Below are 288,358 nucleotides of genomic sequence, written 5' to 3' on the forward strand. Positions count from 1 at the left end.
AATAAAGAGGAGTCGGAAAGGAAGGAACCGGAAAACAACGAAAATGACGGCACCCTGCCACCCGTGCAGACGCAACAAGAGAAGAAACTTGAGCGACCACGTGACGGCTTGCCTCGGGAGCGACCTCTGAAGCTGCCGCCCATCATGCTTCCACCGGTGTACACGTTGGCGGCACGGCCGCTGATGGTGCGCGATTATTCTGGACCGCCTTACATCCCACCGCCCCCTGAAGAGGAGGACTGGGAGGATCTTCAGGACTGTCGCTACCTCCGCCCCGCCAAGAAACAGTTCAAGGCCACAAAGGGCAGCAAGAGTTTCCTGCTTCTCAACAGCAGCTAAGATTGAGGACTTCAAAGACCGGAGACATAAAAAACGTCGTCACTATTTTCATCATGTCGGTTGATGAATGATTGTTCAACCTGGAATATTTCACTAGTCTTCATTTACCATTGGACAAGGTGGCCATCTTGGAGATTAGGTCATTCTCATTTGGTTGGTTCGTCCATCTGATCACTTTCCAGGGATGGGGTTCAGCCGTCCATGTGAAGCTTCATGAATAGGCTTGTGGACTTAACTGAATATGGTAGAGCTTGTACATTTCGTATTTAATACGAATGATGCTTCCATGTTGTCTGGCCCGACAAGGCGTGTATGTGCGTGTATTTGTGGCATCATATTTTGTACATGTCCATAGGACTTTATTAATTGGTAGCAATGAAATGTGCAATTTAGTACACGTGTTAATGTTCTGTTTTGTAATTGGTATGTTAATGGTCGACATTCGTTTGGCGAAAACGTGTTTGATTTTGTGAGTGTGCTTTACCAATGGCACAACATCTTTCTAACATAAATGGCTATTAGTAATCCCTACTGGTATCCCGGAGATGTTGTGAACTTTATATGACAGGGTTTGAAATGAACTTTGAAATGGTTACGCTTGCCTTTTCTATTTTAGAGGAGGTGAATCAAATTCAAAGAATGATCGTGCCGAGATTATAAGACGTTTTAACAATTTGTGATAAAGATATTAAAAATTCAAATATCATAATATATGATCAAATGTCGGTGTGTGTGTGTGTTTTGTATGTATATTTGGAACGTTGTGACATTTATTCTATGAAAACCGTCCATTGTTTTTGTTTGACATTTATATCAATGTGTTATATAATAACTATGCAATATAAGCGAACGTTTGCGCTTGAAATACATTTTTAAAACCAACAACTTTGTTCTACTAGCGTCATCTCTAGCCATTCATGTATATATATATATATATATATATATATATATATATATATATATATATATATATATATATATATATATATCGAAAAGGGAAAAAAGAATTACATTCAATGCCATATTATTATATATAGAGATCGAGCAAACATATATGGTGTTTGGGAATGGACCTTAGCGACGGTCCGTTTTTATCAACATTAGACTCCCTAAACAAAAACGGTAGGAGTCTTTTGTTCATTGTCCTTTCTTTATTAAAAGAGCACAAAAAGGTTGCTGCAAAACAACATCACAGTACAGTTAAAAATATAAGCATTTATAAAAACAAACGTGGTTAAAAAGCGCAAAAACATGGCTGGTACACAAAAACATGGCTGGTACACAAAACATGGCTGGTACACAAAAACATGGCTGGTACACAAAACATGGCTGGTACACAAAACATGGCTGGTACACAAATCATGGCTGGTACACAAAACATGGCTGGTACACAAATCACGGCTGGTACACAAATCATGGCTGGTACACAAATCATGGCTGGTACACAAATCATGGCTGGTACACAAATCATGGCTGGTACACAAATCATGGCTGGTACACAAATCATGGCTGGTACACAAATCACGGCTGGTACACAAATCATGGCTGGTACACAAAACATGGCTGGTACACAAATCATGGCTGGTACACAAATCATGGCTGGTACACAAATCATGGCTGGTACACAAATCATGGCTGGTACACAAATCATGGCTGGTACACAAAACACGGCTGGTACACAAATCATGGCTGGTACACAAATCATGGCTGGTACACAAAACATGGCTGGTACACAAAACATGGCTGGTACACAAAACACGGCTGGTACACAAAACATGGCTGGTACACAAAACACGGCTGGTACACAAATCATGGCTGGTACACAAATCACGGCTGGTACACAACACATGACTGGTACACAAATCATGGCTGGTACACAAATCATGGCTGGTACACAAAACATGGCTGGTACACAAATCATGGCTGGTACACAAATCATGGCTGGTACACAAAACATGGCTGGTACACAAATCACGGCTGGTACACAAAACATGGCTGGTACACAAAACATGGCTGGTACACAAATCATGGCTGGTACACAAATCATGGCTGGTACACAAAACATGGCTGATACACAAAACATGGCTGGTACACAAATCACGGCTGGTACACAAAACATGGCTGGTACACAAAACATGGCTGGTACACAAAACATGGCTGGTACACAAAACACGGCTGGTACACAAAACACGGCTGGTACACAAATCATGGCTGGTACACAAAACACGGCTGGTACACAAAACATCCACGTTCTTGGTCTTAATCATTAGAGTCAAATGAGTTGAATACAATTTTGGTTTTTTAAAAATGCATCAATCTGTATCGTGTTTCTTTAAGCCGACTTGGATTTCCTTTAAAGGACACAGAATGGACGACAACAGCTAAAACTACTTTGTTGTTCTGGTTGTCTTGTAATTGTTGGCAACAATGACCTAACATCTTCTTTTCATAATAGACAATAGTTGATCTATGTTGAAAGGAAATAAGGAAACGCGTCGATAAGACTTAATCCAACCTTTGTATGACATACGGTTCGTTCATCTTAAACGGATGTCATAAATAGTTTGTAATAATAATAAATACAACATAAATGCCATTGAATGATTTGACGAACATAAAGCGGATAATAAAATAGATTATTTCTTAAAGTTAAAATATTTCATAATATACATCAAAGGTTAAGACGGATGATCCGTGGGTTATTAAATAAATATTCAAAATGACAGTACCCTCACTGTTATCCTTTATATAAATGTTTTATTCAAGAATGGAATTTCGCATAAACATTAACGCAAGTTTTCCTTATTATAGCGAATATGAGCGCACGCTGCTTTTGAAAATGAGTGTGCCTTGTTAATGTAAGTACGGTGATTTCAAATATCACAATGCTATTTATGAATATTATTTATGAGACCTTCGCGCCCGATCACATGAGTAGTGAATAAAAGCTTTATTAGTCAGTTTAGGCCAAGGGTATACGTATTTCCAAGTAAAACTTTCAATTGTTACACTCACTAAATAATAAACTAAAATTCTTGATCTTCACATCTTTTGTTGTAAACCAAACGAGTGGTTGTTCTGCTTTGGTCGAGATAAATCTAGTATCTATATATTAACATAATTATCTACGATATTGCGTCCCCCGATCGTTGGTAAGATGACCCTGTTAACTGCTTTACGTTCAAGTCAATGTGTGTGTATTCAACTTATACGAGAGCTAAAAACATCAAGTGATGCCATTAAATTAAAAACATGGACGAAACATAATATTGAAATAGGCAAAAACATGTTCATGTAAGGTTACACAATGAACACGTTTAATTTCCTTAAAGGAACTTGTTCGTGTTTTTCGACCAGTTTTTGTTCACGGTAATATATCTGAACGGACACTTATACTATATTCCATTTACTCGTTGATACCGAAATTGTAGAAAAAATACATTTAAAATATAAAACAAACCTGGTTTTAATGGAGAGCGAACCACGCCGGTACAATCTAGAAAAAAACTGACAACAAAACCGCCCATTCACAAGGAGCCCTACATACTCTGAGGGATAATTTAACCGTAAAGCCTTTTGTTGAAAAGCGTTTACCATCGCTATTCAATATCTTAGACTTCAAGGACGATATTTGAGCAAATAGTAACATTTGTTGTAGGGTTCCAGGCCGTCAACATCTAAGTTTTAACAAACAGCTTAATGATTAGCCACACTTTATTTCGTCATAAAAAGTGCGTTTTAAAAGCATGAGCGAGTCCCTTTAACATTGTATTAACACGATCAAGGAAAGTATTCTGATTTCACGCGTGTTCAATAGAACAAATTACCCGGCCACATCTAGGTATGTCGCAGAATGTGTAAACATAGCGTCAGTGTATTGGCAACCTAGGCATCCTGTCAGAAACTCGTTCATGAAACAGTCCACGGTATACAATTGGACAATGAATGTCATTATTACGGTGGCATAGGTACGGTGACATAGAGGTGACATACGTGTGTTTGGTATCTCGTTAAACGTTATGTATCTCAATTTTAACGACGTTAGAACGACTCACGTGTCTCGTTAAAACGACTTAGTAACTCGTTACAGCGCCCTATTGGCCAATCAGATATGATAATATCCCTCGAATTAACGACATTGTAAACATCACTAAGGCAATAGATGATCTTATTTCAAAATACTTGTAAGAGAGTCTGGCATATAATGATATTTTAACAGCTCTGACAACAAGACATAACATATGTTTAAGTAACTAAGTCATTTTATGAGATACTAAGTTGTTTTAGCGAAATACTAAGTCGTTTAATCAAGAAATGTAAGTCGTCTTACCAGTTAATACTAAGTCGTTTAATCAAGAAATGTAAGTCGTCTTACCAGTTAATACTAAGTCGTTTAATCAAGAAACGTAAGTCGTTTTACCAGTAAATACTAAGTCGTTTAATCAAGAAATGTAAGTCGTCTTACCAGTAAATACTAAGTCGTTTAATCAAGAAATGTAAGTCGTCTTACCAGTAAATACTAAGTTGTTTAATCAAGAAATGTAAGTCGTCTTACCAGTAAATACTAAGTCGTTTAATCAAGAAATGTAAGTCGTCTTACCAGTAAATACTAAGTCGTTTAGACGATATCAAAAATAGTATGTCACCTGTGTTTCACCGTACACCGTCCCAGGACGACCATTATTGTGTTTGTCAGGGAAATAATCGCAATTAACAATAATTACTCGAACGCAATTAGCAATCCTTTCATCGCGGGGAAATAAAATACAAGTGGCCTAGATTTTCCTTTCAAAGAATGCAACATTTTGTTTGTAAAGGCATGTGGGCCACAAGGGTATTCTTAAGGCATATACAAAGGGTTGAAAAAAATATGACGTAAAATGCAATATTTTCTATTATTTCTCTTGTATAATTTTAATGAACATTTCAAGATATGTGCAATATTATGACTGCACTGTTTGACTTTCACTGTTCGGAAGGCTGAATGCCTCTCTTTTATTTTATGACGCTATAAACAGTGTATGTAAAGTGGGGTAATTGAAATTCAGGAACAATAACTGACGCATAAGATGATTTATTTATTTATGACATTATACCCGGTATTCAAATCCGCAAATCAAACCAGATCAGGTGTAATTAAAACATATAGAAGTGATCTATCGGTGAAAACAAAATAGCATTTCCGTGTTAAATGCATTAATTTTGCCTATATAGTTTGATAATAAATGAAATGGTTTCTTTATGATAATAACTTATTGAGATATTTGTTTATTTCACTGATAAGGAATTATATTGCTTTTTTTGTCAAATTGAATGTAATTTATTGTCATTTTGAAGAGATTCGAAAGTGTACATTAAATATGCACCAAGCGTGCATGTAGTCAATTTTTATTGGCAGTACATTATACTAACCATGCTGATATTTGAACATGTAGTATTTGCAAAAACGATGTCCAAAAAGTAAAGAAAGCTGTTTTGTTTTCTAAACGTATTGCAAAGATCAAAGTTGAAATTGAAAAATACACAATTAGAGATGTTGGTCATATCATTATTCCCCTGACTAACGGCTGTGTGGGAAACATGTGCTAGTTTGATGCGTAGTATTTGAAGAACAAATGCATTTGCAAATTTTCAGACATCCGCTTATCATGACCTTGACCTTTTGACCCACTGACCTACCAAAATTAGGGGGTCATTTACGAACAAGGGCAACCTACCACTGAAGTCTCAAAATCATTTATCTAACGGTTTTCAAGTAACTATGCGTTCAAAGTTTTCTAAACAACACTAGCTGTGACTTTGATCTATTTACATGGCGGGTAATCGTTGGAGCCATAACATATTTTGTTATGTGTTGAAAATGCTCCAACGCGTCTTCCGTTATAGTGCCAATGAGTGGAATATGGATGTAAACAGTGAGTATGGTTTCTGAGTTTTCATTTTTAGAGGTTTATACGAGTAAATTTTAAAAATTGGAAAATGTAGTTCCACATAGGAATGGCCATGAGTTGTTCTAAATGTAAAAGATCTGAATAAAATATGATATCTGATCGTCAAGAACTTGCATAACTTGCTAGACGTTAGTGTTGAAAACGTAAAAATCTGAATTTTCGTAAGAACTGTTCTTGTACCTTAGGTTTAAGCATTTTCTTTACATGTGTGTGGCTTTTTTATTGACAAAAGGTTGCCGCGTTACAAATTTTAGAACTTTATTTGTTATACTTGCTGCACTACGCTCCAATTTCTGAACGTTGTGGTGCCAATGAATAGGTTGTGGTGCTCATGAATAGCAATTTAGTAGGAAAAGAATTGTGAAAAAACTGAGGCAATTTCATAACATGAAAATTAACATTTAACTGAATTAATATCATTTTCGATCTTTTTAAAGTATGACCTACTACCACACAGCTTCGCGGACTTTAAGGTTCATTTGGTGTCTAATAAATTAATCTTGATAGCAAATGGTCGTCGTAATTCTAATTCTGTATTTCCAGGTATTATAAGGCAAAAATCTAACGATTGTGTTTACATAATTTCAGATAGGTGTCTTTAAAGTCGAGAAAAAAATCACTCCGTAGCTCCAAATTTGCAAGAAAAAGTATTTTACAGGCATTCACCTAAATAAACAAGCACTCCCTTGCCATCTCAGAAAAAAAAGATTCCTCCCTTGCAGCATTGGAAAAAAAGTTACTAAACGAGCACGGTTTCTTTCGCCGATAATACATGCTGAATTATCTACCCACAAAAGAGAAATCATCCAATGCAAACGAAGGAATCTTTTTTCTAGAATGCTTAAACCTAAGGTACGAGAACAATATTCACGAAAATCCAGATTTTTACGTTGTCAACACTAACGTCTAGCAAGTAATGCAAGTTCTAGACGATCAGATATTATATTTTATTCAGAACTTTTACATTTAGAACAACTCATGGCCATTCCTATGTGGAACTACATTTTCCAATTTTTCAAATTTACTCGTATAAACATAAAAATGAAAAATAAGAAACCATACTCACTGTTGACATCCATATTCCACTCATTGGCACTATAACGGAAGACACGTTGGAGTTATTTTCAACACATAACAAATTGTTATGGCTCCAACGATTACCCGCCATGATTTACCACGGGAACAATTTAGGAGAAGGTAAAAGAGTGAACATTATACAACGCTAACCCGGATTTCCAGATTGCGCAAGATTCTTGGAACGAAATTTCGTGGCATTTTCTATAATCGTTATTCAATGGACATTGTCAACTAAAAAAGTTGGGGGGGGGGGGGGGGGTTGACGTAAGTGTAATAAAAGGCATTTTAGGGTATCTGCAACACTATGCCACTAAACAAAACAAATTTGAAACCAGGAAGTTTTTCATCAAGCATTTTCCTCTTGCCCGACTTTCACAGGTTCTATATAAGGTCCGGTTTCTGACACCAATCGATGTTCAAGAGGTATTGTGAATGAATGGTCTTATCTCTACCAACGACACAAGAAATAAATTGCCACGGTGAGACCGGTTAATTGTGCGAGGAATATTTCTCCCTAAACCTTCATTGACAATTTCCGGAAATTAATGTATATTACCGGAAGTAGCCATTAACCGATTTACTCTTCGCTCGTCAATTGGCTATATTGGGTCATAAACCTTGGAACGCTCGAATATTCTCCAGGATTGGCACAAAACCGTAACCTATTTTATCACGGTAATTAATCTTCTCTCGGGCAGTGTTAATGAAATCGAGTGTTTGTCACGCGGCAACAACTCGGCTTGCTTAACGACTATCGAGAGGTTTTCGAATATGATTCTACGATTTCTAAGGCCAAAAGCTTGGACTGCACATTGATGTCCCGGTTCCCGTGAGTGGCCATCGCATGTAATGCATCAGAGGAAAGCTTGGACTGCACATTGGTGTCCCGGTTCCCGTGAGTGGCCATCGCATGTAATGCATCAAAGGAAAGCTTGGACTGCACATTGGTGTCCCGGTTCCCGTGAGTGGCCATCGCATGTAATGCATCAGAGGAAAGCTTGGACTGCACATTGGTGTCCCGGTTCCCGTGAGTGGCCATCGCATGTAATGCATCAGAGGAAAGCTTGGACTGCACATTGGTGTCCCGGTTCCCGTGAGTGGCCATCGCATGTAATGCATCAGAGGAAAGCTTGGACTGCCCATTGGTGTCCCGGTTCCCGTGAGTGGCCATCGCATGTAATGCATCAGAGGAAAGCATGGACTGCACATTGGTGTCCCGGTTCCCGTGAGTGGCCATCTCATGTAATGCATCAGAGGAAAGCTTGGACTGCACATTGAGGTTCCGGTTCCCGTGAGTGGCCATGGCATGTAATGCATCAGAGGAAAGCTTGGACTGCACATTGGTGTCCCGGTTCCCGTGAGTGGCCATCGCATGTAATGCATCAGAGGAAAGCTTGGACTGCACATTGGTGTCCCGGTTCCCGTGAGTGGCCATCGCATGTAATGCATCAGAGGAAAGCTTGGACTGTACATTGGTGTCCCGGTTCCCGTGAGTGGCCATCGCATGTAATGCATCAGAGGAAAGCTTGGACTGCACATTGGTGTCCCGGTTCCCGTGAGTGGCCATCGCATGTAATGCATCAGAGGAAAGCTTGGACTGCACATTGGTGTCCCGGTTCCCGTGAGTGGCCATCGCATGTAATGCATCAGAGGAAAGCTTGGACTGCACATTGGTGTCCCGGTTCCCGTGAGTGGCCATCGCATGTAATGCATCAGAGGAAAGCTTGGATTGCCCATTGGTGTCCCCCGGTTCCCGTGAGTGGCCATCGCATGTAATGCATCAGAGGAAAGCTTGTACTGCACATTGGTGTTCCGGTTCCCGTGAGTGGCCATCGCATGTAATGCATCAGAGGAAAGCTTGGACTGCACATTGGTGTTCCGGTTCCCGTGAGTGGCCATCTCATGTAATGCATCAGAGGAAAGCTTGGACTGCACATTGAGGTTCCGGTTCCCGTGGATGGCCATCGCATGTAATGCATCAGAGGAAAGCTTGGACTGTACATTGATGTCCCGGTTCCCGTGGATGGCCATCGCATGTAATGCATCAGAGGAAAGCTTGGACTGCACATTGGTGTCCCGGTTCCCGTGAGTGGCCATCGCGTGTAATGCATCAGAGGAAGGCTTGGACTGCACATTGGTGTTTCGGTTCCCGTGAGTGGCCATCGCGTGTAATGCATCAGAGGAAAGCTTGGACTGCACATTGGTGTCCCGGTTCCCGTGAGTGGCCATGGCATGTAATGCATCAGAGGAAAGCTTGGATTGCCCATTGGTGTCCCGGTTCCCGTGGATGGCCATCGCATGTAATGCATCAGAGGAAAGCTTGGATTGCACATTGGTGTCCCGGTTCCCGTGAGTGGCCATCGCATGTAATGCATCAGAGGAAAGCTTGGACTGCACATTGGTGTCCCGGTTCCCGTGAGTGGCCATCGCATGTAATGCATCAGAGGAAAGCTTGGACTGCACATTGGTGTCCCGGTTCCCGTGAGTGGCCATCGCATGTTATGCATCAGAGGAAAGCTTGGACTGCACATTGGTGTTCCGGTTCCCGTGAGTGGCCATCGCATGTAATGCATCAGAGGAAAGCTTGGACTGCACATTGGTGTTTCGGTTCCCATGAGTGGCCATCGCATGTAATGCATCAGAGGAAAGCTTGGACTGCACATTGAGGTTCCGGTTCCCGTGAGTGGCCATCGCATGTAATGCATCAGAGGAAAGCTTGGACTGTACATTGATGTCCCGGTTCCCGTGGATGGCCATCGCATGTAATGCATCAGAGGAAAGCTTGGACTGCACATTGGTGTCCCGGTTCCCGTGAGTGGCCATCGCGTGTAATGCATCAGAGAAAAGCTTGGACTGCACATTGGTGTTTCGGTTCCCGTGAGTGGCCATCGCGTGTAATGCATCAGAGGAAAGCTTGGACTGCACATTGGTGTCCCGGTTCCCGTGAGTGGCCATCGCATGTAATGAATGCATCAGAGGAAAGCTTGGATTGCCCATTGGTGTCCCGGTTCCCGTGGATGGCCATCGCATGTAATGCATCAGAGGAAAGCTTGGATTGCACATTGGTGTCCCGGTTCCCGTGAGTGGCCATGGCATGTAATGCATCAGAGGAAAGCTTGGACTGCACATTGGTGTCCCGGTTCCCGTGAGTGGCCATCGCATGTAATGCATCAGAGGAAAGCTTGGACTGCACATTGGTGTCCCGGTTCCCGTGAGTGGCCATCGCATGTAATGCATCAAAGGAAAGCTTGGACTGCACATTGGTGTTCCGGTTCCCGTGAGTGGCCATCGCATGTAATGCATCAGAGGAAAGCTTGGACTGCACATTGGTGTCCCGGTTCCCGTGAGTGGCCATCGCATGTAATGCATCAGAGGAAAGCTTGGACTGCACATTGGTGTCCCGGTTCCCGTGAGTGGCCATCGCGTGTAATGCATCAGAGGAAAGCTTGGACTGCACATTGGTGTTTCGGTTCCCGTGAGTGGCCATCGCGTGTAATGCATCAGAGGAAAGCTTGGACTGCACATTGGTGTCCCGGTTCCCGTGAGTGGCCATCGCATGTAATGCATCAGAGGAAAGCTTGGATTGCCCATTGGTGTCCCGGTTCCCGTGGATGGCCATCGCATGTAATGCATCAGAGGAAAGCTTGGATTGCACATTGGTGTCCCGGTTCCCGTGAGTGGCCATGGCATGTAATGCATCAGAGGAAAGCTTGGACTGCACATTGGTGTCCCGGTTCCCGTGAGTGGCCATCGCATGTAATGCATCAGAGGAAAGCTTGGACTGCACATTGGTGTCCCGGTTCCCGTGAGTGGCCATCGCATGTAATGCATCAGAGGAAAGCTTGGACTGCACATTGGTGTCCCGGTTCCCGTGAGTGGCCATCGCATGTAATGCATCAGAGGAAAGCTTGGACTGCACATTGGTGTTTCGGTTCCCGTGAGTGGCCATCGTATGTAATGCATCAGAGGAAAGCTTGGACTGCACATTGGTGTCCCGGTTCCCGTGAGTGGCCATCGCATGTAATGCATCAGAGGAAAGCTTGAATAAGGTCCGAGATGCATCTTAATACTAGCCAGGACTTGTTTAGTGAACAAGATTAGAAATTATATAAATACATGTATGTTATGATATCAAACTCTGGAGTGAGTTAATGAACTTGAATATCCTTCCAAATTGTTACCGAATAGACTTAATGCACCAGTCAATTGTACCCCCCCCCCCTCCGGTCCGGGGAATAGCGGGGACATTGACTTTCGGTCCAGCCAAGCCCTCGCCAAATGCCCCCGTACCCCAGGGAGGGGCCCTAGGTAAGGCCCATTCCCCGCGATATTTGGCTTGAAGACAAAACCACCGCATTCGCCCGGCACTGCGGGGCCACCGGGAAGGAAAAAACACGGCCCATTTCCCCGGCTATCCCCGGTATACCCCGGACCTGGGGGGGGGGGGGGGGTACAATTGACTGATGCATAAGAAAGCGCCTTTATCTGATTTGATTTTACTTAACTTTGAAAATAGATTTTATAATTAACGATTTGGAGGCATTTTGACTAAACCATAATTTATATGAAATGTGATAAAGAGAATATGATTGGATTTTATTAAAACTATGTCGGCTTTGTTCAATAATTAACTGGATATGTTGTGTTGACAAATCAGGTTAAACACATAATGTCGACATCACGTCGACACAACTTTGACATCATGTCGTATTGTAAATGGTTAAGTCGACATACAGCATATCAGAAAGATTACATAATAACGATATACGCTTCCATAGTAAACAGTATCATTGTTACATTTAAAAGTTTCGATTAATTTTCAAACTATGTACTTTAATTATAATAGACGTTGTATCGCAGGAATATTCATTTTGAAACTAAAACACAATGCAGTGAAAACTGAGATTGGTTGGTGCGTCATCTGCGAGTTTCTGCTGAATACCCTTTCATGTCACAGCGATCGAAATGCTATTCTCTTTTTGAAACTTAAAAATTAGGCGAGACCTGCGACAGTAATCTTGTCACTTTGTCGATATTTTATCAATTAGAGCCTTTTGTCATTTTCTGGTATAGAATCAGTAATGAGTACATTCATTACAATACTGGCATTATCTATGGTTTCTATTTGTACAGCTATGTTAAACATTGGCTGACGTTTTTTTTATACTTCAGTAAGCAAAACTTTTTTCTTTGATTAAACAAAGCGCCGTATGAAGTGGGAGAGTAATAAAGAATCAAGAGTAATATCAACAAGAATAGGTCCAATTCAATTTAGAGTTCTTTATTTATAGGACAAACTGCACCTGAATTATGCAGGGGTTATTTGTTTGAATGGGTTTTGTCAAGTTGAGCATACCATTTTATTGACGAGAACTGGAGTACAGCTGTGAAAGGCTGAGCCTTTCATCCATTTCGCTGGTATTAAGTTCGCATTGTTCGAAGTGAAATAACACCCTCGCGTTTGTTTTAGTTACTTTTTCTGTTATACGAAAATCACCGTCAGATACAATTTTACTAGTAGGTTTTAAAGCTACACTTTTAGAGTTGGTCAGTATTTTTTTGTTAAATAAAAAAGAAAATCTGACAATATTTATCGTTTGAACGAGTTTTTCTACATTCTTCTATTTTCTTTTCGTTTTAGCCATCTGTCTGGTCGCTTAACGTGTCGCCAAAACAAGACTTTGAGTAAAAATGTATAGTCCGCATGTTCACCCTAACCTGTACAACATAAACATTTGAATGTATAGACGTATTTCGCTGCGATTTATACAATAAATATATAATCATGAAGTGTGTTCATAGTGTAACATAGAACAAAACAGAACAGAACAGTACAGTACAGAACATTTAATAACCAAAACGTCATAGACCTTGTACCTGATTATAGTGATACGTAGCATCTGTCACATATCCGTGCCATAGTACGTGCATGGACCAGCGGCCAAGACCTTTTATAGATGATACTTATAAGCTTTAAGCTTACGATCAAGTTCTGAAGAATTTATTTGTATTGAAGTATACGTTTCCATTTGAAACTGTTGATGAAGTGAAGTATGTACAACCAAAGATCTTTCACGACAATCAAGAGATGCCAGGATCGAATATTGCTGCCGATTAAAAACAAGAACAACAACAACAAAAACAAAAACATTTTTTTAACTTGCATGCTGACATACTCAAAGTGTATGGACCTTGTAAGTGCGTTTGATTAAAACCGTGTTATTTGGGACATTTCATTTTCTGTCTTATGTAAAGTATATAAATAATGGTTAATTCTGGATTTATAACACGAAATAGTTATGAAACACGAACTATTTACAGAGAAGTAATATATAGCCCCAAGTTGTGTATCTTCATATCGTAACTCACAGCCCAGTGTTGACATTTTGGCTTTAATCAATACATCACTTGGTAATTATTAAATTCTCAACATCTTTAAGTGTTTAACATGTTTTGATCACTTCCAAACACAGATAATACCGTCGGAGTAAAGAACTTTGATACGATGGTCTATTTCAAGCCTTAGATTGTCTCATAAGCTCCCACAAGCCTTATTGAAGGTATTTTCATAACATTCTTCGCCGTCATTGACTCAGTGGCACATCGTCAGGCGACGTTCAACTTACTGTACGAACATAATACAAACAATATGGATTCCATTGTATCTCAACAACAAAAAGCAGAAAAGAATGATCTCGAATTAAATTATTCGTTTTGATAAAGTACATCATAAGCGCAGGTCGCCGACATTTTCGCCGGAAGCCTGTTCAGTCGGGTAATCTCATTGACGGTAGCATGAGCGTTAACACCAATTCAAAAAAGAGTGTGGACAGTTTTAGAGACAGTGGCATTAACATAGAACAACGGCGAAGTCATTCAGTAAGTCAAGTAAGAATAACAGTTTAAGTGACCGTGACCTTGAGTTGGACCAACGAAGTCATTCAGTAAGTTAAGTAAGAATAACAGTTTAAGTGACCGTGACCTTGAGTTAGACCAACGAAGTCATTCAGTAAGTTAAGAAAGAATAACAGTTTAAGTGACCGTGACCTTGAGTTAGACCAACGAAGTCATTCAGTAAGTTAAGTAAGAATAACAGTTTAAGTGACCGTGACCTTGAGTTAGACCAACGAAGTCATTCAGTAAGTTAAGAAAGAATAACAGTTTAAGTGACAGTGACCTTGAGTTAGACCAACGAAGTCATTCAGTAAGTTAAGAAAGAATAACAGTTTAAGTGACCGTGACCTTGAGTTAGACCAACGAAGTCATTCAGTAAGTTAAGTAAGAATAACAGTTTAAGTGACCGTGACCTTGAGTTAGACCAACGAAGTCATTCAGTAAGTTAAGAAAGAATAACAGTTTAAGTGACAGTGACCTTGAGTTAGACCAACGAAGTCATTCAGTAAGTTAAGTAAGATAACAGTTTAAGTGACAGTGACCTTGAGTTAGACCAACGAAGTCATTCAGTAAGTTAAGTAAGATAACAGTTTAAGTGACAGTGACCTTAAGTTAGACCAACGGAGTCATTCAGTAAGTTAAGTAAGATAACAGTTTAAGTGACAGTGACCTTGAGTTAACAGTTTAAGTGACCGTGACCTTGAGTTAGACCAACGAAGTCATTCAGTAAGTTAAGAAAAAATAACAGTTTAAGTGACCGTGACCTTGAGGTAGACCAACGAAGTCATTCAGTAAGTTAAGGAAGAATAACAGTTTAAGTGACAGTGACCTTGAGTTAGATCAACGAAGTCATTCAGTAAGTTAAGAAAGAATAACAGTTTAAATGACCGTGACCTTGAGTTAGACCAACGAAGTCATTCAGTAAGTCAAGAAAGAATAACAGTTTAAGTAACAGTGACCTTGAGTTAGACCAACGAAGTCATTCAGTAAGTTAAGTAAGATTAACAATTTAAGTGACCGTGACCTTGACTTAGACTAACGAAGTCATTCAGTAAGTTAAGAAAGAATAACAGTTTAAATGACCGTGACCTTGAGTTAGACCAACGAAGTCATTCAGTAAGTCAAGAAAGAATAACAGTTTAAGTAACAGTGACATTGAGTTAGACCAACGAAGTCATTCAGTAAGTTAAGAAAGAATAACAATTTAAGTGACCGTGACCTTGACTTAGACCAACGAAGTCATTCAGTAAGTTAAGTAAGAATGGCAGTTTAAGTAACAGTGACTTTGAGCTAGACCAAAAGTCATTCAGTACGTTAAGTAAGAATGGCAGTTTAAGTAACAGTGACTTTGAGCTAGACCAAAAGTCATTCAGTACGTTAAGTAAGAATGACAGTTTAAGTAACAGTGACTTTGAGCTAGACCAAAAGTAATTCAGTACGTTAAGTAAGAATGGCAGTTTAAGTAGCAATAACCTTAACCTAGTTCTAAGTCACAAACCCGTCTCAAGTCCTACCACTGTCTTCAATATAGACCAGTACAATCTTGACTAAATTCAAAATGTGTACTTGATGCTATCTTCATTAAGGTCTTAATTTAATTGGGTAAGTAGACAAATTTCCATCGAGCACAAATGAAACTCCGGACAGTTTGGAACCGGATGCAATACGCAAGTCCTTAGCATTACTGAGCAATTTACTCATCACCAAAAACCCATGGCTTATTTATTCCGTTAAATAAGGGAATTTGTGTCACGGAATAAAAGGTCCGAAGGATAGGTAAAACTGTTGGAGTTTACGTTGCATAGGTGTCATATGACACGATAAACCATAAATAATTTTACTGAATGAACTTAGCACCGATTGGTTTCCTCTGGGGGATAACTAGTTTAAAAGTCGAGTGTGGCACCGAATTGGTTTACTTCCTGTTCGAAAGATCCTGTTCTCGGAACGAACGTTAAAGGTGTATTACCAATCGTGCAGTCTCATCAGTCATAAAGAGATATCAATTTTTGACCAAGACACCCATTATCGTTTGTTATTAATATTTGAAACGGGTTTTGTAAAATGAAAACCGAAAGTGCACAAAAAAGTGTAAGAGTCTAGTTTTGTTCCATATGTCCTGCCATTTCACAAACCTGTAAAATCTAGCTATACATTTCTTATTTGCAACCTTTCCGAATTATTTATTCATTTCATGTTTTTTTTAGAAAATATTTTAGTAGTTTTCCAACTCATACACTACTTTCAAATAATATCGAAAACTGGATGAACTTCGGATGAAATACCTACAGGACAGGCGTGATACCAAAACAAACACATCGCTGGTCGCTTCGATTATAAAATTGATACAAAAGTACATAGTTTATGGTACCTGGGATCAAATATCCCCACTGGTGGTGAGAAATAACTCGAGTTCAAACCACTTATGGCGCTTTCATCATTACATTGATTGTTTTATATACTTGAAGCATTGTTTGTACAATATATTACTTGTTAAACAAACAATAATGATACAGCGAATTAAAGGCATCATTTAGGATCATATTTTGAACCTGTTTGTGTATTTTGTACCGGTTTATATTGCCGTGCATACACACAAATGCCTTCACGTACACACGACAAGAACTTGGGAATATAAATTAATTGAGGCGGTTACCACAAAAAAAATGTTATCGCGTACTACCATTTAATAAAAACTTCCTTCTATGGAAGTAGATTTTATCCGTTGTGGTAAACCACCTTTTTCCCAAGGGGAATCTTTAACCAGATGGTTGTGATTATACTAATGGCATCTAACTTAAGATAAGAATGCAAAATAAATATACAATGATCATAATTGGTTCGATCTATGCAGATAATGTCAAAACAAAGGTCTCCGTAAAGCATTTTGATTTGACATAATTTTTGTGCACCTTAAAATTGTTTTCAATGTATTGTTTTGATCTAACCAACATTTTTACAAATATATCATGCAATTCAGAATGTTATTGTTTTTAAAGATGCACTTTTACTCCAAAATAAGATTTAACACATTTAATACAATTGTTTAATATACCAAAAAGGTTGATAAAATGTCGAAAACAATGGTTCTTATGAAGGATACCGAGTTCAATTTAAAAGAAATGTGCAGAAATCACGGTATTGCTACCTTTATGAGACCATAGTAAATCACAGTAAATCTTTTAGCATTCACCAATCATTTAATATTTTTGCGTTTTTAGCTATTAAATACAGTTATTATATTGTTAATGGTAATTAATATTTTCCATAAATGCATTATTTCGTAAGTAGTTGAGGGTGTATCGCTCAAATTCATGTTTGTTGTACATGTGTATGTACTGATTTTGAATAGGAGTGTCACTTTAAACTGTAAAACTTAACTGATTTGACCAAACGCACAGACTCGTTGGCTTATTCCACATTTGATGATAAACATTGTTTGCATGTACATTTTTATCAACAAAAGATTTTAGGGTTTATAGGCATTTGATCGCAATCATTTTAAGTATAACTAGAGTTCCGAGTTCTGTGCGCGACGTTTTATGAAAATTATTTCGAAATCCTACCATGACTGACTTAGTACTGGGCTGCATACGAACCACTTATATCAGTAAGGCTTATATAGCAAAACTGACAACGTTCCTAGGAGCGCAGTGAACTTGACCTGGAAGATATGAACCCGGGTCGTTCGCACATGTTGTTATCATACGGTGGTATTTTCTGTCAAATTATTTCAAAATGCAACCATGAATGACAAAGTTATAGAAGGGACATGAAAATGGGACGGAGGCCGCACAGGCGTGATGACGCGCCTGACTCCAAAATACTGTAAACTCCACTTTACATTGTGAAGTGAGAGTTTAAATATAATTAATTGTGAAGAATATATAGACTCTGTTTGCATTGGTTGAAAATGTACATGTAATGTGAGGTGGTTAGCCGTATTCTCGTCAAGTCACCTCATTACATCACGTAATGACTTCAGAAGTCGTGTCATTCAATGTTATGTCAATAGAATATGAAACCGTTTAAGATAGGGTTTGAAGACATAAATGTAAGATCTAAATTACACTGGTGTGTGCTTTGCTTTCTTAAATAAACATTAACATACAATGTATACAGGAGGGTTTTAAAAGAGGTTCATTCAACTCGTCCACATAACTATCTTCTAGATATTACTTGTCTCTGTTATTGTTTTGTTTAACATACCTGTTGATTTTATATCAAACATATACATGTATATGAAACCACTTTTAAAAGATTGTAATAGAGGATGATCATTAGAAATATTCTATACGCTGGTTTTCATTTTGTATCAGCAGTTAAGAAAATGAGTATAAAATAAATCGCCAACAAGGTAGTGGTCTGTTAGTGGGTTTATTCATAAAGTAAATGAAAATGATTTCAGTCATAAAGAGGTTCACAACCGTGTAAAATGCTTCAAATGCTTGATATGGATAGTTTGTGTTAAATATAATAATTTAGAATTTGAAACAAAAATCAATGAAGGTAGATTACTAACAAAACTGGAGAAAATGAACATACAATGTATCTGTACATAAATAATGATATTATTTACACAGAGATTCGTAAAAATGAATGATGAATCTTCAAATTGATATCATGCCATTAAAATGACATGGCATACAGAATGTAAAAATATTGTTTCTAGTGGCATGCATATAAAATACACAACTAAATAAATCACACTGTAATTAATAAAAAAAAAATCACAAAAATATAAATCTAACGCTTTAAATAGTTATATAACCCTTATAAAATCACTGTAAAGAAACTCTGTAATAAAACAAAGAAATCCTTTTCTACAACACAAATCTACCAAGACATGTAGCTTTCGGTAAATATATGTGATTTTTTTCTGGATGGCCAACCCAAGCCCGTCCTCACTAACATAAAAAACATTACGGTAGTAAATATTTAAACTGAAGCATGCCTACCTAACTTGGAATAGTAAAGAATGATCTGAAGCTTGACACTAAGTGTACATGTATCTATAACAAATTAGCAGTTTGTGAGAAAATACACAATAATACAGTTAAGTGTTCTTGTAAATACAAGTGTACCCACCATACAACAGCACAGGAAGCAAACCTGATGTGATTTACCCTATGCAAGTACACAAGTGTTTTGACAATTGACAATTGACATGGATCTGGCATGGATATGTAGTTTTTATATGAAGAGACCCATGTATGACACACATGTATGTAGATACATCCATGTACAAGCCATTGTAATTTTGAAAAAAGAAAACTTTTATTTCTGAATAAAGCTCAAACTATCCTGCACCAGCACTACAAGTCTACAAGCATGTTTGTCCTATGCATACATTTTCCTCAACATTTATAACAAAAAGTAATTCTTTACTTATAGTAAATAAATAACTGGCTACCAATTCAACTGGTTACAAGATATATCCATCTAGACAATATGTAGACTTTTACCAACAGTGTTGGCAAATTACCCATCAAGTACTCCCAGAATTGAATGAAGGATAATTGTCAATTTTGTGTCTCAAAATGATAAGCAGCATGACGTAATGCTGTCATGTTAAATTCGATGTTCATTGCACATGTTTTTAAGGTCAGATATTTATGCTGACATTTAAGGTGTTAATACATGATTACTATTTTTAGACAAGTAACAAACCCTTAGAAATTTGTTGTAGCAGTTAGTAGATATACAAAGGCTGTATTAATTAACAGGATGGACACGCACATCCTAAGCACTTAAACTATTCAAAAGTCAACCTTTTTTATAAAAAATACTAATCAGTAAACCAAAAATCAAGACTGCTAATGCTGTCCCACAAACAATTAACTGACTATGAATACATTTGTTTTTAGTTTTTGGTACACTTTTCTATCACTGCTTATCGTGTGTTAGAAAACAAATATTGCTAGAGTAACACCTTTCAAAGTCTCATTTCATCAGCCATTTTACACAGCAATCATGATCACTGAAAATCTTGATTCTAAAAACAAAGTCTAGATCAGCAAAAGCTGTCTTTATCGATCTCCTGGAAGTCTGAAAGAGCCTTGATTGGCTCAATCTTCTTCTTGCCTGCAGCCCGACTGATGCGCCCATATTCACGTCCCTCGTCCCGACGAACCAATGGCTTCTTCTCTGGAGGCTTCATCTTCCATGCAACGATTGTCTGCAGAAAATAATGATGTGATATGGTATAGACTGATAAAATGGATATAGTTTACATATGATATAAGTAGAACCTGTCATCTTCGTAATACTTAGTTCTATTATAAAATATTTTTATAGCAGAATTGTAACAGCTATAAGCCAATATAAATAACTGTTTTGATGATTTCCTTGGTACACACCAGAACCGGTGTCCGGAACACATACCATACTGTATGACCTCTTGTCCATGTTGTTGTACAGGAGTAGTTAGTTACTGAATGATTTTGACATACTATCATCTTTCATGACAACAACTGTCTAGTATTTATGATTGCCATGGTTGAATGTTAAAGAAAGGTATGTTGTTTGATAAAAACACAGCCTTAGTTGTTTTAAATGAGAAAGAGTTGTAAGTTTTTTTCCGCGGAGTATTCTACACAACTTTTAACTTACCATCTTTCCAGTGTTCTTGTACTGAAAAATAAGAGAAAACATTTATAACATATTCAACACATACATGTCATGAATTTTGTATCAAGCTTATTTAGAGATATATGTTTATAAAATACATAAAACTGTTCCCCTCTTCGTGCCATCCTGTCATTTGATTTAACCGGTCTCATATTCCTAATGTCCAAAGTAAATTGAACATAACAATTAAGGGTGCATATAAATTACTTTAATTTATCACATTTTATCATACTGTTTATATGAAAGAGTATTGTTCAAACTTAAAGAAATCAGTGCTGGTATTTATAAAACATCTTGAGCCATCATAATTAAAGTGCCTCACAAGGTTATATGATGTAATTGCTTTATAATGACCAAAACGTTTTTATAGACTTGAAGCAAATTTCACATGTATGTAGACGCATGTATCAATAACAATTATTAAATTAATACTGTTTACTAAAGCATGGTTGTCAATCAGTTCAACAAAGCACAATCGTAACCTAAGAGTTGCTCAACTTGCACCACTTTCATGGCAGCTTTCACCTGTCAGTTTCATCTCTTCAAAGAGTTCCATTGTTGCCAATGTAATTTAAAGCTACCAACTTCATTGGTCTGTTGATGTAAAATCAATACACAATGTACATGTATTGATAATTTGCAGGGTAAGCAGTTCTCCATGTTATGGAAAACAATGAACCAATCTCATAGACAGCGGTACATGTGTGTTTCTTTCATGTGTGTTTCTTTCAAGTTGATTGATAGGCCATTTTTGCACTTGATTTAAAATTCACTAGGTCGTTTTGGGAGGAGAAAAAGCCACATTCATTCAATGTTTCAAAACCTTGAATTGCAATTGCAAACAGCAGAAATATCTTTAAATTTGACCTTGAAATTATTTCGAAATTAAGACATTTTAGAAATACCAGCGAAATGCTAAACAAGAGCTGTCACAGAGACAGCCCACTCGACTATTCCGCCGCTTTTCGGTGTATGGATTAAAAAGTTTTGCCGAAACATGCATGGATTACTGTTAGATTAGATTTCAATGCAATACATGATGTGCTGAGATATTTACATAAATTGAATGGAAAATATTTGAGGTGGTACGCAAACTTTAACATAACTTTTAAGTTGAAAAATGGGCATATTTTTTTCAAAATGCTCGATAGAGTTACCTCCTCCTGTGTACAGGTTGGGGGCATGATGGTGAACAAGTTTGCAAAGTTTCAAAGCCAGATGTCAATGGACTTTGAAAATATTTGAGGTGGTACGCAAACTCTTACAAAAACTTTAATATAAGTGGTTACGCCGACGACGACGCTGGGGTGACTAGGATAGCTCTCCTTATTCTTAGATTGGTCGAGCTAAAAAGGCATGAAAGTGATGTTTCAAATACCTTGGTAGAAGCGACATAGCAAGCCTTCACTGTCAACACCACGGCATTCATCAGATTCTTGGCTGCCTGGATAAGGGATGTGGCACTGTCCAACTGAAATCAAGGAGTAAATGGCTTGATTAGGTTTGAGTTACTTCAGGCATTGTTCAATTACCTTCACATAAGGCCAAGCAGCAGTGCCTCTAGGATGTTGCTATTTAAACTTACCCGGGATACAATGATACAATGAGTATGTGTGATTGCATTTACTGGGTATCAATCTTAAACAGTGAAAAATAGTTCTATCTATAAACTTTTACAACAGCACAATTGACCGCCACCTTGACAGACTAGATAGCTCCAATACTCACCCTTAAAATGTTTGCTTGATTAAATATAACAGCAGTTTCACAATCTTAATGAATTTAACTTTAATCATCCAGACAAAGCTCTCCTCCAACACTTAACATCACTCTGTGCTCCAAAATAATGGAGGAGACTTTTATACACACATCAAATTACCATTAAAAACGTTTTAATTTTTCCATTAAAAGAAGTTTGGAAGAATATTACTCCCTAGAAATTGATTCCTTGGAAGTACAAAAACTTCCATAATTTTAAAGAAAAAGCTTGGAAGTTCAAAATATCAAAACTATAATGTGTGAACATTGATTTTATGGTCACAATTCTAATCAGTCTTTAAGTAAAATGAATTATTGTAATATAAGGCTTTAAATTTGGCAAGTTAGAGTTGAAAATTACTTGATTTTTAACATATTAGTTGAAAAATAGTTGAAAAAGACTGTATTTGGGACAATTAAACTTCCACATTTCAGTGAAAAAAACAAAACATTGTTGGACGGGAAGTTCACACTTCCAGTTTCATATTCTTAATGGAAGCCCTGGTTTAATTTTTCATCAAGTAATACTAGTATTGTGAATATTGCTAAACCAACTCACCCCAGAGACAATCAGCTCTCCTCCAACACTCTGTACATCGGCCTTCACTTTACTGGTAATGTTCAGCTGGTGGCAGTACAGGGCTATTCTCTGTAGATATGCCATCAAGTCCTTCTTGGAGGCAGAGTCTGGACACTGGAGTGGGAAGAAAAACATGGATTGTTTGTATAATTATAAACTATTCATTCTGGTTAATTCACAGCATAATATATTTTTAACCTAACATCATATGAATATGATTCCCTTAATTAAAAGTAGTCCTCTCTTCTCCAGTTTAATAATCCACATCAGCAACAATGACGTTAAACGTTTCATCAACAACACATACACTTTTACTGCATTAAACATCATATAAGTTGTTTTGCTTAATAAGAAGTTTTCCAAAGATTTTGCATTTATCTATATGTGTTCAGCTAAGGGCTATTCCAGTAAAACATATGTCCCACCCCAGGAAGGCACTTTCAAAATGGACCATCCCCCTTCAGAAGTTTATTTGATGAGAAAAGAACCCCCTTTAGAATATTTTCTGAGCAAATTCGGACCCCCTTGAGAAGTTTATTTTTTTATACGTCTATATGCAAAGATTATTTGCAATTACTCTTTTGTAACTCTTTGATCAGGTGAGCTATATAGGACCTTATAGCTCACCCTAGTTTCTAAGCCAATCATCACCCAGAGATTTTCAAATCTTTGCTCGAATAGGTTTCATATAAGATCACATCTGCACCCAATAAGTTAATTATTATAACTAGGTCAACAGACATGGCGCGCGCCAAATGAACTTCGAGCAGCCAATGGGCACGCTGTATACGGCCTTGTTCGATGATTGGCTTAGAAACTAGGGTGAACTATAAGTCGGTTACAGCTCATGTAATGGAAAATAACAAAACTTATTACTGGGCTTTGCTTGTAATAAATTTTGTTATTTTCCATTAATAAATTTGGTTATTTTCCATTATATGGACTATAACCTACACACCACGGTTTTCTTGTTTCTTCATATGTTGCTATAAGTGCATATTAAGCCACATGAGGCTGAAACTTTCACCCATGTAATTATATACAACCTAAAAATACCTTGTGGTCGAAATGTTAAGGGGACGAAACATTCGGATTTATAACATTTACGCAATACGTACAAATTATGATTTCTAATAAAATTCTAGACAACTGTTGTCAATTTACAGGGGTCGACACTAACCATTTTTCCAAGGGATCCAGAAGGGACACCAACATTTGAAATCAGGTGTCCCTTCCTGAAATTAGGAGTCCCTTCCACTTTTTACATTTTTTCATTGTTGAGCCTGTTTTAATATTAAATTCAACATCCTTTTACTTTTCAATTTGTAATGCAAGTATAAACCACCATAATTATTATACATGTTTTCAGCAGCATGTAATGACAGGTTAGTAGCACTGAATGGCAGTGAGGTATATTTTGGTCTCTAAGTTGGTAGATTGGGTTCAAAAGCGGGAGAATGTCTAAGTCCCTTTTGTTTTCAGTCAAAAACAGAGATGGATACAATGTAAACAAAAACTTGATGTTGTTACTATTTTTAGATTTTTGGAAAATACGCATAAAATACATCATGGTTCAGGGTCTTGTCAAATGTCGGTGCTTTTCATTAAGAAACTGTAGGAATATTACATCTGGCTTGTGAAAACTCCAATCAATATTTAGTAGAGCTGTTGATAAATCAATCAGACTGCCCAACAGTCGTAGTGCATACTGGAAGAGCAGATGACCAAAAATTGTATATACATATGTTAATTTTCGCGCCAAAAAGTCATAAAATTTTATAAATTTATTGAATTAATGAATAAAACCCTGCAAATTTTATTTCTATTATTTTTTATCAAGGCATAAAATATATGTCTTTAAAATTAACAAAGAATATTGATAAGTTGAATGCCAATTAACAAAGAATGCTGAATGTAGGATGCAGTTCTTTTGTGTCGTAAATGTTACTGTAAATACTCAAAGGTCGCATCATATTATATAAAAGGTATCATCAGAGTTGGCATCTTTTTGGGCGGTTCTGACACATAAGCAAAACAATTCCACATAAGTATTTTACCGATAATAAATCTCTGTCAGCTCTGACCTTGTTTAAAATGTAAACAACAAAACGGAAGCGTTAACCTGCATGCGCCTGTGAAATGACCTGTTTATTTATAGATTCATGACGTAACTATAGTCAAATAGTCAGCTATACTTTCGCTTTGATGAGTCCGATAATGATGATTAATAATATTGTTTTGACATGTGCTGTCAAGAAATTTAGGGAGCCCGAATTTAGGTAATAAATTAATTAAATGCTACTTATTTATTGATATTTAGCGTTTATCAGTCAGAAATTTAAGTGTCCCGACGGAATACCGGACTTCGAAGTTCAGGTGTCCCTCCTGAAAAACTGGTGTCCTCGGGATCCCAGGACCCCGTTAGTGTCGAACACTGCAATTTGGTATACTTACCACGAAACATATCCACACATGCGGCGCAACTATTGGTTTCTAGCCAATTTTGTAGGTTGGTCTTCGACCACGACTTTACAAATTCTGGCGCCTCTGCCATCTTGTTGTCAAGGGACGCAACTTCTTCTGATTTCCGGTACCGCGGAACCGACTCGTAATATCGCGAAAATTTGTATCCAAACCAATTCTGTACACGACGTTCGGTAAAATATGTTATATGGATAAAAAAAACCGGTATTTCACCATCGGGCAGTGAATATATATGAGCAGATAAGGTCAGAGGCAAAAAAGAAAATGACGCCCCCCTATAGAAGCGAAATTGGACTTATCACCACCCCCTACAGTAGCAAATTAAGAAAAAGACCTACCCCCTACAGAATTTCTTTATTTTGCCGTCCTGGGGTGGGACATATGTTTAACTGGAATAGCCCTAAGAAATTTTAATAGGAGTTTCAATATTATACCATAACAACTGAGCTGACATATGTACCTGTTCTGCAACTTTAACAGCAAGAGCATCCAGACTGGTTCCAGCCTCAGAAATCTTCTTGGCTGCATTGATCACATCCATGGTGCTCTTTAAGGGGCCTCGACCTCTGAATGAACATGGAAATGCTTAGTAAAACAACTCACTATTACAAAAATATCGTTATCAACTATGTGTTAACATATTTTCCTTTCTATTACATGCATAGCAAGAAATTAAACATGAAATTAAATGACTTATGTACAGCATGTTTCAGCAAAACTAATTTCTGGTCATATTTACTGACTACAGAAATGTTGATAAAGTGCTGTAAAGTGTAGGGGATGAGCTCAACCATGGTCATGTTTACCTGGTGAAGTCAGTCATCTCCATCATAATCATGCACATCTGCTTGGCGATGACGATGATGTCATTGCCCCTGTCGTCCCACTTGGCAACCTCCATGTCCAGCTTCTGCTTCTCCATACGGAACATTTCAAACTGAGCCTACAAAACACAATATACATGTATTAGTCATTGTCAGCCACATACTCTCTAAGCTTCTGCTGTACGTTTTATACCTGGGCAGGAATAAATCACTCCTCAGAGCAAAAAAAACAAGGGCCTCAATATGATGGCAACATCCTTAAGTTACCTTCTATAACATTGTAATAAATTAAATAAAACTTTCAACTGAAAAATAACACTTCATTATACAATGATATAATGAAAACTACAAGGACAAATCCAGTAGTCAAATAGTTAAGCAAATACAAAAATACATGCAAACACAGTTGTGGTTTACAGGACCCTTCAAGGCTTGTAAACCGCTTAAAACTTTTGCAACATGATAATACATGTACATGTATATAAGCCGGCACATACCTGAATCTGTTCCTTCTCCTCTTGTGGCAGGGCTCTCATCATGGCCCGGTCAGACTTCCCATGGATGTCATCCACGTCCGTCTGGTAACTCGCTGTACAATGTATACGATATAGTCATTGAAACGATAAGGTAATGCGTTGTAAGACAGAGGTTCAACAATGCATCATGACTCTATCCTAACACTTCAGACATTAAATTATATCATTCTATTATTCTATTTACTTTTCCTGTATTACCAAACACAAATAACATCAGTTTTTACTTATAAGAGAACATCGCCCAAATCCAAAGGATCCCATTCATGGATTGATATTTTATGCCCCGTAAATGATTAAAAGCTATGATTTTTTAATGATGTGAATAGTGTACTTACATCTAGATCGTGTGTCATAGTGATCAACCTCATCCTCCAGGTCTGTGTCTGTGTCCAGGTCCTCCGGCGCCTGGAATGTAACAACAACAACAACATTGTGGTGATCATCAACATAAGTCTTGTCAAGCAAAAATAATTCCATAAACATGAACTAAAGAGGTTGACCAGTCGCCACATCCATTCCTGCAACTTGTCCAGATCATTCGGCGAGGTTTTTCAGATCATCCATTGGATAATGCCACCATGTGCTTCAATAAAACATAATCCTGTTATTGGTCAATTGATTGTTTGATTGACATCTGGTGACTGGTCAATTGACCTTGATACATACATGCTTTTTGTGTTTTATATCAATAGATTAAATCTTGACAACCTCAATTAACAGGAGTTATAATACTTTTTAATACTAAATAATGATTTTATAATCTTAATTGAACATAAGGCTACAGGAAAGTACACATATACCCTACCCTGTTCATAAGCACTGCCTGTCTGATGTCTCGTACACCGTCATACACAAGTCTGCTGGCATCAATGAACTCATTGTCATCTATACGCTCAGGTGCATTCTGGGAAAGGGCATCTACAGCAATCTCAACCTTCTCAGCAAAGTTTGGCATCACTAAAAGAACAAAATAACATGTAGCAAAATGAAAGTCAGTGTTTTGCATACTTTTTGTCCTTTTAAATTTTCACTCAAAGAGAGTTCATCTGACAAATCTTACTAACAGGATACCTAAAGGAAGCTGAAGCAGATACCAACTAATGCGCATTTGTTTCAAATTTCATCAAAGGATTATAACAAAAAGTTAATAAGAGTGATGCTGTATAGTTGTACATGTCTGAAGCATACAGGCAACATTTACTGAGTTTTTCAAGTTTCATAATGAATATCAATCAAAGGTTTTCAGTCAGGTTAAACATTAAAGATACTTATGACACTTCTACAAAAAGGCTATAGCCACATCATTATACGGTATAGCCACATCATTATACGGTATAGCCACATCATTATACGGTATAGCCACATCATTATACGGTATAGCCACATCATTATACGGTTTAGCCACATCATTATACGGTATAGCCACATCATTATACGCTATAGCCACATCATTATACGGTATAGCCACATCATTATACGGTATAGCCACATCATTATACGCTATAGCCACATCATTATACGGTATAGCCACATCATTATACGGTTTCTGTTCAAGTCATCAAATGTCCTCTTACCTTGGTCCCGCAGCAGGATAACTGCCTCCATGACACGGTCGGTGTATGGCCCGGGCTCGTAGTTGTCCATCTCAGCAGACACGACATTACACACGCGGGCGGAGCGGCCCCGTATGGCTCCCGCAGTGCGGTCAAGTGTGTCAGCATCTGCTTCTTGCAGGGCAAACACACACCTGTTCACATCCTCCAGAATGTGGCTTTCTGGAATCGAATATATGATTTTATTAGTACAGTGTTTCTTTAAAATGTAGTTTTGTTTAATTCAAAGTATTACATTGATGAAGCCATACTGAATCGAAATGTTGACAGTACCTATATAAATTACAAGCGGAATGCTTCTGTAAAATACAAGAGTGCGGACACACCTGAGACAGCGAGGAAATCATCTATGGTGGTGATATCATCTACAGCGTCTGTGAGCAGCCTAACTTGGTTTTCCCAGGCATCTTTGAACACGTCCATGTTCTCAAGGGCAACCTTGGACCTCGGCCTCGCTGCCAGTACACGGGCTGCATTGATCACCTGGGTGAAGGGGGGTAACATATGTATTAATAGTTGGAAGCCTAAAATGTAGGTACACAGGATGAAAAATAAGTGTGTTAACAGCATGTTGAGTGTTTAGCACATATTAAAAAGTACTTAAGATTTTGTTGATAATACACGATAAAATACCTGTTATAAATGTATACAGACCTATTGAGGAACAAAACGCTTTGTGGAAATCCTACGTCCTAATTCAAAAGATTATATGAACACACAAAGTGGAAATCAAGTATCACCTGAGGGCACAGTTTTTCTATTTCAGCCGCTGCCAGTCGAACCATCTTCACTCCCTCCTCATTGCTGGACATGGAACATGCCAGGTTTGCCACCTGAAATCACACATATCATACGCTTTACTTCTATAAAGGAGGGTCTTTGCTACTTGGTACAGACAAAAAATGTGCTTCAATGTACATTGTTTATAAGGCACTTGGTCACACTGATAATAATTTAATGATGCCCATAATAAATCTTTTATCCACTTATCTTACCATTAAACAAGAATTTAAATTAATATTTGTTTTTTCTTCAAATTCAAATTTTATGCAAGAGCTAAATATAAAGTTGATTAACCAGGTTAATCTGAATCAACCCTTCCATTTACTGACCTCGACCAGTTTGTTAGCATGATCAGCAAACACAACGGCGTATTCCTCCACTCCCTTCTCATCCCCGGCCTTGGCAGCCTCAATCAGCACAAGCAACGGCACATTGGTCTCAAGGAAAGAGTCTGACACATGGTCGACAACTGCTTTACGTAGCTGTAATACAGTCACAAAGTAAAAGGTTAAAATTTCATTTTGTTTTAGAATAAACATAAGATGTGTTATGCACTTTTTCTAGACTTTTTTTTTTTAAATGATTTTTCAGACAAAGTTAATTGTCATACAAGTTATTTTCAAGTTTGAAAGAAATGCAAACTTTTATACTAATGCTATGACATGATTTTGTATTAATGGATGACCAAATGAAAATCAAAATAAATCTATCAATATTTTAGAAGGAAATCAACAAGAGCTGTCGAAAGACAGCGCGCGCTACTTCGCCTCGTTGTAATATTACCAAGTTTGGTCTGTTTATTTCAAACCTAACTAAAATTATTCAATACATAAGGTGACTTTGATGCTGCCCTCCCACCACCCGAAAAATGACGCAAGTCATTCAAATAACTTGATTTCCCATTATGAAAATGTGGTAAAGAATATACAAATATGCCTTTCAAAAGAAATTAAAATAAAATTAAAAAAAAAAAAATAATAATAAAAAAAGTTCAAGGGCCATATAGCATCGCCCTCCTTGTTTTCCCTTGGTAAAAAAATGGTTAAGATTCAATGTAAAAATGTGCCTGTCAAAAGAAATAAAAAAAATATTCAAGAGACATAATTTGTATTTAGGGTAAAAATGGAGTTATGTTTCTTGTTGTAAGATGGTTGTAAATAATTTTGAATTTTTAAGTGCATTGAATGAAAGGTATAGAAGTTTTTTTTATTAAAATCCCAACTTGCCCTTAACCTTTACCCTCCTAAAACTTTAACCTAAGTCAAACAGGGGCCACAACTTGTATTAAGGATATGGAGTTATGTAACCTCATTGGGTGATGGTCCTGAACAATTGTGTGAAGTATTAAGTCAATTGAATGAAGGGTATAGAAGTTATTAATAAATATCCCAACCTGCCCTAAAACTTTAACCTAAGTTCCATAGTCATTCAGGGGCCATAATTTGTATAAAAGATAATATGGAGTTATCTAACCTCATTATGTGATGGCTCTGAACAACTGTGTGAAGTATTAAGTCAATTGAATGAATGGTATTGGAGTTTTAAGTGAAAATCCCAACTTGCCCTAAAACTTTAACCTGCCCTTAAACTTTAACCTAAGTCAATCAGGGGCCATAACTTGTATTAAGGATAATATGGAGATATGTTGCCTCATTGTGTGATGGTCCTGAACAACTGTGTAAAGTATTAAGTCAATTGTACAAAGGGTATAGAAGTTATTTATAAATATCCCAACCTGCCCTAAAACTTTAACCTAAGTTCCATAGTCAATCAGGGGCCATATTCTGTGTAAAGAATAATATGGAGTTATCTAACCTCATCATATGATGGCCCTGAACAACTGTGTGAAGTATAAACTCAATTGAATGAAAGGTATTGGACTTATAAGTGAAAATCCCAACTTGCCCTAAAACTTTAACCGGACACCGACGCCGACGCTGGGGCGAGTAGTATAAAAACCAAAAAAATATCAATAGCAGAGTGAAGGCTAGTCTGTTGTTTTTCAGTCGAAAAGGGGCATAACTCAACAGTTATCAAATTCAGAGTTATGGGACTTGCTGTACATGTGCATATTGTATCTGCTAACATGTGTACCAAGTTTCATTAGAAGATAAAGTGGTGTAAGTGTTTGCACTACAAAGACGACAGCAATGACATCAAGGCTATGACAATACCTCGACTTTTGTTCTCCGAAAGAGATAAGCTAAGTAATATCTAGAGGCTACAATGCTCTAGCTAGCCCTTTGTTTCCCTCAATTACATTTTACCCTTGAACAATATTCCTACACACCTGTCTCCGTAGGTCCTTGGTCTTCTTCTGCATGTTGTCAATGGCCCTCTCCAAGGCTTCACTCGGCTCAGATCTACCAGCCTGGAACATACAAGGGTACATGGTTTAACTTGCTGGTAAATGATATAGTTCTGAGAGTAATAGACAATAGTTATAATGAATATTTGCTCACCAAGAAGAGCAAAAAAATATGGCTATTTCAGGCTTAAATTTTCACATAAATATAAGCAAAATACAGAAATAGGCCAGACCTAATATTTGTTTTACATGGATGTCTGTCTTAACAAAACATGTATAAAATTACTTATCCAAGACATATCCACATCCCTCTATAGTTGCATGAATGCTTAAGGAATACATGTTCTTATTTTCTAACGTTCACTATTGTCAAGGTATAAATACATGGTGTACTAGCATCATCAATGTCTGTGAACAGAAACGAAGAAATGTTCTTCATGCATAACTAATACGTGAACAAACCTGCTTCATTTTTTTAATACATTGAAAATAACAGTTGTGTTATATTTTGCTATGTTATTGAGTCTAAATCAAACATTTAATTTGTTTCGATAACAATTCAGCAACTGTGTTAGTAGATTGTAACAATACACAGTTCAACACCTAAAACATGTATACATAAATCAATTCATTTCTCATGCCATAACATGAAATTAGTAACATTCTTTCCTGGACATGAGGACACAGTTTAGGGGGGGATATGTAACAGAACACAAGATTGAAAAGACATCTATGGATATATAACAAATGATGTGACTGTATCTTTCAAATATAACAATCTGAACTTTCATGCTTAAGCAAGGCCAGTAACTGTACCTTAAACCTCGTCTTTCTGATAGGGAACTTTGGCCTACACTTTAATTCAAACATCATTGAGTATTGAGACAACTTGCAAAAATGGTAACTTATCGTAAAAGATGGTATATACTTCAGATATTAGTTTTACTCATTATTGTCCATATATCTTTACTGCTTACATAACAAGTCTACCTTTTTTTGTTACTAAAGATGAGAAATCTCTCTTATCATCCTGATTTCTTCCATATTCAAAACATATGAGGGAAACATAATTTCAATTTGTATATTTCAGAACTAAACCACAATAATTTCATTTTTCGTTTTGAGTAATTGTTATCAATAACTTGTCAAGATTTTTCATAGAACTTGTGTTTTCAGTACTTACATTGTTCATGTACTCAGTGAGGAGATCCTGTAGTGCCTGTCTGACAGCGTTACACTCCTGTACAATCCTCTCCCGTCTGTCGTCTCTTGTGCACGCTGAGTCGGCCATGAGTGCGGCTCCGCTGATGATACTCTCCAATCTCTCCTCGAGGGAGGGACGCGTTCGAACCTCATTGTATGTGAGAGGATCCATGATCACCTTTTGCTGAATTGAAATCATAATGTTTGTCTATTAAACAACTGAAATATTGGAAGTTGAATTTTCATGTTCTACATGACAGAAAGATTGACAGAAAAGTACATCTTTTAGAGTGTGTTCTTGCTTGATGTTTTGGCAATGCTTAGCTGCTCTTGTTATGTTCTTGTAAATTTGAGTCCCTTACCAATAAAAACAAACAGCGGAAAAAGAAGTAATGTATCAGATTAAATTTTTACAATCTAAACACTGTAAAGGCTGAGAACAAGCAGGTTCAACATGAGACCCACCATAAGTTCATCTAATGCAGCTGCGAGTTCTCCTGCCCCCTCATACGGATGTGCACTGGACTGTCCTGTTGCCTGGGCAACCCCAGATATTGTGTTGACGGCGTTACACAGCTGCTCATATGCCCAATCTCTATTGGCCCTTGCTGCTGCTAGCTCTGGATGTCGCACATACGCCTAGACAATGAATAACAAGTTGTAACATTGATGTATTGCATTTTTCTTGTGATCACAAAAGCCCACCTTTAACAAGATTGTGGTCACGGGAGTAGGTGTTAAAAATAATATTGTCATTGAAATACCCTACTACTTGAAAATTATATTATTTTTGTTCATTTTTATTCTTTGTTTAGTATGTTTATCTTCAAAAAAAAATATGAACTTAAGATTTCAATTAACTAATCTAAAAATCATGAAATGACTTGACTGATCATTTTAGATGATCGACTATGATTTCAACCAATATGTAATTCCTAGCATAACTGCTTTAAATTGTTCATGCAAGTATGTTTGAAAAGTTCAACAGTACACATATATACAAATTAAAATATTAACTAGTACTTCTCTTTTGTTTGGGAAATTTACTCTTTTCTGTATTGCAAAAATCAAGAGGTAAATGTGTTGTATTCTACAATGTTACATCATAAAGTGATATTGTTCAGAAATTTGTTATTAAACTATGTATTTAAGTTTAACTAAGTTCTGAACAAGGGGGTCATTGTTTCCATTTAACATGTACACACAGTAGTTACAATGTTTGTTAAAAATTGTAATGTACCGTATCATAACAGCCGATATACACAGTATATGTACCTTAGAGGCAGTAAGGAGCATCATGCTGCTCTTCTTTAGTGTGGCCCGGGAGGCCGCCAAGTCATCCCTCCGCCTCGGATCCTTCAAGTCCTGAAATCCATACAGGTGGTCATATGTACATATATATGGTCTCCCACAATCACCAGCACACTGTTATGCATTAACACTCTAATGGATCCATTTGGCTCTCATAGTATAAACTCTTGAAAAGGCAAGGGCATATAGGACTTATAAATCGGCTTTCTAAGGATATACTGTGTAATGCTTTTATCCAGTAACTCAAAACATTTTACTGCATGACAAATGATGAAATATATGTCAGCCAGGGCTTCCATTAATAATTTGACACTAGAAGTATGAACTTCCTGTCAATCAATTTTGGAAGTTTTATACTGAAATGTGGAAGTTTAAGTCTCCCGCATACAATATCTTTTTCAATTATTTTTCAACAAGTGTATAATAAAAATCAAATAATTTGCCAACTTTAACTTGCCAAATTCACAGACTTATGTATTATAATAATTAATTTTACTTAAAATAGTTAAACTGATTGAAATTGTGACCATAAAAGTAATATTGACAAAAGGGTTTGATATTTTGAACTTCCAAGTTTTCAACTTTGGAAGTTTTCTTCTAATTTATGGAAGTTTTCGTACTTCCAAAGAATCAATTTTGGAAGTTTTAACCCATTTCTAGGGAGTAATATACTTCCAAACTTCCTTTAACAGAAGCCCTGTCAGCACTTTAAACTTTTTTTCTAATTTCAAAGGTATAATTCTATCAAACTTCAATGTAATTTAAGCTACCAACCAATCATCTACTTACAGCCTGTCTCTGGGCAGCCCTCTCTGACAGCTCCACGACACTCTTTCCAAACTCCTTGAAGCTGTCCATCAACTCCTGCTGGCTTGACGCATTACGAATACGGTCAAGATCATTCTCAACCTACATATAAAATACACAGAGATCATCATTAAATTAATACTGCAGCATATATTTTTCTTTACACAGAACAAAGTCAATTAGACTATAAAGGAAGTTGGAGAGTGATGCAACCAAACTTAAACATGATGATAGTATCAAACATTGCGTGAATTAGTATAGACATTAATATTTACTATATGAAAAAACATTGAAACAACACATACTATAATAATACATATGTCAAAGTAAAGATTGAAAAGGTAAAGATCAATATTATTACTTCTCTCTTTTGAGATGTGACTCAATACTCCATTAATAATATTGAATATAGTATACAGTTATACAGTACTACTCCTTCATAGAAAACAGATTTAGGAAACATAGGAAGACATGTAAACCTAGAGTAGCCAAGCAACTTTCTGACCCTGGATTGTGTACAAAAGTACATGTCTATGGCTGAATGCAGATCAATCGTATAACTTGTAAGCATAAAACAGACTGAAAAGATGTACCTACCACTCTGAGTGATTTCAATAGGAGGTGCACGTCTACCATGTCGGCCAGAATAAGGAGACGGGTGACCGCAGACAGCAGGGCCCTGGCCGCCCGAACCATTGCCCCACGCTTCATTGATGAGCAAGGGTCAGCAGCAAACTCTGATGATGCCAGGCCCATAGCATCACCTGACATGAGAGGACAAGTTTTAAGAATTGTTTTCATGGCCCATGACTAAGCATACAATTTAACATAAAATTAAATAAAAGAAACAGAATTACATTCATGCACATGACTGTAAATTGTGCAATCAAAAATGGTTAAAATCTTTGAAGTTGCACTTTCAATTATTAATGTTATCAGAAATAACTACAGATACTTCAACAATGACATGAACATGGTACTGGACTAAAACTTCATATGTGTAAATCATTTCTGGTCCAGCTTTCCATTCTCCTTTGTTTATTTAACTCTGATAATTATATAAAACAGAATATTTTTTTAGTAAACCCAACTGACTACATCATTTATTCTTGGATATGAGAAAAGGCTAATTTTAAGTGGTGGCCTTAATGGGCCTCATTATAAGTACCAGTTTTCCTGACTTCCTCGACAGCAGCAAGCATGTCTTCTTTCACATCAGGGTTTTCATTAGCAATATCTTCTCCCTGCTCCACGAAGTTGTGGGTGGCCTGCTGTACAGCTGCAGCCAACACATTTCCCTTCTTGGAGCGGCCTTTCTTCTTGGTTGAGGGTCCTTTCTGGTTAACAAGTGTTGTTACCTGTTTGATATAAATACAGCATGTTAATAATAAGTTGACAATAGAAGATACAATAAAAAATACATGTATAAGCCCTTTCATATAGATATAATAAAAATATTTAATTTCAAATCTACAGCATTATTTTTTCAAATCTACAGCATTATTTTCCATATAAGATTTAAAGCACTGTTAGTACTGGACAGAGTTCTTCATTCAGTTATTACGTGCAATATAATCACAACTAGTTTTTACCTGTGTCACAAGTGGTTCAAGCGTCTTCTCCACGGACTTGGTGCGAATTTCTAGGTTCTTTGGATCCCATTTTATGTTGAGAGTCCCCATGGTGATAATCTGATGGAAAGAAAATTAACATTTATTCTTTAAATGTTCAGTTTGAAGTATAAATGAGTTCTGTTGATTTGCTGGAATATTTACATACAGGTTACTAATACAAAATTGAGCTGATGTAAATGGCCATGCCCAAAAACGTAAATTAATCCAGGGCATGTCATCACAAGGCATTGAAAACACTGGTGCCTGGAATAAAATGGTTACTAACAGACTGATGTTACCAGAGCAGGTACAAGGTATACAGGCATACTTATATCGCAGGGTATGGTGAAAAATTACATTACATTAAATATGTTTTCTCTGCATTAGGAAAGGTTTAGTCATCATTATTATTTTTGTTCTTTGTGAGACTAAATTTTGTTTTTATTATCACATGCAATGACATGTGCTTATTAAAACAAAAAGAACAAGGGTATTTTTCAGAGTACTTTTTTTTGTTATTTAGATGTTTTTATGCACCAGCCAATTGTATATGCCCCCCCCCCCCCCCCAAGTCTGTAATAGCAGGGACTTTGACTTCAGGTCTCTCAAAACCCGGGTAAAATACCCGACCTGCAGGGACACACTGCTGTTAAAATCCCTGCCAAATGGCCCTGCAACCCCGAATACCTATGTGAGGCCCATTCCTGACTATTTTCAATATGAAGACAAAACCACATTCACTAGGCACTGCGGGGCCACCTGAAAGGTAAAAACACAGCCCATTGCCTCTGCTGTCCCCAGTATACCCCTGGAACAAGGGCAGGGGGTGGGCGGGGCAGTGGTTACAATTGACAAGTGCATTACAATCCCGGATTATGCTGCAAATAAAAACAAAATATAAGGTGATAAACTTAGGCTTACTTATGTTGAGGTATATCCAGACCAGTGTTTATATCGCTATTTGTGAAAAGATATTTGTTCAAAACTGTTGTTTTGTCAGAATTTGATCAAAAATGAGCTTGATACATCAATTTGGACCAAACAATGACACATGTTGCAGTTAAGTTGACCTGTCCGATTTCCATTCAAAACGAGTCACTAATTACGCAATATAATCGCTACCAGTCTTAGATACCAGTACACATTCATTATTGCATTATGATTGCTTTAAATAATGATTCTTTAGTGGATGAGGCGATCAACAATGACTTCAAGCATGCTCAAAACATATTTATTGTCAAAAATAAGATTTAATTTCCAAACTTTGAGCCACATTGTTTATACTGGAAGCCGCCATTTTGATTGAATTTATTGAAACCCATGCTAAAGCGATCGATATTTAGTATAAAAACACTACGCATCCCTTTACAAAAACACGAAAACTAGCGTAGAAAAATTATACTTGATTATTTTTAGCCTTTTAATAAATTATTACCTGAAAAAAATCTGCTTGGCGATCAAAATGGAGGTGCGGGCGCACAAAAAAAAATAAAAATATTTTTTTTACATTTTCAAAAAAATAGGAGCGGTAAATCCGCGGAACGAAATATCAATTTGGTGTGGCCTAATGGCTAAGTATGTATTGTATTGATCATAAGCATGACTTCAAGGGTAAAATGTTGGCTGCTTTAAGATGAAATAAAAACAGAGGCAAAAATCATAGCAATGACTCAATGTTAATTTTTACAAAGGCAGGACAATATTCATTTGGCATTTACCCACACATAAACAAATAAATCGCTGGTAAAAACTTTCAACTCACAGTGTACATAAGGATTAATATGAATAATTTCTGAACTATTGTGTCTGTATGTGACACATTAACCATTATCAATTATTCATAGAGAAGTAAATGAATTTAACACATAACAAATCACATTTAAAAAAACACTTTGTGCAATGATAACTTTTTAAATGAAGACTAAATTCAATTTTTGTTTTATTAGTTTTGACACCTACAAAAACATACAATGACCTCTGCTCTTACAACAATGACCCGTATATAACGAACAGATCTACTTATGCAAACTCATTAGGTGTATTTTAGTATCAATTAACTTCTTTCCAAAAATGCTTTAACAAACACTTAATATTCCAGCGACCTAATTATCAAGCGTGGGGAATTAGATTGTTTAACCTCACAATCGGGTGAAGCCATTTTGTACCAGCAACACCTGTCAATATACCACTATGTCTTGGTAAGCTGTATCACTGCATTGAGCAATATACCACGAACCATGTTTTCAGAGGTGGTACGCGGTAACAACAGACGAATGCGGTGTCACAAATACCAACCTATGAATTTATCCCTGTGATTTACAATCGCTCCAACGGCACAGCAGCAATGTATTTTTGCCAAAAATGTATTGTGCTATTCTAGCCGGTATTCTAGATTGGCCGAACATAGTTCCTATGCCAGGCAAGTGTGGATTTATAAGGAAACAAATTGTATCTAGAAAATTCATATTAATGGAATTTTGAATTTATCTCTGTCATCAAATTGGAGAAAACAATTCCTGAAACAAGAATGCCGAACGACCATAGAATTTGCCATTTTGGGTGGGGTAGATAAACAACAACGAAATATGCGTCAAAATAATTGAACGTGAATGAAAAAAAATGTTTCGAACATTTGCTTCTAAGGCAAGTAAAAACGTTGTGATAAAGAATGTATCATATGACCAGTAAATATACGTTTCATGTACTTAAAATAGACTCTTACTGTAAAATTTAATATCAACTGTTCATTTGTTGTTTTTTCCGGATGATGACTAATTGAACTTCCGCTATTCCATTTGCTGACTAAAAATAATTGATATCTCAATTTTCTTCCATTAGGTATGAAATTTAGAAAAAAGAATATCATATAAGGTTTAACAATTATTTGTCACTTTGTTTAGCAGCTAATTGTAAGGATATGTGCTCATCTAATGCATTTTCAATGTAAATATTTTAAATTTCATGTGAATCAACCTAACGGAACAGCCAAATATTTGAAGAATGTCAAATAAAATTATCGGCTGAAATTATTGTAATAGACCCCAACGTTCATCATCATCATCAGCAGCAGCAGCAGCATCACCACCACCAACACCACCATCACCATCATCATCATCAGCAGCATCACCATCAGCAGCAGCATTATCACCTCCACCACTACCACGGTCCCTAGACTTACCGAAATACGATTATTTACCGAAAGACGGATAAAATTACCGAAAGACGCATGAAAGTTACCGAAAGACGCCTTCTAATGCATTTATTTTATTGTTTTTATATTAATATTATACAAATACATTACCAAACGAAATTTTAGAGAAAAATATTAAAATATAATGATATAATAGGCAGTTGATAAAAGCTTCCAAAATAATCAATTATTCCAATTAATGATAATCTCATAATATTCATATAACTAAAACACACTAATAAAAATGAAAAAGTTCATGAAAATATTTACTTGTTGTTCAATTGAATAAAGACAATATGTCAGTGAAATAGTTGTCTCCCTTCGCCAACCGAAAGACGATTTAACGCAGGTAAAAATAACTTTATTAGTTGTTGTATTATGAAAATGATTATGAATTTGGATTCAAATAATAGAATTTATATTCTTATGGAAATGTTAGATCAATAAACAGCATTTGAAAGTATTTTGGAATGTACTTGAAACATTGCCTTTGAAATAGGTCGAAAATGTCGCTAAAATCATTTTCTTTTAAACTAACTTAGATCTACAGTATAGTTCAGGGCTTTCAAATTTCACAAGGTGAATTTTCAATGTACATTTACCATTGCTTTTGTCATTAACATGTATATGTCTTTGTCAATGATTTAAATACATATTGTAAGTTAATCATTTTATTTTGTATTTGCAGCGTTCAATATTTCATGTAATTTTATTATGTGTATGACTTATGTTTAATGCAGCCTTCCATGTTCGATGTTAATCAAATGTATATATGTCATGTATGTAGAGAAATGATGAAAAATAAAATAAAAATTTAGTATTAAGTTAACTGTATATATTTGTCATGTTCTTACTTCACCTTAAACATATCAATAAATCGTATTTCGGTTGAGAACAGGCGAATACTCTTATTGGCTAAATAAAGGAAATTCTTTTGTCAAAAAACTCATTATTTCTAGATATTATTTTATAATTTTTGGCTACAATGTGTAAAATCATCAAATATATATGAATATTAAAAATAAATACAATAGCAAGCGTCTTTCGGTAAATTTCTATCATGTTTACTCCAGTTTAACCATATCCATAAATCGTATTTCGGTTGACGACGGGAGATAACTCTATTTGACTAAAAAAGGGAAATTCTTTTGTCAATAAAGTCATTATTTCTAAATATTATTTTATAATTTTTGGCTACAATGCGTATAATCATTTTATATACAAGATTATTTAAAAATAAATGCATTAGAAGGCGTCTTTCGGTAACTTTCATGCGTATTTCGGTAATTTTATCCGTCTTTCGGTAAATAATCGTATTTCGGTAAGTCTAGGGACCCCTACCACCACCAACAACACCACCACCACCACCACCACCACACCACCACCACCACCACCATCATAATCATCATCATTATCATCATCATCATCATCATCATCATCATCATCATCATCATCATCATCATCATCAACACCACCACCGTCATCATCATCATCATCATCACCCTCATCATCATCATCAGGTGCCAGTTGTCCAGATTCGCAAATTCATACAACTGTATGCAGTAAATATAAGTGTTTTTTTTCTAAAGTATTGCTATATTCTTTCAAATGATACCAACTTTATATTGGGTCAATCACTATCAGGAATATTCTATGGTGATGGGTGTTTAACCTTAATTACGATGTAGTTTCAGTCAAATCATACCGGACAAGAATGTATTTGAGACAATATATAAGTTCCAGCACAATTCATTTTGCATTAATGATGTCAACATTCATGATGAATCTAAACACTTATGATGAATCTAAACACATGATATAATAGTTAACCACAAGTAGATCACGATAACCTAGAGTTACTGTAAGCTGGCTGACATACTAATGATATATTTACTGTTGTTTTACTTCGGCTTAAATATTAGTCAATTTATGTTATGATTGGTAATTTGGGAATTCCCCTCATATTAATATTTCGCGGAAGACACAGCTTCAAGCGGATCTCGTTGTTTTCACTTTTCGAAGTATCAGTATATAAACAGGGACCAAGCCACACCGATCTGATCTAATACATATATTAAAAAAAATAAACCCAAGAACATGTGGACGCATAGCAGGGGAGTATGTGCTTGGCTTGTGTTTGTAACTGTTGTCTGTCTCGGGAAGGGGACAAATGGCTGGGCAAGCTTTAAACATCTCTCACGCGAGAAAAGGGCATTTTTGGAAACTATTGCAGTTAAACAGGGGTAAGACGTTTTCTTACTTAAATTACGTTAGTTGATTCTAATGAAACTAGAATCACAAAGATTTACTTATATACAGGAGGAGGTACCATTACAGAGGCGGATCCAGGTTTCTCAGTTGGGGGGGGGGGGGGCGTAACTTCTGAAATTGACTTCTGTTGGCCGCTAAGGCCCCCATGTGTTTTCATGGTAATTCAGGGGGTCGGAGGCCTTCGCGACGGCCTCAAGCTCTTAAACTATTGCATGTGTTTACTATGGAACGCCGGGGCTCAATGCTTCTTGCGAAATGCGTTATGCAAATGCTATATATAGAACAATAGTTTCATTTTTGACCAATCGAATGGCCGGGTACGGAATTACGGAAGCTCGTGCTATGTGAAATCTAAATATAGTAACACCTCCTGAATAACGGATTTCCTTTGCATTTCGCATGAAGCATTTTAAAAGCATTTAGGCCTTAGCATCTCGCATTTTGCACAAAAATCATTTCCCAAAAAGCATTTCGCATATGGCATAACACAATCAAATTGAATCGGACGAAATATTGTGCACGTTCCGGACTGCTCCCGGCAGTGAAGGGGATGTAAGACATAGGCTACTGATACTGCTACAGAAATATTATTATACGGTGGAAGAAACGATACTCTTTCTAACCTAACGCAGCAATTACAGCAATATACAGAGTTGCACATCTTGCTATTCGCAATCTAACTGACTTTCTGGCATATTTTCTCTAGGACACCTCGTTACTTTACCGTTTCTGAATATTATATTGTATTGGTGTGTTTATATATGTTATTCTAATGAATAGACGCAACAAACGTATTATTTTTCAACTCTATTACATGCAGATAAAAGTATTTTTCAAATTAATGTGAAAGTTCCTTTTTTCATTTCATACAAAAAGATTCTGCTCAAGTTATGCTAACAACGGTAAAAAATATTGAATCGAAGCTTTTCGCATTTCGCAAAAAGAATTTCGCATTAAGCAATTCGCAAAAAGCATTTCGCATAAAGCATTAAGCGTTTTGCAAAAAAAACATTAAGCATTATGCAAAAAGCATGAAGTATTTCGCATTTCGCAAGAAGCATTGCGCCCCGGCGTTCCATAGTTTACACTGTTTTTACAAAGCTTGAACTGCGAGAGACACTTTGTAACGTAGTAACGCCGTTAAGCTGATCGTCACCTCCCTATAGATCAAGTTTTTTCCCCCGCATAAATTGAAAGACCTTGGTAAAATTGAAAAAGTAATTCATACAGTTATTGGGCAAACTTTAATGTTTGTTCAGTGACACCGAGTGAACGTGTCTGCTTTAAGCAAGTAGTCCGCTGAATTCTCGTGTATTTGATCTCTTAAGTTAATCTTGTTTCATATTATCGGATTACCGCATGTATTTCAGCCGTCCGATATTCACTACAAAACTACGCATGTGTCCGATTGAACGGCGTTTAACTTCCTGCGTATAGCCGTAAAAACGGAGGATAGCCAAACGCTAACACATTCTACTGAATACGTCATAATAGATAATTTAATCGATAAGAGCGTTCCACAACGTCTCGGACCAATTATGTTTCGTAAGAGTCTAATGTGGCCAAATAGATGTTCGATACAACCACGGTAAATCGAGATCTATTTTTTTGTGTGGAGCAAATCATAACCTTAAAAGCTATCTACAATGATAGAACGATATTAATAATTTATACATATACTTGAAAAATTTTAGGGGGGGGCGCCGGGTCCGCCCCCCCCCCCCCTGGACCGCCTATGCATTATAGTTAATGTGTATACTTATTTTTCCATTATATAAAATAAAATATGAATGCTCTACCTTACAGTCTTCATGTTGCGAGTCACATAAAAGAGATGCGGACATTGTCTCGCGTAAAGCGGCAATCAGATTCTTGTAGCAGCGGAGGTCGGGGCGGCGGCGGGGGAGGGGGAAACATGGCTGGAGGAAGTAGTTTTGGCGGATCTCGAGCAGGAGGTGGTGGCATTAGAAGTGGGGGCGGCGGCGGCGGCGATATTACCGTGTTTGGTATGTTTTAGGCAGTAGCATGTCTGCTTTACTCCAAACATGTCAATATTCATCAGACATATTATAAAGTGTTAATACTTTATATTTTATATAAGTATGTTGATGCGTTTTAATCATTTTGAGATCGGTACCAACAAAGTGCATGAGCTCAAAGAATGAAACATTTTTTTATCTCCAGATACTGTCGTTGTTACGGCCAGACGTCCTCCCAGTCCACCGTTGTTTTCTGATTTTCGCTTCCCAATCTCTCCTGGTGGCGGCAGTGGCGGACGAGCCCCTGCGCCTCTCCCACCACCACCAACAACAACACCAACGCCCACCCCGGCCACACCCGTGCCTGAACCAAAAGAGGACAAGGATGCCAAGAAAATGACGTACGCACAGTTTATGTATCAGCTAGAGAAACTAGAGGCCCTTCTGCCGGATCTTCCGCCCGACCAGATGGCCCACAAGCTAAGAATGCTGGTCGTCCGCTACGACAGCTCTTTGTGGAAAATGATGTTGAATGTGAACAACCCGATTCCGTTGGCAGGGCGGGACGTGGAGGGATTCACGATGACGCCGGCGCAGAAGGGGACGTTTGATCAGCTCCGCGAAATGATGGACCACAGGTTCAAGGGCGGCGCCGAGCTCGGGGTCATCAAGGTCAATGGCGAGACCGTCGCACTAGGTGAATACACAAGAAATGATACATTTTAATATTCATATATCTGGTCTTATATACAGTAAGCTACGGTTTCGGTCGAATGAAAATATGTCAGGTGTGGTTTAATGCCTACGTACGCCAACCGCACCATGTCGTGCTCATGAGTTTGTATCGTGTGTGTATACAGTGTGTTCTCTAAATTCGTCTGTTTGATGCCCCAAAATGTGGGCATACTTAAATGCGTGCAAGACCCACGAGGGCCACGACCCTACGCCAAATTCAAGGTCACACTTTAATCTTTATGTTATGCTGCATATATTTATCCGTGCTGTAACTTAGCCATGCACGGAGCATTTGCGTTTACCAGAGTGATGATGCTATGCGTACCAATAGATTTATTATGACCGAACCTCTAATGAATGAGAATGGCATGGATCGAGGGACTTAATTATTCTTCACCTGTGTTTGTTACTAAAGACGACGTGTCGGAAGCAAGACCGACGTCCCTACCTAGCTCTTACTGCAACACTCCTCCGAACTTGATGTCAACCATCGTACGGGCCAGCAGACACTTATAGTTGAGGGTAGTTATGGTAATTACATACCCCATTTCACTTAGGGGGAATTCGTTAGTTACTCTGACAGCTCTTGAGACCTGGTATCGCCGTGGTGTAAAAGATGAATCTTGTGTTTAACTTAAAAAAAGGTACAATTCTCGAGATACACCTTAACATATAAACAATATTCGTGACCGTACCCTCAAGTAAATGAAACATTTGCAGTACCCACAAGGCCCAACTGTGGCGTTAAATACGGGTGGAGATATGTCCATAAGGCGACTGAAACTATAATACCTTTAAAACAAACGAGCGTTGATATCTGTTTGTTTTGTATTTGCAGGACACGTTATAACAGGGGCCACAGCTGGCTATGACAACCAGAAGTTTATGGGGATGGACAACTTATTCGCTACGACACTTTCCGGGGATCTGGGTCAGTCGGGGCTGAGAAACAGCAGAGGTAATATCCGCGTTTTTTTTTTCTCCTCCATCGACCTAGCATCATTTAAAGTGAATGGACCAGAATTAGGTGGTTTCATAATTTGACATTAGAGGAGGCGCAACGTGGTGCAAATTGGGAAGCAGCGCCCCCAACCCGGAACCAACATATATAAGGTCAATGCATGGTATTTGGAGAAAAATCGACCTCCCTCAGAAGAAATATGGTAAACTGTAGTACAAAAACTAATATAATTGCTTATTATCATGATGTATTAGAAAGTTTTCATGTGCATGTGCATGTGCGGCGGGTTCACCCGCCTCTCCAGAACCGCGCTAGTACGATTCAATATAAAGAGTTACTGTGATACAATTATACGCATCTTTTTCTAGTGAGATCATCTGAAATTGTTATTTAAATGCATTGTAACTTGCATTTCAGACCCAACCTCCCCACTCATAGGCCCCGCGGGCACCTGGAAGAACGGGAAGTACGAGTTGTCAGGGAAAGGTGGCATGGCAACGCGCGCGGAGATCCTCGGTGATATCGATGGCTTCAACATCGGCAAGCGTATCATGGCGGATAGCACAAAACCGCTGAGTCAGCATATCCGTGAATATTACTCGGGGGAGAGCCGTCGTCGCTTTGATATATTCACGGGACACACCACCAAGGCCAACCTGAAGGCGGAAGTGTACAAGTTCGCTAATCTCTATGACTACAAGGAGGCGGGGATGCTGGCATCAGCATTGCGCAACTCCAGTCCTGAACTTGCCGTGCGGCGAGCAAATGAGATAGAAAGCGTAGCTACATCAGCCGTCAACTCGTTTTGTACGGCCTTCTCGTCTAAACTGGGAAGCTGGTGTAAATAGAGGTCCCTTCTCTGAAATATACTGTAGTCAAATAAAGGAAATAAAAAGACATTCAGTAAATATACAATTTGTTTATTTTTGCCATTGTTGAACAAGCAGGAGTGTTGTTATACAGTGATCTTTTCTAGTTGTTCAGAATATGTTAAGTTATAACGTTTTAACAAACATTTGTATGACAAAGGTAGTAAGGTTTTATTGACATAAAGTCCATGTATATCCATTAAAAGCACGCTTAGAAAAACAAACATAAACAACAACATCGCCATGTGAGACATGAAAGGAGCATGTAAGTAGTTTGTCCCCAAGTGTCTCTTTCAAATACATTTTTGTATTTGTGTGAGGTCAGACCCAAGTGTCTCTTTCAAATACATTTTTGTATTTGTGTGAGGTCAGACCCAAGTGTCTCTTTCATATTTTGGGGTGCCAGTTCAGACCCAAGTGTCTCTTTTACATATGTGTGTGCTAGGTCAGACCCAAGTGTCTCTCTCACATATTTAGGTGTAAGGTCAGACCCAAGGGTATCTATCATATATTTGGGTGCCAGTTCAGACACAAATGTCTCTTTTACATATGTGTGTGCTAGGTCAGACCCAAGTGTCTCTCTCACATATTTAGGTGCAAGGTAAGACCCAAGGGTCTCTCCCACATATTTGGGTGTAAGGTAAGACCCAAGGGTCTCTCCCACATATTTGGGTGAAAGGTCAGACCCAAGTGTCTCTTTCGCATACTTTGGTGTAAGTTCAGACCCAAGTTACTCCTTCACATATTTTTGGGTGTAACGTTAGACCCAAGTGTCTTTTTCACATATTTAAGGTGTAAGATCAGACCAAAGTGTCTCTTTCACATATTTTTGGGTGTAACGTTAGACCCAAGTGTCTCTTTCACATATTTGGGTGTAAGGTCAGACCAAAGTGTCTCTTTCACATATTTGGGTGTAAGGTCAGACCCAAGTGTCTCTTTCACATATTTGGGTGTAAGGTCAGACCAAAGTGTTTCTTTCATATTTGTGGGTGTAAGGTCAGACCCAAGTTTTTCCCTTCACATATTTGGGTGTAACCTCAGACCCAAGTGTTTCTTTCACAAATGTGGGTGTAAGGAAGGTCACTCCCAAGTGTCTCTTTCATATCCGTGTGTGTTAGGTCAAGCCTAAGTATATTTCACTTGTGTGCGTACGTGCGTTCCGTGCATACGTGCGTGCATGTGTGCGCGCGCGCGAGTGTGCGTGTTTGTGCGCGCGTGTATGTGTTTGAAGTCAGACCTAAGTGTCTGTTTAACAGAAGTGGGTGGTCAGTTTCAAATGTCTCTTGCCAAGTGCCGAGCTCCATCTTTTTCTAACGGTCAAATAACAATTTATTATCTTTTTTTAACATTGAATTTGAATGATGATTAAAAAAATAATGATATAAACAAACAATATAATTAACCAGAAGTAAGCCTTGTAAACATAGAATAACTGTCGGTTTACGTACTAATGCTATACAAAATTAATGTTTGGTAATTTTTGTAGTTCCCAAATTGATTTTTTGGGGAATATTTGCTTGTCTTGTGGTTATCTCTGTGGTCTGTTTCTGGAAAGAGGTCAAAGGTTGTGCAAGCTTCGAACATCTCTCGTGCAAGAACTTGAAGTTGGAAACATTAGCCGTTGCACAAAGGTAAAACCTTGAATTACTTTAGATGCGTGGATTTATTCCACTGAAACCATTATGGTGAACTAGACTTGCAAAGATAAAGTTGTAAGCAGGAGAATGAACCTTAATTAAAGTATGTTGTATTATTCCATTGTATACAATCTATCTTGCAATCTTCATGGTGCGAATCACATTAAAGAAATGCAGGCATTGTCACGTGTAAAGCGACTTTAAGGCTCTTGTAGCAGCGGAAGTCGGGGCGGAGTGGCGGGCGAATGGTAAGCATGACCTGAGGAATTAAGTATCTTTGACAGATCTCGAGAAGGCGGTGGCGGCATTGGAGGTGGTGGTAGTAGCGGCGATATTACCGTGTTAGTTATATTACCGTTCAGCTTTACTCTCAACATACACAGATTATACTCATTTTATACTCTCCATGTCAATTTCACCTCGCAAAAAAAAGTGTTTATACTTTTATTATTTTGCAATTTCCAATGCTCTTTATTAATATTTGTCGGAAAATAAACCACAGTCTCAAGCGTATCTTTTCGTAGTTAACACAGCCTTAAGCGGATCTATGTTTTTTTCCTTGTTCTGATGTATCGGTATATAAAGACAGCCTGAGATTGAGCCGCACCGATCAGATCTTATATAAAGACATGTGGACCCATAGCAGGGGAGTATGTGCGTGGCTTGTGGCTGTAACTGTTGTCTGTCTCGGAAAGGGGGCCAATGGCTCGGCAAGTTTTAAACATCTCTCACGTGAGAAAAGGGCATTGCTGGAAACTATTGCAGTTAAACAGGGGTAAGACCTTTTTGGAAGTGACGTGAAACAGGATTCTAGTACAACATCTCGAACATCTCTCACGCGAGAAAAGGGCATTGCTGGAAACTATTAAAATTGCAGCTAAACATGGATAAGACCGTTATTTTAATAACTTGAAATAGGATTCTACTGAAAACATTATTGTAAACTAGAATTATAAAAATATAATTGTATACAGAAGGACGTATAGTACCATATAGTTAGTGTTTGTTAACTATTTCCATTATATACAATCTATCTTGCAGTCATCATACTGCGAGTCACATAAAAGACATGCGAACCTTGTCTCGTGTAAAGCGGCACCATAGCATCGATCACGTGGATGGCTTTGATCGCCATAGAATTATGTTAAGTATGTGTTTGACATTAGCCTTCAGCTTTACTCCTAGCATACAAATTAATATTATGCTTATTTAACCCTGTGCATGTCAATTTCATCACGCAATCAAGTGTTTATACATTTATTATGTGTGTATAATGTCAACGTTTAACGCGCGTGACCAAATGTCGGAGTCTATATTGAAGTGCATAAACTAAAAGCTTGAACTATTTTCTCTCCAGATACTGTCGTTGTGACTGCACCCAGACTTCCTCCTAGACCTCCACTGGAGTTTGGTTTACCTTCCCGTTGGGAAGACCCTTTCCCTTTCCCTTTTGGCGGCGGCGACTTTGTTGGAGGAGCCCGTATCCCTCCACCACCACCCGGCCCGGTCCCGCCTGAACCACGGGAGGACAAGTACGCCAAGAAGATGACATACCAGCAGTTTATATATCAGCTAGAGAAACTAGAGGCTCTTCTGCCGGATCTTCCGCCCGACCAGATGGCCCACAAGCTAAGGATGCTGGTCGGCCGCTACAACAGCTTTTTGTGGAAAATGATGTTGAATGTGAACACCCCGATTCCGTTTGCAGGGCGGGACGTGGAGGGATTTACAATGACGCCAGCACAGAAGGGGACGTTTGACCAGCTCCGCAAAATGATGGACCACAGGTTCAAGGGCGGCGCCGAGCTCGGGGTCATCAAGGTCAATGGCGAGACCGTCGCACTAGGTACACAAAAAGAAGTGCTCAATTCTAATGTACTTATACCTGACCTTAAATTCAGTAATCTGGTGTTTCTGACGGGTGGTTTAGCCGAATACACGTGTATCATTACGCCGACAATATCATGTTTTGCTTAAAAGGTAATACAGGTATCGTGTTTGTGTAGTAGTTTTTAAAGCGTCTGCCGTCGTCGTGATAAACGATAGATATTGGCCTTAACTTAAAAATCGTTCAAGATATGTATCAAAGTATTATAATAGTACTTATATCATATAAAGTGCATGAAACACGTGCAGTACGCATAAGACACATGCACCTGTGCGTTTGATACGGGTGGAGATATGTCCCTTTTCCAACCGAATAACTATAACACCACTACAACAAACGAGCGTTGACATTCGTTTGTTTTGTATTTGCAGGGCATGTTATTACAGGGGCCACCGCTGGCTATGACAACCAGAAGTTTATGGGGATGGACAACTTGTTCGCTACGACACTTTCCGGGGATCTGGGTCAGTCGGGGCTGAAAAACAGCAGAGGTAATGTCTGCGTGTGGTGTAAATGCTTTTTCTATTATTATCTTAAGTGAAAGGGCACTGCCTGGTCATGGGAGGATTCAAGATTTGACATAAGAGAGAGCGCAACATAGTTGTGCAGCTCGGGACGTGCGCCCTCAATCGGAAACCAGAGTCAGAGGGTCAAAACGTGGTATCGGGAGTGGGATCGGCATACAGCATGAGAATTGTGGCAACATTAAGAATTAAATGATTTATTCTATGCATATCATGTATATCATTATAACATTAAAACTTCCATGAAGCTCATTTTTGTGTGAGCGCCGTCTCAGCGGAACCGCTAGTTCTATTAAATATCAAGAGCAATTAACGATACAGTTCCGGTGAGATCTTCTGAAATGATAATTTTAATGCAACAACCCAACAAGTTTTAACTTGAATTTTAGACCCAACCTCCCCACTCATAGGCCCAGGAGGCACCTGGAACAACGGGAAGTACGAGTTGTCAGGGAAAGGCGGCATGGCAACGCGCGCGGAGATCCTCGGTGATATCGATGGCTTCAACATCGGCAAGCGTATCATGGCGGATAGCACAAAACCTCTGAGTCAGCATCTCCGTGAATATTACACGGGGGAGAGCAGTCGCCGCTTTGATATATTCACGGGACACACCACCAAGGCCAACCTGAAGGCGGAAGTGTACAAGTTCGCTAATCTCTATGACTACAAGAAGGCTGGGCTGCTGGCGTCAGCACTGCGCAACTCCAGTCCTGAACTTGCCGTGCGGCGAGCAAATGAGATAGAAAGAGTCGCTACAGCCGCCGTCGATGCTTTTTGTACGGCCTTCTCATCTGAACTCGGAAGTTGGTGTAAATAGATACATTACGAAAACACTGTCATAACTTAAGATCAATTCTCTGAAATATATTGTAATAAACTAATAAAGTAAAAAAAACACACGATAATTACTAAATATTTAAACCACAAGCCAATCCATTATAAAATACACATCATTGCCCTGTTGTTGTTGTTATTCAAGTACTTTGCAATTACTTGCATCTTATACACTATTAATCAGGGTTATTTAAAAATATACCGAGTACCGAAGTGCTTTGAATTAATTAAAAATGTTTGTTGAATAAATATGTTGCAACACAATGATGAGATAATTCTGACTTGGACTAGTTTTCCTCAAACTTATTTCTGTAGGTCTTTTTAATAACTGATATTTTAATGATCCAACTGGTATGCTTCTGAAGGATTACTTTAAAATTGAACATTCGCCATTGTTTCAGAACATGTACCTTGTACTTCATTTTTATATGCCCACAGATGGCATTTATCAACATATTTCAGTGCCCATACATCAGTGTGTGTATACCACGTGATAAATTACGTCATATATGATACATCGGAAGGCAAAAATTTGCTTAAAATGAAGATTTAAATCAAAGATAACTTTTCCCAAGTGTCTCTTTCACATCAGTGGGTGTAAGGTCAGACCCAAGTGTCTCTTTTACACCAGTAGGTGTAAGGTCACACCTAAGTGTCTCTTTCACATCCGTGTGCGTACGGTCAGACCCAAGTGTCTCTTTCACATCCGTGGGTGTTAGGTCAGGCCCCAGTGGATGTAAGGTCAGACCCAAGTGTCTCTTTTACACCAGTAGGTGTAAGGTCACACCTAAGTGTCTCTTTCACATCCGTGTGCGTACGGTCAGACCCAAGTGTCTCTTTCACATCCGTGGGTGTTAGGTCAGACCCAAGTGTCTCTTTCACATCAGTGGGTGTAAGGTCAGACCCAAGTGTCTCTTTCACATCCGTGGGTGTACGGTCTGACCCAAGTGTCTGTTTCACATCCGTGGGTGTTAGGTCAGGCCCCAGTGGATGTAAGGTCAGACCCAAGTGTCTCTTTCACACCAGTAGGTGTAAGGTCACACCTAAGTATCTCTTTTACATCGGTGTGTGTACGGTCAGACCCAAGTGTCTGTTTCACATCCGTGGGTGTTAGGTCAGACCCATGTGTCTCTTTTACATCCGTGGGTGTAAGGTCAGACCCAAGTGTCTCTCACATCCGTGTGTGTACGGTCAGACCTAAGTGTCACTTTCACATCAGTGGGTGTAAGGTCAGCCCCAAGTGTCTCTTTCACATCCGTGGGTGTACGGTCTGACCCAAGTGTCTGTTTCACATCCGTGGGTTTTAGGTCAGGCCCCAGTGGATGTAAGGTCAGACCCAAGTACGGTCAGAACCAAGTGTCTCTTTCACATCAGTGGGTGTTAGGTCAGACCCAAGTGTCTCTTTCACATCCGTGGGTGTAAGGTCAGACCCAAGTGTCTCTTTCACATCCGTGTGTGTACGGTCAGACCCAAGTGTCTCTTTCACATCAGTGGGTGTAAGGTCAGACCCAAGTGTCTCTTTCACATCCGTGGGTGTACGGTCTGACCCAAGTGTCTGTTTCACATCCATGGGTGTTAGGTCTGACCCAAGTGTCTGTTTCACATCCGTGGGTGTTAGGTCAGGCCCCAGTGGATGTAAGGTCAGACCCAAGTGTCTCTTTCACACCAGTAGGTGTAAGGTCACACCTAAGTATCTCTTTCACATCCGTGTGTGTACGGTCAGACCCAAGTGTCTGTTTCACATCCGTGGGTGTTAGGTCAGACCCATGTGTCTCTTTTACATCCGTGGGTGTAAGGTCAGACCCAAGTGTCTCTCACATCCGTGTGTGTACGGTCAGACCTAAGTGTCACTTTCACATCAGTGGGTGTAAGGTCAGCCCCAAGTGTCTCTTTCACATCCGTGGGTGTACGGTCTGACCCAAGTGTCTGTTTCACATCCGTGGGTTTTAGGTCAGGCCCCAGTGGATGTAAGGTCAGACCCAAGTACGGTCAGAACCAAGTGTCTCTTTCACATCAGTGGGTGTTAGGTCAGACCCAAGTGTCTCTTTCACATCCGTGGGTGTAAGGTCAGACCCAAGTGTCTCTTTCACATCCGTGTGTGTACGGTAAGACCCAAGTGTCTCTTTCACATCAGTGGGTGTAAGGTCAGACCCAAGTGTCTCTTTCACATCCGTGGGTGTACGGTCTGACCCAAGTGTCTGTTTCACATCCATGGGTGTTAGGTCAGGCCCCAGTGGATGTAAGGTCAGACCCAAGTGTCTCTTTCACACCAGTAGGTGTAAGGTCACACCTAAGTATCTCTTTCACATCATATAGTGTGTTCGGTCAGACCCAAGTGTCTCTTTCACATCAGTGGGTGTAAGGTCAGACCCAAGTGTCTCTTTCACATCCGTGGGTGTACGGTCTGACCCAAGTGTCTGTTTCACATCCGTGGGTGTTAGGTCAGGCCCAGGTGTCTCTTTCACATCCGTTGGAGTACGGTCAGACCCAAGTGTCTGTTTCACATCCGTGGGTGTTAGGTGAGGCCCAAGTGTCTCTTTCACATCCGTGTGTGTACGGTCAGACCCAACTGTCTCTTTCACCAGAATATGATACATAGGGAACGGGTCCTTCCAAATAAAATGATGTGTTCATTTATAGTTTTAAACAGTGCTTTTTGGTGTGTTCAGCCAACATATTCCATATCCCCCCACATACACACACACACATAAAGCGTCCCATGATACAAAACTTTGAGTAAAAAGGAACAGATTCCATGTTAACCTAAACTGTACCACATAAACATTTGAATGTAGATATATTTCGCTGCGATGTATTTAATAAATATATAACCATGTATGGTTTTTATAGTGTAACATAGAACAGAACAGAACATGTATTAACCAGAAAGTCATAAAACCATTTGGTCGAATACTGTACATGATTATAGTGTGACATAGCATCTGTCATACATCGGTGCCACAATACGTGCATGGTCCAGCCGTAAATACCTTATAAGCTTATATTATACCTAACATAAATTCGTCCCTTCTTTGTAAATATACAGTATAGCCATAATATTTTAAAATTATTTAAAATCATACCAACTTTATAGTGGTTTAATAGTTACCAGGCACCCTATCACAATGAGTGGTTTACCTTTATTAAGATGCGATTTCAGATCATAACAATAACGGTCAAATCAGTATTTGAAACAATTTACTAATTTTATAACAATTAATTTGTATAATTATGTCAACATTAATGATAGTTATAAACAAACAATATAATAACCATCAAGCATATGCTGACAGCATAGAATTACTGCCATCTTACGTACACATGATGTATGTACTATTGCTTTACCTGCTTTAGTACGAGTCAATCTAAGTTATGTGTTTATGTGTTTTCAGTTCCCAACATGATGTTTATTTCGTGGAAAACACAGCCTCAAGCGGATCTGGGGTTTTCTGTTGTTTAAGTAACAGTATTTGTATATTAAGACAACCTCAGATCGAACCGCACCTAAAGACATGTGGACGCGTAGCAGGGGAGTACGTGCTTGGCTTGTGTTTGTAACTGTTGTCTGTCTCGGGAAGGGGGCCAATGGTTGGGCAAGCTTCAAACATCTCTCACGCGAGAAAAGGGCATTGTTGGAAACTATTGCAGTTAAGCAGGGGTAAGACCTTTTTTACTTAATTTACGTTAATTGATTCTGACGTCGATCACCATTGTGAACTGTATCACAAATATATACTTGTATACAGGAGGACGTAACATATAGTTCGTGTATACTACTAGTATATATATTTTCATCTATTTACAATCTTTGATGCAGTCTTCATGTTGCGAGTCACATAAAAGAGATGCGGACATTGTCTCGCTCAAAGCGGCAATCAGACTCTTGTAGCAGCGGAGGCGGAGGCGATAGTAGCGTGTTGTTAGGTATGTTTTTGACAGTAGACGTTCAGCTTTACTCCCAACATACAAATAATATACTCATTTTACATTGTTCATGTCAATTTCATGTCGATAATAAGTGTTAATATTTCGGTATAATGATGCTTGTTTGTTTTCATCGTTAAAAGATCGGGATCAAATTGTGCACTTACTCAAAGCATGGAACATTTCTCTCTAGATACTGTCGTTATAACGGCACCCAGGCGTCCTCCCAGTCCATCGTTGGATTTTGGTATCCCTTCCCGTTGGGAAGACCCTTTCCCTTTCCCTTTTAGCGGCGGCGGCTTTGTTGGAGGAGCCCCAGCCAAACCCACACCACCACCCACCCCGGCCTCGCCTGAGCCAAAAGAGGACAAAGACGCCAAGAAAATGACATACCAGCAGTTTATATATCAGCTGGAGAAACTAGAGGCCCTTCTGCCGGATCTTCCGCCCGACCAGATGGCCCACAAGCTAAGGATGCTGGTCGGCCGCTACGACAGCTCTTTGTGGAATATGATGTTGAATGTGAACAGCCCGATTCCGTTGGCAGGGCGGGACGTGGAGGGATTCACGATGACGCCGGCGCAGAAGGGGACGTTTGACCAGCTCCGCGAAATGATGGACCACAAGTTCAAGGGCGGCGCCGAGCTCGGGGTCATCAAGGTAAATGGCGAGACCGTCGCACTAGGTGAATACACAAGAAGTACTAAATTTTAATGTACTTATATCGTAACTTATAAACAGCAATCGGGCGTTTCTTACAACGGTTTTCGGCCGAATGGAAATGTATCAGGTATAGTTCGATGCCTTCGTACGCCGACCGTATTACGTATTCGTATGTCTGCTTATTGCTTATGTAGCGTGTTTGTATAGAAGTTTTAAAGACGTCTGTTTCGTTGTCATCGTCGTGTAAAAAGTTAAATATTGGCCATAACTTAAAAATAGTTAAACATATGTTTTAAGTATTGTAAGACTTGTACATGAAACACGTGCAGTACGCACAAGTCCCCTGCATAACTATGGCTTTTACTACAGGTGGAGATATGTCCCTTTTCCTTTCGAAACACTATAACAGCACTACGACAAACGAGCGTTGATACCCGTGTGTATTTGCAGGGCATGTTATAACAGGGGCCACCGCTGGCTATGACAACCAGAAGTTTATGGGAATGGACAACTTGTTCGCTACGACACTATCCGGAGATCTGGGTCAGTCGGGGCTGAGAAACAGCAGAGGTAAGAGTTGTTTTGTTACATCGTCTTGTATCATTTAAAGCAAATGAACAACAATCAGGGGCGGTTTCACGATTGAACGTTAGAAGTCACAGGCATCTTAGAGGTGCAACTTGGGACGTGCGCTCTCAATCTGGGACTGAAAACAATAGGGTGGGGTCGCATGAGAATTGTGGCAACTTTCAGAATTTTTTTTAATTCTGCTGTGTTTAATGCATAGCGTATGTATCATATAAAGTTCAATTAAGTAGTGTGATTCAATATAAAAAGATATAATGATAAAATCATACATAGCGTTTCCGGTGAGATCTTCTGAAATGATAATTTTAATGAATTGAGACCAATAACTGCGAACTTGCATTTCAGACCCAACCTCTCCAGTCATAGGCCCCGCGGGCACCTGGAAGAACGGGAAGTACGGGTTGCCAGGTAAAGGCAGCATGGCAACGCGCGCAGAAATCCTTGGTGATATCGATGGCTTCAACATCGGCAAGCGTATCATGGCGGATAGCACAAAACCGCTGAGTCAGCATTTCCGTGAATATTACTCGGGGGAGAGCAGTCGCCGATTTGATACATTCACGGGACACACCACCAAGGCCAACCTGAAGGCGGAAGTGTACAAGTTCGCTTATCTCTATGACTACAAGGAGGCGGGGCTGCTGGCATCAGCATTGCGCAACTCCAGTCCTGAACTTGCCGTGCGGCGAGCAAATGAGATAGATAGCGTCGCTATAGCCGCCGTCAATGCTTTTTGTACGGCCTTCTCGTATAAACTGGGAAGCTGGTGTAAATAGAGGTCTCTTCTCTGAAATATACTGTAGTCAAGTAAAATAAATAAAAAGACATTCAGTAAATATACTTTTTATTTCATTTTTGCCATTGTTGAACAAGCAGGAGTGTTGTTATACAGTGATCTTTTGTAGGTGTTCAGAATGTAGGTGTTCAGAATGTAGGTGTTCAGAATGTAGGTGTTCAGAATGTAGGTGTTTTTGTAACGCCTACCCATCGAAACTGGGAAGTTGGTGTAAATAAATTGATAATGTAATAAACACTGTCATAAACTAAAACCTATTCTCTGAAATATATTGTTGTAAAGTAAAAAAACGCAGCCATCATCTTTATACCATCATCAATGAAACTTGCCGTGCGGCGAGCAAATAAGCTAGAAAGCGTTGCTACATCAGCCGTCAACTCTTTTTGTACCGCCTTCTCGTCTAAACTGGGAAGCTGGTGTAAATATATTACTGATGAAAACGTCTTCATAGAAATATAAATACCTTTCATGGCCGCTTTTGTAAGATTGATTCATCCCAGCCCGAGCACAGGGTGTTTTGCAAAAGACCCTGTGCGAGGGTTGTGATGAACCTATCTTACACGGCCGTGGTAGATGCTTTTTCTCCCGTCTTAGTTAAATAACAGATTGTAAAAACGTATTTTATTTTATTTTTGACATACGGGTACTTTTTTACCTTTGCCTGTGGGCAAGATAAGGATTTCCAGCCTGGCCAAATATTTATTCTTATCTGGGGTGGCAGAAAATGGTGTCTCCTCTGCAGAAGAGTGTATAAACTTTAGAGGAATTTAATAAATATACATTATTTTCGTATATTTGTTGCCATTGTTGAACGAGCAGAATTGTAGGTGACCTTTATATGTGTTCATAAAATGTGAAAAATATAACGACTTAAAAGCACACGTCATCACCTTATCACCATCATCTTTATCATCATCATCATCATCATCATCACTTTATCATCACCATCATCATTATCATCATTATCATCACCACAACCGTCATCTCTAATCATCATCCAATAAAACAATTGTTTTTAAATATCGTCATTTTAACAAATATATATATTCTTAAGCATACATTACAATGACTAATTAAATGTTTAAACCACAAGCATATCCATTTTAACATACACATCACTGCTGTTTTGTTGTTATTCAAGTACTTTGCAATTACTTATATCTTGTACACCATTAATCAGGGTTTATTAAAATATACCGAGTACCAAAGTGCTTTGAATTAATTAAAAATGTTTGTTGAATAAATGTGTTGCACCACAATGACGAAATCATTCTAACTTGGACTAAATTTCCTCAAACTCATTTACTGTCGAGTTTTCTTTTATTGATCTATTAATGATCCAACTGTTATGCTTCTGTGGGATTATTGTTAAAGTGATCATTCAAAAACATTGTTTCATTAGGTGTACCTTGTACTACATTTGTGTATTCTTAACACCACAGTTGCCATTAATCAACATATTTCAGTATCCATCATATGGCATAATTATATATTTACAACATCGGTATGGTTTGCAATTTATTCATTTAGTTCATTAACATGAATACCAACAACCTCCAAAAGAAGAGTTCCGAATGCACAAATGAATTGCATTAGTCCAGATAAGTTTAAAAACATAGTATGTAGAAAGAAAATAGAAACATTAGAAAGAATAAACAAAACTCCTTAACTATCATTACAAAGAACCATTTCGCAGACTTCGTTCAAGACTGTTGTAATGGCTTCCATATCTATATTGAGTTACAGTCATCTTGCACTGAGCCCACGAAATGTTATGGCATATAAATAATTGCATAATAAACAGGTTTGATCTTTTTAAGAACTTGATTCAATATCTATACATTTGTATGACAAAAGTACATTTTAATAAGTTGAGGAAAGTCCCAACTTGAACAATTAGCATGAGTGCAACAGGTACATGTGTACCACCCAGTACTGTACCAAATATCTCCCCTCTGAATTATGGATACATGATGTACTTTACAATATCTAGAGTGTAGGTTTAGAAACTGACCACAAGAAAACACATATAAATTTACACCTTGTCTTTCCAAATCTAATGACCATGAAGAGAACTAGAAGTTGTTTTGAGTTTTTCAGTTGCACATACATGTTCTACACATCCAAGAACGTGCATCAGATGCCAGGCTGTTGAGTGTCTCATCTCTTGTATAAAACTTTCCCTCACTCTTATCGGCAATTCTCCTCATAACTCCATCTTCCTCCGGTAGTGAAGCAACAATGGTCCATCCTGAAAAAAAAGGGACAACTAGAAGAGTGAACCAAGAGTGCCCTATATCGCTCACCTGAGTAAAACATAATGGGGATCTAGAGATTTCTATAATTAAAGGGCAATAACTCTCAGGTGACTACAGCCATTTGGCTAACTAGATTGTTTTACAAGAAATTTAAAGACATTTTGTCAGAGGTTTCCTATTTAACTTTTCACAAATTCTTATTATTAGTTCTTAAACATAGAACATATCTGTTCTGCATTGATTAACATACAGTTGAAGTACTTGTAAAATACTTCAGTAAAGGTTGTGAGACAGGTTATTGTCATAGTGATCATGTGTACCAAGTTCCATGTCAAAATTTGAGCCATGCAAATAAAGTGGGAAGTGAATGTTACACACTGTATTTCTCCAGCGAGTTGCAATGATGAACTTCAACATGTGGTCCTTTCCCAGAAGTTCCTCGTTACACAGAATGTCTACCTGAAATGTTTATAGTAAAATATTAAAATTCTGTTTTTATTTAGAACACAGGCATAACAGTTTCCATAGAAAATACATGTACATGTTTACATGTTTTTACAGAAAGCTTTATGATCAACTGTTTTAACAAGTTTAATTGGCACATTTATCACCTCTTAGAACACATACCATGCACACTGCAGAAACGTTACATTGACTAGGTACATTATGTGTAACTTAAGTATTTTAACTGTTAATAAAACTAATAGGAGGAAAATCACTTAAACAAAGAAAGCCATTTAGTTAAACTGAATCAACTAGTATTATTTTGTATTTATAATTATGATGAAAGATTAAAAGCGATATCGATGTAACATGCACACAGCCTCCAAGGTTGTTCCAGAGAACCAGCAGGTTTTCTTGCTCAGAAATGCCGCAGGTATACTCACATCCTTGTATCTGTCGATGGTGTCGAACACCTTGAGGGCCACAAACTTCTTCAGGTGTGTGACGGTTGCCAGGGACGAGAGACGCAGGATCCTACGCTTCAGGCTTTTTAGAGTGTTGATCTCCTTACATTCCAAACAGATGTTCACCTGGGGGGAGAGAGATAATATGCATAATTTAAAGGCTACAAACATGTTCAAATACAACAAGCCCACAATATCAATGACAAAACCTAAACTTTTTTCTGCGGTAAAAAACCCCCACAACAACAGACAATACAAACTAGAAATGTGAAAAAAGTAAGCTAAAGACAAATGCATATCTGATTATAGTATTGCTAATCAAGATATAAAGATTGTAAAAAAGTAAAACTTGTTGCATACCCAGACAAGAGCAACACAGAGTGAATGCCAATGTTGTTCTTTTTTTCTTTTAGTCGAAAGGTGCAAAACTCGACAATCATTGAAGTCACTCTAATAAACATGTGACTTTTTCTGTGGTTTAAGGCGGTAACATGACTGTGTATATTTTAAACTATTTTTGAGTTAAGAGCTATTGCCCTATGATGACAATGAGAGTACTGACACAAAGGCTATGACATCTGACAATACCTTTATTTTTTTTTCGTAAAACAGACTTGCTAAAAACAGCCTGACCTGTTCGTCCAGGCGATGGAAGTCCTTGTTGTCCACCTGTTTGGGCGGAGATTTCTCCATGTTCTTCTTGTCCTCCTCATATGCTGAAATAACAAAGTGTTATTCTAAAAAATGTTGCATTTTGCGATATTTATATAAATCTGGCTACAGTCTTTTATCAGCGTTGGGGGATCAGGTGCTAGCCTAGGATTTCAGCAGGGAATAAGGCCTTTACTTCTGCCGCGAGAGTAAATCTTTCAAATTTCCAGATTGAAATGAAATAACGTCAAAATTGACAAAAACTACATGTACATAATTATAATTTCAATCTTATCAGACAGAAATAAAGATTTTCCCCTGGTACATAAGTTATGCCATAACATTGAGAAAACCTGCCATTAAAGTAAATTTTAAATATTTTGCAGTGGTTTTTAAGTTGTGGAGTTTTTTGTTTGTAGAAATACCATACCCTTTATGCTAACTTATATGACATGAATGTTTAAGAATTGGCTTTCTTCAGTGAATGCAAATTGCAAGTCAGGGCCCAAGTTTTGATGTCTTAATGCATGACATACCATCGCCATTCGGCATCTGTATTCCTCTCTTCTTGTAGAACTCTATCTGCCTTTTCCTTTCATCTGAAATTGATATTGAATGTGTTTACAGTGGCAAAGATTCTCCTTAAAAGTAACATCATCTTAAACCATGCTTCTTCACAACCTAAGAAAAAATGAAGACTGACAGACCTACATTGAAGATAAATAACTAGAGCTATCATAGTATGTGATTATTTCCCCCACCACACCACCTTATTGGAAAAAAAGACTATGCCTGATGTCCCAGGACGGATGGGACAAGGTGATTCTTATATAGCCCCCAACACCACCAAGTCACGTTAGTGGTGGCGATGGAACATAAGTTTCTCAGTTTACAGGTCAGGTAACCTCTAACTTTTAAATGTTACAAAATATATAGAACTCTTAAGCACCAAGGTTTAAGTGGACATTTTTGTACACAAACTGAAAGCAGCAGTATATTAAAAACATTTCGAAATCAGTGAAAAACTAACAAGATAAGCATTATAACACTTACTCTCTTGTAGATTGGGCACCAGCTTATAGACAATGTCCTGCATTGTTCTGTCATGGCTGAAATACAAAATGTCACATGCATTTTATTACATCTTTACACAGTTGATACGTTGTATAACACAGGACTGACCAGTGGATAAATGCACAATGTACACATTAGACCTGTAGACCATTTTTAGTGAAATAATATGTTCAACAAATGTGGGGCAACAATTTACAACAAATGACAACTTTAACCATTGAAGAATACAGTCATTACTCCTACATGTATTACTAAGCTTTTTTTCAAGACAGTGGAAAACAACTGAAGATGTTCCTTTGAAAATTAAAGTATCAGCAGACCAGTGTTACATGAGAATGCTGCCCATTTAATCTTAGTAGCTAAAACTCAGTCTTCAACAATCACTTTCCATTCATTTATTCATTTGACAGTCACTTTTCATTAATTTAAATCAATTGAATGTCCTGAGGTGCACAGATGACTGACACTGTTGACCCCCTTTCTCCAGTAAAAGATTATGTTCATACATTTTATTGCTCTATAAAATTTGAATGACTTGCCCACATACCTGATGTAGTTGAGAGGGTGTGATTGATGTATCAGGTCCCCACACCGTGGACACGTGTTGTTCTCTAGTAAAAACTTAACTAGGCAACTACGACAGACTGAAAATACATCGTCCTTCAGTTTCAATTCAAGAACATATAACTCTACTGTTCATATATCCTCAGGGAATAATACACACCTGTTCACTTCAGAAAAAATCAAACAAAAAGTAAATATGGTGGTTAAATTATTCTCTGTTTCCTTTCATTATCTGCTGATTAACCTCAACAAACAATTAATATCATTTCAAAATAATTACCTTTGAATAAAAATATATATTGGCATGCCCATTTACTACAAAATAACACAATGACTTTAAATCTATCTTGTTAAACATTTCAAATCAAGCTTGAAGGTATACAATCTTACATGTGTGTAGACACTCTGTGATGGTTGTGGCCTCCACAAGATATCCCTTACACAGGCCACACGTGATCTCCGGGTTCACCTTCTTCAGTTTAGCACGTTTTTCCATCATCTTAAACTACACATGCTATTCACCAGCCACTCTGAAACGACACAATGATGTCCTCATGAGTAGGGGTAAAATAATGTCATTGTAGGCAATAGTTAGTTGACAAAGAGTTCACCAAAGATAGTTTGGTGTTTACAAATACTTTTCAGATTAGCCTAAAGCAGCAAATCAGGAAAATCTAAGGCTGACAATATGTGTATAATAAATATATTCTGCTGACTTATTACAATTCATTCATCATCTTGGCCCTGTCCGCAACTGAACCCTGTTTGCAAAATCATCATCAACAACATTCAAAACCTCAGACATTGCATGATATCACAATAGGAAAATATGTATAGGTACTCAGTGCTTTTACTATAGTACCCACAGGTCTGACTATTGAACCCATTCCCAAAGCAAAATATATGATATTTTTCTCAATCAAAAGTACAAAAAATAAATAAATGTACTTGGTCCATTCAATGCACCAGTCAATTGCAACCATGCCCCCCCCCCCCCCCCCGGGTCCGGGGTATAACGGGGATAGCCAGGGAAATGGGCCGTGGTTATACCTTCCAGGTGGCCCCGCAGTGCCAGGTGAATGCGGTGGTTTTATTAAAAATAGCCGGGAATGAGGTCACTGGGGTGTGGGGATTTTACCAGCAATTCGTCCCTGAAGGACGGGATTTAACCCGGGCTTGGCTAGACCGAAAGTCAAAGTCCCTGCTATTCCGTGAACCTGGAGAGGCCGTGTTTTCAATTGACTGGTGCATAATAAATTATGTGATGTAAAGTTTTGGGAATAATTGAATTCAGAAATCAGGGATTTTCATCACATTCAGAGATCTATCAGTATAAAATATTATCTGTCATGTCATGATTGATTGCAATAGATGTTTACACTCTGACCCCAAGGAGTGATATTTTAGCCATTTTAATAATTTCCTTGTTTGCAGGAGACTGAAAAACTTGTTCTTTAAACTAAAAATTTCCCAAAATGTCTAGGGTCTTTTCCCCAAAATGGGCAGAAAAAGCCCTGGTACTGTAGGCATACGTCTTTCTAGTATAGTTCCTACAATGCAACAAATGATAAAGATAAGTTATATTTGTTACATCACTTTAGATTGTTTTTATTTCAGTTACAAAATGTACCTCTCCTCATCACCAATTGTAGGTAGTCATATGTCACACATCAAGAACGTCTTTGCAAATATGTCCAACAACATTTTTTACTTTCTTGCATTTCTCCACTAGAAATGTAACTTTGAAAGATTCTTTGATTTATAAATCAAATGCAAAGTCTCAAACATGACAATCCTTTTGTTTTAATATGTTAACTCCAGTACCTTTGTTTAATTTAACTATATCACAATCCTCAAAACACCAATCCATTCTACAAAATCATAGAATGAGGCAGCTATCTTATATTGCCATCCCGCAAGCTCAAAAAGAATGAGCCTTATAAGAGGTTTAATTCTCAAAATTTTATTGTGCAGATGTCAGTTCACTTCACTGCACCCCATTTTAGTAGACTGTAGATGCGTGTTATAAGTATGATCCTATTTTTTTAATAAATTACTATGTTGTGTAAAGAAAATATTTGGAAATAGATAGGGAAAATGACAAAATGATAATCAGTTTGTAACTATCAAGTCAGTGAGCTTGTAATGAAGATTTCTGACCTTTATAACAAAAGCAAATAAAAATGGTTGTGTCATACCTGTAAAACAATATGTTTTGTCGTTGATATTTTTTTGTTTCGTGCAAATATGTTGATAGGAAAACTAAAACTTTAGTTTAAAAGTTTTGTTTCGGGACAAGTTCCTTTGGCTGCCATTTTATTATATTTTAGTCGAAACGTCTTTTACAAATCGGGGATAAAGGAAAACCAAAATTTTACTTTAGCGTGATTTGAGGAAATGATTCGGTGCAAACTAGCTGAACGAATGCAAGGGTGTAAATGTTTTTTACCTTCCTGCCTGCTAGGACTTTATTAACAGATTGTCCCCTCTTTCTTCTTCTCAAAATTTGGTGGTGTACTAATATAAATTTTTAGCTTAGCCCTCCATTTTGATGCCCATTTTGGCCATTTTCTCACTTTTTCAATTGATGTTACGCACATGCGTACGTGCGTAACGCTGGCTACACCCCTGACCATAGCGGTGGTGACTCTAGAGAATGACTCACATATAATAACAACACCATTTGTATGGCAACCGTGAGAGCATCACGTCATACAGATATATACAACGTAAACAATTTTTCATACAGTACATATAAAATTAAGTAAAGTTATGGAATATGGTCGGAGAGTGTTCATCTATGGGAATATCATAATGTGCATTATAACAAGATGAAAAATAGCTAATGAGCTCTGTAATCGGAATACGGGTGGTTGTTATAATGCTTATTACAATGGTTATAAAACAAAACAAAAAAACATTAACAATTCATATCTTAATAGGTTGCTCAGTCTATTTTTGCCTATAAGAACTTGAAATAACATAAATTAACTGGACAGTCCTTTTCACTACCAACACCCTGGGACCAATAATTAGAACCCCCTACTCCCAGGTACCACATACGGGCCTATAGTCCGTGTTACTACTTACAAGTTCTATAAATTTAAACATATTGGGTCTTATACTTGAGATCAATAAACATTGATCGGAGGTCTTTTTAAAAAAAAAAAACATCTTAAAATGAAAGTTCATCCTCAGTTTTCGTTGCAGATCGTATACTAAAGAATCTTCCATCTCTTGGCAGTTTATTTTCGCGGCCATAACCTACCAGTTTCATTACATTACCCGTGCGCTGATACACGTAGTATATTAGGCAGTTTATTTTGCCCGTACCTTACAGTTTCAGTACGTTACCCGTGCGCTGATATGCGGTATACGTTATATCGTAAGGTAGTTTCTTTTGAATGCTATAATAACATGCTCAGATATTCAGCCATAAAAATGTACTTTGTAAATGCAAGTATATAATATCATCAAGTTTCACAATGTTTGCAATACCAGCAGGCAACTTTTGAAGTAAATAATCAAATGTTGTTTAAAAACTGAAGCGAATAGTTTGACATTATAATTTTCCGAATAAACCAAGACGTTTAAAACTCCATTCTTTTCTCAAGTAGACATTTAACAGAACAGAACATTTTTTAGATATAAGAATTTACAGCTTACGATCATCAAAACAATCATCATAGCATGCACAGCCGCACAGATAAATTAACATGATTACAAACAAATTATATCAAAAGAGCAAATACATCCAGTTTAAGTTAGTCTGTAATGTTAGACGTGTTGAGGCCGTCCTCGCATAAATACAAGGATTTACTTTACAAAGAAGTTAGTACTTTAAATATTCTTTAGACTGTAGCAGTTGTACTTTCAACCAATACTTGATAATTAGCACGTATCTGCGCTGATCGAATTTCCGAGTTATAGCAACGTGTAGTGCTTCAAAATTAGGATTGTCGTTATTAAAATGTGTATCTTTGCCAAAACATCTATTTTATTAATCTGTGTAGAGCGTATGTCATTGAACAAACCGGCAATGTGCTCCAGATTCTAGGTTGATATTGTACAAAATACAACTTCAGTTTTTTTTAGATTTAAAATGGTTCCAGAATTGTTCGTTTTTTTACTGTATCGCTTTATCATCACATCATCTTGTTGTTGTTGTTGTTATCATTCTTCTTCTTCTTCTTCTTCTTCTTCTTCTTCAATTTCCTCTTCTTCTTCTTCAATTTCTTCTTCTTCTTCTTCTTCTTCTTCTTCTTCTTCTTCTTCTTCTTCTTCTTCTATTTTCTCTCCTTCTATTTCTTCTTCTTCTTCTTCTTTGAGGTTATTCTCGATGTTGTATGTATTGTTCAGTCACTGGTGACCTCGCTTGAACCTTGCATTGTATCATGGCGTGGTCAAGTAAAACGGGGTTTATTAATCCGCATTAAACTGATTAAATGGGTGAAATCATCCTAAGTGATTTCTTTTAATGACTATATTATTCAACATTTTAACTATAATGTTGGCCAATATAGAATAGAGTGCGAAATACTCACAGAAAGAATATCAATCAATGTGTTTAATAGATGACTACAACTGTTCAGTGGGCATAATATTTTTGTTCGTAGTTTGATAACATCCTAGGATAAAAACACCATTTGCATGGAAACAAAGTTCTATTTCGGTGGATATAAAAACTGATCATGTCAAGGAAGGAAATGTCTAGTTTCAATAAAAGCAGACCGTCTGGTGAAAATATAGCGTCATTACCCTCGATAGCAATAAATGGACCGGAGCCTTCGGGTAAAAGGATGTTTTTACAGAAAACAAAATCTAACTCATCACCTAAGCACGTGGTTCCAGCGCCGGGACGTGAGTATGACTTCCGACGGACACCGGAACCAGGCCGCGGCCCATCTCGGAAACAAAAGAACACCCTCGTGCGGCCATGTGTACCGCCTGACACGCTACATCTGGAGTCGCTGTGTATAGACGACTCTCCGACCACATTTAGAGTAAAGAGAGAGAGACTCGACGTGTCCAACTGTCCGACACCGATGCAGCCGGAGACGGACTTGATAATAATGGACCGTGAACCGCAGTTGACAGCCAGGTCCGCCTGGGATAACAACAATGACGGACATCTTACCAGTATGATATACAACGATCATTGAATCCACTACAGAAATATATTAATCAGTCTGAATTAATTCACATTCTCGAAAATACTGAAGCGATATATAAAACAAAATTAATCAAATAATTCGTCACCTTAGTGCAATAACTCAATAACTGCATAAAGAAATAGAAGCAGATATTGCGTTCTTGCACTAAGGTGACGGATTGTTTCTTTAAAGGGCCTGTCACACTCGCTGTGCATTGAGCGCATGGTATATACTTTTAATGACAACCTTTATTGAAGCTATATTTCCTTATCCCATTCTTTTCTGTGTTTTTGCAGAGAAGACGGCTAAAGCGGGTGTATGCGAGCTTGAAGACATCGAAGATGATAAAGCTAGTGACATATACACGACGGAGGGTATTGGTGCAAACATCGTCAGTAAACCGTTCAAACAGCGCGCAGGGCGAACAGTCAAACTGGGTCAGTCACAAAATAACTATGATGTCATAAAGTCTGATGTTGACGGAGAATTGGGTTATATGGCCGGGCAGGCGCCTGACATGCCGCTAAACTTGACAGAGGATGTGTTACAGTATTATTACCAGCAACCTGTGAACAAAGACAGGCGTATCGCAAGGTGGCTTGTGGACATTAAAGGAAAGTCTCAGAATCAGCTCCCTGCACACTTGCCAGATATAAGTGCTTCTAACAGGAACGTGACTTTAACACTGGACGAAGTTTGATTGAGAGAATTTCGCACAAGTGCTCTGTTTCTCTGAATAATTCAAATGCACATTTGTCATGGTATATTTTAGAACGGCAATTGTTGCCATCATTTTTACGCATGTTAAGTTTAAGTATATGGTACAGAACGTACACTACTCTACATTAAGATAACTAAAATAATAGGTGAGGTTTAGTGGCACTAATCCACACTAGAAAACCTCAATGTTATACACATTGGACAGCGTTTATTTGTTTTCTTTAAGGTTTATACAACTGTTGGTCAAAATCTGCTAAAACGTAAACATGTATGAAAATGTCCAATACATCCTGTATTGTATTCTGATATTCAAGAAAGACATTACTATGCATGAATAAAACCTAAAATACTGTATTCGGTCATGCATGTGCCCGGTAATAATGCCGATGCCGTAAATGTCGTAAAGGTTTGCGGATGTTCATGTTGCGGAGGCCACGAAATAATCTATTTCAAACAATTTAAGGATTTAGTTCCCGGAAATTTTTATTTTTATAATCTACATAACTATTATACTAGTACTACTATTATATTAGTAAAGCCACTAATAGCTACGGAGAGCTAAGAACTACTAAGATTTACTATATTAGACAAAATAGCTACTGAAAACTTTCAAGAAATACAAATAGTTACATTAAAGCTATGTGTAATGCAATCGTGTAAATCAGAAAGGATCCCGGTTGCTGTTCCGCAACTACGAGCCGGTAGACGTGGCATAGTATTTCTGCACCCATACAGCGCGTGCGACCCAGGCGTTACCAGGTCAGCAGAACGTCCGGCGGCTGCCTTTTACTTCCATGTGGCCAGATCTCGATGCTATTGGTCATTTGTGGAAAGAGCTAGACATTCGAGAACGGATGCGACCGGCACCCCCTCCGATCCGCGTGAACTAGAACAGGCTCTTTTACAGGAGTATTTCCCAATATTCACACGAAACTACATATATAATGTCCATGAGACAAAAATATGTGCACGTCGTCAGAGCCATAGGCCGGCAGGACACGCACGGTATTAGTATATCTGATGTATGGATATGACTGTTCACGTTGTTATGTCATTTTGTGAAATTGGATTTTACCATGTTCATGTTCATATTACAAGACCTGTACTTTAACTTGTAGTAGAAACATTAGTGTTACATGTACGACCGATAAGCAACTTAATTCATGGACATTTTTTCGCACCTGTTATTGTTATGGCCAAACGCGCTACAGTAACGGCTTGTTATTATAATAAAACATTTATTTATAGATTATTCATTCAGTTAATACATATTATAAATAGACTGAAGAAAAAAAAACGGAAGGCATAAAAATATCACTGAATCGGGAAAATAGGACAAAAAAATCATTTTTGAAAAACTATCGCTCCAGAATGAATCTCTAAAAATATGACATTATACTATATAGGTTTTCTGTTCACAACTGTGAACATTTATACACCTAACATGTCCACGGAAAGGGATATAAATTGTGCCATTTAAACCTCCGAATGTCAAACTAGGGCACACTCTCCCAGGGTTTCCAAACTTGGACGAATTTGTACGGGAACTAGCAGTGCTGGTTTTCGAACCTGGCTCTCAGAGCCACCACTCGTACGTGTGGTCGTGCATGGTACGAGATCTGTCTTCTCTTCTGTCTTTCCCTTGACTCTGATAATCGCCATTGTAAATGCGTATGTGGTCGCGCATGCTACAAAAACTATCCAATCGTTGTCCATCATTCTTGTATTATCTTCTCCTTACCTTATCTTTCGACCTTTCTCCTCCCTTTCATCATCATCCTCATCATGTCTCTCTCCCTACCTCTTAATTCTGCTTCATCATCCTTTATTCCTACATATATATCCTCCACCACACTCCCTTTTCCTCTCTTCTATTCACCTTTTCCTATCCTACCCTTTCCACCTCTTCTATCATCCTTTCCGTTTTCCCCCTTTATCATCCCCTCGTCTGTCCTCCATTCATTGCTTCCCTTTCTCCCTCTTCTATCGACCCCCTCTCTTTCCCCCCTCTTCAATCCCCTACGCCCTCCTCTATTATCGAATCCAACTTCTTCCCCTAATTTATACCCCCTTCTCCCCATGTTCTATCCTTTCTTCTGATGACGCGGACGATGATATCAATGATAATGATAAAAAAAAATCATTATTTTATTTGTACTATAATGAGTGAAATGCAGGAAAAGATCGAATATTGATAAGCAAATCCTTACTAAAGGGTCATAATTCGTTGTTTCAAAAACGATCAGAATCGAAAAATGACAATAAAAGCCATAACTCGAGACTTTTCCGATTTATTATGCCAATACGTATGGTCAGCAAGATTCCTAAAGATGCAATTGGCAGAGTGGATAAGTTGAAATTGATCAAATTCAAACATAAAGGCCTATTAAGTAAAGGAGCCTGTCTTAAAGTTTTGAATATATATATGCGCTAGTTGTTCTAATTAAGTAGCTCTTAGAATAGCTCTTAATGCTAAGCAGCTCTTGTAATAATTCTGAGTAGCTCTAATTAGGTCTCCTTACATCGTTCTTTGTAGCTGTTGTAATAGACTAAGTACTCTTAGTAGTTCTTAGTAGCTTTCGTATTACTATTCTAATTAGTTATATGTAGCTCTTGTAATAGTGTTCTAAGTAGTTATATGTATCTTTTGTAATAATAATAATAATTACAAGATTTAAATCAAAATTTAAAACAAATTATCCACTTTCCACTCGATTGTGAACTAAATGCATGATATTAATGTTAAATCTATTATGTATTAGTGTTTTTAAGTAGCTCTTAGTATACTTTAGTATTTATTATTAGCTCTCCATGCTTCTCTGTAGAACTAACGTTTTATTGACGCTTCAATTTAATATTTCTTTCAGAATATACTACAACTTTTATCAACACGTGTAGCTTAATTACCTGATACATAGCTTAACTGATACATAGCTTAATTCATCATACATTGAAATTTAAGATTAAAGTCAAAATTTATTTTAATTAGTACATTTAACTTAACCTATGTAGACTTCTTTATATGTTTTTATAATGTTCAAATTCTTTCAAGTCACTCTTAAAAGTTCTTAGTCGCTTTTGGTAGCTCTTAGTAGCTCTTAAGAGCTTTAAATAGCAAGACCCATAAACATGATCTACGTGACAAGACTGACCATTTCACTATATTTGGCAATCGTAACCAAAACATTGAATTGAAATTAACATATGTTAACAAATGGAATAATCTCAAGCAAAATATTAAAACATCACAAAATTTTTCATCATAATTATAGACTTTTAAAAGTCGAAAAGTTCTATGACTTCACATTACTGTATATATAATATATACTGTATACAGTATATAATTTAACGATAGAGCCTTTTGATATTTTGTGTTCAGACTTGTATTATGTATGTTTGAAAACACAATGATATTTTTTTAGTGTTCGGAAGGATCTGGTGGTGCTTATAAACCCAAGATCGATAGACGCGACTGCCGCAGACAGAATATTTCATACACTGTGACCTATTCTGATTTTCACAACGCAGTATTTTGCTGCTAACACGAATAGACGACGCTTTAAAAAATGAATGAATTAACCATGTTTTCCAAGCTATAAACTAATTGCAATACAATAGAGTTAAAATAATGGATGTCACATTTGGGCTTTTGTCCAACCTTGTGAAAACCAGGTCCATACAGAGAGTGTTAGCACCCATTGCTTCTCAGGTGAATTAGGTTACGTTACACTGATTATTATTTCTTGTCAGAGAGACATAATATTGCTAATAAATGAATATTGAAGATAATGTGAACTGGCAGCTTTTGGCACGAATGTCCTTGAAATAATTCCTTCTTTATCTTTTTTTTTTACTATAAATTTAGGCAAATACCTATTTCTTTATTTTATGAAACTTCACTGACAAAATCAAAATTCATGAATCTGAATAGCCACTATAATGCGCGCGTATAGGGACATTTTTTTAACATTTGGATATTTATTTTGTTCCCTAAATGCCACAAGTTGACTGATTTTTAGCCAATACCTTTCCCTTATCACACTTTAGTGTTTTATGAAACACAAGTTCAGATCGAACTGTCAACAAAGCATCGCCATTTTTTAACTATCAAGCAGGTGCCCGTTATCTTTCCGCTCAATATACTTACCGCTGGGATCTGTCATTCTTGGCTAGGAAAACAAAAAGAGTGAAATGTGTTCTGGTATATGTCTAAAGCTAAATGTAATATGATCTGCATGCTCAGAGATATATACTCCACCTATAGCCATATGTATTCAGTCGCTATAATAAACTCAGTACAGAAACATCTCTGTTGTTATTCTTCATTAAAGAACCCAAAACAATATGGACACGTAGAGTCGCCAAAACAAAAATCTTCAAAGACTCTGAAGCGGCTGTTTATATGGACTATCTAGAATCTGAATGCATGTGCGCAACTTTGAAAGTAAAATGAAAGAGTTTGTGTTTGTGTGTTTTAATTAATGGTGTAACTTATAAAAAGTTTTATACATGTATGTTTAAACCTAAATTTTTGCAATGGTTTCATTGTAGATCTCGCTATTGATAATCCTGAACGAGTCCGAAGATGGGTCGCAGCTGCATCTGTGTAAGATGGTGCCTTGCGCAAAGGTGGTCATGCAAGCTGCATACAAGCTGGTCTCTGTAGCCAAACAGCAGGCAAAGTTATCTTCTGACAAGGTAAGTGGACACACTGATAGTACTGTGTTATCATGTATATAGGTGATGGGGCTGTGATAGAGTTCCAATGTTGTTTGTTTCTAGACAATTTGGGGCTCATACCCGAAATAATTTAGTAGGAAGAATTAATTTTCTTCATTAGTTACCAACCTTATCACAGAAATGTAATTTCTTTTTTTTTTCTATCTATTTTTAACAGAAAGACTGGATAAATACCCCTGGGACCAGTGTTGTATTTAGATGGTGTGTACCACCGTAGTACATTGTTTCAATGCCCATCTTGCTTGCTTACAGGAATTTGATGCCCAGATGGTTGGTGGGTGTGAGGTGCTAGAGCTGGCCAGCTCTGGGCTGTATGTGGCTGCTGAGAGGATGGAGGCATCTAGTTCCAGCCCTGAAGCCCGTGCCAAGCTTGTACAAGCCAGCAAGGACGTCCTCCAGGCTACCATGAAGGTAGGAGGCCATTTACATCACACAGTGTTAATCTGAAGGCTTTAATCATTATAATGTCAAAATAGTCTGCGAAATGTGCACCTATTCTCTTGCACTGTAATGCGGCAGTCAAAAAGTGGCTCTCTTGTGAGATCAGACAGGGCCATGGTATGAAAAATGTAGAACTCGGATTAAATAAATGATTTCACATATTTTTCAATTTCCAGGCAATTTTACTCTCTGACAGGCAATTTTACTATCTAGAAGACACTTTTCATTATTTTGGCAATCGAAAGAACATGTGGTTTTCTTTTAAACCAACCTATTACCTATGGAAAATAATCGGGCATAAGAGCTCCAACAGTGGCCACAAGTCATTTAGGACAATGAGAATCTCCTCTCACTTGATGTCCATTACAGACTTAAGGCCACATGTGACAAGGTATTAAATATATTATTTTGAACTGTTGCAGTTCATATGATTGCATTGCATAGGTCCTGGAAATGTCTGGAAGCCTGGTAGGAGAAGGATAGAGCTTATATTCAGAAATGTTCATTCAGTTTTAACCTGTCTTGTAGGTGCTGCTGGTAGCAGATGATGCAGAAATACGCCGACTGGTCACTGCCGCTAACATTGTTACTGAGAAGCTGAGCTGCCTGAACCTTGCAGAAAACATGATGGACCTGGTTCAGAGGTTCAAGGTACAGAATGGTACCATCGTTATGCACAATGCTAAATATCTTGTTATGTGCAAAATACATAGCATATTCAATAAATAAAAACTAGATTAAAATAAGAAATATGGATATTCAGGGCCAGGAAATATGAAAATTTGAAGGTGCTAAAAATTGCAAAAGCCAATGATGAAACAACAGATAAAGATGTATGTTTATTGGCTTGTTGATCTAAATGTTTATTTCACTGTGTGCTTGGGTGAGTCTGCAGTGAACTTTTAAGGTAATATACTTATTATGTTACAGGAGTTCACAGATGCCCTCACGGTATTTACGGCCCTGACTGACCGGCGACAGAGGGACACAATCAGTGCCCGTCAGCGGGAAAGGATGGTTACCTCCCTTACTATAATGAAGAAGTCTGTGTCCTCACTGAGTGTGTCTCTACAGAACTCTGTACGATACCGCCACAACCCCCAGGCACAGGTGGGTCCTGTCTCCTTATCTTGATTTTGATATGTAGAGTTTTACATAAAAGTTATGGAAGACTGATGCACCCTGTCCCTTTTTGTAGCACCCTTTTTCCCATATGGAGACCAGTATGGGCACTCTTTTGCCTTCATACAATTAAATGCTTAAGACGGAGAAAGATTTCTTTGATTAGATTAAAACTTATTTAGTGTATGTGATTACAAATACATTGTCAGTTTAAACCTAATACATATGTCTAATTCAAATTATTTCAGACTTGAACAGTCTTCAGGGCTATTTCTGCCCATTTTGGGAAAAAGACTCTAGACATTTTTGGAAAATTTGCATCTCAAAATATGCCATTTAAAGAAAAAATAATCGCTTTACATAAAAAATTGGGAAATTTTACAGGCAAGCTTTTCTGTCTCCTGCAAATGAGGAAATTATTAAAACAAATGTTTTTTTTTACTTTTGATTGGGATTTATTTTCCCAGATTGGGAAAAAATAATATATTTTGCTAGGGGAATGGGTCTGATGATCAGACCTGTGGGAACTAAAGAAAAAGGCCTGACCTTATACAATGTGCCCTTCTCTAACTTAACACTCTGTCTCTCTTCTACAGCACCCTGTCCTGTTTGAAACCTGACTAAATCCCTCGTACATAGTAGGAAAATGTATTGACGAAAATCGATCATTTAGAACTGAAGTTGCCAATAATCGATTGCAAAATCTCAGAATCATTTATTGGTATGTGGCAGTTCTCTCTAAAAAAAAAATAACAAAAAGTGTAGAACAACAGTTTAAATCATTTGGTATTGAATTAAACATCAAAGTTATTGATGTTACTTCTTTATGACCTACTGGTAAACACAGTATAAGATATTGAATTCATGCTTACTGGTATTTATTCTATTGTTAAGTACACTTGTAAACTTCTAAAGGCAGTTTTTATTCTTTTATACCACTTTGCCAATAATTTTTTTAATGAACTTTTGATTTCGATTGCATAATCTAGAATTGTATGAAATAGCTTGACCAATTATTGCTGATGATCAATTTTGAGTTTGGATTATTTTTTTCAATCCCAAGCGTATAGAGTATATTAAAGAAGTGGTCCTTAAATATATTTTTTTCCGAAGTTTATAAAATATTGCATATAGTAATCGTGCATAATTATATAACAGTGGCTGTAGTCTTTCCTAAACATTGAAGATAAAATCTTTGTACTCATGTCAACACAAGTGTATACAAATTCATGTATAAAGCAGGTCCAATTACTCTCTTTACATACAATAGTTGTTTGCGTTTACCCCTTGACCACCTCTGAATAAAAAAAGTGTTGTCAATAGCATCAAAATATGTTACTCTTGTACAATTTTAATATTATAGTATCTTTACTTTGTTTGCAAATATGGCAAGAGAATTAAGTTTTTGAAATTATATGTAATGCTAGGAGCAATGTTTAGAAGATGATTCACTTGTGTGTATATTGATTTGATATGCAATATCAATTAAAAACACTTAAATAGTTATTATAATGTTAATAACATGTGTTTGCTTCTAAAGTAATTAAATAGTTAACTTTCTCATTATTTTCCTGTTGTAGCTGGGTAAGGCATATGTGATGAATGAGATGCAGACAGCTGTTGGGGAGATTGTGGACACAGTGCAAAACAAGGATATGGACAGAGACGACCTCTCACCCCATGAGGCTGGGGCCTTTGTGTGCAGTATTGACCTGGTCAGTATAGCCTTTGAGGTTGGTTGTTTAAAGTTGCTGTGAACAGAATTAAAATTTCAACTGAGACCAGCTCTCAAAGACTGGGGCCTTTGTGTAGTAACGACCTGGTCTATGTGCTTATTAAGATAACAGACAAGATTGATTGTATTATTTTATGGGACTCAGATATCCTTTGCATAAACAATATATTAGTATGATCTCTCTCTATTCTCATCTATGTTGGTGTGTTAAATTACCACTGCCATTGTAAGTCTTCTGGTTCATTGACATACCAAGCTACAGGATGTCCCATTAGCATAGCAAACTGAGGAAAACAGATGTGTGTGAGCATCCTCTTGCCATGTTCTTGTCAACCTTCACACTTCTTGCAAAATGGTTTATCTTTACTGCACCTTTTATAACTTTTTAACTAGTGAGCAAAAAACCTGTCATGAATTTTATTGTTGGACATTATCCTGCTGTAGGCCCTAGAGTGTTTGAGTGAGGGTAGACGAGCTGAGCTGCACATGGACCTGGAACTGTGGACAGAGGAGGTGGTACGACACAGCATGACTGTGGCCCATCTCTGCTACAACACACATAGGGACATGATTGTGGCCACTTGTCAGAGGGTAGGTAGTTAATGATGGTGTTAAATGGTAGATGCATGGGCTGAATGGTCCCTTGATGAAGGGTATGTTGTATTTATGGTATGTCTGTAGCCAATCTCTGCTACAACACTTATAGGCCTAATGGCACAGTGTAGGTAGCTATAAACCTTACGAAAAATACTCCTATGCTACATGTTCTTCCTACAAGAGTCACAGTTCAGGTATCTTTTATTTAATCAAAGTTATTTGTTGCATGAAAAATGTGCATTTATGATCCCAAATCATATTCAATCAGTTGCAAGGATGTGTAAATTTTCAGCAAGCTTGCGACACTGAAATTGAAACTAAAACTGCTGAGGAATTCTAATTTAAGCATGAACACTGTAATGAACTTTAGCCCCATCGCTACATGTATTCTTGCAGGATGGACAAATAACATTATGCTAGTTATCATCCATCCATTCAAGTGACCAAAAAACAAATTATATTTTGTCATTAAGTTCATGGTTTTATAATTCACAATGGATCAGTTTAGAAGCCTTAAACAATGAACCTCTGTCAAGTGTCAAAGCTTGTTATGTTTGTGTCATGTTCATTTCTGAGCTGTTTGTCTAGTTTTTATTTACTAATAATTAACTGAGGAGTGACATTGTTCTTACAGGTGATCCAGGAGAAATGTAGGGTGGTGGAGCTGCACAGGGCACATGTGTCCAATCTCAACAACCAGGAGGCAAAGTAAGTCATCAAAATCAAGCTTTTGGATCAACAAACCCTGACGTTTAGCTGGTCTTGTTTTTCTAAAAGGAGGTAGTGTGATTACCTTAGTTTTATTCTCAAAGGTTTTGGAACAGCATATAGTTTAGCCCTGGCCAAATCACAAAAATCACTTCAAATACTCAATTGAAACCTGATACAAATGTTGTTAAAGAAACTGCACATGTGCGTGGGAAGGGCTATATCTCTGGCTTGCATTATTGAGTTATGCCCCTTTTTGACTGAAAGGATAACAAATCAGATAAATGTTGACATTGGCTTGTAGAACCTTTGTTTCGCTTAAAATTAAAATTGATGGAACAAGAAGGCATTAACAAGATGAAAGATATGTTATGAAAGGATAGACCTCCTTATTTTTTATCCTCATTTTTCAGGGAAATAAGCAAGCACAATTTCCTCATTAAGTGTTATCTTTGCCATAGTTTTGTCCATGAACTATAATGCATAATTCCTACAGGTGTGACTTCTACGATGTGTGCGAGGCGTTGACAGATGAGTTTTGTGAATTGGAAAAGAATGTGAATGTTGCCCTGCTACACCTGGTTGTCGAACACTTTAAGGAAACTACTGAGCCACTAGAACGCCTCATCAAGGCCGCTCTCAAACCTGGCAAGGTAATCTTGATTGTTCTCTTTAATCAGTCAAAGTATTAATCAAGCAGTGGGCAATTCTTGAAAAACTTTATCACCCTTGGCCTGCATAGATATAGCTTATAGCATTTTATGGAGGTTTTCTGATTTCAGATGTGAAATACATGTGTGTAGATAGTGTGTTGTAAGTCTTTTGTTTTAGGAGTACTTGATCACCCTGAAACAACTAAATAGTTGAGGAATGTTTCAGTGATATCTGCATGAAATAAGAATAATAACAATGTTATTTATATGTGCAGGGAGAGGTGCAGATTGCACTTCTAGCTAACATTTTCATCTAAATGTACTTGTATAAACCTGAAACCTGTAGATTATATGCAGGGATGATGACTGGTCATGCATGGAACATTTTGTGGAGAGTGCTTAAGCCAGATCCACCTATGTCAATATATAAGTACATATATATATATACACACATATGTACAATGTAAAATTTTTCTATTTAGGGTGAGTGTCTTGATGGTGAATCTGCGTGCCTGGAAGAGTTTGAGGAGAGTGCAGAGCGTATCTGCCAGATTGCCATCCTCGCTGCGGCCAGTTCCACTGATGCCAGACGTATGTTGCATATAGGATAAATCAGTTAATGCAAGAATAGTTAATCACACAATGTATGTCAATGCTTTTCTAACCAACTGTGTATTTATCAGCGTTCTAAGTACTATCAGAGACACACTGTATACAAAATATATCAATAAACTTCCATGTATAAAGTTGGACAATAAGACGACCTGAACAAGCCTAATTTTGCCTGTCACTGTTGTCCTCAGATGTTATATGAACCTTGTTATGTAACATTCACATTTTTGAAGAAGCATTTTATTAGTTAACCCAGTGATGTGTCTGTGGGCTTGGGCAAGTTTTGACCTTTTGATTTATCAATTAAGTGTGTTATAGAAATTGTGTATGGCAGTGAGTTTGAATGAAATTGTTCATTTGTAATTCTGGTGATCACAAACATGTACCTGTATGTATTACATCTGAATATATTACAAAATCTAACATTGGAATTATGTGGGAACTGTGTAATTTACAAGGATTATACACTGACCTCTAAAACGCTTTGGATTATGTAAAAAAACTAGAGTTAAAAATATCCTCCCAATTCTATGTAAACCCAAGTCATTGAAACATCGATGATATAAAATTAACAAAATCTGTAACCCTCAGTGTGCTGGTGGATAAGGATGTCTTAATGCTAAAAAAGGTGTTAACATTTTTTTTTTTGTAAAGTTGAATGGATGTCTAGTAAGGACTTTGGCATGGTATCTGGAAATCTCACTCTGTTCCAATCCCCATACAGGTGTTCAAGTGATTCGTGTGAGTGTCCAGCGACTGGAGAGCCTGGAACCAGATGTGGTTGCCGGGGCAATGACCCTTGCCAAAGCCCCCCACAATACAGGGGCTGTTCGACACCTAAAACTGCTGATGAGAGAGTGGAGCATGGAGATGACAAACCTTCTACAGGTCCTGGATGAGATGACAGACCCCAGGATGTTTATGCTTGTGTCAGGTAGGTGGCTATGTATTAAAATTCATTCAAGTGGGTTCTTTGATTTTTGGCCGTCTGTCATCTTAAAGTACTCATGTGGGTATGGAATCTGGAAAGTACATGCTCTTGCCCAGGCTCCAATTTCTTGAAATGTCTCAAGCATAACAGGTTAAAGATCCAATTTTAATTTCATTCAGCCAAATTTTTTTATCTTGCTTAATCTTTACTTTTTAAATCAAATAATTTTTTTATCATGATGAACTTTATAATAATTTTCTTTAAAAGTATGAAAACTTTCGAAAGGAGAAAGTTATACACATTTTATACAGACACAAATAATGAGCTTATCTTGATTTTGTTTTGATAAAATGAAAATAGGAGAAAAATGTTCGAGAAATGTGGATGCTTGTGTCTGATGGGTGGCTTAGAACTGAGATTACTTTGATTGTTTTGTGTAAAAACATTACTAACAAAATATACGTTTGACTTCATTATTTAAGAATAAATCTTGTTCATAGTTCTAGTGTTCATGAATTGCTTCCAGTCCAGGTGTTTCTATGCACCTGAATAATATTTTGTTTGGGAAAAATAATAATAATTTGTGGGGTAATTGCCAATATGTACCAAGTGACATTAAAATATAGAAGGTTTTGGTATGTTTTGGCACTAATTCTTACAAATTATATGCAGGCTAAATGCATTCCAAAAACAAATTGTAATAATAACTTCCAAGTTTCAAAAACTTGGTATTTAATATGGCTGGGTAATTTAATCATATATTGAACAAAGCCTTAAAAATTGCATCAAATCGAGTTCATATTTTGGCACACGATTTTTTTTTACAGAGCGTAAAGTGGAAGAGGATCTTCACACATGTAATGGTTGTATCTTGCTCTCTGACCTACACGGAGTCACTGTGACCTGGCAGTCAGCTATTGGGCGGAGTAGGCGTGTCGCCCAGGTGGCTGAGAGGGTTGTGGATGCCAGTGATGATGCGCTGTATAGGAATGGGCTCATGGCGTTTGTGAAGAAGTTGAAAAAAGGTACACTTCATTCTTTTTAACCAATTGCTTAAATAAATGTGTTTTTTTTCTAAAATTAGCTTTCTTTGAATATTAACAAACTGTTTTTAATGACTCATTTTATGAGAAAATGTGTTTAATGAAATAGTAAAAACATATAAGATTTTGAAAAACTCCTAACGTTATGTTGTTTAATGAGTTGTGAGATTTTTCTTTATTTTTGTGATATCATCATACTGGGGCCTTAATCCATGATAAAGTAAATGAAGTTTCATATTTGGACTTATCCTCTTCATTTTCTAGTGATCACATCAGTAAGACTGGCAGGTGAGAATCTACTGTCAGACCCAGTAAGTCCCGCATATCGGGATATGTTACGACGGAGATTTGAACAACTGCAGGAGGCCCTAGCGAGGGTCAAGGCCGGCCTAAATGAGGCCAATCATCCACATGTACTCAGTCCACTACGAAGGAATGTACGAGGGAAACCTACCAGTATGCGTCTTGATTATTATTTCATTATGTCTATTTTAGTTTATTCTTGTAATTCTTCAAAGCTACGAGTAAGAGAAATAGGGAAACCTGTATCATTAAATCATGTTTGTAGAATTATTTGTTACTTTCATGAATTCTTTCCTTTGTAAGAAACAACAGTTCTGTTTCTACCTATGCATTATGCTCCACTTCATGTCTAAGATATAAATTTCCCTTTGTCAATGTCATGAATTTTAGCTCGTCTGTTTTGGGAAGACAAAAGCCATTGTGTTGTCATAATCTTGGTGTTGTTTGTTTTGCCGGCCTGCAAATATTTTAACCTCAAACTGTTCAACATATTCGAATAAAACTTGTTACACACATTGCCAAGTGCAATACAGTGCTGCAAGGGCACTAAATCTGGCTTTTTTAATTGTTCAGTTTTGTGCCTTGTTTGACTGAAAAGAAAACAACAGATGAGCATTCACATTTAATCCACGGTGCTCTTGATGTCCTTGTTGTTTAATTCTTTCACCAGCATCCACACCAAAGTCACCAGTGCTGCAATCCACTACAGACTCCACAGTCAAGGTCACAGAACAGCCAAGGTTAAAAGGTCATCTCCATAGTGACCAAATTATAGCTACATCAGTTCCCAGTCTACATGCCAGGCTTCAAACTAGCAAAGTGGAGGCCTTGAATCCAGAGGTCAGACAGAAAATGGAGAAAAGTAGAAGCGTGGGGCATATTGAACCAAGAGCAAGTTAGTACATGAAATGTATCATTTTGCTTGTTAGTAAGTAGAAATTATGGTTTTACATTGTTAACTTATTTTACAATTTTCATTTGTGTAAGCCGAGGGAAGAGCCATACAATTTTTCAGAATGTAAAATGGGCAGGGAAAAAATGGTAAATGAAATGTAAAACATGATTCTTGCTTGTCTATTTTGGGGATAGGCATTATAATGCTCCCCTTTGTTGAAGCAGGGTTATAGTGCTTTGCACATGTTGTCTGGTTGGTCAATAGACCGAAACTTGTCTAATTTAAAACTTGAGTAGGCATGGGCCTAATGTCCTCAAATATTGTAGGGAGGTGGGTCATGACCAACAGATGCCCCTTTTCATTTTGAGGTAGGGTAGGTCTGTCACAGACACGGTCAGCTTGAACACAAAAACTTTGTTTAAAAAATGGAGTATGCCGTCTGATCAATATAAAAGAACACTTGGACCTATGGTCCTCATAGTTGGGCGGGTATGTAAGTAATGTTGTTCCATTTTATTTTTAGATCAACAATTCAAAAGTTCAAGTCACAAAATTATATAATACTTATGCTACCTATGTAACACCATTTTCATGATTCATTGCTGTCAGGAGGACACATACATGTTTTACTGTAATTTATATTTCATCAACTCCTGCAACAACCTGTCAATAACTGAACCTACTATTCCCAAACTTGGAAAGGATGTTGGTCATAACCCTAAATTATAACACGTTTAATGGGAAATGAGTTATTGGCTGCCATTAGGGTGGCATACAAAAACAAGATTATTTTTTTTAATTAATATGCATTTTTTACAACCATGACTTGTTTTTCAGAGTAATGACATAGACTTAGCGTCATTATAACAGTGTTAGATTGCAACAATTATGTCTCCCCCCTCTGGGGGAGACATATTGTTTTTGCCCTGTCCGTCAGTCCGGTAGTCCGTCAGTCCGTCAGTCCGTCCGTACGTCACACTTCGTTTCCGATCGATAACTGGAAAACCGCATGACCTAGGATCACCAAACTTGGTAGGGAGGTTGGTCGTGAGGTGTAGAGGATCCCTATTGTTTTTGGGGTCACTAGGTCAAAGGTCAAGGTCGCGGCGACCCCCAATATAAAAAACATTTCTGCTCAAAATCTTGAGAACGGTTTGACCTAGGTTCACCAAACTTGGTAGGGAGGTTGGTCATGAGGTGTAGAAGATCCCTATTGTTTTTGGGGTCACTAGGTCAAAGGTCAAGGTCGCGGCAACCCCCAATGTAAAAAACATTTCCGCTCAATATCTTGAGAATGGTTTGACCTAGGTTCACCAAACTTGGTAGGGAGGTTGATCATGAGGTTTAGAAAACTCCTATATTTTGGGGGGTCACAAGGTCAACGTCGCTGTGACCTCTAATGTAAAAAAATATTTCCGTGCAATATCAGGAGAATGCTTTGATCTAGGTTCACCAAACTTTGAAGTGAGGTTGGTCATGATGTCTAGATGATCCCAATTGTTTTGGGGGTAACAAGGTCAATAGTCAAGGTCGTGGTGACCTTCCATGTAAAAATCATTTGCGTGTAATATCTTTATGTCTCCCCCATTCATGGGGAGACATATTGTTTTTGCCCTGTCCGTCAGTCAGTCCATCAGTCTGTCAGTCAGTCAGTCAGTACGTCACACTTCGTTTCCGCCCAATAACTATAGAACTCTTAGACCCAGGAACTTCATACTTGGTATGCTAGTTGGTCATGACTAGTAGATGACCCCTATTGAATTTGGGGTCACAAGGTCAAAGATCAGGGTCAACGTGACCTTGAGGTGAAGAAACGGTTTCCACTCAATAACTAAAGATCCTTTGGGTCCAGGAACTTCATACTTGGTATGCTAGTTGTTCATGACTATTAGATGACTCCTATTGATTTTGAGATCAAAAGGTCAAAGGTCAAGGTTACCTTCAGGTAAAAAATGTTATGTTGGCAGTGACCTTAAGCTTAAAAATGGTTTCTGCTCAATAACTAAAGAAAGCTTGTACCCAGGAACTTCATAGTTGTTCATGACTAGTAGATGACTCCTATTGATTTTGAGATCAGTAGGTCAATGGTCAAGGTCACCGTGACCTTGAGGTGAAGAAACTGTTTCCGCTCAATAACTAGAGAACGCTTGCAACCAGGAATTTCATACTTGGTATGCTAGTTGGTCATGACTAGAAGATGACCCATATTGATTTTGAGATCACTAGGTCAAAGGTCAAGGTTGCCATGACCTTGAAGTGAAGAAAAAGTTTCCGCTTAATAACTAAAGATCCTTTGGTTTCAGGAACTTCATACTTGGTAAGCTAGTTGTTCATGACTAGAAGATGACCCCTATTGATTTTCAGATCAAAAGGTCAAAGGTCAAGGTTACCTTCAGGTAAAAAATGATACGTTGGCGGTGACCTTAAGCTTAAAAATGGTTTCTGCTCAATAACTTAAGAACGCTTGTACCCAGGAACTTCATTCTTGGTACGCTAGTCGGTCATGACTAGTAGATGACCCCTATTGATTTTGAGATCAGTAGGTCAAAGGTCAAGGTTGCCATGACCTGAGTTGAAGAAATGGTTACCGCTCAGTAACTAAAGAACACTTGCACCCAAGAACTTAATACTTGGTATGCAAGTTGGTTATGTAGATGATCCCTATTGATGTTGTGATCAGTAGGTAAAAGGTCATGGTCACGATGACTGTGAGCTGAAAAATGGTTTCCGATCAATAATTGAATAACGCTTGCGCCCAGGAACTTCATACAATGCAAACTTCGTTTACATTTTCCATGATTAATCAACAACACTTTCTTCTCTTCACTATTTAATATAATCGAATAAACCAAACTTCACTGTTGGTTTGTCTCCAGTCCAAAGTTACAAATTTCATGTCCATCATTTATTTTTTCTCAGCTACGACCACACAATAGGGGAGACAAGCGCTTTTTCAAAAAAGCAATCTCTAGTTAGATGTTGGTGTCAACCAAGAATGAGACAATGATACACTGAGGCCCTTCTATTCCAGCACCAGACACCCATGCCTGGAAGCTTGCAACAGACCTGTTGTCATGGAGCACAAAGGGAGATAAACAACGGGTGAATCAGCTGTGTGGGGATGCCCTCGGCTGGACCAACCATGTGGCTGATGTGGCACAGTCTGTGCTCAAGTACTGCATGGACACAGGCAAGAAGAAGTAAGTGGTCTTGATGATGCTTCTGGGAACATGAATGTTTGCATAAATTAGATATTTGTCAGGAAAAGGGAGTATTTGTCAAAGCAGAAGTGGCTATGCTTGTATGTAAATCTTTATGCTGACTTTTTGTCTTGAACTGTCTGTAAATGCAGATGAAGTAAGCTATAATACAACGGAAGCCTTGCTCACCACAGGGATTTCAGTGTAGACAAAATCCTTGCCAAGAAGTGTTGTGAAATATATAGTTAAGTTTGAGTACTGCTGTCCGCTGAAAATCAAAGTGAAGTTTTGTTTTATATTTCATAAGTTAGAATTGTACACTCCATGGTTCACACCAGCATATTAATATGACTGTGATAACATAATTATGGAACCAATACTTGTAATTATGAAATTTCTTGCTTGCAGGGAGATGAGCAATGTATGTTTCTCCATGGATGAGATAGTGTCAGAGCTGGTACAGAGTGCCAAGTATGTGCTTCACGGGGACTTCAGTCACCTGACTGAACTGCAAACACAGTCCTACACCTGGGCCACACAGGTATGATGTAGTTGAATGGTAGGTTAAAAGATGCAAAACAGGCCACACAGGTATGATATAGGTGTATGTTTAAACATGCAAAACAATCGTATCTCATACTAGACACCAGATGATACAATAGCAAGGAAAAAGAATATTGTCAAAAACATACTTAAAATTGATATCATAGTGTACAATTCATTGATTCTTACTTACTGATGTATGACATAACTAAAGACACATGTTTTTCTAATTCAAAATTTACTTGGTTGTCTACCACGTAAATACATGTAAATTTGAAAATAGTGTTGGTATATGACTGCTTATCACATGACTTTTACATGCTAAATTTACACACTTGTCACTATAAACTGGGAAAATGTTATGCCCTATTTTTAAGCTGGTAGACTCAGCTGAGACAGCGAAAAAATATTCTTTTAATTATGTAAAGTGACATATTATCGGCCTCATACAGCTGGAATTGAAAGATCTAAGCTTGTTTTGAGGCAATAATGTATTTGCCGCTTTTGGAACCATCTGGTGTCTAGTCCCTTTAATGTTACCTTTTGGCTTGAAACACAGTTGCTCATTCTCATGGTTCTCATGTTGCATTCATGGAAATTATGTCAGTACAAATCAGCAAAAACCTAAAATGCCAGAGAGTTCAACAAACAAATAAAATGACTTGAAATGTTAATAATTGATTTGCTCCGGCCTGATTTATTCGTGTGCAGGTAGTGTCTGTATCCAGTTGACGATTTTTTGAAATCAATTTATCAGTTTATTTGTTATTGATTTTATTCTTCATTGTACCAGTAAAAGCTTGCCCCATGAGGCTTATTTTTTTACCCCTTGCCGAATAGAAGGTTTCGGGAGGGGGATATTGTTTTGGCCTTGTCCGTCATTCCGTCATTCCGTCCGTCAAAAACTAGGTCACTAGGTCAAATCTTAGAAAATCTTTGGAACACACTATAGGCATTATACATGGTCAAATATTCATGAAACTTAATCAAAATGTTTTCCTTGATGAACTCTTGGATTTATATAAAACTGGGTCACATATGATAAAAAATTAGGTCACTAGGTCAAATCTTAGAAAAATCTTGTCAGGAACCATATCATGGTAATGATTTGTCAGATTATGTTTAAACTTGGTCAGGCTGTACCCCTTGATGAAATATGGACCGCTTGTAAAAGTGGGTCACATGGGGTCAAAAACTAAGTCACTAGCTCAAATATTAGAAAAATCTTAGAACACATTAGAGGCATTATGTATGGTCTAATATTCATGAAACGTTGTCAGAATGTTTTCCTTGGTAACTCTTTGACATGTTTAAAGCTGCACTCTCACAGATTGGCCATTTTAACATTTTTTTTTATTTTTTGTCTTGGAAAGAGCAAATTTTTGCGTAAATATCTGCAAACCAATGATATAAGATTGCTGACAAAAAATCAGATCATATATTTTCATATTTCCGTTCGAATATTAATGTTTATGGCTTAAACCGATTACTAACGGTTTAAGAAAAATGCATAAAATATCAATTTTTGAACTTAAATATAAAAATCTACGATCTGATTTTTTGTCAGCAGACTTATATAACTGGTTTCCATGGATTTTCGCAAAAATTGGCTTGTTCCAAGACAAAAAAAAGTTGTCAAAACGTTCAATCTGTGTGAGTGCAGCTTTTAAACTGGGTATGTGATAATAAATTAGAAAACTGGGTCACATCGTGACATGTGATAATAAATTAGGTCACTAGGTCAAATCTTACAAAAATCTTGTTGTTGTTGTAATTATTGATAAGTGTTGGGACAATTGTGAGGTTCTGGCCGTCTAGAACCACCCTGTATACTTGTGTTCCAGTAAACTCAAGTTCCACCAACTGTTGCTAGGCAGAAATCCCATCATTTATCAGTACAGCTATTTTGATTCGATTGTGGTGCAAGTGTTGTTTGTATGTTTGTGTTTCTCAATCAGTACCATTCAGGCCCTTACTTTGTGCCTTCATTTCACACCACAGGTGGAACAGGTGCGTGTTTATGTGGACATTATGACAGAACCCTGGTTCTCCCTGGTGGAGGATATCTGTGGAGCTGTAATGACTGGTAAAGCTGACCTTGTTATGCTTCAGGTTAGGAGCACCAAGCTTTTGTATTGTACTACTGGTATATTTTATTGTTCAAATCAAGGGTTCCAACGATCAGAATTAATCCTGAAATCAGGCTTGAGATCTTTTAACTGCAGACTATTGTACTGTTGTAATGATTTTGTAAAGTTGTTTGCTCAGACATTTACATTAAAAATGGTAGGAAGTACCTTGATATAAATATAAATGACTTTGGAAACAATTTCAAGCCTGTTTACCCTGCTTTGGGCATTAATCATTCATACTCAAACAGTATCCCCGGCTATTTTTTAGGGCTGATAAAAACACTTTTTCAAAAATAATGTTCATAAAAGTGGATGATGAAAAATTATTCATTCAATTTTTTCAAAATTGTATGTGATAGAAAATAACAGTAGCATTTTAGTTTTTAGTTAAGTATTAAGCCTTTCTTGCATATACAAAATTTATAACTTGAAATCTCAATTTTTCAGCTCGAGTCTGTACAGGGTCACCACAAAGCACTGACTGACCTTGTGACCTGTAGTGAGAAAATAGGTCATGAGGTCCAAGGTCACAAGAGGCTGGAGGCATTGAGGAAGGACAAGAGTGACCTTGATGACCTCACTGTGACCTTCAAAACTACCGCACAGGTTGCTACGGAACAGGGTAAGGCAAAGGAGCATTAGTCCTTTAAATTTGGTTAATATATGCACACTATTACATTACACATAATTTATTATTGTGTCAATATTGAAAGACAATATTCTAATTTTCTCTCCAAAGAAAAGCTATATAACTGGCAAAACCTAGTGTTTAAACTACATTATTTTATTAAATTAATTTTTATAACAGTATTTATTTACAATGACATGAAAATTTGGATCAAAAAATGTTTTACTTATTATATACTACTAACTATAGCAAATTGGCTAGACCAGCTATGTAGGGTGTACTTTCTTATCATTGTTGTGCCTAGCAAACATTTTGCCATATTATCATTTAAATAATGAATTATCCTCACTTATGATATTTTTGCGCATAGATATTTTTAACACTAATACGAGCTAGATTTGTACAGGTGAGGATAAAAGGCAATATAAAGTCACTCAACTGAATGATGTTGTTTCAAGGTAGAGTAGGTTGGCAATATGTGAGATGGAGGAGGATTTCTATTACCTGACCCTTAACTGATCTGTGAGGCCCTGAGTGGGGGACCAGGGTCAGTGTAGGAGTCTCACACAGTAATAAACATATATTACAGGTGTAGAAGTGGGTGTGTCCCAGGTGGAACAAGTTGGCCGGGAGTGGGCAGGGAAAATGTTCTCTATGACCTCTGACTTTGAGCTGGTCTGTGAGGCCCTTATGGGGAAGGGCAAGGGCAGAAAGCTCTGGACGAACCTGGAAGGGCCTCCTGAAGAGGTGGCTGAGGCCTTGGAAGGGGAGAACAAGAAAATAAAGGAGCTGATGAAAAGTGCATGCTATGGGTTCGTAGAGGTTGTTTTAATGCTCCTATGAATTTCAAAAAAGTAAAATTGTTATCTTGATAGCAATTTATAAAAGTAGTGTAGATATAAGTTGAACTACCAGACTTGGAATAAAACTTTTTATTTCAATTATTGAAACAAATGACAATGATAAATCACTTTAAGGTTTAGGAAATAAAAGTATAATTTTGTTTGGCGTGATCCATATTAAGATAACTTAATTATTGCTTTCCCCATCAGTGATGATGACCTACAGACCCTGTACAAGGGTTGTCTGGGAGACATGCGAGAATGTGTCGAGGAACTGAAGGCCCTGGCCAACAAACGGTACCCAGCCCATGGCCTGGGCCCGCATCGGGCTCTGTACAACAGTCTCCTGGTCGGGCTCCACAAAGGAGCTTGGGTGGTCTGGGTAAGTACATAAATGGCTTTGTCTTAATATTCTAATTTTATTTAGCTTTATTATGTAAAAGCTGATATATAGAATCCCTCTCAAGTCCAATTCCTGGGCAGAAACAAGTCATGGTGTCCTTTTTGAGAGGCCATGAAAAAGTACCCCTTGTGGGAATCGAACCCACAACCTCTTGGGTGAGAGGTGGACACCTATACCCCTAGACCACTCTCACCCTTGGTTTGTCATTGACTTTTGTTCAAAAGCCTTTTAAGATATTCCTTGAAACTTAGGGAAAATATTACCAATACCCTTATGCACAGTAAAACCCATAACCATGGAGTTAATAATTGAACTGTTTTGCTCTGTGTTTGTCATTTAAAAGTTGGATACATTAGGCATCAGCCATAACTTAAAAATCATTCAAAACATTCAACCGAAATCTATGTACACATATTACCCGTGACTAGCCACACCTTTGTAGCAAGGCTCTATCTCTGGATTCAATCAGTGTTTAGTATTGCCACATATTTGACAAGGAAAACTAACAAACAAGAGTTCAAAACGGCTTTCGTTGGTCTTGTAAGTATTTACTGAACTGTTATGTGGTACTTTCGTGAAAATAAAAAATAAAGGTTTCTGTTCATTACGCCCTCTTTGTTCAAAAGATCACTGCATAAAATGGTTTCAAAGGTAAATAGATAAACACTCTTACAGAGGGTACTAATATGGTGTTGTGGGTTTAAAAGATACAGACTGTTTCCACTCATAACATGTGTTCCATATTTCAGGCGATACAGTGTGTAGACTTGGCCCGTCAGCAGTGTGCCATGTACGCCGGGCCTGTAGACGCCATCATTGAACACACCTTCACCATCAAAATCACCCATGGTATGACTGATGCACATATTTGTTCTCTTGAAATAAAATAGAGATTAGCAAATTTGAACATGGCTCTGCTAAGAAGTTCAGACATTAATACAATACTGTTCAGGAACTATCCATTCACTGGCATTCAGGATATCAGCTATTCCCCTTTTACAGCAGTATCAGTTCGATTAAAGTGACTCTCTTATTTAAAATCAGGATATACACTTGTATAACAAACAATTTAAGTGATAAACCTTTAACTACTTACTAGGTTGAGTCCCAATATGAAAGGGAACCAACATCAGTCATTATTGATTTGGCGTATACTTTGGCTTATCAGCATGAACAAACTATGAAACAGGTGGGCTTTGCCTCATAACCCCGCAAAGCATCTATACAGTATACAGCTTCCGTTTGTTTAACATCAACTGACCAACTAAATCATAGCTTTATGATACGCTCACAAGGACAACACTGTTACACACGAATCTTTCTGAAATGCCAAAAACTTTCCGATCTGCTTTGAAGTCTACAAATTTGAAGTCTCTTAGATGTAAAATGACATCTTGAACATGATTTGATTAACTGATTGACAAGCATGCTTTGTTTAATTCATTTGCAAACAGTAGTAAGTGGTAGCCTATTTTTAGAACCACAAAGCAATATTGAATGGTATTAAAGGACCAGAAAGTAAATTAGTACATTATGGACTTAGTTTAGGCTAAAGAGGTATGTTTTAAATAAACCATAGAAATCTGGCTGGAGTTACAGGTAATCAGCACAAACAAGGGCTGAGGACAAACAGTTATAACTCCATATAGAATAAAAGCACTTACATCTGTCTCATGCCTAGACCTCAAACTGCTTCTAAAATGGGAAACATAGCGATCAAATGAATAAAACCAGGCTTTCAAAAAAACATTTTTCATATCGAACAATTAACTCCCAGGTGACAAGAGGGATGGTCTGATGTCAGAGTTTGAAGCCACGTTGGATCGGTTCTCCATGTCAGCCACTACAGTACACAAGAAGGTGCTATCTGGGATACAGCTGTCCTCAGAGTTGACCCACAGATCTGCCGTCAGACAGTGCCTGGACGGTATAAACAAGCTTGCTCCAGCTGTTGTTAATGTCCTCAGGCAGTTAGTAGGTAGGTAAAACTAACTTCAAAAGTGAAATTGACAGGGCCTATTCAGATCTATTGAAATCATGAATTGGTCATGTCATTTGTCACATACATGCTCAGTTTGATGAGGGTATCATTTAAAATTCAGTCATTGTTTGTAAAACATTTTTTTCAAATTGGAGCAAATTCTTTTGCTCATATCTGATCTTGCAAAGGCAATACTCGGTTTACAAGTTGTAATGATTCTATGCTTAAGTTGGCTTGAACTTATATTTTTTTAATTATGCACTTACTTGTAAGTGTACTCTGTGCACTGAATAACTTATAACTAACTGAATGACGTATTTTAATTTCAAAATTATATTTTATTGAGGAAGGGCAAATGTAAACAAAATGTTCAAGTAAATTTCACACACACACACACACATCTGTTTTCAATAAATCAATACCTTTACTTTACCTTAGGCTATAATTTGACATGTACAGTTTTACATAACTAACATTTTGACAGTGTGTTTAAACAAGACATTTGCGACCAAAGTTTTCTGTATAAAAAAATCCCTTACATTGTTTTCAGACTTTGTTATTGTGCCATCTTCTTGACTGACACGCACCTTGGGATTAGGCCAACCCATATTGTTTAGCGTCAGACGACAGGTTTAGGCTTTCTCGTCTGAAAAAACAATTACATTTTATATGATCAATGGTCTTGCCGAATTGTTTTTAATTTCCTTTTACTATAATTCCGACTACAGAACACAAGTGTAAACAGCATGCTTCATACTTAATTTGTACTAATATTCTTGGCATTTGATATCAGAAAATGATGCATTCTGTGTGATTCCAATTATCAACACACTTTAATAAAAGTTTAATTGATCTCTTTTGCAGTGGAAATCTGTCTTACAATTGAGATTGGTCCAGAATGGACTAAGGAGGCTCTGGTGTCTATATTCTGCTTTGGATGTCACTCATTCAGTATTCATGTTTTTTGAGGGTTGCATATGTTGTTGTTTTCAGGATAGCTAAAAGGTTTTCGTACCAAGGATTGACGCTAAGCATAAAAAGTGCTTAATTAGTCTGTTGTCATAAACATCTTCTACTTCTGAATCACGTTTTCCGTTTCCAATGAATAACTTTTGAACCTCTGAGTGTAGAATCTTCAAACTTGTAATGCACACTGGTCATGGTCAGAATATAAGCCTTATTGATTTGGGCCAAATAGGTCAAAGGTCAAGGTCATGGTGACTTACTAGAAAAGTTATGGGCTTTTCTGATCAATAATGTTTGAACAGCTTGGTGTAGAGTCTTTAAACTTAGTATACACTTTGGTCATGGTCAGTAGATAACCTCTATTGATTTGGGGATCAAAGGTTAAGGTCATGAAGACTTATGGGTGCATTTGTTTCTGATTATCAACTTTGAACGACTTTGTGTAGAGTCTTCAAACTAGGTTTGCACATTGGTCAAGGTCAGTAGATGGCCCATATTGATTTGGGGGCCAATAGCTCAAGGTGATGGTGGCCTTTACCTTTAAATATTACCAGTGTTTCCAATCTTTATTTTTTTGAAAACATAACAAGGAGAAAAAGGAATGCCATCAGAGTTTTTTGTTGCTGAAAATAGAACTGTTGCTCCAGCTGTGATAGGGCACCGACTATTATGGTGTAGCAAGGTGACTACATACTTCCTGTTTGTGTTACAGGTACCTCGAGCAGTGAGGTTCATGGGCTTGTGTTGTGGCACAGACTATTATGGTGCAGCAAGGTCCATCATCTCATTAGAATACTGCATCAGATGTCCGATCTTAAACCCACGCTCTTAAAGGGTAATAAAACAGCCTTATTGCTTATTCTAATCAAAAGTTGGCAAAATCTTTACACTAGAACAAAAAGGGAACAGTGAGGTTGTTTTTTGTGTAATATATTATATTATTAAAATATTTGTTAAATTATGTTCCATGAAACATAATCGTAAAGTTTAAAATAATTATAAACTATTTTAAACTTCCCAATTAGTTTTCATGTTAATAAAACTTTTAATGAAACTATAAAAACAAGAAGACATTCAGGTATCAATGTTTGGTCATACAAATTGTTAAATGCCTGCAGACAGTACCTTTTGATAGGTGTGTAATATGTGTCAGGAAATGTAATAGAATTATCAACGTTGCCTCCAGTAATTCTGGTTGTGAACTGAACAAATTGAAATATCTCCAGGGTAAAACGTTTATTTACTGTGCATAGTATTAAGGGTGAGATTTGTGTGACATGCAAGTGTGCACTTTTTACTGCACTGCATTGCAGTAAACTTATTTGCGATATAAAAGCTTTGCGATGTTTAAAACCAGTTTGTTGAAAACGATGGAATTATATTGGAAGTTTTAATGTGGAAAAAAAGGTGTTTAGAGTCTTTTTCAATCCAGGTATATATATTTAGCCACTGATAATTTTACATGTCTATATATAAGTCGTATATCAAGCCATTTTTTTATACTTAATTAAGATATGTTTTGGTAAAAAATTAATCATCCCTTATATAATCAACTGTTAGTTTCACCTAATTTCCAGATACAAAAATTGCATTGCATGTAAAAAACAGCCATGTTGATTGTCATTTCCAATACTTTCAATTCCGACCAAGTTCACATTTAATTCACAGCTATCAATTTCAGACGTCCAGAACCTGCTTGCCCCAGAAAGCCAAGAATCACCATCATTTGACAGCATCTCAGAGAGGCTACAACAGACGGAGGCCGAGAATCAGCCTGGTCCAGCAGGGGGGAGATCACCAGAAGAGAATGCAGGGGTACGCCTCCCTGGGGGCCCTAGCATACTCGCAGCCTCGTATACAGGCTCTAGAATTCACAATAGTGATGAATCACATGACCCTAGAACAAAGTCACATGACCTTGCCACTAAGTCACATGGTGCCACTGTAGGACCTCATTATGGCACAAAAAGTTCCAAGAATTCCACTTCTATCAGCAATACAAACAGTGGTTCCAAAAATGGAGTTTTAGATGTGAACAATTCTGGGACAACCATTTTGTTAGACAAATGTATAAGTGGTGAGGATGTGGACAACCTTGAACCTGTCATCGTTAACTTAGAAGAAATAGAAGAGCAGATTATTCTGAATGCGAGGTAAGTTCTTTTCTGACTGTTTGTTTGAAATACATTTGAGGAAGGAAAATGTACAAGCTAGTGATAAATACAAATAAAATAGAATATTAATTACACATTCAAACAAATTGCACATCATAAGGAGTAGGGTTGGGTCTTGTAACTTTCATGTATAGAATGGCCTAGAATAGAATATACTTGTTTTATGTGTTGCATTAACTTTTAATATTTATATGGACGAGACTCAAATAAAAATATACAATAATACATACATGTGTCAGCTACTGTGTGATAAAACATATGAAACAAATTGTATGTTGTACAAGATTATGCAGAACAAGATTGACACAATTGTAATAACTAACTTTCTTATGAATTGGGCCTAAACCACAAGTTAATATTACAATACAACTTTAAAATATTTCAAGTTTGCTTGTGTTAATCATTCAAATAATTGGATGAGATATACTTAATAAACTAGAAATGTGTCCATAGGACACGGATGCCCCCACTTCGATTTTTTGTCACAGAAAATAAGCCATAATTATTATTCAGGATAATCTGAGGGCCCTAACTCCTAAATGATTAAAGCGATTTCCATGGCTATCGAACTTGATCAAGATATTATGGTCACAAACATGTGTTAAAAGTTTGGTGAGGATTGGACAAACAGTTTTCAAGAATTAGATCGGAAACAATCTTCGGGACGTATTTTTCAAGTCTTTTTTTGCAAATAAAGGGCCGTAACTCCTAAATGACAAAAGCGATTTCCATGGCTATCGAACTTGATCAAGATATTATGGTCACAATCATGTATGTAAAGTTTGGTGAGGATAGGACACATACTTTTCAAGAATTAGATTGGAAACATATATTTTTGAAGTATTTTTGGCAAAAAAGGACCGTAACTCCTAAATGACTAAAGCGATTTCCATGACTATCGAACTTGATCAAGATATTATGGTCACAAACATGTGTTTAAAGTTTGGTGAGGATTGGACAAACGGTTTTCAAGAATTAGATCGGAAACAATCTTCGGGAATTTTTGGCAAAAAAGGGCCGTAACTCCTAAATGACTAAAGCGATTTCCATGACTATCGAACTTGATCAAGATATTATGGTCACAAACATGTGTTTAAAGTTTGGTGAGGATTGGACAAACGGTTTTCAAGAATTAGATCGGAAACAATCTTCGGGACGTACGTACGTACGTACGTACGGACAAGGGCAACCCTATATGCCGCCACTTTGTGGGGGCATAATAAAACAAATACACCTACATGTATAAAGAATTGGATGCTACATTTTAGTATATGTGAAGTGTGTTCTAGAATTAAGCAATTGTTTTCAAGTTTTAGTAATACATTAAAGATACTTTTTGCTTCAAGATTAAACTTAAAGTTAGTAGGCAGACTAGTCAGAAAGTATTCTTAAAATGTTTTCACATAGATGTGATAGGGCTTGCCTTGTAAAGGAAATGGTGAAAAATCTTCAACTTTAGTTTCCTGCCCATTGTGTTGTTTTTTGAAAGTTGACAGAAAGTCTATCACCTTTAATGTAATAATTGACCACTGTATACATGAAAGGTAATACAATTAATGAATTATAACACCAATTATCCACATCTTTAATTGTTCACCTCTGATTGGCTACTCCCTATTAATTTCTTAAAGCTGATTGGACAATTTCACACCTTCATGCTAAACCTTTCTCTTTTGTTATTATCAACTTTTAATCATTTTCTAATTACTACTTCCATTAATGGTTAATAGAGAAGTTGACATCTCAGCTCAATTTTCTTTAATTATTGATAGGATGTGCTTGATTTTAATTTGGAGTTAAATCAAAATTATTGTCTTACTCAAGATACGCTTCATTGGCTGATCACATTAATTGACATTGGTCCTTACTTCAGTATATAACCAAATTTGCTTCTGGCAAATCACACAAACACTTCGATGTGCTTGAAGATGATGTTACCTGTATTTTAATAACATTGTGATATAGCCTACAGTGATTTGAATTTATTATATGAATTTAATTAACTTTGTGAAATTTTGTGTTGTGTATTGAATATTGAACAATTTGTCTTAAGGACATTTAGAAACTACTTACTAAGAAAAAGTGGAGATCAGAAAGTGAGAGAAAAAGGATCAAATGATTGAAGTGAACAAGATGGCAACAGAAATTACCACAATGCAGACTGATAATCTGAGTATTGCCACGGATTTGAAGCAGGTTGGACATTTCACAGACATGGACCGTGTGTCTCCCTCTTACTACAAGACAGACTCACACTCAGCATTTGAACGTGTGGAGAACGGACAGATGAACGGTGATGGGCGCCGGGATGTGTACAGCAACCAGGGAGGGTTTGGTTCTCAAGCTGTGTCGGGCATCCACTACACCTCCTTCCCACCACCACCCGCCATCTCTGACTACCAGGCGCCATACTTCCCACCGCCATTCAACCCGATACCACACCAGCCAATGCCGCAGTTCCAGCCGTTCAATCATGACCCATACAGCCACTCCATTGGAAACTTCAACCTCACACCTAACCACTACCAGAGCCTACCAGCACCTGTCTCTGAGGCCAGATACCAGACCACCCACACTGTCCACACATCACACCAGCCCATCACCTCAAATGGGCAAGTGAATGATGACTATGGGCTCGTGGCTAAGACTGACTACCAGACAATGGCTGGGGTCCCTGCCATAGCGTATGCTGATGATCAGGACATGATCCAGATGAGCGGTGAGGACTATCTTGATGGTGAAGTACTTGATGATGAAGACAGTTCAGAGGATAACAAGCAGTCCGTGATTAAGAGAGTGATCCAGCCTAAGGGAGAGTATGCCAAGGCTATGATAGTGAACGGAGTGGGGCCAGCAAACATGGGCGATGTTTTCTGTGCTGTACCAGGAAGGTTAGCTCTCCTTAGCTCCACTTCAAAGTACAAAGTAACCATCGCAGAAGTGCAGCGTCGACTCAACCCTCCTGAGTGTATCAATGCCTCCCTCCTTGGCGGAATTCTGCGTAGAGCAAAGGCAAAGAATGGCGGGCGGTGTCTGAGAGAGAAGCTGGACAAGATGGGTATGACCCTTCCCTCAGGAAGACGAAAGGCGGCCAATGTTACCCTGTTCACCTCGCTGGTGGAGGGTGAATCAATCAGACTAGCTCGGGACTATGGGTACCTGTGTGAGACAGAGTTTCCCTCTAAAGCATGTGCAGAATACAACACCAGACAGTATCAGGACCCCAATGATCAGCTTACAAGAAAAAATATGATCCTCGCTTCAAAGTAAGTACATGTAGCTTTACGATTTGTTGCAGAGCTATCAATGCTTATTCACTTTAATAACACAATTATTTAATTTAGATAATTCTTCATGAATTTTGAAAGTGACCTTTGATGGTTCTCAGAGAACAAACATTTATAACTTAAAACTGTGATTTCCAACAACAAATTGTTATTTTTGGACTTTGATTCTCAAATTTAGGTCTACTTTAGCCAACATGAGATTTTTATGCTAATATCTAATCTCAAATCTCTTCATTCTTTTCAGACAAGTGCTGAAGGAGTTAATGGACCTTTTGAACCAGGACCGTTCCCCGCTAGGCAACACACGTCCCCCACAGATCCTGGACAACCACATGCAGCGCCACCTATCTCACTTTTCACTTATCACCCACGGGTTCGGCTCCCCTGCCGTTGTCGCCTCCCTCACAGCGGTACAGAATTACCTAACAGAGATGCTGAAAATCATGGACCCAAGCTTGAAGAAGAGTGATAAGGGGAAATGATGAAAAACTTAGAAGAGTGACAAGGGGAAATAATTAGACACTTTGAAGAGTGATAAGGGGAAATAACCAGGATTATCAATTTGCTCATAGCTATTAATGCGGTCTTGCCCATTTAACTTGGAAACAGTTATCATAAAAGGTGCTCATGTTCATTGTTGTGACATAAAAACGAGCTCTAGCCACATGTTTTGTTTTCAAAGGATGTTGTCACCTTGACTAAACGTCCTAGACTGATTACATGTACTTTAGCAGTTAAAGTAAAAAAATCTTTTGCATCAAGGTTCAACTAGTTACATATAGCAAAAGTAAAAACAGGTTTTTGTTGGGCCAGCACTGAGTTACCTGAAGTATTGTATTATATCTGCATAATTTGTTGCCATATTAGCATATGGTTTGTTGAAATCCAAATTATATATAGGTGATATTGTATAAAATGAAATCCCTTGATCTGTTTGTATATTTACAAAAATAGTGAAAGAAATCCTGCTTATTTTTTGTTGCAAAATGATGTTTTAATGAAATAATTAGATAATTGGACACCTTTTTCCGCTTTTCATTATCTTTGCTAGGAGTGTTGCTAGCGGAGGTTTTACATGTATAACATGACAGTGCTATGTGAACAGTAGAATATGTAAGTAGTTTTGTAAAGACATTCTCTTCTCACTGTATATTGTAATATATAATGAAGATCTTATTAAATTGTTTATATTTCATCAAGACTGCTTACTATTTCTGTGTTTATTGTATGATATATATATATGTTTGTTACAGTTCTATCATCGACTATTGCAGCTTCTGAATCTACTGCTTTATTGTAACTGCATGATATGAATTTTATTACTAAATAAATGTTTAAAATTTTGAGACCATTTTCAGTTGTTTTACTTAATATTTCTGCTCTTATTCTAACACTTGTATAAACAAATACAAGGAATGCTTTAATTTAAACAAGTCGATTGTTTTTTCATTCTTTAAATTCATAATAGTGAAAACAAAGATCTAAAAGCATTGTTTGTATGAAAGATGTAAAACTTTCATTATTTGGTTGCCTAAGAATTTGACAGTTAAGGGTACACATTACATAACAACATCGGTAAATTACAGCTCTGGACTCATATCAGTTTTTATGATCAAATATTTCTCGGCCTGATAAAGTCACCAAACTATCTGTTGTGTCCATTTTAATGTCGGGCAGCAGTTTTTATCTAAATTGATCAAAATTCTGGTAAAACTAGTCACGAGAGATGAAACCTGATAATGTTTAATGTTTCACCAAAAATTAGACATACCATTATACGGAAGTATTTATTTAAACCGTTATCAGTGACTGTTCAATATTAGATTGATGGGTGAAAAGAAATGTGGTTTTTAGTACTTTAGTAATGATTTTTAACCAAATTTAGCCTGCTTATTTATTTTAGGGAATGGTTTTCCTTAGGGGTTGATGAAATTATTCTCAAAGAAAGAAAAGGTTTTATTAAAAAAACAACAACAAAAAACTACTCAACTTAGTTTAAAAATATTTTATAAGAAGAGGGAAGGGTTTGAAAAAGCTTTGAGCTATTTTTAATCTTTTGATTCACCTAATGTTATGTTGAATATTTTAGTTTAAAACTTCCCTTTTCTTTGTTTAGCAGTTATTTAGTTGCCACAGAAAGTTATGCACTGTCTTTGATATTGCAGTTTATTTATCAAGATCTGTACAAATAATATAGGATAATATTACCATTTTATATCATCCATTTTTAAAACACAAATTGTATTTAATCATAACAAAAAAATAATTTTGAAACAAAATCATACAAACAATGGCATAATGTTTGCTTAAATGACTGAAACATATTTTGGATGGAATACATTTTTCTCAAGTCTTTACTACACATTACCCTTCCCGGACTTCCCGGACTTCATGGACTTCTTTGTCAAACATAGAACATCTCAGTTTATTTAGGATTTAAATCCATTTATCAATTTACCGATTAAATATGGTCTTACACAAAACATGAAAATCACTTTCTTTAATCTTGGGGAGCATCCATTGCTGCAAAATATTTAATGTTCCTATCTCAAACCCTAAGGGAATCCAGTATAATTTCATGGTCTTCAAATATAAAAATTCATTCATATTTGACAACTCAGGTCTGTGTTATTACATTGTTAATTGCTTATCATGTTTTTATGATACAATCTTTTATTTGATGTTTTATTATTACAGTTTTTATTGACAATTATTGAAAACATTTAAATTGTAATTGTTTTAATTTGTACATGAGTGTCATGTACATTTATTGATGGTCAAGACTGATACGCACTTCAAATATAAGAAATATATTTTTGTTGCATAAAATTTATATTGATTGATATTAATGTGAAAAACCTACTGCATTTTTCCAGTGAGTAAATGCTGTAAAAATAAAATATGTTTTTTCTTGCTTTGTTGTCCCCTTTTTATGCCCCGAAGGTGGGCATATTAAAATCGCACCGTCCGACTGTCCGTCCGTCCGTCCGGCTCTGTAACTTTTCCTTGTATGGACAGATTTTAAAATAACTTGCCACATGTGTTCCACATACCAAGACGACGTGTGCCGTGCAAGACTGGTGTCCCTACCTCAAAGGTCAAGGTCACACTTAGTGTTTATTCACAATGGAGTGCTGCATATAAGGACATAGAGTATAGGTTGTCGTGTCCAGGCTGTAACTTTCTTTTGTATGGACAGATTTTAAAATAACTTGCCACATGTGTACCACATACCAAGACGACGTGTCGCGTGCAAGACCCGTGTCCCTACCTCAAAGGTCAAGGTCACACTTAGTGTTTATTCACAATGGAGTGCTGCATATAAGGACATAGAGTATAGGTTGTCGTGTCCGGGCTGTAACTTTTTCTTGTATGGACAGATTTTAAAATAACTTGCCAAATGTGTTCCACATATCAAGACGACGTGTCGCGTGCAAGACCCATGTCCCTACCTCAAAGGTCAAGGTCACACTTAGTGTTTATTCACAATGGAGTGCTGCATATTAGGACATAGAGTATAGGTTGTCGTGTCCGGGCTGTAACTTTCCCTTGTATGGACAGATTTTAAAATAACTTGCCATATGTGTTCCACATACCAAGACGACGTGTCGGGTGCAAAACCCGTGTCCCTACCTCAAAGGTCAAGGTCACACTTAGTGTTTATTCACAATGGAGTGCTGCATATAAGGACATAGAATATAGGTTCTCGTGTCTGGGCTGTAACTTTCTCTTGTATGGACAGATTTTAAAATAACTTGCCACATGTGTTCCACATACCAAGACGACGTGTCGCGTGCAAGACCCATGTCCCTACCTCAAAGGTCAAGGTCACACTTAGTGTTTATTTACAATGGAGTGCTGCATATAAAGACATAGAGTATAGGTTGTCGTGTCCGGGCTGTAACTTTCCCTTGTATGGACAGATTTTAAAATAACTTGCCATATGTGTTTCACATACCAAGACGACGTGTCGCGTGCAAGACTCGTGTCCCTACCTCAAAGGTCAAGGTCACACTTAGTGTTTATTCACAATGGAGTGCTGCATATAAGGACATAGAGTATAGGTTGTCGTGTCCGGGCTGTAACTTTCCCTTGTATGAACAGATTTTAAAATCACTTGCTACATGTGTTCCACATACCAAGACGACGTGTCGTGTGCATGTCCCTACCTCTAAGGTGAAAGATACACTAAGTGTTTATTCACAAGGGAATTCTGAATATAAGGACATAACAGTGTAGGTTGTCAAGTATGGGTGGTATTTTTTATGTTCAGAGGCAATTTAAAATAACTTGCCATATGTATTTGACACGTAAAGGCAAGATCAACTTTTCATGTACTGACCTTGTTCGTAGGTCAATGTCACATTCGGGGGCATTCGTCACATACTGTGACAGCTCTTGTTTATATGTAATATTTGGCCTATATTTTGGTGTTCTAAACTGTTAAACTATCAGATGTTTAGTGAAGCAAAACTCGCTCCTACCTTTCTTACCATTGGCATATACGGCATAAAGGGGTTGGGTAATGCCTGTGGTCGAACAGAGGAAAAGAAAGAACCATGGCAAGAACCTGGTCCTAGAACCCAATAACTGAATACAGAAATAGAAGCAGTTATTGAGTCCTTGCATTAAGACAAAGCCAAACATTTTTTTGAAAAAAATAATAATTCTTAGCCTTACATTTTAGCTAAATGAGGTCTTAGTACACTGTTACAATCAACATTGTATTTGACCATCTAAAATGAATATTCATTGCTTGTAATTTATCAATTTAAAATTTGAACAGTGCAAACGGAAATTGGGCGGTTGTTTTTGTTACTGAATGGAAATTCGGAAGTTTGAAATCAGCTGAATGTATTTTGGGTTATCAGAGCTCGTCTTAGTGTTTAAAATGTGAATCTGTCAAGCAATCCTATTGGCGAAGGCATGAACCTGAACAATAAACAGCCCTAGCTTATTAAAGCAGCATTCATGTCTGGACATTCTTTGTACAACAATATATTTTGAAAAAACTTTTTTTTTGGACAGTACTTAGAGAAATTGTTAAACAAGTCATAACCCACTGGCCAAATCTGGTAAAATAAAAGTGGTTCTGTTAAAAAAGCCAATCCTCAATCCTGTAAGAAAGCTAAAACAATATATTAAAGGCAACAATTCATTTTTATCTGCATGATACACTTTCTGAACAGCCCTCATATTTGTTTTTCAGCCAACAGTTGGAGCAGACTGCCTTATCAGAGGATGGGTGTGAAACTGCTGAGGGTTCTTCTCAGACAAACAAGCATAGTGCATTAGGTGCTAAACCTACACAGGCCAAGTCTCAAAGTCCGGACAGACAGATATTTGAATTGCTGGTATGATGTTGTTCTAATTTAAAATTGTTGATACTGTAATGATAGCCTCATAGTACAAAAAAATAATTGAAGCTCATTTAAAATCATTTTGAAATAATTATGATGGGGGCTGGACTGGTCTCTTGGTAATAGTTACTGTATTTCACCAGTAGGTTAAGTACCGTATTATATCATGTATAGGACGCTGGCATAGATAGGACGCAGGCAAAAAAATAGTTGAGAAAACGGGTAAAAACCCTTAATATATAAGATAGGACGCAGCGGAAAAATGTCAAAATCGGAGCCGAAAAATTGAGGATGGTCAAGTATTTATAACATATATATTGAAGTAAAAAAACAAAAATTGTATATAAGGCATATTTTGGTTACTGTCTTGTGTATTTCGATAATTATTGTCGTATTTTGGTAATTTAGCTACACAACAATGATATATGTCTTGACATTTTGAGAACATTTACGCATATTATAAGACTTATACAAATGCCGTAATAGTCCCACTGACAGTCAACCGTTGCAACCGTTGCAATAGTCTCGACATGCCTTCTGAATGACAGTCAACAGTTGCAACCGTTGCAATCGCAACAAAACTGTGTATTGTCAAAACTGATGATTGTTTTGATAAGGCTTGTCGCTGTGCGGATTAAAGCATGTCGGCATAATTAAGTGTCAGTAATTAGTCTTGCCAGCGGAAGGCACATCGGGTAAAGTGCGAACAAACAACCATAAGGTATTACCATTACAATAGTTTGTTCTATTGATGTTTTTCTAATAACAGACAGCCGGTGTTTTTCACACCTTCGCACATTTGAAAAGATTTGATAGTGACAATAATGCTACTTTGCGTTATGCACATTCATTTATCAATTTTTTAAAACAGTAACATACAACAAAATGTTTTGTAAAATATCGAAACATTAAAATCATAAACAACGATTAATTGATATTTACCTCCTTTCCCGATTTCCGTTGCCGTTATAACTCAATCCAGTTAAAGTGCACTCACATCGAGTTTTTGTGAGTAGCGTCCCTTTTATAAAAAAGTAAACACTCATGTTTTTTTTCAATTTATTTCTCAATAAATCATTTTAAAGTAAACATTCAATATATTTCTGCGTGTTAACTTGCTAACTATGTTAGTTGTTCTCTTCGGTGACGCAGTACAGATACTTACTATTACCGCGTAATTCCCCGGTCCGATATTTTCGACCAGAAATGGACTTGGAAAAAACAGATGAAATTCTAATAGCATAGAAAGGACGCAGGCAATTTTTAAGACGAGAATTGGGGGTAAAAAAGTGCGTCCTATGCATGATATAATACGGTAGCTGTTTTTTACCATTTTGGTAAGGACACTGTTCATTAACTAGCATGCAGTAAAAGTATTTAGCATTGTAATTTATGAATGCTAGTTATTGAACGTTTAAGCTCCGCCTTCTCTGATATAGGAGTTAATGCATAGATGAAAACAAATGATTCACTCTCAAACATGGTACAAGTGTTACAAGTGTTCTCTGAGACATCCATTACTGTTAAAATCATGGGTTTCAGTTTTAGATTGTTCAAGCTATTTTCTGATGCAAATTTTGTATCTGTACAGAAAGGAGCCCGGTACATTGAGCGAGAAACATCAAGGTGGGCGGACACAGAGAATGCTATAGTGAAAGTGGCATCTACCATGGCCCAGCAGATAAACCACATGACCCAGTATGTCCACCATGAGGGGCCTATCAAGGTGAGATCATGCGGGCTGTTGGCTACATTTCAGTCATGGTGTAAGAATTAGACGTCCCTATTGCCATACAATGTATGCCATAGTGAGGGTAGTATCTACCATGTCTCAGCAGATAAACCATTATTATGACCATGATGGCTCAATCAGGCTGAGATCGTATCACTATCGAATACCTATAGCATTAAAATAAGAAAGGGCCTGAATCCTACTTTTTTATTTGTTTAACAAGCTTGTTAATGTAACATGGAATCTTAATTCTGAAAAAGCCAGGCAAACATCTTGTAGTACGCCAACTTACCCCAGGCGGCCATTACTGCTTGTTTACAAACAGTTGTACCTTTTATTAGAGATAATGGCACTCGAAGTGTTTTTTTTATACTGGTAATAAATACAAATATTACACTTGCAAGTCAAATAAATATCTACGATGTCCAGCTGACACGCCAAATATGGAATAAACCACCATCTAGCTTTGATGCTGTGTAAATATGGATATTTTGTACATCAATCTTAACATTTTGTTGTCTCAATTAAAACATTTTTGTATACCAAATTTAACTTATTCATGTTTTTCCTTACTGTAGCTTTATAGCTCACCTGAACACAAAGTGGTGAAAGGTGAGCGTTTGTGATCCACCTCTCGTCATCCATCCATCCTCCCAATTAATTGTTACTCCTCTAGCATCCACAATGAACCAATGATTTCAGACTTGGACACAATACACATGTATTTGACCACAAGAACTTGCCCAAGTTCAATTATGGATTCACTATGATTAGTAGGTCAAGAGTTGTTGCCCTTGATTTTTAAAATTAAACCATATTTGGCTCTCTTTTTTAACACACTAGCACCTTCATTTTTTACCAATCCTAATCATATTTAGAATAAAAATGTATGGCCAGAAGATCTCAGCCAAGTTGGATTATCAAACCTGATCAGTGGGACAATAATTTTTTCCCGTTAACCCCTTCATTTTTGCACCAATCCTTATCAATGATTGACCATAAATCTTGGCCAGGTTTGATTATGGGACACACCTGAACAGTAGGTCAAGAGTTATCACCCTTGATTGATGAAAAATGCCATCGTTTACATTGTAACCACTGTAGCACCTTCATTTCTACACCAATATCAAGGTAAGATCTCATATTTCATGAGAGCAATTCAGGGCCATATGCAAACCTCTTTTTACTAATAGCTTAAATATGCTGTTATCCCAACTTATTTGTGTGCATTTTGAGCCTTTTTCACTACTAGTTTTACATAATATTGCACATTTTGAACACTCTCAGCAATTATGGACAATGCCAAGACTGAATCTTGAGCGAGTATCACAGGTTTGTATAACAGACATCCTGATTTCTTATTTCAGACTCACCTGGGTCTGGTAGAGACTGCGAAGGCCCTGGCTGGTAATAGTGACCGAGTACTTCAGTTTGCCAACACCCTGGCCAAACACTGTGTGGATAAGAGGTTTACTAACTTAGTTAATTGTTTGTCTTTAAGACCAATCCAAATAATTGTTGTTAGCTACCAATTTTAAGAGAATATTTCTTTCCGTTTACCTTATTAATGGAAGTTATGTATATATTTTGTTTAATATAAAAAGAGAATGACTTAATAATTCAGACTGTCCTGGACTGTCCTTGTGTATACTATTACAATGTGACTTATTTTAATAAAAACACATCTCGATACGCATGTGCTTTACTTCAGGCTTAAACTGTTGCTGGTTTCTGGTATGAGAGAGTACCAAGTCATGAACATTTCTGATGGCTGGTTTCTGGTATGAGAGTGTAACCAAGTCATGGACATTTCTGATGGCTGGTTTCTGGTATGACAGAGTAACCAAGTCTTGGACATTTCTGAAGGCTGGTTTCTGGTATGAGAGAGTAACCAAGTCTTGGACATTTCTGATGGCTGGTTTCTGGTATGAGAGAGTAACCAAGTCATGGACAATTCTGATGGCTGGTTTCTGCTTTGAGAGAGTAACCAAGTCTTGGACATTTCTGATGGCAGGTTTCTGGTATGAGAGAGTAACCAAGTCTTGGACATTTCTGATGGCTGGTTTCTGGTATGAGAGAGTAACCAAGTCATGGACAATTCTGATGGCTGGTTTCTGCTATGAGAGAGTAACCAAGTCTTGGACATTTTTGATGGCTGGTTTCTGGTACAAGAGAGTAACCAAGTCTTGGACATTTCTGATGGCAGGTTTCTGGTATGAGAGAGTAACCAAGTCTTGGACATTTTTGATGGCTGGTTTCTGGTATGAGAGTGTAACCAAGTCTTGGACATTTCTGATGGCTGGTTTCTGGTATGAGAGTGTAACCAAGTAATGAACATTTCTGATGGCTGGTTTCTGGTATGAGAGAGTAACCAAGTCTTGGACATTTCTGATGGCTGCTTTCTGCTATGAGAGAGCTACGAAGTCATGGACAATTCTGATGGCTGCTTTCTGCTATGAGAGTGTAACCAAGTCATGAACATTTCTGATGGCTGGTTTCTGATATGAGGGAGCTACCAAGTCATAAACAATTCTGCTGGCTGGTTTCTGATATGAGAGTGTAACCAAGTCTTGGACAATTATGATGGCTGCTTTTTGCTATAAGAGAGCTACCAAGTCATAAACAATGCTGCTGGCTGGTTTCTGGTATGAGAGTGTAACCAATTCATGAACATTTCTGAAGGCTGCTTCCTCCTCTACTTCATCTCATGTATGGTTTTGTACATTTTTTAGCATAGGCCATATTCAAGCTCTTCCCTGTTTTTTCAGCTTCAGTACAGACTTGGTGTCATACTGTGTCCAGGTTCCCCTTGTACGTCAACAGCTCATGATTCTGGCCAATGTACAGCTGGGAACTGCTAACACCAATAATGTGAGCCATCATTGTCCTTAACAATCTTTATTTGGTTATATATTATGTCTGGGTTAAAGTTTTGTCATAGCATTTGACTGAAAGCACAATTTATTTTAATAATGACCATGAGGTCATACCAAAATTAATTTTATGTTGAGCATCAAGTTTGAATTTAGAAACTTACCTATCCGACTGATTTACACACACAAAATGCCTTAAAAAAGAGATTGCTAGAAATTAAAGAAATTTAAAAATGAGTAAATACATGCATTGATGCTTGCAATAATATCTTTTATGCGAGTATTGTTTAGTTTCTTTAACTGAAAGGCAATTTTTGAAATGTGATAGATACACTACATGTATGAACATTCCCAGGTAAGTTTTAGATCTAACATAGCCAAATATTCATTTTGTTAGTCGGATTTTTCAACACAAAATGATAGATTATAGACTAGCAAAACTAGCATGGCGGGCCTATGTTGTTAACAATTATGCTTTAAATTTTTAACTCCTTGTCAAAAGTTCCATAGTTTTTATCCAATTGGTATGAAACAAAGTCGGAATCCTTGTCTGAATGTTGACTTGAACAATTAATAATATGAGTCACCTTAGATCAAAAACTAGGTCATAGTTCTTCACCAAACATTATACAAAAAATGGTAGTAAAAACCAATTTTTAAATACTGCCCACTAACCATACATCCTTCATTTTAAATGAAAAATCCGGCTATAATGTGGCGTTCTGCATTGCCCCTTGTTTTGGAAAGCAGATGATAATAATTTATACATAATACCACCTTCAGTATAGTTATACATGTAAAAAACACATAATACATGTACATATATTCACCATTCCTGATTTTGTTAAATTTGTATCGGTTTTTTTTCATTTATAACTTCAACCAAATTTGAGAATATGAGATATGTTATGATTTTATCATACTTTGTAATTATGTAGTGAGCAAGACCTCGCTTTTAAGCATAGGTTATTAATTATTTGGAAACTAGTTGTTCAAGTCTGGCACATCCAGACAAATCGTTCAATTTCATATAGATCTCCTAATAATGAACATCGTATATAATGGTTAAAATTATTTCTGGAACTGATAAAGCCCCACTTTCTTGACTTCTTGTCATCTTTAGCTCGGCTATTTGAAGAATAAGAAGCGCTATACTACTTGTGTCCGCGTCTGCGTCATTGTCCAGTTAAAGTTTTAAGGCAAGTTAGCATTTTCACTTATAACTTCAATACTGTTAATTCAGATCACTTCTACTTCACACAGTTGTTGAGGACCATCACACAATGAGGTTCCATAACTTTATATCATGCTTAATACAAACTATGGCCCTACATTGAATTGGTAACTTAAGGTTAAAGTTTTAGGGCACATTGTGTCAGGTTAAAGTATTAGAGCAAGTTGGAATTTCCACTTATATTTCCTATACCCTTCATTCAATTCATTTTATACTTCACACTACTGTTGACATCATACAATTAGGTTACATAACTCCATGTAAGCCTAAATACAAATAATGGCGCTTGATCCACTTAAAAAGTTTGTTTAAAGTTTTAGGGACTTCATACATCACACAGTAACTGCTGTTCAGGGCCATCTCACAATTAGGTTATGTAACTCCATATAAACCTAAATTAAAATTATGGCCCTTGATTGACTCTTTTTTTCTTTTTTCTTGATTGCGTTTGACAGGCACATAAAACGTCATAAATGCATTCATTTCTAAGACAAAGCGGCATATAGTCGAGTGCACAACAGCTCTTGTTATGGATATCCTCTATACCCGAAAATAGGTATGCCTAAGTATAACAGCAATTGAAACACTTTTTATGTAAGTACAATATGTATATAAGTACTTTGCCACATACACAGCACTGAATTACCACGTGATTAAACTTTAACAATCACTATGTTGATGATTCAAACAAAAATAACTGAAAAAAAAACATTGATCGCTATATGGGATATCAAAACGTGACATAATACGAAAGGTTCAAAAATAATTTAAACCATTATGAAGTATTTCAATTTGTGTTTGCTTATTTCTAAATATTTTCCATTGAATTTGCAATTACTTATTTGGCATTATAATATAAGCTTCATAAAACCTTTAATTTGATTGTGTTGAAATGCTGTGTTGAGTTTTGACAGTTACATTTTTAGCTCTACTGGCCAAAGGCCAGACGAGCTTATGCGATGGTAATGTGTACGTAGTATGTGCGTCTGTGAGTCCGTGCGTCTGTAAACATTTTCTTGTTAACGCGATACAGTCTTCATGCATGCCTAGATTATGGGCCTTGAAAGTTTTAAAGAAATGTTTATTTTAGTTAACCTATTTTTAGCCAGGTCTGCATGAGCAAATTCTATTTTTAGCCAAGTTTACATGTACATGTTAAGTCAAGTCTAGGATTAAGGGAGACAATTTGCTTTTTGGTTTTGCAGTTGATTTTGTGAATTACTCTGCCTTGTTCTTGTTGAAAGTCCAAAGGCCATTTTTTAGCTCTAAGTGTCTGTAGTTCGCGCATTCATCTTAACAAAATTGGTTGTAAATGTTTGTTCAAGTTATGCACCTGGGGTCATTACTGGCCACACCCAGGGTTCACAGGTTTGGTAAACTTAAATTGGGAAAGGTTTGAAAATCTTTTTGTGTGTTCGTGCATCCATCTCAGCACAATTGCTTGTGAATGTTTGTTCAAATTATGCCCCTGGGGTCATTACTGGCCATCCCCGGGGTTCACAAGTTGGTATACTTAAATTGGGAATAATTGGGAAAAAAAATTGTCGGAACTAGCTTTGCAAACACTTGCTATTTTGAATAAGGCACCACAAGGCTCAAAATATGCCCCTGGGGCCAAAGCTGGCCCCACCCCTTTTGACTTTCTTTTTTATTCTTAAAGCTTCAGCAATGATATTTAGACCATGTCTACAGTTTTGCAAATGAGCATCAATGTTGTCCTGGGATGCCCTTGACTTTGACCTTTTGACCAATTTTTTTTAAGTTTTAAAACTACAGAAATTTTTACCATAAGTACAGTTTTGAAAGCATTTCTTTTGTCAGACCTTTACTTGGCACATATTAAAATAGTTTATGCAACTTATCTGCTTACAATACTTTTTGGGCTCAGATGTTGAACGTGAAACGTTTTCAGGTAAACCAAACACAAAACGTGAACTATATGTCTGTTGCCTTTTACCCATACATACATGCTCTGGATTAAATATGACTACAAGAGCCATGCCAGTAGATCATAAGGGCCTCTTGTTTTAATGGTAAAAGAAAACATTTATTATATAAAGGCAGTGCCAAATAGCTTAAAAATTATACACAACTTTAATGAAATTAGTATAAATTAGTATTAATTAATTCAATTTAATGTATTCTATATGTAAGTTCATAAATATGTATAGTATGCCACATAAGTATTTATCTTTTAAAGAAACTGTTCTATATATTTTCCACAATTCATTTATATTATTCTTCATGAAACTTTCCTCTGATATGTGTTTGCGGAAATTACGGTAACCACATTGGGGCTGTATCTCAGTTATGAGATCACTCCTTGGATTCTTGGTGAAACAGCCCACAGGTTTCCACCAGTCGTAATGTTAAAACCAGAAGGTCAGTGTTGATCTCCACACGGTTGATTTTTGTACTATTTTTTTCCCCAGGGAGAGAATTGTCACCTGTCAGGTCAGTTTTGCCTTAACAGAATGTTCTCTTCTAGATAGCAATATATTACTGCAGGCAACTATCCTGGTACATGAATGCACTATATTTACTATGGGCTGACCATACCCTGGTACATTTATGCATTATATTTCCTGCAGGCTGACCATTCCCTAGTACATCAGTGCACTTTGTTTCCTGCAGGCTGACCATATGCTGGTACATTTATGCACTATATTTCCTGCAGGCCAACTGTACCCTAGTACATTATTTTTATGCTCTATATTTCCTGCAGGTTGACCATACCCTGGTATATTTAAACACTATATTTCTGCAGGCTGACCATACTCTGGTATAATGCACTATATTTCTGCAGTCAGACTGTACCCTTGTAAATTTTTGCACTATATTCCTGCAGGCTGACCGTACTCTGGCTAATTTTTGCACTCTATTTCCTGCAGGCTGACCGTACTCTGGTACAGAATGGCCAGAACCTGATGCGGAAGATTATACAGACCATCCAGGCCTGTGAGGCTGTCTGTGTTAAGGTAAGAACATTCAACCATTTGATTGATCAATAAAGAGAAGATATTTTGTCCATAAGAAATTGCATAATTCAGCGAACTCCTTACAAATGACACGGTAAGTGATGGTGGTATCAGTGCCTGCGTTTACTCAAGTGGTCCGGGTTTCAAGTTTTTTTTATATTGGATATATTTTTACCCAATACGAGATTAAATTGTTATTCATATCTTCCTGAAATTGTCTTTAATCATGGTTTGAATAAATATTGTTTATCTATTTTTACAATTAATTTCAAAGTACTTTCGTCTTTGTTTAAAATGAAAGTTAAAGCATTTTTTGAAGGAAATGTTAATCAGTCAAATATTTCTTCACTAGGGATTCAGTGAGAGTCTGTCAGCTGCGTCAAGGAGTGCGTATCTCCTTGCCACCAGGTGGCGGCAGCAGTTATTGGCACATCGCCAGCACAGGGCAGAGATTAGTGGGCTGGACGACCTTGGCCTACGCATTGTCGAGGGCAACGACCTTCAACCTTCACTAACACACATCTTCAGCACAGCTTGAGTGAAGAGGGGAATTGTTGAGCTGATATATTTTACAACTTACCTAATGACAATCCGGATTTCAGTTTTCATTATAAATCAGACACTGTAACAAGGATTGTAGTTTAACTTAAGCATATTTCATTGAATGTCCATTGTATAATGATATTCAAAAATCTTTATTGCCATCCCATTATTTACGACATCCTAGTATGCACAAATTTATAGAGTTAAATAACACTAAAAATGAAGGAACATTGAAGAATTTGAGTGTATTTGTTTACAAAGCTTTTCACATTATGTCAAGTAGACATTTTGTGACAGTCTAGTATAATAGGCATTTTCATAAAATTTATTAGGTAATATTTTACCGCACAAGTACATATTATTTGTATTTGTCACCATTGTTCACTTTATGCCTCATGGGTTTATGACCTTCTTGTTTATTATAAATAAAACTTAAAAACTTGAAAACATGAAAAAGGTTCAAATGACAACATATATTTCAATAGAAATATATAAGAATTTGATCGAAGCTGCTAGCTTATAAAAATGATCTTTTTTGAATTTTGATTAGAATTTGGATCAACAATCCTGAATAACTAGGTGGCTTTGAAAATTGCAACACCATTCCTGGCTGTCTTGTACTAGTTCACAGCTAGCTTGCTTGTGATACTAAATTTGGCCAAATTGTTTAACATACAATGTACTGAATTCATTTTTGGAGAAAGTAAAGAAGTGTTGTGGTCTGCTTTGTCTCAATACAACGCAGAGGCTGTGTCATAAATGTCTCAATTTCTAAAAATATATTTTATTGTGAAATTTATGAAATAGCATTTATTTTCATTTTCTGTGATATAGATTAATATTTTCACCCATTTTGTAACAATTACTGTGATTATCTTGAATCTCAACTTTTTTGTTTGCATATTTTGCTGAGTTGAATTTAGAACATTTTTGTCCTTAACCCATCCACAATAAATTCATTTTTAGCTTTATGCAATATAATGGTTTAGGACAGTAATGATGTTTGATAGCTTTACCGCTTATATGTTATATGTTGTGCTCTATTTTAAAAGAGAGTATTTACCTCTTCATGAACATTGTTATTATTTATTTACACATACATGTATATGTACATTCCTCAAACTCAGGTATGAAAATGTTGACAGTCATGTTGTTTCCAGTCTGTATTAACCAGAGATGTGATGCCTTAATTAAACTATGTTATGTATTGTTCGCACTTTCATTTATTCTACAAAGGCATTTTATAGTTTCAAATACAAATGTAGATCAAGGGTGAGAGTGGTCTGGTAGTATAGATGTTGGTCTCACCAGCAGAAGGTTGTTGGTTAAATCCCCACCAAGGGTACTCAATAATGGCCTATCAAACCAGGGATGCCAATTTCCGCCTTTCAGCTAATTTCCTCTTTTCGGCCACAAAACTTAGACATTTAAATTGTCTTTAAACTGAAACATTTTTTGTATAAAGTGTGATTGGGATACTCCTTTTTCATACTGATTTTCTCTTTTTTGACAAATTTGCTTGGCATCCCTGTTAAACAGGAGACCAGTACTGGTTGTTGCCCAGGAAACCAGTTGTTGCCCAGGAAACCAGTACTGGTTGTTGCCTAGGAAACCAGTACTGGTTGTTGCCAAGGAAACCAGTACTGGTTGTTGCCCAGGAAACCAGTACTGGTTGTTGCCCAGGAAACCAGTACTGGTTGTTGCCCAGGAAACCAGTACTGGTTGTTGCCCAGGAATCCAGTACTGGTTGTTGCCCAGGAAACCAGTACTGGTTGTTGCCCAGGAAACCAGTACTGGTTGTTGCCAAGGAAACAGAATCAAGAGTGAGTCATATCAACAGCTGTCATCACATTCAAGCTCAAACTATAAACTCAGTGCAACTGTAAATTTATAATAGTGTGATTTTTTTAAAGCTTTTCAGTTTGTATGCTTTACATTTCTATTGCCATTTTTTCATAGCAGAAGTTGGATTGGTTGCATAGAACTATGAACAATAGAAAATTATGCAAAATTCAAAAATATTTGTAATAGTAAATTGGAACTTTTCTCTCTATATGACTGTTCAATATTGAATGTTTTTTTATTATTTGAAGCATGTGTGTTCATGTATACATTTATCAATTGTAAAAAAATGTCACACAGGTCATGTTTCCATACAAATGAAAGTGTTAAGTGTAATTCCTTTTAAAGGCTTCCCATTTATTTTTTTTGCAATTGGATTGACAATCTGTATCACAAGTTTATTTTATTATGTCTGTGAACTTGTCATTGTATGAAGTAAAAAACAAGTTCATACACTTGGATGATATATAATTCAGTCCTAATATCTGTTGTGTTATAAAAGTTGATGACACAAACTGGCAATGTTCATGCACATATATTTCGCTCTGCAGTTAATGGTTTTATAATGACATTTTACTACATTCATTTCCCTCTGCAGTAAATGGTATTAGAATGGCATTTTAGTACATTTATTTCACTTTTTAGAATGTCATTTGTTACACAATGAAGCATATCGAATGTCACACATTATATAGAACTTGTTAACATTTGTTTTATAATCACTGTTATTAACATATGTGATAAATGAATAATTTTATTTTTTATAAAAATATTGCGTTCAGTTGTCATTGTCAGTTGTCAGGTTATTGAAGTACACTGTTTACTAGACAAAGTATGCAGGCTACAATGTAGTTTTAAGACAGCGTAGCGGGTTCAATGCATGCATGCTTTTAAACATACTTTTGTAATACACAATAAAAAATTCAACATGACAGAAAAATCTGGGGTGAACCAAAGTATCATTTCATTACATAAAAAGAGTAATCCCACTTTGGAAGGCACTTTTTAAAGCTGCACTCTCACAGTTTGAACGGTTTAACAACTTTTTTATTTTTTGTCTTGGAACGAGCCAATTTTTGCTAAATTATATGGACACCAGTTATATAAGACTGCTGACAAAAAATTAGATCGCAGATTTTTATATTTAAGTTCAAAAATTAATGTTTTTAAGCATTTTTCTTAAACCATTAGTAACTGTTTAAGCTATAAAACATTAATTTTCGAATGGAAATATGACCATCTGCAATCTCATCCTTTGTCAGCAATCTTTTATCATTGGTTTGCAGATATTTACGTAAAAATTTGCTCTTTCCAAGACAAAAAATAAAAAGAAAGTTGTAAAAACGGTATATCTGTGAGAGCGCAGCTTCAAGTGAGACTGGAAGTAGGTCCCAGAGTAAGACTATAAAATCACAACCCTATAAAACAACCATATGAAATAACCACATAAAATACATAAAGTTAATGGATATGATCAACAGTTAGTGAACACTTTTATAACCTAATAACTGTAATCTCTTGTAGCCATTTTTTAACACATACATGTACATGTATCACTCATATGAACGCTGTCACTACCGTATAGTTTAATGATCCTCGGAATATGCACACAGAAATTTGACAGAGTCAGAGTTTGTTTCTATATGTTACCCCCTCACAACCCACCCAACCCTTTCCCATGTAGGTGAATTACTGGAATATTTAGAATAATAAATATGTAGGCACAATGTGTTCATGTAATAATGAAGAAGGAAATGTTAAGAACCATTCCAGCAAGCAACTGTTTAAGTAACTAATTCAGCAACTATTTAAGTAACTAGCTATAGTCCAGCAACTAATCCATTATCTGCGTGGCAGAGTTGAGATATCGTCACCCTCCGAATCAGCGATATCCACATATTTTGGTATTCAGTTTTGCAATCTGTCTGAATGCCCTACACATCCCCCGCCCCCCTCCCCGCCCCCCAAAAAACAATTTTAGAAGTCGTTTAGTACGAAGAAGAGGCTTTCAACAGAGTTACTGTACAGGTGTGTATTCAAGTACACGTGTGCTAGTTAACTTTGTGTGGTATATCAGCAGATTGGGGTGAGTGTAGTGTTTATGGTCAACTATCCTTTACACTGCATACTGCTAAGAGTGATTCTCTATAGGGAGCGGCAAAAGACAGGATATGTTGATGGGCTATGGTGAGTGAAGTTCTCGGCTGCAGCTTCCCACCATCCGCTTACAGTTTTCTACATGCCGTTTATATAGTCCGCCGATTCTCTATAAGGTTTCGTAAGCGAGCTGGTGTGTTTCGGTAAGTTGTTTTGGGTGTAATATTCCAGTAGTTTTTCCAGAGTTGGGAACAGTGTCGTCTGATCCACGGTCACCTGACCGTCCTGGAACAGAGGTCAACAAAGGTCAAATAGTGAAGGTCATGTGATATTTTCACCAATCACATATGGTATATGAAAAACTCGAACACAAGCCTGATAACCTTTATTAGGAAAGCATTTAAAGATCCAAAGCATGACATTTAATGAAAAGAACATAAAGCTAAATAAGTAAGTCCGTAGGTCAACTAAATGTATACATGTACATTATGTATACCCTGTACATGGTGAACGTTACCTTATCATATATCTTGAACTCCTTCAGAGAATTGTCTATGTTCACGGACAAAACCTGCAACATATAAAAAACCATTGAATTCTTTAATAAAACATTGATATATGTGTATCACAGACAGTAGCAATTCACATGGATGTAGACGCTCGTCTGTTTTTCTTGGTTGGACACCTAATGGTCTTGCTACATAACATATGAAAACTTTGAGTAGTGACCGCACTGACAACGTGTTCTTATATTTATGTGAATATCGTGAACAGTTTCTGAATCATGGCCAAAGATTTTCTGCATGCCACCGGTGGAAACAACACTTAATAAGACAAGCTGAATAAAATCAGTGTTACACTTGGATGAATATAACGTCCTGTTATACATGTGTATATACCTCTTTATTGTCCTGTCTGGACTTTCTGACCAGATACGTGCCCCGGGGAAGCGCCACCAGCAGCCTGCAATGTGAATATAATTGTGCTGGCTTGAATGTCACCACACGCCCATCGACGTTTATAGTTGGTAATACCCTGAAGTACATTCGCCCTAAGCTGGTTGTCCAATGTTTTAAACTGTAATGTTTTGTCTCTTTGACCGTTCCATCTGATTTTAGTTTATACATATAATACTAATTTCTCTTAGCTCGATTGTGACGAAAGCTGAAAGCTTATAGAGTCATGGTCGAATCCGTTCCCTTGGTAGAAAACAGTACTGCCATGAAAAGGTTCCCCTGGTTGGGATCGAGCCCCAAACCTCTTGGGTTACATGTATACTACTAGACTACTCTCACTCTCTTAACAACCCTGCGTTTAAGTACTTTGATTTGACTTCTTATTATTATAATATAAACGGTGGTTGACAACCCACGTCCATAGCTCTGATCTGGCAGTATCGGTGTCAGAGGTTCCACAATTCCTCCGATACTCTCAACTTCATGCACACATATATTGTTCATGCATGGTTAATTGGTCAACCAAGTCTTCAATTAGAGATAAACCAATGAAAATAGTATATTCTGGGGAGTTGCAGGTATACCTATATAGCATGAAAGATAAAGTTTAATGAGGAAGCTCAATTTATTCAAATATAAGTAACTATTGCGCTCAGGAAGGACAACAAAGACAAATGCAAAATAAAAACACACGTCCGAACCGGATTAAAACTAAATAACAAGTGAGAAAGGCGTCAAAATAAGGGCGGACAATTCAACATTCGGCATTGAGAAAGAGTTCCCTCCCTTAATAATCATTAAATTTCCTCATTTTTTTTTTAAAATACCATGCATAGCCTACCTTTCAATGTGGTTCCTGTCACTTCCCTCATATTCATACGACGTTTTTGATACCGCGGACTGCAAATAAAATGCTAAATCAGGCTGAATCTCTTTACTTGAAAAATGTTTTAAAAAATTACAAAAAAATGTGAGTCTAGTTTATTAACAGCTAGAACAATGATTAAAACGAACAATTTAATTTTGTTGAAATTTTACTTTAATAAATGCCGTTTAAATTCAAGAAAGCACCACGTAATTATAAATAAAACACTCGTATCTGCCAGCAAACTATGTACCGGACTTGTCGGGCTGGGCAGTGGAGAAGTGGCGGGTGAGCTTGTTTGTCTCACAAAGCCCTTATCTTGGGCTCCTGGCTGTGGTGCAGGAAATGTCGGCTTATTCCTCTTACTGGGCTGTATTTGATTGTCTGGAGTTGGCAGTAACGAATAATAATTACATGTTGTTTCAAATTTACACTGTCAAAAAGCCAATGTGGTCATGATAGGATCAGTTCGATAACACACAATTAAAAAAAAAACAGCATTCAAAACATTCAATCACTAAGCCTAAGCTAGGTAAGTTAAGCACATATTACACAGTAAGGAAATGATGATGATGATGATGATGATAATGATGACGACGACGACGACGACGACGACGACGACGACGACGACGACGATGATGATGATGATGATGATGATGATGATGATGATTAAAAGAATGATCTTGAAATACCTGGCAGCATTTGTTCATTGGCGATTTCGTGGTAATCTTCTGCCAGTTTGCATGTTGGAAAAAAACAAACCATGCTTTATTAGTATTTGATATTGCCGTTTTAAAGTACAAATATGATTGCCAATGGTAAACTTATCGCAATTTGTTAAAAGTATATACTTATAATAAATGCGTTTTATTTGTATGTATAATGTTAATGTATTCCTCGCTTACAATTGTAATTATTCACTCACAATAATCCCACATTAAGCGGTCTTAGGATTCAATAGTAAGCCAATCGGCCAATAAACAAAAATATAAAATACATGAATATCCCATTGAGCACAAATTGGACCCTAGGGGCGACTACAAAACAAACAAGAGGGCCATGTTAGCCCTAAATCGCTCACCTGAGTAAAAGAGTTTAACCTTTGTAATCAATATAGCTTGATATTTGTTCTCAATGAATATTGAAAAACATACTGGTCAAACATGCTGCCTGGATAATCACTGATAGGACTTGTCACAGTTGCCTGCACACGGACAGGACTTGTCACAGTTTCCTGCACACTGACAGGACTTGTCAATTGACTGCACACTGACAGGATTTTGTTCAGTTGCCTGCACACTGACAGGACTTGATGATTGACTGCACACTGACAGAATTTGATTCTCATACATGCACACTGACAGGACTTTGTTCAGTTGCATGCACACTGACAGGACTTTATAATTGACTGCACACTGACAGCACTTGGTACAGATACCTGCACACTGACAGGACTGTTTTCAGTTGCCTGCACACTGACAAGACTTTGTTCAATTGCCTGCACACTGACAGGACTTCATTCAATTGCCTGCACACTGACAAAACTATGTTAAATTGCTTGCACAATGAAAGAACTTTTAGTATAGATACACAAACAACTGACAGGACTTCGTTCAATTGCCTGCACACTGACAAAACTATGTTAAATTGCTTGCACAATGAAATAACTTTTAGTATAGATACACAAACAACTGACAGGACTTCGTTCAATTGCCTGCACACTGACAAAACTATGTTTAATTGCTTGCACACTGAAAGAACTTTTAGTATAGATACACAAACAACAAACAGTGCACCATCCAATAAAATCCATAATGTGCCTTAAGCTCTAATAGTCAATGAGCAGAACACAATCACAGACAATTATGGTACTTCCATGTAGGACAACATAATCATCCTTCAAATATTAGTAATCAAATTTGTATGTATAAGGCTTATTCACTATCCACACAGAAGATAAGATTGTAGCTTAGTTTAATCTACATGAATTTTACAATAATATACATGAAGTTCAATGGAAAAGTCTGATTATTAAATTTATCATTAAGTAAAAATGAAATTTCTTCTAAAGAATAAAGTGTATAATAATTATTTTAATCTATGAACCTAAAAAAGAACAATAATTACCTCAGAAGTGACTATGTTGAAGACTTATTAAAATTTAAAATATTTTCCCTTGTTACTAAAAATAGAAAGTAGTGGAATCTCCATTAAAAAGGGAGACCATATAGCAAGACTTGCTGCCATTTTTTCAAGAGTAAACTTTACATTACTATCAAATTTTAACAAAATATATTTATAATGAACTCGTAACCAACTGGGTAAGGCCAATTTTTATCCAGGGGCATAATTTTAATAAACTTGGTAGATAACCAATAGACAATGTTACACACCAAATATTTAAGCACTAGGCCTAACAGTATTTGCCAAAAAAAATTTGTAATTTTTGTAATAGGTTGCCATGGCAATAAGTGTTCTGCATGGAATTCATTTCTTTGAACAATTTTGAAAAAACACCAACCAAGGATCACTCCAATGAAGTTTCATTAATATTGTCCAAGCGGTTTAGGAGAAGATGATGATAATACACAATTGTAGACACTTTTCCTTTAGGTTGCCATGGCAACCAGGATTCTGCATGGAATTAATTTCTTTGAACAATTTTGAAAAAGCACAAACCACGGATCATTCCTATGAAGTTTCATTAAAATTGTCCAAGGGGTTTAGGAGAAGATGATGATTATAACCAGTTATTGACTCTTTTCCTTTAGGTTGCCATGGCAACCAGAGTTCTGCATGGAATTCATTTCTTTGAACAATTTTGAAAAAGCACCAACCAAGGATCATTCCTATGAAGAAGTTTCATTAAAATTGTCCAAGGGGTTAAGGAGAAGAAGATGATTATAACCAATTGTTGACGCCGCGACGACGGACGACGGACGACAGACGCCGGACATAGACCGATCACAATAGCTCACATTGAGCACTTTGTGCTCAGGTGAGCTAAAAAACAACAACAACAATAAATAAAACAACAACAACAACACGCACCCTTGATTAGAATCACTTATTAGAACAAAAATCAGTTGGTGTTTACCCTCTTCTTCCCGTGGGAGGGGCACGTTGCGCGCGGGATGAAGAGCCCGTGGCCGTTCCGCCACTACTGACTTCTCCAGGTATATATACTCCTCGTCCGAACAGCCCAGCTTGTGCTGCGCTCTGAAATTAATAGCACACAACACCCATTAATAATATGGGCAAGCTAGCTATGCCACCCGGAGTCGGGAGCCCGGAAGTCCGGAAGCCCGGAAGTCCGGAGCCTGTCCGCAACCACTCACATCTCCGGGTAAACATATTTTTCGATCGAGCAATATTTTGAAAGAAGGGATTTTGAGGATATACTCGGTTTGCAATAGTGATTAACGTTTTCATTATAATGTAATACATATGTATACACGAACATGCGTTGTATATCTTCATGTTTTTTTGTGAGACTTTAGATTTAAAATGAATCCGACAGAGCCTCAACATGTTTTGTTTTTCAACATCCCTTTGCATGGCTAGGCTAGGGTATACAAAGTCATGTAATACTATAGCTATATACTTGTATTTGGACTCCATTGGAAATTCGACCTGTTTCATTTTGTATGCGAACGCAGGATGCGCTAAGAATGCCTTCAACGATTAAAGTTGAATGTCAAAACCTAATTATGACTGGCTTAGTCGCTAGTTTTACTTCAGTATTGTCAATAGATTGTTACTGTAGGCACAACTTACATTTGCTCTTCGGTAAACTTGTGTGCTAGCATCAGCTCGTTCTTAATCGCACTCATCCATTCCTGAATAAAAGGCAACAGATAAAATCTACTTCGTTATAAAGCTTTAATGACGCACAAAATAGGTCGATGCAAAAAGAAACAACAACAACAACAACAACAACAACAACGTTACTGTATTATCATGTTTAACTCATTTGACTTTAATGATCAAAACAAAACAAAAAACATGTGTAAAGATAAAACTATAAGGGATACTAAGGCGATTTTTAACAGGGGAGTTTGTAGTCGCGAAGTTATTATTAAAAAAAAAACACTTATAAAAGCTAATATTTTTTATCTGTATACAAATCATTCGCTTTTTTGTTTTGATCATAAAAGTCAAACATAATAATGTTTTTTATTATTTCTATATTTTGACATCAACCTTTCTTGTGCGCTTTAAAAAGTAATTATCAGGAAGTTAGTATAGATATTCAAGAACAATTATTATCAATATGATGTACTTCATAATTATGATGCATAACAATACATGCAGCACAAAAAGGCTGCACAACGATCGATCCCCGGGACTTCCTGTGTTCATTGGAAACGGGTTCCCACATGTCCACGGACCTATATCCGTGATGTAGCTTAAAGCCCGCTATATGAACACAGTGCATGGAGGATATGTGTGCGATATACAGTGGGGGTATATTCATGGTAATCTTGAAATGCGATTAACATCATATCTTTATACACCCTGACCCATTAATAAAATGCATTCTTATATAAGAACCATACGATTTGATTGAGACCCAAAATACATGTAACTCGAGACTGTAATGAATGCACACCTAAAACGCTCATCTCTCATCAAACATGGTATCAAACCATTGTGTGTATGGATGGGTGGTATAAATACTTTCAATTTTAAAGTCAATATATAACCTTCCTCTCTTCCTCCGTGGCGCTGCAGAACATGAGGCTGTGGCTAGTGCCCGATGTCCCTAGGGTTGCCTGGGTGGCGGGAACCAGTTGGAAGATCCACTGCATCCGGCCCGGAACCCGCTGTCGCACACATCTGACAATATCATACAATCATATAGGACATGAGGTAGAACCATCAGAAAGAACCACTGCGTCCTGCTGCCGCACGCGTCTGACATATAATCATATAGACCACGAGGCAGTACCGCCTAGAAGATCTAATGAATTCGACCCAGAACCTACCGACGCAGACACTTGACACTATCATACAACTAATACAATCGTAACAACTCGGCCATCTCCGGCAAGCTTCGAGATAGCCATATCTTGATACTAGCCGAGGAGTTCCGATTGCCATATCTTGATACTAGCCGAGGAGTTCCGATTGACAACTAATATAGATACCGCCTAGAAGATCCAATGAACTCAGCTTTACGGTTAATTACGTGATTAACGACATCGTTATTAATCCTTAAAGTAGTATTAATATTTCAGGATGTTCTAATAAGTTTAAAAGGAAACGAGTACAGCTGAGATGCAAATACATGTGAATTATTAAAATTCATTGGTAAAGATTTGAAAGTTTACAACGAAGGGGTTAACAGCGCTGTTAACGTTAACAATATCTGGGACGCATTGTCTTCGTAGGATGTGAATTGTGGCATTTCCGCTTCGGTCATACGTTCAAGGTAACCAGTTACAACTTGCTTCATAAAATTTTCAGTCAATGCATACGACGGACCAACGGTGTTGCCCCTCTTTACATCGCCCCATATTTGCTATTTTTCATATATTTTTAGGGTAGTGTAAAAGGTGGAACACGAACTTGATATAATTTCCGAGGAACGCAGAGGACATCGGAGCGGTGGCATACTCGTCATTGTAGATGTACAAACATCCCTTGGATAGGACCACGTACCGCTGACGCCCTGAAACACGGTCACTTATCATATGGACTTATTCATGTATTGTGAACTTGCAAAACATATCCGAAAAGAAAAGAAATGTTCTACATAATTTACATGTTAAACTCGGAAACCTACATTTCAGAAACTTGATTGTCCGCTCAATCCGTCCTTGTTTCCGGAGGAAGCCTGACCTGGCGCAATCTTCGACAACTGGCAGCTCTTGGGCTCCTGCAAAAACACACCAGTGCATTTGTTCACTCAAGACAGCTCGAGATGAAAGAGGACATCGGCATGGCAAAGGGGGAGCCACGCAAATAAGTACAGGTAGGACGTACGGTCAGTTACATGAGCCTTTCACAACAGAAACAGGGTCCGTGAAAGCAGATACATTGATATGTTACAATGGATGCATATGGACCAGTGAAGTCAGAAACATGAATATGTGACAGCGATTACACGGATCAGTGAATTAAGATACACGAATATGTATCAGCGGACTTTTATACCGACGAATGAGATGTAAAATGTGTAAAATTGGAGAAAGGGGCGTACGGACCAGTAAAGGCAGATACATGACCATGTGACAGCTAACATATGGACAAGTGAAGGTCGAAACATAAATATGTGACAGCGAACACATGGATCAGTGAAGGCAGATGCATAAATATGTGACAGCAGCCATATGAATTAAGAATGTAGATGCAGGTATCTGTCGGATCAGTGAAGGTATATAGATAAATCTGTGACAATAGACATACGGATCTATGAAGGTAGATAGATGAATCCGTGACAATAGACATATTGATCTGTGAAGGAAGAAAGGGTTCTGTGACAAAGTACATACGGATCAGTGAAGGTAGATAAGGGAATATGTGAAAAAAGACATACGGATCAATAAATGTTGATAGGTGGATCTGTGAGAAAAGACATATATGCATCAGTAAAGGTAGATATATGAATTTGTGACAAATGACATACGGATCTGTGAAAGTAGATAGGTGAATATGTGACAAAGAGTATACGTATCTATGAAGGTTGATAGGTAAATCTGTGACAAAAGACATACGTATCTATGAATGTTGATTGGTGGATCTGTGACAAAAGACATACGGATCAGAGAAGGTAGATAGGTAAATCTGTGACAAAAGACATACGGATCAGTGAAGGTTGATAGGTTAATCTGTGATAAAAAAAACATACGGATCAGTGAAGGTAGATTGGTAAATATGTGGCAACGGGCATAAAGATCTGTGACGTTTGATAGGTGAATCTGCGACAAAAGACATACGGATCAGTGAAGGTTGATAGGTTAATCTGTGGCAACGGGCATACAGATCAGTGAAGGTAGATAGGTAAATCTGTGACAAAAGACATACGGATCAGTGAAGGTTGATAGGTGACAAAAGACATACGGATCAGTGAAGGTAGAAAGGGGAAATTGTGACAAATGGCATACGAAATGTGAATATGTGAAAAAGGGCATATGATAGTGTGAAGGTAGATAAGTAAAATAAGAGAAAAATAAATCTGTGATAACGGACAAACGAATTTAGTTAAGTATCTGACAATTGCCATTCTAGACGGACTAGTCAAATAATAGAACCAAACATCTGTGACAACGGGCATACTGGTTATTGAAAGCAGATACATGCACCTGGGACAATAAACCCCATACGGTCCTGTGTAACAGTGAAAGCTGAAGCGAAAGTGTTCATGTTTAAATTTTGAAAGCCTTTTCTTTTGATTATTGTGTACAGTGTTCAATAGCAGATGATAAAAACACGGAAGTGATTTCAATACATTATTTATATGCTAACGTAATTACGAACTGTTACAGACTCAACGTAACGGAAGATCATTTAACATACCATGTAATGAATGATTTGAAATGTATTTATAAATGATGCAGTATCGAGTATCAAAAAACTTTGCATCAAGGATATATTACACCATCGACTTTGTACTTTGTAATGCGTACATTATAGTTTGATGCGATTTTTTATAATTTCAATGCATTTTCATGTTTAACTCATTTGACTTGAATGATAAAAACACAGAAAGTTGTGCCGGGTGTAAAGAAGTATCTCGACCCTCATAGAATTACGACTCTCCGGCCATAATTCGTTAGAAAGTTATTCACGTATCATAATAATATCGACTACCAGGTCATACTATTACGACTCCTCTACGCGAAGTAAAAATTGAATCGCTACAAAGAATTTCGTTCCCATAAAAACTTTCCCGGAGTAATTTTAGATCATGTAGAGGAGTGGTATCATCATTATGACGCTGGGGGGGGGGGAATTTCAAATGATTTTTTTCCTATTTTTTTTAGTAGCAGTGACCTTGACCGTTCGAGCCGCACAACAGTCCCATGAAAGTCCTCCATTACAATTCCTAGTTTGATCACAATGTGTCAACCCCTAAGTTATTCAGTTTCAACCAATTGTCTATTTCAAATAACAGTAACCTTGACACTATGGGCCCAAAACGCAATCCTACGAAAGGTTACTATAAATTGTTCCTATATACCAAGTTTGGTCATTTTAATAACCAGGTTTCACTTAGTAAAAACCTTCGCCGGAGACGAAATTTCTATATATAGTAACGGTGACCTTGACCTTTGACAGAACGGACCCGAATGCACCCACAAACGAGCGCTCCACATGTTTTACTATACACCAAGTTTGGTGTCCATATGATGAAAGTTACTAAAGTTATTCGCCCGGATCCCTAGTTTGACGAAAGACACACACCATTCTAATAACCCAGTCGATATACATGTATTGTGATCCACGGGGGTGGGGGGGGGGGGGGGTGGGGGTATCAGTTCTAAACAATAATGATCGGGGCCGTGGTGCAAAGGGGGGCGGGGGGGGGTAAAATATCTTCGTAGTCTTTCGACACACATCATAGAAAAACAACTTCCCGATCGATAGGTCGGTTATGTTTGGTGCGTGAGTGTGTGTAAAGGGGGTGAGGGCACTTTTTTATAGACACGATCGTGAGGAGTCATTATTTTATACGGGTAGCCAATTATTTACAGAAAAGGGGTCATTTTTTATAAAGAAAAATGAGCGGGGCTGTTTTGTGTGTTTTTATGTTAGTTTTTTTTTTCTTTTTCGCACAAATCAGTTACACAATAAAGGCTTATATCTGTGGGTGCTACCTCTAATAGCATTTATTATTACATACCAGAAAATGTAATTATAATTAAAGAACAATAAAACATTTCCTACCTATGGTCACGTGCGGGTTGGTGAGTATTTGGCTACCTCTTGTTGACATTATGGCATATACACACAGGTAATCCAACACTAGTAGTAATCCAGCATGGTCTGTTCCTATATGCAATTTACAAGTTTGTCTGCAAAATATCCCCTAGTAAGTTATCCTGTAATAAAAGTTCTTGATTACCGCATAGTCAAATCAGTATAGTTCTGACTTCCTGGTTTCATTTTAAGATCTGCTATTAATATCACAGTTCTACTTTATAAGCAAACAAAGGCATGCCAATGATCAACGGGAGCTTTCGTTAGGTATACAGTCATGACGCGGGATACTGTATACTGCTTATCATTATCGTGGGGTTAAAATATACCTTCTATATATTCTATATTTAAAGTCACTTAATTTGGCACTTTCGGGGGTTAACCCTTCGTTATAATTCAATCGGTGCCTCGATCACACTGATATTGTTTCGGACGTCGGGATAGGCGATACTATTAACTTCCGTTTAAGGTGAATCGTTAGGGTTTTTTATTATTAACTTATGAAAGTGTTGGATTTTGAGTTGGCATAAATACATTATTGAAAACATGCGGTAAACTGTGTGAAGCGCAATCGAATATTGAACAATACTTTTTGCGCTATACAAATGTATTTGTATTTGTATTTGTAAAGGTCAAATGACAATATTACCGACCAAACTTTCACTGATACCAAACAGTCCAGTCTTTTTTTTTCTTTATAAAAAGTAATTATCAAGACTGTATACATGACTCACTGTATACATATTTATCTTTTCTTGTATTATATGAGAAATGTACCCAAACATGGACATTCCGGGTATCTGCCTAAATCCCAAGGTGCTAATCTTAGTGATTGACAATCGACAGACGATATCTGCTACGAGGGTCCTTGTTTAAACGTATTTAATGGGCTTACCTGACGCAACTAATATCTGAATAAACATTTCAATTAGCTCTCACCAAATACGACTTTTGCCTTTGTTTAATATCTCTCGGAGATGGTATTCGCTTTCATTCGTCAATGCGAATAGCAAGAGTCGGTTTACAACTAATAATATTAAAAAAAGCTGAAAGTATGGAAGTTAAATGTGACAGCCTAAAAACAAACCCGAGTCAGGAGAAAAACACTTCTAGAGGAGACCCAAGGTAAGCTGTCATGGTAACATGTTTTGTTGAAAGTGTGACGTTGGATTTAAAGACATTTTCCAATGATTTGGCTATTTTCAACAGTGTGATTTGCAATGAAACCTCAACAACAACAACACCATCATCGTCATCACCAGCAGCGTAATGATTATATGAATAAATGATAATATTAAAATTTAAAATAACACGATATTTTCCTCTCCAGTTTCAAGTCGAAACGCTACCGAGACAAGTTACGGACGGAAGTGAAGGCGCTGGAAGATCTGCTGCCCATCGACCGTCCGTCCCTCCACCGGAAGTTAGATAGCCAGACGGTGTACCGGCTAGTGATCGCTTTCCTGCGAGTTAAGCTCTTCCTTGCAAAGTGCGACCAACAAGTGGGTTCAACGTTAAATAAGGAACTTAGTCGCGACATGGATAAAGGCAGCGAAAGTGTTATGGGTGCACATGAAAATGAAAAACTTTTGATGAACACGTCGGAAACGGGAGTCGGATGTCCGAAAGATAGTCTTCATGCGAGCAGCGATGTCCATACTGATGTACGACCAATAGACAGCCAGACAGAGTATGAAAATCGCACGTCTGTATCTCGTAAAAATTACACTGTATCCACACCCGGCTCATGCGGCACTTCCAAACAAGTTGATGGCTGTGGGACCCTTTATAACGGTGTATTCGGCGAAAAGTCGGACGCCAATCTGGGTACCGACGTTAGTGACATGTTTGATCAGGAAACACTTAATCAGGTCAGTATTTAAGGTCTCATCTCGGGATATATAACTTTTGTAATTCTTTCATCGGGAATAGTTGTGCGCTAGAATCCGGCTCATATTTATCATTTACGAATCAAAACATGCTGTCATGATATACAGCATATCGAAGACGCCCGGTTTTCTTCTAATTTACAACTACGATGGTCAGCAGGTCCCAATATAACGAAATACTAAACTCATTTTACCGTATAACAGCATAAAATGATTCAAATTTTATATTATTTTACTCATTTCGAAAGCCTCTCATAGAATACACATGTTGATCAAAAACTTTGGTCAATATTTCAAATAATAAATATTTAACAGCCAAAAATATAATCGAGTACAACTCGTTTTTGAACAAATTACTCTAGTACATTTTTTTCTAGAATTATTTTTCTTTGGAATATTAGAAACAGGTCTTAGCAACATATATTATATGCGAAAATGCGAGTTTTAAAAGAGTATAATTATACAAAATTTCGAATCATGTCAGGCTCTTAAATGGTAAAATGGAATTCAGATCAAGATTAAGATTTGACTTAAGCCTGTATTTAGATATGGAACCTTGGTCCATGATTACGAACAGTCTCAAGTCCAAGTCTAGACTCAGACTCAGAGAAGAACTTTCATAAGATTACAAAGAAGCATCTTTAATCCGTTTGATTTTACCAAAAAAAAAAAAAATGTAAATAAGTGTACAGTTTCAAAAAGCAATGGAATTCCGGATATTTCATCATGAATACTCACCTAGAAGGAAAGTTACAATGATGTGAAGATTTGCAGTTTTACCACTTGAGTCTGAAATTGAGACTTTTTGTAATCATGGCTCTGCAGGACAGGTGTTAAATGGCGTGTCTATGCTGTTTTGGTGGTCACTGTTTTTAATGACAGCAGAATGAGCAGATATTTGTCAAAATAAACAAGCACAAACTTTTCCGTAGACTGGATTTTCAAAATATGGAGTTGTCAGTCTGTTAGACTAGTACGCTGTTGACAAAGTATATACATTTGTAGTTCAATAGGACGTCGAGACAAACATTGCTGAAATGATTTGTCATTAAAAAATAATAAAGTATCTGATTAAGGGCCTTTCACATTGCAAACGTCGTTTGAAGGACCAAAACTTAAAGTGACACTGTTATTCAAAATCAATACATACTCGTGTATAACAAACATAAATTTTGAGTCATAAACCTTTTAACCTCTTACAAATTATATAATGCATTTATGGGAAATATTAATTACTGATAACAAGATTGTAACCGTGTATTTAGTAGATGGATACGCAAACATATTAAATGATTGGTGAGTGCTAAAAGATTTACTATGATCTACTATAGTCTCATAAGGCAGAACAACATGTTTTCTGCACCTTTCTTTCAAATTAAACTCGTTATACTTCATAATAACCATTGTTTTGGATATTTATTCACTTTTTTTTATATATTAAAACAATTGAAATAATTGTAGTAAATCTTATTTGGGAGTAAGAATGCATCCTTAAAAAAAACATCTATCCGTTGCAACATGTGAAGCTGTAATTAGGAGTTGGGCAATTTTTATGAAAGAAGTTTTTTCAGGTTTCCAATAAAAAGCATATGCATTTTCCCGGAAATGTCATAATACAAAATGAAAATGTTTGTGTCAAAATTGTCAGAACTACCCAATGAACAATGTCTAGAACTACCCAATGAACAATGTCTTGAGGCTTTGTGGCGATTGCAGCTATTTAAAAAAAAAACATTTGCATTTTTGTAATCAGGAAATGAATTTCATCGACTATTTTCCATTATTTTATTAAATAACTTTCTTATTTAAAACTATACCATCAAGCACTCTCAAAACATTGTTGATTAGGTAGTTTGGGGCATTTGGACACAAAAACAAAGTTAATATGTCGACAGACTTTCCCGAGAAAAAAAAACGTGAATGTTTATTGATCCAAAATGTGATAAAATCTTCTTTTGTAAAGTTTGTTCATCTCCTTACTTCCCCAACACATGTCACCGAGAATGTATGTTTCACTCGCTCCTCAAAACTAAATGAACATGAACTTATGAAACGTTTGAATGTTTTACCTTCCCCACCCACGTATGCACTGTGAAAGGCTCTTTATGGAAAAAGAAACGTATCTTCAAAGAAGCCGAACCGCTATTTGATGAAAAGGTGTTAAGTTTGAAATTAAATTTCATCTTTTTTAAGCCGTTTGTAGCAAAAAAACCCCAAACAAAACAAAATACTTGATACGAATGAAAGCCAACCGGAGCTCGTCTGGGTTTTTTTTTTGTTGTCAATCAACGGGGGAATGAGTTGACGATTTTTAACCACGAGTTATAGGTTTTGCTACACATATGCGTTTTGCCACTAGTAACATGCATATCAAGTTCCAAGCGGATATTGTCAACTTTTTTTTTAGTTATTGTGAAGGTCATTGCTACTGTGAAGGTCATTGTTATTGTGAGGTCGCTGCTATTGTGAAGTTCACTGCATTTTAACAATGCCGCCGACGCCACGGTTATGATAATACTTCGATAACATTTTCTCATTTTCTTGAAAATAGACCAGATAAAAAGTCGCTCTAGATAACGAAAAACTTTAATAGTTATTACAGAAGGTGGCCTTGGACAAAACTAATATATACTACTAGTATATTAAACCCGTCACGTTTTAATTAAAACCTCTAGTTCACGTTCAATACCTCTGACTACCCTATGGTTCATAAAAACAAGTGCTCCATCCGGCAAGAATCTATTTAGAATTAAGCACACTCTGTCAGCTTTCAACGAAGCTTCCGCGGGTTGGTTCAAGACGCGCAAATAGTCTTGCAAATGGCGGATTAAAGTCTTAAGAACATGTTCTGCTAGTGTTCTATTTTCCTGTTTATAGCACACAAGTGTAAAACATGTATTTCCGGCACCCAACCACACAACAATTTTGTCGTCTGCAAACGGCGCGCCAACCGGAAGTCTGAGGAAGCCGAGTTCAAACTGAGGCAGCTGCTCCTCCTGGTTGAGCGCCTGGATATCGTCATCAACGGTCCGGCCTGCCACCGACCGCCGGAACTGGAACTCCGAATGAACCTGGAAACATGAAAAGAAATTAGAACAAAATGGAATGGAATCATATTGCACATATTTTTTTAAGTGGTAGTGTGCAAACAATAGTATTGTTGTTAAGACGTTCCGTTTATCTCGGGTCAAAAAGGTCCACCAAGGGTCTTGTTCATATTATCAATAAGCATACAAGAAATAATCATAAGTTGAAGAAATATTGTTTGATATTATGGTATTATCACAATTCTATTTGGAAATTTTCTTAACAAATTCCAAAAGTTTTTGCCATACGTCTTCATTCTTGGTTCATGTATATTGATAGTAAACATGTCTAAAGAACAAACGTTTTTTCCCAGCTACTATGCCGAGATTTTGTATGATATGACCCGATAGTATGGGGTCATATCATACACAATTACACATATGAATTCATTCTGTTCGACAAGTAGGTTATTTGAAGGTTATTTGATTTAGTCCAAAGTTACTCGAACAATAAAGTCAAATAATGGACGTCATACAGTTGTGTCTTTTGAGAAGTTTTGTATTGGCAGACTGGGTACAGTGATTCATAGCAAATGTCGAAATAATTAGAAAGTATCCCTTAATGAACAGTAATCATGAATGCCAATTATGGTACGTCATTCACATAACGTCACATGATCATTCCAAGGGAACCATTAAGGCCCTAAATCGCCAACATATCTTTAATATCCACTGTGACGTAAAAATGAAAACAAATTGTTCTAAAGACGATGATTAGAGGAAGTACGGTACCTGAGATGCTACATATTCAATGTCCGTTTTGCACTTTTGTCGCTTATTAGAACTTCCATTTGTATCGCTGGCAACTGTTGAAGATCCGCTCGTATCGGAACCAAATATTTGGTAAAACAATACTTTGGTCTGGCCCGGAAAAAGTGTATGAATTAAGAAGGCGTACACCATCACGGAACTTGGTAGGTCCGGAAACTACTTCGGCAATGTTTACATCGACACCGGTTATACATGTAGAGCGGTCATAGTGTAAGAAACTACAATGTAAACTTCATTTTGAACAGTGCATTATAGAATATGATTGCGGTGAAATATTGGATACAAGTTCATAAAACATTTGATCAAAATTAAACATTGTATACTGTAAGGGTTTCGACCCAAACTGGTCGAAGTCCATGCATAGCAACCTTGAACTCATAATGATAAGTAAGACAATTTTTACAAAATATAGTAAGATCTACGCATTCTTTTGATCTAGTAACTTAAAATTCACCCCCGTTTTAAAAAATGACATAATTCAATTCAGGTTCTGGACGGGTTCGTGCTGGCGGCCACGGTGGACGGGCTGGTTATGTTCGTGACCACCAATGTCACCGACTTCACAGGATATCACCAGGTACAAGGCATCATGAAATTTAAAATAAAAATGCTACACTGGTCACAGTATGTCGCCGGATCAATGTGTGGTGCGTTTTCATTGACTTTCAGTTCATAAAAGAAATACTTTGCGCAAAAAATGCGACCCGTCTTATTTTATTAAAGCGTAACGATATTTCTTGCAAGAAAGTGCATCGTCAGTCTAGCAGTAGCAATTCCGCCAGAGTGACATTTTTTGTTGAATGGACTTCGCCTGTGCCAAACACACTGGTCCTTTTTATTGGGTAAAGTCATTATTTTCTTTACTTTATGTGCACTCCAAATTTCATAAAAGCATTTCCATGTAGTTTCGCAAGCTTAAATCTTCTCGGGTCAGAATTGTTGATAACATTTGGATCATCATTAGAATGCCTTGTGCGAAATAAGAATACTTCAAAATGCAAGTTGACAAATTTATCTCACTTGTAGGCATAAACGATGTCAACAAATTAGATTTGATCTGTCAAGTGCTGATAACCAACTGCTACTGAGTTGTCGAAGATTGACGGACAAGTCGCGCTGAATTCAACAAGAATTTTGTTTTTACTCAAAATGTCTCTTTATAGCTCTTCAAACCATCGCATTTTTGCATGGAATTATTTGAACCTTATAGAGTTTCGCAAAACCAAGATAATAATTATTATAATGAATTGGTGCCGAATTATGCGTCTATAATACAACGCGGAAATATTGCCAATATCAATACTATTATTGCATGTACATAAATGTAGAATTTTTGTCCCTCATGATTATCATATATTAATGTGTCCCCATTATCATTTATCTATGTGTCCCTATTATGTAAGACATTATGTAAAGGAATATATGCACACATTTTGTTTTACATTGTTCTGGCATTTGGCTGATTGTTCATAATTTTGTTAAAGCTAACATCGCTGTTAACGCCGCCATCGTTAAATTTCAAATCGTTATTGTCCTGGCTTCAATTTCTCGAAACTTCTTTAGCTTAATAGGCTTAAGACCCTTATTTTAATGAGCCAAAATACATACTGAAAATGGATTTTGATAAATGATTTTTTTTCCTGATAAACATACAGATTATTCCTACATAATTTCTAAAAATTCTTTAAGAAGTAAATATAACACATTTTATAGAACAACAAAAATAGTGAGATTAGCTTAATCCTGTTATAAGGGACTTAAGAAGTTTCGAGAAATTTGGGCCAGGAAGTTTCACGGAAACACTTATGCTCTTCAGCTAACCTAACAAAATTTAAGACAACTGTTCTAGCTGTCCTTGTTTAATTTTATTATGCACATCACATCATACAGTAGTTCACCTTTATGTCGTTAAATGTTGTCAACATTAACACAGTTCTGAACAATCGGCCCATCTGAATCATTGTTTGTCACTAAAACTTTTTTGTATATCAAAGACATTAAATATCTTCAGATGTGTTGTTTATCTCATTGTATGCACCCAAAATGGTTTTAAACAACATTTTAGTGACAAACAATGATTCAGATGCCTGTGATTGTTTACGCATTCTAACTTTTAAGCATCATCATGGTTTCAGACGGACCTCCTCCACCGGTGTATGTATGGCATCGTCCATCCCGACGACCGGGCCTCTCTCAAACACCAGCTCGAAGACACTCGGACATACAAACAATACAATAATGTAGGTTGGTGTTCCATAACAAAACTTCTGTTACAGTAGGTTGTGGTTTCATGAATGACATGCTTAAGATTCTCTGTCTTATTATGTGGAAGGTATACGGAGTTGCTATTGTTAGTCTGTCCGTTCGCCCGTTTTTACTTACCAAACATACCGAAAGCTCGTTTTTAAACACCCATTTTTGATTACCCACGGTTATCCTACAATGGGTCAGCCGTGGGTATCTAGCCAATAATCGTTCCGTCTATTTGACCAGAAGTATGGTTCTTTGTCTATATCCTTTTTATGGAGTGAAGAGAAAACACATTGTATGACAAATGTTGTTTCCCAAACTTGGTTTCAAAATACAATACTGTATAAGCGATTCAACTTAACGGAAATAATATACGGTATATATAAAACGTACACTTATATTATATACACATATAACTTTTATTTCCTTTAGAGTTCAAACGAAACGGGCTCCGAGGACCAAAAGGTTGCATTTCTATGTAGAATGAAGTGTTACCATGGAAACTCCACTGGCCATGTGGTAAGATTATAAAAGATAATTGTTTCTGCTTGGTACTCCTATGTTTGCTCTTCTGTTGGTTGAACACAAAATGTCGAAGTATTACCGCTACCTTTGACTTAAAAACCAAATCATGAAAACCGTTTTAAGATATGAATATTTAACTTGATTAAATGACTCTGAAACTCATCTAAATTACCTGAAGTATAGTTGACATGCACGGCGCTGTCGGAGCATTTGTTACAAAATTGATATTTTTTCCTTGTGAACAGCAATACATGCAATTGTGTTCTATATTTTGTTTAAAGCTTGGTTAGTAAAGTGGCTCACGGAGTTACAAGGGAAACTAATATTGTAGGTACATTTCAGAAATTTCACTGTTCAGGGAAGATTCTGCGTTCCACACACCTTCCAAAGACAGTCAAGTCCTCTAACTGCGTGTTGTTGTTGCTATGCCGGCCGTTCGTTCCCAGTGTGGGCGTTGCCGGCTACGAGGACGGTGACCTTATAATGTGGTCCAAACATGACCTTGGCCTTCAATTCGAGGACTGCGAACAACGGTCTGTGTTGTTTGTTTTTGAAGATCTATATTGGAATGGAACTATATACCGATATCTTAAATAGATGGTCGGGTGTTCGAGCCGCACAAAGACAAACTCTGATTCACAAAACCTCTCAGAATGAACACAAGAACTCATTTAACTGAAACACGCAATCGAACACAATTCCTATCGAGTGACAGTACAGTACAGTACAGTACAGAAACGTAGTTTGGAGGACGACATAATTGTTCGGTTATTAAATACTATCAGATCCATTGGCTAGTTGGACTCGACATAACTGTTTTTAGTTTTTGTAATTCAATACAATAATTGTATGAAGTTGTGCTTTTTAAAGTTCGTTAACAATCAACGATAAAAATTTGACGTTGACGTTTCATGTTTTAATCTATTTTTAAAGAACTGCATCAATTCTTTACTGCAGATTGCACACTTGTCTTGGGTACAGCATGGATGAGATGACATCGCGCTCCCTGTACCAGTTAGTGCACCCGGAGGATATCCATCTCCTGGCACACGCTCACTCCCTTAGTACGGTCCCTAAGATCTACATGGTTTATATACATTCATTATGAATGCAGTCAGTGCTTCCATCCGCATTGAGGATGTGGGACGATCTTGACAGGACAGTTAAGGATTGCCTGCCATTAAACTAAAAAACATTTAGTTACTTTAAACTTTAATATGTTGTACAGTATCAAAAGTATTATATTTAAGTCAATGTGCATGCAAAAAAATTATATCACATCAAAACTTTTCAATCCAGACATTATTACGACAAATTGCCGATTTCAAATGTTGGTGGTGGTGAGCGCGCGCGCTTCTTATCAGATGACCCGGGTTCGATTCTCAGCTTGATTGTTATAAGTTTGGTTAGTGGTCACAAAGCCGGACAAGTGGTTTTTCTCCGGATATGTCAGTTTAAACATCGTGCCAATAAGAGTGACTTAGTATAAGTTATCTTAATTTTCTACACAATCGTTGTAAAAAATGTTACTAGTATGTTTAAACTTGTGGCCCAGCCTTATTGTATATCAATACATTCTTGTATGTTGCAATATACAATAATACTATAACTAAACTGTATATTTCCAGTGATGATCGGTGGTGGGGTACAGCAGGTCTTCCTGAGGCTGGTGAGGGCGGACGGCGGCTGTGTATGGGCGACCACAAAGGGGAAGGCCGTCTCCCGAAACTCTAAGAAATTCTCTGTCGTCTTCACACATTCACCAATGGGGTATATGTTCATGTATATGATATGTATATATATATGCATCTGCATACCTTCAATCGTATAATTCAGTACACTCATATAGTATGCAATACGTCACTGTACAAAAAAGCGTCGTTCGCGTTAGCATGGATGCTTCCACCTTATCACCGGGGAAGAAATCGTTTAACCCTTGGACATAACTACGTTCCGACATAACATATGAAGATACCTTTGTATTTAAAACCAAATGTAAACGGAATAAGGTTAGCCACATCTGACAGTGCATTAAGCGTTCAGTTATATCAGAGAGAAATTGTTTTGTCGTCGACGCACTGCCGGACAAAATCAACTCATTCCTTCAAACGTTTCTGTTTTAGAGAGGATGTAGGCGATTTCATAAACCAGGAAGAAGTTAGGCGGCGCGATGAACTCGTTAATCGGACCATCACGACACAGCACACCCAAGGCAACCCCGAGCAATATCACGCAGCTCAAGGCATGTATGGTTTTCAACAACACGCGGTCGAGGAAGCTTCTAAGTACGTTGGTTGCGACTTTGTTGAGAATATGAACAAAATAAACAGGTCTTCTTTTGCCCATGAGCACCATTGCTTCAAAAATAGCAGCTGTCCTTCAACTTGGCACACCATACCCGGTCGCCATTCGCCGCTGGTGCCTTCAAATCTCAACCACAGCCGTTTATCAAATAGAGACAAGGCACGAAGTAGTGTTGATAAGGAGACACGTACTAGTGAAGGATCGGAAATGGGATGCTTTCCCGGATCTTCTACGTTATGTGAAGGATATAGGCATGCTTGTAGTTCAGATGATTTTGCAAATGATAACCACAAAGGCTACCCCGGCCGGCAGTCCGTTCATTCTTGCCCAACGAACTTCTACCGACCATCATATGTTTACCCGGAACAGACAAACGGACACTTGGGGTGTCAGTCGTATTATTATCCCAACAGGATAGTTACTAGTATACATCCGTATGCTGGAATCCCTTGTTATACGGAAACAAGGGGTCCAATGATCGCCCGTTCTTCAGTCGCAGTTCAGGGGTGTTTAAACGGTGCGAACAGTCAGTGTTGTTCAAACTTTTGTCGCAGACAATGGAGACCATACAACGATATGCAATTTACCAACTATTCTAATGAATGTCAACCAAATATATATTCAGAATCGTTTGGAAACGCACACGAAGCCATGTCAAACATCGGCGGTACTAAATATCCTGGTAATGGACGGACCCCAGGTATCCGTTATCATGTTGTGTGCAGCGACAGTGAACGTGTCCGTAATTCACTGCAGGATACGGACATGCATGAACACGGTGGACATTATAAGCGCATTAAACACGAAGCGGACAACTCACGTGACGCTGAAATGTATGGGATGTGTTCATCTGTTCGCAAACATCAGTGCTCAACTACGTTCAACCCTCCGAGAAGCAGGTCCTACGATATTGAGGCATCCATCCATATGCGAGTTGTGGAAAATGAACACTCTGATGTAGCCAATGTCTTTATTCCAGATTTTGACAATTTCGGAATGCAATTTTCCTAGTTCGTCGCATATTTCAGCGCCATTGAAATACTTACTATTCGCCGTGGAGCGTTGATATGATAATCATTATGTGTATTGACAGTCGCGTAATTAAATAATATCTTTCATGTAAAATGTATGAGTTTATATAGGAGTTTCATAGTTATTTTGTCCAGCAAGCATCAACTGTAACATTTCTCCGTATTTCTGTCCACCATTTAGATTATGAATAAACTTTGGGACGAGAAATGTGAAGCAGAAAACAGTTAATAGTTCTTAGCATCCAAGTTTCAAAACGCCGTCGTTATCCACCGACCATGTAATACAGTGTCTACATATCTGTTACAGAAACTTCTCAAAACCAACATATCCGTTAAAATATTATTTTTGACAAATATATGTTATCGTTCAATCGCGCCTATAGCCGTAAAGTTAAACTATAATAGAACACATTCAATAGCTTCATTTAATAGCGGAGATTAATTGTATTATTACATTCAAACGCAACAAATCTAACAATACTCCACTATCATCAGTTCCACAATATCAAAGACCGGTCAATTGTATAACATTACCGGGATGATTGTCCCATCCCATACACTTCCTGTCTGCATGCCCCGCAATCTTGTTGGGCGGCGCGCAACGAGGACGCTACTTCCGGGCTGTACATAGTTGCCAGCTCCACCTCCAGAATGTGCGCTCGGACTGGTTACAAAGAACAATTAGACACGTAAAAACAACAAAACACAAGAGCGCAATCAGGTGCAAAGCTCTTCCGCTTTTCCCTGTTGACAAACGGACTCAAAACGTATTTCAACCCCGGTAATAGAACTTGCTCCTCGTATGCGCATCGTTAATATGTGTTCCAAATTTCGTGTGAATGCTTCAACAGTTATGACCAACAGTTAACGTTTCCGCGGCACAAGGCCAACGCCGCTGCCGAAGACGCACAGACCAAGGCAACGACGAGCTTATAACAAATATTCTCTTCATGCAATATTAAACAGTAGTCATCATGAGTAGTTAACTTTACTTTATTCTTGTTGCAATGCGAATCGAAATATGGCAAAATAATAAACAATTTCGTTATTTTAGATAAATTCAGGTTAAGCATCATAAACATCAACTTGACCACTATTGAGTTTTTTTTTGTCCAAACGTTTATTTAAACTAACACCATGATATTTTCAAATTATACATGTGTACCACTTGTGCTGAGAACGGCTTCCTTCATCTCTTCCAACTGCCTGTTAAGCTGATCCATTTCCTCGCATATTTCGTTGTAATTGTGCTTCAAACCCTTTGTCTCCTTGAAATCTGTTCATAAAAATAAGTCTTCACATTTATATAAAATGTATGACAGGAACTTGTGTGTGAGGTCAATCTCATTAAAACCATGTCGTCACATACATATAACAATTTTAATATTAAGATCATCAGCATTATCATCATCATCATCATCATCATCATCATCATCATCATCATTATCAGCATCATCATCATCATCATCATCATCATCATCAGCGTTATTGTGACGCAACGTGCTGACAAACTATTTGATTTCAAAGAAAGTTAATTGTAACGATGACATTGAGTGATTAAGTCTATTCGAAAAAAATACGGTTATAGATCATTTTATGTGTAAGATATATTATATTAATATAATATATAACATAACTTGTTGAATAAACTGTCAGGTATTTTAAAATTCCTATCGTCGGATATGCATTTGTAAATGTTACTGGTGTTATTACTGATCGTCAAGGTACAAGGGGTCCAACGTGTTTTGTGTTTTCCAAAATTTAAGTGAGGGAAATGTCAGGTGCGGAATAAAATGTAGTGTTCGAAGAGGTTTCGGTGTTTTGGGAGGATATTTTCACATGGTAAGTAAGTTTTATCACTTTTCTCGCAATATGAATACGCCTACCCGGAGGCCACACATGTAAGCTTTTCTCAGGTTTTTAACCTATGTTTCTAGAGGATAAACAAAAATGTTATTGAAGGTAAAAGCTGAACGTTTGCTTGTTAACAAAGTAAAAATAGAAAATTACGTGACTTGAAACTGTGTTTTTGTAGTCAAAGTGCACCTTTCTTGTACCTAATTTAGCTTTTTTTCATTAATGTTTTTTTTGCATATTTTTTTTATTCCGACGGCTAGTGCACTTACATGGGCATTATACGGCAAATTTTCCTATGTTTAAACATCTTTTATGTTGGGCGAGATAGTTTTATGCAGGTTTTGTGTTAGCTAAAATAGGTACAAGAAAGGTGCACCAACTGCATGGGCGGGTTCAGGGGGGGGGGGGGGGGGGTGTAACTTCCCCACGATTTGTTTCAATAATTTCTAGCCCAAAATTGTGCATTCAAGTTGTGCATAAATTTAGAATGCGTCCATGTTAGATAGCCGGGCTAGCGCTAGCGCTGGAAGTGACGCGAGTGAGGCCAACAGATCCCTTCAGAGATAAGAATGCTCGGCCCCGAAGGGGTCCACTGATCTTAATATACAGTACATTCTCAATCCACACAGAGCCCGGGGTTTGCTATTTGCATATTACCAACCAAGTAAACATATTACATTACGTAATTTGAACGTACTTCCGTCTATTACGGATTGTTATACTATGAACGCAAATCCGCCGCCTGCAGCGGACCGTTACAGAAGTTATATCATAAATTATCGATGGACTCGATTGCTACGCTCACTGCGCCAAACTTAATCATTAAGATTTTACTTCATCTCACATATCTATTACATTTTTAAAATAATTTAGTCGTAAATTTTAAATAACTTACTATTTGCATTTCCTGCAGAAGACATTTTTGGACTCTGGCGCCAGAAAATGTTGGGCTAATCTCTAAGTACACGGTTCCATACATTACAGTCGGGTTTTATGAAAACAAGAGAAAATATATCATTATTATATCGAAAAATATATGATATATGCAAATTATTTAAAAACTTTGTCTGCTTTATACATAATTCACAAAATAAACAGAAAATAATGTTTGTGTTAGAGACTTTCCACTCTGGCGGGAAAATATTCGCAGACAGACGAGTCCATGATAGCTATAGGTATTTTAAGTACAATACAAAAAAGAAAACACATCAAAGCAAACATAAACATATGTGTTTAAACTAAAATTTATATCTTATATGTGAAAGGCTATATTTTGATATCAGTTCCGTTTCGTTAATCAGGTTTTTGTAACGATTTACATTTTAAATATCGCCTTACATCTCTGGATGGGACAATTCCAAGCAAAAGCAATAATGGCGATGTTAGTAAACAATCGATAGCGCGTAACCCATATTATTTGCTTTACCAGGTACATAGGTATTGGCTAGCTAACTGTTTCATTTAATTTCTAAATTCTGATGTAAATAGCTCAGGACTGCTGTTGAACATTTGTGTTGGGACCAATGTCAATGAAGTCTGGGAGTAGGATTTGTTATTGCAAATATTGGTCCTTGATGAAGTTTATAAACAGTTAAAACACATGCATTACCATTTGCCAACGAAGTTTAACTGAAGTTTGCTATGTCTCGATTTAGTCCAAATAATTGTACGTTGACGGATTTTTTTTAGATTTTTGATATGGCAAATCCTTCACGTAGTTAGCGATTGGAAGAATCCCGTATAACACGTTTATTATTTTAGACTATGTCTCGATTTATCCTCATAAAATTTCGTTATGATTTGTCCATTAAAGCTGATCTCTCACACAGATATAACGTTTGACAACTTTTTTATTTTGTTATCTTGGAACAAACCGTTTTTTGCAAAAATCCATGTAAACCAGTTATATAAGACCGCTGACGAAAATTAGATCGCAGATTTTTATATTTAAGTTTTAACTTAAATAACGCCTTAAAACATTACCTTTCAAATGAATTTATGAAATTCCACTATCTGATTTTTTTCAGCAATCTTAAATCATTGGTTTGCAGAAATTTATGCAAAAATTTGCTCTTTCCAAGACAAAAAATAAAAAAAAGTTGTAAAAATGGTAAATCTGTGCAGCTTTAATCTTTGGTATTTTTCATTGGCTTTGTTGTGTGTAAGAACCGGCAGCCTGGTTAGCTTATTTTGCTAGTGTTTCAGCGATCGTGGGTTTGAGTGCCATACTAGTGCAGGGCTCTCAATAAGAACTGGCTGCAGGCCAAAGTGGACAGTTCAAATGAAAATTGGGCTGGCACATATTTGGAATAATAAGTGAACTTTCACTAGAATAAGGCTAGGCTTATTGTTTGCCCTTGTCTGTTCCGTTGATCTGTTTCTTCATCACAATATCTTGTGTCCCACATTGTCTAAAAAAATATGGTATAAGCCACAGTGACAAAACCTTGCGAAAACGTCAAGCATGAAATTGTGCTGCTAGGTTTTTAGCTCGACTATTCGAAGAATAGGTGGGCTATGCTACTCGCCCCAGCGTCAGTGTCGGCGTCCGGTTAAAGTTTTAGGGCTAGTTGGGATTTTCACTTCCCTACATTCAATTGACTTAAATTCTTCACGCAGTTGTTCAGGGTCATCACATGATGAGGTTAGATAATCCATATTATTCTTTACACAGATTATGGCCCCTGATTGACTATGGAACTTGGGTAAAAGTTTTAGGGCAAGTTGGAATATTTATTAATAACTTCTATATCCTTTGTTCAATTGACTTAATACTTCACACAGTTGTTCAGGACCATCACACAATGAGGTTACATAACTCCATATTATCCTAAATACAAGTTGTGGCCCCTGATTTACGTAGGTTAAAGTTTTAGGGCAGGTTAACGTTTTAGGGCAAGTTGGGATTTTCACTTAAAACTCCAATACCATTCACTCAATTGACTTAATACTTCACACAGATGTTCAGAGCCATCACATAATGAGGTTAGATAACTCCATATTATCTTTCATACAAATTATGGCCCCTGATTGACTATGGAACTTAGGTTAAAGTTTTAGGGCAGGTTGGGATATTATTTAATAACTTCTATACCCTTCATTCAATTGACTTAATACTTCACACAATTGTTCAGGACCATCACCCAATGAAGTTACATAACTCCATATCCTTAATACAAGTTATGGCCCCTGATTGACTTAGGTCAAAGTTTTAGGCATGTAAAAGTTAAGGGCAAGTTTGGATTTTAATAAAAAAACTTCTATACCGTTCATTAAATGCACTTAATAAAATTCAAAATTATTTACGACCATCTTACAACAAGAAACATAACTCCGTTTTAAGCCTAAATACAAATTATGGCCCTTGATTTTTTTATTTAATTTCCTTTGAAAGGCATATTTGTATATTCTTAACCACATTTTCATAATGGGAAATCAAGTTATTTGAATGACTTGTGTCATTGTTTGGGCGGGTTGGTGGGAGGGCAGCATCAAAGTCAACTTGTGTATCGAATAATTTTAGTTAGGTTTGACATAAAGAGACCAAACTTGGTATTATTACATCGTTATTGTTTTCTTTACATCGTTATTGTATTCTTAGTCAAAGCGGCGTAGTCGAGCGTGCTGTCTTACGACGGCTCTTGTTATGTGTGGATCCACCCTGAGTGACTGCAGCCTTGTCTCTGACTTAGGAATTAGCTGAAAGAGAATGTGTCACGTGACTCCAAAAGTTTATGAATGAAAATGTAGAGTTATGACCCTTGACTTACTTAAAGAATAGCCTATCTTGTGTTGCACATATCTTGATTTCTACAGAAGTACGAGAGCCAGTCATAAATTTTTACAGCAATGTTTACCAGCATGAGCATTTGTGCAACTAACATATACTTCGTGGCTGCCTTTAGTAAGAGCAGAGCTATGGCCCTTGACTTAGCTAAAAATTGCATATAAAGGATTGAATCTTTTGTTATATCAATAAATATATGAGCCAGAGTCATATAATTTAAAAGGAATATAAATCAGCATGTTAAGTTGTGCATGAAAAAAGGAGCTTTTCTGTCTTCTGCAAATGAGGAAATTATTACAGTATTAGTTTTTTAGGATTTTGAATAAACCATTTTTAGCTTGACTATTCGAAGAATAAGGAGAGCTAACTACTCACCCAAGCATCGGTGTCGGCCCCGGCGTCACACCTTGGTTAAGGTTTTGCGTGCAAGTACACATAGGTTAATATCTCAGCAACTACTTGAGGTATTGCATTGAGACTTTATACAATGGTACTCAACCATCCAACCTACTTGATTAACCAAGTTAGATAACTCTAGTTTGCATTCAATGCAAATAATAGGCCTTTATTATTTGACTTAGAAATTCTGGTTAAGGTTTTGCGTGCAAGCACACATAGGTTAATATCTAAGCAACTACTAGAGGTATTGCATTGAGACTTAATGCAATGGTACTTAACCATCCAACCTACTTAAATACCCAAGTTAGATAACTCTAGTTCTAGCATTAAATTCAAATAATGGCCCCTTTTTCATTTGACATAGAAATTCTGGTTAAGGTTTTGCATGTAACCACTTTTAAGTCAATACCTCAGCGCATACATCATGTATTGCATTTTAACTTTACACACAGGCTCCCAACCATTTAATCTTCTTATTTAATCAAGTAAGATAACTCTATCTTTCATATTATATAATTTTTGCCCCTTTATTATGCGACTTAGAAATTCCAGTTAAGGTCTTGCATGTTAGCACACAAAGGATAATATCTCAGCAACTACTTGATGTATTGCATTGAGACTTCATACAATGGTATTCAACCACCCAACCTAATTGAATAACCAAGTTAGATAACTGTATTTTGCAAATAATGGCCCTTTATTATTAGACTTTAAAATTCTTAAATTTTGCATGTAACCACATTTATGTTAATATCATCATGTATTGCATTGAAATCTAATCTAACAGTGATCCATACATGTTTCGCCTAAACTTTTCAATCCTAACACTGAAAAGCAGTGGAATAGTCAAGCGCGCTGTCTCTGTGACAGCTCTTGTTTTATTTTTTTTAATTTTCATTGGGATTTTCTTCTCCAGACTGGAAAATAATCATATATGATTTTAAGAGAATGGGTTCGTTAGTCGGACTCTTGCCTACTAAAGAAAAAGCTGTTGCTGGACTTTTCTTTGGAAAGAAAAAAAATCTTGTATGATGATGAATATTTATAATTGTTCATAGAACACATTGAATTAATGCATATTTTTTTGTTTTAATGATTTGTATACTTGATTTCCAGAGTTAAATATTAAAACCACCGATGGATGTTGCGGAAGAGTTGATTGTGTGGCTGAAGCGAGGGAGGAAGGAGTGTGTCAAGCTGAATGGCTTGGTCCGGAGGCTGCGTTCCCTCAAGGCTATACTAATGTACAATCAGGACGAGGTGTGGAAGGAGATGGACAACTATGTGGAGAGGCTGTTTGACGCCTTGACGCACTTCAGGTGAACATCACTCAATAATTTTCTTACTATAAATATAAGGAAAAAGACTAGATGTAATAATTTTCTTACTATAAATATAAGGAAAAAGACTAGATGTTACAATTTTAATTCGCCAAAACCACCAGGTGAATTTTAAATTCAGTGCAACATCTTTGGCCTGCCAATCGACTTCACTTCAACTGTAGTAACTGGTACAGTTTTGCATTGGTTTTATTTCAAGCAGCCAATTGAATTAGGCTCTAAAGAACAGCGGTGACAAACGAGAAATTTGATTAGTTGAAATTAAATTCTCAAAACTGTTGAGATGGAACACATTGACAGACTCTTTGCAGTCTTCGGTGCAAATTGTGTTGTGGTCATGTTTTGTTTAACTGATAGACAAGCAATGCTAAGTTTATTTTTTACAAACAGTAGAAGAATATGTCAGAAAGCCTAAAAATACATGTAGAGTAAAACAAAATGCTAAAGAATATGCTTCGGGGTCTTTTGTTTATAACGTATGCCGTGAGTTAAAGGTTGTATTATTCACATGAATTGTTTCTCATAAATTACAAGGTGTGAGATGCGTTCTGAGCTAAACACATGTTGTAAAGAGAAGGAGGCAGAGATGACATTCCTGAAGGAGAGGTTCGAAGTGAACATGGAGGAGATAGGTGACGTGTGTGAGGAGGCTGAGAAACTCATGCAGCGCAGGAAAATACCCTCAGATAGCCGAGATGACGTTAACAGGCTGCTAGAGAAGTTTAGGTACGGTTTCGTGTTCTTGTATGTTTTGTATTAAATGACAAAGAAGCTTTTAAAGCGATGGAAAATACCAGCAAACATTCAGGAGGAGGTCAACATTTTGCTTAAGAATGTATGTTCATGTATTCTTGATTTTACTAATATTAATTAGGGATGGAAACCGGATACCAAATCAGTATCCGGATATTCGTATCAAGTATTCGAATACTATCTGGATACTCGTATCAAATTGTTTTCATAATAAGTAAATTTCCTATTATATGTCACCCACCTTCTGTTATTTGACATAATTGTCCACTTAATTTATAATTCGTCATATGGCAATTTCACTTTTTCATTCACTCTTTCTCAGTCTTAATAATTTATAATGTTATAATCAAAGCTAAACAACTCATTTTACGTCATAAAACTCATGATAAATACCACATAAACACCTCGCGAATTGAATAGTCACTTCGGCCGAGGTGGTTGCTTGGTTACTGCCACGTGCTTTTGAGTTTGTTATTTGTCAGCAGGTTTCATTTTAAATGACGCTTTGATTATTTGATAGTTGATTGTAATTTTATTTCATTACATTGTTTGATTTAATGCAATACCTACAATTTCTGCGGTGTTTTGTAATGAAAGATATAATTGCGGAAAAGATAAGAAGACAAAAAGACTATCTGATTTTTCTTTATTTACATGCGTGTACTTTTTTTTATTTATCAATAAACTAAACATGTTTACATATCGTATGAAAAATAAAATATGCTACACAAAATTATACGTGAATAAATACTAAATAGTAAATAAATCATTTATATATTTGATAATTTAATTAACGTCATCGAGCCGGCCCTTGATACGATGGTGCCGCGATCGCCATCATTTCACGAAACCCCTGACCCTGGACGACGCTGAGGGGGAGGCAGTCGCGTACGACCCAGTCCGACATCGCTCGCGTAAGACTTTCGGCTGTGGCAGCCTACAACTGCGGAGGAGTGGACATGGTGACGTCAAGAGTCGTCTGCCTCATGGTGGACTTTGAAGGCGTAGTCGGTGGACTGCACACGGGGTGTTTTTTCATGTGATTTCTAAGATTTGAAGTTCCACCACAATATATACCAGTTTAACCTTACACAGTTGACACACAACACTTTTACCATCCTCGGATTTTGTAAAATACTTCCAAACACTTGAAGTCAATGTTGGAGGCATATTTCCGTAGTCGTGATACAGGAATAACGATATATTATTCAAAACATAATAAAAAGATTCAAAATGAGGGAAATTTGATTGAAAAGTGAAAAGATAAACAAATTGTGTTTGTATTTATTGTTCAGATAGCAATAATTTCTTCATGCATATTCATCAAAAATACGATTGGTCATTAATAGCTTTGATTGCACGACCCTTATCTTGTGATTGGACGATCAATTCCTACGGATTAATGATCAATCCGTTTAATATCAACTAGTGCCAATTAGTGTCAAATAAGCACATCTGAGATCATAAAACAACACTTGTCATTGTAAACAAGGTCATAGAACTTCACAGGGTGCTGCACAAGGACACAATTTCACGCCTTGTGCACCCAATTAGCAGACGATTTGTGACACATACTCGCTTCGTGACAGACACTGTTGATCACCTGAAACATTTCATCTGAAAAGTTTTATAACAATTGCTATGTCTCTGTTAAGCTATTTTATTGAAATTTAATTCTTAACGAATATTCGAATACCCATTTTGGTATCCGAATACTTGCGTGATATCCGGATACTCGGAAATTCGCTTCCATCCCTAATATTAATATAAGATTGATAGGTTTTGGAAAAAATTGTCTTGTTAACAGTGGATATATCAATTTTGAGGCTTCTGCTAATGTTTTCATTTGTTTTTTTTACTTCTGACCTTACATTAAATAAATAATTTTATCAAGGTCCCAATTAAGTTTTTATTTTATAGCTTCTATGTGCGATTCCAGTAAATCATATAACCCACGGTGGGAAGGAATTTATGTAAAAGTATATTGGTGGGTCCTCTTTTTCGCTAATATGGACCCTGAAAAGTTAAATATGCTTCTGTAGGAGGGAGGCATAATTTCAAAGTGCCTATCCCTTTTGGGTTATATGTTTAAATGGAACAGCCCTCAGTTAAAAACTGTTAATAAGTCACGCTAATTTATACGTTAATGGTTGCATCATTTGAACATGACATGTTTATTTCATTTCAGGAAAATATGTGGCCAGAAATGTGAAGTTGAGATTGATCATTCTGTTCACTTCCACTTTCAACCAGAATTCCCAGGAGAAAAAATTCATCCGTCGGTATTTGGAAAATTGTTGCAACACGAACAACAGACAACTGAGAAACTGAGTAAAACTCCAGAAAAAGTAACAAAGACATTTTCTGATCAGTCAACACAGACTAATTTAGGAGTTTTCCCCAGTACGACAATGGCTCCATTTTTCAATGTTTCAGTACCACCACCCAGTGCTAATGCAATTTCTTCACCTTCTACACTGCAGCCAAGTACAGTCAGTCAAGCTTGCAGGAGTTCAGGGATGCAAATGCCTTTACCAATTGATGAGCTGTACGGTATAGGAAATCAGGGAATTGGTCAAAGCGCTAATCCATTTATGAGTCAACTCATGAGTCAAGGTATGAGTGGGCCTAGCTCCCAGCCTTGTGGTAACCTGGGTTTCCCTATGCGCCCAGGAAGAGTAAGTTCTCCCCCACCTGGGTTCCTTGTCAACTCCCAGCCATTGCCTGTAATACCTGAGGTCCCTTTCAATTCCGATTTGTTACACAGTGTTCCTCCAGTACCTATCTGCACTCCACAGACTGCTTACCTGCCGCCTAACCAGTTCTTTACAACCATGCCAGAATATAACACTCAAACGCATGCAGGGTGCCCTTACAGTGGGTCACAAACTTTATCTTACAGTACTGATCAGTTGCAGATTCCTAGCAGTGTCAGTGGTCAGGAATCAACGCCCCAATGTAAAGCTACTGAAACTACCATTGGATGTAGAAAAACACCTGGACTTGTAGTAAATCATAGTGTAAGTGGTGCAGAGTTTCCTGAGAAAGCCATTGAAAGACTGAAGCCTATACTGGAAAATGAGATTGAAAAAAGGGAGGATACATGTGATAATGTTGCAGATATCCCTTTACCTGTTGGTCCAAGTTTGCCAAATAAGAAAGCTGGGCACCAGGAGGAAAAAAAAAACGTTCCCTCCAACGAAAAAATCAAGGTAAAAGACATTCCATTGCCAAAAGAGCCATGTCTGACTAACTGTAACAAGGATACCAATGAAAATAATGAGCTAGAAAAGGACATGACAGAAGAAGTGGAAGATGATTGCAGTGAATTAGGTAGATCAGGAAAAGTGAACCACAACGCCAAACCAAAGTGCATTAGAAGTGTAGATCATATGACTCTCGACCTGAAGAAGATAAATTCGAAACTTCTTAAATCCAAGTTCATTGAAATAGAAAAGGCCCAAATGCTGGTAAGTGAGACAAGTGGTTGTGTTTTGGAAGATTTTGTAAGAGATGGAAGTTTAAGAAAGGATGAGGTCGAATCAGATGTTAAAAATGTTGAAATTAAATCACAAGCAGATGTGAAAGATGCATCACAAACAACAAATTGCATGGACAAATCTGAGACAGAAAGTGATCCTCTTTTACAAGTTAATGATGAGACTAAAGCATCCGTTAGTGTTTTTGAGAGAACAAAAGAAACAGTAGAAGACATAAGGCCTCTAAGAAGACCGATGATAAGTTCAAGTGTTCCTGATGAGAACAAAATGGTTCAGAATGCTGAGGAAGACTCGGTCCGAGGTGATATAACAGCTGGAAGTGCAAGTGTTGAGCATAAGTCTGTAGATAACATGTACATCAAACAAGAACCGGCCGACGAGTCAATTGGAAAAGATGTAAGTCAAGTAGAAAATGATAACAAAGCAGCATCTCTTGAATCAAAAAGTAATGTTGATAAGAGTATAAATACTTCGGTTTCAAAAGTGGACAGTTTCAATAATGATTTAAATCCAGGTCTTTTGAAAAAAGCTCCAACTCTCAGGGAAGTGGTTAAACAAATGCATGGCCCGACAGCATCTGACATGAACTTAGAAACTTTGAAATCTCAGACAAGTTGGTGTAAAGATTACCTTAAAAAGACATTAACATCGGTTGAAAATGAAAGTTGGGATTTAGAGATTGATTTAGATAAAGAAAATGATGTGAAGAAAGGAATTGACAGTCAACCAAGGACAATGACTAAGCACGATGATTCACAGGGTCAAGACTTGAAGAAAGTTGTTAAGGCTGAAAAAGATGATGCACAAACTGAGGCTGAAGGAATATTGGCAGTTAAGAAGAATTTTGGAAATGTTCAAAATGTTGTCAGAAAATCAGTGCCGACAAGAGTCGACCACAGTCAAAGTGCTCTTAATACTCTATCTTGTATAACCTCGACAGAAAGTTGGGATGCTGTTTTGGACGATGAAGAGAATTTGGTGAAAAAGAAAGATTTGAGTAAAACCAATTCAATTGTGAATGATTTTACAACAAAATCAGTATCACAAGATGCTATGAAAGTCGAGACAAGACCTTATGGCACTCAGCAAAGAGAAGCTGATTCATCAGATAAAATCAAGAATATAGAAGTTATTGTAACAACGAAGAAACCCAGCCAACCTGAGCCAGGCAGAGGAGTGTACAGCTGTTTGAAGAGTGTTTTGGGTAAGAGTTACTTTGGCAAGAAGCCATACTTTATACATGTTTAAGCTGCATCAATCTACCAGGGCTATCTCACCATTTATAATACGGGCAAAAATAAGTTTTTTGCCCAACTGCCAAACATGAGGTTATTCTTTTTTTTTTTTTTTCAGTCTGCGAAATAACCCATGTGCCCGATGCCCGGGGCAAGTAAAAATCCCGCCGGGCAAGTAAAAAATCGTATTTGCTTGCCCGATCGGGCAAGTGAAAAAAGAGAACGAAATCGTTTATCCGAAAATCAACAAACAAAGTAAATACTCTAAATTTGATGACGTATTACTCGACTTTGTAAAAGTCGCTAAATTTGATGACGTTTTACGCGGTCTGTATCGACTGGTACACTTACTCCGCAGTCCGAATCAATAGACGCTTATAACTATGCGTATAAAATTGAAAGCCGATTGGACGCTTGATTTAAACCAGTCCGATGCAAGCGTTTCAAAGACAACTCTGATGTGATCTTTGCTTATATTTTATTTGAAATTTATTCGGGCAAGTGAAAATTGGTCCGGGCAAGTTAAAATTGCCAGGGAGATGCCCGAAAGGGCAAGTTCATCTGAAAAGTTATTTCGCAGACTGTTTTTTTTTTTAAAGAATGTGTTAATTTTGTTGTTAGACAGGGATGTTAGAATAGGTTAAATCATTTGTAAGGTGCTGAAAATAGCCATGTTCAAATGATCAACTTAGAATATGAGAAGATAATCTTCGTTATCCAGTCTATTCAAAAAGGTATAACTTTATTGTATTGCCTGGGCAAATTGCAGAAACCTTTTACTAGTGAATGATTAATTAGATGAAATCCGGACATTTCAATGAATGCCTTTATGCCTGAGTATTAATATTAGTTATGTTACTAGCAGGGCTTCTAAAATTTTGGAATCTCAATCGGTCCGGAGCCGGCCTCAATCGGTCTGGTCCCGGCGACACCCGCCCCACCCCTGTATGATATCCTATACTATGACTAGGTTTGGATTAACAACGATATATGCAATTTAAAAGAACAATTTAAATTTAACAGTTTGGTAAACAACAAACGGATATTATAATCATGTAATGATCGACGACAACATAGCATATTCATATTGCCATGTGAAAATATGGACCGATTTTTAACACTTAATCAGGATAGCTGCTAGCACACAATTAACGAGCGACCTACCAATACACGTGATTGGACCGATTGTAAGCGTCTGCTAATTAACAGATAGGCTATAGAAAGTTCAGTGTAGTGGAAAAAGCAGCTGGTCGCATTAGTCACATGGTAACTAAGACACTTTTATGACCTATTGGGGGTAGTTTTGAATGTGTGAATGACCCATGAATATTTGTGTATTACAATTTCTGCAATTTTAACTGGCCTAGTCGTTTTGGACCGAATTTACAAAAAAATGAGAAAATTTCAGACCAATTTTTTTTACACTTTTTGAAACTGAAATCGGTCTGGCTTGGACAAAATCGGTCCAGACCGGCAAATTGCCAGTTTTTAGACGCCCTGGTTTTTCATATAAACGATTGACTACCAAAGTGCCTTTATAAGACAAATGTCCAATTGGATAAACAATTTTGGTTATTTTTAATTCTGATTAAAATTTTATCTTTAAGACTGCAACCAGGAGAAGGTTGGAACTGGGTCAAGCCTGAGACTGGGACCACTACAGGCCCACTGGAACAAGATCTCAATGTCACATTCTAAAAGTATGTTCAAAATTTTAGTTTGGCTTTATTTGAGCTTACTTACCTACCCGTTTGTTTTAACAAAAATTTGTAAACTTCTTATAGTTTCTTCAGTAGTTTTTTAAATGAAAAACATAAATTAAAATTTAAAGTGAATATTTTTAAAGGAATATTTTTAAAGGAATATTTTTGTTTTCAAATATTAAATGAATATATACTTATTGTAGCTTATTTTCTCACTGACCGTGAATGAAATTGTGTTCTTTGTTTTGCTGGGTGCAGTAATGGGATCTCATTTCAGTGAAATATATGTAACAGACTTAGTTTTCTTCCAGAGTGCAAGGTGCGTGGAAAGTACCTGTTACAGTGTTCAGCGGACCTCCACTTTCCTATTGGTGTAAGCTCCAACAGTGCAGGGGAGGTTATTATTGCTGACACTGGAAACCACTGCATCAAGAGTTTCTCCCCTTCTGGTGAACTCCTCAATGTATTTGGAAAAGAAGTAAGTAACAGTCTTAGTCTAACATTCATAAGCTTAAATTCTTGATTATCTAGTCCAAATTACTATATTCTTTAATTTGTAAATTTCTTCACTAAACATGTTTACAGTCCTATGTTCATCGGAGTTTGGAGTTTTCTCCCAGCCAGAATATAGTTGACTGGGTTTTTACCTTGGATTCCAAGTGTGAATTCTGATCTCACTAAGTACTTGTGAACTCAAGAATGTGCAGGAGTGTGAATTTCAAGTAATGATATATTCAGCTCAAGTGGTTTGTAGTTTGAAATGCATTTGTAGATTCTTTATTTTTAAGTTTTATGGCAAACATTGTTGATTGTCAAGACCCTGGTCTGTTCCTCAAAGGTCAAGGTCACACAAGGTTCACCATGATGAGGCAGCATGTCCCAGGTTATGTGAATGTGTGTGGATGCCTTGGTCAGTCCGGACTGAACCTTGCCAGGGCTATATCTTGACCATGCATTAAAGGATTTAAAAAAAAAAAATGCCTTGAAGGTTCGCCATGATTACTGAAGGCCACATCTCGGGCACAAGGCAAGAGCTGTACCTAAAAGGTCACACTTAGAGGTGAAATGTCAAATTAAGTACTGTTCATACACCTTTATTTCATATATAACACCTAGTTAAATAACCTAGCACAGATTTTAAGCACATAAAGGCGTCGTGTTGCACACAAGATCCACATTCCTACCCCAAAATATCAAGGTCACACTTGGAGGTAATTAAGGAAGGCTTCATAAATGCACATAGAGCATAGATAGTCCTGTCCTGGCTTTAACTTGTCATGCAAAGGGGGTTTTGTAATAATATGGTACAGATGTTTGGCACCTGAAGGCAACATGTTGGGTGCAAGAGTTGCATGATCTAATCTCTGCATGTGTTGCACGTGCAAGTCCCAGGTCCCTTCCTCTACAACACTCCTCACAACCATCATGGGTTATGGCATATCATATGCTTATAGTTTGTGATACCCATTCCTTTATGTGAACAGATGTTTCATAATTATAATAATAACAGGTGTTTCCGGCTATGATGCGACCTTCTGCCATTGTTGTAAATGACCAGGATGACATCTTTGTGAAGGACGATATCTGTATACGAGTTTTTGACAAAGACGGAACCTTCCAGAGAAACATTGCTGAAAAGACATTCAAGAAACCATTTGGTAAGATGTAAATTGCAGTGTTTTTTTATCTGACTAATTTCACAATGCTTAAACATTTTTTTCACAAATGTGGAAATGAAATTCCCCAAGTCTTAACTAAAATTTATTTATTTTTAAATAAATAAGATATTGGACCGCAAACTATTCGTGTACCGAAGATTTGGTGTTGTCATTAGAAACAAACTTTATTGCCTTTCTTTTTCCTTTTTGTCTACTTTTAAATTTTCGTGTTGATTTCAAGGCGAAAATTAATTTTGGACTTCTTGTATTAGTGAAAAATGAGGATACAATCGAAACTCGTTATGTCGTCTTTTTCAGGACCTACAGAAAAAAGTCAAGATAACAAACATTCGACACAACCAAATTAAAAAAAAAAATCACCAATCCCAACACATTTGAGTTTGATTTATGTTTGATATCCGACTTCTGCTATTGAATGGTCTTTTAACATATAACCGTCGTAAAAACAGCAAATGTATTATTGAAAAATTGATTTATTTGTGTCAAATTTATTTAATTCAATTGAATTAAATGGTTTAAAAAAGTTTGCTATGTACATGCAGTGTAGAGAAATTTCTTTGTCACGTAACTTTCATTGTTGGTGAATTTTCCCATGATATCACCGGTGTCCTCGTGCGTTTCAATAAATGTCTCTTGTGCAATAAATGTCTCTTTAATCATAAACATAAACAAACACCTTTTATTATTCACACTTATTAAATAACCTCCAATTATGACAGTTTGATATTTTGACACACATGGTAATTTAGCGACATGCCGAAAGTAATAAATATTTTCCCACCTACAGCTTGATCTATAGTTCGACATAACGAATAGGGGAAATGTATGAAATTCGACCACAGGGACTGAAATAGGAGGTCGACATAGCGAAAAAATGGAGATAGAAAAATCGACACAAGCAGATTTATTTTATATAAAATAGGAAGGAATAAATTCGTGACCGGAGAAAAAAGTCGACACAACCGGAAAGTTGAGATATCCGACGTTGACATAGCAAGTCTGGACTGTATCTACTTTAAATTTCATGAACTTATTCAGAGTAACAATGTGCTCTTTTGTGAGAGAATTCCAACATTTAATAGTTATGGCACTTTAAAACTTTTTAAACAAGTACATGTGTGTCATGTTTTAATAACCTAATTTGGAAATTGTAAAGTATTATAGTTTCACCTGCGGTGTATGGGCGTGAGATAGCGAGTGTTGTCAAATCAATAATAACCCTTTGTTGAATCAGGGTAGCAACATAGGGCCATCTTGGTGCTCTTGTTCTATAATATTCCTTTCATTAAACCTTATCAATGAAACTGCATTACACTGTAATCATTTTGAAAAATAATAGTTTTTTCTATTATTGTTGATTTTGTGCTTCGTAAGAATCTTTTCTGTTTAAGGTCCAATTTAATCAGGATCCACATCATTTTATGATCTGATTTGTGTTTTAATAACATTCAATACTCTTCTCTTAGTGTATATAATTATTTCTATAAATATGATATTATTATTATCGAATTGCCAAAGTCTCTCTGGTTAATAAATAAATAAGTCTAATATAATTTATTTAGTTTCTAGTTTTACCTAGGAAAATATTGAATGGGAAACACAAGTTAAATGATATTGACAAACAAAGCTTTTTACATAACAACTTATTTTACTGTGATTTTGTTATTTTCTACATCAGGTATTATTTATGAATTATCTGATCTTATCTTTCACACAATCCAACTCTTTATCCCAGTTTTACAGGTTATCGACAGACTGTTTACCTGGCTATTTATAGAAAGCTAGTCAGTGTAGTGTGAAGGCTATATAAACCTTCTGAAAGAACAACTTCAATTCTCTATATGATGTTTTAATCAAGCGCATAAATCTTACTAAATGAAAATGTATTAGTCAATGCAGAATTATCAAATCTTTTACTTGCAGTTACTTTTGAAAGCTTGTTTTGTCTCAATGATTTAAAAATCTCGTTTAAACGTGTTGGGTTAGTTGAAATAATCTTTGCTCAACAGTTGAAATGGTTTTGTGTGAGAGGTATAAAAGCCTGTAGAAACCTAGTGTAGTTATCGCTTCTCGGCCTTTTGGCTAAGATCAAAGTGTAGTATCTGTTCTTATCAGCTTAATATCTGATACGTCCCCCATTGGGGGACTTCGATATTAAACTGATTTTTGAACACAGATGAGAAGTCAGGGGCTTGCTCCGCTCTCGTCACGGGTTGGCCCGGTATTGCAGTACCTCCGGGATCGGCCCACTCCCCCCCAGGGGAGAAATAAACAATCATAGGTATTAGAAACAGGAAGTCAGGGGCTTGCTTTGCTCTTGTCACGGGTTGGCCCTGTATTGCAGTACCTCCAGGATCGGCCCACTCCCCACCAGGGAAGAAATAAACATAATAAAGAAAAGGTTGTTGGCATGGAATGATGCTGTTTATCCATGTTACAAATATTAACTGTTGCATGAATCAAATCCAGGATGAGATTAACAATTTCTTTACTGTTTCTAACATCATAAAGCAAAAATGAATGAAATTATAGGTACAAATATAATGAATACAGTTACACATGTCCTGTAAGTACTTATTTTCCTTCCAGGTCTTGTGCTGGCCCCCAATGGTCGACTAGTTGTCTTGGAGACCGTGCTCTCCTCCCCGTGTCTTGTCCATGTGTCCCAGGACGGCAAGAACACATGGAGGTTTCAGTTCTCTCCCCTCATTCATCCTGTCGTTGACCTACGCTCTAGCAAGTGTCGATTCTTGGGCATCTCAGAAAATCATGTGATTGTCAGTGACCTCGGTTTGTAGCCTGCAGATATTACTATTATATTTTATGTATTAAGGGGCTCTCTTGTCAACACTGGTATGACAAACAAATTTTTGCTCATTGTTCAGTTATGTCACAATTAAAAAAGGACATTTAACTGGCATAATCATACAATTTTTTTAACTGACCAATCAATGATTATATCTTATCTGGAGATATCATCATTTGTTAGATAAATAGCAAAAAGATAATCAATTCAAGATTTTCAAGATTTTCCGATATTGAAAAAAACCATGTAATTTTTCACATAAATATGTGTACTCTAACATTTTTTATTAGCTAAATATTTAATAAAATGCAGTTCTGCTATGGACCATTCACCTAGCTAATTATTGTAAAAAAACAAAAACAGAATTTTTTAAATGGCTAATAATCATAAAAAATAAGAACAGTTATATGTATTCCATTTTCATACATTTGTCTCTGACAGTATTTCAACAATTCTATTTATGTTACCCGGTTGTCCGGTTAGTGCAGTGGTTAGCACACTCGCTTCTCACCTAGGGGAACCGGTTTTGATACCTGGCCTGGGCACATGTGAGGTTGGTTTGTGGTCACCAAGCCAGACAAGTGGGTTTCCTCCAGGTGGACTGGTTTTCCCCTCAACACAGGACCACACTCTCGTGGTAAAATCGTGCCAACAAGAGTGATTAGTATAATATTATAAAAACTTGTTTCAAAATCGTTGTAAAATAAAACTATTGATGTAATAACGATTTTTTCCTGATGGATTAAAGCCATTTCTTCTTGTGCTTGACATTCCTTACTCAAGAGTAACCATCTGTGTCCAAGGTGCGAGCGTGCTGTACATGACGACCCTGGAGGGAGTGTTAACAAGGACACTTGGAGGTTACGGTACCGGCCCCACGCAGTTGTTCGAGCCATCTGGGATCTCTGTGGACAACTACGGTAACTTCCTGGTCGGCGATAGCAAGAACAACAGGATTCAGGTATTGGCTATAGCTAGTTATATATAAGGCCAGTGGAATTAAATTTACGATACTGGTGTCTAATCTTCTTTTAATGAGAGAGAGTTGGCCTATATTTTTTAAATAAAGAGCAATTTGGTACATGTACTTAATTGGTGCCTAATTACATAATTTTGATGTCATTTTACAATGTCTATACGAGTTGATAGTTTAATAGCATACCGAGTTGATAGTTTAATAGCATACCATGAGATTCTATTTCATATTTTGGTTAAGTATGATGACACCATTTCATACTCTAATTAGCCTAAGCTGTTGATCAGCAACATGAGCCATTCAAGGGCAGCAAAGTGTCTTATTAATCCAATGCTTTACAAGAATTTTTTTTCCAAATTAAATGTACCAAACACCGAAGAATGACATTTCTTCTGAACAAACAGGTATAGTAACTAAACACATTCAAATTATAATTGCAGTAATTTGAACTAATTTAATTAAGTTGGGAGCTAAATATGCACTTAAGTTACTATTGTTATCTGTTTCCTGTGTAGAAAGGCAGTTTCAGCTGTTGATATGTATGTAATAAAAGCTTTGTATGCCGTATATTACGCTTTAGAAGTATCTTAAAACAAATGTATTTATCAACATATTAACAGTTGTCCACATTCTATTTACAAGTAGAAAATACAGAAGTACAATGATGTTTTTGCAACAAGACACCAGACGGAGAGTTGATTCAGGCATACATATTACAGCAGTGGTTGTCCGTTCAGATGCTGTTATATAGTTTGAACTAATACATGATAGAGAGCTACACAAGTAGCTTTGTCCTAACATAATGCTTAAGAATACAGTTTTTCTTAAACAATCATCCACTATAACAAAGATTTACTACATCATAACACCAAGTCATCTGTTCAAGCCATCAACGTTTACATAGAGTTATCTGATTTTAAGGCAGTGTTTTGTACCGTAGCTATTTATAATACAGTAGCTAAGATCGCTGGTCTATTTATAGCCGGAAAGAGTAAGTAAAGTCTAGATATTCTGTCTATTTCTAGTACTGTTTAAAATTTAATGTAGTACAAATTTATATGGTATAAAAGATAAATACGCAATCCATTGATAAAACCGAAGGATACTTGTAAATATTCTCTGGTATATTTACTATGCTGATCAAGCAGCCTCTAAATCAATATTCAGTACAAGGCAGGTAGTCAAACTTGGTATTGTGAGAGGAGTATATAGCCCAGGGCAAACCCTGCTCAAGCATACTTACCTGGTACAGGGGATACCGTGATCATGAAGGCGGTTCCCCCAGGAAGAGGCCCTCCCATTGCACTTCGGTTGGGCTGACGCCTGCGATAGCCACAAATGTTGGTTACTCGGGTACGTAATTTATTGGTGTGGGGACTGCGTTCGCGCTGTCCCTGAATAAACAAACAATAGGACATCTCTTGGTTAATGAACCATGAAAAAATGTTGAATCATCGTTAAAGCTGCACTCTCACAGATTTACCATTTTTACAACTTTTTTTATTTTTTTGTCTTGGAAAGGGCATTTTTTTGCGTAGATATCAGCTAACCAATGATATAAGATTGCTGACAAAAAATCAGATCGTAAATTTTCATTTTTCCCTTTGAAAATTGCTGTTTTATGGCTTAAACTATGGTTTAAGAAAAATGCATAAAACATCAATTTTTATACCCCTCAAAACAAAGTTTGGGGGGGGTATACTGGAATCGGGTTGTCCGTCCGTCCGTCCGTCCGTCCGTCCGTCCGTCCGTCCGTCCGTCCGTCCGTCCGTCTTTTTTTTGTCCGGGATTCATCTTTGTCGTTATTGAACGAATCTTTTTCAAACTTTCAAATATTAATGACCATGATGTAAACCTGTGCCTCCGTGGATTTGGTCAGAATCGCATGATCCTGAGTGGAGTTGTGGCCCCTTAATGAGTTAAATTGGGCAAAATTAGCTTTGTCCGGGATTCATCTTTGTCGTTATTGAACAAATCTTTTTCAAACTTTCAAATATTATTGACCATGATGTAAACCTGTGCCTCCGTGGATTTGGTCAGAATCGCATGATCCTGAGTGGAGTTGTGGCCCCTTAATGAGTTAAATTGGGCAAAATTAGCTTTGTCCGGGATTCATCTTTGTCGTTATTGAACAAATCTTTTTCAAACTTTCAAATATTAATGACCATGATGTAAACCTGTGCCTCCGTGGATTTGGTCAGAGTCGCATGATCCTGAGTGGAGTTGTGGCCCCTTAATGAGTTAAATTGGGCAAAATTAGCTTTGTCCAGGATTCTTCTTTGAAGCTATTGAGCAAATCTTTTTCAAACTTTCAAATATTAATGGCCATGATGTAAACCTTTGCCTCCATGAATTTGGTGGGAGTCACATGATCCTGAGTGGAGTTGTGGCCCCTTAATGAGTTAAATTGGGTAAAATTAGTTTTGTTCGTCCTACTCCTTCGTCATTTTTGAATGAATCTTTTTCAAACTTTTAGCCATGGTGAGAACATTTGCCCCTGTGATTGTGGTTGGAATCACATGATCATGTCTCCAATTATGGCCCCTGAATAAGTTAAAATAGGCAAAAATTATACAGCTTTGTCTAGTTGTTACTAAAAATAGAAAAACGGTTTCCGGACGATAACTCATGAAAGGCTAGACAGATTTGAACAATTTTTGGTACACAGGTGTAACATCAGAAGATACAGGTCAAGTTCGATATTGGGGCTGGTGGGGCCAAGGTCAAGGTCATTGTTACTAAAAATAGAAAAACAGTTTTGGGACAATAACTCATGAAAGGCTAGACAGATTTGAACAATTTTTGGTACACAGGTGTAACATCAGAAGATACAGTTTGGTACACAGGTGTAACATCAGAAGATATAGGTCAAGTTCGATATTGGGGCTGGTGGGGCCAAGGTCAAGGTCACTGTTACTAAAAATAGAAAAACGGTTTCCGGACGATAACTCATGAAAGGCCTGACAGATTTGAACAATTTTTGGTACACAGGTGTAACATCAGAAGATACAGCTCAAGTTCGATATTGGGGCTGGTGGGGCCAAAGTCAAGGTCACTGTTACTAAAAATAGAAAAACGGTTTCCGGATGATAAATCATGAAAGGCTTACAGATTTGAACAATTTTTGGTACACAGGTGTAACATTAGAAGATACAGGTCAAGTTTGATATTGGGGCTGGTGGGACCAAGGTCAAGGTCATTGTTACTAAAAATAGAAAAACAGTTTTGGGACAATAACTCATGAAAGGCTAGACAGATTTGAACAATTTTTGGTACACAGGTGTAACATCAGAAGATACAGTTTGGTACACAGGTGTAACATCAGAAGATATAGGTCAAGTTCGATATTGGGGCTGGTGGGGCCAAGGTCAAGGTCACTGTTACTAAAAATAGAAAAACGGTTTCCGGACGATAACTCATGAAAGGCCTGACAGATTTGAACAATTTTTGGTACACAGGTGTAACATCAGAAGATACAGCTCAAGTTCGATATTGGGGCTGGTGGGGCCAAAGTCAAGGTCACTGTTACTAAAAATAGAAAAACGGTTTCCGGATGATAAATCATGAAAGGCTTACAGATTTGAACAATTTTTGGTACACAGGTGTAACATTAGAAGATACAGGTCAAGTTTGATATTGGGGCTGGTGGGACCAAGGTCAAGGTCACGGTTACTAAAAATAGAAAAACGGTTTCCGGACGATAACTCATGAAAGGCTAGACAGATTTGAACAATTTTTGGTACACAGGTGTAACATCAGAAGATACAGGTCAAGGTTGATATCGGGGCTGCTGGGGCCAAGGTCAAGGTCACTGTTACTAAAAATAGAAAAACAGTTTCCGGACGATAACTCATGAAAGGCTAGTTTTTCTTGTCAGCAGTGTAACTTCTAAATTACTCAACATATTTAAATAAAACAGTACATGCATGATAAAAGAAGATGCAGTTTGCAGTAACCTTGGAGTTATGGCCTCTTTTCAAAGGAATGGTTTGCCATTCCTGTGTCCAGGCGGCATTTGGGGGTATTCGTCACTACTGTGACAGCTCTAGTTGAACTTAATTATAAAAATCTGTGATCTAATTTTTTTGTCAGCAGTCTTATATAATTGGTTTCCATGGATTTTTGCATAAATTGGCTCGTTCCAAGACAAAAAATAAAAAAGTTGACAAAACGTTTAATCTGTGAGAGTGCAGCTTTTAAGGACCTAAACAATCATTTCAAAATTTTAAATGCAACTTTCGTTAAATATGAAGAAAACACAAATTGTAACCCACTTTTTGAGACAACGGAGCATATTGATAGTATTCTTAACCCCGCAATTAACTAAGGACGAAATATCAAAGTTGTTAAAGAATTGAAAAATGGTAAGGCTGGTGGGGTAGATTGAATTCTAAACGAACACGTAAAATCTACTTTAAATCTGTTTGAAAATATATATGTACAACTATTAAACATAGTGTTAGATACTGGTTATGTCCTTGAATGGTGGACAAGGGGAAATATTCAACCAATTATTAAAATGTTAAAAACTGAGGTAGCCCACTAGTCTAAAAAAAATCATAGGCCGAAGGCACTTTTAAGTTGTTTAGATAAGTTATTCACTGCTGTTTTAAATAAACGTCTACACAATTTTGCTGACAATACAGACCTAGCTGGATTTCGCTCAAACTACTCACTACTGAGTGGCATCAAACCATATTTGTGTCGGTACATAATAAAACCTTGAATTATTACTAAATGCATATTATTTGTATTACCAGTACCTTTTTACATTTTAAATCAAAGCGCTTATATCTTGAAAACCTTCGGCCTGCTACAATTTGTGAATAAAGTCATGATATGCTCAGACAACGCGAAAACTTTTTCTCCTTCACAGGACATTGCGACAGGTAAACACTTAAAGTTTACCTGTCGCAACAAATTTTTACCTGTCGCAATGTTACAAACAGTATTCGGTTACATCAGCCTAAACCTTGATTTTAAGCCTCTTTTTTAAATAAGTTTTGTAATTCCCCATTATGACAGGTTTAGATCATGCATAGGACGCACTTTTTTACCCCCAATTCTCGTCTTAAAAATTGCCTGCGTCCTTTCTATGCTATTAGAATTTCATCTATTTTTTTCCAAGTCCATTTCAGGTCGAAAATATCGGACCGGGGAAGAACGCGGTAATAGTAAGTATCTGTACTGCGTCATCGAAGAGAACAACTAACATAGGTAAAATCACGCAACTGTTGACTGTCATTCAGAAGGCATGTCTGAACTATTGCAACGGTTGCAACGGTTGACTGTCAGTCGGGACTATTACGGCAGTTGTATAAGTCTTATAATATGTGTAAATGTTCTCAAAATGTCAAGACATATATCATTGTTGTGTACGCTAAATTACCAAAATACGACAATAATTATCGAAATACACAAGACAGTTACCAAAATATGCCTTATATACAATTTTTTGTTTGTTTTTTACTTCAATATATATGTTATAAATACTTGACCAACCTTAATTTTTCGGCTCCGATTTTGACATTTTTCCGCTGCGTCCTATCTTATATATTAAGGGTTTTTACCCGTTTTCTCAACTATTTTTTTGCCTGCGTCCTATCTATGCTAGCGTCCTATACATGATATAATACGGTATTTTTGGTTAGATTTGTCCTACAGTACTATAATAAATTACAAAAAAAGCTAAACATCATGTAAAAAAAAATCAATATTCGAATCTTATGTCATAATTTTTTTCTTCCTTTGCCTCCCAAAAAAACCTCATATCTGGTTCGCCTACCCATGGAACAGCTAGATCTTACTCTTTTAATTCATCTTTAAATTAAAGATACAGTACAGTTATAAAATGTAACGAATTGTACTACAAGTCAAACTCAGGCACAACATTTATGCAAAAACGAAAGTAGATTTCTTGTTATTGGCAATGTTAAACAGAGCGGAAAGAAAGTCAGCTTGGTATATTAATCATCTTATTTAAATTAACACGATTGCCGGGAACCACTTCGCTGAAAATAAATATATACGGAATTTTGTAATTTCCGAACATTTCCGTAAAATAAAAGTATTATAGTACGAGCTGAGATCGGAACCTTACGCGTGTTATCGGCTTTTACAGAAACATGTCGAAACGGGGTTTACAAATAGTGATACACGGATTAACACGCTGAATAATCATGATATAATAGTTCAAAAATAACTCTGAACATTTATTTAGAAACTGAAAGTAAATTTTCCGAAAATTAAACGGTGCTGACTGTAATTTTTCACCGGACATTGTGACCGACCAAAACAAAAGTTTCGTCGGTCAAAATGGAGATATACCGGACATGTCCGACTGTCCGACGGACATTCGCATTGTCTGTATGCTGAATGAAACAGAAAGTGTGTAAAGATTTTACAATTTGTCTCAATAATTTCAGCCCAGAGTCTTGAACATGTTGGATATGCAGATTTATGAACCACTGATATAAATATGTTTAATTTGTCGAAGTGACATAGGCTGAGTGCAAAATATTGAAATACGGTACATTAATAAATATAGGAAATAAATAGTGCGACAGTGATTTCATCCTGATCAATTTTGCGCGATAGAGTACTAATATTTATTTTTAATAAAAAGATAATTTTAATATATATGTAAGTATTTTCATTACACATTACTATAAGCACAGCTGAGTATAGTCAAGAAATGGAAAAATGAAGTTATTGTCAACTTGTGAAAATCATAAGGTATACTAATATTAGAAAAGGCGAGGGGATATAGTAATGGTAGGCGCGCTTCTGTGCTTGAGTGCATGCCTGTTTGCGTCCGTCCGTCCCACATTTGTTTCTTTGCATCTCCTCTTACATTTCTCATGCGATTTCTACCAAACTTTCACAGATTGATGATCATAAAGTGAAGCAGTGCAAATTGTCGGACTTTCCCGATTCGACCATTTTTAGCTAGACTTTTCGAAGAATAAGGAGAGCTATACTACTCACCCTGGCGTCAGCGTCGGCGGTGGCGTCGGCGTTGGCGTCACACCTTGGTTAAGGTTTTGCATGTAAGCACCTTTAAGTCATTATCTCAGTAAATACATCAGTTATTGCATTGAAACTTTGGATATGTATTCCCAACTATCTTACATACTAAATTAATGAAGTGAGATAACAATTAGGCCAAATAAAAAAATAGGTGTGTTTCAGGTAACACTGCCAAAATAAATAGGGTAGGTAGGGTTTTGATATATTGATTTCAATAACTGTTGACTCAGACTGTAACAAAAATAAAAGTCATCAATTTTCAGGTTTATCAGCAGTTTTTAAACATGTTCCATGCTTCAAAGGAAACATTCTTTTTTGTCTGGTTAAATACTTTTACGATGATGGTTTGATTTCAACTAAGTTATGGTACACCACTCTGCTATTATTTAAGACTTTCCAGGAACAGTTTAACTTTTCTTTATGCACCCTTTTGCTTTCATTCACCCTCTGTAGTATGCTAACCTTCCTGTTACATAATTTCATGGAGAGTGGGACAGCAAATTTACCATATAAGCCATCAGCCAAGGAAACCTCAATGCTGTCAATATGACCTGGGGGTTCAGGTTTGAAGAACAAATAACATGCAGGTTTTATTGCCAAAATTACACACTAAAGTCTGACATATCAATCCGAAAGTCAGTATCTGACACATTTGTATCTGACAAGAAAATATAGTTCAAGAATTGAAATATACCTGCCTCACAAGCACAAACTAGCCGTAATTTACCTTAGAGTTTGGACACTAAAAATTCGGACACCCATTATTATTTTCAAAAATAATTTATTTTGCGTACCTAATTTTCGGACACCCAAAGGACATCGATTATAACTTTTACAGAACTTACTAAGTTTCACAGACAAAGATTATTGATCTTTATCCTTACCTAACCATATACATCACTGTGACAAGTTAATTAGTTACTACCTATCCTAAACGATTTATTGCCTGTTGAAAGCGAAGTGTGATATATTTAATGGAGGATTAAAGACACAACAAGGGCAATCAAGGGATTAAGAAAACACAGACATGACATGTTTGTAAAACGATCCGCCAATAATCTTTGAAACTTGTACCACACTTTTAATATAGACTTTATGAAGCAATAATCGTACAGTAATACTCATTGAAACATCAATAGAACAATAAAATTCAACACATTCAATGATACAGGTAACTATTTAATGTGATGAATTAAAGTTAGAAATGCAATACTTGAGTTACAATCGAAAACACCACCCAGACGCATTAATCCTGCATTACAATATCCATGAGATCCTCGTGGGTATAACTGTGAGTTATGTGACGTCACTCAGTGTGACTGTTTGATCCGAAGCCGACAGAATGTGTTGATTCATTTCAATGCATGTATAAAATGGTGTTGAATGGGATTTTAAATAACTTGATGAAGAAATTACACTTATAGGCGTTATAACCATTGATAACTACGGATAAATTAATAAGTGGTAAAATGCAGACATGAAGAAGAAAGGCAGGTTTAACATAGACGTAAATAAAATGTAAAAATGGTTATTTTCTATGAATTCGGACAGCGAAATTTTTTTTATTTTAAGGTGTCCGAACTCTAACAAATGCTTTTCGTACCCAAAAAACATTTTATTTTTCAGGGAAAAATAGGTTAGGGTCGGCTGGAAAAAACAGGGTAGGTGGGGTAACCTGAAACAGACCTATTTTTTTATTTGGCCTTATTTGAATATGATGCAAATAATAGGCCTTTATTATTCGACTTAGAAATTCTGGTTAAGGTTTTGCGTGTAAGCACACATAGGTTAATATCTCAGCAACTGCTTGAGGTATTGCATTGATACTTGATACAATGGTACTCAACCATCCAACCTACTAAATTAATGAAGTGAGATAACTCTAGTTTGCATTTAATGCAAATAATTGCCCTTTATTATTAGACTTAGAAATTCTGGTTAAGGTTTTGCGTGTAAGCACACATAGGTTGATATCTTAGCAACTACTTGAGGTATTGCATTGATACTTGATACAATGGTAGTCAACCATCCAACCTACTAAATTAACCAAGCTAGATAACTCTAGTTTGCATTTAATGCAAATAATTGCCCTTTATTATTCGACTTAGAAATTCTGGTTAAGGTTTTGCGTGTAAGCACACATAGGTTAATATCTCAGCAACTACTTGAGGTATTGCATTGATACTTGATACAATGGTAGTCAACCATCCAACCTACTAAATTAACCAAGTTAGATAACTCTAGTATGCATTTAATGCAAATAATTGCCCTTTATTATTCGACTTAGAAATTCTGGTTAAGGTTTTGCGTGTAAGCACACATAGGTTAATATCTCAGCAACTACTTGAGGTATTGCATTGAGACTTTATACAATGGTAGTCAACCATCCAACCTAATAAATTAACCAAGTTAGATAACTCTAGTATGCATTTAATGCAAAATAATTGCCCTTTATTATTCGACTTAGAATTTCTGGTTAAGGTTTTGCATGTTACCACATTTAAGTCAATATCTCAGCAAATATATCATGTATTGCATTGAAACATTAGATATGTATTCCCAGATAACACTTTTTTGAATACAATGCAAATTATGGGCCTTTATTATTTGACTTAGAAATTCTGGTTAAGGTTTTGCATGTAAGCACACATAGGTTAATATCTCGGCAATTACTTGATGGATTGCATTGATACTTTATACAATGGTACTCAACCATCTACTTAAATAACCAAGTAAGATAACTCCAGTTTGCATTAAATTAAAATAATGGCCCCTTTTTTATTCGACATAGAAATTCTGGTTAAGGTTTTGCATGTAACCACTTTTAAGTCAATACCTCAACGAATACGTCATGTATTGCATTGAAAATTTACACACAGGTTCTCATTTATTTAACCTTCTTATTTAATCAAGTAAGATAACTCTATCTTTTATAATATATAACTTTTGCCCCTTTATTATGCGACTTAGAAATTCTGGTAAAGGTCTTGCATGTTAGCACACATAGGATAATATCTCAGCAACTATTTGATGTATTGCATTGAGACATTATACAATGGTATTCAACCACCCAACTTAATTGAATAACCAAGTTAGATAACTCTAGTTTGCATTTAATGCAAAATAATTGCCCTTTATTATTCGACTTAGAAATTCTGGTTAAGGTTTTGCATGTTACCACATTTAAGTCAATATCTCAGCAAATATATCATGTTTAAATGTATATAACTGTACGGTATTTTGCAAATAATGGCCCTTTATTATTAGACTTAGAAATTCTCGTTAATATTTTGCATGGAACCACATTTATGTTTATATCTCAGCACACCATGTATTGCATTGAAATCTAATCTAACAGTGATCCATGCATGTTTCGCCAAAACTTTTCAATCCTTACATTGAAAAGCGGCGGAATAGTCGAGCGCGCTGTCTCTGTGACAGCTCTTGTTGAAAGAGTTATTGCCGTTTGCTTATTTTACATTTAAAATTGGTTTCTTTGCAACTCCTCTTACGTTTTTCATGGGATTGCTACCAAACTTTCACAGATTGATGATCATAAAGTGACGCAGCGCATTTTGTCAGGCTTTTGCGATTCAAACATTTTTGAAAGAATTAATGCCCTTTGTTTATTTTACATTTAAAATTGGTTTCTTTACATTTAAAATTGGTTTCTTCACAACTCCTTTTACGTTTTTCATGCGATTTCTACCAAACTTTCACAGGTTGATGATCATAAAGTGAAGCAGCACATATTGCCGGGCTTTCGCGATTTGGCCATTTTTGAAAGAGTTATTGCCCTTTGCTTATTTTGCATTTAAAATTGGTTTCTTCGCAACTCCTCTTATGTTTTTTCATGCAATTTCTACCAAACTTTTACAGATTGATGACTATATAGTGACGCAGCGCATATTGTCGGGCTTTCGCGATTCGACCATTTTTGAAAGAGTTATTGCCCTTTGCTTATTTTGCATTTAAAATTGGTTTCTTCGCAACTCCTCTTACGTTTTTCATGCAATTTCTACCAAACTTTCACAGATTGATTATCATAAAGTGAAACGGCGCATATTGTCAGGATTTTCTGATTTGACCATTTTTGAAAGGGGTAATGCCCTTTGCTTATTTTACATTTAAAATTGGGTTTTTTTTGCATCTCCTCTTACGTTTTTCATGCGATCGCTACCAAACTTTCACTGATTGGTGATCATAAAGTGACCCAGCGCATATTATCAGGCTTTTGCGATTCAACCATTTTTGAAAGAATTAATGCCCTTTGTTTATTTTACATTTAAAATTGGTTTCTTCACAACTCCTCTTACGTTTTTCATGCAATTCCTACCAAACTTTCACAGGTTGATGACTATATAGTGGCGCCGCGCATATTTTCGGGCTTTCGCGATTCGACCATTTTTAAAAGAGTTATTGCCCTTTCTTTATTTTACATTTAAAATTGGTTTCTTCGCAACCCCTCTTACGTTGATGACTATATAGTGACGCAGCGCATATTGTCAGGCTTTTGCAATTTGACCTTTTTTGAAAGAGTTATTGCCCTTTCTTAAGTTTACACATTTCCTATGTTCTTGAGAAACTACCCTTACCATTGATTGGCTTTCGTTACAAAAAATGCCCCCATGAGGCGGGGGATATAGTTGTCTGTGACCGCTCTTGTTCTTATTTGAATGTATTTCATGTGTTTAAATTTATTTAGGAGAAAACATCATGAAGAAATATAAAATTATTACATCATCTAACCAGATATGACATTAGAATTTACTGGTAAAAGATTTTTAACCAGGTTTTCACATAGTGAAACCTGGTTATTAGAATGGCAAACGTCGTTGTTCGGGCGGGCGTGTGGGCAGGCGGCCGGGCGGCGTCAAACTCACCTATGGAACTGAATAACTTTAGTAAGGGTTGACATATCTTGACCAAACTTGGTCTATAGAAAGAGGTTATGGGTACCTTTCATGGCATTGTGTTTGGGGTCCCTAGGGTCAAGGTCAAGGTCACTGTTACTAATAATAGAAAAATGGTTGAAACTGAATAACTTTAGTTAGGGATGACATATCTTGACTAAACTTGGTCTATAGGAAGAGTTTATGGAGACCTTTTATGGGATTGCCTTTGGGGTCCCTAGGGTCAAGGTCAAGGTCACTGTTACTAAAAATAGAAAAACGGTTGAAACTGAATAACTTTAGTTAGGGATGGTATATCTTGACTAAACTTGGTCAATAGGAAGAGTTTATGGAGACCTTTCATGGGATTGCATTTAGGGTCCCTAGGGTCAAGGTCAAGGTCACTGTTACTAAAAATAGAAAATGGTTGAAACTGAATAACTTTAGTTAGGGATGACATATCTTGACACAACTTGGTATAAAGGAAGAGTTTATGGATACCTTTCAATGGATTGCATTTGGGGTCCCTAGGTTCAAGGTCGCTGTTACTAAAAATAGAAAAACAGACACCGGCTGAAGTTCTTTTGTCAAACATTAAAAACCTGGTTTCGTTGCATTGCAGCGTTTCTTGTTTTTTATTAAAAGTATAATGTTTGTTATAATTCTTATTGAATATCCTTTTAGTGTAAATTTTTTATATACTAGTAAACAAATAAAATTATCTTTTCTGAAATACATGTAGTGCTTTGTAATAATTTGGTTCATCACTAGAGCAGGTGAAACAGTTTGGCAGTTTTTGCTAAAAAAAAAATACTGGAAAATCATGTAATAAAAGAAACTGACACTTGCCATTTTATAAATTATGATACACAATTTTATTCACCATGTGCAGGAAATATATTATCACCACAGGCTCGCTTACTAACATTTTTCATAAACTTGTTAAATAAACTTAACAAAACTTAAATCAGAATTTGCCTTGATGAAATCTTGGCATAGTTTGAAACTCGGTCACAAGGTCAAGTCTTGGAGAGACCTTTGGAATAGAGACTTTATTTTTGCAATATTTCTGGTCCAATCTTGCCTTGATGAAATATTTTATTGGTTTGAAACTGGGTAATGTGGGGTCAAATCTAAATGCTACACATTATACATTTTTTTTTCAAACTGTTGCCAACAAACACATATCTCATATCCAATGTTCTTTAGAGTCCATCACTCTGCAGCTGTATTGCTTGGTTTGATTGGAATATTTCACCAACACATGATTTCAATGCCACCTACGTTGCTTAATCTGGCATGGATAACAATTCAACAAATTTGCTTGTAATAGATGTACTACCATTTCGAGTAATTATTTTGCTGTACAATTATTGTTGTTATAAAAATACTTGCATGAGGAGCCACTCTTCTGCCGTAAAACTTTATCAGATACACTGGCTTGACGAGCCACTCTTCTTCTGTGGACTTTCGCCTGTAACAGATAATTATACTGGCATGACGAGCCACTATTCTGTCTTGTGACTCTTGTCTGTTACAGATAGACTAGCATGACAAGCCACTCTTCTATTGCTCAACTCTCCTGTTACAGATATACTGGCATGAAAAGCCACTAGTCTGCTGTGCGACTCTTGTCTGTTACTGATAGACTAGCATGACGAGCCACTCTTCTACCGCTTGACTTTTGCCTGTTACAAATATACTGGCATGACAAGCCACCTACGACTAGTCTGTTATAGATATATTGGTATGACTTACCACTCTACTGCCGTATGTCTATGTTCTGTCACAGATATACTGGCATGGCGAGCCACTCTTCAGCATAACGACTCTTTTCTGTTATAGTTATACTGGCTAGACTAGCCACTCTTCGGCATAACGACTCTTTTCTGTTATAGTTATACTGGCTAGACTAGCCACTCTTCGGCATAACGACTCTCTTCCGTTACAGTTATACTGGCTAGACTAGCCACTCTTCAGCATAACGACTCTCTTCCGTTACAGTTATACTGGCTAGACTAGCCACTCTTCGGCATAACGACTCTCTTTCCTTACAGTTATACTGGCTAGACTAGCCACTCTTCGGCATAACGACTCTCTTCTGTTACAGTTATACTGGCTAGACTAGCCACTCTTCAGCATAACGGCTCTCTTCCGTTACAGTTATACTGGCTAGACTAGCCACTCTTCAGCATAATGACTCTCTTCCGTTACAGTTATAATGGCTAGACTAGCCACTCTTCAGCATAATGACTCTTTTCCGTTACAGTTATACTGGCTAGACTAGCCACTCTTTAGCATAACGACTCTCTTCCGTTACAGTTATACTGGCTAGACTAGCCACTCTTCAGCATAACGACTCTCTTCCGTTACAGTTATACTGGCTAGACTAGCCACTCTTCGGCATAACGACTCTCTTCCGTTACAGTTATACTGGCTAGACTAGCCACTCTTCAGCATAATGACTCTCTTCCGTTACAGTTATACTGGCTAGACTAGCCACTCTTCAGCATAACGACTCTTCTGTTACAGTTATACTGGCTAGACTAGCCACTCTTCTGCATAACGACTCTCTTCCGTTACAGTTATACTGGCTAGACTAGCCACTCTTCAGCATAACGACTCTCTTCCGTTACAGTTATACTGGCTAGACTAGCCACTCTTCAGCATAACGACTCTCTTCCGTTACAGATATACTGGATTGACGAGCCACTTTTCTACAGTATGACTCAGCTATTACAGATATATTAGCAAGGCAAGCCACTTTCCAACCATATGACTCATCTATTTCAGATGTACCGGCATGACGGGACCCACATGGGTGTTCTGGAGTTGGACAAGTTTGTGCGCCGACCCTCGGGCATCCACTTGACATCAGACCATCGCCTGCTGGTGGTCAACTTCCTGAACCACAGCATTATGGTCTTCCAGCTGGAGTCCTCATAGGCAGCAAATCGAGAACATTCTAATCTTAAACAGCCTTTGAAAAACTACCTTATATATCCTAAAGATTAAAGTGTATATGAGTTTTTGATGTCTAAAATGGTGCAGTTTTTCTCCCTGGCAGCTCTATGATAATTGCTAAATTCCAATTTAAAGTTTTGAGCGACAGACTGGCAGGATTTGGATGAAATTGAAAAAAAAAAATCCTTCTTTTTTTTTGAGAATGATTACAATTGAGTATCATGAAACTTTTTAAATCCAAGATAAAACTGTTATTATTGTATTTTGTTACTGTAAGGAATTTAGTGATTGTTCTATTAACACGTTTTTCACATTGTGAAACCTGTTTTTTTTTTTTAATAGCATATGTTGTTGTTTGCTTGGGAAGGCGGCAGAGGGCATCACCTATTAAACTGAATAGCTTAAGTTAGGATTGACATATCTTTAACAAACTTGGTATATGGAAAGATTTATTAAGACCTTTCATGGGATTGCGTTTGTCAGAGACCCTAGGGTCAAGGGTCTCTGTTATTAATAAAGGAAAACAGTTGAAACTGAATTTAATATGGGTTACAAACCAAACTTGGTATATAGGAAGATGTTATGGAGACCGTTCAAGGGAATGCATTTTGTGCTCCTGTGATCAATTTCACTTTTACTAAAAGAAAGAAAAGGTTGAAATGGAATAACTTTTGTTAGGGTAGACATTTCTTGGGAATAGTTTATGGTGACCTTTCATTGGATTGCGTTTGCAGTCTAGGATCAAGGTCAGTTTTACAAAAAATAGATTAAACGGTTGATACTGAATAACTTAAGTTTTGTTTGACTTATTGTGACGGAACTTTGTATGTACAAAAACTTTATTCAGAACTCGTGGGATTGCATTTGGGGTCCCAAGGTTCAATGTTACTGTTATTTATAAGAGAAATCCCCCAGTTGAAACTGATTTCTAAAAGCAAATGCTCAAGTTTTTAAGTCAATCATTGAAAACCTGGTTTTGTCATCCTGTGGCGTTTCTTGTTTAGCTATTTAAGCCTACATGTATAAGTATGCAGTCATGTTTATTGTTAACTCTGTTTCATTTGTGGAACAAGCACATTTTTAAACTTTTCAGTTTTGGAAGCCTAAAAAAACTAGGCATTGTCATAGTCTTTGTTGTCTTGCAAAAACTTTCATCTTGAACAAAACTTAAACTTAAAACCCATCCTGGATATTTAATTTAAACTTTGTGAACAATTTGCACATGTATAACAAGACTCATAACTATGTTTTAATGACTGTTGAGTAATCCCCTTGTTTAACTGAAAAAATGTTAACAGATATATGTTGGCGTTCGTTTCTTTGCAGTCATGCTTCTGTTTTATTACATTTTAGTAAATATACTATGTACACATGTTCTGCTAAATATGATGATATTTTTCTTAACTTGCAATCCATGTTGAGAAAATGCTACACGAAATTTATTGCCTAAGTATAACTCTAGCTATCAGTACTTTAATATCAGTTAATTAGGTAATGTTGATCATGTGAACGGGGCATGTAATTCTGCAGTCTACAATGTATCTAGAACTCGTATAGGGTAACTCATGTATGTACATTTATCTTTTGATTTAGTTTTATGTTGAAACTTGTATTAAATAATACAGCAAAAAAACATTATCTTACTACGTCATTGTTTAGCTCCCTCACACAGGATATGTCGTGACTTCATTTTATTGTCCTCTCAGTGCTTCAAACATTATACTCAGAAATGGAGAAGTCTTTGGGTGATAACATGACCTAATGAAGTCCACTACGTTTATTAAAATCCACACAAAAGTATGATTATCTTATGAAGAGAAAAACAACTATTTCCCCAACTATTTATTAATATGCCCCCCTTAGAGGAGGGGGTATATTGCTTCGCATATGTGGGTAGGTCCGTCGGTTGGTCCTTAGGTAGTCCAAAGCTTGTCTTAGTGATTACTCGACAATTCCTCAAAGAATGGTCATCAAACTTGACATGAAGGTTGGGCCTGGCCAGTAGATGATCCCTAGTAATTTTAGGGGTCAAAGTCACAGGGTTTTTTCTGGTAAAAAGGTTGTCAAAGCTTGTCCGAGTGAAAACAATGCCTAGACCTATGGTCATCAAAGTTGACATGGTGGCTGGGCCTGACCAGTAGATGAACCCAATTGATTTAAGGAGTCGTCGGGTCAAAGGTCAAGGTAACAGTAACCTTGAATGCTAAAAGGTTGTCCAAGGGATAACACGACAATGCCTGCACCCAGGGCCCTCAAACTTGACTTTGTAGTTTGGGCCTGACCAGTAGGTGACCCCTATTGATTTAAGGGGTCAAAGGTCAAGGTCACAGTGACCTTGAACGCAAAAAGTTTGAATGTGTGATAACGCGACAATGCCTGCACCCATGGCCCTCAAACTTGACATTTAGGTAGAAGGAGACCAGTTGATGACTGCTATGGATTTTAAGGTCAGAGGTCAAGGTCATAACTCTTATTCATCATTAAAATTTACATCGTATTTATTTATTCCCTGCTGCTAAGAGGATACATTTTATCTGCAAATAACAGTCATCATCTGAAAATGATTAAAAACTACCTACTATCCTCACACTTTGAATGGTCATAATATTTTTTTGAGGCAAGCAAATTGGGGAGTACAGTCATGTTATTGGGATTTTAATAATTTCTAGTCCGAAGTTGTGCATTTTGAACGTATTATATAACCTTTTTCTCCAATATAAACATACAAAGTGCCCCCCCCCCCCATCCGCTAACGTTGATGAACAGTTGATACAGGCTTATTCATCACAGCAGCGGTCTATTCAATTGCTGTTGTATAGTGCAATGACCGTGATAGAGAGCTATACATGTAGCTTCGTCATATCATCATGATTAAGAAAACAATTATTCTTAATTCTTAGACAATCATCAACTTTAACAATGATTTATAACTATACTACATCAATACCAAGTAATCATCAATGTTTACATAAAGTTATCTGGGTTTAAAGATAGAGTTATCTGGGTTTAAAGCCAGTGTATTTTACAGTAGCTATTTATAATACAGTGGCTAAGATCGCTGGTCTATTTATAGCCGGAAAGAGTAAGTAAAGTCTAGATATTCTGTCTATTTCTAGTACTGTTTAAAATTTAATGTAGTACAAATTTATATGGTATAAAAGATAAATACGCAATCCATTGATAAAACCGAAGGATACTTGTAAATATTCTCTGGTATATTTACTATGCTGATCAAGCAGCCTCTAAATCAATATTCAGTACAAGGCAGGTAGTCAAACTTGGTATTGTGAGAGGAGTATATAGCCCAGGGCAAACCCTGCTCAAGCATACTTACCTGGTACAGGGGATACCGTGATCATGAAGGCGGTTCCCCCAGGAAGAGGCCCTCCCATTGCACTTCGGTTGGGCTGACGCCTGCGATAGCCACAAATGTTGGTTACTCGGGTACGTAATTTATTGGTGTGGGGACTGCGTTCGCGCTGTCCCTGAATAAACAAACAATAGCACATCTCTTGGTATATGGACCACGAGAGTATTCATACAGTCTCCTTAGTACATAGTAACCACTTAAAATTGTAAATTTAATAATTATAGAGTACTAATATTTATTTTTAATGAAAAGATAATTTTAATATATATGTAAGTATTTTCATTACACATTACTATAAGCACAGCTCAGTATAGTCAAGAAATGGAAAAATGAAGATGTGAATATTGTCAACTTGTGAAAGTTATAAGGTATTCTCTATACTTATATTAGAATTGTCTGGAATATTTCAACAACAAATGATTTAAATGCCACCTATGATACTTAATCTAGCATGGATATCAATTCAACAAAATTACTTGTTATAGATCATACTTTTCCGGTCAAAAAGAAATGGCGGTTTTTTTGTGCACTGCTGAAAAAATGTGAAGAAATCAAAGGACTACAGTAGCCGGTTGCAGAAATATTGGTATTTTTGTAATGTAGTACATCCACAAGTAATCATTTAATCGCTAAGGGGACTTTTGTGACTAATTAATTCGTGCAATCATTTTTGCGTAAGGCAAACATTAAAATTACCCCTCCCACTAGCTGATGAAGTGACCAAATGCCCGCGAAAGGACATAGGCGAAAGAGAAATAGATCATCCCCAAATCAAAAACCCCTAAATTTACACGTCTACAAGCGTCACAGAGTAGGAAATCCTTTGAGGGAGTCGACGGACGCATGAAGCCTGAGTGACGCGAGTTACTACAGTGTAGATTCGGACATAGACTCGGACTCAGAGGTAAAAATGTGCACAAGGAAAGACCTGGAAGAGGTAGCAAGCCAGATGGTTGAAAAATTTAAGGAACAGCTTTTGATCGACCTGAAGGATGAATTCACCAAGATTGTCGACAGTAAATTTAACGATCTGAAAACAGAAATTGCAGAAATACGCAAAGAAAACCAACACTTAAAAGAGTGTATCGCGTCCGCCAACGAGGCAAGAGACGAACTCGAGCAATATGGTCGTCGTTCTATGTTGGAGATTCATGGTATTCAAGGGGATACGGGCGACCATCATGAGAACGTCACTGCCAAAATCATGAATCGAGCCAAAAAGTTGAATCTTAATCTGACACCTGCCGACATTGACAAAGCCCACAGACTAGGCCGATTCCGCACTAATTCTACTCGGAAAGACATAGTTAAATTCACCAATTCAAAAGCGAGAGAAACAATGTACAACGCAAGAAAATCCCTTGGTGATCGTATATTTGTCCATGACTCTCTGACAAAGTTTAGGCAGAAATTAGCATATGAGGCCCTGAAGTTAAAACGCGAAGGATCCCTCATAAATACATGGGTCTCCGGAGGCGTCGTATATGGCATCATGACTGTAGCCGGTGTGGATAAGAAAATACAGATTAGAAATATGAACGCTTTGAAGGCTGTGCATGATGGTCAACTTCCCGTGTACTCGGACCCGACCTTCCCGTGAGTCCAGCCGCCACCTCTGTCTGAACTGTCTCACAAACTCTTTCATCCATTATGTGTGCTGTTTCCTTATGGTGACATTGATGATATTTTACCCATTGATAGGTGAATTGAATTCGTATGTACATATTTGACACGTACTATATGGCAAATATCCTACCTTTAACCTGTATTCCTGTTGAAAGATAGACTTAGTGTGGATTGCTGCAAATGTATTCTTTAAAACATTTATCTCGCAAACAGACGAAGAAAAAGCAAACGCACTAAATAACTACTTTTCATCTATATCTAATGTAAATGACTCGAGTAGTACATTACCTCGTTCTAATTTAAAAACAAATTATTGTTTAAATGAACTTACCATTAACGAACAGGAAGTCATTGACATTTTAGAAAACCTTGACGTAAACAAATCAACTCGTCCAGATCAAATAAGTCAAAGAATGTTAAAAGAAACGTCAAAAACGCTGTGCTTTCCCCTCTGTATGCTCTTCAATCGTTCGATAAATACTTGGGTTTATCCAGAAATTTGGAAACTTGCACATGTAATGCCGTTATTCAAAAAGGGCAATAAAGGAGAGCCTGTCAATTATAGACCTATATCACTTATAAGTTGTGTCGGAAAAGTCATGGAACGAATAATTTTTAAACACGTTTATAATTTCTTGCATTTTAACAGTCTTATTTACTCCAAACAGTCTGTTTTTTACCAGGTCACTCGACAGTTTATCAACTAATCGATATATACAATCAAATATGTACATCATTTGACAAAAAAGAATCTACATGTATTGTATTTTGCGACATTTCTAAGGCTTTTGATAGAGTCCGGTACAGAGGACTTTTGTTTAAACTCAAAGAAAATGGAATCGGCGGGAAAATTCTCGTTTGGTTAGAACAATACATAACAAACCGTAAGCAAAAGGTCTTTATCAACAATTCTTTTTCTGACGCCAAAATATTACACGGCGGGGTCCCTCAGGGTTCGGTGTTATGCCCTTTATTATTTTTGGTATATGTAAACGATATAGCGGAGTCACTCAATAGCGTTACCAGACTCTTTGCTGATGATAGCTCTTTAGCAGTATCAAGTAAAGATACCCAGTTAATTCAAGAGACATTAAATCATGATCTTGATATTATTCTTCAATGGTCTAAACAATGGCTTGTTAACTTTAATCCATTAAACACCGAAGTAATGTTCTTTTCATTTTGTCAGAGAAACTTAAGTTTTTAAGTCAATCATTGAAAACCTGGTTTTGTCATACTGTGGCGTTTCTTGTTTAGCTATTTAAGCCTACATGTATAAGTATGCAGTCATGTGTATTGTTAGCTATTAACTCTGTTTCATTTGTGGAACAAGCACATTTTTAAACTTTTCAGTTTTGGAAGCCAAAAAAACACTAGGCATTGTCATAGTCTTTGTTGTCTTGCAAAAACTTTCATCTTGAACAAAACTTAAAACCCATCCTGGATATTTAATTTAAACTTCGTGAACAATTTGCACATGTATAACAAGACTCATAACTATGTTTTAATGACTGTTGAGTAATCCCCTTGTTTAACTGAAAAAATGTTAACAGATATATGTTGGCGTTCGTTTCTTTGCAGTCGTGCTTCTGTTTTATTATATTTTAGTAAATATACTATGTACACATGTTCTGCTAAATATGATGATATATTTCTTAACTTGCAATCCATATTGAGAAAATGCTACACGAAATTTATTGCCTAAGTATAACTCTAGCTATCAGTACTTTAATATCAGTTAATTAGGTAATGTTGATCATGTGAACGGGGCATGTAATTCTGCAGTCTACAATGTATCTAGAACTCGTATAGGGTAACTCATGTATGTACATTTATCTTTTGATTTAGTTTTACGTTGAAACTTGTATTAAATAATACAGCAAAAAAAAAACATTATCTTACTACGTCATTGTTTAGCTCCCTCACACAGGATATGTCGTGACTTCATTTTATTGTCCTCTCAGTGCTTCAAACATTATACTCAGAAATGGAGAAGTCTTTGGGTGATAACATGACCTAATGAAGTCCACTACGTTTATTAAAATCCACACAAAAGTATGATTATCTTATGAAGAGAAAAACAACTATTTCCCCAACTATTTATTAATATGCCCCCCTTAGAGGAGGGGGTATATTGCTTCGCATATGTGGGTAGGTCCGTCGGTTGGTCCTTAGGTAGTCCAAAGCTTGTCTTAGTGATTACTCGACAATTCCTCAAAGAATGGTCATCAAACTTGACATGAAGGTTGGGCCTGGCCAGTAGATGATCCCTAGTAATTTTAGGGGTCAAAGTCACAGGGTTTTTTCTGGTAAAAAGGTTGTCAAAGCTTGTCCGAGTGAAAACAATGCCTAGACCTATGGTCATCAAAGTTGACATGGTGGCTGGGCCTGACCAGTAGATGAACCCAATTGATTTAAGGAGTCGTCGGGTCAAAGGTCAAGGTAACAGTGACCTTGAATGCTAAAAGGTTGTCCAAGGGATAACACGACAATGCCTGCACCCAGGGCCCTCAAACTTGACTTTGTAGTTTGGGCCTGACCAGTAGGTGACCCCTATTGATTTAAGGGGTCAAAGGTCAAGGTCACAGTGACCTTGAACGCAAAAAGTTTGAATGTGTGATAACGCGACAATGCCTGCACCCATGGCCCTCAAACTTGACATTTAGGTAGAAGGAGACCAGTTGATGACTGCTATGGATTTTAAGGTCAGAGGTCAAGGTCATAACTCTTATTCATCATTAAAATTTACATCGTATTTATTTATTCCCTGCTGCTAAGAGGATACATTTTATCTGCAAATAACAGTCATCATCTGAAAATGATTAAAAACTACCTACTATCCTCACACTTTGAATGGTCATAATATTTTTTTGAGGCAAGCAAATTGGGGAGTACAGTCATGTTATTGGGATTTTAATAATTTCTAGTCCGAAGTTGTGCATTTTGAACGTATTATATAACCTTTTTCTCCAATATAAACAAACAAAGTGCCCCCCCCCCCCCCCCATCCGCTAACGTTGATGAACAGTTGATACAGGCTTATTCATCACAGCAGCGGTCTATTCAATTGCTGTTGTATAGTGCAATGACCGTGATAGAGAGCTATACATGTAGCTTCGTCATATCATCATGATTAAGAAAACAATTATTCTTAATTCTTAGACAATCATCAACTTTAACAATGATTTATAACTATACTACATCAATACCAAGTAATCATCAATGTTTACATAAAGTTATCTGGGTTTAAAGATAGAGTTATCTGGGTTTAAAGCCAGTGTATTTTACAGTAGCTATTTATAATACAGTGGCTAAGATCGCTGGTCTATTTATAGCCGGAAAGAGTAAGTAAAGTCTAGATATTCTGTATATTTCTAGTACTGTTTAAAATTTAATGTAGTACAAATTTATATGGTATAAAAGATAAATACGCAATCCATTGATAAAACCGAAGGATACTTGTAAATATTCTCTGGTATATTTACTATGCTGATCAAGCAGCCTCTAAATCAATATTCAGTACAAGGCAGGTAGTCAAACTTGGTATTGTGAGAGGAGTATATAGCCCAGGGCAAACCCTGCTCAAGCATACTTACCTGGTACAGGGGATACCGTGATCATGAAGGCGGTTCCCCCAGGAAGAGGCCCTCCCATTGCACTTCGGTTGGGCTGACGCCTGCGATAGCCACAAATGTTGGTTACTCGGGTACGTAATTTATTGGTGTGGGGACTGCGTTCGCGCTGTCCCTGAATAAACAAACAATAGCACATCTCTTGGTATATGGACCACGAGAGTATTCATACAGTCTCCTTAGTACATAGTAACCACTTAAAATTGTAAATTTAATAATTATAGAGTACTAATATTTATTTTTAATGAAAAGATAATTTTAATATATATGTAAGTATTTTCATTACACATTACTATAAGCACAGCTCAGTATAGTCAAGAAATGGAAAAATGAAGATGTGAATATTGTCAACTTGTGAAAGTTATAAGGTATTCTCTATACTTATATTAGAATTGTCTGGAATATTTCAACAACAAATGATTTAAATGCCACCTATGATACTTAATCTAGCATGGATATCAATTCAACAAAATTACTTGTTATAGATCATACTTTTCCGGTCAAAAAGAAATGGCGGTTTTTTTGTGCAATGCTGAAAAAATGTGAAGAAATCAAAGGACTACAGTAGCCGGTTGCAGAAATATTGGTATTTTTGTAATGTAGTACATCCACAAGTAATCATTTAATCGCTAAGGGGACTTTTGTGACTAATTAATTCGTGCAATCATTTTTGCGTAAGGCAAACATTAAAATTACCCCTCCCACTAGCTGATGAAGTGACCAAATGCCCGCGAAAGGACATAGGCGAAAGAGAAATAGATCATCCCCAAATCAAAAACCCCTAAATTTACACGTCTACAAGCGTCACAGAGTAGGAAATCCTTTGCGGGAGTCGACGGACGCATGAAGCCTGAGTGACGCGAGTTACTACAGTGTAGATTCGGACATAGACTCGGACTCAGAGGTAAAAATGTGCACAAGGAAAGACCTGGAAGAGGTAGCAAGCCAGATGGTTGAAAAATTTAAGGAACAGCTTTTGATCGACCTGAAGGATGAATTCACCAAGATTGTCGACAGTAAATTTAACGATCTGAAAACAGAAATTGCAGAAATACGCAAAGAAAACCAACACTTAAAAGAGTGTATCGCGTCCGCCAACGAGGCAAGAGACGAACTCGAGCAATATGGTCGTCGTTCTATGTTGGAGATTCATGGTATTCAAGGGGATACGGGCGACCATCATGAGAACGTCACTGCCAAAATCATGAATCGAGCCAAAAAGTTGAATCTTAATCTGACACCTGCCGACATTGACAAAGCCCACAGACTAGGCCGATTCCGCACTAATTCTACTCGGAAAGACATAGTTAAATTCACCAATTCAAAAGCGAGAGAAACAATGTACAACGCAAGAAAATCCCTTGGTGATCGTATATTTGTCCATGACTCTCTGACAAAGTTTAGGCAGAAATTAGCATATGAGGCCCTGAAGTTAAAACGCGAAGGATCCCTCATAAATACATGGGTCTCCGGAGGCGTCGTATATGGCATCATGACTGTAGCCGGTGTGGATAAGAAAATACAGATTAGAAATATGAACGCTTTGAAGGCTGTGCATGATGGTCAACTTCCCGTGTACTCGGACCCGACCTTCCCGTGAGTCCAGCCGCCACCTCTGTCTGAACTGTCTCACAAACTCTTTCATCCATTATGTGTGCTGTTTCCTTATGGTGACATTGATGATATTTTACCCATTGATAGGTGAATTGAATTCGTATGTACATATTTGACACGTACTATATGGCAAATATCCTACCTTTAACCTGTATTCCTGTTGAAAGATAGACTTAGTGTGGATTGCTGCAAATGTATTCTTTAAAAAATTTATCTCGCAAACAGACGAAGAAAAAGCAAACGCACTAAATAACTACTTTTCATCTATATCTAATGTAAATGACTCGAGTAGTACATTACCTCGTTCTAATTTAAAAACAAATTATTGTTTAAATGAACTTACCATTAACGAACAGGAAGTCATTGACATTTTAGAAAACCTTGACGTAAACAAATCAACTCGTCCAGATCAAATAAGTCAAAGAATGTTAAAAGAAACGTCAAAAACGCTGTGCTTTCCCCTCTGTATGCTCTTCAATCGTTCGATAAATACTTGGGTTTATCCAGAAATTTGGAAACTTGCACATGTAATGCCGTTATTCAAAAAGGGCAATAAAGGAGAGCCTGTCAATTATAGACCTATATCACTTATAAGTTGTGTCGGAAAAGTCATGGAACGAATAATTTTTAAACACGTTTATAATTTCTTGCATTTTAACAGTCTTATTTACTCCAAACAGTCTGTTTTTTACCAGGTCACTCGACAGTTTATCAACTAATCGATATATACAATCAAATATGTACATCATTTGACAAAAAAGAATCTACATGTATTGTATTTTGCGACATTTCTAAGGCTTTTGATAGAGTCCGGTACAGAGGACTTTGTTTAAACTCAAAGAAAATGGAATCGGCGGGAAAATTCTCGTTTGGTTAGAACAATACATAACAAACCGTAAGCAAAAGGTCTTTATCAACAATTCTTTTTCTGACGCCAAAATATTACACGGCGGGGTCCCTCAGGGTTCGGTGTTATGCCCTTTATTATTTTTGGTATATGTAAACGATATAGCGGAGTCACTCAATAGCGTTACCAGACTCTTTGCTGATGATAGCTCTTTAGCAGTATCAAGTAAAGATACCCAGTTAATTCAAGAGACATTAAATCATGATCTTGATATTATTCTTCAATGGTCTAAACAATGGCTTGTTAACTTTAATCCATTAAACACCGAAGTAATGTTCTTTTCATTTTGTCAGAGAAACTTAAGTTTTTAAGTCAATCATTGAAAACCTGGTTTTGTCATACTGTGGCGTTTCTTGTTTAGCTATTTAAGCCTACATGTATAAGTATGCAGTCATGTGTATTGTTAGCTATTAACTCTGTTTCATTTGTGGAACAAGCACATTTTAAACTTTTCAGTTTTGGAAGCCAAAAAAACACTAGGCATTGTCATAGTCTTTGTTGTCTTGCAAAAACTTTCATCTTGAACAAAACTTAAAACCCATCCTGGATATTTAATTTAAACTTCGTGAACAATTTGCACATGTATAACAAGACTCATAACTATGTTTTAATGACTGTTGAGTAATCCCCTTGTTTAACTGAAAAAATGTTAACAGATATATGTTGGCGTTCGTTTCTTTGCAGTCGTGCTTCTGTTTTATTATATTTTAGTAAATATACTATGTACACATGTTCTGCTAAATATGATGATATATTTCTTAACTTGCAATCCATATTGAGAAAATGCTACACGAAATTTATTGCCTAAGTATAACTCTAGCTATCAGTACTTTAATATCAGTTAATTAGGTAATGTTGATCATGTGAACGGGGCATGTAATTCTGCAGTCTACAATGTATCTAGAACTCGTATAGGGTAACTCATGTATGTACATTTATCTTTTGATTTAGTTTTACGTTGAAACTTGTATTAAATAATACAGCAAAAAAAAAAACATTATCTTACTACGTCATTGTTTAGCTCCCTCACACAGGATATGTCGTGACTTCATTTTATTGTCCTCTCAGTGCTTCAAACATTATACTCAGAAATGGAGAAGTCTTTGGGTGATAACATGACCTAATGAAGTCCACTACGTTATTAAAATCCACACAAAAGTATGATTATCTTATGAAGAGAAAAACAACTATTTCCCCAACTATTTATTAATATGCCCCCCTTAGAGGAGGGGGTATATTGCTTCGCATATGTGGGTAGGTCCGTCGGTTGGTCCTTAGGTAGTCCAAAAGCTTGTCTTAGTGATTACTCGACAATTCCTCAAAGAATGGTCATCAAACTTGACATGAAGGTTGGGCCTGGCCAGTAGATGATCCCTAGTAATTTTAGGGGTCAAAGCCACAGGGGTTTTTCTGGTAAAAAGGTTGTCAAAGCTTGTCCGAGTGAAAACAATGCCTAGACCTATGGTCATCAAAGTTGACATGGTGGCTGGGCCTGACCAGTAGATGAACCCAATTGATTTAAGGAGTCGTCGGGTCAAAGGTCAAGGTAACAGTGACCTTGAATGCTAAAAGGTTGTCCAAGGGATAACACGACAATGCCTGCACCCAGGGCCCTCAAACTTGACTTTGTAGTTTGGGCCTGACCAGTAGGTGACCCCTATTGATTTAAGGGGTCAAAGGTCAAGGTCACAGTGACCTTGAACGCAAAAAGTTTGAATGTGTGATAACGCGACAATGCCTGCACCCATGGCCCTCAAACTTGACATTTAGGTAGAAGGAGACCAGTTGATGACTGCTATGGATTTTAAGGTCAGAGGTCAAGGTCATAACTCTTATTCATCATTAAAATTTACATCGTATTTATTTATTCCCTGCTGCTAAGAGGATACATTTTATCTGCAAATAACAGTCATCATCTGAAAATGATTAAAAACTACCTACTATCTTCACACTTTTAATGGTCATAATATGTTTTTGAGGCAAGCCAATTGGGGAGTACAGTCATCTTATTGGGATTTTAATAATTTCTAGTCCGAAGTTGTGCATTTTGAACGTATTATATAACCTTTTTCTCCAATATAAACAAACAAAGTGCCCCCCCCCCCACCCATCCGCTAACGTTGATGAACAGTTGATACAGGCTTATTCATCACAGCAGCGGTCTATTCAATTGCTGTTGTATAGTGCAATGACCGTGATAGAGAGCTATACATGTAGCTTCGTCATATCATCATGATTAAGAAAACAATTATTCTTAATTCTTAGACAATCATCAACTTTAACAATGATTTATAACTATACTACATCAATACCAAGTAATCATCAATGTTTACATAAAGTTATCTGGGTTTAAAGATAGAGTTATCTGGGTTTAAAGCCAGTGTATTTTACAGTAGCTATTTATAATACAGTGGCTAAGATCGCTGGTCTATTTATAGCCGGAAAGAGTAAGTAAAGTCTAGATATTCTGTCTATTTCTAGTACTGTTTAAAATTTAATGTAGTACAAATTTATATGGTATAAAAGATAAATACGCAATCCATTGATAAAACCGAAGGATACTTGTAAATATTCTCTGGTATATTTACTATGCTGATCAAGCAGCCTCTAAATCAATATTCAGTACAAGGCAGGTAGTCAAACTTGGTATTGTGAGAGGAGTATATAGCCCAGGGCAAACCCTGCTCAAAGCATACTTACCTGGTACAGGGGATACCGTGATCATGAAGGCGGTTCCCCCAGGAAGAGGCCCTCCCATTGCACTTCGGTTGGGCTGACGCCTGCGATAGCCACAAATGTTGGTTACTCGGGTACGTAATTTATTGGTGTGGGGACTGCGTTCGCGCTGTCCCTGAATAAACAAACAATAGCACATCTCTTGGTATATGGACCACGAGAGTATTCATACAGTCTCCTTAGTACATAGTAACCACTTAAAATTGTAAATTTAATAATTATAGAGTACTAATATTTATTTTTAATGAAAAGATAATTTTAATATATATGTAAGTATTTTCATTACACATTACTATAAGCACAGCTCAGTATAGTCAAGAAATGGAAAAATGAAGATGTGAATATTGTCAACTTGTGAAAGTTATAAGGTATTCTCTATACTTATATTAGAATTGTCTGGAATATTTCAACAACAAATGATTTAAATGCCACCTATGATACTTAATCTAGCATGGATATCAATTCAACAAAATTACTTGTTATAGATCATACTTTTCCGGTCAAAAAGAAATGGCGGTTTTTTTGTGCACTGCTGAAAAAATGTGAAGAAATCAAAGGACTACAGTAGCCGGTTGCAGAAATATTGGTATTTTTGTAATGTAGTACATCCACAAGTAATCATTTAATCGCTAAGGGGACTTTTGTGACTAATTAATTCGTGCAATCATTTTTGCGTAAGGCAAACATTAAAATTACCCCTCCCACTAGCTGATGAAGTGACCAAATGCCCGCGAAAGGACATAGGCGAAAGAGAAATAGATCATCCCAAATCAAAAACCCCTAAATTTACACGTCTACAAGCGTCACAGAGTAGGAAATCCTTTGAGGGAGTCGACGGACGCATGAAGCCTGAGTGACGCGAGTTACTACAGTGTAGATTCGGACATAGACTCGGACTCAGAGGTAAAAATGTGCACAAGGAAAGACCTGGAAGAGGTAGCAAGCCAGATGGTTGAAAAATTTAAGGAACAGCTTTTGATCGACCTGAAGGATGAATTCACCAAGATTGTCGACAGTAAATTTAACGATCTGAAAACAGAAATTGCAGAAATACGCAAAGAAAACCAACACTTAAAAGAGTGTATCGCGTCCGCCAACGAGGCAAGAGACGAACTCGAGCAATATGGTCGTCGTTCTATGTTGGAGATTCATGGTATTCAAGGGGATACGGGCGACCATCATGAGAACGTCACTGCCAAAATCATGAATCGAGCCAAAAAGTTGAATCTTAATCTGACACCTGCCGACATTGACAAAGCCCACAGACTAGGCCGATTCCGCACTAATTCTACTCGGAAAGACATAGTTAAATTCACCAATTCAAAAGCGAGAGAAACAATGTACAACGCAAGAAAATCCCTTGGTGATCGTATATTTGTCCATGACTCTCTGACAAAGTTTAGGCAGAAATTAGCATATGAGGCCCTGAAGTTAAACGCGAAGGATCCCTCATAAATACATGGGTCTCCGGAGGCGTCGTATATGGCATCATGACTGTAGCCGGTGTGGATAAGAAAATACAGATTAGAAATATGAACGCTTTGAAGGCTGTGCATGATGGTCAACTTCCCGTGTACTCGGACCCGACCTTCCCGTGAGTCCAGCCGCCACCTCTGTCTGAACTGTCTCACAAACTCTTTCATCCATTATGTGTGCTGTTTCCTTATGGTGACATTGATGATATTTTACCCATTGATAGGTGAATTGAATTCGTATGTACATATTTGACACGTACTATATGGCAAATATCCTACCTTTAACCTGTATCCTGTTGAAAGATAGACTTATGTGGATTGCTGCAAATGTATTCTTTAAAAATTTATCTCGCAAACAGACGAAGAAAAAGCAAACGCACTAAATAACTACTTTTCATCTATATCTAATGTAAATGACTCGAGTAGTACATTACCTCGTTCTAATTTAAAAACAAATTATTGTTTAAATGAACTTACCATTAACGAACAGGAAGTCATTGACATTTTAGAAAACCTTGACGTAAACAAATCAACTCGTCCAGATCAAATAAGTCAAAGAATGTTAAAAGAAACGTCAAAAACGCTGTGCTTTCCCTCTGTATGCTCTTCAATCGTTCGATAAATACTTGGGTTTATCCAGAAATTTGAAACTTGCACATGTAATGCCGTTATTCAAAAAGGGCAATAAAGGAGAGCCTGTCAATTATAGACCTATATCACTTATAAGTTGTGTCGGAAAAGTCATGGAACGAATAATTTTTAAACACGTTTTATAATTTCTTGCATTTTAACAGTCTTATTTACTCCAAACAGTCTGTTTTTACCAGGTCACTCGACAGTTTATCAACTAATCGATATATACAATCAAATATGTACATCATTTGACAAAAAGAATCTACATGTATTGTATTTTGCGACATTTCTAAGGCTTTTGATAGAGTCCGGTACAGAGGACTTTTGTTTAAACTCAAAGAAATGGAATCGGCGGGAAATTCTCGTTTGGTTAGAACAATACATAACAAACCGTAAGCAAAAGGTCTTTATCAACAATTCTTTTTCTGACGCCAAAATATTACACGGCGGGGTCCCTCAGGGTTCGGTGTTAGGCCCTTTATTATTTTTGGTATATGTAAACGATATAGCGGAGTCACTCAATAGCGTTACCAGACTCTTTGCTGATGATAGCTCTTTAGCAGTATCAAGTAAAGATACCCAGTTAATTCAAGAGACATTAAATCATGATCTTGATATTATTCTTCAATGGTCTAAACAATGGCTTGTTAACTTTAATCCATTAACACCGAAGTAATGTTCTTTTCATTTTGTCAGAGAAACTTAAGTTTTTAAGTCAATCATTGAAAACCTGGTTTGTCATACTGTGGCGTTTCTTGTTTAGCTATTTAAGCCTACATGTATAAGTATGCAGTCATGTGTATTGTTAGCTATTAACTCTGTTTCATTTGTGGAACAAGCACATTTTTAAACTTTTCAGTTTTGGAAGCCAAAAAAAACTAGGCATTGTCATAGTCTTTGTTGTCTTGCAAAAACTTTCATCTTGAACAAAACTTAAAACCCATCCTGGATATTTAATTTAAACTTCGTGAACAATTTGCACATGTATAACAAGACTCATAACTATGTTTAATGACTGTTGAGTAATCCCCTTGTTTAACTGAAAAAATGTTAACAGATATATGTTGGCGTTCGTTTCTTTGCAGTCGTGCTTCTGTTTTTATATTTTTAGTAAATATACTATGTACACATGTTCTGCTAAATATGATGATATATTTCTTAACTTGCAATCCATTGAGAAAATGCTACACGAAATTTATTGCCTAAGTATAACTCTAGCTATCAGTACTTTAATATCAGTTAATTAGGTAATGTTGATCATGTGAACGGGGCATGTAATTCTGCAGTCTACAATGTATCTAGAACTCGTATAGGGTAACTCATGTATGTACATTTATCTTTTGATTTAGTTTTACGTTGAAACTTGTATTAAATAATACAGCAAAAAAAAACATTATCTTACTACGTCATTGTTTAGCTCCCTCACACAGGATATGTCGTGACTTCATTTTATTGTCCTCTCAGTGCTTCAAACATTATACTCAGAAATGGAGAAGTCCTTGGGTGATAACATGACCTAATGAAGTCCACTACGTTTTATTAAAATCACACAAAAGTATGATTATCTTATGAAGAGAAAAACACTATTTCCCCAACTATTTATTAATATGCCCCCCTTAGAGGAGGGGTATATTGCTTCGCATATGTGGGTAGGTCCGTCGGTTGGTCCTTAGGTAGTCCAAAGCTTGTCTTAGTGATTACTCGACAATTCCTCAAAGAATGGTCATCAAACTTGACATGAAGGTTGGGCCTGGCCAGTAGATGATCCCTAGTAATTTTAGGGGTCAAAGTCACAGGGGTTTTTCTGGTAAAAAGGTTGTCAAAGCTTGTCCGAGTGAAAACAATGCCTAGACCTATGGTCATCAAAGTTGACATGGTGGCTGGGCCTGACCAGTAGATGAACCCAATTGATTTAAGGAGTCGTCGGGTCAAAGGTCAAGGTAACAGTGACCTTGAATGCTAAAAGGTTGTCCAAGGGATAACACGACAATGCCTGCACCCAGGGCCCTCAAACTTGACTTTGTAGTTTGGGCCTGACCAGTAGGTGACCCCTATTGATTTAAGGGGTCAAAGGTCAAGGTCACAGTGACCTTGAACGCAAAAAGTTTGAATGTGTGATAACACGACAATGCCTGCACCCATGGCCCTCAAACTTGACATTTAGGTAGAAGGAGACCAGTTGATGACTGCTATGGATTTTAAGGTCAGAGGTCAAGGTCATAACTCTTATTCATCATTAAAATTTACATCGTATTTATTTATTCCCTGCTGCTAAGAGGATACATTTTATCTGCAAATAACAGTCATCATCTGAAAATGATTAAAAACTACCTACTATCCTCACACTTTGAATGGTCATAATATTTTTTTGAGGCAAGCAAATTGGGGAGTACAGTCATGTAATTGGGATTTTAATAATTTCTAGTCCGAAGTGGTGCATTTTGAACGTATTATATAACCTTTTTCTCCAATATAAACATACAAAGTGCCCCCCCCCCCATCCGCTAACGTTGATGAACAGTTGATACAGGCTTATTCATCACAGCAGCGGTCTATTCAATTGCTGTTGTATAGTGCAATGACCGTGATAGAGAGCTATACATGTAGCTTCGTCATATCATCATGATTAAGAAAACAATTATTCTTAATTCTTAGACAATCATCAACTTTAACAATGATTTATAACTATACTACATCAATACCAAGTAATCATCAATGTTTACATAAAGTTATCTGGGTTTAAAGATAGAGTTATCTGGGTTTAAAGCCAGTGTATTTTACAGTAGCTATTTATAATACAGTGGCTAAGATCGCTGGTCTATTTATAGCCGGAAAGAGTAAGTAAAGTCTAGATATTCTGTCTATTTCTAGTACTGTTTAAAATTTAATGTAGTACAAATTTATATTATAAAAGATAAATACGCAATCCATTGATAAAACCGAAGGATACTTGTAAATATTCTCTGGTATATTTACTATGCTGATCAAGCAGCCTCTAAATCAATATTCAGTACAAGGCAGGTAGTCAAACTTGGTATTGTGAGAGGAGTATATAGCCCAGGGCAAACCCTGCTCAAGCATACTTACCTGGTACAGGGGATACCGTGATCATGAAGGCGGTTCCCCCAGGAAGAGGCCCTCCCATTGCACTTCGGTTGGGCTGACGCCTGCGATAGCCACAAATGTTGGTTACTCGGGTACGTAATTTATTGGTGTGGGGACTGCGTTCGCGCTGTCCCTGAATAAACAAACAATAGCACATCTCTTGGTATATGGACCACGAGAGTATTCATACAGTCTCCTTAGTACATAGTAACCACTTAAAATTGTAAATTTAATAATTATAGAGTACTAATATTTATTTTTAATGAAAAGATAATTTTAATATATATGTAAGTATTTTCATTACACATTACTATAAGCACAGCTCAGTATAGTCAAGAAATGGAAAAATGAAGATGTGAATATTGTCAACTTGTGAAAGTTATAAGGTATTCTCTATACTTATATTAGAATTGTCTGGAATATTTCAACAACAAATGATTTAAATGCCACCTATGATACTTAATCTAGCATGGATATCAATTCAACAAAATTACTTGTTATAGATCATACTTTTCCGGTCAAAAAGAAATGGCGGTTTTTTTGTGCAATGCTGAAAAAATGTGAAGAAATCAAAGGACTACAGTAGCCGGTTGCAGAAATATTGGTATTTTTGTAATGTAGTACATCCACAAGTAATCATTTAATCGCTAAGGGGACTTTTGTGACTAATTAATTCGTGCAATCATTTTTGCGTAAGGCAAACATTAAAATTACCCCTCCCACTAGCTGATGAAGTGACCAAATGCCCGCGAAAGGACATAGGCGAAAGAGAAATAGATCATCCCCAAATCAAAAACCCCTAAATTTACACGTCTACAAGCGTCACAGAGTAGGAAATCCTTTGAGGGAGTCGACGGACGCATGAAGCCTGAGTGACGCGAGTTACTACAGTGTACATTCGGACATAGACTCGGACTCAGAGGTAAAAATGTGCACAAGGAAAGACCTGGAAGAGGTAGCAAGCCAGATGGTTGAAAAATTTAAGGAACAGCTTTTGATCGACCTGAAGGATGAATTCACCAAGATTGTCGACAGTAAATTTAACGATCTGAAAACAGAAATTGCAGAAATACGCAAAGAAAACCAACACTTAAAAGAGTGTATCGCGTCCGCCAACGAGGCAAGAGACGAACTCGAGCAATATGGTCGTCGTTCTATGTTGGAGATTCATGGTATTCAAGGGGATACGGGCGACCATCATGAGAACGTCACTGCCAAAATCATGAATCGAGCCAAAAAGTTGAATCTTAATCTGACACCTGCCGACATTGACAAAGCCCACAGACTAGGCCGATTCCGCACTAATTCTACTCGGAAAGACATAGTTAAATTCACCAATTCAAAAGCGAGAGAAACAATGTACAACGCAAGAAAATCCCTTGGTGATCGTATATTTGTCCATGACTCTCTGACAAAGTTTAGGCAGAAATTAGCATATGAGGCCCTGAAGTTAAAACGCGAAGGATCCCTCATAAATACATGGGTCTCCGGAGGCGTCGTATATGGCATCATGACTGTAGCCGGTGTGGATAAGAAAATACAGATTAGAAATATGAACGCTTTGAAGGCTGTGCATGATGGTCAACTTCCCGTGTACTCGGACCCGACCTTCCCGTGAGTCCAGCCGCCACCTCTGTCTGAACTGTCTCACAAACTCTTTCATCCATTATGTGTGCTGTTTCCTTATGGTGACATTGATGATATTTTACCCATTGATAGGTGAATTGAATTCGTATGTACATATTTGACACGTACTATATGGCAAATATCCTACCTTTAACCTGTATTCCTGTTGAAAGATAGACTTAGTGTGGATTGCTGCAAATGTATTCTTTAAAAAATTTATCTCGCAAACAGACGAAGAAAAAGCAAACGCACTAAATAACTACTTTTCATCTATATCTAATGTAAATGACTCGAGTAGTACATTACCTCGTTCTAATTTAAAAACAAATTATTGTTTAAATGAACTTACCATTAACGAACAGGAAGTCATTGACATTTTAGAAAACCTTGACGTAAACAAATCAACTCGTCCAGATCAAATAAGTCAAAGAATGTTAAAAGAAACGTCAAAAACGCTGTGCTTTCCCCTCTGTATGCTCTTCAATCGTTCGATAAATACTTGGGTTTATCCAGAAATTTGGAAACTTGCACATGTAATGCCGTTATTCAAAAAGGGCAATAAAGGAGAGCCTGTCAATTATAGACCTATATCACTTATAAGTTGTGTCGGAAAAGTCATGGAACGAATAATTTTTAAACACGTTTATAATTTCTTGCATTTTAACAGTCTTATTTACTCCAAACAGTCTGTTTTTTACCAGGTCACTCGACAGTTTATCAACTAATCGATATATACAATCAAATATGTACATCATTTGACAAAAAAGAATCTACATGTATTGTATTTTGCGACATTTCTAAGGCTTTTGATAGAGTCCGGTACAGAGGACTTTTGTTTTCAAAAAAATGGAATCGGCGGGAAAATTCTCGTTTGGTTAGAACAATACATAACAAACCGTAAGCAAAAGGTCTTTATCAACAATTTTTCTGACGCCAAAATATTACACGGCGGGGTCCCTCAGGGTTCGGTGTTATGCCCTTTATTATTTTTGGTATATGTAAACGATATAGCGGAGTCACTCAATAGCGTTACCAGACTCTTTGCTGATGATAGCTCTTTAGCAGTATCAAGTAAAGATACCCAGTTAATTCAAGAGACATTAAATCATGATCTTGATATTATTCTTCAATGGTCTAAACAATGGCTTGTTAACTTTAATCCATTAAACACCGAAGTAATGTTCTTTTCATTTTGTCAGAGAAACTTAAGTTTTTAAGTCAATCATTGAAAACCTGGTTTTGTCATACTGTGGCGTTTCTTGTTTAGCTATTTAAGCCTACATGTATAAGTATGCAGTCATGTGTATTGTTAGCTATTAACTCTGTTTCATTTGTGGAACAAGCACATTTTTAAACTTTTCAGTTTTGGAAGCCAAAAAAACACTAGGCATTGTCATAGTCTTTGTTGTCTTGCAAAAACTTTCATCTTGAACAAAACTTAAAACCCATCCTGGATATTTAATTTAAACTTCGTGAACAATTTGCACATGTATAACAAGACTCATAACTATGTTTTAATGACTGTTGAGTAATCCCCTTGTTTAACTGAAAAAATGTTAACAGATATATGTTGGCGTTCGTTTCTTTGCAGTCGTGCTTCTGTTTTATTATATTTTAGTAAATATACTATGTACACATGTTCTGCTAAATATGATGATATATTTCTTAACTTGCAATCCATATTGAGAAAATGCTACACGAAATTTATTGCCTAAGTATAACTCTAGCTATCAGTACTTTAATATCAGTTAATTAGGTAATGTTGATCATGTGAACGGGGCATGTAATTCTGCAGTCTACAATGTATCTAGAACTCGTATAGGGTAACTCATGTATGTACATTTATCTTTTGATTTAGTTTTACGTTGAAACTTGTATTAAATAATACAGCAAAAAAAAACATTATCTTACTACGTCATTGTTTAGCTCCCTCACACAGGATATGTCGTGACTTCATTTTATTGTCCTCTCAGTGCTTCAAACATTATACTCAGAAATGGAGAAGTCCTTGGGTGATAACATGACCTAATGAAGTCCACTACGTTTATTAAAATCCACACAAAAGTATGATTATCTTATGAAGAGAAAAACAACTATTTCCCCAACTATTTATTAATATGCCCCCCTTAGAGGAGGGGGTATATTGCTTCGCATATGTGGGTAGGTCCGTCGGTTGGTCCTTAGGTAGTCCAAAGCTTGTCTTAGTGATTACTCGACAATTCCTCAAAGAATGGTCATCAAACTTGACATGAAGGTAGAAGGAGACCAGTTGATGACTGCTATGGATTTTAAGGTCAGAGGTCAAGGTCATAACTCTTATTCATCATTAAAATTTACATCGTATTTATTTATTCCCTGCTGCTAAGAGGATACATTTTATCTGCAAATAACAGTCATCATCTGAAAATGATTAAAAACTACCTACTATCCTCACACTTTGAATGGTCATAATATTTTTTTGAGGCAAGCAAATTGGGGAGTACAGTCATGTAATTGGGATTTTAATAATTTCTAGTCCGAAGTGGTGCATTTTGAACGTATTATATAACCTTTTTCTCCAATATAAACATACAAAGTCCCCCCCCATCCGCTAACGTTGATGAACAGTTGATACAGGCTTATTCATCACAGCAGCGGTCTATTCAATTGCTGTTGTATAGTGCAATGACCGTGATAGAGAGCTATACATGTAGCTTCGTCATATCATCATGATTAAGAAAACAATTATTCTTAATTCTTAGACAATCATCAACTTTAACAATGATTTATAACTATACTACATCAATACCAAGTAATCATCAATGTTTACATAAAGTTATCTGGGTTTAAAGATAGAGTTATCTGGGTTTAAAGCCAGTGTATTTTACAGTAGCTATTTATAATACAGTGGCTAAGATCGCTGGTCTATTTATAGCCGGAAAGAGTAAGTAAAGTCTAGATATTCTGTCTATTTCTAGTACTGTTTAAAATTTAATGTAGTACAAATTTATATGGTATAAAAGATAAATACGCAATCCATTGATAAAACCGAAGGATACTTGTAAATATTCTCTGGTATATTTACTATGCTGATCAAGCAGCCTCTAAATCAATATTCAGTACAAGGCAGGTAGTCAAACTTGGTATTGTGAGAGGAGTATATAGCCCAGGGCAAACCCTGCTCAAGCATACTTACCTGGTACAGGGGATACCGTGATCATGAAGGCGGTTCCCCCAGGAAGAGGCCCTCCCATTGCACTTCGGTTGGGCTGACGCCTGCGATAGCCACAAATGTTGGTTACTCGGGTACGTAATTTATTGGTGTGGGGACTGCGTTCGCGCTGTCCCTGAATAAACAAACAATAGCACATCTCTTGGTATATGGACCACGAGAGTATTCATACAGTCTCCTTAGTACATAGTAACCACTTAAAATTGTAAATTTAATAATTATAGAGTACTAATATTTATTTTTAATGAAAAGATAATTTTAATATATATGTAAGTATTTTCATTACACATTACTATAAGCACAGCTCAGTATAGTCAAGAAATGGAAAAATGAAGATGTGAATATTGTCAACTTGTGAAAGTTATAAGGTATTCTCTATACTTATATTAGAATTGTCTGGAATATTTCAACAACAAATGATTTAAATGCCACCTATGATACTTAATCTAGCATGGATATCAATTCAACAAAATTACTTGTTATAGATCATACTTTTCCGGTCAAAAAGAAATGGCGGTTTTTTTGTGCAATGCTGAAAAAATGTGAAGAAATCAAAGGACTACAGTAGCCGGTTGCAGAAATATTGGTATTTTGTAATGTAGTACATCCACAAGTAATCATTTAATCGCTAAGGGGACTTTTGTGACTAATTAATTCGTGCAATCATTTTTGCGTAAGGCAAACATTAAAATTACCCCTCCCACTAGCTGATGAAGTGACCAAATGCCCGCGAAAGGACATAGGCGAAAGAGAAATAGATCATCCCCAAATCAAAAACCCCTAAATTTACACGTCTACAAGCGTCACAGAGTAGGAAATCCTTTGAGGGAGTCGACGGACGCATGAAGCCTGAGTGACGCGAGTTACTACAGTGTAGATTCGGACATAGACTCGGACTCAGAGGTAAAAATGTGCACAAGGAAAGACCTGGAAGAGGTAGCAAGCCAGATGGTTGAAAAATTTAAGGAACAGCTTTTGATCGACCTGAAGGATGAATTCACCAAGATTGTCGACAGTAAATTTAACGATCTGAAAACAGAAATTGCAGAAATACGCAAAGAAAACCAACACTTAAAAGAGTGTATCGCGTCCGCCAACGAGGCAAGAGACGAACTCGAGCAATATGGTCGTCGTTCTATGTTGGAGATTCATGGTATTCAAGGGGATACGGGCGACCATCATGAGAACGTCACTGCCAAAATCATGAATCGAGCCAAAAAGTTGAATCTTAATCTGACACCTGCCGACATTGACAAAGCCCACAGACTAGGCCGATTCCGCACTAATTCTACTCGGAAAGACATAGTTAAATTCACCAATTCAAAAGCGAGAGAAACAATGTACAACGCAAGAAAATCCCTTGGTGATCGTATATTTGTCCATGACTCTCTGACAAAGTTTAGGCAGAAATTAGCATATGAGGCCCTGAAGTTAAAACGCGAAGGATCCCTCATAAATACATGGGTCTCCGGAGGCGTCGTATATGGCATCATGACTGTAGCCGGTGTGGATAAGAAAATACAGATTAGAAATATGAACGCTTTGAAGGCTGTGCATGATGGTCAACTTCCCGTGTACTCGGACCCGACCTTCCCGTGAGTCCAGCCGCCACCTCTGTCTGAACTGTCTCACAAACTCTTTCATCCATTATGTGTGCTGTTTCCTTATGGTGACATTGATGATATTTTACCCATTGATAGGTGAATTGAATTCGTATGTACATATTTGACACGTACTATATGGCAAATATCCTACCTTTAACCTGTATTCCTGTTGAAAGATAGACTTAGTGTGGATTGCTGCAAATGTATTCTTTAAAAAATTTATCTCGCAAACAGACGAAGAAAAAGCAAACGCACTAAATAACTACTTTTCATCTATATCTAATGTAAATGACTCGAGTAGTACATTACCTCGTTCTAATTTAAAAACAAATTATTGTTTAAATGAACTTACCATTAACGACAGGAAGTCATTGACATTTTAGAAAACCTTGACGTAAACAAATCAACTCGTCCAGATCAAATAAGTCAAAGAATGTTAAAAGAAACGTCAAAAACGCTGTGCTTTCCCCTCTGTATGCTCTTCAATCGTTCGATAAATACTTGGGTTTATCCAGAAATTTGGAAACTTGCACATGTAATGCCGTTATTCAAAAAGGGCAATAAAGGAGAGCCTGTCAATTATAGACCTATATCACTTATAAGTTGTGTCGGAAAAGTCATGGAACGAATAATTTTTAAACACGTTTATAATTTCTTGCATTTTAACAGTCTTATTTACTCCAAACAGTCTGTTTTTTACCAGGTCACTCGACAGTTTATCAACTAATCGATATATACAATCAAATATGTACATCATTTGACAAAAAAGAATCTACATGTATTGTATTTTGCGACATTTCTAAGGCTTTTGATAGAGTCCGGTACAGAGGACTTTTGTTTAAACTCAAAGAAAATGGAATCGGCGGGAAAATTCTCGTTTGGTTAGAACAATACATAACAAACCGTAAGCAAAAGGTCTTTATCAACAATTCTTTTTCTGACGCCAAAATATTACACGGCGGGGTCCCTCAGGGTTCGGTGTTATGCCCTTTATTATTTTTGGTATATGTAAACGATATAGCGGAGTCACTCAATAGCGTTACCAGACTCTTTGCTGATGATAGCTCTTTAGCAGTATCAAGTAAAGATACCCAGTTAATTCAAGAGACATTAAATCATGATCTTGATATTATTCTTCAATGGTCTAAACAATGGCTTGTTAACTTTAATCCATTAAACACCGAAGTAATGTTCTTTTCATTTTGTCAGAGAAACTTAAGTTTTTAAGTCAATCATTGAAAACCTGGTTTTGTCATACTGTGGCGTTTCTTGTTTAGCTATTTAAGCCTACATGTATAAGTATGCAGTCATGTGTATTGTTAGCTATTAACTCTGTTTCATTTGTGGAACAAGCACATTTTTAAACTTTTCAGTTTTGGAAGCCAAAAAAACACTAGGCATTGTCATAGTCTTTGTTGTCTTGCAAAAACTTTCATCTTGAACAAAACTTAAAACCCATCCTGGATATTTAATTTAAACTTCGTGAACAATTTGCACATGTATAACAAGACTCATAACTATGTTTTAATGACTGTTGAGTAATCCCCTTGTTTAACTGAAAAAATGTTAACAGATATATGTTGGCGTTCGTTTCTTTGCAGTCGTGCTTCTGTTTTATTATATTTTAGTAAATATACTATGTACACATGTTCTGCTAAATATGATATATTTCTTAACTTGCAATCCATTGAGAAAATGCTACACGAAATTTATTGCCTAAGTATAACTCTAGCTATCAGTACTTTAATATCAGTTAATTAGGTAATGTTGATCATGTGAACGGGGCATGTAATTCTGCAGTCTACAATGTATCTAGAACTCGTATAGGGTAACTCATGTATGTACATTTATCTTTTGATTTAGTTTTACGTTGAAACTTGTATTAAATAATACAGCAAAAAAAAACATTATCTTACTACGTCATTGTTTAGCTCCCTCACACAGGATATGTCGTGACTTCATTTTATTGTCCTCTCAGTGCTTCAAACATTATACTCAGAAATGGAGAAGTCCTTGGGTGATAACATGACCTAATGAAGTCCACTACGTTTATTAAAATCCACACAAAAGTATGATTATCTTATGAAGAGAAAAACAACTATTTCCCCAACTATTTATTAATATGCCCCCTTAGAGGAGGGGGTATATTGCTTCGCATATGTGGGTAGGTCCGTCGGTTGGTCCTTAGGTAGTCCAAAGCTTGTCTTAGTGATTACTCGACAATTCCTCAAAGAATGGTCATCAAACTTGACATGAAGGTTGGGCCTGGCCAGTAGATGATCCCTAGTAATTTTAGGGGTCAAAGTCACAGGGGTTTTTCTGGTAAAAAGGTTGTCAAAGCTTGTCCGAGTGAAAACAATGCCTAGACCTATGGTCATCAAAGTTGACATGGTGGCTGGGCCTGACCAGTAGATGAACCCAATTGATTTAAGGAGTCGTCGGGTCAAAGGTCAAGGTAACAGTGACCTTGAATGCTAAAAGGTTGTCCAAGGGATAACACGACAATGCCTGCACCCAGGGCCCTCAAACTTGACTTTGTAGTTTGGGCCTGACCAGTAGGTGACCCCTATTGATTTAAGGGGTCAAAGGTCAAGGTCACAGTGACCTTGAACGCAAAAAGTTTGAATGTGTGATAACACGACAATGCCTGCACCCATGGCCCTCAAACTTGACATTTAGGTAGAAGGAGACCAGTTGATGACTGCTATGGATTTTAAGGTCAGAGGTCAAGGTCATAACTCTTATTCATCATTAAAATTTACATCGTATTTATTTATTCCCTGCTGCTAAGAGGATACATTTTATCTGCAAATAACAGTCATCATCTGAAAATGATTAAAAACTACCTACTATCCTCACACTTTGAATGGTCATAATATTTTTTTGAGGCAAGCAAATTGGGGAGTACAGTCATGTAATTGGGATTTTAATAATTTCTAGTCCGAAGTGGTGCATTTTGAACGTATTATATAACCTTTTTCTCCAATATAAACATACAAAGTGCCCCCCCCCCCATCCGCTAACGTTGATGAACAGTTGATACAGGCTTATTCATCACAGCAGCGGTCTATTCAATTGCTGTTGTATAGTGCAATGACCGTGATAGAGAGCTATACATGTAGCTTCGTCATATCATCATGATTAAGAAAACAATTATTCTTAATTCTTAGACAATCATCAACTTTAACAATGATTTATAACTATACTACATCAATACCAAGTAATCATCAATGTTTACATAAAGTTATCTGGGTTTAAAGATAGAGTTATCTGGGTTTAAAGCCAGTGTATTTTACAGTAGCTATTTATAATACAGTGGCTAAGATCGCTGGTCTATTTATAGCCGGAAAGAGTAAGTAAAGTCTAGATATTCTGTCTATTTCTAGTACTGTTTAAAATTTAATGTAGTACAAATTTATATGGTATAAAAGATAAATACGCAATCCATTGATAAAACCGAAGGATACTTGTAAATATTCTCTGGTATATTTACTATGCTGATCAAGCAGCCTCTAAATCAATATTCAGTACAAGGCAGGTAGTCAAACTTGGTATTGTGAGAGGAGTATATAGCCCAGGGCAAACCCTGCTCAAGCATACTTACCTGGTACAGGGGATACCGTGATCATGAAGGCGGTTCCCCCAGGAAGAGGCCCTCCCATTGCACTTCGGTTGGGCTGACGCCTGCGATAGCCACAAATGTTGGTTACTCGGGTACGTAATTTATTGGTGTGGGGACTGCGTTCGCGCTGTCCCTGAATAAACAAACAATAGCACATCTCTTGGTATATGGACCACGAGAGTATTCATACAGTCTCCTTAGTACATAGTAACCACTTAAAATTGTAAATTTAATAATTATAGAGTACTAATATTTATTTTTAATGAAAAGATAATTTTAATATATATGTAAGTATTTTCATTACACATTACTATAAGCACAGCTCAGTATAGTCAAGAAATGGAAAAATGAAGATGTGAATATTGTCAACTTGTGAAAGTTATAAGGTATTCTCTATACTTATATTAGAATTGTCTGGAATATTTCAACAACAAATGATTTAAATGCCACCTATGATACTTAATCTAGCATGGATATCAATTCAACAAAATTACTTGTTATAGATCATACTTTTCCGGTCAAAAAGAAATGGCGGTTTTTTTTGTGCAATGCTGAAAAAATGTGAAGAAATCAAAGGACTACAGTAGCCGGTTGCAGAAATATTGGTATTTTTGTAATGTAGTACATCCACAAGTAATCATTTAATCGCTAAGGGGACTTTTGTGACTAATTAATTCGTGCAATCATTTTTGCGTAAGGCAAACATTAAAATTACCCCTCCCACTAGCTGATGAAGTGACCAAATGCCCGCGAAAGGACATAGGCGAAAGAGAAATAGATCATCCCCAAATCAAAAACCCCTAAATTTACACGTCTACAAGCGTCACAGAGTAGGAAATCCTTTGAGGGAGTCGACGGACGCATGAAGCCTGAGTGACGCGAGTTACTACAGTGTACATTCGGACATAGACTCGGACTCAGAGGTAAAAATGTGCACAAGGAAAGACCTGGAAGAGGTAGCAAGCCAGATGGTTGAAAAATTTAAGGAACAGCTTTTGATCGACCTGAAGGATGAATTCACCAAGATTGTCGACAGTAAATTTAACGATCTGAAAACAGAAATTGCAGAAATACGCAAAGAAAACCAACACTTAAAAGAGTGTATCGCGTCCGCCAACGAGGCAAGAGACGAACTCGAGCAATATGGTCGTCGTTCTATGTTGGAGATTCATGGTATTCAAGGGGATACGGGCGACCATCATGAAACGTCACTGCCAAAATCATGAATCGAGCCAAAAAGTTGAATCTTAATCTGACACCTGCCGACATTGACAAAGCCCACAGACTAGGCCGATTCCGCACTAATTCTACTCGGAAAGACATAGTTAAATTCACCAATTCAAAAGCGAGAGAAACAATGTACAACGCAAGAAAATCCCTTGGTGATCGTATATTTGTCCATGACTCTCTGACAAAGTTTAGGCAGAAATTAGCATATGAGGCCCTGAAGTTAAAACGCGAAGGATCCCTCATAAATACATGGGTCTCCGGAGGCGTCGTATATGGCATCATGACTGTAGCCGGTGTGGATAAGAAAATACAGATTAGAAATATGAACGCTTTGAAGGCTGTGCATGATGGTCAACTTCCCGTGTACTCGGACCCGACCTTCCCGTGAGTCCAGCCGCCACCCTGTCTGAACTGTCTCACAAACTCTTTCATCCATTATGTGTGCTGTTTCCTTATGGTGACATTGATGATATTTTACCCATTGATAGGTGAATTGAATTCGTATGTACATATTTGACACGTACTATATGGCAAATATCCTACCTTTAACCTGTATTCCTGTTGAAAGATAGACTTAGTGTGGATTGCTGCAAATGTATTCTTTAAAAAATTTATCTCGCAAACAGACGAAGAAAAAGCAAACGCACTAAATAACTACTTTTCATCTATATCTAATGTAAATGACTCGAGTAGTACATTACCTCGTTCTAATTTAAAAACAAATTATTGTTTAAATGAACTTACCATTAACGAACAGGAAGTCATTGACATTTTAGAAAACCTTGACGTAAACAAATCAACTCGTCCAGATCAAATAAGTCAAAGAATGTTAAAAGAAACGTCAAAAACGCTGTGCTTTCCCCTCTGTATGCTCTTCAATCGTTCGATAAATACTTGGGTTTATCCAGAAATTTGGAAACTTGCACATGTAATGCCGTTATTCAAAAAGGGCAATAAAGGAGAGCCTGTCAATTATAGACCTATATCACTTATAAGTTGTGTCGGAAAAGTCATGGAACGAATAATTTTTAAACACGTTTATAATTTCTTGCATTTTAACAGTCTTATTTACTCCAAACAGTCTGTTTTTTACCAGGTCACTCGACAGTTTATCAACTAATCGATATATACAATCAAATATGTACATCATTTGACAAAAAAGAATCTACATGTATTGTATTTTGCGACATTTCTAAGGCTTTTGATAGAGTCCGGTACAGAGGACTTTTGTTTAAACTCAAAGAAAATGGAATCGGCGGGAAAATTCTCGTTTGGTTAGAACAATACATAACAAACCGTAAAAAAGGTCTTTATCAACAATTCTTTTTCTGACGCCAAAATATTACACGGCGGGGTCCCTCAGGGTTCGGTGTTAGGCCCTTTATTATTTTTGGTATATGTAAACGATATAGCGGAGTCACTCAATAGCGTTACCAGACTCTTTGCTGATGATAGCTCTTTAGCAGTATCAAGTAAAGATACCCAGTTAATTCAAGAGACATTAAATCATGATCTTGATATTATTCTTCAATGGTCTAAACAATGGCTTGTTAACTTTAATCCATTAAACACCGAAGTAATGTTCTTTTCATTTTGTCAGAGAAACTTAAGTTTTTAAGTCAATCATTGAAAACCTGGTTTTGTCATACTGTGGCGTTTCTTGTTTAGCTATTTAAGCCTACATGTATAAGTATGCAGTCATGTGTATTGTTAGCTATTAACTCTGTTTCATTTGTGGAACAAGCACATTTTTAAACTTTTCAGTTTTGGAAGCCAAAAAAACACTAGGCATTGTCATAGTCTTTGTTGTCTTGCAAAAACTTTCATCTTGAACAAAACTTAAAACCCATCCTGGATATTTAATTTAAACTTCGTGAACAATTTGCACATGTATAACAAGACTCATAACTATGTTTTAATGACTGTTGAGTAATCCCCTTGTTTAACTGAAAAAATGTTAACAGATATATGTTGGCGTTCGTTTCTTTGCAGTCGTGCTTCTGTTTTATTATATTTTAGTAAATATACTATGTACACATGTTCTGCTAAATATGATGATATATTTCTTAACTTGCAATCCATATTGAGAAAATGCTACACGAAATTATTGCCTAAGTATAACTCTAGCTATCAGTACTTTAATATCAGTTAATTAGGTAATGTTGATCATGTGAACGGGGCATGTAATTCTGCAGTCTACAATGTATCTAGAACTCGTATAGGGTAACTCATGTATGTACATTTATCTTTTGATTTAGTTTTACGTTGAAACTTGTATTAAATAATACAGCAAAAAAAAACATTATCTTACTACGTCATTGTTTAGCTCCCTCACACAGGATATGTCGTGACTTCATTTTATTGTCCTCTCAGTGCTTCAAACATTATACTCAGAAATGGAGAAGTCCTTGGGTGATAACATGACCTAATGAAGTCCACTACGTTTATTAAAATCCACACAAAAGTATGATTATCTTATGAAGAGAAAAACAACTATTTCCCCAACTATTTATTAATATGCCCCCCTTAGAGGAGGGGGTATATTGCTTCGCATATGTGGGTAGGTCCGTCGGTTGGTCCTTAGGTAGTCCAAAGCTTGTCTTAGTGATTACTCGACAATTCCTCAAAGAATGGTCATCAAACTTGACATGAAGGTTGGCCTGGCCAGTAGATGATCCCTAGTAATTTTAGGGGTCAAAGTCACAGGGGTTTTTCTGGTAAAAAGGTTGTCAAAGCTTGTCCGAGTGAAAACAATGCCTAGACCTATGGTCATCAAAGTTGACATGGGCTGGGCCTGACCAGTAGATGAACCCAATTGATTTAAGGAGTCGTCGGGTCAAAGGTCAAGGTAACAGTGACCTTGAATGCTAAAAGGTTGTCCAAGGGATAACACGACAATGCCTGCACCCAGGGCCCTCAAACTTGACTTTGTAGTTTGGGCCTGACCAGTAGGTGACCCCTATTGATTTAAGGGGTCAAAGGTCAAGGTCACAGTGACCTTGAACGCAAAAAGTTTGAATGTGTGATAACACGACAATGCCTGCACCCATGGCCCTCAAACTTGACATTTAGGTAGGAGACCAGTTGATGACTGCTATGGATTTTAAGGTCAGAGGTCAAGGTCATAACTCTTATTCATCATTAAAATTTACATCGTATTTATTTATTCCCTGCTGCTAAGAGGATACATTTTATCTGCAAATAACAGTCATCATCTGAAAATGATTAAAAACTACCTACTATCCTCACACTTTGAATGGTCATAATATTTTTTTGAGGCAAGCAAATTGGGGAGTACAGTCATGTATTGGGATTTTAATAATTTCTAGTCCGAAGTGGTGCATTTTGAACGTATTATATAACCTTTTTCTCCAATATAAACAACAAAGTGCCCCCCCCCATCCGCTAACGTTGATGAACAGTTGATACAGGCTTATTCATCACAGCAGCGGTCTATTCAATTGCTGTTGTATAGTGCAATGACCGTGATAGAGAGCTATACATGTAGCTTCGTCATATCATCATGATTAAGAAAACAATTATTCTTAATTCTTAGACAATCATCAACTTTAACAATGATTTATAACTATACTACATCAATACCAAGTAATCATCAATGTTTACATAAAGTTATCTGGGTTTAAAGATAGAGTTATCTGGGTTTAAAGCCAGTGTATTTTACAGTAGCTATTTATAATACAGTGGCTAAGATCGCTGGTCTATTTATAGCCGGAAAGAGTAAGTAAAGTCTAGATATTCTGTCTATTTCTAGTACTGTTTAAAATTTAATGTAGTACAAATTTATATGGTATAAAAGATAAATACGCAATCCATTGATAAAACCGAAGGATACTTGTAAATATTCTCTGGTATATTTACTATGCTGATCAAGCAGCCTCTAAATCAATATTCAGTACAAGGCAGGTAGTCAAACTTGGTATTGTGAGAGGAGTATATAGCCCAGGGCAAACCCTGCTCAAGCATACTTACCTGGTACAGGGGATACCGTGATCATGAAGGCGGTTCCCCCAGGAAGAGGCCCTCCCATTGCACTTCGGTTGGGCTGACGCCTGCGATAGCCACAAATGTTGGTTACTCGGGTACGTAATTTATTGGTGTGGGACTGCGTTCGCGCTGTCCCTGAATAAACAAACAATAGCATCTCTTGGTATATGGACCACGAGAGTATTCATACAGTCTCCTTAGTACATAGTAACCACTTAAAATTGTAAATTTAATAATTATAGAGTACTAATATTTATTTTTAATGAAAAGATAATTTTAATATATATGTAAGTATTTTCATTACACATTACTATAAGCACAGCTCAGTATAGTCAAGAAATGGAAAAATGAAGATGTGAATATTGTCAACTTGTGAAAGTTATAAGGTATTCTCTATACTATTAGAATTGTCTGGAATATTTCAACAACAAATGATTTAAATGCCACCTATGATACTTAATCTAGCATGGATATCAATTCAACAAAATTACTTGTTATAGATCATACTTTTCCGGTCAAAAAGAAATGGCGGTTTTTTTGTGCAATGCTGAAAAATGTGAAGAAATCAAAGGACTACAGTAGCCGGTTGCAGAAATATTGGTATTTTTGTAATGTAGTACATCCACAAGTAATCATTTAATCGCTAAGGGGACTTTTGTGACTAATTAATTCGTGCAATCATTTTTGCGTAAGGCAAACATTAAAATTACCCCTCCCACTAGCTGATGAAGTGACCAAATGCCCGCGAAAGGACATAGGCGAAAGAGAAATAGATCATCCCCAAATCAAAAACCCCTAAATTTACACGTCTACAAGCGTCACAGAGTAGGAAATCCTTTGAGGGAGTCGACGGACGCATGAAGCCTGAGTGACGCGAGTTACTACAGTGTACATTCGGACATAGACTCGGACTCAGAGGTAAAAATGTGCACAAGGAAAGACCTGGAAGAGGTAGCAAGCCAGATGGTTGAAAAATTTAAGGAACAGCTTTTGATCGACCTGAAGGATGAATTCACCAAGATTGTCGACAGTAAATTTAACGATCTGAAAACAGAAATTGCAGAAATACGCAAAGAAAACCAACACTTAAAAGAGTGTATCGCGTCCGCCAACGAGGCAAGAGACGAACTCGAGCAATATGGTCGTCGTTCTATGTTGGAGATTCATGGTATTCAAGGGGATACGGGCGACCATCATGAGAACGTCACTGCCAAAATCATGAATCGAGCCAAAAGTTGAATCTTAATCTGACACCTGCCGACATTGACAAAGCCCACAGACTAGGCCGATTCCGCACTAATTCTACTCGGAAAGACATAGTTAAATTCACCAATTCAAAAGCGAGAGAAACAATGTACAACGCAAGAAAATCCCTTGGTGATCGTATATTTGTCCATGACTCTCTGACAAAGTTTAGGCAGAAATTAGCATATGAGGCCCTGAAGTTAAAACGCGAAGGATCCCTCATAAATACATGGGTCTCCGGAGGCGTCGTATATGGCATCATGACTGTAGCCGGTGTGGATAAGAAAATACAGATTAGAAATATGAACGCTTTGAAGGCTGTGCATGATGGTCAACTTCCCGTGTACTCGGACCCGACCTTCCCGTGAGTCCAGCCGCCACCCCTGTCTGAACTGTCTCACAAACTCTTTCATCCATTATGTGTGCTGTTTCCTTATGGTGACATTGATATATTTTACCCATTGATAGGTGAATTGAATTCGTATGTACATATTTGACACGTACTATATGGCAAATATCCTACCTTTAACCTGTATTCCTGTTGAAAGATAGACTTAGTGTGGATTGCTGCAAATGTATTCTTAAAAATTTATCTCGCAAACAGACGAAGAAAAAGCAAACGCACTAAATAACTACTTTTCATCTATATCTAATGTAAATGACTCGAGTAGTACATTACCTCGTTCTAATTTAAAAACAAATTATTGTTTAAATGAACTTACCATTAACGAACAGGAAGTCATTGACATTTTAGAAAACCTTGACGTAAACAAATCAACTCGTCCAGATCAAATAAGTCAAAGAATGTTAAAAGAAACGTCAAAACGCTGTGCTTTCCCTCTGTATGCTCTTCAATCGTTCGATAAATACTTGGGTTTATCCAAAATTTGGAAACTTGCACATGTAAGCCGTTATTCAAAAAGGGCACAATAAAGGAGAGCCTGTCAATTATGAAAATAAGAAGAAAAGTGCATGGAACGAAATAAGTCATGTTACTAAACACGTTTATAAAATTTTGCATTTTTAACAGTCTTATTACTTCCTAACCAGTCTGTTGTTTTTACCAGGTCACTCGACAGTTTATCAACTAATCGATATATACAACATCAAATATGTACATCATTTGACAAAAAAGAATCTACATGTATTGTATTTTGCGACATTTCTAAGGCTTTTGATAGAGTCCGGTACAGAGGACTTTTGTTTAAACTCAAAGAAAATGGAATCGGCGGGAAAATTCTCGTTTGGTTAGAACAATACATAACAAACCGTAAGCAAAAGGTCTTTATCAACAATTCTTTTTCTGACGCCAAAATATACACGGCGGGGTCCCTCAGGGTTCGGTGTTATGCCCTTTATTATTTTTGGTATATGTAAAACGATATAGCGGAGTCACAATAGCGTTACCAGACTCTTTGCTGATGATAGCTCTTTAGCAGTATCAAGTAAAGATACCCAGTTAATTCAAGAGACATTAAATCATGATCTTGATATTATTCTTCAATGGTCTAAACAATGGCTTGTTAACTTTAATCCATTAAACACACGAAGTAATGTTCTTTTCATTTTGTCAGAGAAACTTAAGTTTTTAAGTCAATCATTGAAAACCTGGTTTTGTCATACTGTGGCGTTTCTTGTTTAGCTATTTAAGCCTACATGTATAAGTATGCAGTCATGTGTATTGTTAGCTATTAACTCTGTTTCATTTGTGGAAAAGCACATTTTTAAACTTTTCAGTTTTGGAAGCCAAAAAAAACACTAGGCATTGTCATAGTCTTTGTTGTCTTGCAAAAACTTTCATCTTGAACAAAACTTAAAACCCATCCTGGATATTAATTTAAACTTCGTGAACAATTTGCACATGTATAACAAGACTCATAACTATGTTTTAATGACTGTTGAGTAATCCCCTTGTTTAACTGAAAAAATGTTAACAGATATATGTTGGCGTTCGTTTCTTTGCAGTCGTGCTTCTGTTTTATTATATTTTAGTAAATATACTATGTACACATGTTCTGCTAAAATATGATGATATATTCTTAACTTGCAATCCATATGAGAAAATGCTACACGAAATTTATTGCTAAGTATAACTCTAGCTATCAGTACTTTAATATCAGTTAATTAGGGTAATGTTGATCATGTGAACGGGGCATGTAATTCTGCAGTCTACAATGTATCTAGAACTCGTATAGGGTAACTCATGTATGTACATTTATCTTTTGATTTAGTTTTACGTTGAAACTTGTATTAAATAATACAGCAAAAAAAAACATTATCTTACTACGTCATTGTTTAGCTCCCTCACACAGGATATGTCGTGACTTCATTTTATTGTCCTCTCAGTGCTTCAAACATTATACTCAGAAATGGAGAAGTCCTTGGGTGATAACATGACCTAATGAAGTCCACTACGTTTATTAAAATCCACACAAAAGTATGATTATCTTATGAAGAGAAAAACAACTATTTCCCCAACTATTTATTAATATGCCCCCCTTAGAGGAGGGGTATATTGCTTCGCATATGTGGGTAGGTCCGTCGGTTGGTCCTTAGGTAGTCCAAAGCTTGTCTTAGTGATTACTCGACAATTCCTCAAAGAAGGTCATCAAACTTGACATGAAAGGTGAAAGGAGACCAGTTGATGACTGCTATGGATTTTAAGGTCAGAGGTCAAGGTCATAACTCTTATTCATCATTAAAATTACATCGTATTTATTATTCCTGTGCTAAGAGGATACATTTTATCTGCAAATAACAGTCATCATCTGAAAATGATTAAAAACTACCTACTATCCTCACACTTTGAATGGTCATAATATTTTTGAGGCAAGCAAATTGGGGAGTACAGTCATGTAATTGGGATTTTAATAATTTCTAGTCCGAAGTGGTGCATTTTGAACGTATTATATAACCTTTTTCTCCAATATAAACATACAAAGTCCCCCCCCCCATCCGCTAACGTTGATGAAACAGTTGATACAGGCTTATTCATCACAGCAGCGGTCTATTTCAATTGCTGTTGTATAGTGCAATGACCGTGATAGAGAGCTATACATGTAGCTTCGTCATATCATGATTAAGAAAAACAATATTCTTAATTCTTAGACAATTCATCAACTTTAACAATGATTTATAACTATACTACATCAATACCAAGTAATCATCAATGTTTACATAAAGTTATCTGGGTTAAAGATAGAGTTATCTGGGTTTAAAGCCAGTGTATTTTACAGTAGCTATTTATAATACAGTGGCTAAGATCGCTGGTTTTATAGCCGGAAAGAGTAAGTAAAGTCTAGATATTCTGTCTATTTCTAGTACTGTTTAAAATTTAATGTAGTACAAATTTATATGGTATAAAAGATAAATACGCAATCCATTGATAAAACCGAAGGATACTTGTAAATATTCTCTGGTATATTTACTATGCTGATCAAGCAGCCTCTAAATCAATATTCAGTACAAGGCAGGTAGTCAAACTTGGTATTGTGAGAGGAGTATATAGCCCAGGGCAAACCTGCTCAAGCATACTACCTGGTACGGGGATACCGTGATCATGAAGGCGGTTCCCCAGGAAGAGGCCCTCCCATTGGCACTTCGGTTGGGCTGACGCCTGCGATAGCCACAAATGTTGGTTACTCGGGTACGTAATTTATTGTGTGGGGACTGCGTTCGCGCTGTCCCTGAATAAACAAACAATAGCACATCTCTTGGTATATGGACCACGAGAGTATTCATACAGTTCCTATTACATACATAGTAACCACTTAAAATGTAAATTTAATAATTATAGAGTACTAATATTTATTTTTAATGAAAAGATAATTTTAATATATATGTAAGTATTTTCATTACACATTACTAAGCACAGCTCAGTATAGTCAAGAAATGGAAAAATGAAGATGTGAATATTGTCAACTTGTGAAAGTTATAAGGTATTCTCATACTATATTAGAATTGTCTGGAAATTCAACAACAAATGATTTAAATGCCACCTATGATACTTAATCTAGCATGGATATCAATTCAACAAAATTACTTGTTATAGATCATACTTTTCCGGTCAAAAGAAATGGCGGTTTTTTTGTGCAATGCTGAAAAAATGTGAAGAAATCAAAGGACTACAGTAGCCGGTTGCAGAAATATTGGTATTTTTGTAATGTAGTACATCCACAAGTAATCATTTAATCGCTAAGGGGACTTTTGTGACTAATTAATTCGTGCAATCATTTTGCGTAAGGCAAACATTAAAATTACCCTCCCACAGCTGATGACAAGTGACCAAATGCCCGCGAAAGGACATAGGCGAAAGAGAAATAGATCATCCCCAAATCAAAAACCCCTAAATTTACACGTCTACAAGCGTCACAGAGTAGGAAATCCTTTGAGGGAGTCGACGGACGCATGAAGCCTGAGTGACGCGAGTTACTACAGTGTACATTCGGACATAGACTCGGACTCAGACGGTAAAATGTGCACAAGGAAAGACCTGGAAGAGGTAGCAAGCCAATGGTTGAAAAATTAAGGAACAGCTTTTGATCGACCTGAAGGATGAATTCACCAAGATTGTCGACAGTAAATTAACGATCTGAAAACAGAAATTGCAGAAATACGCAAAGAAACCAACACTTAAAAGAGTGTATCGCGTCCGCCAACGAGGCAAAGAGACGAACTCGAGCAATATGGTCGTCGTTCTATGTTGGAGATTCATGGTATTCAAGGGGATACGGGCGACCATCATGAGAACGTCACTGCCAAAATCATGAATCGAGCCAAAAAGTTGAATCTTAATCTGACACCTGCCGACATTGACAAAGCCCACAGACTAGCCGATTCCGCACTAATTCTACTCGGAAAGACATAGTTAAATTCCACCAATTAAAAGCGAGAGAAACAATGTACAACGCAAGAAAATCCCGGTGATCGTATATTTGTCCATGACTCTCTGACAAAGTTTAGGCAGAAATTAGCATATGAGGCCCTGAAGTTAAAACGCGAAGGATCCCTCATAAATACATGGGTTCCGGAGGCGTCGTATATGGCATCATGACTGTAGCCGGTGTGGATAAGAAAATACAGATTAGAAATATGAACGCTTTGAAGGCGGGCATGAGGTCAACTTCCCGTGTACTCGGACCCGACCTTCCCGTGAGTCCAGCCGCCACTCTGTCTGAACTGTCTCACAAACTCTTTCATCCATTATGTGTGCTGTTTCCTTATGGTGACATTGATGTATTTACCCATTGATAGGTGAATTGAATTCGTATGTACATATTTGACACGTACTATATGGCAAATATCCTACCTTTAACCTGTATTCCTGTGAAAGATAGACTTAGTGTGGATTGCTGCAAATGTATTCTTTAAAAAATTTTATCTCGAAACAGACGAAGAAAAAGCAAACGCACTAAATAACTACTTTTCATCTATATCTAATGTAAATGACTCGAGTAGTACATTACTCGTTCTAATTTTAAAAACAAATTATTGTTTTAAATGAACTTACCATTAACGAACAGGAAGTCATTGACATTTAGAAAACCTTGACGTAAACAAATCAACTCGTCCAGATCAAATAAGTCAAAGAATGTTAAAAGAAACGTCAAAAACGCTGTGCTTTCCCCTCTGTATGCTCTTCAATCGTTCGATAAATACTTGGGTTTATCCAGAAAATTTGGAAACTTGCACATGTAATGCCGTTATTCAAAAAGGGCAATAAAGGAGAGCCTGTCAATTATAGACCTATATCACTATAAGTTGTGTCGGAAAAGTCATGGAACGAATAATTTTAAACACGTTTATAATTTCTTGCATTTTAACAGTCTTATTTACTCCAAACAGTCTGTTTTTTACCAGGCACTCGACAGTTTATCAACTAATCGATATATACAATCAAATATGTACATCATTTGACAAAAAAGAATCTACATGTATTGTATTTTGCGACATTTCTAAGGTTTTGATAGAGTCCGGTACAGAGGACTTTTGTTTAAACTCAAAGAAAATGGAATCGGCGGGAAAAATTCTCGTTTGGTTAGAACAATACATAACAAACCGTAAGCAAAAGGTCTTTAAACAATTCTTTTTCTGACGCCAAAATATTACACGGCGGGGTCCCTCAGGGTTCGGTGTTATGCCTTTATTATTTTTTGGTATATGTAAACGATATAGCGGAGTCAACAATAGCGTACCAGACTCTTTGCTGATGATAGCTCTTTAGCAGTATCAAGTAAAGATACCCAGTTAATTCAAGAGACATTAAATCATGATCTTGATTATTCTTCAATGGTCTAAACAATGGCTTGTTAACTTTAATCCATTAAACACCGAAGTAATGTTCTTTTCATTTTGTCAGAGAACTTAAGTTTTTAAGTCAATCATTTGAAAACTGGTTTTGTCAACTGTGGCGTTCTTGTTTAGCTATTTAAGCCTACATGATAAGTATGCAGTCATGTGTATTGTTAGCTATTAACTGTTTCATTTGTGGAACAAGCACATTTTAAACTTTTCAGTTTTGGAAGCCAAAAAAACACTAGGCATTGTCATAGTCTTTGTTGTCTTGCAAAAACTTTCATCTTGAACAAAACTTAAAACCCATCCTGGATATTTAATTTAAACTTCGTGAACAATTTGCACATGTATAACAAGACTCATAACTATGTTTTAATGACTGTTGAGTAATCCCCTTGTTTAACTGAAAAAATGTTAACAGATATATGTTGGCGTTCGTTTCTTTGCAGTCGTGCTTCTGTTTTATATATTTTAGTAAATATACTATGTACACATGTTCTGCTAAATATGATGATATATTTCTTAACTTGCAATCCATATTGAGAAAATGCTACACGAAATTTATTGCCTAAGTATAACTCTAGCTATCAGTACTTTAATATCAGTTAATTAGGTAATGTTGATCATGTGAACGGGGCATGTAATTCTGCAGTCTACAATGTATCTAGAACTCGTATAGGGTAACTCATGTATGTACATTTATCTTTTGATTTAGTTTTACGTTGAAACTTGTATTAAATAATACAGCAAAAAAAAACATTATCTTACTACGTCATTGTTTAGCTCCCTCACACAGGATATGTCGTGACTTCATTTTATTGTCCTCTCAGTGCTTCAAACATTATACTCAGAAATGGAGAAGTCCTTGGGTGATAACATGACCTAATGAAGTCCACTACGTTTATTAAAATCCACACAAAAGTATGATTATCTTATGAAGAGAAAAACAACTATTTCCCCAACTATTTATTAATATGCCCCCCTTAGAGGAGGGGGTATATTGCTTCGCATATGTGGGTAGGTCCGTCGGTTGGTCCTTAGGTAGTCCAAAGCTTGTCTTAGTGATTACTCGACAATTCCTCAAAGAATGGTCATCAAACTTGACATGAAGGTTGGGCCTGGCCAGTAGATGATCCCTAGTAATTTTAGGGGTCAAAGTCACAGGGTTTTTTCTGGTAAAAAGGTTGTCAAAGCTTGTCCGAGTGAAAACAATGCCTAGACCTATGGTCATCAAAGTTGACATGGTGGCTGGGCCTGACCAGTAGATGAACCCAATTGATTTAAGGAGTCGTCGGGTCAAAGGTCAAGGTAACAGTGACCTTGAATGCTAAAAGGTTGTCCAAGGATAACACGACAATGCCTGCACCCAGGGCCCTCAAACTTGACTTTGTAGTTTGGGCCTGACCAGTAGGTGACCCCTATTGATTTAAGGGGTCAAAGGTCAAGGTCACAGTGACCTTGAACGCAAAAAGTTTGAATGTGTGATAACGCGACAATGCCTGCACCCATGGCCCTCAAACTTGACATTTAGGTAAGGAGACCAGTTGATGACTGCTATGGATTTTAAGGTCAGAGGTCAAGGTCATAACTCTTATTCATCATTAAAATTTACATCGTATTTATTTATTCCCTGCTGCTAAGAGGATACATTTTATCTGCAAATAACAGTCATCATCTGAAAATGATTAAAAACTACCTACTATCCTCACACTTTGAATGGTCATAATATTTTTTTGAGGCAAGCAAATTGGGGAGTACAGTCATGTTTGGGATTTTAATAATTTCTAGTCCGAAGTGTGCATTTTGAACGTATTATATAACCTTTTTCTCCAATATAAACATACAAAGTGCCCCCCCCCCCATCCGCTAACGTTGATGAACAGTTGATACAGGCTTATTCATCACAGCAGCGGTCTATTCAATTGCTGTTGTATAGTGCAATGACCGTGATAGAGAGCTATACATGTAGCTTCGTCATATCATCATGATTAAGAAAACAATTATTCTTAATTCTTAGACAATCATCAACTTTAACAATGATTTATAACTATACTACATCAATACCAAGTAATCATCAATGTTTACATAAAGTTATCTGGGTTTAAAGATAGAGTTATCTGGGTTTAAAGCCAGTGTATTTTACAGTAGCTATTTATAATACAGTGGCTAAGATCGCTGGTCTATTTATAGCCGGAAAGAGTAAGTAAAGTCTAGATATTCTGTCTATTTCTAGTACTGTTTAAAATTTAATGTAGTACAAATTTATATGGTATAAAAGATAAATACGCAATCCATTGATAAAACCGAAGGATACTTGTAAATATTCTCTGGTATATTTACTATGCTGATCAAGCAGCCTCTAAATCAATATTCAGTACAAGGCAGGTAGTCAAACTTGGTATTGTGAGAGGAGTATATAGCCCAGGGCAAACCCTGCTCAAGCATACTTACCTGGTACAGGGGATACCGTGATCATGAAGGCGGTTCCCCCAGGAAGAGGCCCTCCCATTGCACTTCGGTTGGGCTGACGCCTGCGATAGCCACAAATGTTGGTTACTCGGGTACGTAATTTATTGGTGTGGGGACTGCGTTCGCGCTGTCCCTGAATAAACAAACAATAGCACATCTCTTGGTATATGGACCACGAGAGTATTCATACAGTCTCCTTAGTACATAGTAACCACTTAAAATTGTAAATTTAATAATTATAGAGTACTAATATTTATTTTTAATGAAAAGATAATTTTAATATATATGTAAGTATTTTCATTACACATTACTATAAGCACAGCTCAGTATAGTCAAGAAATGGAAAAATGAAGATGTGAATATTGTCAACTTGTGAAAGTTATAAGGTATTCTCTATACTTATATTAGAATTGTCTGGAATATTTCAACAACAAATGATTTAAATGCCACCTATGATACTTAATCTAGCATGGATATCAATTCAACAAAATTACTTGTTATAGATCATACTTTTCCGGTCAAAAAGAAATGGCGGTTTTTTTGTGCAATGCTGAAAAAATGTGAAGAAATCAAAGGACTACAGTAGCCGGTTGCAGAAATATTGGTATTTTTGTAATGTAGTACATCCACAAGTAATCATTTAATCGCTAAGGGGACTTTTGTGACTAATTAATTCGTGCAATCATTTTTGCGTAAGGCAAACATTAAAATTACCCCTCCCACTAGCTGATGAAGTGACCAAATGCCCGCGAAAGGACATAGGCGAAAGAGAAATAGATCATCCCCAAATCAAAAACCCCTAAATTTACACGTCTACAAGCGTCACAGAGTAGGAAATCCTTTGAGGGAGTCGACGGACGCATGAAGCCTGAGTGACGCGAGTTACTACAGTGTAGATTCGGACATAGACTCGGACTCAGAGGTAAAAATGTGCACAAGGAAAGACCTGGAAGAGGTAGCAAGCCAGATGGTTGAAAAATTTAAGGAACAGCTTTTGATCGACCTGAAGGATGAATTCACCAAGATTGTCGACAGTAAATTTAACGATCTGAAAACAGAAATTGCAGAAATACGCAAAGAAAACCAACACTTAAAAGAGTGTATCGCGTCCGCCAACGAGGCAAGAGACGAACTCGAGCAATATGGTCGTCGTTCTATGTTGGAGATTCATGGTATTCAAGGGGATACGGGCGACCATCATGAGAACGTCACTGCCAAAATCATGAATCGAGCCAAAAAGTTGAATCTTAATCTGACACCTGCCGACATTGACAAAGCCCACAGACTAGGCCGATTCCGCACTAATTCTACTCGGAAAGACATAGTTAAATTCACCAATTCAAAAGCGAGAGAAACAATGTACAACGCAAGAAAATCCCTTGGTGATCGTATATTTGTCCATGACTCTCTGACAAAGTTTAGGCAGAAATTAGCATATGAGGCCCTGAAGTTAAAACGCGAAGGATCCCTCATAAATACATGGGTCTCCGGAGGCGTCGTATATGGCATCATGACTGTAGCCGGTGTGGATAAGAAAATACAGATTAGAAATATGAACGCTTTGAAGGCTGTGCATGATGGTCAACTTCCCGTGTACTCGGACCCGACCTTCCCGTGAGTCCAGCCGCCACCTCTGTCTGAACTGTCTCACAAACTCTTTCATCCATTATGTGTGCTGTTTCCTTATGGTGACATTGATGATATTTTACCCATTGATAGGTGAATTGAATTCGTATGTACATATTTGACACGTACTATATGGCAAATATCCTACCTTTAACCTGTATTCCTGTTGAAAGATAGACTTAGTGTGGATTGCTGCAAATGTATTCTTTAAAAATTTATCTCGCAAACAGACGAAGAAAAAGCAAACGCACTAAATAACTACTTTTCATCTATATCTAATGTAAATGACTCGAGTAGTACATTACCTCGTTCTAATTTAAAAACAAATTATTGTTTAAATGAACTTACCATTAACGAACAGGAAGTCATTGACATTTTAGAAAACCTTGACGTAAACAAATCAACTCGTCCAGATCAAATAAGTCAAAGAATGTTAAAAGAAACGTCAAAAACGCTGTGCTTTCCCCTCTGTATGCTCTTCAATCGTTCGATAAATACTTGGGTTTATCCAGAAATTTGGAAACTTGCACATGTAATGCCGTTATTCAAAAAGGGCAATAAAGGAGAGCCTGTCAATTATAGACCTATATCACTTATAAGTTGTGTCGGAAAAGTCATGGAACGAATAATTTTTAAACACGTTTATAATTTCTTGCATTTTAACAGTCTTATTTACTCCAAACAGTCTGTTTTTTACCAGGTCACTCGACAGTTTATCAACTAATCGATATATACAATCAAATATGTACATCATTTGACAAAAAAGAATCTACATGTATTGTATTTTGCGACATTTCTAAGGCTTTTGATAGAGTCCGGTACAGAGGACTTTTGTTTAAACTCAAAGAAAATGGAATCGGCGGGAAAATTCTCGTTTGGTTAGAACAATACATAACAAACCGTAAGCAAAAGGTCTTTATCAACAATTCTTTTCTGACGCCAAAATATTACACGGCGGGGTCCCTCAGGGTTCGGTGTTATGCCCTTTATTATTTTTGGTATATGTAAACGATATAGCGGAGTCACTCAATAGCGTTACCAGACTCTTTGCTGATGATAGCTCTTTAGCAGTATCAAGTAAAGATACCCAGTTAATTCAAGAGACATTAAATCATGATCTTGATATTATTCTTCAATGGTCTAAACAATGGCTTGTTAACTTTAATCCATTAAACACCGAAGTAATGTTCTTTTCATTTTGTCAGAGAAACTTAAGTTTTTAAGTCAATCATTGAAAACCTGGTTTTGTCATACTGTGGCGTTTCTTGTTTAGCTATTTAAGCCTACATGTATAAGTATGCAGTCATGTGTATTGTTAGCTATTAACTCTGTTTCATTTGTGGAACAAGCACATTTTTAAACTTTTCAGTTTTGGAAGCCAAAAAAACACTAGGCATTGTCATAGTCTTTGTTGTCTTGCAAAAACTTTCATCTTGAACAAAACTTAAAACCCATCCTGGATATTTAATTTAAACTTCGTGAACAATTTGCACATGTATAACAAGACTCATAACTATGTTTTAATGACTGTTGAGTAATCCCCTTGTTTAACTGAAAAAATGTTAACAGATATATGTTGGCGTTCGTTTCTTTGCAGTCGTGCTTCTGTTTTATTATATTTTAGTAAATATACTATGTACACATGTTCTGCTAAATGATGATATATTTCTTAACTTGCAATCCATATTGAGAAAATGCTACACGAAATTTATTGCCTAAGTATAACTCTAGCTATCAGTACTTTAATATCAGTTAATTAGGTAATGTTGATCATGTGAACGGGGCATGTAATTCTGCAGTCTACAATGTATCTAGAACTCGTATAGGGTAACTCATGTATGTACATTTATCTTTTGATTTAGTTTTACGTTGAAACTTGTATTAAATAATACAGCAAAAAAAAACATTATCTTACTACGTCATTGTTTAGCTCCCTCACACAGGATATGTCGTGACTTCATTTTATTGTCCTCTCAGTGCTTCAAACATTATACTCAGAAATGGAGAAGTCTTGGGTGATAACATGACCTAATGAAGTCCACTACGTTTATTAAAATCCACACAAAAGTATGATTATCTTATGAAGAGAAAAACAACTATTTCCCCAACTATTTATTAATATGCCCCCCTTAGAGGAGGGGTATATTGCTTCGCATATTGTGGGTAGGTCCGTCGGTTGGTCCTTAGGTAGTCCAAAGCTTGTCTTAGTGATTACTCGACAATTCCTCAAAGAAGGTCATCAAACTTGACATGAAGTTGGGCCTGGCCAGTAGATGATCCCTAGTAATTTTAGGGGTCAAAGTCACAGGGGTTTTTCTGGTAAAAAGGTTGTCAAAGCTTGTCCGAGTGAAAACAATGCCTAGACCTATGGTCATCAAAGTTGACATGGTGGCTGGGCCTGACCAGTAGATGAACCCAATTGATTTAAGGAGTCGTCGGGTCAAAGGTCAAGGTAACAGTGACCTTGAATGCTAAAAGGTTGTCCAAGGGATAACACGACAATGCCTGCCCCAGGGCCCTCAAACTTGACTTTGTAGTTTGGGCCTGACCAGTAGGTGACCCCTATTGATTTAAGGGGTCAAAGGTCAAGGTCACAGTGACCTTGAACGCAAAAAGTTTGAATGTGTGATAACACGACAATGCCTGCACCCATGGCCCTCAAACTTGACATTTAGGTAGAAGGAGACCAGTTGATGACTGCTATGGATTTAAGGTCAGAGGTCAAGGTCATAACTCTTATTCATCATTAAAATTTACATCGTATTTATTTATTCCCTGCTGCTAAGAGGATACATTTTATCTGCAAATAACAGTCATCATCTGAAAATGATTAAAAACTACCTACTATCCTCACACTTTGAATGGTCATAATATTTTTTTGAGGCAAGCAAATTGGGGAGTACAGTCATGTTATTGGGATTTTAATAATTTCTAGTCCGAAGTGGTGCATTTGAACGTATTATATAACCTTTTTCTCCAATATAAACAACAAAGTGCCCCCCCCCCATCCGCTAACGTTGATGAACAGTTGATACAGGCTTATTCATCACAGCAGCGGTCTATTCAATTGCTGTTGTATAGTCAATGACCGTGATAGAGAGCTATACATGTAGCTTCGTCATATCATCATGATTAAGAAAACAATTATTCTTAATTCTTAGACAATCATCAACTTTAACAATGATTTATAACTATACTACATCAATACCAAGTAATCATCAATGTTTACATAAAGTTATCTGGGTTTAAAGATAGAGTTATCTGGGTTTAAAGCCAGTGTATTTTACAGTAGCTATTTATAATACAGTGGCTAAGATCGCTGGTCTATTTATAGCCGGAAAGAGTAAGTAAAGTCTAGATATTCTGTCTATTTCTAGTACTGTTTAAAATTTAATGTAGTACAAATTTATATGGTATAAAAGATAAATACGCAATCCATTGATAAAACCGAAGGATACTTGTAAATATTCTCTGGTATATTTACTATGCTGATCAAGCAGCCTCTAAATCAATATTCAGTACAAGGCAGGTAGTCAAACTTGGTATTGTGAGAGGAGTATATAGCCCAGGGCAAACCCTGCTCAAGCATACTTACCTGGTACAGGGGATACCGTGATCATGAAGGCGGTTCCCCCAGGAAGAGGCCCTCCCATTGCACTTCGGTTGGGCTGACGCCTGCGATAGCCACAAATGTTGGTTACTCGGGTACGTAATTTATTGGTGTGGGGACTGCGTTCGCGCTGTCCCTGAATAAACAAACAATAGCACATCTCTTGGTATATGGACCACGAGAGTATTCATACAGTCTCCTTAGTACATAGTAACCACTTAAAATTGTAAATTTAATAATTATAGAGTACTAATATTTATTTTTAATGAAAAGATAATTTTAATATATATGTAAGTATTTTCATTACACATTACTATAAGCACAGCTCAGTATAGTCAAGAAATGGAAAAATGAAGATGTGAATATTGTCAACTTGTGAAAGTTATAAGGTATTCTCTATACTTATATTAGAATTGTCTGGAATATTTCAACAACAAATGATTTAAATGCCACCTATGATACTTAATCTAGCATGGATATCAATTCAACAAAATTACTTGTTATAGATCATACTTTTCCGGTCAAAAAGAAATGGCGGTTTTTTTGTGCAATGCTGAAAAAATGTGAAGAAATCAAAGGACTACAGTAGCCGGTTGCAGAAATATTGGTATTTTTGTAATGTAGTACATCCACAAGTAATCATTTAATCGCTAAGGGGACTTTTGTGACTAATTAATTCGTGCAATCATTTTTGCGTAAGGCAAACATTAAAATTACCCCTCCCACTAGCTGATGAAGTGACCAAATGCCCGCGAAAGGACATAGGCGAAAGAGAAATAGATCATCCCCAAATCAAAACCCCTAAATTTACACGTCTACAAGCGTCACAGAGTAGGAAATCCTTTGAGGGAGTCGACGGACGCATGAAGCCTGAGTGACGCGAGTTACTACAGTGTAGATTCGGACATAGACTCGGACTCAGAGGTAAAAATGTGCACAAGGAAAGACCTGGAAGAGTAGCAAGCCAGATGGTTGAAAAATTTAAGGAACCTTTTGATCGACCTGAAGGATGAATTCACCAAGATTGTCGACAGTAAATTTAACGATCTGAAAACAGAAATTGCAGAAATACGCAAAGAAAACCAACACTTAAAAGAGTGTATCGCGTCCGCCAACGAGGCAAGAGACGAACTCGAGCAATATGGTCGTCGTTCTATGTTGGAGATTCATGGTATTCAAGGGGATACGGGCGACCATCATGAGAACGTCACTGCCAAAATCATGAATCGAGCCAAAAAGTTGAATCTTAATCTGACACCTGCCGACATTGACAAAGCCCACAGACTAGGCCGATTCCGCACTAATTCTACTCGGAAAGACATAGTTAAATTCACCAATTCAAAAGCGAGAGAAACAATGTACAACGCAAGAAAATCCCTTGGTGATCGTATATTTGTCCATGACTCTCTGACAAAGTTTAGGCAGAAATTAGCATATGAGGCCCTGAAGTTAAAACGCGAAGGATCCCTCATAAATACATGGGTCTCCGGAGGCGTCGTATATGGCATCATGACTGTAGCCGGTGTGGATAAGAAAATACAGATTAGAAATATGAACGCTTTGAAGGCTGTGCATGATGGTCAACTTCCCGTGTACTCGGACCCGACCTTCCCGTGAGTCCAGCCGCCACCTCTGTCTGAACTGTCTCACAAACTCTTTCATCCATTATGTGTGCTGTTTCCTTATGGTGACATTGATGATATTTTACCCATTGATAGGTGAATTGAATTCGTATGTACATATTTGACACGTACTATATGGCAATATCCTACCTTTAACCTGTATTCCTGTTGAAAGATAGACTTAGTGTGGATTGCTGCAAATGTATTCTTTAAAAAATTTATCTCGCAAACAGACGAAGAAAAAGCAAACGCACTAAATAACTACTTTTCATCTATATCTAATGTAAATGACTCGAGTAGTACATTACCTCGTTCTAATTTAAAAACAAATTATTGTTTAAATGAACTTACCATTAACGAACAGGAAGTCATTGACATTTTAGAAAACCTTGACGTAAACAAATCAACTCGTCCAGATCAAATAAGTCAAAGAATGTTAAAAGAAACGTCAAAAACGCTGTGCTTTCCCCTCTGTATGCTCTTCAATCGTTCGATAAATACTTGGGTTTATCCAGAAATTTGGAAACTTGCACATGTAATGCCGTTATTCAAAAAGGGCAATAAAGGAGAGCCTGTCAATTATAGACCTATATCACTTATAAGTTGTGTCGGAAAAGTCATGGAACGAATAATTTTTAAACACGTTTATAATTTCTTGCATTTTAACAGTCTTATTTACTCCAAACAGTCTGTTTTTTACCAGGTCACTCGACAGTTTATCAACTAATCGATATATACAATCAAATATGTACATCATTTGACAAAAAAGAATCTACATGTATTGTATTTTGCGACATTTCTAAGGCTTTTGATAGAGTCCGGTACAGAGGACTTTTGTTTAAACTCAAGAAAATGGAATCGGCGGGAAAATTCTCGTTTGGTTAGAACAATACATAACAAACCGTAAGCAAAAGGTCTTTATCAACAATTCTTTTTCTGACGCCAAAATATTACACGGCGGGGTCCCTCAGGGTTCGGTGTTGCCCTTTATTATTTTTGGTATATGTAAACGATATAGCGGAGTCACTCAATAGCGTTACCAGACTCTTTGCTGATGATAGCTCTTTAGCAGTATCAAGTAAAGATACCCAGTTAATTCAAGAGACATTAAATCATGATCTTGATATTATTCTTCAATGGTCTAAACAATGGCTTGTTAACTTTAATCCATTAAACACCGAAGTAATGTTCTTTTCATTTTGTCAGAGAAACTTAAGTTTTTAAGTCAATCATTGAAAACCTGGTTTTGTCATACTGTGGCGTTTCTTGTTTAGCTATTTAAGCCTACATGTATAAGTATGCAGTCATGTGTATTGTTAGCTATTAACTCTGTTTCATTTGTGGAACAAGCACATTTTTAAACTTTTCAGTTTTGGAAGCCAAAAACACTAGGCATTGTCATAGTCTTTGTTGTCTTGCAAAAACTTTCATCTTGAACAAAACTTAAAACCCATCCTGGATATTTAATTTAAACTTCGTGAACAATTTGCACATGTATAACAAGACTCATAACTATGTTTTAATGACTGTTGAGTAATCCCCTTGTTTAACTGAAAAAATGTTAACAGATATATGTTGGCGTTCGTTTCTTTGCAGTCGTGCTTCTGTTTTATTATATTTTAGTAAATATACTATGTACACATGTTCTGCTAAATATGATGATATATTTCTTAACTTGCAATCCATTTGAAAAATGCTACACGAAATTTATTGCCTAAGTATAACTCTAGCTATCAGTACTTTAATATCAGTTAATTAGGTAATGTTGATCATGTGAACGGGGCATGTAATTCTGCAGTCTACAATGTATCTAGAACTCGTATAGGGTAACTCATGTATGTACATTTATCTTTTGATTTAGTTTTACGTTGAAACTTGTATTAAATAATACAGCAAAAAAAAACATTATCTTACTACGTCATTGTTTAGCTCCCTCACACAGGATATGTCGTGACTTCATTTTATTGTCCTCTCAGTGCTTCAAACATTATACTCAGAAATGGAGAAGTCCTTGGGTGATAACATGACCTAATGAAGTCCACTACGTTTATTAAAATCCACACAAAAGTATGATTATCTTATGAAGAGAAAAACAACTATTTCCCCAACTATTTATTAATATGCCCCCCTTAGAGGAGGGGGTATATTGCTTCGCATATGTGGGTAGGTCCGTCGGTTGGTCCTTAGGTAGTCCAAAGCTTGTCTTAGTGATTACTCGACAATTCCTCAAAGAATGGTCATCAAACTTGACATGAAAGTTGGGCCTGGCCAGTAGATGATCCCTAGTAATTTTAGGGGTCAAAGTCACAGGGGTTTTTTCTGGTAAAAAGGTTGTCAAAGCTTGTCCGAGTGAAAACAATGCCTAGACCTATGGTCATCAAGTTGACATGGTGGCTGGGCCTGACCAGTAGATGAACCCAATTGATTTAAGGAGTCGTCGGGTCAAAGGTCAAGGTAACAGTGACCTTGAATGCTAAAAGGTTGTCCAAGGGATAACACGACAATGCCTGCACCCAGGGCCCTCAAACTTGACTTTGTAGTTTGGGCCTGACCAGTAGGTGACCCCTATTGATTTAAGGGTCAAGGTCAAGGTCACAGTGACCTTGAACGCAAAAAGTTTGAATGTGTGATAACACGACAATGCCTGCACCCATGGCCCTCAAACTTGACATTTAGGTAGAAGGAGACCAGTTGATGACTGCTATGGATTTTAAGGTCAGAGGTCAAGGTCATAACTCTTATTCATCATTAAAATTTACATCGTATTTATTTATTCCCTGCTGCTAAGAGGATACATTTTATCTGCAAATAACAGTCATCATCTGAAAATGATTAAAAACTACCTACTATCCTCACACTTTGAATGGTCATAATATTTTTTTGAGGCAAGCAAATTGGGGAGTACAGTCATGTAATTGGGATTTTAATAATTTCTAGTCCGAAGTGGTGCATTTTGAACGTATTATATAACCTTTTTCTCCAATATAAACATACAAAGTGCCCCCCCCCCCCCATCCGCTAACGTTGATGAACAGTTGATACAGGCTTATTCATCACAGCAGCGGTCTATTCAATTGCTGTTGTATAGTGCAATGACCGTGATAGAGAGCTATACATGTAGCTTCGTCATATCATCATGATTAAGAAAACAATTATTCTTAATTCTTAGACAATCATCAACTTTAACAATGATTTATAACTATACTACATCAATACCAAGTAATCATCAATGTTTACATAAAGTTATCTGGGTTTAAAGATAGAGTTATCTGGGTTTAAAGCCAGTGTATTTTACAGTAGCTATTTATAATACAGTGGCTAAGATCGCTGGTCTATTTATAGCCGGAAAGAGTAAGTAAAGTCTAGATATTCTGTCTATTTCTAGTACTGTTTAAAATTTAATGTAGTACAAATTTATATGGTATAAAAGATAAATACGCAATCCATTGATAAAACCGAAGGATACTTGTAAATATTCTCTGGTATATTTACTATGCTGATCAAGCAGCCTCTAAATCAATATTCAGTACAAGGCAGGTAGTCAAACTTGGTATTGTGAGAGGAGTATATAGCCCAGGGCAAACCCTGCTCAAGCATACTTACCTGGTACAGGGGATACCGTGATCATGAAGGCGGTTCCCCCAGGAAGAGGCCCTCCCATTGCACTTCGGTTGGGCTGACGCCTGCGATAGCCACAAATGTTGGTTACTCGGGTACGTAATTTATTGGTGTGGGGACTGCGTTCGCGCTGTCCCTGAATAAACAAACAATAGCACATCTCTTGGTATATGGACCACGAGAGTATTCATACAGTCTCCTTAGTACATAGTAACCACTTAAAATTGTAAATTTAATAATTATAGAGTACTAATATTTATTTTTAATGAAAAGATAATTTTAATATATATGTAAGTATTTTCATTACACATTACTATAAGCACAGCTCAGTATAGTCAAGAAATGGAAAAATGAAGATGTGAATATTGTCAACTTGTGAAAGTTATAAGGTATTCTCTATACTTATATTAGAATTGTCTGGAATATTTCAACAACAAATGATTTAAATGCCACCTATGATACTTAATCTAGCATGGATATCAATTCAACAAAATTACTTGTTATAGATCATACTTTTCCGGTCAAAAAGAAATGGCGGTTTTTTTTGTGCACTGCTGAAAAAATGTGAAGAAATCAAAGGACTACAGTAGCCGGTTGCAGAAATATTGGTATTTTTGTAATGTAGTACATCCACAAGTAATCATTTAATCGCTAAGGGGACTTTTGTGACTAATTAATTCGTGCAATCATTTTTTGCGTAAGGCAAACATTAAAATTACCCCTCCCACTAGCTGATGAAGTGACCAAATGCCCGCGAAAGGACATAGGCGAAAGAGAAATAGATCATCCCCAAATCAAAAACCCCTAAATTTACACGTCTACAAGCGTCACAGAGTAGGAAATCCTTTGCGGGAGTCGACGGACGCATGAAGCCTGAGTGACGCGAGTTACTACAGTGTAGATTCGGACATAGACTCGGACTCAGAGGTAAAAATGTGCACAAGGAAAGACCTGGAAGAGGTAGCAAGCCAGATGGTTGAAAAATTTAAGGAACAGCTTTTGATCGACCTGAAGGATGAATTCACCAAGATTGTCGACAGTAAATTTAACGATCTGAAAACAGAAATTGCAGAAATACGCAAAGAAAACCAACACTTAAAAGAGTATATCGCGTCCGCCAACGAGGCAAGAGACGAACTCGAGCAATATGGTCGTCGTTCTATGTTGGAGATTCATGGTATTCAAGGGGATACGGGCGACCATCATGAGAACGTCACTGCCAAAATCATGAATCGAGCCAAAAAGTTGAATCTTAATCTGACACCTGCCGACATTGACAAAGCCCACAGACTAGGCCGATTCCGCACTAATTCTACTCGGAAAGACATAGTTAAATTCACCAATTCAAAAGCGAGAGAAACAATGTACAACGCAAGAAAATCCCTTGGTGATCGTATATTTGTCCATGACTCTCTGACAAAGTTTAGGCAGAAATTAGCATATGAGGCCCTGAAGTTAAAACGCGAAGGATCCCTCATAAATACATGGGTCTCCGGAGGCGTCGTATATGGCATCATGACTGTAGCCGGTGTGGATAAGAAAATACAGATTAGAAATATGAACGCTTTGAAGGCTGTGCATGATGGTCAACTTCCCGTGTACTCGGACCCGACCTTCCCGTGAGTCCAGCCGCCACCTCTGTCTGAACTGTCTCACAAACTCTTTCATCCATTATGTGTGCTGTTTCCTTATGGTGACATTGATGATATTTTACCCATTGATAGGTGAATTGAATTCGTATGTACATATTTGACACGTACTATATGGCAAATATCCTACCTTTAACCTGTATTCCTGTTGAAAGATAGACTTAGTGTGGATTGCTGCAAATGTATTCTTTAAAAAATTTATCTCGCAAACAGACGAAGAAAAAGCAAACGCACTAAATAACTACTTTTCATCTATATCTAATGTAAATGACTCGAGTAGTACATTACCTCGTTCTAATTTAAAAACAAATTATTGTTTAAATGAACTTACCATTAACGAACAGGAAGTCATTGACATTTTAGAAAACCTTGACGTAAACAAATCAACTCGTCCAGATCAAATAAGTCAAAGAATGTTAAAAGAAACGTCAAAAACGCTGTGCTTTCCCCTCTGTATGCTCTTCAATCGTTCGATAAATACTTGGGTTTATCCAGAAATTTGGAAACTTGCACATGTAATGCCGTTATTCAAAAAGGGCAATAAAGGAGAGCCTGTCAATTATAGACCTATATCACTTATAAGTTGTGTCGGAAAAGTCATGGAACGAATAATTTTTAAACACGTTTATAATTTCTTGCATTTTAACAGTCTTATTTACTCCAAACAGTCTGTTTTTTACCAGGTCACTCGACAGTTTATCAACTAATCGATATATACAATCAAATATGTACATCATTTGACAAAAAAGAATCTACATGTATTGTATTTTGCGACATTTCTAAGGCTTTTGATAGAGTCCGGTACAGAGGACTTTTGTTTAAACTCAAAGAAAATGGAATCGGCGGGAAAATTCTCGTTTGGTTAGAACAATACATAACAAACCGTAAGCAAAAGGTCTTTATCAACAATTCTTTTTCTGACGCCAAAATATTACACGGCGGGGTCCCTCAGGGTTCGGTGTTATGCCCTTTATTATTTTTGGTATATGTAAACGATATAGCGGAGTCACTCAATAGCGTTACCAGACTCTTTGCTGATGATAGCTCTTTAGCAGTATCAAGTAAAGATACCCAGTTAATTCAAGAGACATTAAATCATGATCTTGATATTATTCTTCAATGGTCTAAACAATGGCTTGTTAACTTTAATCCATTAAACACCGAAGTAATGTTCTTTTCATTTTGTCAGAGAAACTTAAGTTTTTAAGTCAATCATTGAAAACCTGGTTTTGTCATACTGTGGCGTTTCTTGTTTAGCTATTTAAGCCTACATGTATAAGTATGCAGTCATGTGTATTGTTAGCTATTAACTCTGTTTCATTTGTGGAACAAGCACATTTTTAAACTTTTCAGTTTTGGAAGCCAAAAAAACACTAGGCATTGTCATAGTCTTTGTTGTCTTGCAAAAACTTTCATCTTGAACAAAACTTAAAACCCATCCTGGATATTTAATTTAAACTTCGTGAACAATTTGCACATGTATAACAAGACTCATAACTATGTTTTAATGACTGTTGAGTAATCCCCTTGTTTAACTGAAAAAATGTTAACAGATATATGTTGGCGTTCGTTTCTTTGCAGTCGTGCTTCTGTTTTATTATATTTTAGTAAATATACTATGTACACATGTTCTGCTAAATATGATGATATATTTCTTAACTTGCAATCCATATTGAGAAAATGCTACACGAAATTTATTGCCTAAGTATAACTCTAGCTATCAGTACTTTAATATCAGTTAATTAGGTAATGTTGATCATGTGAACGGGGCATGTAATTCTGCAGTCTACAATGTATCTAGAACTCGTATAGGGTAACTCATGTATGTACATTTATCTTTTGATTTAGTTTTACGTTGAAACTTGTATTAAATAATACAGCAAAAAAAAAACATTATCTTACTACGTCATTGTTTAGCTCCCTCACACAGGATATGTCGTGACTTCATTTTATTGTCCTCTCAGTGCTTCAAACATTATACTCAGAAATGGAGAAGTCCTTGGGTGATAACATGACCTAATAAAGTCCACTACGTTTATTAAAATCCACACAAAAGTATGATTATCTTATGAAGAGAAAAACAACTATTTCCCCAACTATTTATTAATATGCCCCCCTTAGAGGAGGGGGTATATTGCTTCGCATATGTGGGTAGGTCCGTCGGTTGGTCCTTAGGTAGTCCAAAGCTTGTCTTAGTGATTACTCGACAATTCCTCAAAGAATGGTCATCAAACTTGACATGAAGGTAGAAGGAGACCAGTTGATGACTGCTATGGATTTTAAGGTCAGAGGTCAAGGTCATAACTCTTATTCATCATTAAAATTTACATCGTATTTATTTATTCCCTGCTGCTAAGAGGATACATTTTATCTGCAAATAACAGTCATCATCTGAAAATGATTAAAAACTACCTACTATCCTCACACTTTGAATGGTCATAATATTTTTTTGAGGCAAGCAAATTGGGGAGTACAGTCATGTAATTGGGATTTTAATAATTTCTAGTCCGAAGTGGTGCATTTTGAACGTATTATATAACCTTTTTCTCCAATATAAACATACAAAGTCCCCCCCCATCCGCTAACGTTGATGAACAGTTGATACAGGCTTATTCATCACAGCAGCGGTCTATTCAATTGCTGTTGTATAGTGCAATGACCGTGATAGAGAGCTATACATGTAGCTTCGTCATATCATCATGATTAAGAAAACAATTATTCTTAATTCTTAGACAATCATCAACTTTAACAATGATTTATAACTATACTACATCAATACCAAGTAATCATCAATGTTTACATAAAGTTATCTGGGTTTAAAGATAGAGTTATCTGGGTTTAAAGCCAGTGTATTTTACAGTAGCTATTTATAATACAGTGGCTAAGATCGCTGGTCTATTTATAGCCGGAAAGAGTAAGTAAAGTCTAGATATTCTGTCTATTTCTAGTACTGTTTAAAATTTAATGTAGTACAAATTTATATGGTATAAAAGATAAATACGCAATCCATTGATAAAACCGAAGGATACTTGTAAATATTCTCTGGTATATTTACTATGCTGATCAAGCAGCCTCTAAATCAATATTCAGTACAAGGCAGGTAGTCAAACTTGGTATTGTGAGAGGAGTATATAGCCCAGGGCAAACCCTGCTCAAGCATACTTACCTGGTACAGGGGATACCGTGATCATGAAGGCGGTTCCCCCAGGAAGAGGCCCTCCCATTGCACTTCGGTTGGGCTGACGCCTGCGATAGCCACAAATGTTGGTTACTCGGGTACGTAATTTATTGGTGTGGGGACTGCGTTCGCGCTGTCCCTGAATAAACAAACAATAGCACATCTCTTGGTATATGGACCACGAGAGTATTCATACAGTCTCCTTAGTACATAGTAACCACTTAAAATTGTAAATTTAATAATTATAGAGTACTAATATTTATTTTTAATGAAAAGATAATTTTAATATATATGTAAGTATTTTCATTACACATTACTATAAGCACAGCTCAGTATAGTCAAGAAATGGAAAAATGAAGATGTGAATATTGTCAACTTGTGAAAGTTATAAGGTATTCTCTATACTTATATTAGAATTGTATGGAATATTTCAACAACAAATGATTTAAATGCCACCTATGATACTTAATCTAGCATGGATATCAATTCAACAAAATTACTTGTTATAGATCATACTTTTCCGGTCAAAAAGAAATGGCGGTTTTTTTGTGCAATGCTGAAAAAATGTGAAGAAATCAAAGGACTACAGTAGCCGGTTGCAGAAATATTGGTATTTTTGTAATGTAGTACATCCACAAGTAATCATTTAATCGCTAAGGGGACTTTTGTGACTAATTAATTCGTGCAATCATTTTGCGTAAGGCAAACATTAAAATTACCCCTCCCACTAGCTGATGAAGTGACCAAATGCCCGCGAAAGGACATAGGCGAAAGAGAAATAGATCATCCCCAAATCAAAAACCCCTAAATTTACACGTCTACAAGCGTCACAGAGTAGGAAATCCTTTGAGGGAGTCGACGGACGCATGAAGCCTGAGTGACGCGAGTTACTACAGTGTAGATTCGGACATAGACTCGGACTCAGAGGTAAAAATGTGCACAAGGAAAGACCTGGAAGAGGTAGCAAGCCAGATGGTTGAAAAATTTAAGGAACAGCTTTTGATCGACCTGAAGGATGAATTCACCAAGATTGTCGACAGTAAATTTAACGATCTGAAAACAGAAATTGCAGAAATACGCAAAGAAAACCAACACTTAAAAGAGTGTATCGCGTCCGCCAACGAGGCAAGAGACGAACTCGAGCAATATGGTCGTCGTTCTATGTTGGAGATTCATGGTATTCAAGGGGATACGGGCGACCATCATGAGAACGTCACTGCCAAAATCATGAATCGAGCCAAAAAGTTGAATCTTAATCTGACACCTGCCGACATTGACAAAGCCCACAGACTAGGCCGATTCCGCACTAATTCTACTCGGAAAGACATAGTTAAATTCACCAATTCAAAAGCGAGAGAAACAATGTACAACGCAAGAAAATCCCTTGGTGATCGTATATTTGTCCATGACTCTCTGACAAAGTTTAGGCAGAAATTAGCATATGAGGCCCTGAAGTTAAAACGCGAAGGATCCCTCATAAATACATGGGTCTCCGGAGGCGTCGTATATGGCATCATGACTGTAGCCGGTGTGGATAAGAAAATACAGATTAGAAATATGAACGCTTTGAAGGCTGTGCATGATGGTCAACTTCCCGTGTACTCGGACCCGACCTTCCCGTGAGTCCAGCCGCCACCTCTGTCTGAACTGTCTCACAAACTCTTTCATCCATTATGTGTGCTGTTTCCTTATGGTGACATTGATGATATTTTACCCATTGATAGGTGAATTGAATTCGTATGTACATATTTGACACGTACTATATGGCAAATATCCTACCTTTAACCTGTATTCCTGTTGAAAGATAGACTTAGTGTGGATTGCTGCAAATGTATTCTTTAAAAAATTTATCTCGCAAACAGACGAAGAAAAAGCAAACGCACTAAATAACTACTTTTCATCTATATCTAATGTAAATGACTCGAGTAGTACATTACCTCGTTCTAATTTAAAAACAAATTATTGTTTAAATGAACTTACCATTAACGAACAGGAAGTCATTGACATTTTAGAAAACCTTGACGTAAACAAATCAACTCGTCCAGATCAAATAAGTCAAAGAATGTTAAAAGAAACGTCAAAAACGCTGTGCTTTCCCCTCTGTATGCTCTTCAATCGTTCGATAAATACTTGGGTTTATCCAGAAATTTGGAAACTTGCACATGTAATGCCGTTATTCAAAAAGGGCAATAAAGGAGAGCCTGTCAATTATAGACCTATATCACTTATAAGTTGTGTCGGAAAAGTCATGGAACGAATAATTTTTAAACACGTTTATAATTTCTTGCATTTTAACAGTCTTATTTACTCCAAACAGTCTGTTTTTTACCAGGTCACTCGACAGTTTATCAACTAATCGATATATACAATCAAATATGTACATCATTTGACAAAAAAGAATCTACATGTATTGTATTTTGCGACATTTCTAAGGCTTTTGATAGAGTCCGGTACAGAGGACTTTTGTTTAAACTCAAAGAAAATGGAATCGGCGGGAAAATTCTCGTTTGGTTAGAACAATACATAACAAACCGTAAGCAAAAGGTCTTTATCAACAATTCTTTTTCTGACGCCAAAATATTACACGGCGGGGTCCCTCAGGGTTCGGTGTTATGCCCTTTATTATTTTTGGTATATGTAAACGATATAGCGGAGTCACTCAATAGCGTTACCAGACTCTTTGCTGATGATAGCTCTTTAGCAGTATCAAGTAAAGATACCCAGTTAATTCAAGAGACATTAAATCATGATCTTGATATTATTCTTCAATGGTCTAAACAATGGCTTGTTAACTTTAATCCATTAAACACCGAAGTAATGTTCTTTTCATTTTGTCAGAGAAACTTAAGTTTTTAAGTCAATCATTGAAAACCTGGTTTTGTCATACTGTGGCGTTTCTTGTTTAGCTATTTAAGCCTACATGTATAAGTATGCAGTCATGTGTATTGTTAGCTATTAACTCTGTTTCATTTGTGGAACAAGCACATTTTTAAACTTTTCAGTTTTGGAAGCCAAAAAAACACTAGGCATTGTCATAGTCTTTGTTGTCTTGCAAAAACTTTCATCTTGAACAAAACTTAAAACCCATCCTGGATATTTAATTTAAACTTCGTGAACAATTTGCACATGTATAACAAGACTCATAACTATGTTTTAATGACTGTTGAGTAATCCCCTTGTTTAACTGAAAAAATGTTAACAGATATATGTTGGCGTTCGTTTCTTTGCAGTCGTGCTTCTGTTTTATTATATTTTAGTAAATATACTATGTACACATGTTCTGCTAAATATGATGATATATTTCTTAACTTGCAATCCATGTTGAGAAAATGCTACACGAAATGTATTGCCTAAGTATAACTCTAGCTATCAGTACTTTAATATCAGTTAATTAGGTAATGTTGATCATGTGAACGGGGCATGTAATTCTGCAGTCTACAATGTATCTAGAACTCGTATAGGGTAACTCATGTATGTACATTTATCTTTTGATTTAGTTTTACGTTGAAACTTGTATTAAATAATACAGCAAAAAAAACCATTATCTTACTACGTCATTGTTTAGCTCCCTCACACAGGATATGTCGTGACTTCATTTTATTGTCCTCTCAGTGCTTCAAACATTATACTCAGAAATGGAGAAGTCCTTGGGTGATAACATGACCTAATGAAGTCCACTACGTTTATTAAAATCCACACAAAAGTATGATTATCTTATGAAGAGAAAAAACAACTATTTCCCCAACTATTTATTAATATGCCCCCCTTAGAGGAGGGGGTATATTGCTTCGCATATGTGGGTAGGTCCGTCGGTTGGTCCTTAGGTAGTCCAAAGCTTGTCTTAGTGATTACTCGACAATTCCTCAAAGAATGGTCATCAAACTTGACATGAAAGTTGGGCCTGGCCAGTAGATGATCCCTAGTAATTTTAGGGGTCAAAGTCACAGGGGTTTTTCTGGTAAAAAGGTTGTCAAAGCTTGTCCGAGTGAAAACAATGCCTAGACCTATGGTCATCAAAGTTGACATGGTGGCTGGGCCTGACCAGTAGATGAACCCAATTGATTTAAGGAGTCGTCGGGTCAAAGGTCAAGGTAACAGTGACCTTGAATGCTAAAAGGTTGTCCAAGGGATAACACGACAATGCCTGCACCCAGGGCCCTCAAACTTGACTTTGTAGTTTGGGCCTGACCAGTAGGTGACCCCTATTGATTTAAGGGGTCAAAGGTCAAGGTCACAGTGACCTTGAACGCAAAAAGTTTGAATGTGTGATAACACGACAATGCCTGCACCCATGGCCCTCAAACTTGACATTTAGGTAGAAGGAGACCAGTTGATGACTGCTATGGATTTTAAGGTCAGAGGTCAAGGTCATAACTCTTATTCATCATTAAAATTTACATCGTATTTATTTATTCCCTGCTGCTAAGAGGATACATTTTATCTGCAAATAACAGTCATCATCTGAAAATGATTAAAAACTACCTACTATCCTCACACTTTGAATGGTCATAATATTTTTTTGAGGCAAGCAAATTGGGGAGTACAGTCATGTAATTGGGATTTTAATAATTTCTAGTCCGAAGTGGTGCATTTTGAACGTATTATATAACCTTTTTCTCCAATATAAACATACAAAGTGCCCCCCCCCCCCATCCGCTAACGTTGATGAACAGTTGATACAGGCTTATTCATCACAGCAGCGGTCTATTCAATTGCTGTTGTATAGTGCAATGACCGTGATAGAGAGCTATACATGTAGCTTCGTCATATCATCATGATTAAGAAAACAATTATTCTTAATTCTTAGACAATCATCAACTTTAACAATGATTTATAACTATACTACATCAATACCAAGTAATCATCAATGTTTACATAAAGTTATCTGGGTTTAAAGATAGAGTTATCTGGGTTTAAAGCCAGTGTATTTTACAGTAGCTATTTATAATACAGTGGCTAAGATCGCTGGTCTATTTATAGCCGGAAAGAGTAAGTAAAGTCTAGATATTCTGTCTATTTCTAGTACTGTTTAAAATTTAATGTAGTACAAATTTATATGGTATAAAAGATAAATACGCAATCCATTGATAAAACCGAAGGATACTTGTAAATATTCTCTGGTATATTTACTATGCTGATCAAGCAGCCTCTAAATCAATATTCAGTACAAGGCAGGTAGTCAAACTTGGTATTGTGAGAGGAGTATATAGCCCAGGGCAAACCCTGCTCAAGCATACTTACCTGGTACAGGGGATACCGTGATCATGAAGGCGGTTCCCCCAGGAAGAGGCCCTCCCATTGCACTTCGGTTGGGCTGACGCCTGCGATAGCCACAAATGTTGGTTACTCGGGTACGTAATTTATTGGTGTGGGGACTGCGTTCGCGCTGTCCCTGAATAAACAAACAATAGCACATCTCTTGGTATATGGACCACGAGAGTATTCATACAGTCTCCTTAGTACATAGTAACCACTTAAAATTGTAAATTTAATAATTATAGAGTACTAATATTTATTTTTAATGAAAAGATAATTTTAATATATATGTAAGTATTTTCATTACACATTACTATAAGCACAGCTCAGTATAGTCAAGAAATGGAAAAATGAAGATGTGAATATTGTCAACTTGTGAAAGTTATAAGGTATTCTCTATACTTATATTAGAATTGTCTGGAATATTTCAACAACAAATGATTTAAATGCCACCTATGATACTTAATCTAGCATGGATATCAATTCAACAAAATTACTTGTTATAGATCATACTTTTCCGGTCAAAAAGAAATGGCGGTTTTTTTGTGCAATGCTGAAAAAATGTGAAGAAATCAAAGGACTACAGTAGCCGGTTGCAGAAATATTGGTATTTTTGTAATGTAGTACATCCACAAGTAATCATTTAATCGCTAAGGGGACTTTTGTGACTAATTAATTCGTGCAATCATTTTTGCGTAAGGCAAACATTAAAATTACCCCTCCCACTAGCTGATGAAGTGACCAAATGCCCGCGAAAGGACATAGGCGAAAGAGAAATAGATCATCCCCAAATCAAAAACCCCTAAATTTACACGTCTACAAGCGTCACAGAGTAGGAAATCCTTTGAGGGAGTCGACGGACGCATGAAGCCTGAGTGACGCGAGTTACTACAGTGTACATTCGGACATAGACTCGGACTCAGAGGTAAAAATGTGCACAAGGAAAGACCTGGAATAGGTAGCAAGCCAGATGGTTGAAAAATTTAAGGAACCGCTTTTGATCGACCTGAAGGATGAATTCACCAAGATTGTCGACAGTAAATTTAACGATCTGAAAACAGAAATTGCAGAAATACGCAAAGAAAACCAACACTTAAAAGAGTGTATCGCGTCCGCCAACGAGGCAAGAGACGAACTCGAGCAATATGGTCGTCGTTCTATGTTGGAGATTCATGGTATTCAAGGGGATACGGGCGACCATCATGAGAACGTCACTGCCAAAATCATGAATCGAGCCAAAAAGTTGAATCTTAATCTGACACCTGCCGACATTGACAAAGCCCACAGACTAGGCCGATTCCGCACTAATTCTACTCGGAAAGACATAGTTAAATTCACCAATTCAAAAGCGAGAGAAACAATGTACAACGCAAGAAAATCCCTTGGTGATCGTATATTTGTCCATGACTCTCTGACAAAGTTTAGGCAGAAATTAGCATATGAGGCCCTGAAGTTAAAACGCGAAGGATCCCTCATAAATACATGGGTCTCCGGAGGCGTCGTATATGGCATCATGACTGTAGCCGGTGTGGATAAGAAAATACAGATTAGAAATATGAACGCTTTGAAGGCTGTGCATGATGGTCAACTTCCCGTGTACTCGGACCCGACCTTCCCGTGAGTCCAGCCGCCACCCCTGTCTGAACTGTCTCACAAACTCTTTCATCCATTATGTGTGCTGTTTCCTTATGGTGACATTGATGATATTTTACCCATTGATAGGTGAATTGAATTCGTATGTACATATTTGACACGTACTATATGGCAAATATCCTACCTTTAACCTGTATTCCTGTTGAAAGATAGACTTAGTGTGGATTGCTGCAAATGTATTCTTTAAAAAATTTATCTCGCAAACAGACGAAGAAAAAGCAAACGCACTAAATAACTACTTTTCATCTATATCTAATGTAAATGACTCGAGTAGTACATTACCTCGTTCTAATTTAAAAACAAATTATTGTTTAAATGAACTTACCATTAACGAACAGGAAGTCATTGACATTTTAGAAAACCTTGACGTAAACAAATCAACTCGTCCAGATCAAATAAGTCAAAGAATGTTAAAAGAAACGTCAAAAACGCTGTGCTTTCCCCTCTGTATGCTCTTCAATCGTTCGATAAATACTTGGGTTTATCCAGAAATTTGGAAACTTGCACATGTAATGCCGTTATTCAAAAAGGGCAATAAAGGAGAGCCTGTCAATTATAGACCTATATCACTTATAAGTTGTGTCGGAAAAGTCATGGAACGAATAATTTTTAAACACGTTTATAATTTCTTGCATTTTAACAGTCTTATTTACTCCAAACAGTCCGTTTTTTACCAGGTCACTCGACAGTTTATCAACTAATCGATATATACAATCAAATATGTACATCATTTGACAAAAAAGAATCTACATGTATTGTATTTTGCGACATTTCTAAGGCTTTTGATAGAGTCCGGTACAGAGGACTTTTGTTTAAACTCAAAGAAAATGGAATCGGCGGGAAAATTCTCGTTTGGTTAGAACAATACATAACAAACCGTAAGCAAAAGGTCTTTATCAACAATTCTTTTTCTGACGCCAAAATATTACACGGCGGGGTCCCTCAGGGTTCGGTGTTAGGCCCTTTATTATTTTTGGTACATGTAAACGATATAGCGGAGTCACTCAATAGCGTTACCAGACTCTTTGCTGATGATAGCTCTTTAGCAGTATCAAGTAAAGATACCCAGTTAATTCAAGAGACATTAAATCATGATCTTGATATTATTCTTCAATGGTCTAAACAATGGCTTGTTAACTTTAATCCATTAAACACCGAAGTAATGTTCTTTTCATTTTGTCAGAGAAACTTAAGTTTTTAAGTCAATCATTGAAAACCTGGTTTTGTCATACTGTGGCGTTTCTTGTTTAGCTATTTAAGCCTACATGTATAAGTATGCAGTCATGTGTATTGTTAGCTATTAACTCTGTTTCATTTGTGGAACAAGCACATTTTTAAACTTTTCAGTTTTGTAGCCAAAAAAACACTAGGCATTGTCATAGTCTTTGTTGTCTTGCAAAAACTTTCATCTTGAACAAAACTTAAAACCCATCCTGGATATTTAATTTAAACTTCGTGAACAATTTGCACATGTATAACAAGACTCATAACTATGTTTTAATGACTGTTGAGTAATCCCCTTGTTTAAATGAAAAAATGTTAACAGATATATGTTGGCGTTCGTTTCTTTGCAGTCGTGCTTCTGTTTTATTATATTTTAGTAAATATACTATGTACACATGTTCTGCTAAATATGATGATATATTTCTTAACTTGCAATCCATATTGAGAAAATGCTACACGAAAATTATTGCCTAAGTATAACTCTAGCTATCAGTACTTTAATATCAGTTAATTAGGTAATGTTGATCATGTGAACGGGGCATGTAATTCTGCAGTCTACAATGTATCTAGAACTCGTATAGGGTAACTCATGTATGTACATTTATCTTTTGATTTAGTTTTACGTTGAAACTTGTATTAAATAATACAGCAAAAAAAAACATTATCTTACTACGTCATTGTTTAGCTCCCTCACACAGGATATGTCGTGACTTCATTTTATTGTCCTCTCAGTGCTTCAAACATTATACTCAGAAATGGAGAAGTCCTTGGGTGATAACATGACCTAATGAAGTCCACTACGTTTATTAAAATCCACACAAAAGTATGATTATCTTATGAAGAGAAAAACAACTATTTCCCCAACTATTTATTAATATGCCCCCCTTAGAGGAGGGGGTATATTGCTTCGCATATGTGGGTAGGTCCGTCGGTTGGTCCTTAGGTAGTCCAAAGCTTGTCTTAGTGATTACTCGACAATTCCTCAAAGAATGGTCATCAAACTTGACATGAAAGTTGGGCCTGGCCAGTAGATGATCCCTAGTAATTTTAGGGGTCAAAGTCACAGGGGTTTTTCTGGTAAAAAGGTTGTCAAAGCTTGTCCGAGTGAAAACAATGCCTAGACCTATGGTCATCAAAGTTGACATGGTGGCTGGGCCTGACCAGTAGATGAACCCAATTGATTTAAGGAGTCGTCGGGTCAAAGGTCAAGGTAACAGTGACCTTGAATGCTAAAAGGTTGTCCAAGGGATAACACGACAATGCCTGCACCCAGGGCCCTCAAACTTGACTTTGTAGTTTGGGCCTGACCAGTAGGTGACCCCTATTGATTTAAGGGGTCAAAGGTCAAGGTCACAGTGACCTTGAACGCAAAAAGTTTGAATGTGTGATAACACGACAATGCCTGCACCCATGGCCCTCAAACTTGACATTTAGGTAGAAGGAGACCAGTTGATGACTGCTATGGATTTTAAGGTCAGAGGTCAAGGTCATAACTCTTATTCATCATTAAAATTTACATCGTATTTATTTATTCCCTGCTGCTAAGAGGATACATTTTATCTGCAAATAACAGTCATCATCTGAAAATGATTAAAAACTACCTACTATCCTCACACTTTGAATGGTCATAATATTTTTTTGAGGCAAGCAAATTGGGGAGTACAGTCATGTAATTGGGATTTTAATAATTTCTAGTCCGAAGTGGTGCATTTTGAACGTATTATATAACCTTTTTCTCCAATATAAACATACAAAGTGCCCCCCCCCATCCGCTAACGTTGATGAACAGTTGATACAGGCTTATTCATCACAGCAGCGGTCTATTCAATTGCTGTTGTATAGTGCAATGACCGTGATAGAGAGCTATACATGTAGCTTCGTCATATCATCATGATTAAGAAAACAATTATTCTTAATTCTTAGACAATCATCAACTTTAACAATGATTTATAACTATACTACATCAATACCAAGTAATCATCAATGTTTACATAAAGTTATCTGGGTTTAAAGATAGAGTTATCTGGGTTTAAAGCCAGTGTATTTTACAGTAGCTATTTATAATACAGTGGCTAAGATCGCTGGTCTATTTATAGCCGGAAAGAGTAAGTAAAGTCTAGATATTCTGTCTATTTCTAGTACTGTTTAAAATTTAATGTAGTACAAATTTATATGGTATAAAAGATAAATACGCAATCCATTGATAAAACCGAAGGATACTTGTAAATATTCTCTGGTATATTTACTATGCTGATCAAGCAGCCTCTAAATCAATATTCAGTACAAGGCAGGTAGTCAAACTTGGTATTGTGAGAGGAGTATATAGCCCAGGGCAAACCCTGCTCAAGCATACTTACCTGGTACAGGGGATACCGTGATCATGAAGGCGGTTCCCCCAGGAAGAGGCCCTCCCATTGCACTTCGGTTGGGCTGACGCCTGCGATAGCCACAAATGTTGGTTACTCGGGTACGTAATTTATTGGTGTGGGGACTGCGTTCGCGCTGTCCCTGAATAAACAAACAATAGCACATCTCTTGGTATATGGACCACGAGAGTATTCATACAGTCTCCTTAGTACATAGTAACCACTTAAAATTGTAAATTTAATAATTATAGAGTACTAATATTTATTTTTAATGAAAAGATAATTTTAATATATATGTAAGTATTTTCATTACACATTACTATAAGCACAGCTCAGTATAGTCAAGAAATGGAAAAATGAAGATGTGAATATTGTCAACTTGTGAAAGTTATAAGGTATTCTCTATACTTATATTAGAATTGTCTGGAATATTTCAACAACAAATGATTTAAATGCCACCTATGATACTTAATCTAGCATGGATATCAATTCAACAAAATTACTTGTTATAGATCATACTTTTCCGGTCAAAAAGAAATGGCGGTTTTTTTGTGCAATGCTGAAAAAATGTGAAGAAATCAAAGGACTACAGTAGCCGGTTGCAGAAATATTGGTATTTTTGTAATGTAGTACATCCACAAGTAATCATTTAATCGCTAAGGGGACTTTTGTGACTAATTAATTCGTGCAATCATTTTTGCGTAAGGCAAACATTAAAATTACCCCTCCCACTAGCTGATGAAGTGACCAAATGCCCGCGAAAGGACATAGGCGAAAGAGAAATAGATCATCCCCAAATCAAAAACCCCTAAATTTACACGTCTACAAGCGTCACAGAGTAGGAAATCCTTTGAGGGAGTCGACGGACGCATGAAGCCTGAGTGACGCGAGTTACTACAGTGTACATTCGGACATAGACTCGGACTCAGAGGTAAAAATGTGCACAAGGAAAGACCTGGAATAGGTAGCAAGCCAGATGGTTGAAAAATTTAAGGAACCGCTTTTGATCGACCTGAAGGATGAATTCACCAAGATTGTCGACAGTAAATTTAACGATCTGAAAACAGAAATTGCAGAAATACGCAAAGAAAACCAACACTTAAAAGAGTGTATCGCGTCCGCCAACGAGGCAAGAGACGAACTCGAGCAATATGGTCGTCGTTCTATGTTGGAGATTCATGGTATTCAAGGGGATACGGGCGACCATCATGAGAACGTCACTGCCAAAATCATGAATCGAGCCAAAAAGTTGAATCTTAATCTGACACCTGCCGACATTGACAAAGCCCACAGACTAGGCCGATTCCGCACTAATTCTACTCGGAAAGACATAGTTAAATTCACCAATTCAAAAGCGAGAGAAACAATGTACAACGCAAGAAAATCCCTTGGTGATCGTATATTTGTCCATGACTCTCTGACAAAGTTTAGGCAGAAATTAGCATATGAGGCCCTGAAGTTAAAACGCGAAGGATCCCTCATAAATACATGGGTCTCCGGAGGCGTCGTATATGGCATCATGACTGTAGCCGGTGTGGATAAGAAAATACAGATTAGAAATATGAACGCTTTGAAGGCTGTGCATGATGGTCAACTTCCCGTGTACTCGGACCCGACCTTCCCGTGAGTCCAGCCGCCACCCCTGTCTGAACTGTCTCACAAACTCTTTCATCCATTATGTGTGCTGTTTCCTTATGGTGACATTGATGATATTTTACCCATTGATAGGTGAATTGAATTCGTATGTACATATTTGACACGTACTATATGGCAAATATCCTACCTTTAACCTGTATTCCTGTTGAAAGATAGACTTAGTGTGGATTGCTGCAAATGTATTCTTTAAAAAATTTATCTCGCAAACAGACGAAGAAAAAGCAAACGCACTAAATAACTACTTTTCATCTATATCTAATGTAAATGACTCGAGTAGTACATTACCTCGTTCTAATTTAAAAACAAATTATTGTTTAAATGAACTTACCATTAACGAACAGGAAGTCATTGACATTTTAGAAAACCTTGACGTAAACAAATCAACTCGTCCAGATCAAATAAGTCAAAGAATGTTAAAAGAAACGTCAAAAACGCTGTGCTTTCCCCTCTGTATGCTCTTCAATCGTTCGATAAATACTTGGGTTTATCCAGAAATTTGGAAACTTGCACATGTAATGCCGTTATTCAAAAAGGGCAATAAAGGAGAGCCTGTCAATTATAGACCTATATCACTTATAAGTTGTGTCGGAAAAGTCATGGAACGAATAATTTTTAAACACGTTTATAATTTCTTGCATTTTAACAGTCTTATTTACTCCAAACAGTCTGTTTTTTACCAGGTCACTCGACAGTTTATCAACTAATCGATATATACAATCAAATATGTACATCATTTGACAAAAAAGAATCTACATGTATTGTATTTTGCGACATTTCTAAGGCTTTTGATAGAGTCCGGTACAGAGGACTTTTGTTTAAACTCAAAGAAAATGGAATCGGCGGGAAAATTCTCGTTTGGTTAGAACAATACATAACAAACCGTAAGCAAAAGGTCTTTATCAACAATTCTTTTTCGGACGCCAAAATATTACACGGCGGGGTCCCTCAGGGTTCGGTGTCATGCCCTTTATTATTTTTGGTATATGTAAACGATATAGCGGAGTCACTCAATAGCGTTACCAGACTCTTTGCTGATGATAGCTCTTTAGCAGTATCAAGTAAAGATACCCAGTTAATTCAAGAGACATTAAATCATGATCTTGATATTATTCTTCAATGGTCTAAACAATGGCTTGTTAACTTTAATCCATTAAACACCGAAGTAATGTTCTTTTCATTTTGTCAGAGAAACTTAAGTTTTTAAGTCAATCATTGAAAACCTGGTTTTGTCATACTGTGGCGTTTCTTGTTTAGCTATTTAAGCCTACATGTATAAGTATGCAGTCATGTGTATTGTTAGCTATTAACTCTGTTTCATTTGTGGAACAAGCACATTTTTAAACTTTTCAGTTTTGGAAGCCAAAAAAACACTAGGCATTTTCATAGTCTTTGTTGTCTTGCAAAAACTTTCATCTTGAACAAAACTTAAAACCCATCCTGGATATTTAATTTAAACTTCGTGAACAATTTGCACATGTATAACAAGACTCATAACTATGTTTTAATGACTGTTGAGTAATCCCCTTGTTTAACTGAAAAAATGTTAACAGATATATGTTGGCGTTCGTTTCTTTGCAGTCGTGCTTCTGTTTTATTATATTTTAGTAAATATACTATGTACACATGTTCTGCTAAATATGATGATATATTTCTTAACTTGCAATCCATATTGAGAAAATGCTACACGAAATTTATTGCCTAAGTATAACTCTAGCTATCAGTACTTTAATATCAGTTAATTAGGTAATGTTGATCATGTGAACGGGGCATGTAATTCTGCAGTCTACAATGTATCTAGAACTCGTATAGGGTAACTCATGTATGTACATTTATCTTTTGATTTAGTTTTACGTTGAAACTTGTATTAAATAATACAGCAAAAAAAAACATTATCTTACTACGTCATTGTTTAGCTCCCTCACACAGGATATGTCGTGACTTCATTTTATTGTCCTCTCAGTGCTTCAAACATTATACTCAGAAATGGAGAAGTCCTTGGGTGATAACATGACCTAATGAAGTCCACTACGTTTATTAAAATCCACACAAAAGTATGATTATCTTATGAAGAGAAAAACAACTATTTCCCCAACTATTTATTAATATGCCCCCCTTAGAGGAGGGGGTATATTGCTTCGCATATGTGGGTAGGTCCGTCGGTTGGTCCTTAGGTAGTCCAAAGCTTGTCTTAGTGATTACTCGACAATTCCTCAAAGAATGGTCATCAAACTTGACATGAAGGTAGAAGGAGACCAGTTGATGACTGCTATGGATTTTAAGGTCAGAGGTCAAGGTCATAACTCTTATTCATCATTAAAATTTACATCGTATTTATTTATTCCCTGCTGCTAAGAGGATACATTTTATCTGCAAATAACAGTCATCATCTGAAAATGATTAAAAACTACCTACTATCCTCACACTTTGAATGGTCATAATATATTTTGAGGCAAGCAAATTGGGGAGTACAGTCATGTAATTGGGATTTTAATAATTTCTAGTCCGAAGTGGTGCATTTTGAACGTATTATATAACCTTTTTCTCCAATATAAACATACAAAGTCCCCCCCCCATCCGCTAACGTTGATGAACAGTTGATACAGGCTTATTCATCACAGCAGCGGTCTATTCAATTGCTGTTGTATAGTGCAATGACCGTGATAGAGAGCTATACATGTAGCTTCGTCATATCATCATGATTAAGAAAACAATTATTCTTAATTCTTAGACAATCATCAACTTTAACAATGATTTATAACTATACTACATCAATACCAAGTAATCATCAATGTTTACATAAAGTTATCTGGGTTTAAAGATAGAGTTATCTGGGTTTAAAGCCAGTGTATTTTACAGTAGCTATTTATAATACAGTGGCTAAGATCGCTGGTCTATTTATAGCCGGAAAGAGTAAGTAAAGTCTAGATATTCTGTCTATTTCTAGTACTGTTTAAAATTTAATGTAGTACAAATTTATATGGTATAAAAGATAAATACGCAATCCATTGATAAAACCGAAGGATACTTGTAAATATTCTCTGGTATATTTACTATGCTGATCAAGCAGCCTCTAAATCAATATTCAGTACAAGGCAGGTAGTCAAACTTGGTATTGTGAGAGGAGTATATAGCCCAGGGCAAACCCTGCTCAAGCATACTTACCTGGTACAGGGGATACCGTGATCATGAAGGCGGTTCCCCCAGGAAGAGGCCCTCCCATTGCACTTCGGTTGGGCTGACGCCTGCGATAGCCACAAATGTTGGTTACTCGGGTACGTAATTTATTGGTGTGGGGACTGCGTTCGCGCTGTCCCTGAATAAACAAACAATAGCACATCTCTTGGTATATGGACCACGAGAGTATTCATACAGTCTCCTTAGTACATACATAGTAACCACTTAAAATTGTAAATTTAATAATTATAGAGTACTAATATTTATTTTTAATGAAAAGATAATTTTAATATATATGTAAGTATTTTCATTACACATTACTATAAGCACAGCTCAGTATAGTCAAGAAATGGAAAAATGAAGATGTGAATATTGTCAACTTGTGAAAGTTATAAGGTATTCTCTATACTTATATTAGAATTGTCTGGAATATTTCAACAACAAATGATTTAAATGCCACCTATGATACTTAATCTAGCATGGATATCAATTCAACAAAATTACTTGTTATAGATCATACTTTTCCGGTCAAAAAGAAATGGCGGTTTTTTTGTGCAATGCTGAAAAAATGTGAAGAAATCAAAGGACTACAGTAGCCGGTTGCAGAAATATTGGTATTTTTGTAATGTAGTACATCCACAAGTAATCATTTAATCGCTAAGGGGACTTTTGTGACTAATTAATTCGTGCAATCATTTTTGCGTAAGGCAAACATTAAAATTACCCCTCCCACTAGCTGATGAAGTGACCAAATGCCCGCGAAAGGACATAGGCGAAAGAGAAATAGATCATCCCCAAATCAAAAACCCCTAAATTTACACGTCTACAAGCGTCACAGAGTAGGAAATCCTTTGAGGGAGTCGACGGACGCATGAAGCCTGAGTGACGCGAGTTACTACAGTGTACATTCGGACATAGACTCGGACTCAGAGGTAAAAATGTGCACAAGGAAAGACCTGGAAGAGGTAGCAAGCCAGATGGTTGAAAAATTTAAGGAACAGCTTTTGATCGACCTGAAGGATGAATTCACCAAGATTGTCGACAGTAAATTTAACGATCTGAAAACAGAAATTGCAGAAATACGCAAAGAAAACCAACACTTAAAAGAGTGTATCGCGTCCGCCAACGAGGCAAGAGACGAACTCGAGCAATATGGTCGTCGTTCTATGTTGGAGATTCATGGTATTCAAGGGGATACGGGCGACCATCATGAGAACGTCACTGCCAAAATCATGAATCGAGCCAAAAAGTTGAATCTTAATCTGACACCTGCCGACATTGACAAAGCCCACAGACTAGACCGATTCCGCACTAATTCTACTCGGAAAGACATAGTTAAATTCACCAATTCAAAAGCGAGAGAAACAATGTACAACGCAAGAAAATCCCTTGGTGATCGTATATTTGTCCATGACTCTCTGACAAAGTTTAGGCAGAAATTAGCATATGAGGCCCTGAAGTTAAAACGCGAAGGATCCCTCATAAATACATGGGTCTCCGGAGGCGTCGTATATGGCATCATGACTGTAGCCGGTGTGGATAAGAAAATACAGATTAGAAATATGAACGCTTTGAAGGCTGTGCATGATGGTCAACTTCCCGTGTACTCGGACCCGACCTTCCCGTGAGTCCAGCCGCCACCTCTGTCTGAACTGTCTCACAAACTCTTTCATCCATTATGTGTGCTGTTTCCTTATGGTGACATTGATGATATTTTACCCATTGATAGGTGAATTGAATTCGTATGTACATATTTGACACGTACTATATGGCAAATATCCTACCTTTAACCTGTATTCCTGTTGAAAGATAGACTTAGTGTGGATTGCTGCAAATGTATTCTTTAAAAAAATTATCTCGCAAACAGACGAAGAAAAAGCAAACGCACTAAATAACTACTTTTCATCTATATCTAATGTAAATGACTCGAGTAGTACATTACCTCGTTCTAATTTAAAAACAAATTATTGTTTAAATGAACTTACCATTAACGAACAGGAAGTCATTGACATTTTAGAAAACCTTGACGTAAACAAATCAACTCGTCCAGATCAAATAAGTCAAAGAATGTTAAAAGAAACGTCAAAAACGCTGTGCTTTCCCCTCTGTATGCTCTTCAATCGTTCGATAAATACTTGGGTTTATCCAGAAATTTGGAAACTTGCACATGTAATGCCGTTATTCAAAAAGGGCAATAAAGGAGAGCCTGTCAATTATAGACCTATATCACTTATAAGTTGTGTCGGAAAAGTCATGGAACGAATAATTTTTAAACACGTTTATAATTTCTTGCATTTTAACAGTCTTATTTACTCCAAACAGTCTGTTTTTTACCAGGTCACTCGACAGTTTATCAACTAATCGATATATACAATCAAATATGTACATCATTTGACAAAAAAGAATCTACATGTATTGTATTTTGCGACATTTCTAAGGCTTTTGATAGAGTCCGGTACAGAGGACTTTTGTTTAAACTCAAAGAAAATGGAATCGGCGGGAAAATTCTCGTTTGGTTAGAACAATACATAACAAACCGTAAGCAAAAGGTCTTTATCAACAATTCTTTTTCTGACGCCAAAATATTACACGGCGGGGTCCCTCAGGGTTCGGTGTTATGCCCTTTATTATTTTTGGTATATGTAAACGATATAGCGGAGTCACTCAATAGCGTTACCAGACTCTTTGCTGATGATAGCTCTTTAGCAGTATCAAGTAAAGATACCCAGTTAATTCAAGAGACATTAAATCATGATCTTGATATTATTCTTCAATGGTCTAAACAATGGCTTGTTAACTTTAATCCATTAAACACCGAAGTAATGTTCTTTTCATTTTGTCAGAGAAACTTAAGTTTTTAAGTCAATCATTGAAAACCTGGTTTTGTCATACTGTGGCGTTTCTTGTTTAGCTATTTAAGCCTACATGTATAAGTATGCAGTCATGTGTATTGTTAGCTATTAACTCTGTTTCATTTGTGGAACAAGCACATTTTTAAACTTTTCAGTTTTGGAAGCCAAAAAAACACTAGGCATTGTCATAGTCTTTGTTGTCTTGCAAAAACTTTCATCTTGAACAAAACTTAAAACCCATCCTGGATATTTAATTTAAACTTCGTGAACAATTTGCACATGTATAACAAGACTCATAACTATGTTTTAATGACTGTTGAGTAATCCCCTTGTTTAACTGAAAAAATGTTAACAGATATATGTTGGCGTTCGTTTCTTTGCAGTCGTGCTTCTGTTTTATTATATTTTAGTAAATATACTATGTACACATGTTCTGCTAAATATGATGATATATTTCTTAACTTGCAATCCATATTGAGAAAATGCTACACGAAATTTATTGCCTAAGTATAACTCTAGCTATCAGTACTTTAATATCAGTTAATTAGGTAATGTTGATCATGTGAACGGGGCATGTAATTCTGCAGTCTACAATGTATCTAGAACTCGTATAGGGTAACTCATGTATGTACATTTATCTTTTGATTTAGTTTTACGTTGAAACTTGTATTAAATAATACAGCAAAAAAAAACATTATCTTACTACGTCATTGTTTAGCTCCCTCACACAGGATATATCGTGACTTCATTTTATTGTCCTCTCAGTGCTTCAAACATTATACTCAGAAATGGAGAAGTCCTTGGGTGATAACATGACCTAATAAAGTCCACTACGTTTATTAAAATCCACACAAAAGTATGATTATCTTATGAAGAGAAAAACAACTATTTCCCCAACTATTTATTAATATGCCCCCCTTAGAGGAGGGGGTATATTGCTTCGCATATGTGGGTAGGTCCGTTGGTTGGTCCTTAGGTAGTCCAAAGCTTGTCTTAGTGATTACTCGACAATTCCTCAAAGAATGGTCATCAAACTTGACATGAAGGTAGAAGGAGACCAGTTGATGACTGCTATGAATTTTAAGGTCAGAGGTCAAGGTCATAACTCTTATTCATCATTAAAATTTACATCGTATTTATTTATTCCCTGCTGCTAAGAGGATACATTTTATCTGCAAATAACAGTCATCATCTGAAAATGATTAAAAACTACCTACTATCCTCACACTTTGAATGGTCATAATATTTTTTTGAGGCAAGCAAATTGGGGAGTACAGTCATGTAATTGGGATTTTAATAATTTCTAGTCCGAAGTGGTGCATTTTGAACGTATTATATAACCTTTTTCTCCAATATAAACATACAAAGTCCCCCCCCCCCATCCGCTAACGTTGATGAACAGTTGATACAGGCTTATTCATCACAGCAGCGGTCTATTCAATTGCTGTTGTATAGTGCAATGACCGTGATAGAGAGCTATACATGTAGCTTCGTCATATCATCATGATTAAGAAAACAATTATTCTTAATTCTTAGACAATCATCAACTTTAACAATGATTTATAACTATACTACATCAATACCAAGTAATCATCAATGTTTACATAAAGTTATCTGGGTTTAAAGATAGAGTTATCTGGGTTTAAAGCCAGTGTATTTTACAGTAGCTATTTATAATACAGTGGCTAAGATCGCTGGTCTATTTATAGCCGGAAAGAGTAAGTAAAGTCTAGATATTCTGTCTATTTCTAGTACTGTTTAAAATTTAATGTAGTACAAATTTATATGGTATAAAAGATAAATACGCAATCCATTGATAAAACCGAAGGATACTTGTAAATATTCTCTGGTATATTTACTATGCTGATCAAGCAGCCTCTAAATCAATATTCAGTACAAGGCAGGTAGTCAAACTTGGTATTGTGAGAGGAGTATATAGCCCAGGGCAAACCCTGCTCAAGCATACTTACCTGGTACAAGGGATACCGTGATCATGAAGGCGGTTCCCCCAGGAAGAGGCCCTCCCATTGCACTTCGGTTGGGCTGACGCCTGCGATAGCCACAAATGTTGGTTACTCGGGTACGTAATTTATTGGTGTGGGGACTGCGTTCGCGCTGTCCCTGAATAAACAAACAATAGCACATCTCTTGGTATATGGACCACGAGAGTATTCATACAGTCTCCTTAGTACATAGTAACCACTTAAAATTGTAAATTTAATAATTATAGAGTACTAATATTTATTTTTAATGAAAAGATAATTTTAATATATATGTAAGTATTTTCATTACACATTACTATAAGCACAGCTCAGTATAGTCAAGAAATGGAAAAATGAAGATGTGAATATTGTCAACTTGTGAAAGTTATAAGGTATTCTCTATACTTATATTAGAATTGTCTGGAATATTTCAACAACAAATGATTTAAATGCCACCTATGATACTTAATCTAGCATGGATATCAATTCAACAAAATTACTTGTTATAGATCATACTTTTCCGGTCAAAAAGAAATGGCGGTTTTTTTGTGCAATGCTGAAAAAATGTGAAGAAATCAAAGGACTACAGTAGCCGGTTGCAGAAATATTGGTATTTTTGTAATGTAGTACATCCACAAGTAATCATTTAATCGCTAAGGGGACTTTTGTGACTAATTAATTCGTGCAATCATTTTTGCGTAAGGCAAACATTAAAATTACCCCTCCCACTAGCTGATGAAGTGACCAAATGCCCGCGAAAGGACATAGGCGAAAGAGAAATAGATCATCCCCAAATCAAAAACCCCTAAATTTACACGTCTACAAGCGTCACTGAGTAGGAAATCCTTTGAGGGAGTCGACGGACGCATGAAGCCTGAGTGACGCGAGTTACTACAGTGTAGATTCGGACATAGACTCGGACTCAGAGGTAAAAATGTGCACAAGGAAAGACCTGGAAGAGGTAGCAAGCCAGATGGTTGAAAAATTTAAGGAACAGCTTTTGATCGACCTGAAGGATGAATTCACCAAGATTGTCGACAGTAAATTTAACGATCTGAAAACAGAAATTGCAGAAATACGCAAAGAAAACCAACACTTAAAAGAGTGTATCGCGTCCGCCAACGAGGCAAGAGACGAACTCGAGCAATATGGTCGTCGTTCTATGTTGGAGATTCATGGTATTCAAGGGGATACGGGCGACCATCATGAGAACGTCACTGCCAAAATCATGAATCGAGCCAAAAAGTTGAATCTTAATCTGACACCTGCCGACATTGACAAAGCCCACAGACTAGGCCGATTCCGCACTAATTCTACTCGGAAAGACATAGTTAAATTCACCAATTCAAAAGCGAGAGAAACAATGTACAACGCAAGAAAATCCCTTGGTGATCGTATATTTGTCCATGACTCTCTGACAAAGTTTAGGCAGAAATTAGCATATGAGGCCCTGAAGTTAAAACGCGAAGGATCCCTCATAAATACATGGGTCTCCGGAGGCGTCGTATATGGCATCATGACTGTAGCCGGTGTGGATAAGAAAATACAGATTAGAAATATGAACGCTTTGAAGGCTGTGCATGATGGTCAACTTCCCGTGTACTCGGACCCGACCTTCCCGTGAGTCCAGCCGCCACCTCTGTCTGAACTGTCTCACAAACTCTTTCATCCATTATGTGTGCTGTTTCCTTATGGTGACATTGATGATATTTTACCCATTGATAGGTGAATTGAATTCGTATGTACATATTTGACACGTACTATATGGCAAATATCCTACCTTTAACCTGTATTCCTGTTGAAAGATAGACTTAGTGTGGATTGCTGCAAATGTATTCTTTAAAAAATTTATCTCGCAAACAGACGAAGAAAAAGCAAACGCACTAAATAACTACTTTTCATCTATATCTAATGTAAATGACTCGAGTAGTACATTACCTCGTTCTAATTTAAAAACAAATTATTGTTTAAATGAACTTACCATTAACGAACAGGAAGTCATTGACATTTTAGAAAACCTTGACGTAAACAAATCAACTCGTCCAGATCAAATAAGTCAAAGAATGTTAAAAGAAACGTCAAAAACGCTGTGCTTTCCCCTCTGTATGCTCTTCAATCGTTCGATAAATACTTGGGTTTATCCAGAAATTTGGAAACTTGCACATGTAATGCCGTTATTCAAAAAGGGCAATAAAGGAGAGCCTGTCAATTATAGACCTATATCACTTATAAGTTGTGTCGGAAAAGTCATGGAACGAATAATTTTTAAACACGTTTATAATTTCTTGCATTTTAACAGTCTTATTTACTCCAAACAGTCTGTTTTTTACCAGGTCACTCGACAGTTTATCAACTAATCGATATATACAATCAAATATGTACATCATTTGACAAAAAAGAATCTACATGTATTGTATTTTGCGACATTTCTAAGGCTTTTGATAGAGTCCGGTACAGAGGACTTTTGTTTAAACTCAAAGAAAATGGAATCGGCGGGAAAATTCTCGTTTGGTTAGAACAATACATAACAAACCGTAAGCAAAAGGTCTTTATCAACAATTCTTTTTCTGACGCCAAAATATTACACGGCGGGGTCCCTCAGGGTTCGGTGTTATGCCCTTTATTATTTTTGGTATATGTAAACGATATAGCGGAGTCACTAAATAGCGTTACCAGACTCTTTGCTGATGATAGCTCTTTAGCAGTATCAAGTAAAGATACCCAGTTAATTCAAGAGACATTAAATCATGATCTTGATATTATTCTTCAATGGTCTAAACAATGGCTTGTTAACTTTAATCCATTAAACACCGAAGTAATGTTCTTTTCATTTTGTCAGAGAAACTTAAGTTTTTAAGTCAATCATTGAAAACCTGGTTTTGTCATACTGTGGCGTTTCTTGTTTAGCTATTTAAGCCTACATGTATAAGTATGCAGTCATGTGTATTGTTAGCTATTAACTCTGTTTCATTTGTGGAACAAGCACATTTTTAAACTTTTCAGTTTTGGAAGCCAAAAAAACACTAGGCATTGTCATAGTCTTTGTTGTCTTGCAAAAACTTTCATCTTGAACAAAACTTAAAACCCATCCTGGATATTTAATTTAAACTTCGTGAACAATTTGCACATGTATAACAAGACTCATAACTATGTTTTAATGACTGTTGAGTAATCCCCTTGTTTAACTGAAAAAATGTTAACAGATATATGTTGGCGTTCGTTTCTTTGCAGTCGTGCTTCTGTTTTATTATATTTTAGTAAATATACTATGTACACATGTTCTGCTAAATATGATGATATATTTCTTAACTTGCAATCCATATTGAGAAAATGCTACACGAAATTTATTGCCTAAGTATAACTCTAGCTATCAGTACTTTAATATCAGTTAATTAGGTAATGTTGATCATGTGAACGGGGCATGTAATTCTGCAGTCTACAATGTATCTAGAACTCGTATAGGGTAACTCATGTATGTACATTTATCTTTTGATTTAGTTTTACGTTGAAACTTGTATTAAATAATACAGCAAAAAAAAACATTATCTTACTACGTCATTGTTTAGCTCCCTCACACAGGATATGTCGTGACTTCATTTTATTGTCCTCTCAGTGCTTCAAACATTATACTCAGAAATGGAGAAGTCCTTGGGTGATAACATGACCTAATAAAGTCCACTACGTTTATTAAAATCCACACAAAAGTATGATTATCTTATGAAGAGAAAAACAACTATTTCCCCAACTATTTATTAATATGCCCCCCTTAGAGGAGGGGGTATATTGCTTCGCATATGTGGGTAGGTCCGTCGGTTGGTCCTTAGGTAGTCCAAAGCTTGTCTTAGTGATTACTCGACAATTCCTCAAAGAATGGTCATCAAACTTGACATGAAGGTAGAAGGAGACCAGTTGATGACTGCTATGGATTTTAAGGTCAGAGGTCAAGGTCATAACTCTTATTCATCATTAAAATTTACATCGTATTTATTTATTCCCTGCTGCTAAGAGGATACATTTTATCTGCAAATAACAGTCATCATCTGAAAATGATTAAAAACTACCTACTATCCTCACACTTTGAATGGTCATAATATTTTTTTGAGGCAAGCAAATTGGGGAGTACAGTCATGTAATTGGGATTTTAATAATTTCTAGTCCGAAGTGGTACATTTTGAACGTAGTATATAACCTTTTTCTCCAATATAAACATACAAAGTCCCCCCCCCCATCCGCTAACGTTGATGAACAGTTGATACAGGCTTATTCATCACAGCAGCGGTCTATTCAATTGCTGTTGTATAGTGCAATGACCGTGATAGAGAGCTATACATGTAGCTTCGTCATATCATCATGATTAAGAAAACAATTATTCTTAATTCTTAGACAATCATCAACTTTAACAATGATTTATAACTATACTACATCAATACCAAGTAATCATCAATGTTTACATAAAGTTATCTGGGTTTAAAGATAGAGTTATCTGGGTTTAAAGCCAGTGTATTTTACAGTAGCTATTTATAATACAGTGGCTAAGATCGCTGGTCTATTTATAGCCGGAAAGAGTAAGTAAAGTCTAGATATTCTGTCTATTTCTAGTACTGTTTAAAATTTAATGTAGTACAAATTTATATGGTATAAAAGATAAATACGCAATCCATTGATAAAACCGAAGGATACTTGTAAATATTCTCTGGTATATTTACTATGCTGATCAAGCAGCCTCTAAATCAATATTCAGTACAAGGCAGGTAGTCAAACTTGGTATTGTGAGAGGAGTATATAGCCCAGGGCAAACCCTGCTCAAGCATACTTACCTGGTACAGGGGATACCGTGATCATGAAGGCGGTTCCCCCAGGAAGAGGCCCTCCCATTGCACTTCGGTTGGGCTGACGCCTGCGATAGCCACAAATGTTGGTTACTCGGGTACGTAATTTATTGGTGTGGGGACTGCGTTCGCGCTGTCCCTGAATAAACAAACAATAGCACATCTCTTGGTATATGGACCACGAGAGTATTCATACAGTCTCCTTAGTACATACATAGTAACCACTTAAAATTGTAAATTTAATAATTATAGAGTACTAATATTTATTTTTAATGAAAAGATAATTTTAATATATATGTAAGTATTTTCATTACACATTACTATAAGCACAGCTCAGTATAGTCAAGAAATGGAAAAATGAAGATGTGAATATTGTCAACTTGTGAAAGTTATAAGGTATTCTCTATACTTATATTAGAATTGTCTGGAATATTTCAACAACAAATGATTTAAATGCCACCTATGATACTTAATCTAGCATGGATATCAATTCAACAAAATTACTTGTTATAGATCATACTTTTCCGGTCAAAAAGAAATGGCGGTTTTTTTGTGCAATGCTGAAAAAATGTGAAGAAATCAAAGGACTACAGTAGCCGGTTGCAGAAATATTGGTATTTTTGTAATGTAGTACATCCACAAGTAATCATTTAATCGCTAAGGGGACTTTTGTGACTAATTAATTCGTGCAATCATTTTTGCGTAAGGCAAACATTAAAATTACCCCTCCCACTAGCTGATGAAGTGACCAAATGCCCGCGAAAGGACATAGGCGAAAGAGAAATAGATCATCCCCAAATCAAAAACCCCTAAATTTACACGTCTACAAGCGTCACAGAGTAGGAAATCCTTTGAGGGAGTCGACGGACGCATGAAGCCTGAGTGACGCGAGTTACTACAGTGTAGATTCGGACATAGACTCGGACTCAGAGGTAAAAATGTGCACAAGGAAAGACCTGGAAGAGGTAGCAAGCCAGATGGTTGAAAAATTTAAGGAACAGCTTTTGATCGACCTGAAGGATGAATTCACCAAGATTGTCGACAGTAAATTTAACGATCTGAAAACAGAAATTGCAGAAATACGCAAAGAAAACCAACACTTAAAAGAGTGTATCGCGTCCGCCAACGAGGCAAGAGACGAACTCGAGCAATATGGTCGTCGTTCTATGTTGGAGATTCATGGTATTCAAGGGGATACGGGCGACCATCATGAGAACGTCACTGCCAAAATCATGAATCGAGCCAAAAAGTTGAATCTTAATCTGACACCTGCCGACATTGACAAAGCCCACAGACTAGGCCGATTCCGCACTAATTCTACTCGGAAAGACATAGTTAAATTCACCAATTCAAAAGCGAGAGAAACAATGTACAACGCAAGAAAATCCCTTGGTGATCGTATATTTGTCCATGACTCTCTGACAAAGTTTAGGCAGAAATTAGCATATGAGGCCCTGAAGTTAAAACGCGAAGGATCCCTCATAAATACATGGGTCTCCGGAGGCGTCGTATATGGCATCATGACTGTAGCCGGTGTGGATAAGAAAATACAGATTAGAAATATGAACGCTTTGAAGGCTGTGCATGATGGTCAACTTCCCGTGTACTCGGACCCGACCTTCCCGTGAGTCCAGCCGCCACCTCTGTCTGAACTGTCTCACAAACTCTTTCATCCATTATGTGTGCTGTTTCCTTATGGTGACATTGATGATATTTTACCCATTGATAGGTGAATTGAATTCGTATGTACATATTTGACACGTACTATATGGCAAATATCCTACCTTTAACCTGTATTCCTGTTGAAAGATAGACTTAGTGTGGATTGCTGCAAATGTATTCTTTAAAAAATTTATCTCGCAAACAGACGAAGAAAAAGCAAACGCACTAAATAACTACTTTTCATCTATATCTAATGTAAATGACTCGAGTAGTACATTACCTCGTTCTAATTTAAAAACAAATTATTGTTTAAATGAACTTACCATTAACGAACAGGAAGTCATTGACATTTTAGAAAACCTTGACGTAAACAAATCAACTCGTCCAGATCAAATAAGTCAAAGAATGTTAAAAGAAACGTCAAAAACGCTGTGCTTTCCCCTCTGTATGCTCTTCAATCGTTCGATAAATACTTGGGTTTATCCAGAAATTTGGAAACTTGCACATGTAATGCCGTTATTCAAAAAGGGCAATAAAGGAGAGCCTGTCAATTATAGACCTATATCACTTATAAGTTGTGTCGGAAAAGTCATGGAACGAATAATTTTTAAACACGTTTATAATTTCTTGCATTTTAACAGTCTTATTTACTCCAAACAGTCTGTTTTTTACCAGGTCACTCGACAGTTTATCAACTAATCGATATATACAATCAAATATGTACATCATTTGACAAAAAAGAATCTACATGTATTGTATTTTGCGACATTTCTAAGGCTTTTGATAGAGTCCGGTACAGAGGACTTTTGTTTAAACTCAAAGAAAATGGAATCGGCGGGAAAATTCTCGTTTGGTTAGAACAATACATAACAAACCGTAAGCAAAAGGTCTTTATCAACAATTCTTTTTCTGACGCCAAAATATTACACGGCGGGGTCCCTCAGGGTTCGGTGTTATGCCCTTTATTATTTTTGGTATATGTAAACGATATAGCGGAGTCACTGTATAGCGTTACCAGACTCTTTGCTGATGATAGCTCTTTAGCAGTATCAAGTAAAGATACCCAGTTAATTCAAGAGACATTAAATCATGATCTTGATATTATTCTTCAATGGTCTAAACAATGGCTTGTTAACTTTAATCCATTAAACACCGAAGTAATGTTCTTTTCATTTTGTCAGAGAAACTTAAGTTTTTAAGTCAATCATTGAAAACCTGGTTTTGTCATACTGTGGCGTTTCTTGTTTAGCTATTTAAGCCTACATGTATAAGTATGCAGTCATGTGTATTGTTAGCTATTAACTCTGTTTCATTTGTGGAACAAGCACATTTTTAAACTTTTCAGTTTTGGAAGCCAAAAAAACACTAGGCATTGTCATAGTCTTTGTTGTCTTGCAAAAACTTTCATCTTGAACAAAACTTAAAACCCATCCTGGATATTTAATTTAAACTTCGTGAACAATTTGCACATGTATAACAAGACTCATAACTATGTTTTAATGACTGTTGAGTAATCCCCTTGTTTAACTGAAAAAATGTTAACAGATATATGTTGGCGTTCGTTTCTTTGCAGTCGTGCTTCTGTTTTATTATATTTTAGTAAATATACTATGTACACATGTTCTGCTAAATATGATGATATATTTCTTAACTTGCAATCCATATTGAGAAAATGCTACACGAAATTTATTGCCTAAGTATAACTCTAGCTATCAGTACTTTAATATCAGTTAATTAGGTAATGTTGATCATGTGAACGGGGCATGTAATTCTGCAGTCTACAATGTATCTAGAACTCGTATAGGGTAACTCATGTATGTACATTTATCTTTTGATTTAGTTTTACGTTGAAACTTGTATTAAATAATACAGCAAAAAAAACCATTATCTTACTACGTCATTGTTTAGCTCCCTCACACAGGATATGTCGTGACTTCATTTTATTGTCCTCTCAGTGCTTCAAACATTATACTCAGAAATGGAGAAGTCCTTGGGTGATAACATGACCTAATGAAGTCCACTACGTTTATTAAAATCCACACAAAAGTATGATTATCTTATGAAGAGAAAAACAACTATTTCCCCAACTATTTATTAATATGCCCCCCTTAGAGGAGGGGGTATATTGCTTCGCATATGTGGGTAGGTCCGTCGGTTGGTCCTTAGGTAGTCCAAAGCTTGTCTTAGTGATTACTCGACAATTCCTCAAAGAATGGTCATCAAACTTGACATGAAGGTAGAAGGAGACCAGTTGATGACTGCTATGGATTTTAAGGTCAGAGGTCAAGGTCATAACTCTTATTCATCATTAAAATTTACATCGTATTTATTTATTCCCTGCTGCTAAGAGGATACATTTTATCTGCAAATAACAGTCATCATCTGAAAATGATTAAAAACTACCTACTATCCTCACACTTTGAATGGTCATAATATTTTTTTGAGGCAAGCAAATTGGGGAGTACAGTCATGTAATTGGGATTTTAATAATTTCTAGTCCGAAGTGGTGCATTTTGAACGTATTATATAACCTTTTTCTCCAATATAAACATACAAAGTCCCCCCCCATCCGCTAACGTTGATGAACAGTTGATACAGGCTTATTCATCACAGCAGCGGTCTTTTCAATTGCTGTTGTATAGTGCAATGACCGTGATAGAGAGCTATACATGTAGCTTCGTCATATCATCATGATTAAGAAAACAATTATTCTTAATTCTTAGACAATCATCAACTTTAACAATGATTTATAACTATACTACATCAATACCAAGTAATCATCAATGTTTACATAAAGTTATCTGGGTTTAAAGATAGAGTTATCTGGGTTTAAAGCCAGTGTATTTTACAGTAGCTATTTATAATACAGTGGCTAAGATCGCTGGTCTATTTATAGCCGGAAAGAGTAAGTAAAGTCTAGATATTCTGTCTATTTCTAGTACTGTTTAAAATTTAATGTAGTACAAATTTATATGGTATAAAAGATAAATACGCAATCCATTGATAAAACCGAAGGATACTTGTAAATATTCTCTGGTATATTTACTATGCTGATCAAGCAGCCTCTAAATCAATATTCAGTACAAGGCAGGTAGTCAAACTTGGTATTGTGAGAGGAGTATATAGCCCAGGGCAAACCCTGCTCAAGCATACTTACCTGGTACAGGGGATACCGTGATCATGAAGGCGGTTCCCCCAGGAAGAGGCCCTCCCATTGCACTTCGGTTGGGCTGACGCCTGCGATAGCCACAAATGTTGGTTACTCGGGTACGTAATTTATTGGTGTGGGGACTGCGTTCGCGCTGTCCCTGAATAAACAAACAATAGCACATCTCTTGGTATATGGACCACGAGAGTATTCATACAGTCTCCTTAGTACATACATAGTAACCACTTAAAATTGTAAATTTAATAATTATAGAGTACTAATATTTATTTTTAATGAAAAGATAATTTTAATATATATGTAAGTATTTTCATTACACATTACTATAAGCACAGCTCAGTATAGTCAAGAAATGGAAAAATGAAGATGTGAATATTGTCAACTTGTGAAAGTTATAAGGTATTCTCTATACTTATATTAGAATTGTCTGGAATATTTCAACAACAAATGATTTAAATGCCACCTATGATACTTAATCTAGCATGGATATCAATTCAACAAAATTACTTGTTATAGATCATACTTTTCCGGTCAAAAAGAAATGGCGGTTTTTTTGTGCAATGCTGAAAAAATGTGAAGAAATCAAAGGACTACAGTAGCCGGTTGCAGAAATATTGGTATTTTTGTAATGTAGTACATCCACAAGTAATCATTTAATCGCTAAGGGGACTTTTGTGACTAATTAATTCGTGCAATCATTTTTGCGTAAGGCAAACATTAAAATTACCCCTCCCACTAGCTGATGAAGTGACCAAATGCCCGCGAAAGGACATAGGCGAAAGAGAAATAGATCATCCCCAAATCAAAAACCCCTAAATTTACACGTCTACAAGCGTCACAGAGTAGGAAATCCTTTGAGGGAGTCGACGGACGCATGAAGCCTGAGTGACGCGAGTTACTACAGTGTAGATTCGGACATAGACTCGGACTCAGAGGTAAAAATGTGCACAAGGAAAGACCTGGAAGAGGTAGCAAGCCAGATGGTTGAAAAATTTAAGGAACAGCTTTTGATCGACCTGAAGGATGAATTCACCAAGATTGTCGACAGTAAATTTAACGATCTGAAAACAGAAATTGCAGAAATACGCAAAGAAAACCAACACTTAAAAGAGTGTATCGCGTCCGCCAACGAGGCAAGAGACGAACTCGAGCAATATGGTCGTCGTTCTATGTTGGAGATTCATGGTATTCAAGGGGATACGGGCGACCATCATGAGAACGTCACTGCCAAAATCATGAATCGAGCCAAAAAGTTGAATCTTAATCTGACACCTGCCGACATTGACAAAGCCCACAGACTAGGCCGATTCCGCACTAATTCTACTCGGAAAGACATAGTTAAATTCACCAATTCAAAAGCGAGAGAAACAATGTACAACGCAAGAAAATCCCTTGGTGATCGTATATTTGTCCATGACTCTCTGACAAAGTTTAGGCAGAAATTAGCATATGAGGCCCTGAAGTTAAAACGCGAAGGATCCCTCATAAATACATGGGTCTCCGGAGGCGTCGTATATGGCATCATGACTGTAGCCGGTGTGGATAAGAAAATACAGATTAGAAATATGAACGCTTTGAAGGCTGTGCATGATGGTCAACTTCCCGTGTACTCGGACCCGACCTTCCCGTGAGTCCAGCCGCCACCTCTGTCTGAACTGTCTCACAAACTCTTTCATCCATTATGTGTGCTGTTTCCTTATGGTGACATTGATGATATTTTACCCATTGATAGGTGAATTGAATTCGTATGTACATATTTGACACGTACTATATGGCAAATATCCTACCTTTAACCTGTATTCCTGTTGAAAGATAGACTTAGTGTGGATTGCTGCAAATGTATTCTTTAAAAAATTTATCTCGCAAACAGACGAAGAAAAAGCAAACGCACTAAATAACTACTTTTCATCTATATCTAATGTAAATGACTCGAGTAGTACATTACCTCGTTCTAATTTAAAAACAAATTATTGTTTAAATGAACTTACCATTAACGAACAGGAAGTCATTGACATTTTAGAAAACCTTGACGTAAACAAATCAACTCGTCCAGATCAAATAAGTCAAAGAATGTTAAAAGAAACGTCAAAAACGCTGTGCTTTCCCCTCTGTATGCTCTTCAATCGTTCGATAAATACTTGGGTTTATCCAGAAATTTGGAAACTTGCACATGTAATGCCGTTATTCAAAAAGGGCAATAAAGGAGAGCCTGTCAATTATAGACCTATATCACTTATAAGTTGTGTCGGAAAAGTCATGGAACGAATAATTTTTAAACACGTTTATAATTTCTTGCATTTTAACAGTCTTATTTACTCCAAACAGTCTGTTTTTTACCAGGTCACTCGACAGTTTATCAACTAATCGATATATACAATCAAATATGTACATCATTTGACAAAAAAGAATCTACATGTATTGTATTTTGCGACATTTCTAAGGCTTTTGATAGAGTCCGGTACAGAGGACTTTTGTTTAAACTCAAAGAAAATGGAATCGGCGGGAAAATTCTCGTTTGGTTAGAACAATACATAACAAACCGTAAGCAAAAGGTCTTTATCAACAATTCTTTTTCTGACGCCAAAATATTACACGGCGGGGTCCCTCAGGGTTCGGTGTTATGCCCTTTATTATTTTTGGTATATGTAAACGATATAGCGGAGTCACTGTATAGCGTTACCAGACTCTTTGCTGATGATAGCTCTTTAGCAGTATCAAGTAAAGATACCCAGTTAATTCAAGAGACATTAAATCATGATCTTGATATTATTCTTCAATGGTCTAAACAATGGCTTGTTAACTTTAATCCATTAAACACCGAAGTAATGTTCTTTTCATTTTGTCAGAGAAACTTAAGTTTTTAAGTCAATCATTGAAAACCTGGTTTTGTCATACTGTGGCGTTTCTTGTTTAGCTATTTAAGCCTACATGTATAAGTATGCAGTCATGTGTATTGTTAGCTATTAACTCTGTTTCATTTGTGGAACAAGCACATTTTTAAACTTTTCAGTTTTGGAAGCCAAAAAAACACTAGGCATTGTCATAGTCTTTGTTGTCTTGCAAAAACTTTCATCTTGAACAAAACTTAAAACCCATCCTGGATATTTAATTTAAACTTCGTGAACAATTTGCACATGTATAACAAGACTCATAACTATGTTTTAATGACTGTTGAGTAATCCCCTTGTTTAACTGAAAAAATGTTAACAGATATATGTTGGCGTTCGTTTCTTTGCAGTCGTGCTTCTGTTTTATTATATTTTAGTAAATATACTATGTACACATGTTCTGCTAAATATGATGATATATTTCTTAACTTGCAATCCATATTGAGAAAATGCTACACGAAATTTATTGCCTAAGTATAACTCTAGCTATCAGTACTTTAATATCAGTTAATTAGGTAATGTTGATCATGTGAACGGGGCATGTAATTCTGCAGTCTACAATGTATCTAGAACTCGTATAGGGTAACTCATGTATGTACATTTATCTTTTGATTTAGTTTTACGTTGAAACTTGTATTAAATAATACAGCAAAAAAAACCATTATCTTACTACGTCATTGTTTAGCTCCCTCACACAGGATATGTCGTGACTTCATTTTATTGTCCTCTCAGTGCTTCAAACATTATACTCAGAAATGGAGAAGTCCTTGGGTGATAACATGACCTAATGAAGTCCACTACGTTTATTAAAATCCACACAAAAGTATGATTATCTTATGAAGAGAAAAACAACTATTTCCCCAACTATTTATTAATATGCCCCCCTTAGAGGAGGGGGTATATTGCTTCGCATATGTGGGTAGGTCCGTCGGTTGGTCCTTAGGTAGTCCAAAGCTTGTCTTAGTGATTACTCGACAATTCCTCAAAGAATGGTCATCAAACTTGACATGAAGGTAGAAGGAGACCAGTTGATGACTGCTATGGATTTTAAGGTCAGAGGTCAAGGTCATAACTCTTATTCATCATTAAAATTTACATCGTATTTATTTATTCCCTGCTGCTAAGAGGATACATTTTATCTGCAAATAACAGTCATCATCTGAAAATGATTAAAAACTACCTACTATCCTCACACTTTGAATGGTCATAATATTTTTTTGAGGCAAGCAAATTGGGGAGTACAGTCATGTAATTGGGATTTTAATAATTTCTAGTCCGAAGTGGTGCATTTTGAACGTATTATATAACCTTTTTCTCCAATATAAACATACAAAGTCCCCCCCCATCCGCTAACGTTGATGAACAGTTGATACAGGCTTATTCATCACAGCAGCGGTCTTTTCAATTGCTGTTGTATAGTGCAATGACCGTGATAGAGAGCTATACATGTAGCTTCGTCATATCATCATGATTAAGAAAACAATTATTCTTAATTCTTAGACAATCATCAACTTTAACAATGATTTATAACTATACTACATCAATACCAAGTAATCATCAATGTTTACATAAAGTTATCTGGGTTTAAAGATAGAGTTATCTGGGTTTAAAGCCAGTGTATTTTACAGTAGCTATTTATAATACAGTGGCTAAGATCGCTGGTCTATTTATAGCCGGAAAGAGTAAGTAAAGTCTAGATATTCTGTCTATTTCTAGTACTGTTTAAAATTTAATGTAGTACAAATTTATATGGTATAAAAGATAAATACGCAATCCATTGATAAAACCGAAGGATACTTGTAAATATTCTCTGGTATATTTACTATGCTGATCAAGCAGCCTCTAAATCAATATTCAGTACAAGGCAGGTAGTCAAACTTGGTATTGTGAGAGGAGTATATAGCCCAGGGCAAACCCTGCTCAAGCATACTTACCTGGTACAGGGGATACCGTGATCATGAAGGCGGTTCCCCCAGGAAGAGGCCCTCCCATTGCACTTCGGTTGGGCTGACGCCTGCGATAGCCACAAATGTTGGTTACTCGGGTACGTAATTTATTGGTGTGGGGACTGCGTTCGCGCTGTCCCTGAATAAACAAACAATAGCACATCTCTTGGTATATGGACCACGAGAGTATTCATACAGTCTCCTTAGTACATAGTAACCACTTAAAATTGTAAATTTAATAATTATAGAGTACTAATATTTATTTTTAATGAAAAGATAATTTTAATATATATGTAAGTATTTTCATTACACATTACTATAAGCACAGCTCAGTATAGTCAAGAAATGGAAAAATGAAGATGTGAATATTGTCAACTTGTGAAAGTTATAAGGTATTCTCTATACTTATATTAGAATTGTCTGGAATATTTCAACAACAAATGATTTAAATGCCACCTATGATACTTAATCTAGCATGGATATCAATTCAACAAAATTACTTGTTATAGATCATACTTTTCCGGTCAAAAAGAAATGGCGGTTTTTTTGTGCAATGCTGAAAAAATGTGAAGAAATCAAAGGACTACAGTAGCCGGTTGCAGAAATATTGGTATTTTTGTAATGTAGTACATCCACAAGTAATCATTTAATCGCTAAGGGGACTTTTGTGACTAATTAATTCGTGCAATCATTTTTGCGTAAGGCAAACATTAAAATTACCCCTCCCACTAGCTGATGAAGTGACCAAATGCCCGCGAAAGGACATAGGCGAAAGAGAAATAGATCATCCCCAAATCAAAAACCCCTAAATTTACACGTCTACAAGCGTCACAGAGTAGGAAATCCTTTGAGGGAGTCGACGGACGCATGAAGCCTGAGTGACGCGAGTTACTACAGTGTACATTCGGACATAGACTCGGACTCAGAGGTAAAAATGTGCACAAGGAAAGACCTGGAAGAGGTAGCAAGCCAGATGGTTGAAAAATTTAAGGAACAGCTTTTGATCGACCTGAAGGATGAATTCACCAAGATTGTCGACAGTAAATTTAACGATCTGAAAACAGAAATTGCAGAAATACGCAAAGAAAACCAACACTTAAAAGAGTGTATCGCGTCCGCCAACGAGGCAAGAGACGAACTCGAGCAATATGGTCGTCGTTCTATGTTGGAGATTCATGGTATTCAAGGGGATACGGGCGACCATCATGAGAACGTCACTGCCAAAATCATGAATCGAGCCAAAAAGTTGAATCTTAATCTGACACCTGCCGACATTGACAAAGCCCACAGACTAGGCCGATTCCGCACTAATTCTACTCGGAAAGTCATAGTTAAATTCACCAATTCAAAAGCGAGAGAAACAATGTATAACGCAAGAAAATCCCTTGGTGATCGTATATTTGTCCATGACTCTCTGACAAAGTTTAGGCAGAAATTAGCATATGAGGCCCTGAAGTTAAAACGCGAAGGATCCCTCATAAATACATGGGTCTCCGGAGGCTTCGTATATGGCATCATGACTGTAGCCGGTGTGGATAAGAAAATACAGATTAGAAATATGAACGCTTTGAAGGCTGTGCATGATGGTCAACTTCCCGTGTACTCGGACCCGACCTTCCCGTGAGTCCAGCCGCCACCTCTGTCTGAACTGTCTCACAAACTCTTTCATCCATTATGTGTGCTGTTTCCTTATGGTGACATTGATGATATTTTACCCATTGATAGGTGAATTGAATTCGTATGTACATATTTGACACGTACTATATGGCAAATATCCTACCTTTAACCTGTATTCCTGTTGAAAGATAGACTTAGTGTGGATTGCTGCAAATGTATTCTTTAAAAAATTTATCTCGCAAACAGACGAAGAAAAAGCAAACGCACTAAATAACTACTTTTCATCTATATCTAATGTAAATGACTCGAGTAGTACATTACCTCGTTCTAATTTAAAAACAAATTATTGTTTAAATGAACTTACCATTAACGAACAGGAAGTCATTGACATTTTAGAAAACCTTGACGTAAACAAATCAACTCGTCCAGATCAAATAAGTCAAAGAATGTTAAAAGAAACGTCAAAAACGCTGAGCTTTCCCCTCTGTATGCTCTTCAATCGTTCGATAAATACTTGGGTTTATCCAGAAATTTGGAAACTTGCACATGTAATGCCGTTATTCAAAAAGGGCAATAAAGGAGAGCCTGTCAATTATAGACCTATATCACTTATAAGTTGTGTCGGAAAAGTCATGGAACGAATAATTTTTAAACACGTTTATAATTTCTTGCATTTTAACAGTCTTATTTACTCCAAACAGTCTGTTTTTTACCAGGTCACTCGACAGTTTATCAACTAATCGATATATACAATCAAATATGTACATCATTTGACAAAAAAGAATCTACATGTATTGTATTTTGCGACATTTCTAAGGCTTTTGATAGAGTCCGGTACAGAGGACTTTTGTTTAAACTCAAAGAAAATGGAATCGGCGGGAAAATTCTCGTTTGGTTAGAACAATACATAACAAACCGTAAGCAAAAGGTCTTTATCAACAATTCTTTTTCTGACGCCAAAATATTACACGGCGGGGTCCCTCAGGGTTCGGTGTTAGGCCCTTTATTATTTTTGGTACATGTAAACGATATAGCGGAGTCACTCAATAGCGTTACCAGACTCTTTGCTGATGATAGCTCTTTAGCAGTATCAAGTAAAGATACCCAGTTAATTCAAGAGACATTAAATCATGATCTTGATATTATTCTTCAATGGTCTAAACAATGGCTTGTTAACTTTAATCCATTAAACACCGAAGTAATGTTCTTTTCATTTTGTCAGAGAAACTTAAGTTTTTAAGTCAATCATTGAAAACCTGGTTTTGTCATACTGTGGCGTTTCTTGTTTAGCTATTTAAGCCTACATGTATAAGTATGCAGTCATGTGTATTGTTAGCTATTAACTCTGTTTCATTTGTGGAACAAGCACATTTTTAAACTTTTCAGTTTTGGAAGCCAAAAAAACACTAGGCATTGTCATAGTCTTTGTTGTCTTGCAAAAACTTTCATCTTGAACAAAACTTAAAACCCATCCTGGATATTTAATTTAAACTTCGTGAACAATTTGCACATGTATAACAAGACTCATAACTATGTTTTAATGACTGTTGAGTAATCCCCTTGTTTAAATGAAAAAATGTTAACAGATATATGTTGGCGTTCGTTTCTTTGCAGTCGTGCTTCTGTTTTATTATATTTTAGTAAATATACTATGTACACATGTTCTGCTAAATATGATGATATATTTCTTAACTTGCAATCCATATTGAGAAAATGCTACACGAAATTTATTGCCTAAGTATAACTCTAGCTATCAGTACTTTAATATCAGTTAATTAGGTAATGTTGATCATGTGAACGGGGCATGTAATTCTGCAGTCTACAATGTATCTAGAACTCGTATAGGGTAACTCATGTATGTACATTTATCTTTTGATTTAGTTTTACGTTGAAACTTGTATTAAATAATACAGCAAAAAAAAACATTATCTTACTACGTCATTGTTTAGCTCCCTCACACAGGATATGTCGTGACTTCATTTTATTGTCCTCTCAGTGCTTCAAACATTATACTCAGAAATGGAGAAGTCCTTGGGTGATAACATGACCTAATGAAGTCCACTACGTTTATTAAAATCCACACAAAAGTATGATTATCTTATGAAGAGAAAAACAACTATTTCCCCAACTATTTATTAATATGCCCCCCTTAGAGGAGGGGGTATATTGCTTCGCATATGTGGGTAGGTCCGTCGGTTGGTCCTTAGGTAGTCCAAAGCTTGTCTTAGTGATTACTCGACAATTCCTCAAAGAATGGTCATCAAACTTGACATAAAGGTAGAAGGAGACCAGTTGATGACTGCTATGGATTTTAAGGTCAGAGGTCAAGGTCATAACTCTTATTCATCATTAAAATTTACATCGGATTTATTTATTCCCTGCTGCTAAGAGGATACATTTTATCTGCAAATAACAGTCATCATCTGAAAATGATTAAAAACTACCTACTATCCTCACACTTTGAATGGTCATAATATTTTTTTGAGGCAAGCAAATTGGGGAGTACAGTCATGTAATTGGGATTTTAATAATTTCTAGTCCGAAGTGGTGCATTTTGAACGTATTATATAACCTTTTTCTCCAATATAAACATACAAAGTGCCCCCCCCCCCATCCGCTAACGTTGATGAACAGTTGATACAGGCTTATTCATCACAGCAGCGGTCTATTCAATTGCTGTTGTATAGTGCAATGACCGTGATAGAGAGCTATACATGTAGCTTCGTCATATCATCATGATTAAGAAAACAATTATTCTTAATTCTTAGACAATCATCAACTTTAACAATGATTTATAACTATACTACATCAATACCAAGTAATCATCAATGTTTACATAAAGTTATCTGGGTTTAAAGATAGAGTTATCTGGGTTTAAAGCCAGTGGTGGTGGTGTTAGTAGTTTATACTCCGGGTCCCGGCGTGAGCACATTGAAGGGTCCCAGAGTGACAGTTCAACCACCGCACACCTATCCTGGGCGGTGAACCAGTACTAGGTGCCTTCACTTCTGCAAGGAACTGACAACTTCTGTACATGCCAGGGGCAGTGGTACAGTGCGAATGGTCGTAGAAAGAATTTCATAACCAATCACAACAGAAGTAACCTGGTCCGCCCGGGAATCGAACCCGGGTTGTCCGATTAACAGTCCAACGCTCTACCGACTGAGCTAACCGGGCGGACTCGGGTTTAAAGCCAGTGTATTTTACAGTAGCTATTTATAATACAGTGGCTAAGATCGCTGGTCTATTTATAGCCGGAAAGAGTAAGTAAAGTCTAGATATTCTGTCTATTTCTAGTACTGTTTAAAATTTAATGTAGTACAAATTTATACGGTATAAAAGATAAATACGCAATCCATTGATAAAACCGAAGGATACTTGTAAATATTCTCTGGTATATTTACTATGCTGATCAAGCAGCCTCTAAATCAATATTCAGTACAAGGCAGGTAGTCAAACTTGGTATTGTGAGAGGAGTATATAGCCCAAGGCAAACCCTGCTCAAGCATACTTACCTGGTACAGGGGATACCGTGATCATGAAGGCGGTTCCCCCAGGAAGAGGCCCTCCCATTGCACTTCGGTTGGGCTGACGCCTGCGATAGCCACAAATGTTGGTTACTCGGGTACGTAATTTATTGGTGTGGGGACTGCGTTCGCGCTGTCCCTAAATAATAAAGTTATCGGTCGCTTAAGGGACATTAGACCATTGGAGTGTACTTGTACATGACGTCTAAACACAAAGTTTCCACTTTAAATTTTACGATTAAGGAGAACTAATAATTGTTTTATTCAAAGAAAATTGAAATAAATAGTTACTTTACTTGCATTTAGTACCAGCAGTAAAGTCAATACACGGAATAATGAAGCTGTAAATATTGTCAACTTTGGGAATTAGACGAGGTATCCTATATACAGTTAATTGACATGTTGATGCCTAGGATGTTGTGTCATTGCTTGATAGTGATATTTGTAGAAAGAATAATTATGCCAAAATAAAACGGTGAACAAACAACATCAACAATTGAAACAAGCTTTTCATGTCCCTAATAGACAGCAAAATAGGTCATTTCACGTTTGATTTCTGTTGAAATTAAGATAAATGCACAACCTTAAATACTTTTATAGTGTATTTTTATTCATATGTTAAACATATTAGTAAGTAGCAATCAATGAAACTAAAATGTATGTGTTAAGCAGGCATCCAAATTTAGCATCCTAGCAAATGGCTTGATAAAATACCAATATTTTGACTATACAATACATTAGATGGACCGTTAGCAGGATCAGTCACTTTCCAGTCGTACGACTCTCATCTTGTACAAATTTAAATATCGCATTCTCTCATAGAATATCTTGATAAAAACTTTGGTCAAAATTCCAAAAAATAAATATTTTATAGCAAAAAATGTAATTGAGTACAACTGATCTTTTTACGATTACTCTAGTATATTTTTGCACTAGAGTAGGATGTCTTCGATATATTGACAAAAGGTTTTTATCAAACCTATCTATGAGACTATTTTAAAACTAGTAAAAAGTAACAAAATTATGATAAATCATACCATGGAATTTGTGTATGTAAGAACATGAAGGTGGATTTCAATTTGGGTCATTTCCTGTGCAAAAATTGTCCCTAGTTAAATAACAACTTGTTCTCATGGCGACATTTTCTACCAATATGTATGCATCTTCACTTGAATTGAGTTTATGAAATCTATATATAGGTAATGTTTGATTATTGGACATGATGTGTTTTTTTTTACATTTCGTTTTGTCTTAACAAGAGTTATGTCCATTGACAAATATGTAGTAAAAAAGTCTGAAAACTCTTACGCGCACCTGTCGTTATTGTCACATTCCACTGGTGCTTATAGTGTAAGAGTTTTGGCCCTTTATTAAAAATGGTATAAAAAAGCTCGTGCCGCGCACGTAGCCCCAAGTGTGTGGCACTTACTATCCTGAAGCTTCATGGGCATGTCGTGCATGTGCTATTTACTGTCATACTTCACTGGGGTTGACAACAATAAATACTCTTGACTTAGTAAATAATGCTCTGAAAATCTTGCGTCGCATGTAACTCAAAGTATTGCACTCATGGAACTTTATAGGAATGTTAGTCATCATTGATATTGTGCACATGCAATTTGTGTGCCATTCACTTTTTCTGAAGAAAAAAACATGTCTGAAGAATATTGTGTCGCGTGATGCTCCATATGTATTGCACATACAATGGAGGAATTTAACTTGGCAGAAATGTTGGTTACATTTTATATTGTCTAAGAAGGTAGTTGTCCCTTGACAGTTTGATATTGTCTGAAATTTCATGTGTCGCATCTAGCTCAAAAGTTATGAATATTCACCTTTGAAATTTCGTAGGAATGTCGATCATGTATTTTTTTAGTGCGCCTGTCATTTCTTTTATATTTCACTGTTTAACAATAGTTAGGCTCTTTAACTATGTTACACGAAATATATTTCACCTACATAAGCACTCCTGAAACTGCAAATGTGCATTGTGGAATGCCATTAACAGCGTATGCCTGAAAATGAAGTTTCTATAATCACGATCTCCGTAGTCTCTTTACATATGGGAGACTACTCCAAAACTGATTCAATATCGGGTATGTTCTAGTTACATCCCGTGGGTTATGAATCGTACACACAAATAATATGTGAATTTGAAATGGTTTTACATGATGAAAAAAATGTTATGTCCCAGTCAATTGTAACCACGCCCCACCCCCAGGTCCGGGGGAATACCGGGATTAGCCGGGGAAATAGGCCGTGTTTTTACCTTTCAGGTGGCCCCGCAGTGTCTGGTGAATACGGTGGTTTTGTATTCGTGCCAAAAATTTGCGGGGAATAGGCCTTACCTAGGGTCCCGGGGTGCGGGGCATTTGGCGGATATTTTACCGCAGGACGGGAATTTGACCCGGGCTTGGCTGGAACGAAAGTCAAAGTCCCCGCTTTTCCCCGGACCTTGGGGGGGGGGGGGGGGCGTGGTTACAATTGATCGGTGCATTAACATTTAACCGAACATATTAGTTTAGTTTCGTATCACATAACCTGGTCATTTCAATATTCTACATAAAATTATAAAAAATCAGCATGCAAAATCGTTTCAAATGATGTCAAAATAAGGAAGAGACAACAGGCACCAAAATCTAGTATTATTCTGAATGGAAATGCCTGAGAGTTAGCTTACATGTTGGTCGGGTTACTGTTTTGCGTTATAATTGAAATGTAAGTAAGATTGTTCTCGGTGTTTAATTTGTGGATGAAGATCATTAGTTCATACCAACTAAGTTAAGCTCGGTTGTGAAAAAAGCTAGCATGACCTAGGCATTTGAATCACCTGAGTCCATTTTGAGAATACAGGGTTGCGGGCCCGAATGTACCACATATTTGTTAAGATGTGGTCAAGCTTTGAAACATTGTCGGAAACAGTCCATGCTTCGAATTTGTGCATTTATAGTCGCATTCGGAGCTCCTCGGCCATTTTTAAAAAAACAACCTCAGATGTATGCAGGTACATCGAGTAGTTCGTAAATTTTTGAATTAAATCATTTTAGAAATGTAGTGTTTTAGAATTGTATTTATTGATCTAAGTTTAAACTGATTGTCAGTGAAGTATATTATTGCAAACATAATTAAGATTTCCAAGAGTAAAGTCATAAAGTTTAACTGCTAAATAAAATCACTACGCGTCAAAATACATCCGAGGTTGTTTTCGATAAAAGTGGCCGAGGAGTTCCGAATGTTATAGTAGTTTGCTTCTAGACTGTTTACTATTGCATTTTTATATGTGTAGTTATATCGATGGAGAAATAGCATAATTTTAGACTAACTGTGATTGTTTTTATTAATAGATAATACCACTTGAGCCTTGAATTATAGGTATTCTCAATTTATTTGCAGAATGCATAAAATGTTTATATTGGACGATATAAATTATAGCCTTGTAGATCCATGTAGACATGGCTTTGTATGAAGGGTCATGTTAAGACTGTATAAACATTGGCAGAAATGTCTCTTCCATATTTGCAAGATAGAAATGATTTCTTCCATAGCCATGGTTGTAATGACTGGTCAGAAATGCCCTCAGTCCCTTGATACCCGTTTCCGTCTCATTTCTTAATTTCTTGACCGACGAAACAAAAGCCTCCGTTATTTATTTTCGAGGCAAGCAAATCCAGGAAGGTATTAGAGTGTGGAATTATTTGTCTCGGTAGCGTCCCAACGGCCCTCGGTCCATTGTTTCGCTAATGGGTTGTCACTTCGGTGGCCCCCCTGCGGACCGCGGGACCACACCTCGCCACGGACTGCCGCCTCACGCTGGAATCATCTGAGGTAGATGACTTTCAGTGTACCATGAGCTCGTCACGTGCAAACTTACATTTCCATTTTTACTTTTCTTGCAGTCCATATAAGGAGATAATTAAATTAAAATATAACATACATTTATGAAGGTGTCTCCCACAGGCATGCCGGATTCCGGGCCATGTTGGGAGATATTCCGGATGCCGTGCTTAGACACGCCGGAAACCACGAACAGAGCGAACTGAATTCAAATTTCGGAGCAAAACAAGTACATATATACATTACAATGATAAACTGACTTTCATTTACAAATAAATCGTCAATATGGCAACATTCTCGACGAATACATGCATAATTTGGGCATTTGTTACACTCATTTATGATTCGTCTAAGCCCATTTCATAACATGCTAACTACGTCTTAGGAAAATAAGATGCAAATATTCATTTGTTGGAATATATGTTACCGTCCGGTATTAAACAGAATCATATAATGGATTTAACAAAACGACGATGATGTGCACGAGGTTAGGGATACTTCTGCTCTCATATTATGAAGATTATGAAACTGCTCCTCTGTGGCAATAACATGTTGCATAAGTGAGTCATATAGAATCCCAGTAAGAACGTTATTATATCTTGCACGTATAATATCTAATTCTTCATAGAGTTGATATTTAGGGTCCCAATTGTACCCCCTGCAGTTAATCATTACGCAAATAAACGATTGATATGATATGAATAAAAAGCGGCAACATTCTCATGTGTCTCTGACCGTCAGTTTGACAGTCCGTTGGAATTAGTGCTAAAGATAGAGCAACGCTTGTGAAAGTAGTAGAACGCCGACGGTATTTTTGTTTGTTAAACAATGCTTCATGAAGCTGGCCTTTTCACGCCTTTGTAACTACAATCTACGCCGAATTGAGAGAGGAACATTCATGAAACCATCATTCATACGACAAATGCTCTTGGGATAAATTAGGGACTGTTTCCCCGACCTTTTCACTCATATTTCTCCGAGTATTCAATTAGTTCCCACTAACAGGTACAAATTTGTACAAATTCGAAGAAAGCGACACTTTTCTTGTCGCTTAACGGTATTTTCATTCGGTTATATGGTCCCTCTTGTATTAAGAAGTTTCTCGCTGTGGAGGTTGTTTGATGGCCTCTAATGTATAACCGACATATTTTCTAATTCTTCGACATTCAAATTAGTCGAAAAATGATTATCCCAAAAGTGATTGTATTTGCATTTCAAGTTCACAATGTGTTTTTCGCTAACTTTCACTCGTAAGAATGTTTTTGTCACTTTTGTAGAATATGGTTTCCAGTGGTGTCACATCAACGAGAATTTACTGACAAAAATTAGTTCTTGGAACGTGCATGCAGCCAACAACAACAGCACCAGCAACAAAAACAACAGTACTTAAATGCTTGAATAGATGTACGATATATTTGCAAAACATGTGGAGTTTTATTATTAAACTCATTCTTTTCCACTCACAAATAAACTAGTTATCAGACAATTTAATTAACCATAACGGTAAACGTTAATGCCCAATACGATAGCCCCTTAACTAGTATGCACCAGTAAATTGTAACCACGCCCCCCCCCCCCCAGGTCCGGGGAATAGCGGGGAATTTGATTTTCGGTCCAGCCAAGCCCGGGCAAAGTCCCTGCGGGGACGAGCTGCGCGTGAACCCCGCCAAATGCCCCCGCACCCAAGAGAATCTAGGTAAGGCCCCTTCCCCGCTATATTTGGCGGGAAGACAAAACCACCGCATTCACCCGGCACTTCGGGGCCACCTGGAAGGTAAAAACACGGCCCATTTCCCCGGCTCTCCCCGGTATACCCCCGGACCTTGGGAGCCGTGGTTACAATTGACTGGTGCATTAGCATAAAGTTATAAACTGTAGCCTATTATTATTATCATTTATTTTGCAAGTCCAAAAACGCGATGTCGTATTACTTCTTTAGAGTGTGATTTTTTTAACGATTTTATTTCTTAAGTTGATGAAAACGACGCCACTCATGAAATACAGCTTTCCCAGGTCACTCGGTGAAATACAGCTTTCCCAGGTCACTCGGTGAAATACAGCTTTCCCAGGTTACTCGGTGAAATACAGCTTTCCCAGGTCACTCGGTGAAATACAGCTTTCCCAGGTCACTCGGTGAAATACAGCTTTCCCTGGTCACTCGGTGAAATCTTACACTGCAACAAACTACAACTCTATTTTGGATTCCTTTTACTTTTTATAAATATATTCAGTGATAGCGAATGGAATTGTGGAAAACAGGATTAGACCAAGTATTTTTTGGGACCATAAAAACTAGTGTTGTGCCGATGGTCGATTATAATCGACAATTGATCGGAAAGGCCTACGTCGGCGACAATCGAAAGTGAAATTTGAACAATCGATTACAGAAACAAGGAACGTAACCGTTACCGACTAGCTTGCTTTTCCTGGTTAATGCTAGTTTGTGTTGAAATGTTAAGGTGTTACTATGTTAAGTTATCTAGTCATATTGTATCAAGTCAGTAAGTAACTACAGTACCTTATTACCAGGTTTCTTTGTACTTAAACTGCGAAAGGATTGGTTCTCAACTCTTGGTTGTGGTATTAAAGTGATTATACTAACCATGTAAAAAATTAGTTTTCTCAGTTTTCTGAAAGAAAATGTTCTTGTTAAACATACAGAATATTCACCTGATTGTTGTACTTGTTACTGACTGATTTTTAAAAGAAATTGATATCTTTCTCTGTGTTTATTTTACACATGTATACAATACTAAATGTAAGACAAAACATAGAGCCTGTGGTCTCATGTTCTGTAATAGTAACTTGTGAACACTAAAAGAAAGGTGCGTTCTGAATAAAAAATGTAATTTATACAAAGAAATGTACAAACAATATTGTAAGGGAACACTGGTGCATATACTGTAAGTGTATGCCTTTTATATGATGACCAAAGATAAATAAATCGATTAATAATCGATCATTGATCGGTTTCATAAACCGATTATCGATAGTAATTTTTCTGTCCGATTCCCAACACTAATAATAAAATAATAAAAACACTACGTAGTAACGCTTAACATACTCGTGAATAGAGAAAACCTGACAAAGTACATGCGTAGAACATTATAATCTTTACATTGGCTATCTTTACAGAACATTTCTTTCTTACCCGTGAGCTTTTTTTGTTGTTTTCCCTATCATGAGTAACTTTTACTTTGGTGTAGATACGCTGTTTTATAATTCCTTGAAGTAATGAATTACAAACCATATTTATGCATTACGAATTAATTCACGCATGTCGGCTAATAACTGATAAAGGGGGCACGAAATATCTGGCTCTTACCGACTTGATTGAATCGATGAATTACATCGATGCATTAATTTCAGATAAAAATACATAAATCGTTTAGCATTAAAACTGAAAAAGATCGGAACAATATAGCGAATGTTTTGCTTTGAATGAAAACATTCAATAAAGATAAGTTTACTATTTATTCATCATATTAAATGAAACATGGCGCAGTCTACGCCGCTTACATAGCCCCGCATTCGGTCTTTTGCCAAAGTTTATAAGAGTTTAGTTTCTTCGATAACCTTTTCACGAAACCGCCGCCTGGTGGAGCACTGTCCAAAAATTATTTTGGAAACAGGTTTCACGGCCTCTAAACGCCAGCTACACCACTTTACGGTGGTGCAAAGAAAAAGAGCACACATGATAGATACTTATAGTTATATGGTAAAATTAACAGCACCTAGCCATTTATTTTCGAAATAGTTTTCAGTAAGGTTAAGGTAGTTCGCGTAGAGTTTTGTTTCCGCAAGTAGTATGCATCACCAGCATAATGTTCAATGAATGATAAACATAGCAACTGTTAAATTCATTTCAAAAGCGTTAACTTTTGATTTTACTTCAAGCGCAAAACATACTCGATAGCGCCACCACTAGGGCAACAGCGCCACCACTTTTATAAATATGTGCATTTTTCCTTTTTAAGAAGTGCTTATCAGTTTTGTTGTGTTCCGGCGCAGTTACTATACATAACAGTTATGTTTGCATGCGTGAGAATGTTCTTACGGGGTGTGTAAGCACCGAACTGTACTTGCTATGCAATCAGATCTCAAAATATGCACAAGTCCGGTTCGGGAGAAAAGCTCCTGACACCACAGTTTGCGCAATATTGAAACGAAATAGTAACCAGCCTACAGTAGAAGTGCTCTTACACGGTACCACATTCTCCGATTTTCGAAATATGTCCGTTAAATGAAATTATCAAATACAATATAAATCATACTCACGTTTGTTCATGTAAACATAGGGCACAGCTCCACCACGGAAGTGTCGACAGCTCTTTTTCTTTGCACCACCGTAATGTGGTGGATCTGGCGTTTAGAGGCCGTGGGTTTGTCGAAGTGTTTGAGGAAACTACTTTACTAATCAAACTCCGGTAATATAACGAAGGTGGGCTCTTTTAACGGCACGGACTGTCCTTTGGTTCATTTAAAATGGTGAAAAAAAGAAAGTTATCTTTGTTTAAAGTCATCATTCGAAGCAAAATGTTGCCTTCCGACGTAGCATTTATGACGTAAGTTATCACGTGGTATACACACACTGCTTATGGCTGTTACATTCATTAGGACTTGAATAGTGAAGTTTTTTAACAAACGAATTATTTAAAGAATAAGAATGATATCCCCAAAAACAGTTAACCATTTCAGGATTTTTACGCAACCTAGAAGTAGGATTTGTTATTGGTCTCATACTCAACATTGACTGATTCCAGGCAAGGCTTTATTGTTTGCACAAGACCGAGCGAAAAAGCGAGCAGTTTTCCCTCTCTGAACAATTAAGTATATTAATTCAGAGCAATTCCATTTGATGAAGAATAATAAACTGATATGGACTGATCGTTCAGAGATAATGAAATTTAAAACATCCTGGTCACGTGTCTTATGTCTCTAAGCGCATGCGTGTGGTGTGGGAACGAGGCTCGCTTCAATCTTCCAGGCATATAAGAGAACTTACAATAGATTTGTAATCGTTTGTTTTCCATTTCCCATGCTCCTATGCACGCGTTTGTTAATTGCAATTTCCCTAATCATTTTCCCGTTTTATTGCGATATTAGAAAATTAGAAAATGAAAACCAAGATCGTTCTCTCGCTATATAATTCTCTCTCGCGATATCCAATCATCAAATGGAGTTCTCTCTTGTTTCTGTAATAATGGCACTGAACAATTACGGCTTCAACCCTCTCAGGAGTTGGCAACTAACTTTGAAACTCTATACAATGTTACCATCTAGTTCCATACATGAAAGAGACCAATCATGGTTGAACTTCGATTGTGAATCCAAAGTAACGCTTAGATATTCGTGTCAGATCAGACTTTTATCTTTTTTTACATTTCTAAAACTTAAGAAATATATACAAAGACAATGTGTTAAGATATTACAAATAGAAATATCAGGGTTACAGCGATTTTATACGTGTATTTAAATAGACAGATTAATGCCCATTAATTGTATGTACAATTATTAAACAAAACATCACTAAATCCCGTAAATCATAGACAAGTTTCTTATGAAAATGGCACAGACATTGGAAAAAGCTATTCAACACATCACGAAAAAAACACTATCATGGGCACTTCGAAAGAATGTCATCAAACGCCGTCGGGACGTCGATCGTTGCCTGTGATATACAATATATCCTGTTGAGTGTCTTCGTCCCGTTTATTTGGGCAAGATCGGATAGGACGTCACATCGGCACTGCACGTACATGGGGTACGTAAACGCCAGGTTGAGGGGACGACTTTGTAGCGAGGTAACGGCGAGTGGAAACGTTGATAAAGCCGTATCGAGAAACTGGACGGTGCTTAGATGAACGTTGTTGTCGAAGGCGTGGAGCGATATTGACTCTATCGGGTTGTGAGATATGAAGAGTTGTTCGAGATTGACCAGACCTTTCAGATCCGAGTCGCCGATAGTTGTTATACTGTTGTTTGAGAGGTCTATTTTCAACAAGCTGCCCAACCGAGAGAGACCAAAGGGGATGGATTGAAGGTGTGATCCTCGGATCGAGATTTGCTGAAGGTGTAAGGTTCCGTTACATTGAAAGAGGGAGTCAACATCTAATCGCTCATTGTTTCGAAGGAACATGTCCGAAAGAGATGAAAAGTTGAAGGACTTCTCACAGTTTAAATAGCTCAGATTGACAAGATTTGTTTCTGCTAAAATCAACGTTTTAAGTGATGACGAGCGAATGAAACCGTTCAGAGCATTGGCATCGTAACCTTGAACTTGGAACGATTGAGTCACGGTGGTATTCGACAAAGACTGTGGCCATGTAGACACCGAACCCAGGCCTAAAGTCATTTGATAGATGCTCTTGTCGGCGAGAGCATCGAAGTTTGTTAGAGGGTTGCCAGACAGGTCTAAATTGGTGACAAGCAACTGGGTAATTTCATTCGGAACTTGTACCAATCTGTTATTTTGTAAAAACACCTGAAGCACTTTACTTTCAAAACTCTTGAAAGCTGCAATGTCAATATCAGAAATGCGATTATTGCCCAAATAGAAGAAAAAGTAGCGTGCATTCACAGAGGTCAAGTTTGTGAATGCTTGACTGCCAATAGTCTGTATATTATTTCTATCGAGCTGGACTTTCAAGACTCTGTCATTCGTCAACAAAGCTGACGCAATTTCCGGTGTGACGTCAAAGTTTGGAACGTTGTCAAGGTTACGGTTTCTGCAGTCTATCATACCTTGTCTACAGTAGCAGGATTGGAAACACTCTGGGCCGGTTGTGAGAATAAAACATTGGACCACAGAAAGTGATCCAAGGAGCAATACAACCTGAAACAAATAAATGAACAATTACTGAGCATGCGCATTTTTTTTTCCACCTTTTCATTCTTACTTGCTAGAGTGTAAGCCTAGTACTCAATGATTGCCGTTCTGCAATTGCATTGGCTGAAAATGTAGCGTGTATTCTAAAATGTTGATAACTAAAATAATACTTGTTTAAAAAAACACCTATATTTAATGTATGAACTATTTGATTATAACTGTTTCTTTGTACACTTTGTTAGTTAGCTGATAATGTATTTTAAAGGGACCATTTTTAACAAAATTTATATAAAATAGCATTTTTTCTAGCACGACGGATAGGCATTTTCGGTGACGTCAGCCGTGCTGGAAAATTCCATCTGGCACTCCCATGCCAGATGAGTCACGCGCTGTGACGTAATACTTTTCATTTCTTTTATTATACACTTAATGTATAAACCATAATTATGATATTTCATTGGATGATTTCCATTAACATTTACTTTACAAAAGTATACCTTCAAAACAAAACAACCCATTAAAAGACGTGATACTGAAGAAACTTATTGCTGTATGCAGTGAATACAAATTACTGCGCGTCATGACGTCAGTAAACATCATCGCACGCGCCTTATGGTGAAATGTACAAAATGAGCTTTTTATGTATTTTCTTCATAAAAAAATGAAATTTAAGGTATGCTAGAAAAATATCACCCGACCCGACTACCCGCCGTTAACTCGGCAAGCCTCGTTACCTGGCAACGCAGGTGCCCTCGGGTCGGATTTTTCTATCCGGAACGGACACACGTGACAAATATTATTATTTATATGCCACTAAAGTAAAAACATCTGAAAATGTAAATACTATCCAATTCGAAAGAGACAAACCCGAAGGTAAATTTATTCACCTGCTTTTGTAAATTGTCCATGATCGTATTCCTGCACGAGCGTCCTAAAAATGATCTCGATGGCACATAATTGTCTTATCTATGGTGGACGCTTCACTTTGAGAGTAAACAACTGGACTTTATCAACCTGATTTCTATACAAGTAGCAGAAGTTACACTTTACTTGGACGTACGTCAACAGAAAGGCCAGGGAACTCTTTGACATACCTTGCACAACTTTGTTTATAGGGGCTGGGAATAATAAAGATTTGAAAAGTAAAATTTATTTGTCTCTTGTAATTAATGCAAAGAATTTTAATGCAAAAAAACAACAAAGTTGATGGTTTCTGCTGACCTGGGGCTGACCAACATATTCTTATTGCTATAGCATTGGTTTTTTGCTTACATTTACAGCCTACACAATAACCCGAGATGTAAACTTTGAAAACTATTTGGGTTAAGTTTGCCGATTTAAGTTAGCCGGTGCCATTATACATCATTACAGAAGATATAATATTATCTAACTCAAACAGAAAATTTCCATCATTATCTTATACATGACATTCAGAATCGGTAATGTCTGTATTTTGTTTACATGTTGTACTTTAAAACTAACTTTATTTATTAAATGCGTTATGCATATCAGCATGGTGTGTGTGTGTGTGTGTGTGGGGGGGGGGGTATTCAGTATTTGGGTACTTACTATTCTAGTACTATTGGAGGAAAATTGTCATGTGCGGTATGTTTATTTTATAATCTATAAAGTTGAAAAATGAGTTCATGACAGAAGCAGAGAAGAAAATGACAAAATAACCGAAATCATTTATGATTTTGACGCTTTTTCTTTTCATAAATTTGCTGCACAAATGCTTTATCTCTTACGTTTTCATGGACTGATCTTTAAGACTGTAATGTCGTGTATGACTCGTTGCAAAAAAACGTATATAAAGATATTGGTGTTATCATCCTGGTCAGTGAAATCTATAAATCTATATATCGCATCTGAAAGGCTTCAGAGTTAACCATCAAGGACATGAGCCTCGTTGAAGGTTTATTTGTAAGACTGCTTCAAAACCGTAGCCATAAATGCATTCCGTACCGTATAAAATAGGTCAGCGGGATGGTTGGGGCAGCAACCATCATTCTATTTTCTTAAAACTTTAACCTTATACAAATTGAAATATAAATCTTACTTTTGGTTTAAATTGTGTGTACGTACTAACAGAAATAAATGGTTGTGGGGACTTTTCAGGGATCGGCCACTGTTGTGAAGACTTTTCAGGGATCGGCCACGGTTGTGAAGACTTGTCAGGGATCGGCCACGGTTGTGGAGATTTGTCAGGGATCTGCCATGGTTGCGGAGACTTGTCAGGGATCGGCCACGATTGTTTAGAGTTATCAGGGATCGGCCACGGTTGTGAAGATATATCAGGGATCGGCCACGGTTTTTTTTTAGAATTATCAGGGATCGGCCACGGTTGTTTAGAGTTATCAGGGATCCGCCACGGTTGTGAAGACTTATCAGGGATCGGCCACGGTTGTTTAGAGTTATCAGGGATCTGCCACGCTTGTGAAGACTTATCAGGGATCGGCCACGGTTGTGAAGTCTTGTCAGGGATCGGCCACGGTTGCGAAGACTTATAAGGGATCGGCCACGGTTGTTCAGAGTAATCAGGGTTCGGCCTAGGTTGTGAGGACTTGTCAGGGATCGGCCACGGTTGTTAAGAATTATCAGGGATTGGCTACGGTTGTGAAGACTTATCATGGATCGGCCACGGTTGTGAAGGCTTATCAGGGATCGGCCACGGTTGTGAAAACTTATCAGGGATCGGCCACGGTTGTGGGGGAATCGTAGGGATCGGCCACGGTTGTGGGGAATGGTAGGGATCGGCCACGGTTGAGGGGAATGGTAGGGATCGGCCACGGTTGTGGGGAATGGTAGGGATCGGCCACGGTTGTGGGGAATGGTAGGGATCGGCCACGGTTGTGGGGAATGGTAGGGATCGGCCACGGTTGTGGGGAAAGGTAGGGATCGGCCACGGTTGTGGGGAATGGTAGGGATCGGCAACGGTTGTGGGGAAAGGTAGGGATCGGCCACGGTTGTGGGGAATGGTAGGGATCGGCCACGGTTGTGGGGAATGGTAGGGATCGGCCACGGTTGTGGGGAATGGTAGGGATCGGCCACGGTTGAGGGGAATGGTAGGGATCGGCCACGGTTGTGGGGAAAGGTAGAGATCGGCCACGGTTGTGGGGGAATCGTAGGGATCGGTCACGGTTGAGGGGAATGGTAGGGATCGGCCACGGGT

The 288,358-nt window shown here is 36.9% G+C and overlaps 15 protein-coding genes and 22 non-coding genes across 39 annotated transcripts in view; 30 read left to right on the plus strand and 7 right to left on the minus strand.

Moving 5' to 3' along the window:
- Positions 1–1,216, plus strand: part of LOC128211177 (uncharacterized) — a 2,042-nt gene extending 826 nt beyond the window's left edge. The window contains exon 1 of the mRNA XM_052915631.1: positions 1–1,216. This exon is cut by the window's left edge and continues 826 nt beyond it. Within this exon, the coding sequence (XP_052771591.1) occupies positions 1–339 (339 nt within the window). The 3' untranslated portion in view covers positions 340–1,216.
- A 393-nt stretch (positions 1,217–1,609) lies between these two features.
- LOC128210917 (uncharacterized) lies at positions 1,610–2,410 on the plus strand. Its single transcript, XM_052915261.1, has one exon. The coding sequence runs from the start codon at positions 1,610–1,612 to the stop codon at positions 2,408–2,410; it is 801 nt and encodes a 266-aa protein (XP_052771221.1).
- Positions 2,411–8,118: 5,708 nt separating this feature from the next.
- On the minus strand, positions 8,119–9,860 carry LOC128210918 (histidine-rich protein PFHRP-II-like). Its single transcript, XM_052915262.1, has 2 exons — positions 9,171–9,860; positions 8,119–9,030 (listed from the first exon to the last, which is right to left on the minus strand). The coding sequence occupies exons 1-2, from the start codon at positions 9,858–9,860 to the stop codon at positions 8,119–8,121; spliced, it is 1,602 nt and encodes a 533-aa protein (XP_052771222.1).
- An 8,762-nt stretch (positions 9,861–18,622) lies between these two features.
- LOC128211563 (catenin alpha-2-like) lies at positions 18,623–39,544 on the minus strand. 2 transcript variants are annotated; one of them, XM_052916505.1, is made up of 23 exons: positions 39,434–39,544; positions 36,691–36,789; positions 36,267–36,456; positions 35,696–35,862; positions 35,081–35,200; positions 34,256–34,345; positions 33,446–33,619; positions 32,961–33,164; positions 32,594–32,632; positions 31,760–31,840; positions 29,799–29,951; positions 29,427–29,519; positions 29,013–29,169; positions 28,648–28,848; positions 27,879–28,030; positions 27,409–27,478; positions 27,035–27,126; positions 26,520–26,656; positions 26,174–26,279; positions 23,209–23,343; positions 22,270–22,362; positions 20,874–20,894; positions 18,623–20,439 (listed from the first exon to the last, which is right to left on the minus strand). In XM_052916505.1, exons 2-23 carry the CDS (start codon positions 36,778–36,780, stop codon positions 20,275–20,277), a joined length of 2,730 nt encoding a protein of 909 aa, XP_052772465.1. In that variant the 5' UTR covers positions 36,781–36,789; positions 39,434–39,544; the 3' UTR covers positions 18,623–20,274. The 2 variants fall into 2 exon arrangements, with proteins under 2 accessions (XP_052772465.1, XP_052772466.1); XM_052916506.1 differs by lacking the exon at positions 32,594–32,632.
- A 2,339-nt stretch (positions 39,545–41,883) lies between these two features.
- Positions 41,884–46,825, plus strand: LOC128211065 (uncharacterized). The gene is made up of 5 exons (XM_052915467.1): positions 41,884–42,144; positions 43,979–44,178; positions 44,357–44,848; positions 45,725–45,844; positions 46,265–46,825. The coding sequence occupies exons 1-5, from the start codon at positions 41,999–42,001 to the stop codon at positions 46,693–46,695; spliced, it is 1,389 nt and encodes a 462-aa protein (XP_052771427.1). The 5' UTR covers positions 41,884–41,998; the 3' UTR covers positions 46,696–46,825.
- A 2,058-nt stretch (positions 46,826–48,883) lies between these two features.
- Positions 48,884–51,665, plus strand: LOC128211066 (uncharacterized). The gene is made up of 5 exons (XM_052915468.1): positions 48,884–49,128; positions 49,395–49,501; positions 49,711–50,199; positions 50,613–50,732; positions 51,155–51,665. The coding sequence occupies exons 1-5, from the start codon at positions 48,983–48,985 to the stop codon at positions 51,583–51,585; spliced, it is 1,293 nt and encodes a 430-aa protein (XP_052771428.1). The 5' UTR covers positions 48,884–48,982; the 3' UTR covers positions 51,586–51,665.
- A 3,425-nt stretch (positions 51,666–55,090) lies between these two features.
- LOC128210351 (uncharacterized) lies at positions 55,091–57,520 on the plus strand. The gene is made up of 5 exons (XM_052914643.1): positions 55,091–55,260; positions 55,420–55,526; positions 55,720–56,186; positions 56,640–56,759; positions 57,123–57,520. The coding sequence occupies exons 1-4, from the start codon at positions 55,115–55,117 to the stop codon at positions 56,649–56,651; spliced, it is 732 nt and encodes a 243-aa protein (XP_052770603.1). The 5' UTR covers positions 55,091–55,114; the 3' UTR covers positions 56,652–56,759; positions 57,123–57,520.
- Positions 57,521–59,078: 1,558 nt separating this feature from the next.
- On the minus strand, positions 59,079–65,358 carry LOC128211772 (polycomb group RING finger protein 3-like). The gene is made up of 9 exons (XM_052916820.1): positions 65,227–65,358; positions 63,419–63,558; positions 63,012–63,108; positions 62,444–62,499; positions 61,927–61,989; positions 61,373–61,455; positions 60,719–60,865; positions 60,210–60,290; positions 59,079–59,824 (listed from the first exon to the last, which is right to left on the minus strand). The coding sequence occupies exons 2-9, from the start codon at positions 63,525–63,527 to the stop codon at positions 59,780–59,782; spliced, it is 681 nt and encodes a 226-aa protein (XP_052772780.1). The 5' UTR covers positions 63,528–63,558; positions 65,227–65,358; the 3' UTR covers positions 59,079–59,779.
- Positions 65,359–72,447: 7,089 nt separating this feature from the next.
- Positions 72,448–115,891, plus strand: LOC128211918 (uncharacterized). Of its 2 annotated transcripts, XM_052917053.1 has the most exons (30): positions 72,448–72,610; positions 73,453–73,599; positions 73,894–74,052; positions 74,611–74,733; positions 75,013–75,192; positions 76,785–76,919; positions 77,384–77,530; positions 78,171–78,244; positions 78,741–78,897; positions 79,380–79,488; positions 80,234–80,443; positions 81,268–81,465; positions 81,748–81,939; positions 82,457–82,681; positions 85,713–85,881; positions 86,290–86,422; positions 88,426–88,536; positions 89,004–89,178; positions 89,774–89,996; positions 90,237–90,408; positions 91,179–91,278; positions 92,207–92,407; positions 94,089–94,211; positions 95,058–95,529; positions 104,047–104,191; positions 105,789–105,923; positions 107,297–107,397; positions 108,698–108,800; positions 112,928–113,014; positions 113,367–115,891. In XM_052917053.1, the coding sequence occupies exons 1-30, from the start codon at positions 72,530–72,532 to the stop codon at positions 113,550–113,552; spliced, it is 4,773 nt and encodes a 1,590-aa protein (XP_052773013.1). In that variant the 5' UTR covers positions 72,448–72,529; the 3' UTR covers positions 113,553–115,891. The 2 variants fall into 2 exon arrangements, with proteins under 2 accessions (XP_052773013.1, XP_052773014.1); XM_052917054.1 differs by lacking the exons at positions 72,448–72,610; positions 73,453–73,599; positions 73,894–74,052 and having other exon boundaries at positions 74,677–74,743.
- Positions 115,892–116,014: 123 nt separating this feature from the next.
- On the minus strand, positions 116,015–128,498 carry LOC128211919 (SH3 domain-binding protein 2-like). The gene is made up of 12 exons (XM_052917055.1): positions 128,210–128,498; positions 125,106–125,198; positions 124,889–124,991; positions 124,024–124,156; positions 123,095–123,156; positions 122,415–122,536; positions 120,010–120,048; positions 119,571–119,701; positions 119,294–119,352; positions 118,396–118,459; positions 118,014–118,067; positions 116,015–117,781 (listed from the first exon to the last, which is right to left on the minus strand). Exons 1-12 carry the CDS (start codon positions 128,256–128,258, stop codon positions 117,635–117,637), a joined length of 1,056 nt encoding a protein of 351 aa, XP_052773015.1. The 5' UTR covers positions 128,259–128,498; the 3' UTR covers positions 116,015–117,634.
- A 3,036-nt stretch (positions 128,499–131,534) lies between these two features.
- On the minus strand, positions 131,535–134,158 carry LOC128211899 (AP-5 complex subunit sigma-1-like). The gene is made up of 2 exons (XM_052917013.1): positions 133,950–134,158; positions 131,535–133,202 (listed from the first exon to the last, which is right to left on the minus strand). Exons 1-2 carry the CDS (start codon positions 134,118–134,120, stop codon positions 132,783–132,785), a joined length of 591 nt encoding a protein of 196 aa, XP_052772973.1. The 5' UTR covers positions 134,121–134,158; the 3' UTR covers positions 131,535–132,782.
- Positions 134,159–134,246: 88 nt separating this feature from the next.
- LOC128210919 (aryl hydrocarbon receptor-like) lies at positions 134,247–140,078 on the plus strand. The gene is made up of 9 exons (XM_052915264.1): positions 134,247–134,255; positions 134,476–134,565; positions 136,124–136,228; positions 136,671–136,757; positions 137,106–137,296; positions 137,721–137,827; positions 138,392–138,533; positions 138,887–139,005; positions 139,693–140,078. The coding sequence occupies exons 1-9, from the start codon at positions 134,247–134,249 to the stop codon at positions 140,076–140,078; spliced, it is 1,236 nt and encodes a 411-aa protein (XP_052771224.1).
- Positions 140,079–148,142: 8,064 nt separating this feature from the next.
- LOC128210920 (uncharacterized) lies at positions 148,143–175,152 on the plus strand. Its single transcript, XM_052915265.1, has 8 exons — positions 148,143–148,207; positions 150,423–152,938; positions 154,577–154,669; positions 154,984–155,150; positions 156,183–156,330; positions 158,941–159,141; positions 159,961–160,118; positions 174,848–175,152. The coding sequence occupies exons 1-8, from the start codon at positions 148,143–148,145 to the stop codon at positions 174,998–175,000; spliced, it is 3,501 nt and encodes a 1,166-aa protein (XP_052771225.1). The 3' UTR covers positions 175,001–175,152.
- Positions 158,414–158,606, plus strand: LOC128212661 (U2 spliceosomal RNA). Its single transcript, XR_008257567.1, has one exon. It is a non-coding gene; the product is annotated as a U2 spliceosomal RNA (small nuclear RNA).
- Positions 161,369–161,530, plus strand: LOC128212621 (U1 spliceosomal RNA). The gene has a single exon (XR_008257541.1). It is a non-coding gene; the product is annotated as a U1 spliceosomal RNA (small nuclear RNA).
- Positions 175,153–178,344: 3,192 nt separating the features above from the next.
- Positions 178,345–178,506, plus strand: LOC128212622 (U1 spliceosomal RNA). The gene has a single exon (XR_008257542.1). It is a non-coding gene; the product is annotated as a U1 spliceosomal RNA (small nuclear RNA).
- A 5,096-nt stretch (positions 178,507–183,602) lies between these two features.
- Positions 183,603–183,764, plus strand: LOC128212623 (U1 spliceosomal RNA). Its single transcript, XR_008257543.1, has one exon. It is a non-coding gene; the product is annotated as a U1 spliceosomal RNA (small nuclear RNA).
- Positions 183,765–188,859: 5,095 nt separating this feature from the next.
- On the plus strand, positions 188,860–189,021 carry LOC128212624 (U1 spliceosomal RNA). The gene has a single exon (XR_008257544.1). It is a non-coding gene; the product is annotated as a U1 spliceosomal RNA (small nuclear RNA).
- Positions 189,022–194,090: 5,069 nt separating this feature from the next.
- Positions 194,091–194,252, plus strand: LOC128212627 (U1 spliceosomal RNA). The gene has a single exon (XR_008257545.1). It is a non-coding gene; the product is annotated as a U1 spliceosomal RNA (small nuclear RNA).
- Positions 194,253–198,909: 4,657 nt separating this feature from the next.
- LOC128212628 (U1 spliceosomal RNA) lies at positions 198,910–199,071 on the plus strand. The gene has a single exon (XR_008257546.1). It is a non-coding gene; the product is annotated as a U1 spliceosomal RNA (small nuclear RNA).
- A 5,082-nt stretch (positions 199,072–204,153) lies between these two features.
- On the plus strand, positions 204,154–204,315 carry LOC128212629 (U1 spliceosomal RNA). The gene has a single exon (XR_008257547.1). It is a non-coding gene; the product is annotated as a U1 spliceosomal RNA (small nuclear RNA).
- A 5,076-nt stretch (positions 204,316–209,391) lies between these two features.
- Positions 209,392–209,552, plus strand: LOC128212641 (U1 spliceosomal RNA). The gene has a single exon (XR_008257560.1). It is a non-coding gene; the product is annotated as a U1 spliceosomal RNA (small nuclear RNA).
- Positions 209,553–214,189: 4,637 nt separating this feature from the next.
- LOC128212645 (U1 spliceosomal RNA) lies at positions 214,190–214,349 on the plus strand. The gene has a single exon (XR_008257564.1). It is a non-coding gene; the product is annotated as a U1 spliceosomal RNA (small nuclear RNA).
- Positions 214,350–219,396: 5,047 nt separating this feature from the next.
- On the plus strand, positions 219,397–219,558 carry LOC128212630 (U1 spliceosomal RNA). The gene has a single exon (XR_008257548.1). It is a non-coding gene; the product is annotated as a U1 spliceosomal RNA (small nuclear RNA).
- Positions 219,559–224,635: 5,077 nt separating this feature from the next.
- LOC128212631 (U1 spliceosomal RNA) lies at positions 224,636–224,797 on the plus strand. Its single transcript, XR_008257550.1, has one exon. It is a non-coding gene; the product is annotated as a U1 spliceosomal RNA (small nuclear RNA).
- A 5,078-nt stretch (positions 224,798–229,875) lies between these two features.
- LOC128212633 (U1 spliceosomal RNA) lies at positions 229,876–230,037 on the plus strand. Its single transcript, XR_008257552.1, has one exon. It is a non-coding gene; the product is annotated as a U1 spliceosomal RNA (small nuclear RNA).
- A 4,668-nt stretch (positions 230,038–234,705) lies between these two features.
- Positions 234,706–234,867, plus strand: LOC128212634 (U1 spliceosomal RNA). The gene has a single exon (XR_008257553.1). It is a non-coding gene; the product is annotated as a U1 spliceosomal RNA (small nuclear RNA).
- Positions 234,868–239,958: 5,091 nt separating this feature from the next.
- On the plus strand, positions 239,959–240,120 carry LOC128212635 (U1 spliceosomal RNA). Its single transcript, XR_008257554.1, has one exon. It is a non-coding gene; the product is annotated as a U1 spliceosomal RNA (small nuclear RNA).
- Positions 240,121–245,207: 5,087 nt separating this feature from the next.
- Positions 245,208–245,369, plus strand: LOC128212636 (U1 spliceosomal RNA). Its single transcript, XR_008257555.1, has one exon. It is a non-coding gene; the product is annotated as a U1 spliceosomal RNA (small nuclear RNA).
- Positions 245,370–250,034: 4,665 nt separating this feature from the next.
- Positions 250,035–250,196, plus strand: LOC128212637 (U1 spliceosomal RNA). The gene has a single exon (XR_008257556.1). It is a non-coding gene; the product is annotated as a U1 spliceosomal RNA (small nuclear RNA).
- A 4,672-nt stretch (positions 250,197–254,868) lies between these two features.
- Positions 254,869–255,030, plus strand: LOC128212644 (U1 spliceosomal RNA). Its single transcript, XR_008257563.1, has one exon. It is a non-coding gene; the product is annotated as a U1 spliceosomal RNA (small nuclear RNA).
- A 4,667-nt stretch (positions 255,031–259,697) lies between these two features.
- LOC128212638 (U1 spliceosomal RNA) lies at positions 259,698–259,859 on the plus strand. Its single transcript, XR_008257557.1, has one exon. It is a non-coding gene; the product is annotated as a U1 spliceosomal RNA (small nuclear RNA).
- A 4,669-nt stretch (positions 259,860–264,528) lies between these two features.
- Positions 264,529–264,690, plus strand: LOC128212639 (U1 spliceosomal RNA). The gene has a single exon (XR_008257558.1). It is a non-coding gene; the product is annotated as a U1 spliceosomal RNA (small nuclear RNA).
- A 4,669-nt stretch (positions 264,691–269,359) lies between these two features.
- Positions 269,360–269,521, plus strand: LOC128212640 (U1 spliceosomal RNA). The gene has a single exon (XR_008257559.1). It is a non-coding gene; the product is annotated as a U1 spliceosomal RNA (small nuclear RNA).
- A 4,982-nt stretch (positions 269,522–274,503) lies between these two features.
- Positions 274,504–274,666, plus strand: LOC128212611 (U1 spliceosomal RNA). Its single transcript, XR_008257531.1, has one exon. It is a non-coding gene; the product is annotated as a U1 spliceosomal RNA (small nuclear RNA).
- Positions 274,667–283,776: 9,110 nt separating this feature from the next.
- LOC128212407 (decorin-like) lies at positions 283,777–286,143 on the minus strand. Its single transcript, XM_052917859.1, has 2 exons — positions 286,074–286,143; positions 283,777–285,192 (listed from the first exon to the last, which is right to left on the minus strand). Exons 1-2 carry the CDS (start codon positions 286,092–286,094, stop codon positions 283,975–283,977), a joined length of 1,239 nt encoding a protein of 412 aa, XP_052773819.1. The 5' UTR covers positions 286,095–286,143; the 3' UTR covers positions 283,777–283,974.
- Positions 286,144–287,794: 1,651 nt separating this feature from the next.
- LOC128210921 (uncharacterized) overlaps positions 287,795–288,358 on the minus strand; it is a 945-nt gene continuing 381 nt past the window's right edge. The window contains exon 1 of the mRNA XM_052915266.1: positions 287,795–288,358. This exon is cut by the window's right edge and continues 381 nt beyond it. Within this exon, the coding sequence (XP_052771226.1) occupies positions 287,795–288,358 (564 nt within the window).

The sequence above is a fragment of the Mya arenaria genome, chromosome 12, assembly GCF_026914265.1.
Source record: "Mya arenaria isolate MELC-2E11 chromosome 12, ASM2691426v1".
NCBI classification, from domain to species: Eukaryota; Metazoa; Mollusca; class Bivalvia; order Myida; family Myidae; genus Mya; species Mya arenaria.

Coding starts and splice junctions, on each gene's coding strand:
- LOC128211772 (XM_052916820.1), bottom strand. CDS start 63,527: ATGATGGAAAAACGTGCTAAACTGAAGAAGGTGAACCCGGAGATCACG. Junction 62,500..63,011: donor CACCCTCTCAACTACATCAG/GTATGTGGGCAA, acceptor TTTGTATTTCAG/CCATGACAGAACAATGCAGG. Junction 60,866..61,372: donor TCCATCGCCTGGACGAACAG/GTCAGGCTGTTT, acceptor CTCTCCCCCCAG/GTGAACATCTGTTTGGAATG.
- LOC128211563 (XM_052916505.1), bottom strand. CDS start 36,780: ATGGGGACTCTCAACATAAAATGGGATCCAAAGAACCTAGAAATTCGC. Junction 29,170..29,426: donor TAGAAAAACTGTGCCCTCAG/GTGATACTTGAT, acceptor CCCTTCACCCAG/GTGATCAATGCAGCCCGTGT. Junction 28,849..29,012: donor TGATTTCCTCGCTGTCTCAG/GTGTGTCCGCAC, acceptor ATTCGATTCCAG/AAAGCCACATTCTGGAGGAT.
- LOC128210351 (XM_052914643.1), top strand. CDS start 55,115: ATGTGGACGCGTAGCAGGGGAGTACGTGCTTGGCTTGTGTTTGTAACT. Junction 55,261..55,419: donor ACTATTGCAGTTAAGCAGGG/GTAAGACCTTTT, acceptor TCTTTGATGCAG/TCTTCATGTTGCGAGTCACA. Junction 55,527..55,719: donor CGATAGTAGCGTGTTGTTAG/GTATGTTTTTGA, acceptor ATTTCTCTCTAG/ATACTGTCGTTATAACGGCA.
- LOC128210920 (XM_052915265.1), top strand. CDS start 148,143: ATGCAGCGCAGGAAAATACCCTCAGATAGCCGAGATGACGTTAACAGG. Junction 159,142..159,960: donor TGTGATTGTCAGTGACCTCG/GTTTGTAGCCTG, acceptor TCTGTGTCCAAG/GTGCGAGCGTGCTGTACATG. Junction 160,119..174,847: donor GCAAGAACAACAGGATTCAG/GTATTGGCTATA, acceptor CATCTATTTCAG/ATGTACCGGCATGACGGGAC.
- LOC128211918 (XM_052917053.1), top strand. CDS start 72,530: ATGGATGTCACATTTGGGCTTTTGTCCAACCTTGTGAAAACCAGGTCC. Junction 76,920..77,383: donor TTGTGTGCAGTATTGACCTG/GTCAGTATAGCC, acceptor ATCCTGCTGTAG/GCCCTAGAGTGTTTGAGTGA. Junction 92,408..94,088: donor TGTCCTCAGGCAGTTAGTAG/GTAGGTAAAACT, acceptor TTTGTGTTACAG/GTACCTCGAGCAGTGAGGTT.
- LOC128210918 (XM_052915262.1), bottom strand. CDS start 9,860: ATGGCCACTCACGGGAACCGGGACACCAATGTGCAGTCCAAGCTTTCC. Junction 9,031..9,170: donor ACGGGAACCGGAACACCAAT/GTGCAGTACAAG, acceptor ACCAATGTGCAG/TCCAAGCTTTCCTCTGATGC.
- LOC128211919 (XM_052917055.1), bottom strand. CDS start 128,258: ATGTCAACAAGAGGTAGCCAAATACTCACCAACCCGCACGTGACCATA. Junction 124,992..125,105: donor GACAATCAAGTTTCTGAAAT/GTAGGTTTCCGA, acceptor ACCGTGTTTCAG/GGCGTCAGCGGTACGTGGTC. Junction 124,157..124,888: donor TTCCTCGGAAATTATATCAA/GTTCGTGTTCCA, acceptor TGATATTGTCAG/ATGTGTGCGACAGCGGGTTC.
- LOC128211066 (XM_052915468.1), top strand. CDS start 48,983: ATGTGGACCCATAGCAGGGGAGTATGTGCGTGGCTTGTGGCTGTAACT. Junction 50,200..50,612: donor TGGCGAGACCGTCGCACTAG/GTACACAAAAAG, acceptor TTGTATTTGCAG/GGCATGTTATTACAGGGGCC. Junction 50,733..51,154: donor GGGGCTGAAAAACAGCAGAG/GTAATGTCTGCG, acceptor CTTGAATTTTAG/ACCCAACCTCCCCACTCATA.
- LOC128210919 (XM_052915264.1), top strand. Junction 136,758..137,105: donor GAAACTCCACTGGCCATGTG/GTAAGATTATAA, acceptor GGTACATTTCAG/AAATTTCACTGTTCAGGGAA. Junction 138,534..138,886: donor TTCACACATTCACCAATGGG/GTATATGTTCAT, acceptor TTTCTGTTTTAG/AGAGGATGTAGGCGATTTCA.
- LOC128210917 (XM_052915261.1), top strand. CDS start 1,610: ATGGCTGGTACACAAAACATGGCTGGTACACAAAAACATGGCTGGTAC.
- LOC128212407 (XM_052917859.1), bottom strand. CDS start 286,094: ATGGACAATTTACAAAAGCAG. Junction 285,193..286,073: donor TGGACAATTTACAAAAGCAG/GTGAATAAATTT, acceptor TATTTGTTTCAG/GTTGTATTGCTCCTTGGATC.
- LOC128211899 (XM_052917013.1), bottom strand. CDS start 134,120: ATGGTGTACGCCTTCTTAATTCATACACTTTTTCCGGGCCAGACCAAA. Junction 133,203..133,949: donor TTGAATATGTAGCATCTCAG/GTACCGTACTTC, acceptor TCATGTTTCCAG/GTTCATTCGGAGTTCCAGTT.
- LOC128211065 (XM_052915467.1), top strand. CDS start 41,999: ATGTGGACGCATAGCAGGGGAGTATGTGCTTGGCTTGTGTTTGTAACT. Junction 44,179..44,356: donor CGGCGATATTACCGTGTTTG/GTATGTTTTAGG, acceptor TTTTATCTCCAG/ATACTGTCGTTGTTACGGCC. Junction 44,849..45,724: donor TGGCGAGACCGTCGCACTAG/GTGAATACACAA, acceptor TTGTATTTGCAG/GACACGTTATAACAGGGGCC.